Here is a 273,252-nt window from a genome sequence, read left to right on the forward strand (position 1 = left end):
AATATACCTAGTCCAATCCGTCCCGTGACAATTTTTACATCGAATACTGAAAACTGTATGTAATAACATAGATGACTTATGTATAGGATATGATATATTTTTATCAAGAATAAGTTTATTTATTTCTTTAAATTTTAATGCACACTAAAATTCTATATACATTTGGCGGACTTAACATCTGGTGGTATTCTCTACCAGTGAACCATAGGGCAAACCGAGAAATAAGTAGGCGGTGCATTATTGATTAGAAGAAAAATAAAGCAATAATTATTATTATATCGGCCGTGTGGTCCCAGCATAGAATGAGCCACCCCTTTTTCTGTGGGTGTCGTAAGTGGCGACTAAGGGAACTTAATGGACAAGGAATGGGCAACAGCGTCCCTCTTAAAACATCATCAAAGCTAATTGCGGTTGCCAACCTGCTTCCCAAACATGGCAACTATTGGTGATGGTGTTGCACCACCAACCCTTCAAACCGAAACACAGCCATGCAAACACAACTGCTTTACACGTTTACGGTTGAAACACGAATGGGACAGAGGTACCCAAGCAATCGACTTGTACAAAGTCTCCCTCTGGTATTACATTATTAAATTACACTTATGCCAAGATCTTATAGGTACGATTGTGAAATATTTGTTAACTTTGGTATAGAATGCAGCTAGTGTTCTTGTTTGGAGTCCAAAAGGTAATATACCTATGTTTTTCAAAAGTTAGTTTCTCTCTACATGGCAGTAGCCTCCTCTTTACATTTCCACACGTGGTGTTAAAAATAAAAAGACAATATTATTGAAAATTATTATTTATTCAGAGAAATAAAACTTTCCTTTGTTTTTTGTTCAATAATACAAACTAAAAAAAAAAAAATAATACATGGAGCTGAAGTTTAAGAAAAATACTGGAAAACAACAGACAATTGAATTACAAGCTTATTTCCGATTTAATAATAATTACATTTTATTACAATTTTAATGATAATTATCTTATTTTACGATACGATAACGAAGCTTATAAAATCGAAATGAACAACATTCCACTCGTATTGCACAGATAATGTAGCATAAATATTACCAATTAATTATTTGTATGTAATATCTAATCGTTTTAATATAAAAATTACAATTCGTTTATACAAAACAAAATAATAATATTGCATTTGGCTTCATATAAGATAAAATGAACATCCAATTGAGTATTTAAAATATTTTTAAATAAATTGTCATGTAACAAAATATAAAAGGAAATATTTGTAAATTTAAACGTAAACTTGTTTTACAAAATATAACAGTCTAAGTTAAATATCGGAGTATATGTTTTATATACATTTGTAAATTATGTAAGTCCGTAGTATTACTGGGATATTAATGTAGTATACAAATTATTTGTAATGGAATCTAAAATGTTTAAGGCATGAAGAATTCAGAATACCTATCCACAGCATATCTAATTGAAAAATTAAATTCACTTTGTATGATAAAACAATTAAATAAACCTAGAAATCTAGTAAATTGTATACTTATGTACAGTGAAATCTTATTTCCAATAATAAAATAATATACAATACTTACTAACTACAATTTACAGAAATACGGTTTATATCTATCACCTAAATACAGTCGTGGTACTATTTATGTTACAATAATTTACAAAAGCTTAATTTAAAGTGATATGCAATAAGCTATAAATAGCTCATGGGGTCACTCACAAATACTTCTTTTACTCAAAATAATTTACTTTGTCATATTTTAATAATATTATTCGCTAAATCATATTAACAATGTACCACTATTAATAAATTATAACTTTGCATTTGATCATAACAATTAAATAAGTAAAAATCCTACATAATAAGGATAGTCTTTCTTTATAAAGCAGGTTCCTTTTTTTTTTTCATTAATTCAGAATAATGATATCATAGAATTTGTCTCATTTAGACATGAATTCATACTCAGACAAACTATTTCACCTCAAAGACTCCCCACATTGAAAATTGAGCAATAAAATTGTAAACTTTTTTATACTTACTCTAGAATACTCTATTTTAAATATGACAATGTAAATTAAAATATTAGAACAATTGTTTTGGATATATAAATAAGGGATATATTTGTCTTTTATGACATATTAGAATCATATTTAAAATATGGAATGTTTGCGTGGTCGGTATTAAATTAAATAAAAATGCATTTGTCAGGGCCATAAGCACCGTTTTGGCACAATAATTGCTAATTCATAGAGTATATTCATTGGTTTCAAAAACATAAGCACATCAGATTCCTGAATGCCATGTTTATTAAAAGTTGAACCTCGTGAGTATTAAAGTGTTTAGTCTTTTTCTTCCGTATACACTTTGCTTTATTATCAAATAAGACAACCAATTTGAGAGCTTCCATTATAATTCTAAAATTTCTGATGAAGTTCATAAAAATGAACGTTACGTTAATTCAACTATAACAAAAATGCTAAACATAACAACAGTTTAAAAACCCAAATATAGAACAAATATTAGAAACAAACAATTGAACACATCCCACGTCAATGGTCTTCTCGATATCATTTAACTTCACAAATTTAATGTACATGGCTATGAGCTTGCTGAATACCAATTAGTATTAGGTGGTATAGATTTATCTACATTTTGGTGAGAATGTGTCGCATGCGCAGTGTGCGCTTGGGGATGATAAAGGTGGAATGAAGATGGCGGGTGGAAGAATTGGGACTGGTCTAGTGGAGATGCATAATCCAACGCGCCTGGGACAGCTGAATATGCTTGTGGTTTCAAAGGCAATGGCGCTTCTCCCAAATAGGAGTGTCTTAATGCCTCTGAATAAGCGCTGTTATCGTAAGACAATGCATATTGCTGTTTGTCCCTAGGCGAAACGGAACCTGGGGGAGTCATCGCTGAATGGTAATCAGCGTATCCTCCATACGCTAATGAACTTATATCTGTACCTTTATGCCCCAATTGTTCCCCATATCCTGAACCTTCGCTGCCAGGTGGCGTCGGTAATGGCCCAGTTTGACCATCTCCGGAATAATAGCCGCCGGTTCTACCGTCCCCCAAAAAGTTACTACGAATAACACTTTCCCTATTTGCATAAAGTTGTCTTAGTAAAGCTGACGCTGGCGTCGAAGTGTGATTACCAGGTAATTGTCTATTCAAGTGATTTAAATGGTGATTCTGCGTCCCTATCCATTGAATAGTTGATTTTTGTTGCTGCTGTTTCAGTAAGGCATCCGTTGAGAAGTCGGTTGGTCGATGCGATATTTCTTTACCATCTAAAGCAACCGATGGTAAGTGTTTGGACATTGCATTTTCTAAATCTCTAACTGAGGTTGCATCAGTTGTACCCTCTGGAATTGCTAAATTTGTTTTGGACATATCCCGCTCAGCAGGTGATATAGCTGCACCAGGATTGGAAGAAGATTTTCGTCTATCTTCGTCTCTTTCTTCGTCCTCCTCAGTTGTGTGTTTCCGTTTTTTCAGTCTTCTTGCTGGCATGGGTGATGTCCTTTCTGGGTTAGTGTGGAGAGGTAACGGTTGAGAATCGTTCAGTCTAGTTAAATGTGTGACATCAGATGTAGGGACTGGCGCTGTAGATGCTGAGTCAGTGTTTGTTGGTGGTTCAGTTCTCTCAGCAGGGTGCCGGGGTGGAGGGGGCGGTGCCCCAGAACTATCTGTATCAGGTGGACCGTTTTCGGGATCTCCGGTCGTTTCTTCTCGCTTCACACCTTGCACACTTTCTTCTAATTGACAACAATCCATTACTGTATTTGGATATTCACGACCACTGTAAATAAACATTAAATTATTAATGTTAACTTAATTTGCATTAGGTATTTCTAGGTATTTAGATATGGTTGATAGGCCCATATGTCTTATTCATTATGATCGTATTTATTTCATCAATTACCATACTAATAAAATGTCCACATAACCTTCATGTGAAGTCTTATTTATTAGACAATATAAAATTATATGATAATATAAATGCATTGCTACCTGATGACATAGTTGACGCAAATAATGTTCTGCTCTTCAGCATTCTTGGAGGAGCAGACGACGGTGGCACACGTTTGCATCCACGTGTAACCACCTAACTTGTTCATTATTCTGTAGTAGTGTGTTAATACTTGTCCTTTGTTCATTACTGAAACAAAAAGATTTTTCATAAGTACTATTATATCTATATAGAATTGTTATTATACCTAGAATGTGAAATTCAGAAATGTATTGGTAACTAAATATTATAATAAAAAAAATCCAATGGGACCCGGATTAGAGTGCACTACGCCTTACTACGTGAGTAGTACTTCGAAACTCCGAAATAACCCGATTGAGGCGCAGCTACATAAATTCAATACAAATTATTGATGTAAACATGAACGCAATTGTAACGTAAGTCTTTGTAATACCTACTCACAATAGGAACTCTGATTTGCGGATGCAGAGTTAAAACATTTTAATGTTATTAGAGATAAATGATTGTTCACTATATTTCTTATCTCCTATATAACGCACAGTCCGCAGCCCTGTCCTTCGCTATTCATTTGAATAATGTTAGACCATAACTGCCATATTTTTGCAACCGTGACCGGCCAAAAATTTGCATGGCTAGTTTTTCATGTTGATGTTATCATATACTAAAAAAGAGAACGTGCAAAGATGCATAAACCACACGGGCGTGGTCGAATGATTACGACTATCCTGATTATATTATTATAATAAATATTTAAAAGGTGCTGCGGTGACCTTGCGAGGGATACAAATAATACAATGGTTACTATGACATACGTACAAATACGATGGGCTGATGTATTTGTAATAAAACATCAGAGCCATCATTATATTCAATATATCGCATACACAAAAGACAAAGTGCTAACACGTGTATTGTGCTACGTGAATCATTAGGACGTACACGGTTTTTGGTTTTGTTTTCGCATTGTTTATTGTTGTCATTTATTAATAATTATAAATGCGTTTGGAATGATGCCAAAAAGTGAAACCGATTTATAAAACTATATACATTAACTATATAAATTAAATGTTTTGGTTTTTCAATATTTGAACTACAATAGACGCGGTCATATCTTTTATGTGATAGCTTTACATATAGGTAACATTACGAGTAAAACTGTAGGTCAGTGTTTTTAACCTTTTTCATGACTCTACAACCAAAGTATGAACAAATATTTCGCGGCCCCCGACCCTTTGTTTTTTTTCATGTATTTTACAATAAAAAAAAAAAGAAGCAAAATTATTTTCTTGGGTAAAGTAATTTTTTTTTATGTGTGCATGGACGAGGCATAGGTTTTTATTAATTTGTATGAGTGTTTTAATTATCATTATTCTTAATAAATCTATCACTATAACGTTGGTTTTTTTACTGAGGTTGTCTTCACAACCTTCTATAGAAGCTTCGGGATCACCGGGGGGGAGGTCGAAAAGCGATACGACATGCGATACAACTAAAACACTGCCTTAGGTAATAGACAAACATATTGATTTCTGCGATTTTAAGAATCATGTGATTTGAATAACTATTATAACTAATTCTAGTCTTTTCAGATAATTTTTACTTCTTTGGACATTCGGGACTTTATTATAGTAGAGGGTTATAGATTTACTATTAGGCATTTTTTAAATTGTCTATTTTATGAAATACATATATTTATCTGTAGGTTTATCACATTTGGTATATTTGAGTGTTCTCTACCTTATAAGCCCATTTCCACGCAATTTGATATACTTTTTAACCGACCTAAAAAAAGGCGGAGGTTTAATGTATTCTATACTGTATACTTTTATATGGAGATACTTGTTCTTGTTGCAATGAATAATTACGTTACAGATATTTGGTAAACGAAAGTACCTATTTGAATGCAGCTCGCAAAGTGTATATTACAATATATAACTTGAACAATTAATAATCAAAACCACGTGTCGGTCATATTTAAAACACTATTAAGTCGGAAGTCCTTATATTTATATAGTATTATAACAATAAACTGAAATGGCCCACGGTAAAAATGTCGTCTATAATTTAATCATGTACCCGGACCGCGTATCAGGCTGTAACCAAATTACCCGCTTTCTAACAAAACACCCGGACTTTTATGTTAATACAAACAATTGTTATTCCGCGTCCACAATGTCCATATTTGACCGGCATCTATATAGGCATTGAGCATTTTAAATGCAAACTAATGGTCTCGTAAAGCTATCAACCGGCGGATTGCTAGAGAAAAACCGTATGACGTTTAAATTAAATCGTGATTGGAATTTGTCAGCCATTTTGTTTTGTTATGTATGGCTCGGTTGGCCGGCAGTTACGTCATTTGTGGTATGAATGGAGGGATTTATAAATCCATAATAGGTAACAGGTATTGTAAATGCAAAAGTAATACTGTCGATGCACATTTGTGTAACATTTTCGCGCCTGATTATTCTTTTTTTATACAACTTAGAATGGCAAACAAACTGACGGCCCACCTGATGGAAAGTGGTAACCGTCGCCTATAGACACAAGCAGTACCATGGACATAACAGAGTATACTGTTTCGTCCATGATACCCCCCATGCGTTGCCATTCCTGAGGACTCAGATGTTATTCCTCTGTACCCAGTAAATTCACGCCATATCCTACCCTTCAAACCGAAATACAGCCATGCAAACACAACTGCTTCACGGTTGAAACACGAATGGGATAGAGGTACCCAAGCAATCGACTTTTGTACAAAGTCTCCCTCTGGTAAATTGACTGAATTGGAGGAATATTGGCAAGAGATGTTAGGTTAGGGTCCTATGGTTAAGTACTTAATGTTACTTTAAGCAGACGGCAGCTCTTTGCTTATACATATTATATTTATATTCAAAAAATTGCCTTCAACACACCTGTCTGTCCACTGCTGGACATAAATCTCTTGGATGAGACTATCTCGCACTAGATACGGCGTTTCAAAGGTCTACTCTATGATTCGAAATATAATGCAACTATAGTCTATGGAAAATTAATATATATGGGGGGTCCATATATATATATATATATATATATGGACCCCCCATGGGCGGGGCGAAACATTATACTCTGTTATGTCCATGGTACTGCTCATGTCTATAGGTGACGGTTACCACTTTCCATCAGGTGAGTCGTCAGCTTGTTTGAAAAAGAATTCTAGTTCTCTAGTTCAGGTTAGCTATATTAGGACATCATCTGACAATTCGAATGCTGGTCTGCATTGCTAGTTCCAATTCAAAGTCTGTAATGGAAGGTTCTTTAGCACTATTTATCATTGTCTGTATCCGATAGACAATATGTCTGGCTTATTCCCAATTACCAGTCTGCGCATCAGTTAGTTTATTTTGTGCATTGATATAGGTATTTATTTCGGATTTTTCCTTTAGAGAAACACTGAGCATAGGTTTTACGTCTATTATTATTATATTAGATTTGTGTAACATTTAAATATAGAATTGCGGTAAAGTTTTGCAAGTAGGTACGCATCTACATTATAATATTTATTGCTGTACAATACGGATCTGGTGTTCTTTAGCTATAAACAACGTAACGTACAATTATGTAAAAAAAAAAACTTTGTGATTGGGTACCACCTAAAACAAAAGGCGGATTTAATGCTGATTAGCATTCTCGCCTAGTCAACTTTAGAAAAAAAAAACCAGAAATTTTCGGAATACAGTTTCTAGACTGTTTTTGTTGTATTTGATGTGACTTACTGAACATTGACTACGAAACGGCGAATTTTTTTTAAACAATTAGAATTTGTATCGATTTTGGGGTCTCCAAATCATATTCAAACTTTTCATGGACAATTATCATTTTTGACTTATAAATACAACTTTTGTTTGAAAAAACCGATAGACTTCCTTGTCCTTTCTTCTTAACTGAAATTACATTCCGAAAAAGGCAGTAGATCCATAAAAAATACTTTCATTTAAAAAAGTTTGTGACTGAGAATACTTGAGAAAAAAATATTTATTTTATAATTATCACAATAGTTCAATTATTGTATACTATAATTATACCTTATTAATAACAAGAGCCATATACGTGGAAGAAATTGGGAAAAGCGAAAATGAACGAGAACTTAAATATGCAGATGTATTTTGTGAAATATGATTTAAGATATATATTTATTTATTATTATATTTACCAACTAAAGATTTGTTTGACATACTCGTATTATATGCCCTCTTACCTAAACGCAGTAAATTGTAGTGGTTTCCTTATGGAAACAACTTCGTAGAGCCGAAAAAAAACTGTTTTAGTAATTCCAATATTTCTGGCTATAAACGATCTTATCCTAACATTTTTTTCTCTAACCACATAAGTAATGATGAAAAAATTCTCAAACCAAATGTAATATGCTATCTCAAAGGGCATAAAGACACGACATTTCCCACGTCTAAGCGCAGAGAAAGGAAACCGAAATGATGGTATAAAAATTATTATTCAAATCACAACCCACTGGAGCCGCATGGCGTTAGCTCAGGATTGTATTTGACTGACGAATGCGTGGAAAAGTAATAATATCTTACGTATATGATGGTAAGATTACATTATTTGAATAGGGATTTTCCTCTCGATGTCTACGATGCCTAACCTGGTAGGTGCAACGTGACTGAGATGTTAATACCTCTGCCAATTTGGTGTCTAGGCTGAGGAAATAGTTATTGGGTTATATTACCAACTTTGTATGCCAATGTTACTTTGTTTGAATTACCATATACATAATATTCATTAATGATTTATAAAATAATATGAAGACTGTTGCAATGAGGCTTAAGTAGCAAAGCTATTCAACATCTTATTTATTTCAGGCAAACAATAGTCAATACATAATTAGGATAATAAAATAAATACTGAAGATAGCGTCAGATTTATACATTGTAATAAGTAAATATACAAAAGTATAGCTTTTTACCCGACTACGGCAAAGTAAAAAGGGAGTTATGATTTTAGCCAGTATGTATATATTTATTAACAAACTAATGACCAAAGAAAAGTGCCTACCTAAAATAAATATAGGATTGATACTGGGGATTAGGATCAAACTGAACTATCTTGAAGAGGGAATTCGTTTCAACTGGTTAGAGTGAAATAAAAGCTTCGATCTCTTTTTTACTATATATATATATAATGTTTTTATTGTGTTCATAAATGACGAATATCATAAATAAAAAAATCAGGATTTATATTCTCAAAGAGAAATATTTCGATAATCTAAGTGATTCTAATATGTACTTGCTCATTTTTCTTAAAATTTCTAGTAAAAGTATAATCGAACTAGCGTTGAATCAAACTAGTATCCGTCGTCATAGCCTTATAGATAATGCAAAATCACCAATGATTTAGCAAAAAAAATGTGAAAAACATTACCTATTTTACAGCAGGTGGTTAAAAACGAGCTTCAAACGAGAGCTTTCTGTCCGAGTACAGAATAAACAATCGTGGGCACCCACCATTGAATAAAACAAAGCATCTAAAGAAAATTACATCGGGACATTGCAAACGAAATTTCCCAGAAAACAAAACGCACTGGTCTCATAAATTTTCCTCGTAACGCCTTGAGCTGCCAGTCCTCTTGACATGGATTTCTAAAGGGTACAAATAGAATACAAATCGCTTGTTGCGACAACTCCGAAGGATTTCACCACATAATATTGGGTCATGGGTGGCCGTTACATCGGATCCTTTATAGATCGATTGTGCGTGCAAGGTTAATGATTCATTCACACATGATTATTTTGGTAAGTAGGCAACGTGCATAGTTATAGGTACTTATATATTTTTTAATGTTTAAGTGCATTCCGTAAGAAATTTTAAATTGTGTAACAATTTCTAAATATTAAATTTTAATTAGATACAAATAATTTTTAACAGAAGAGTTTAAATAAAAAAGGAATTACAGATATGGCTGTAGTTTTTTTATATCAATATTACATGATGAATAATTAAATAATGGCTGAGTCGCTGCAGGAATTATGGAAGTTTATGACTTGAATAAAATTTATTTTACGGTTTTGTATCTATCTAGGCATTTAGATACATTTTATAAAAAAGGCTAATGGCCAATTACTGACATATAATAATTATAAAACCTACCTTCTATGTTTAAATTATAGTGCTCCAGAGACAAAACGAATAAAACAAGAAGTACTTTCTAAATTGATATTAAAAAAAATGTCAACATATTCTTGTAATAGCGTAGAATGAAAACTATCTTAAATACATGTCCTGTTCGAGTCTATAGACGACGAATACCACTTTTCATTAGATGGGCTATCAGTTTGTCAGCCATTCTAAATTGCATAAATACAATTATGTGTAGTAATAATTTCAAAACTGCCAGTATTTTTTTTTCAAATCTTTCATAGTTTTTGATACTGAATAACTTAATAAATACACAATCGGGGCTTAACGCGATGTAAAAGCCTGAAGGACAGGACAGTCGTGTCGTGACGACGACGTGGTGCACGTCGAAACGTCGGCAATAAAGAGCCAGGTATGTAGGTACTATTTATAAATAAAGGCTTTTACATCACGTTAAGTTCCGATGGTGTATTTAAAATATGTGTAACGAACGCGAAAATTTAAAATTAATCTGATAAATATTTGTAGTACTAATAATTTAAACTACAGTAATTGAAATTGCACAGTTAACTTTAATACTCACAATCTACATGGCATTTCCTAAGTTTGTTGGCATCTTCCCCATGGCAGAGCGCGTAGAGATTCTTTCCCGTGAGCTCTTCCGCAGTATACCCGAGCAATTCTGATACCCTGCTGAGAGTAAATAATACGATGCATCAACTTATTTTATAACTAAGACTAATTCTAAACACTAAAGATAAATATCTTTAGTAACAGATAGAATATTTTTTAAGTAAGTTTGAAAACAGATTAGTTATTGATATTATGAAATTTTCATGTCACTTGATATTCGAATGCTCTCTTACAATAATATGAAATCAACACTGTAAATACAAATTATGGCTTCAGTCCCTTTTCTGATTTCAATATTCTGTTTTCATATCGTTGTTTTATGGGATATATTTTTACAGACTTAAAAAAAAGAGATAATTAGTAATTTATTTTTATTCAGTTTGATCTGACTAATAAATTAAATAACACTAGTGTTGTACGTAATATGTATTTACACAAATTTATAACTGTAAAACCTTTCGTTGAAAAAAGCAACAATTGAGTTTCTTGCCCATCCCATTCAAAAATGCTTGTATTTAGTTTACTTTGAAGGAAATTATTATTGTTCTTATTCATTATATTTAACTAATTATAATTTTATACGAAATTTATCCAATTCTGGTGCAGGCCTTATAGAGCTACTATAGCATTTATGAGTTTTCGAAGTCTGTTAATGTTCATCGTGTTTTGATGCTGACCATATATTATAAGTGAATTTAACCTGAAATGGCTGTGAAGAAATGCTGATATGAAATCCAAATACCTGGGTTCGCAGTGCGCTATTCGGAAATCGAAGTTGATCCTCGTGACGAACATGTCTGATTCCAGTCTTATTTCGTGAACTGATGGCGGTGGTAATGCTATCGCCAGAGCCACCATCCCCAGTAGTACTGTTGGTGACTTCCGACTATGGGAGAATGAGTATTGTGGTCGAAGTCTACACAGCATAAGCACCACCTGGAAAGAAGGAGATAGGCATTGAAGATTTTTTTACACTAATTTTTTTATATTTTTACAGAAGCGCACGAGGCTTCTCTGGTGATTCAAGCAACCATAAGCTACGATAACTCCATTCACCATCAGATGGATTGTATGATTGTTTACCACCAGTAGTTTAAAAAAGGAAGAGTTTATTAATGAAAATGGAACAGTTTGTTGGTATTGGTTTATTTGATACGCTGGTGGCGTACCAGGAAAATGGTAGGCGAGGATGAGGTTAGGTCACGTTGGTCCATCATGATAAATTCATGAGGAATTAACTAACAAGGCTTTCAAGAGAACATATACAAAGTATATATATATAAGAACTCAGTCTTGACGTGTATAGCACTGAAATTAATAGAACTTGAAATTTTACATAAATCTTTATTAATCTTCACAATAGTATTAAAAGACATAAAAAGAGTCGCCGAATTTTTTCCTTCTAACAAATATTATGTTTTTTATTTAATTACTGCGTAAGAAGGCATAACATTATTTATAGAAATGGCAAATCATGAGGGGTATCATAGTGTTACAATATATTCTATGGCGTCCATGTTTATAGGTGACAGAGACGTAGTCATAAAAAATATCAATATTTTACACCTACTTTCATATATTTTTTGTATTTGTTTAATTTAGAAACAAATTTTTATGTACAAACAGCAACACTCCTATATAATATACATATCATACAATCATAAACATAATAGAAAGAAAAAGACGTGATTTTACATATTATGTAGATGAGGATACGAGTAGAACTTAATAAATCTAATAAAAAAATACATAAACGTCGAACACTACGTTAAAAAGATACTAATAAAAAAATCTCGTTAAAACTTTTTAAATATGTTCTCTGAAAGAGCAAATACGAGACGTGTTTCATATAAAGCAAGATAAACTTTGAAAGCGCAAACTTTATTTGTTACTGACAAATTTCCAAAGGCACGTAGTGTACACAGGTAATCCGGTAAAGATCAGGTACAAGAGTGATGGTTTAATTTCAAATTTTGCCAATAAAACCATTGCCTTCGGCGTATTCACGGGTAGCACACCTAATAATGCGCGTACTAATTGCCACATCGAATCTCGTGCCATTTAGATGAGCCGTTAAGATGAAGATAATTCTAATTGTACATATAAATTTTCAAATTTATATAGAATACTAGCTTTTATCTGCGACTTCGTCCGCGTAACCGGGATACGTTTATTGATCGAAGTAAAAAGTAACCTATATCCTTGTTAATCTCATATAGTACGTGTGTACCGAATTTTAGTGATTGATTAAGCCGTTGAGGCGCTATAAGGTAACAAACAAACACTCACTTTATAACTAATAATTTCTCTTATTGGATGGAGATGTGAAGGTTGTATTATAGAGATGACTTTTAGCGATTAATTAAGCCGCCCATCGTGCTACTCATATATCATTTTTTTATAACACATAAGTAGATCAGAAATAAAATTATAGAGTTATTCAATAACTACTAAAAAGGTATTATAAAAAATTAAGTATTAAGTATTTACCAGAGGGAGACTTTGTACAAAAGTCGATTGCTTGGTACCTCTGTCCCATTCGTGTTTCTACCGTGAAGTAGTTGTGTTTGCATGTCTGTGTTTCGGTTTGAAGGGTGGGATATGGCGTGAATTTACAGGGTACAGAGGAATAACACCTGAGTCCTCAGGAATAACAACGCATGGGTGGTATCATGGGCGAAACAGTATACTCTGTTATGTCCATGGTACTGCGCATGTCTATAGGCGACGGTTACCACTTTCCATCAGGTTGCCATTCTAAGTTGTATATAAAAAAAAATATGCGGTTATCATTTTATTTTAGATGGCGTAAGTTTGTTTATTATTCCGAGCAATTTAATAAAAGATCCACGACAGAAAGTCGTTATTTCCATTGTGACAAAATTAACATGAAGCCTACATGCTTGCTTTCATATTAACCGCATTAATTATCTTTACTAATTTTATTTATTTATTAACCCTTTCGATTAAAAAAGGAAATTATTAAAATACGTTCATAATTGGTAAAGAGGTTGCGTAACATTACTCATAAAAAGCCTTCTACTAAATTTCCCCTTCTGAGGTCGCTCGCTAACGTTCATGGAATAAAAATAAAATTTACACCCCGCAAATAATCTATTACAACCAATTTTACGTAGCTAGTACCTACGTTATTCGTAAGTCGCTGAAGATATAATCATGTTTTATAGCCTAACGCCGAGTTAAGACAAAAATTATGGGCCCATAGCTTGCGCCTTGAGGCACCCCAAGCGATGTCATAATTCTAACCAATAATATTTTATGAGTACATAAACACTATATTTACTTATAGTTCTTACATTTTAATTGTCGAATAATATTTTTTTTACAACTTAGAATGGCAAACAAGCTGACGGCCCACCTGATGGAAAATGGTAATCGTCGCCTATAGACATGAGTAGTACCATGGACATAACAGAGTATACTATTTCGCCCATGATACCCCCCATGCGTTGCCATTCCTGAGGACTCAGGTGTTATTCCTCTGTACCCAGTAAATTCACGCCATATCCCACCCTTCAAACCGAAACACAGCCATGCAAACACAACTGCTTCACGGTTGAAACTCGAATGGGACAGAGGTACCCAAGCAATCGACTTTTGTACAGTCTCCCTCTGGTAATTAATAGTAATGAATTTTTCAATGGTTAATCTTCTCGTTTATACCTAAAATTATGGAATATCAACTTAAGTTATATGCTCTAAGTTTATAAGCGATATACTTAACAGCATTTTCTTAGATAAAAAAAATGACACCAACAATTAGTTCGTTACTCCGGTAGGTTGTCTTGAAAACATTTCTTTCAGCAATAAGACCGCCTTATTGTACTTATACAACTGTATCGTTGTGTTTGTTAATTGTTTTGCTTATTCCCTATAATGTATAATGCAAATAAAGTATACTCATTCATTCATATATCTGAAAATTAGTTTTTATACTTGCAACAATTATTAATTAATTTTAACATCCGGTCCGGTAAAAAAAATAGCACACAAAACTAACAAAAAATAAAAGCTTAAAAAAGGTATTAATAGAAAAGTATATTAATTGATAAGTATTTTATATTAATATATTTTTTTTATTTATATTTTGTATTCAAAAATTTGATAAAAATAATAAGACATGGCAAAAGTGTTTACTAAATATGCCAAATATAAAATATTACCTATATGTCAAAATATTCTTCACTATTAAACAAAAAATAGAGTATTTTCTACGCCACATATATAGTTGAGAAATATATGACATATGTTTTAAGCTACTTATTTGATATTAAAAGCTAATTATAAACTACGTTCAACATAGTTGTCGACTACGCGAGACCTAATGCCCCAATTTCGTCTCCCAAAGGGCCTGCAAGGCATTTAGCCCTAGAAACGTCGTAATACATAATTATCAACAATAAAACTTTGGCATCTTATTGATAACTTTGTTTCTCTTTATGATACCCACCCGCCAGTTACCACTCTCTTCGTATCTGGATGATTCACCCTCCTTGTTTCGTCCAACCTAGATTGAAAATGAAAATTCAGCGTCCATTTATTTCTTTCTCATTCTAAACGTAAAATAAGAAGTGAAATGTCCACAAATTTTCATAGTCACTACGTATGGAAGTGCCATATAGCTCTTACAAGTGAAACTCTTAACAAACCTACTTATTAATATCGTTTGGGATAAAATTGAAATTCAAGCGAATTGAATATTCAATAATGTTATAGAACCTGTAATATTAAAACTTGTTATACTGTATTATAATTTAGAAAATTCCCTATTAAAACTATACTAATTACATAACTATAGCACTATATTCTCTTCTGGTTTCCTTACCCTGTATCCTGAGGATTTGAAGTGGCAGCCACGTTTGGTGAGAGTACTTTTCATTCGCACGCAGAAAGCTCGGTCCATTCCTCGGTACAACTGTCCACTCGCTGCTAAACTCATTTGTGATGAGACTGTTGACAAATACATCAAATTAAAATAACCATAAAATTTGCAAGGATCCCTTTTCTGGAATAAAAAATTGTACCTTATTTTATTTCCAGCGATTTAAAAAAAGATGATTCGCTCAAAATGCTGTACCTAATACCCTTTATTTCCTTCATACGAAGTTTTGTTTGGCTTACGGCAATAGACTGATCGATCTGGTGATAGATAGGTAGCTAATTAAAAGATTTGATTTGCGTTCGGATCTTAACGCTTCGGGGGGAATCGAACGCTACCACGCTCTAATTGATTTTACCCAGATCGCTCCATGGTTTTGAAATATTTGATGGTGCTTCCAAAACTTTCATCGAAGTTTTGGAATTTTATAGAAACTAGCAGTTGAGCGATTAAGTCGAAAATTATTCATATTTATATAATTTTTGTTAGCTTTTCGTAAAATCGTATATCGCGAAAAATGCTCTCTATCAAAAAGAAGATCTCTATTTACGGTTCAAAACTATTCTTCAAAGTTGCAGAAAAACAAATAAATTATTGTTTGTTTGTTAATAAAATAGATAAAAAATGGTAAATTACCTATCTACGGTAATTTAAACGTATGATTTTTTTATATGTAGATGATTCGTATATCTATTACTTAGATTTAGTAAATAATTTTAGTATGTCTTTTTTGTAAAATAATGTGAATAAAACAAACAAATAGATAAAATAAAAAGGTTCTCGTTATCTGTTTTGCATACATATTAATTGTTTTATTTTAAAACGATGAAATTCGATAAAGTAAGTACATATTAAGATTGTTTACTCAATCTGCCAAGTAGGTATAATAAAAAACAAAGTATACATATACCAGAGCCATTTAAACGCCAAGACATTATTCTTCTAATTTTATATATTTTAGACAATGAATATGTCACTGCGTGTATAACTTTAAATGAAAATAATTCAACGATAACCGCACAATTACCATTTGCATGGACAATGTTCGTTTGCGTTGAATCACGCCTTTGTACTAAATATGTAACTGACTGACTAACAATATAGTTATTTGAAATATTTTAATACTAACAATTTTGATATCTATTTATAGTTACTCTGTATCCTACGATATACATCAAATAGTTAAATACTATCAAATAATCTATTTTATGCGCAATAAAGAAGAATTATGTTACTGCAAGAGATAGACATATGAGCAACAAAATAGTGACCTAATGATTCCGTTTTTACTTTTTAAAAACTCTAAAAACATATAGCATAGAGCTATAGACTTAATATACCGTACTACATACTACTAAATTTATGGTTCTATGCATTACTAAGATTAGAACTTTATGAAAAATATAATATTTATATGTATAAGCAGTATATTTTGCGTCTAGTCTTAGCGAAATAACGTTTAGAAAAAATACATCTTTTATTAAGATATATGGATTAAATGTTATAATAAGACACCGAATGATATTTTATAAATTTAAAAGTGTCATTAAAAAAGTACTTATTGAACAAAGTATATTACACGCTAAACGATTACTTGAATGAAAAATGTGCATGGTGTTGACACAATGGTGTACACAAATGACCATGTAATTTTAGACATAGTACATTTAAATAAATATATATCGTTAACAGAGATTTAAAAGAGTAACTGTTGAGTATCTTGCCGGTTCTTCTCATCAGATAACTTGCAGAACCTCGCAGTAAATTCATAAAAAATGACGATTTAAAAATGATCGTAAAGAAGTCTATTTGAATACAGACGATTAAAATTAAAAAAACCATTTTTTCTTTCGAAGTCTCTTATATATACAATTGTATATTAATTTTGCTTTGAATAATTTATTTACTTTAGAAGCCACTGCTATCTATCAATCGGATGATTTTTTCGGATTTCAGCCAGTCGTATGGCTATAAGGGGACAATGTGGACTTTTCTCCACGGCCCACTGTTCTGTGAGCTCGTTTCACCACGCCCGTCAGAGCACAATGGCTCACTGTCACACAGCCTCCATCCTGATTGATTTTTTTCCACTTAATAGTTTTTTAAGACACCTCTCGAGTAAATTAAAATTGATTCTAGCCCTTAAGTTATTCATGTTAGTAAATTGAAATCGGACTTATCCGTTAGTTTAGGAAAAAACTGGGTCAAATTTGCTTCTGTCACGGTTAGTGAATTGATTTTTTGTACAGTCATTTTAGGTTTAAATTAGCAGATTGACTTTGTCACGGTCAAATGAGATGTCTAAGAAATGTTGTGTTTAAATACGTGCTAGTGTAGTTACTATTAATAAAATATTGTTATATAATTATAGGTACTAGAGGGTCCCATTCGTGTTTCTACTGTGAAGCAGTTGTGTTTGCATGATTGTGTTTCGGTTTGAAGGGTGGGATATGGCAGTGAATTTACAGGGTACAGAAGTATAATAACTTACTCCTCCGGAATGGCAACATGGAGGGTATCGTGGACGAAATAGTATACTGTGTTATGTCCATGATACTGTTCATGTCTATAAGCGACGGTTACCGCTTTCCATCAGGTAAGCTTGTTCGCCATTATAAGTAGCATAAAAAAATATAGTTACTAAGTTGTAATAATATTCATAACATAATAATTTAGATAGTCTTAGGATCATATCACCGTCCACTGATGAACATAGGTCTCTCCCATAGATTGTCATAAGGAACGATCCCGAATCACTTACATTCACAGACTCCTCTAATGTAATAAGACCGTCACTCCATCTTGTGGAGGGGTTCGGCCTACACTGCATTTCCTTGTACTGGGTTGCCACTAAAGAACTTTTTTCCCCCATCGCTTATTGGTTCTTCGAGCTTTGTTGCCACTTCAGCTTGCTTATTCTTTGGACTATGCCGGTTCCTTTAGTTCTTCTGCATATATCGTCATGTTGGATTATATCACGCAAAGAAAGGGGAAAGTTGAAAGCTGATATATGGTAGTTAATTTTAATCGTCGGCAATAAAGAAGCAGGTATGTAGATACTATTTACCTGTAAAACCTTTTCCATCGCGTTAAGTTCCGATTGCGTATTTAAAATAAAGTAGTAAAAATACAGGACATGCAGGTGTAGTCCTCAGAAATAATAACACATAATAGTGTATTCTGCGATATCCATAGCTTTGTTCATGTCTATAGGCGTTTTGTTTGCCATTCGAAGTACCATAAAAAAATACCTGAGATATCCACATTACATTATTAGTCTCTATATAACTTACTTAATTTTTTCTAGAGTAGGTATTTACTTAATGAAGTACTAGTTTCGACATTTTGTCTACGTAACACTATACAAATAATATTATGCACACGTAAACTGTTGAAACAGCATGTGGTTTAATAGTTGTTTTGCTATGCAACTTATAAACCACAATAATAAAAACTTCGGGTGCACCGGAGCGATGAATAACTGCTATTTGACAGTAAAATTATATCGGAATAACTTTTTTGTCTGTCTGCCCATTTAATTGAAGCCAGCACCCGCAGTCTACGGAAGCAGTGGCCATCCGAAATGTTAATTTTCATTTTCCAAATCGAGATTAGGTGCGATGTGGCGCCCAGATATTCAATAAGATCCTAATAAGTTCCCGTACTGTTCGCGCCGTGAAATGAAATATTAATCAATGCTTATAAAGGTGGCCACCGACACCCCATTGACCGTTTCATAAGTTCCCAACGCGCCGTGAAGTCTCCATAATCAAATTTAAATTTGTACAACAACTTATTATTGGTGACATTAAGCGATTCGATATAGCTGTGAAATTTTGGGATCGGTATAGTCACCTATTGAAGGAGGTGCAACGGCCTAGAAAATAAGGAAACTTTAATTGAATTCTGAACTGGTTTTTTCTCTCGTCTTGATAAAAGAATATTGGGACAGTTGTCTTTTTCTAAGCGGAATGTTTTAAAAAATGTCGAATAATGAATAACGGAGCGTTAAGTAGAAAGGCCTCGTTTTTTACGAAGACTGTTTTAGTAAAGCAGTAAGTAGCGTATAGTTAGTATCGGTTTGACGATAACATGTTAATTAAGTGCCTAATTTGAAAAAAAATACAATTGTCATTTGATAAAAGGAGTACAATGTGTATTTTATGAAAACACTAACACCAACCTGTCGATATTTCAACAAAGGGTTGATAACCCTATATATATGCATTTGAGATAAATTTAAGTGTAATTGCCTATTATTATGAATTTTTTGTTTATATATCAGAAATAAGGAAATCAATAAAGCAGTGACTTCTAAATGGTGTATCAAGATAAAGCATATACCAAATTTTAATCTAGAACTTTAGGAATACAATTTTCAAAATTGTATCCGATTTGGTGTAGTAGTTATTGCGTGACGCTGAATTAAATATACGTACAGGCAAAATTTCTAAAAAAACTTGTTTTGTCTTTTACAAGAGTAAAAGAATAAAAAGAATTCAGGTCCCATATATTAAATATTCCCAAATTACTTCAATGTACAGACAACATCTAGTTACAATTTAATTATATTAGTAAGATTAAATAAACTTACCGTCAGGGTTATTAGTGCCATGTTGACTACCTTCTTCACTGCCTGACGCAGGACTATTTAGTCCAGCACCTCCTGATCTTCCAGCTAAAGAGAGCCCCAGTTGTTCAGCGATTTCCGCGTGATCAGCTTGGTGCACGTAATCGAATATACTACTACCCGTCATCTCCACCTGGCAAGCAGAATATATTTTGTGATCATCTAGAATTTTAAAGCATAGGTAAGCATCTGATGGGGCTTTAGGTACAGAAATGATATAAATATCATTAAAGTCACAAAAAAGTTCAGCTAACAGTAAGTAGGTATTCGGTGACGCATAATGACTCATATTTCTGGTACCCTGGTCCCTATAATACATATAAGAATAAACACTTTGTGTTGTTCTCGTATGTGTTATAAAAGAGTAGCAAAGAGTTTGTAGAAAGACTTCGACCAAATATAAATCTTTAATATAGGTTAAATTAATATAGGTAAACAAACTAACGGCATATTTATGAAAAGAATTAACCCTCACTTATAATCATGAAAAACATCATAGAATACATTGTGATTCTCATGCTACTACACTTCAAGGGTTACTATTCCTGAGATTAAGGTTATATGTCTTCTTACAGTTCTTGTTGCCTCCTTATTTCAATATTATATATATACTACACATGATTCATCAATACTAAGTACCAGGGGAACATGAAATGTAAAGTTTTCAAAGAATGATATATATTTTATGTATAGACGCAATATATGCTTGGATTGGATGAGGATTGCATCCTTACAAATTCGGAATGGACAACATCCAAAAGTGACGTAATTGAAAATCGAACTCAGAATCTTATTTATGTGAAGCAACGCGTCTTACCAAATCTATCTCTAATTGTAAACATGACTGATGTTAACATAAGATTCATAAACATCTTAAAGCGGACCTGCAACAAGATGTTGACTCCGTCCAGCCAACTCAGTGAGCTGTCACGTACACTGTCATCGTTATGAATGAACGGACGGTTATCAAGCATCGCATAGCAGGTGGCTCCATAGAGACACCTATAAACTTCGGACGTAACGAGTACGTGGCTTGTGGTGACAAAATTGAAGAATACACTATTAAAATAACACATAACGGTTAAGTTTTTAACGTCACAAATATTTTACTAGAATACATTGATAATATATATTGCAGAAATATCTTTAATAATAATAAATTTTCAAACGATTGAAAAAAAAACAGACTAATCAGAAAGAAAAGAAATCAAGAGAGCATTTTAAGTGTTGGTAAGTAAATAAATAATATTAGGTGACATTATATTAAAACATAATTTAATTGTACAAAAATAAAAAACAAATAATTATGCACAAGGTTTATTGAGACATTCTAACATTGTCAAAGTCCACCGCTTTCTAAGTGACCCTTTCACGGCTTATGCAAATGCATCTGTAAATAAATTTATCAAATATAATTGTGGGACCCTATTAGAGATTCAAGCGACGTGTATCCGCAGTCAACGACGGAATGTGAATACTATGAACAATGGTGTTGTTATGGTGGTCTCTTCCAAGAACCATCCAGGACATTTTATGGTATATACTGATTCGCTGATTGATGGCTGACAAATTCGAGGATGTCGACAGGTGACAAATATTTGCATAAGTGGTGACAGATAGTCATAAATAAAGGTAAGGCTTACACAAGAGTACAGAAAAGATTTAGGTGTGTTGAAAGTCATTAGAATTCGTAGTAAGTAATCAAGACAACATTGTTTTTTTACGCAACGTAGAATGGCAATAAGCTGATCGCCTATATGACGGAAAGTAGAATTGCCTGTCATTTATAGACAAGTACATGGTACCCATAGCACAAGACAATCATGGAAATTAAGGTGTTTTGACTCTGTAATTTTACTGCCATATACTGCATACCGAAACCCAGATCTCTTCAATGAAGACTTACATAAAAAATGGTCCGTTAATAATTTCTCTAAACGGAGCAATGCGTATTGTAACAAAAAATAAAGTATCCATTTTCTTTCGTTTATCTATAAAGGGAAAATATGATTTCCCATTGTCGGCGTTATCATCAGTCTTTACTGCGAACCCCGAAAAAATGCCCGCAACAGAATTTAATATAGCAGGAGCGTCTAACACAGGCCTTACTTATAAGAAAGTTGTATCTACGCTTATTTACCAGGAAGTTTATGTATTTTATATGTCTACACACACAGGCTTGCCGGCGAAGAAGACTTATGGGCCCGTGTGTGTCAGAAAGGTGTTTAGATGTTATTTGACGTTAGTTGTGTGCGTATTTTGGGGTGTGTGAGTGGTAAGGTTCGCAGCCGCATTAGGATGAAAAGCACGCGCGCGCCTCGCCCGGGACGTGACCGGCATATCGCATCGTCCCTTTCCCCCCATTTTCTGTCTCCGTCACACCACCCCCAAAGCCTGCAGCCATGTTGGAAATGAGAATTTCCCAGTTTTCGGATCTTTTCAAAGCGCCTTTTAATTTCGTAATGTTATTTAATTTAGTTTGGTTGAAAATATTTTTTGGAGGTTTCACTGTCAGCTTTTGAAGCGGATTTATTTTTCGGTGTATACGCTTTATAGTCTACAACATTATAATACAAGTCCAAAACTCGTGTTTGTATTTTTAATGAGATCTCATTTTGTAGTAGTAATGAAATTCCTACGTCCTGAAACATTTCTGCTCGTTAGCATTGTAATATCCTCATTAGTATTTCTTGAAGTTTCTTTACAACATTGTAAGACTGGAAGTGACAAACTATAAAGCTACGTTATATAAACATTTAAAATAAAGGGTTATAATATTCCCAAGAAATTGAGAAACCCTTTAAGATCAAGTTGAAGCAAAAAATAGATATGTTCATGTAAAACAACCCACGTAGGAGGCATAACGCGACACGTGTAAAAGGACTTATCTGTGATCTGCTGCAGTTATCACCGGATGTCTTTCTAGCGCCGCCGAAAATTTCAGATTAAATCGTCTGACTGTACAGTGTCGTGTGAATGTGTGCGCGTGCTTCATAAATGTGTGTTTGTACGATGCATATATCTACATATGTGTTGATATGGGAATAGTTTTGTGTAGGTGTTAAATTGTATTATGTCAGTTAATGTAAAACTTGTTTTGTATTAGGTCTGAACAATTAGTTTCAGTCTTTGTTATCATTGTCTCAAAAAGATTTAAGAAAGATTTTATTATATAACCTAGTCTCTTTTAAAGCTTTATACTTATAAAAAAAAAACTTCGAGATTGATGAAATTAACTTTCTAAGGGCAAATTCGTTACAAGGGAAAACAGATCGTTAAAGGAACTAAGCCTCATCTCAGATAACTTTAGACGCCTATATAATATACTATCAAGTAAGTCGTATCATTTGGCATATTTTAAGAAACGAAGTATAAACTGATTAGAAAAATTTACTTTAGTTCTTTCCAATATGGCTGAAAATGGCGAAGTAACATTGATAGATATCAACCCTTTTTATGTAGTTTGTACTTGATGATGTGGGTCATGTGTATGGAACATTAAATGAGGAATCGAATGGTTTTCACCAAATTGCTACGTAAAGACGTTTCAAGTTGTTTGAAGTATTTACGGTTAATCTTATCATTTGATTACAGTACTCGAAAAAGTTGTAAAAAAGCCCAATTGTTTTAACAGCTCTAGACCTCTAGTTTGATTTCAGGATTGAAATGTGATCTAAGGATGTATTTTTAAATATACTTTTTTATAAATGTCGATATTTATTATTCTTCAGAGAAACCAAATTTTATATCTATATAGATAATAAATAGTTATTGAAATAATGATAATAGCAGATTCAAAAATTTAAAAATTTTAGGTGACACATTTTTAAGAAACTTTAAGAAGGAAGTCCTTTCCGATTAGATCAATTAAAATTTTCTAATCAGGATTATTCGGTAGGATTTATGTTTATATATGCTTCAACACTTATTTCTTTAAATTGGTGAACATCTATTTGTACCTAAGAATAACATACTGAAGTGTTGAAGCTATATCTAGGCACTATAGTGAGATTACTCTTGCTATGATTTAAATCGTCGTAGTATAAAAGATAATACTGAATAGGTAGATATAAAATGTTTTATAACTTAAGCTCAAATTCAATACTTACTTGTGATAATCCTAAATATATAGATACAGTTTCAGATATGTACAGGAACCTCCCGTCGGCCGCCACTGACAACGCGAACCCGTCGAGAGACTGCAAACAAACAATTCAATATAAAAACCGGGCTTTTTTGCGCAATTTGAAATGGTAAACAAGCTAGCAAACTATCGTTTTTTATACATCTCGCAATGGCAAACAAGCTGACGTCACACCTCATGGAAAGTGGTAACTGTCGTCAATAGACATAAACAGCACTATTGACACTAACTCCCACGATACCCCTTAATTATACCATTATTGAGGACTTATATTTTTATATTTCTACGAGTATTTTACCAGAGGGAGACTTTGTACAAAAGTCGATTGCTTGGGTACCTCTGTCCCATTCGTGTTTCCACCGTGAAGCAGTTGTGTTTGCATGGCTGTATTTTGGTTTGAAGGGTAGGATATTGCGTGAATTTACAGGGTACAGAGGAATAACACCTGAGTCCTCAGGAATGGCAACGCATGGGGGGTATTATGAGCGAAAGAGTATACTCTGTTATGTCCATGGTACTGCTTATGTCTATAGGCGACGATTACCACTTTCCATCAGGTGAGTCGTCACCTTGTTTGCCATTCTGAGTTGTATAAAAAATCTTAGTTATTTTAATATACCTATATTGTAGGGGTCGGTAATATATTGCAATATATATATATATATATATATATATATATATATATATATATATATATATATATATATATATATATATTATTTACAATATCTATATATTGGTTTAGGAACTAATGTGTTAAAAGTTTGTTATCCAAATAATAAGATGCGGCAAGAGACTTTTAACATGATCTAAAATTATAAAAACTAAAACCTTTATCCCGCCATCAATGTCCAGAAGGACCGAATATATAGATATCAGATCGATATCCATATTCCTCATGAATACTACATTGGCATATACATATATTATTTTAATCTTTAATCAGAAACACAGCCATGCATACACAGCTAATCATGAATGGGACAAAGGTAACCGTGCAGTAGACTTTGAACCGAGCAAGTTCATTAAATAATCATAATTATCAAAGCATCAGCATTATTATGGGGAGTGCGCAAGCGCCGATGTCTTATATTGCCGTATGAGTCAGCAAGTAACGTTAGCAGTTGAACGGTGTCAAAATATTTATCATTGACAAATACGTATACTAGTATTTATTATATAAATTAAAATAATTTTCTTACTATAATAAATAATAATTATTTATATAGGCATAACAACTTTCTTTCTCTGGCGTTCTTCTCATACGAGTAATTTGTTTATATAGCTAATAAATTGTTATATAGTATAACTAAAAAGAAAATTAATGTGATAAAGATAGGATGATAATGGATTTTTAAATCCTAGTGATATTGGTATTTATATTTATTTATAATAATTTAAGATTTTTCACAATAAAAATAGGCACTCCAATCTGAAAAAATCTGAAATTAGTATAGGATAATACGGGCGTAGATCATTGACTTGCTTGCTTGCTATAAAAATAATTATCTATATTTGTATTGAATGGCGAAGATATAGCGTAATAAACAGAAATAAATTTTATATTTGAAGTTGCTTATGAAATAAAAAAAAAATATACAATATTTTGTACACCGTACGTTAAAGGTAAAACTAATAGTCTGAAATCTAACATCAATTCTGAACCTATTCAGTAAAAAAGCTAAACAAATAGAACGACGATGAAGAAAAAAACCACCACGAGCCAAAATGACTAAGTACGTTTATGATAAAGCAACTGGAAGAGACGCCGATATAATAAATAATCAATTAAAATTTACTTATTTACGTATACTTTTATACTAGTATATTGATCGTTTCCACGAAAATTAGCAACAGAGGCTTAAAAAATTAATAAATAAACATAAAATCAGTCAGTCATTTTTAAGACTAATATCTGTTTATCACACCTTAATTTTGCAAATAAATATAATAGATAATTGATTTAGACATATAATGCTCAGACATTTTAAATGAGAAGAAGAAATCGCGGTTGAGATTAAAATAATTTAATTTCATGTTAACATTTATAAAGTCACAATGCAAGATTCAATTACAAAGACGACAGAAAGTTGATGGAATAAATAAACATACATTTTCTTCACTCAAAAGTTAAACTCGAAACTCTGTAAAAGATTATCCTAATGATAAGGCTACTTTCGTAGGATGTTTCTTGTTTGTATGATCTTTTTAAGGTGAAAAATGTACGCATATAGGTACATATACAACAAATTATTAAAAAAATATATTATAATTTGAATTAAGTTAGAATAATAATACTTCCCATTTCAATTTATGTATATATTTACTTATCATTAATTTGTGAATCATTTAATGTCTTTAACCAGTAAATATCACCAATGAGCACTTTCGGAAATAGTGCATAGTCTTACACAGCCAAACATAGTTATAAAAAACAATAACATTAAAATATATTTAGAAGCTACTCGTACATGTAGCTTAGGGAGTAAACTATTTCATTGCACAATAGCACCCTAAATAAAGTCTTTAGAGGAACCAAAGAATTCGATATTATCTTCCAATGTCTCGATTTGATGGGATTCTAGTCCACATCTCTCTGCTGTCTAGACTTAGTTTGTTCTCAATTATACCGCGGAAGGAATATAATTAATCGGTAAATTTCAACCCTTTGATTCTTTAACGGTTCAAGCAATCGAGTTACTCGAATAAAGTCGCGGACATAACTAATAACTGTATAAATAAATAGAATATTCTAATAGGTAACCTATACCGCTTCTAGTAAAAATCTATGTCCAGATTGTATCTATCTTTCATTTTAATGAGATGCACGGTTGACAAAATACATCTCGAGAGATAATAAAGTTTTTTATATAAAATCTGCGTTTAAACGGTGGACGATGATAGTTGAAAATAAGAATAAAAACATAGATTATATCGGTAATGGACTGCGAATGATGAGATGGGATTTTTATGTTTTACTTATTTGAAAATCTAAGTGTACCTAGTTTTGTACTGTTTGAGGTTGACTTATTAGATGAACTTCGTCCATAAATACAACTATATTTGCGAAATTGTCATACTTAGATAATAAAATATTCTCGCTTTTTGTAAAGAATTACATTTTACATTTTAGAAATATAATATTGATATACCAATATCTACTAATGGTAGTAGATGTTTCAGAATGGTTATGAAATGAGTAATTTCTGATTATTGACAACGATTATAGAAGTTTATTGATTGACATCAAATATCAAAATATACAAAATAAAAGGTATTAAAGTCATTTATATTATACAAGTAATTACACAATTATTAATATTCAAAATTTTTTACAACTGGCCAATAAATTCAATAGCTATTTTATAAAATCACGAAAGGTAACCGTATATCGATTACAAAGGAATTATTAAAATTGGTTTGGATTTCAATCTTTTTAAAGTCGTTTAATTATTCAAATGCCTATATATATATTTGAATAAATGAACTTGCGTTCTTTCATGCACGTCCTTATTTTTTTCAAACAAAACGTACAACTTGTCCCGCAAAATCTTAAAAAAAACCGATCCAAGGAATCACGTACACAAGTATTTTCAGTGCGCAGAATAGAAAACCGCAGCACCCACAACATTATAATGACAGTGAATCGATTGCACAAAATGATAATTTACGTGATCGAATAGAATAATCGATTTTTTTCGTCAACCCTATCCGAGTGGCCCAGAAAGTGTGTGTATTCGATTAATTCTGTTATGAAATTTGAGTGAAATCGGTGAAATATCAAATTGGTGTTTCGCAAATTATATCTATTTGGTATGTAAGTAGTGTGTTGCAGTATTTCATTGTATGTAGGTATTGTATAGTGCCCGATAAAAAGCGTTAACTCGGCCAAATCATTGCGTAATACAAAGTCAAGTTCGAGTGTGTACCGTCGCTTTGTGTGCACTTTTTAGTTCGTTTTTGTTCGACCATGATTAAGAACAGACATATAGATTTTGTATATATAGTTATATTAGCAATGTAAAAAACAAAGAGGTTCTTTTGTAAAGTTTCTTTCAATTTATTACGCGATATCTTCAGAAGTTTTGATCCGTTTCTAATAATTGTTTTGGCAATCGATTGTATTTATTTCCGTGTTGGTCTCATATTAATTTTGATATGAATGTTTGGTCTATTACATTTCCATTATTAATTTTAAATTTTGAATAAGCTTGAGCTTTGGATAAGCTACTTGAGTCTTTTGTTATTTTACTGAACTAGGTACTATTTTGCATATCACTGGTTGTTCTACAACCTTCCATGTTAGCCATCAATCTCTTACTGATATTTTATTCACGTATGTTTTGTAAAACGAGCGTGGAAGTGGAAGGTTATAGAACTTTTAGTAATAACAGTGGTGGTCAATCTTCGAGTGTTGGCAGTCATACACAAACGTAGTGGAATTAAGCAAATATAATTTCTTTCATTATTTTTTTTTTTTGAATCATCATTAACAAATTATAATCCTACGTACTTGTATATATTTTAAATACAACTCTATTAATATTAAAAAAGTAAAAGTAAGTATGTTTATTTGTTTCTTAGCGATTTAATGGCTTAATTTACCATAAAATTTGGTATACATGTGAATGCTACAAGGAATGAAGAAGGACATAGACTACTTTTAATTCCGGTCAATAAACATATCTCATATTGTATATACCTATATTTGTCTAACGTTTTCATTAATAAAGAATAAATTTAATTGGATCTACAATAAAATAAATTTATCAACAGTCAGACACAGTCTATGCTTACTTATGAATAGCTCCTTAAAAAAACAAATACCTTACGGTAATGTTAACTGAGTCATTATTTTACGCTATTTTATAAACTAAGGTGTTAGCAGTTAAATGCCAATTACTCTGTTAATATTTCAAAGCTATTAACGCCAATTAACGGATGTCACGTGCGATAAGCGCGAGCGACTATTTATACTAAGGGTTCTGTACCAATGAATTACCGAAATATTACATGCTTTTTGAGAAGATTTTTATTTTGATATTTTATCATCCAATCTGCAAGTATGTAAATAGTCAATCTATCTCAAATCCCTCAAAAGAAATTTACCTAAAAAAGACTACGAAAGTTATTTGCATGGGTACCTCCATCTCATTCGTATTTTTACTGTAAAGCAGTTGTGTTTGCATGGCTGTGTCTGAAGGGTGGGATATGGCAGTGAATTCACAGAATACAGAAGAATAACACCTGAGTCCTCAGAAGCGTCCAGCTTTATCATAATCATATCAGCTTTTAATTATCAATTACTGATCATAGACCCCCCCCCCCCCGGAGTTTTGCCGGTTTGCAACTGTAGTAAGGCATTGTTGATGTTTTAAGAGAAATGCTGCTGTCCATCACTTTACCATTAAATTTTCTTAGTAATCTCTTACGAAACCCTCGGGAAAGGAAGGGGTACTACAATTAGGTATTTTACCAGGGAGACTTTGTACAAAAGTCGATTGCTTGGGTACCTCTGTCCCATTCGTATTTCAACCGTGAAGCAGTTGTGTTTGCATGACTGTGTTTCGGTTTGAAGGGTAGGATATGGCGTGAATTTACTGGGTACAGAGAAATAACACCTGAGTTCTCAGGAATGGCAACGCATGGGGGGTATCATGGGCGAAACAGTATACTCTGTTATGTCCATGGTACTTTTCATGTCTATAGGCGACGGTTACCACTTTCCATCAGGTGGGCCGTTAGCTTGTTTGCCATTCTAAGTTGTATAAAAAAAAGGTACTTTTTCGGAAAACTAACCTAAATGTAATTACTGTTGAACCACTTTACAGACAAGTTCTTTTAATAGTTAATTATAATTTCACTATTCCGACTATATTTTACCTGGAGAATATGTGTGCCCTGATGCTGCTCAAACAGTTCCATAGCGAGACCGATTGCCGTCCGTCTGCTTTGAGCACCTGCAACAAAATGATGATGATATATTATTATTTATTATGGTATACCTGATGGGGTCAGAGGAAATTCGGTTTTTCTATATTTTTTCTGGGGAGTAATAGAATCGTCTGCGCTATTAACAATCCTTTCTTTCACCGACCCTTTTTATTGTTGTGCATATAGTTAAAATTTATAGGTCGCTAAAGTATCTCAATATGGTACTATTCAAGGCAGAACGCGTATATAAGTAACCATCATCCCAAGGGTTCTACCGCCATAAAATAGGAACAATTTTCTATGGAATTGTCCAGAATCAAAATAATAATACTCCTTTAAAAGGACACTAATGATTTTGATTTCACTTTATACTGCTTTACAGATGTATAAATATATATAACTTATAAGGCACTGCTCAATGCTCTCAGTTACTAGTAAGTTTCTACCTAATCAGGATTATTTTTACTCACTACAAAAGAAGTGGAGAACAAAAGAAATGGGATGCGCATAGATCATATTATAAAAAAAGTATTTCTGTCACCCAATTCAACATTTAAGCAGAAAATCAAGTAAAACAAGCACATGGGCAGTCATAAAGTAGTCGGATGCGCGCGCGCAACCCGACACCAGACGATAAGATCGCACATGAAGGATCGAACATGGCCGACACGGTAGCAAAGGTTTATTGAGAAACATTGTGCAGTTAACGCGTTATACATTATGTAAAGGACTATTATAATATAATAAAATATACAAGGTCAGGAAATTCTTATAAACAGTATTTTTTTTATATAACAAATGTAGCTAACGATAGTATATCATCAGATGATATGGTTACCGTAGCCTAAATCTGAGTCCAAAAGCCTCAGATGTTTATTTTTTCTTGCAGTTAGTTAATGACCCACTTAATGAAAAGTGGTAATCCTGGCGTACAAACTTCAACAGTACTATTGGTATCACTGAATGCACAGTGAATTTCGTTTTAGCTCTCATACGTTATCATTCCTTGGAAATAACACTTTATGCCCTGTAATTTTATTGCCATGTCTCACAGGTGAAATCATAAATAGCTATGCAAGCATAATTGTTCAGCAGCAAAACAAGAGGGAAGCTGTGGTGCCAACTAATTAATTTTGATTATATTTAGATATTAATTAATCCTAATTTCTGTCCACGGTTAGAACAACAGATTAAAAATAGTTAATATTTTTATTATTATATCATATCAGTCGTTAACTGTCTACTGCTGAACATAGGCCTCCCCCATAAAGGGGGGTTTGACAGTAGTTGCCAAGTTTGATAGACGAGTTGGAAAGCAGTTAGGCTTTTGGTGATGTTTTAAATGGGAAAGCTGCTGCCCATCCTACGACCTTTAAGTTTTTTTAGTCGTCTTTTACGATACTCGCGGGAGAGGAAGGGGTGGCCCATTCTAAGCCGAGAGTACATGGTAAACAATCAATCTGTATCTTTTTTTTTTTATACAACTTAGAATGGCAAACAAGCTGACGGCCCACCTGATGGAAAGTGGTAACCGTCGCCTATAGACATGAGCAGTACCATGAACATAACAGAGTATACTGTTTCGATCATGATACCCCCCCCTGCGTTGCCATTCCTGAGGACTCAGATGTTATTCCTCTGTACCCTGTAAATTTACGCCATATCCCACCCTTCAAACCGAAACACAGCTATGCAAACACAACTGCTTCACGGTTGAAACACGAATGGGACAGAGGTACCCATGCAATCGACTTTTGTACAAAGTCTCCCTCTGGTATTTAGTAAGTATCTATGTTTAGTAAGTTCGGTACATAGAAATAGTTTTAATTATATTGAATTTTGTGTCGCCAGTTACACGGTGGAGCATCAATTAACTATAACGACTTGATAGTGTTTCAAAGTCATAACAATGAAAAAATTGCATTATGATTCTAAATTCAAAACACATTCGTGTTACGTCACAGTTTTCGTGAGAGATCGCCGACTTCCTTGCGAGTTATAAAATCGTAACTGGCTTGTCGTGCTTGTATGTTTGTATGTGGGTGCCGACGTCACGACCGGCCGTCACGACAAAACGACCAACCCGTGTCCTTGCCGAATTATGGAGTCACTTAATACACTTGATTCTATTCACTTTCGTTCGTTATTTATTGACATGTTAGCAATTATGAGAGCACGGGTGAGGTCATGAATTTGATTCTGATTCATACAAAATTTGCAAGTAAATTAAAATTCTTCTTAACAAGAAGATTTTGCTCCATAAAAAATGGCAACTGCAATTATGTTAAAATTAATAGTAGTAATCTCACTATCCTTATAAATATGAAAATGTGTTTGTTTGTTTGTTATCTCATAGAACCTTAACAGACTAACTAATTATTATAAAATTTGATATACACATACTATGTATATGAGACAAAGAAAGAAAGGTTACTTTTATACGGGGCTGAAGTCACGCATAAAATCTAGTTCTATATGTTTCTCACTACACTTTCTCACTATTTTATCACCATACTAGTCATCTCACTATTCTTAATTTAAATGAAGATAACGCATCGATAAACATTGAAACGTACATAGAATAGATTCATTAAATTTAAAATATTCGAATTTAGAATGAGAAATGGATTAGAAGATTTTGCTTCAAAACGAGAAGAATTTCGTACAAATATAGAACTGTCTGATTACTTTTTATCTCTGTTCATCTATTATATATACGAATAGATATCTTAGTTGCGCAAACAAAATCGCCGTTAAAGACTAGTTAGTGATTGAGATTTCTAGAATGTAATAACTGTTGCAGAATGCACAGAACCAATTCTACCGTTGAATTTGAAAGGATTTATTAAGGATCACTGAGCAGTACTAATGGTTATTAAGTTTCTCAGTAATTAGATGATAATTTTATTTGCGCCTATAAAATATAATGCCAATGTATTATTAGGAATTATATTGGTTTGAAATCTACTGGTACTTGAGAGTATTTAATTATTTATAACTAGCTTTTAGCTGCGACTTCGTCTGCAAGACTGACATATATTGTTTGACCGATAGAACAAGTAGCCTATAGATAAACTTCCCAATTTCAAACATTAAAATTTATTCATAAAAACTAAAACTTTCTATAAATTTATTTTAACATTTTTGTCACTTTCTTTCAATTAATTTCTTTGATATGTAGCGTAAAAGAAAGATATAAAACAGTTCAATAGCTAAAATAGGTTTATGAGAGGCCTGACGTTTTAATGAATTAGGGTGTAACTGTATACAAAGTTGTATCTATAACAATTTGTTGAGCTGTTAAGAAGCCAAAAGGTAACAAACATGTTTTATAACATTAGTAAACATTATTATTCCAGTTCATCTCTGTTCCAATACTTGCTACGGCTCTTTACCCCATTTACTAGACGACAAGCTTGTATTTTACGCAACTTTGTCTGTATGACCTGAATTATGTAGATTGCCCGAGATATAAAGTAGTCTATGTCTTTCTACACTGCAAATACAAGTCAAATTTTATGATGATTGGATGAGCCATTATAGCGCCAGGAACAAACACAAAATGGGAAAGTCTTAGTCACTCCAAGTGCATAATAGCATCAATGATGTGCAAAACATATACTGTTAAAGTGTTGTATAAACTTAATAAAATCAGAAAAATATTATATGCCATTTTGATTTTACCAATATAAATGTTGGTCTTATTCAATAGATATTAGCTGAATCTAAATTAGATTTTTTTTTCATCTCTGTAAATTATTGATGCCCCATTAATTTCTCTCTTTCCGTGAATGCGGAAAGTACATATAATTTTATTTGATAAATCAGTTCAAGGTACGATAATGCTGTTATACCTAAGGAAGGTCCTTAAGATTAAAAAAAAAAGAAACAAATTCATTTATATAATCATTAATAATCAATATATATATTTATATAATCATTAATAATCAATGAGCATTAATAATTTATAAAGATTTTAAAAAAATCTGATTTGGGTACAGCTATTGATATTGGTATATATATATTGATTAAGATCAATATTTATTTGTTGAGGTGAAAATGGCACATGAATTCTTCTCTTTCTATCGAGTTTATACGACACTCTAACAGTACACATATACATACAGTATAATATATAATATAAGTATGAATTTAATTGATAATTTCAGAGGGAGACTTTGTACAAAAGTCGATTGCTTGGGCACCTCTGTCCCATTCGTGTTTCAACCGTAAAGCAGTTGTGTTTGCATGGCTGTGTTTGGGTTTGAAGGGTGGGATATGGCGTGAATTTACTGGATACGGAGGAATAACACCTGAGTCCCCAGGAATGGCAACGCATGGAGGGTATCATGGGCGAAACAGTATACTCTGTTATGTCCATGGTATTGCTCATATGTATAGGCGACGATTACCACTTTCCATCAGGTGGGCCGTCAGCTTGTTTGCCATTCTAAGTTGTATAAAAAAAAAATTGTTATTTTAATAAGTATGTAAGGATTAGCAACCTATTATTGCCACTACTAGATACTATTACTAATAGTGTCTTAATTTTTATGCTCTTGTTTTGTATATTATGTTTGTTACCTTAGTTTTTTTTTTATGACATTCTGGGGACAAAAAATTGTGATGACACATTATGTTTATATATATAAATTCCGTGTCACGACGTTCGTTCAAGCGGGTTTCTGAAACAGCTTTACCGATTTTAATCAAAAATATTGTCAATTTGTTTTTTTTTTTGCCAAAAATAGAGAGATAAAGATAATTTTATATAAAAAATTGGCCCGATGAGAGTTGAACTCACACGTCAATGATTTCGTATATATATGGCATAAAATGACCTTTATTGAATTTTCCATACGAAGTAGTTATTATTATTGATACTTTTTTTTCATTTTGGGCCATAATTGTGGTTAAAATCTGAACTGCATAAATAAGTTTGTTTTTAGAGGTTTTTTTTGATAATTTCCCTAAATCGGTACTAGATACAAAAGTTGTTTTATTTTCTCTGTAATACTCACATATATAAATTCTAATTATTTCAAACTTTACTCTTTAGAAACTTCGTAGATAAGAGGAGTACTTAATATTTAAAATTTCTTATATTTTTTATCATTATTAAAAAATTATGCAGCATAAAACTAAATAAAAATCTATTTCAAAATGTACAAACGAAGCCTTTTCATAAGATATCCCACTTGGACTAATAGGCTAATTTTGAAATTGTTGAATTAATATCCAATTTGGACCCTCTAACAAAGAAAATAAAAATATTTTTTTAGTTATTTCCATTGCATATTGCCAGTACGGGCCAATGATATGTCAAACTATTTTAAATCGATAGCATTAGTAGTAGCTGCGATATAATGCTGTGACAGACGGACCGTTGGATGGACAAAGTCGCATCATAAAGGTTCCTTTGTAACTTTTTTAGTATTCTGTACATAAAAATGAACATGGTAATTGGTGGTAGAAGGCAAAATTATGTTACCATATGATCACAGTATACTCTGTTATGTCCATGGTACCATTAATGCTTATAGGCGATGGTTACCAGTTTCCATCAGGAGATCCGTCAGCTTGTTTGCTATTCTAAGTTGCATAAAAAATATATAATTAATAGTAGTGATGTATGCAAATCCCTGGTCTTACATGTGTCCATAATATGTTGCCATTACAGCAATCCCTTTTACTATGAGACTGGCCGTATGCTTGTTAGCTATCATAGTAGTATAAAAAAAAATTATAACAATTTATCCTATAATAGTAAAATTACTGTCTTTCGGATTATTTCGATGTGATAAAATCATTACTTTCCCTTCTGTAACAGTCGGGTAAAAACAATAATACACAAACACAAAGTTTCCATTAAATTGTCACAGGGTTCGGTAAACATAGCTAGCTGCTAGCACAGAATAATATCTTCGTCATATCATAACATCGTAAATTCGCTTTTCAAAACAGAGCAAAACGACAATTCTCTATGAGTACTGTACAGTAGGGTGTACTATAAATAGACATTGCAACGGACTGTCCCAGGTCACAGGTATTTAGGTATACAACAGAATACCACACCTGGAGCACGTATTTTAAAATCTTTCTAGAAAACTACTAAGATAGTTTCTAGAATGTATCGACAAATAAAATAAATTTTATGAAGATATTGTACTTACTAAAACAGTAGCTTATATTGGTACCTACAATAAATAATATTTTTAAGTTTTAACTAATATAAACTACAAATATAAACTACTAAAAATAAATTATACTAAAACCAGAGGGAGACTTTGTACAAAAGTCGATTGCTTGGGTACCTTTGTCCCATTCGTATTTCAACCGTGAATCAGTTGTGTTTGCATGGCTGTGTTTCGGTTTGAAGGGTGGATATGGCGTGAATTTACAGGGTATAAAGGAATAACATCTGAGTCCTCAGGAATGGCAACGCATGGGGGTATCATGGACGAAACAGTATACTCTGTTATGTCCATGGTACTGCTCATTTCTAGAGGAGACGGTTACCACTTTCCATTAGGTGGGCCGTCAGCTTGTTTGCCATTCTAAGTTGTATAAAAAAAATCGAATTGTCTATCTCTAGTATTTGTTTATTGTTCATAGTTTATTTTGTCCTCTTGTTGTTCTGTTATCATACGGATAACACACACAGGCAAATGTTAACACGCATTATTTATTGATAAATAAAGGTTACATTCATTTATATCCTACTAGTTTTTACCCGTGACTTTGTCCCTGTGTTTACTGACCAGGATAAAAAGTAGCCTATATCCTTGTTCATTCCATATAATACATGTATACCAAATTTGCTACTGATTGGTTAAGCTGTTAAGCCTCTATAAGGTAACAAACAAACAAACTTACATTTACATTTATAATAAGGATACGAATTTTGTGAAAAAGGAAATTTGTTTTTTCAGTTCGAATTATCCCAAGTTAATTCTGGCTACCCTACGCGCATGCAAGTCGGCATATCAAAGCTAAAATTCTCTCTGGTTGTTGAATTAAATCGTTATAAAGAACACGCTCGGAACTATCTCGACATCTCTCTGGTTAAATATGGTACGTAGCCTAAATCGCGACCTGCGACCATGTGAACGTATTTTTATCTGAATCTGCTGGACGAGACCAATGGTGTATTTATCTAGTTTAAAGTGATATTTTTCTTTCTTTTTTAAATTAATAAGTTTTCGTTCAGTTTTTTTATATATAAATGTTTTTTTTTTTTATTTTCGCAAATAAAGGTCTTGTACCTTAATAAAAACGTATGAGACTAATATGGAAATACCGGGGTAGAAAATATTAGTAACGAGTCTCTAAACCCCGTTATTAAAATTAAGGTAAAATATAATGAAGACTTATGTTTAACAGAGAACAAAGGAAAGGCTTATTGTAGCCATTTCTTTGTCCACTGCTAGTGATGATATTTTCATTACTTACTTATATAATCGAAATTTAATATATCTACTAATTTGTTAACTTATTTACATTTTATATAGAACCTATTTATAATAAAAAAAAATTGTCCACGATCTTAATAATATCGTTCGCTTCCATCTGTGTCGATCTTAAGCTAGGCACAATAAAACCATTTATTTTACTCCATCTGCCCCTGCGAACAAATTTTTATTAAGGCCGCTAAGACTCCGTATAATTTTCTCATTACGCGTCGCCGTAGTGCGGCATTACCCTTAAGTCAGATATTCTCATTATGAGTGTAATTTGTAGAGGCGTCACCAAAACTTAATAAAGCTAGGTATTTGCTGTCGACGTTTTTGTTAGCAGCTCTGACGGTCCAGACTTAAGTAATTGGTCTTAGCTCTATTTCTGTATTAGCTATCATTTTAAAGATGATGAATCTATAGGGTAAAATTGAGATAACTATTATCCTTTCAATAGAGTATTCTACTTGTGCAACTGAACATTTTTCCCAAATAATGATGGGTTGAAAGATAACTAAAAGCAGAATGTATTTTTTTTTATACAACTTAGAATGGCAAACAAGCTGACGGCTCACCTGATGGAAAGTAGTAACCGTCGCCTATAGACTATACTGTTTCGCCCATGATACCCCCCATGCGTTGCCATTCCTGAGGACTCGGGTGTTATTTCTCTGTACCCTGTAAATTCACGCTATATCCCACCCTTCAAACCGAAACACAGCCATGCAAACACAACTGCTTCACGGTTGAAACACGAATTTCTTTTGGATTCCTTTGGGTAAAGTAAACTTTTACTATTACAACACTGCCTTAAATGTTACAGATGATCATAATTTTTATTATTTTGTACTTTAAAATGAGTATATTAAGTCACTTTCTTTTGTCATTATTAAGTCTATCCACTAGGAAAGAAGGAAGAAAAGTCATATTTTTAGACTCTAAATCAATACAATAATCATAGTTTATTATTTATTGTATGTACTCCATGTACTCATTTAATGTATAATTTTGACTGGCATTAGTCAAATATTTTGTTAAATCAATAACATTCGGTTTAGTTTTTTTTTTATAGTTTTTTTTACCTTGTTACTATGCCAGTATATATAAGTAATTTTATACTAAAAACAGTTTTTAGCAAACAGACCGATAATACTTTAAAAAGTCACATAACAATTTTTCATGAAATAGTAACATTCAACTTCCAACGTATGTTTGAAAATTAAACGTACTATCATTACCCTCGCTTTGTAAAATCGCCAAATCCAACGTCCACTTGCGACCAAATTTAATAAGCCACCCCCAAGATTGTGAGCACTTAACGAACCTCGCTTAAATATCCGCACGATCGATTTGATATAAAGTAAATATCCTCAACTATTTAGAAATTATTTTATATATTTATACATATATCTATTTTTTATACCTATTTTTCTATTAAAGAAGAATATTTGTCTACCTGTATTTAACAATGGATAGTTGAAAATGATAGATTGCTGGCCATGAGACTTGGCGTAAGTTTTTGTTTAAAATTTTCCTAACTGACTCTTAAGACACGCAAGAGACAAAAAGCGTGATATAGGAAAAAATGCATAGGTATAAAAAACTCATGAGTTCCAGTCTAGCCTACATAGTCTTTGTTTCTAAATAGACCCGTATTTAAATTTTCCAACTAATTTGCCACTATTCACAAACCAAGTTAATTTGAAATAAGGCTAGGCATTTATGACTTGAATGACCCCATTCCTAGTAATATACTCTATCAGGTCGACCTCCATGCGATCCCTCCTGGAATCTATTCTACTTAATTCCCGATGAATTCGACGATAGACCAATTGGCCTGACTTCATCCACACCTATCACCATTTACTGGTACCTCGCCAATGTACCTATACCGCTAACGCAGGCGGAGTTTCCATTCCATCTTCACATATAAGTAACCCTCTTTACGTTGGATGAAACTATTTTAGTATATTTTAATTATCGTAGTCACAAACAATTGGCATCGCATATTTTTTTAATAAGCCGAAAAAAAATATATAATGTGAAAAAAAGATTTTATTTTGGCCCCTCCATCTATATTTAGAGACAGAAAAAACAAGAATTTGTCCATAAGCACATTTAATTTTTTTTAAGCTTGAAGTAATAATATAAAATAATAAAAAATATTTTGTATCTTCCATAGATATTTAGAGACAGAAAAAGCAATAATTTGCCCGTATTTGTCCATCTCGACAGACGTGTGGCTATGGGCAGTGCTAACATTTAGGGGTTGCTGTTTTCACAGGACGAAATTAAATAAAACTCACCGCTAATAATAGAGGGTCTTGAAGCCAGAAGGGAACATGTTTTATACAGTGTTGCTATTACAATCATTCACTAACGTCTAAAAATTGTTATAAAAAAAAAGTGTTTCATTGATTTTGATCATTCTTATTGTTCTCATAAGTATATTTTATATTTTGGCCTAACAGATGTCGTCGTTTTTGTCGAAAAAATACTTGTAATATACATAAATAAAAATTGTTTTTCATAAAAAAAATTACTTCAAAATTTGGACGAATCTATAATTATATTTACAGATAAAACAAGAATTTTTAAAATCGGTTTCCTACTGACGGAGTTATGAAGTGATAAACATAAAAAGATACAACCGAATTGAGAAACTCCTTCATTTTGGAATCGGTTGAAAATAATAATGAAGTAAATTATTAGGTTGCCTGGAAGAGATCGCTCTTAGCGATAAGGTCGCCCATTGTTTTCTCATTGTGATTATTTCTTGTAATTGTTTATATTGATAATAAGTTTACTATTGTAATCTTTTGGAGGAAACAATAAAGAGTATCTGTCTATCTATGAATATACTAATTTATTGAATAATGATACCCATTACTCACGATTTTGTTCATTTATATATTTTTATTTTTTTAATTAGTAACGATAATTTGTATTTAGTAATTTATATGTATACTTTTGGATTATATGATATTTCTAGCATCATCACAAATGCTGTTTAATAATTACGACTTAAAATAAAAATAAAAAAGTTCTTTTTTCAAATATCTATTCATACTGTTATCGGTAACTACCTATCTATATTGGGAAGAAATAGTGATAAAAGTAAACTTGTCTACGCCCGCTCACCCTCAAAAATAATACAAGTTGGTGGCGTTGATTACCAACCCCTCGGGGCGCCACTTGACCGGAACTCGGCATCTCTAATGAAGAATTACCGCCCTTTGTGGCTGACCTGTTCAGTTGAGAGCTATCGATTCATCGGCCTCTTTAGTGTACCTAACTCATTTTTTTTTTAAAGTACCAAGGAATACTTTTTGAAATGCTATTTTGTGGTATAATTAAATTCAAGTTTTTTTTTTAACATTTTTTGCATATTTGTTTTAATTTTTGAATATATGTTTTTTTTTTTATGAAATTTCATCTAATAAACTTTCTGAAAGTTTTAAAGGTATTAATTATTAAGGACTAAAGTGTAATAATTTTAGTACATTATAGGGTTGAGTACAATCTGTTCTGTTCTTTTTTACGAATATACTATCTATTCTCTGTTCAGTGACTAACAACCATCGAAAATCACAGTATTGAAACGGTAATGAATTGTAACTGGCCAATTACACGGGTGGACAACCCTTCAGCCGCCGCTGGGGTCAAACTGACCGGCCGTCCTTAACGATCGATACCAAATAAAAATAGCTACAAAATCCAGGAAAACGATCCCGCATTCAGAACACGTACTGTCAATATAGAACGGCGCAGGGCGATGATTGTGATGCACCGGCCTATAAGGGACGAGCAAAAATGGCATTTCGGCAACTATAGATTGAAAATAAATGCCATGATGCGAATACGTTCTACCATAATTCATATAAAACAGCCAGTCGTAACTGTTTTGGATGAAAATTATTGAGTATTATAAAATTTAAGTGCTTCTATGGTGCCTTATCATTATTAATTTATTGCCTTCTATAATAAATTATTAATACAAATATAATATAATAAAAAAGATTTGTGGAAGAATCCAGATGTATTATAATATAAATATATTCTATATTAAGAGAGATATAGAGAGATGTATTTTTTTTTTCAATATTGTGTACCTTCAAATTCATCAAGTCTTGTAAGTAAATTTGCCTTTAAGAAATTTTCCCATTGTATTATTAGCATACAATACCATGAATAACAATGTCTAAATTTGTAACCAAAAAGCACTTACTTGAAAATTAATTCGATGAGAACGACAAGTGTTCGCAATTGAATATTTTACTTTTTTGAATTTCATATGTATTTATGTACATAAATACAGATTTATTTCATACGTATATCGTATGCATAATTTTATTACAAGTAACAAAATTAAAGAGTTAAAAATATTTCTTCACTTTAAAAACCGATTAACAATTTACAAAGATATTGTACATAACATCAAAAAATAAACAATAAATTGAGAACTACCTCCTTGACTTGTTTACAAGGACTTTTAAATCGTCATTTCTTTACGAATGCAATGTTTGGAAAGTTGTTAGTTTTATCAAATTAAGCACTTTGAAATTGTTGTCTGTTGAGTAGAATCCATAAGAAACTCAACAGTTACTTTTTAAATTTCTTTTAACATTATCTGTATTTATTTACATGTAGAAACAAATAAAAAAAACAAACAAAGTATATTAAAAACTATAGAGGGTTGTCTAGCAAGCCAAATGTTAAAAATACACTATCTACGTCTTTAATAAAAAATAATGTACAATAAAAGCATTTAATAGGTCACGCTGCGAGTTCATTATACCCCGGATTAGCTGCGGAAGGGTTAAACTTATTGAGTCGAGGAAGGAATTCCGGGTTATTAAGGGACCCCAAGTTTTCTAAGGTAAAGAGTTTTGTGTGTATCTTCTGTATTGAATTGATGAACCGTAGATTAAGGATTGGGTGATATATTTATTATTCACTAACTGCAAACTGCGACTTTGTTCGCATGAATTAGGATAAAGATTCTGTTCGTTTGTTTTATATTATATGTGGGGTAGTTGAAGTAAAAACTAAGATTTTATAATGGTTTTTTTACGAGGTAGGCAGAGGGAGCTGTGTCCCAAATGTATATCTATATCCCTATATGGAGGTATCTTTTGCTTCATTCATTTTCGTATTTTATCTCATATATACATACTTATTTTAGAATTTGTTGATAAAAGTCGCTAAAAATCGAATAAAAATCAAATACTAAGTAGATTCATAAAGAAACTAGTGAAAAAAAATGTCACAATTAAATAATAATAGAATTTGTAATTTTAGGGATGACAAAATGCATTTATGAAATTGAAATCCTGATATAAATAAATTATTATATCAGGATCAATAATAATAATAATAAACCTTTATATTATTGACAAATACAAATCAATGAATGACATGTATTAGGATTATTAGATTATATACATAAATATATATCTTTTGATGATTATTTATTATTCTTGCAAATATCTTAAATTAATGAATAACTAATTAACGATACTGAGAGTTTGTGCCTCTTGACGGGACTAAGGGAATTTAAAAGTCGACGGATAGGTAGCAGCGTCCCTCTTAAATCATCACCAAAGCTTAATTTCAGTTGCCTATCCGTCTGCCTAGCGTGGCAACTACTAGCAAAATTTCCCGAGAGGAAATAGGAAAAAAGGAATAAAAATAAATATAAACGAATTTATATTTGTCGAAACACACAAACGAAGTTGCGGGCACTGCTAGTCTTTATAATTACAATTGTTTCAATGTTTTTATCAGCCAGAGATAAGGATAAACATGAAAACAAAGGACAACTAATAACATAGTGAGCCTAAAGGAAATTGATATAAAATAAGGAGCTAACACATTCTCTCCAATATATCGCACTAACCCGCGTCGCACCGTATTTCCCTTTATTTATTGTTATTTTTCTATTTCGTCGGCAGATGTGCCGAGCTATGATTTACGGTTGCCTTGTATTAAGGATTGTGAATTATAACACCAAGTTTCCACTGGTCAAAGCTTTTCTTTTGTTTACCATTTCCCACTTTCGATACTTTAAAAGTTTGTGACATTTGAAAGTAAGAAATATTTATTTAGTGCTTAATTTTTCACTTAATTACATAATTATTTAACAATAAACAAAAAGGAGCATGATGCTTATTTTCAGTAGTGGGTATACCTAACTTATTTCTTAAATTTCACTTTCATCATCATTTTCCTGACTAAGGTCAGGAAAGGTTTGGGGTAAGCCCCAATTATATAGAATCGACGTAATATAATTTTAAAAAGCTTGTTTAAAATACAGTAATGGAACATAATTAAGGTTATTATCATCTTATTTTTATTGAATGTATTTTTAAATAAGAAAAATTTTAATTTAATAATAATTAAATTAAATTATATCGATCTTAATATTAATACAATGCCAATGTACACTTATTCTTCTTTAATAAATGAATAGATATAATTTTTAAATTTGTGTACGTTCTCGTAGCATGTGATTTTTTTTATAAGTGAAGTTTAAATTAGGTTGTTTTGTGTAAAAATAATATCTATTTCATTTGTCATATAAGTTGTAATTAATGTAGAAAATAATGACATTTTACTGAGCAAGGTGTTATTTTGCGGAAGTCCATATCACTGGTTATTTGATTACATATTGAACGGTGTGGACTGCCGTTCGGTGAGCGTGGACTGTAGGGGCGTTGGTTCAGGCTGGAGTGAAACACAGGGATTACTATTCTGAAGCCTCCGGTACCGTCTGAAGAGAGTATTTTTTTTCTTCTTGTCCTATTTCTTCTCGAGTGTAGTGCGCCGCTGCCCGGAAGCGAATGCCGCTCGACGGGAGGCGGCCTATCTTTATACCCGCCCGCTCGCACGATAATGTTTCCAACTCGCGATAGCGATCTGTGCGAGCGGGACGGGGCGAAAATGAACGAGACGCGTGTCTCTTCAGATCGGTACTCTATAGCGTCTATTTATTTATTTTATTTCAATTTACAATTTCTTAATTCTATTTATTGTTACAATTTCTATTCGTAGGTAATAACGACAACACGCAAAGGAATACTTTATTTAACTTACACTATCTTAAATCTATGTAAATCTATATAAAATAACAGAATACAGAAACGATTAACTAGGGACTTAACAACTATAAATTACGATATATACAAATAATGTCGCGAACATAATCTCCCGCCGCAGCTCTCGTAGCTGGAGTTAACTCGTGTTCGCGTCGCTCGATGTCGATGTGGGCAGTATGATCAGCTTCTTAGTGGGTCGCCGTAGGATGCCCTTGTTCGTCCGCACGTCGACTGCTCGGATCTCGCCGTCTGGTCCAGGGTAGGTCGCCACCACCACGCCTCGCGGCCACGTGTTGCGAGGCAAGGTCCCATCAGCTATCAGGACCAGGTCGTCCATTTTGATGGCTCCGTGTGTAGCTCGGGGCTCCCGCCGGTGTTGCAACTCGGGTAGGTACTCCTTCACCCACCGGTTCCAGAAGCAGTCAGCTAGCCTCTGGCTGGCACGCCACTCCTTGTGTCCCGCCGCGTCGCTCTCTGTGAAGCTGCCTGGCAGTGGGACGCGCGATGGACCGCCCAATATGAAGTGATTGGGGGTTAGGGCGCTGTCGTCGTCTGCCGATGTTGACACGTGGGTTAGCGGTCGACTATTGAGGGTGTGCTCGACCTCGACCAGCAGAGTGTGGAGGACCTCTTCCTTGGGGGCCCGCTCGTTCAACGTGGCGGCTAGTGCGGTCTTCACGCTACGCACCAGCCGTTCCCACGCACCTCCCATGAAGGGTGCGCTCTGGGGAATGTAGAGCCACCGGATGAAATGGACTGATGACTCTTCTTGGATGGCTTCCTCGGCTGCTTTCTTCAACTCGACGTCAGCACCTTTGAGGTTGGTGCCTTGGTCGGACCATAACTCAGTGGGACACCCTCTGCGGCTTATGAAGCGCCGCAGGGCCATTATGGCGGAGTCCGTGCTGAGGCTGCCGGCGATTTCTAGGTGGACTGCGCGCGTCGTTAGGCAGGTGAAGAGCACTCCGTATCGTTTCTGGTGAGTGCGGCCCACTGTCACGGTCATAGGCCCGAAGTAGTCTAGGCCGGTGAACGTGAACGGTCGTTGATGATGCGCCAGCCTGCTATGTGGATGGTTGCCCGTTGATGGCTGCGCCGGTCTTGCTCTTCGTAGGCGGCACAGCTGACACCTCTTCAGTTCACTGCGGACGGCGTGTCGTAGGCGCAACACCCACAAGTGTTGTCGCACCTCGTTCGTGGTGATCTCGAAGCCGCCGTGGTGAAGTTTCCGATGCACCCATGCGATGTATAGGCGCACCCAGGCGTGGTTTCCGTCGACGATGGGGGCTCTCGTTGCTCGGCTGACAGATCGGCGGCGGCTGCTATTCTCGATCGAAGTCGCAGAATGTCGTCGTTGTCTATGACGACTGACAGCTGTATGAGTCGACTGGATGACGGCAGCTGTTTTCCATGTTTTAATGCTGCGATTTCGTCGCCGAACGCCTCTTGTTGCATCGCGCGAATCCATAGCCGTCGCGCGCGATCTAGGTAGTGTGTGTCTATGGGGATGAAACACACAGATGGACTATTGCTGTTCTTGATTTTCATCTTCGTCTTCTCTCTATCGACTTTCTTCGTGCGGGTCCAAGTGGGGTCGGCGCTCTCTTTCTTCTTGTTTCTTTTTCGGATGGCGGTACAGCGTTGACTGGTCGGTCGCAGGAGGTCGATGAACTGCAACACTCGTGCTGAACTGCGAACAAGTTTCAACCAATTAGAAAAACGTGACGGATCGGGTAATGCTATAGACAACTGCGTCGCGTTCTGTAGCTTGTGTACGCGTTCTTCTCCCGTTTCCGCTTGACTATCGTCGCTCGTACTATCTTCACGCGGCCACTGGTCTTCGGGAAGGTACAGGAAGTCCGGCCCACGGAACCATCTATGCTGCGAGCCGAAGTCCGTCGGTGGGTCGCGTGTGGCGTCGTCTGCTACGTTGTGCCGCGTCGATATCCATCTCCACTCGTTCGTCTTCGTTTCTTCGACGATCTCGGCGACTCTATGCGCGACGAACGGCTTGTATGCGCGAGGACCGGTGCGTAGCCATGCGAGCACGGTGCGTGAGTCCGACCAGTATACTCGGCGAGCGGGCTTCAGGTCGTGTTCTTCGACTGCCGTGCGCGATAGGCGACACCCGAGGACGGCCGCTTGCAGCTCCAGTCGCGGTATCGTGGTCACCTTGCTGAGTGGGGCCACTCGTCCCTTTGCCGCGATCAGCGACACGTGGACCTCGCCGGTCGCGCTTACGGCCCGCCAGTACACGGCACAGGCGTACGCGTCCGAGCTGGCGTCGACGAATGTATGCAGCTCCGCTGTATCGGCCGTGGCTACCTCCGGGTAGCACCGCGGCACCTCCAGCGCGGACAGCCGTCGCACGTGGTCCATCCAGCTCCGCCAGGCGTCCGCTTCCCGTGGTTGCAGCTCGGTGTCCCAGTCGATACCGGTACGCCACGTCTCCTGCAATATCTTCTTCGCCTGTATGGTGATGGGAGTGGCGAGGCCCAGTGGATCGAACAGCGACATAATCGCTCGTAGCGCTTCCCTCTTCGTCGGCGTCTGTTCCCCGCTGGCTATCTGTGGCGGAAGCTTGTGTCCGTTGAAGTTGAAGCCTAAGGTGTCTTCAGAAGGTCGCCATACCATCCCCAGTATCTTCTCCGCGTCGAGTTGTACCACGCTGTCCCCGCCGGTGTCGGAGAACGCGGCGCGCACTTGATGCGAGTTCGACGCCCACCGTTGGAGATAGTAGTTGGCTCGACCGTGGATCTGTGCGACCTGTCTTGAGACGCGTACGGCTTGCTCTTCCGTGTCGAAGCTGGCGAGGTAGTCGTCGACGTAGTGGTTCATGACCACCGCCGTTGCTGCCTCCGGGAACTCTTCCTTGTACTGTTCTGCGTTCTTGTTCTTGACGTAGATTGCTATACACGGTGACGATGTTGCGCCGAATATGACACTCTTCATCCTATATTCCACAGGTGGACCCTCTCGTCGATCTCCTCGCCACAGGAACCGTTGCATGTCCCTATCTTCTTCCCGTATGGTGACCCGCATGAACATGTCCTTTATGTCCGCCGTGACTGCCACCCGTCGTTGCCGGAACCGCATGAGGACCCCCGGTAGCGATTGAAGTAAGTCGGGGCCCGGCAGCAGCATGTCGTTCAAACTGATGCCCTTCGTCTTGGCTGCTGCGTCGTGCACGATCCGCAGTTTCCCCGGTTTCTGCGGGTTGATGACGGCGAAGTGTGGCAGGTACCACACCCGTTGGGAACTCCGTGGCGGGGCGACTTCAGCATACCCGTTCTTGAGTAGTGTGTCCATTTGCTGTTCATATCTCTTCTTGATTTCTTCATTCTTGTCGAGTTTCCTTTCGACCAGTTGGAGACGTCGCATTGCCGATTCGTAGTTGTCCGGCGGCACAGGGTCGTCCTTCTTCCATAATAACCCCGTCTCGTATCCTCCCGCCGGTAACGGACGAGTTTTCTCCTCTAAAATGCGTAGGGCGCGACGTTCCTCTTCATTGTAAGACCTCTTCGGTGCGATTCCCAGCGATTCGAGCGCGAAATGTTGCTTCATCATTTCTTCCATCGATTGTTCCTCTTCATGTGTCTTCACTATGTGGCTGATTCTGTGCACCTGCTGTCTTGTCCTGCCGCGACTCGTACCGTGCAGTACCCATCCCAGGTCGGTGAGTGATGCGACCGGCTGCGTGTCGGATCCTCTTCTGACTTCGTGGGCCAGCAGTAGGTGCCAGTTGTCTTGCCCCAGCAGTACCGTCGGTTTGCCCTCTTCGTAGACCAATTCCCTCTCTATGTCCCGCAGATGTGGACAGCCCTTGATGACGCTGCGTGGTACCGACTGCGGTGATAACTGCAGTCTGTCCATCGTCCGTGCCCCCACTGTGTATTCTTGTGAATTCCGCCCGCGGATCTTGAAGTGAACACGCGTCGATTGAGCTGCGTTGATCCGTGCCCCGGCCACACCTTCCATGTAGAATGGTGCGGGGGGACCCGTAGCACCGATTCGCTCCGCCACCGTCGTCTCGATGATGGTGCAAGTCGACCCGTCGTCCAGTAGCGCGTAGGTGTCGCACGTTCCCGTGGGACCGGTGACTCGTATCGGCAGGATCTTCAGGAACGCGATCTTGTCGTTTTCCCTTGCCGATGCGGTGACTGCGGCGGACTTGTCCTCGACGACGTGTGTCGTTACTTCATTCTCCGGCTGTTGTCGCGTGGTGTGCAGCAGAGGGTGATGAGTCTGCGTGCACTCATCTACTCCACATCTCTTGCTCTTGCAGGCGTGGCGAAATCTTCTTACTTTGAGGCAGCGGAAACACAGCCTATGAGTCTTCGCTAACTCCCATCTCGCCGATGTGTCTGCTTCCTTCATCGTCTTGCAGTCCGATGGAGCGTGTCCCTCTCGTCGACACATCGGGCACGGTGGTGTAGCGGGTTTCTCCTGCGTCGTGTATGTCTTCGCCGTCTTCCTAGAAGCGGACTCCCGCCGGTCTTCGGACGGTATCTCCTCGGCGGGGGCGAAGTTTCCACATCGTGCGGCGGTCCTTTGCAGGAACTGAGAGAGTGTTATGAGGTCCGGTTGTCTCTCCGGTTGGTCGTTGGCGAAATCGTAGTACTTGAAGCGTAGTACCGACGGCATCTTCTCTGTGACGTTTCTCACTATTTCTTCGTTGTATAGGTAGTGACTCTTGTTCAGCGCTCGTATCGTGGCGACGACGTTCTGCACCTTGCTTGCGAAGAGGCAGACGTCTCTTGCGTTGTCCGAGAGTCGTGGTAGCGCGCGGAGTTTGTTCAGTTCGGCTGTGACGAGTGCTCCAGGGCGGCCGAACCTCGCGGCTAACATCTTCATTACTTCTTCTGCGGTCGTAGACCCGACGAATAGGGAGCGTGCCGCGTCCTTTGCGGCCCCCTTCAAGCTTCTGCGCAGTCTTGCTAGGTTCTCTTGTTCTGTGAGTTGACTTGCGCTCTCTTCATAGGCCATCTTCCATGGTAACCACTCGCTCGACGATCCATTGAAGACTGGCAACTCGGTGACTCTTGACGCTGTGGAGGGCAGTATGTTGCGAGCGGCCATCTGCATGGCGATCGCAAACTCATTACAATCGATGCCCACCTTCAGCACCGGTTCTTCTTTCTTCATCGACTGCATCGCTGCTGCTATCGTAGGCATGGCGGCATGTGGGTCAACGTGGCGTGCGTGGTCCCGGTGAAGTGCGTCGCTGCTCGGCTGTGGCGGCGGCGCTCTCGAATCCTCTTCAACGGGTCTCGATGGGACGAACCCCTGACGCTTGCCGGTGACTTCTTCTATCTCTGGTACATGCGGCTCCATTGTGAGTGCCAGCGTGCTTCGACGAACCCAATCCGACGTTCGTTCTCTTCTGACGGTAGCGTCGTCGTCTTCTACTTCCTCGTCGTCCTCTGATTCGGCTTCCAGGGCGGCGACACGTGCGGCGGCCAATTCCACCTCCTTTCGAAGTAGCTCCTCCCGTGCCTTGGCCAGAGCCTTCTTCTTCTGCGAGGCCGTGGTGCGAACCGTGCGTGCCGTGCCGTGCTTCGGTTCCTTCTTCCTTGCTGTCTCCTCTGTCGTTCCTGTGGCTTCGGTAGTCTCCGTGGCTCCTGTGGTCGTCGTATCGCCGGACGTGTTCGTAGTCGATGTGGTGGCGGCGGTAGACGACGTGGCAGCGACAGAAGGCATTCTGACAGCCGCAGACGACGTGGTGGCAGCAACGGACGGCGTGGCAGCGACGGACAGCGTTCCGGCGGCCGTAGTCGACGTGGTGGCGGCGGACGTTGTGGCTTCGGTGACGGCGATTTTTTGTTGCGACGACTTCATGTTTCTCGTAGTCGGCATTTCAGCGATCCGGCTTCAGAATGGTCTTCCTCCAGCGATCCGGCTTCTCGATGTACCAACGGTGTTCCTCCAGCAATCCGGCTTCTCGAAGGACCACGATGAACGGTGTGGACTGCCGTTCGGTGAGCGTGGACTGTAGGGGCGTTGGTTCAGGCTGGAGTGAAACACAGGGATTACTATTCTGAAGCCTCCGGTACCGTCTGAAGAGAGTATTTTTTTTTTCTTCTTGTCCTATTTCTTCTCGAGTGTAGTGCGCCGCTGCCCGGAAGCGAATGCCGCTCGACGGGAGGCGGCCTATCTTTATACCCGCCCGCTCGCACGATAATGTTTCCAACTCGCGATAGCGATCTGTGCGAGCGGGACGGGGCGAAAATGAACGAGACGTGTGTCTCTTCAGATCGGTACTCTATAGCGTCTATTTATTTATTTTATTTCAATTTACAATTTCTTAATTCTATTTATTGTTACAATTTCTATTCGTAGGTAATAACGACAACACGCAAAGGAATACTTTATTTAACTTACACTATCTTAAATCTATGTAAATCTATATAAAATAACAGAATACAGAAACGATTAACTAGGGACTTAACAACTATAAATTACGATATATACAAATAATGTCGCGAACACATATACATATTTTGTTTAATTCCGTTAAATAAAATGGCAAGCGTAGATTGATAGCCATAGATATGAAAAGTTGTAGAACTGATAGTGGTGGTCAATCTTCGAGTGTTAGCAATCACACACATACTAATGGTAGCGGAATAAAGCACAAAAGATCCCGATGGGTCGACGTGCAACGTGCTAAGCTGACTCCATATGCGAAAATAAAATAAGATAAATGGTAGCGGAATTAAACAAAATAATTCTAATCAAATGACCAGTGAAAATTTTAATACTAATAGAATAATTTAACTAGATTTAATTATATCATGATCATAACACATGGTACAAGAGTATCAACTATGTAGTTAGTACTCTTGTACGTCAAGGAATAGTCCTAAATTACCAACATTCATTGACATCTAAGAATAAAAATCTCGTAAAAATAAATAGATAGCCACAATAAGTAGATTCCAATAGGGGATCTTTTATTTCACATTCGATTTACATTATTGTTCGAGATTGCAATTTGAAAGCCAAAATAGATCATAAAATATTAACATCGAATCTGGAAACTGGTTAAATCAGTACCGATCGTCGCGAGCTTCGCCGCCCCAATGTCCATAAATCAACGGTGGTGCCACCAAGCAGCAATATGGGGAACAAAACATGTGTTTACCCCGAAGTTAATTTGTCGAATTTATCTGCCTTGTCTTTGTTGTAGTATTGTGAAATATAGCGTTTACTATGTTATGTGCACCTCTAAGTTGTGATTTATATAAAAATGTTTTAAAAACCAAAAAGACTCTGATTTCGTTTATCTCACAATACAAATGAGATAAATCGAATCAGATAATCTTACCATTATAACAAAATTATAATTAGATAATATCTGTACATGAAAGACATTTCAGAAAATTTGATACCAAAAGTCCTTATAGCGGCAATAGAAATCAAATATTTTTTTGTCTATCTCTATGGCGTAAATACATACCTCTGTGCCTGATTAAAAACTGTTTTCAGTTGTTTTTTCTTGATACGCCATCTAGTGGTTGTCTCCTTGCAAAATTTACATGTATATAGTTACGAACAGAAGTTAGTTTACTATAAAATCGATATTTCTGTGCCTCTAGTGAGAAAGGGTATAACTCAAGTTATAGCCTTTTTCTTTTTTAGGCTACTTTAAATAAGCAAATTTTTCTCTTTCGAATGGTATAAGAATCGTAACGATATCTTTAAAAACAATAGAGATAGTAAACATGTAAAAGGCTACAATTAACAAAATATTTGTGGTAAAAAAGTCATAATTAGAAATTTACAATATTTTACAAAAATTATTTTTGTAAAATGAATCAGTTCGATTTGAACCCTTTTACACCATTTAATAGCGATTATTTTTTTATAGCGTAAAATACACATCATTGTTTTTCTTCAATACTTCAATAAAATAGTTTTAATTCAGCTTAAAACTATTTTCACATCATAATTTTAATATTTTTGTTAAGTGTGATTAGGTATAATAGAATTATTTTTAAAACTATAGGTTTTACACAAAAACCGACAATTTCATAAGAAAGAGGAGAAAAAATTACTATAAATGCAATCATTGACTTTTTCAATTAGCAAATAATAAAAGCAGCAGAATTTTTTTCTTTATTTAAAATAGTTTTTTGGCTCTCCTGAAAAGTGACCATTTTGAATTGAACCCTTTCTCACTAGAGGCACAGATTTATCGTATTCATTTCTTGATATATCGATTTTTTATAGATGCACTCGATATAATAATTTATCTAAATTACAGTAGCTACTATGAAGTTTTAATATATGTATATTCAACGTTATTCTTGTTTACAACAATTATGATTCATATTTCATACCTATTAGTCAGCTAGTCAATGGGTGTAATAATGATATTAACCTATAGCATTAATTTTATGTGCCTGGCAGAGTATTAAATAAAAAGTAACGTGTGTCTAATAAATTAAGATATAGTTACTATTGACTGCATATAAAATATATTTTTACCTATCACCTATTGTGGAAGAATCTACATATTTTGGAATAATATACCATCACGAAAAAAGTATTTAAGGTTTAAAATCCAGCCAATAAAATTCACTGACTGGTAAACTTTTCCAAGTAATTTGGATTGTTATATGAAAACAATTTATAATTTATTTTTATAACTATTAACAATTCATTGCTTTCAGACTATTACCCTCGTTCTATGTTATATTTAATTTAAATATTAGGAAACAAATGTTATAAACTCCTTTTAACAAGATAAAGTAAAGATATCTTTAATAGCGTAGCGTAGCTTTATAAGATCTACTATGAATTGGTCAATTAATTTTTTTTAAATCTCCTTGAAACTGCCAAATATTTAGGTATCAATCACGATGATAAACAAATATGTAGACATTACATATAGAAGAAACAGAATTAGCTTAACTTATAAATGGGATCTTGGACTAGCTTTTGGATCGGACATCATCTGTATTTCTAGAAAATAAACTTTATGTCTACAAAATAAAGTTGAAACCTGTGTGGACATATGGAATTGAACTATGTGGCTCTGCAAAGAACTCCCACGTGAAAATTCTCCAAAGATTTCAAAATAAAATCCTAAAAATGATGAATGAGTACAGAGCAAATACATACAAAGCGCATATAAATGCACACATTAACACTTTAAGCAACCTACAAAAAGTAAAAAGTGTTATCATCTTATTATATATCTTAGATTTCACTTGACTACGAAGTAATAAAAAAAAAGTAACGAGACGGTTTCTTCACTGGAAGGGCAAATCTCACCCGTTAACTTCTTATACAAATAATCTACTAGTCGTTTTATAACTAAATGTATAATTAAACAATGACAAAAATCTCTTCATCACATAAACAATGTCAGAAATGCTAATGTCTATGATTTTGCTTAAATTGAATCGTAACAACAACATCAACACTATTGATACTCGTACTATAATCAAAATCTACATCAAATCACAATTATGCGGTTTAAAAGGAAGCCAGGTGATTGATTGCAAATTTATAATTTTGATGCAATAATTCTAAATAAGTAATACCTCTATAATAACAAGTCTACGTAACTGGAACGAAATTAAAATACCATTCAAGAAACCGGCAAATTGATAAAGCTTGGTATTTACACCGTGGTAATTTTACAATCGCAAGATGCACAGTGGCAACACCAATTAATCGGCACAGACGAAATCGTCAAACGAACCCCGCCACAATTTGAATAACCAACCAAGTCACGTTCGCCAAATAAGCAGTGCTAACAAGCGGTATATCGCTTGCACTGATTGTTAATTGATTAGATTAAAAATTTTGGCCCAATTCGCGGCGTATTGTTACGCTGGGGGCCGGCCCTACGGATTAATTAGGTATTTTTAATAGCGACTGTATCTTTTACAATTTGCAAGCTGACAGGCTTTCTATGAAGCTTGAATAATCTTGTTTCTTTAGTAATTAAATTATTTTTAAACTTTTTTAAGGTAGTTTTAAAATGCTTGAAAAAAGTATGAAATATATTTCCAATAAGATATGTATGTAATATTTCTACACATACACCTTTAGTGAATCATTGGATTTGTTAAATCCAAACACATATCCACAATGTATCGGTGTATATTTTCTAAAATTCCCTTCTTAAATCTTTATTGCTTACGTGAGTATATTTGAAACTTCAGAATTTACCCCCCAAAACATGTTGTGAGACAATTTTGACGCCCCTAAATGCTCATGTTTTATAGTCTCGAATATTTTTATTTGAGCTAGGTAGGATGGCCCGTTTGAAAATTGAGTTAAAATGACAGTGGCATACGTAGTGATTCGCCCCGTGGTCGCATTAAGCGCATTAGGGGCCAAAATTGGATTTGTCGTGGGGTGTTTTATTGGTACACTTGTTACGAATTTACGAATGGCGTGTATGTTAAAAAAGCTCTTTGTCAAGGTTGCGCTGTATGTAAAGTGAGTTATGAGCTGATTAACTGAACAAATATTTTCTTTGTTTCCTTATTCGGTAGGTTTTTATACGGCACATGTATCAAAATGTGCTGTAATATAACATTATGTTTTATTTCAATTGAATTGATTTTTTTAACTCCCAAAAACTTATTGTGTAACTGTTTATAAAAAATAACAAAAGTAAAAATAATTTATTAAGAAAGTTTAAAAAAAAGAAATAATATATATATATAAGATATATAGGATATTTTTTTATGAGTACTAATTATATTAACTTTATATGAAGTGACAGAAAAAAACATAATGATCTTTCTAAATGTTTGTAAAGATTTTTCAACATAGAATAAGTAAATTTATTTTATCAATACCTATGAATAATATTACAACAGTAACCATTAATAACCTATACCCAGTATATTCAATACATTTTTTGCATAAATTTTCATTCATCAAATTATTTTTACCTTAAATGTAGACACATATGGCGTCTAACTCACTAAAACAATAGCTTTTTTTCTCAATACCGTATAGGTAATATTTGTTTGACATATTGCGGTGAATCAGAGTCCCCAAGGCGCATTTATTTGCGTGCACGCCTCGCTTGCCAATGTTTGTGATTTACCCCGTATTTTTTGTCTGTTGTTGTCACATTTTTTATCTACACAAAAATTTTTTGCAGCACTGTGCATCTCTCTTTAATGATGAAAATACAATTTTATGTTTCAATATATTTTATGCGAATCTCACAATATCGCACGTAGTGTACTTGTTATATCATATTAAGTGCCTAGTGTTGATAAATAATAATCACTAATTATAATTATATTATATATATTTAAAAGGAAATGCATACATTATATCTTTCGCAATTCATGTATTCTGTATTAGAAAAATAATATTATTATTTTATTTCATCATTATCATTTTAGCCGTTAACTGTCCACTGCTGAACATAAACCTTCCACGTAAGGATAGTTTTGCCAGTGGTTGCCATGGTTGGCGGGCGGGTTGGCAACCGCAGTGAGGCGTTTAGAGATGTTAAGAGAGACGCTGCTGACCATCCCTGTACCATTAAGTTTATTTAGTCGCCTCTTACGACCACACGGGACCACACGGTCGTTTTATTTACTTTTCAAGAAATGCATCAATTATATTTTTTTTAAAATTGCATAAAATATTTTTCTAATAAAAAATTTCTTATATTCAAACAATAGTAGTTAACAGATATTTTTTCAGGTTAAATAAATGATTTTTACAAGTAATTTTTTTAATTAATTTCAATAAATACTTAATTACTTATTCAGTTACCATTAAAGGTAACAAATATTTGTTAAAATTTTATAATTTGGTTAATTGTATACATCATATTAGTAATATATAACATTATTTGTTGTACTGTCTGTACGTAGATAGGGTGCAGTAACAGGGTTAGCACCGACAATGACTTGACGAAGGAAAATCAGATTTGTCGACCCTCCTCCGTTATTTTAAACCTACTCACTCATTTTGCATAACTATGATAGGGTGGGAAATATTAAATCTAGTGTTTTGGTTGGATTAGGCAGTAAAGTAGTCAATATAAACTAGGTTTTTTTCATTGTTAGGTAGGCTAATGAGTAGGTTATTCAGTTTAATTATTAATTCAGCCTGAATTTATAATTAATTAAAATGACTAAAAGAATGGGTTTTATATAAATGATTGTTGTATTTTTTAATGACATTAAAAATTCAAACTAAGCCTATTGGTTTACAATAGCAGGGCATTAGATCTTACTATGCTAATTTATCTCTCGATAATCGTTTAGGATAAAGTCAGGTGAATCCACCAGGAATTAACTACGATAGTTTTTTTTTTAATGGGTGATAATGGAATGACAACCCCACCCGTGCCATTAATATACACCGGCGAGGCTCCAATGAAGGATGACAGGTGAATATGAAGCCGGTCAGTTAGCCCATCGTGACGAATTCAACAAGAATTGTTCACGATAGTTTCCAGGAGGAACCACGTGGAGGTCGACCTAATAGGGCATATTGCTAGCAATGGGGTTGTCAAACTCCATTGTTAACAATCCCTTTCCGCCTAACTACGATAGTTGGGAAAGCCACGTGGAAATAATCCTTATAGAGTATATAGTGATTACGCGAATACCATTATAATTATGATTACGCGGGCACGAAGTAGGGGGAAAGGTGGAGGGATAACTAATTAAATAACTGAAGATCATAGTCCTCGGGAACGAAAAAAAAGTCAAAACCTTGGCTACTATGAATGAAAACATATTCACACAGATTTTAAATAATTATGATAAGGACAAAAAGGTGAAGATGATGAATCCTCGGCAAATACGATATATGAGAGGTCACGAGGACCACGAACATCGCAGTGTTTCTTGACGTGTCTATGAGGTTCTTTAGTTACCATTTTATCTCAGGAGTGAAGTCAGCTTGTTTGCTTTTCTATATTTTATAAAAAGAAAAAAAATGTCATAAATCAGAGGTGACAAACCTTTCAAGGCTTTACTGCTAGGTGGAGGGTCGCGGCTCCACGGCGGGTCCCCATGTCCGGAGAAGTCTCTTAATTTGAGGTAACTTATGGTCAGCCTTATGATAGACGCCTTGTCCAACTGGCTCGTGATAGCAGCAGGGAGCGGCAACATTTTCGCTAATTCGTAAAACTCATAGTTCTCCTTTCCCCGTCTTGAACGAGCTGCGTCCCGACTCTTCTCTTTTCGAAGCTCGAGGATACTGTAAAGAAAGATTAGAAGTTAGTTGTGAAGTACGCAATAACAAAGTTGAATTCGAAAGGCGCTTCATTTAGAATTGCATATAAAACCTAAAAAGTCTAAATACAATTTCTAAATACAGTACAACTTAAGATCTTATTATATAACATGCACTATTGTTTTTATTTGAGTAACATTTTGATTGGTTACATAAATTTAACTCTGCTCGTTATTATAGATTTTTATATTCAGTTATTTTCAAATAACTGACCTTTTATGTAACTTGGTACACGTTGCATAAACTTTTATTTCTTCGATTATCCGTGTAAATTAGGATAAATAGTTAGGATATTTTTTACTAATTCACACAAGCAAATTCGTGGGTTATAGCTAAACCGATATAATTTAAATTTCTTTTATAATGTCCTGATATTTATTCAGTTATGGCAATCAATACCTTAATATTGCTTTTATAGCAAAATTGGAATTGCACTAGGCATCGCACCAATTGTTAAGAAGATGCGAAAGTTTCTTAGTTTTTTTTTTTTATACAACTTAGAATGGCAAATAAGCTGACGGCCCACCTGTGATGTAAAGTGGTAACCGTCGCCTATAGACATGAGCAGTACCATGGACATAACAGAGTATACTGTTTCGCCCATGATACCCCCCATGCGTTGCCATTCCTGAGGACTCAGGTGTTATTCCTCTGTACCCAGTAAATTCACGCCATATCCCACCCTTCAAACCGAAACACAGATATGCAAACACAACTGCTTCACGGTAGAAACACGAATGGGACAGAGGTACCCAAGCAATCGAGTTTTGTAGAAAGTCTTCCTCTGATAAAAGATTAATTTTGGCCGCATTTGATAAAGAATCAATCGCTACTCAAAACAACAATTCCTATACTAACTTTTATAGAGCGACAGATACTCTTAATTGTTTCATCTAAAAGGTTATAGTAGTAAATTTATTGTTGATATATGGATGAAAAGTACAGTACATTCAAAATAGTTCCCCCGCCGTAAAAATATTATTTTGTTAGCTTGATACAGTCTACTATTTATGTTTTTGAGAGCCATAAATATATCACAGGTATATTCCCGCATCCTCTGAGTGGGAGTGATGCAAGGGCACGCCCCACCACGCCTTCAGGCGGAGCCGTTAATGACCCAGTGTTTCAGCGCGTCATTTACATTGCTAATACACTTAATTTACATTTGAGGTGAGATGAGAGATATTTGTGAGATGTTCTCTGGATTCATCAATTTTATAACCTTTTGTATGGTTGGTTATTTGTTTTTGTTGTTTTTGTTTAGTGAAGATCAAAGAAAAGATGGAGGGATTAGATGAAACGTTTGTTTATAGGAATAGTAACAGTAAGTACTAGAGAATCACAACTAGTCTTCAGGTTATTCTAACCTATAATAATAATCTTAATTTTTTACTCAGTGGTTTAAATAAGTAACTAATACTTGCTTTTAGCGATAAGGAGTTAAATTATAATTGTTTATATCTATAATAAGTTTACTGCTGTAATATTTTGGAAGAAATAAGACTATCTATCTATCAATAAGTATAAAATTTCTGTCTTCTAAGGTAGGTATGAAAAAACTGTTTCAGAAGTATCCTCTTCTATATGTTGGTATCTAAGATAAGCTATGATATATACCTAAAGTGTCCATGAATCGAAAATCTGGTTGTATAAAGTAGAATACACAGATCTGAGCCATTTCAGAAATATACCTACGTTTCCTAATTCGCACAAGTGAGAGTCGAACTCAGGTTCTAATTTACTAAGTGTTGATGGAATGAATCTGTAACTACTCTTTTTCAAACCCAGGATTTATTTATTTATATAACCCAGGACAGAGGTGCCCGAGCAAACGACTTTTGTAGAAAATTTCCCTCTAAAGATAATAAACAATGGATTAAACTTTGAACAATTATCTAGTGCGTAACTTATTATAAGCTGATAAACATTGTTTTGTAAACGTTATTATGTATTATATACAATGAATGACTTCATTTATGTAAATATGTATTAGATTTACATTGTAGATTAACATTATGTCATAACAAATAAATACCACTGGACATATTGTGGTGTGCAGCGTCATCTAGGTCCAAATTAAGCTAGAATTTGTACTGTGGAACTTGACAATCGATTGACCTTAACTTTTTTTAATAGCGAAAAAGTATTGTAATACCTTTTTTTTTCCATATTTGTGTACCAGTTGTTTACCAAATTTTCACCCGGAGCCTTGTGTGTACCTATAACGTTAACAAATCAGTCCGTGTACCAGTCAGAAGATTCTTTTTTTAAATTAAGATATAGATATCAAAAAATGATTGAACAATTATTGATTAAAAAGAACATTAGGTAAACAAGGAGAGACAATTAATTAATCTTATATGTATCTGGATACATATTTATAAAGTTAAATGACTTAAAAAAGATATCTTTAATGTAATTAGGTATTTCATAAATAATGTTTCGTATTCATAAAGTTATTAAACAATTACTGTAGTAATTATTACTTTTTTACGTTTGCTTTACTAATTATAATTGTCTATATTATTACAGCTGGTTTAAAGCCACGTAGATATGCTATCATATTCATAATAATTATTTTTATAGAATTGCAGAGACATAGAAAATCCCTCTTGAGTTCTCTCTCTCTCCAAAACCAAAGGAGTACTTCATTTATGCAAAAGATAAACGGTTAATTAACGAGCTACGAAGATTCTGATTAGTCTAACAGCAACTGTAAACTTAATAGATCCAGATTCAGTCGTAAACAAAGTCGAACATAGGTCTAGGGTAAGGGTACTGACTAATGAAACACGAAGCACATCGCCTTTACAGTCAGGGGTGCTAAACCTAGTAGAAGGTGCACTGTAAGCGATCCAATGATGGGTCTGGTTTACGATCGGGCGCGATTACAGTCGCCTTGCTCCCACGAGTCTGCGTTTATTGGCACCTGAGTAAGGCCATTCCGAAATGGACGTCTTCATTCTTCTGTTTATACGTGTTGACGGTTTTCTTGTTTTGATGGCACATTTTCTCAGTGTGATTTGTTTCGTCCTTTCGATTTATGGAGAGTGAATTAGCTGTATTCTTTTTTAAGTTTGTTCTCTGTTTTCTTTTAAGTAAAAAAGTAAAAAAAGTAATGTTCTCTATTTACAAAGCATTTAAAAAAATTGCGTATTAAGTATTATTAAATATATATTTACTAATACTTTTAATGATTTTGAATTACATGCCAGTAAAAATTTTGAAATTCAAATTTTTAAGAATCTGGACATTTTTTCCGAAGGCATATTACATCATAAGAATGAAGTTTAACAACTAGTGGCGGCCCTTTTGATGAAAAGTCGTACCCGTCGTCTATAGATACGAACGCACTACGAATACCATAGAATACTCTAGAATGTTCAATGTACTCTATACGTATAATATTATTGAGGACTATGTGATTAGGGACCTTATAATTCCTCTACTACTTCTCACTTTTAAATCAAAACACAGTCATATAAGTAGTTAGGTAAGTGCTTAATGGCAGAAACGAGAGTAATACAGAGCTACCATGCATATTATTATGCAGTTTTCCTTCGGTAAACATACAAACTTAACAATAATTTTTAATCTATTATACTAAATCATTGTTGTGATGGCGTATTAGACAATAAACTTTTAGAAATAAACATACATACTTGATTTGTAGTGCTAGTTTATTTTAAAGACAACTTCTGTGTTTCTTGTAATAGTTAAATCAATATAAATGAAAAAAAAAGTTGCCATTCTAAGTTACATTAAAAAATTAAAACAATGGTGAAATATATTAAAAAAATATTATTGATAGGTACAATAAAGGTAGATATAAAATTTATTGCATACTAGATTTAAATTACAGTTTATATCACCCGTAAAGTTTAGAAACGACTACAAAATCCTTATCACAACACAACTACTGCTCTGGGACTAATAACTCTTAAAAATAAAGAAAGCCTAAACAAACCCTTTCTAGATCAAATATCTCGATAAACTTTTGTACAGTAAGTATAAAACGAGCAAACCATTGTGCTTGATTTAACGTCGTAGGGTTTGGTCACTTTCGGTGAAGCAATCGGGGGCGGGCTATTAGATTGTTTAAAGTAAGTTTACAGTGACCGAGGGTTGACGACCCCTGGCTATTACGGGCCATTGTAATACTCATTGTTTTTATTAAGGGGTGTGTTATCGTAAGTATTATTTTGATAAATTTTATTAGAGAACCAATATAGATAAAGCTTTAGTTAGGTTTATGTACCACCGTCTTAGTTATATACGTGTTGTGTCGCATTTATTATTTCAGTGTGAAGATTAATTTTTTTAATGATGCCACAGTACCCGTTAAGCGTTGGTATTCTTGAAAACTAAGTAATGCCTCTATATCACATAATTTTCTTGTCTGTATCAGTCATATTTTTCAGCTCATAAAACTTATAATAAAAATTCTGTCCTGTACAAAATAGAATAAAATATTGGTAAATTACATACGTGTACGTTATCTTGACATCCGCAAAATTACGCAAAAGCTGTTTAGTATAGACAGACATTAATTTGACAGCGGCCCCTCCGAAATAACTTAATATACTCCGAGCGTACTAATATTCTATGTCAATTTGCCTTATGATATATGGTTACGCAGGATTAGGTACGATGTCAAGAAGTCATGGGTGATGTATTGTTGGCGGGAATAGCATTTTGCTGTAGATTACGTGTTTTTTTTTAGTACTAGCTTTTACTCGCGACCTCGTCCGCTTTTACTGATATATACGAGTACGAGTATGTACTGATCAAGATGAAAAGCCATATATATATATAGTACGTTTATACCAAATTTCATAGTGTTTGGTTAAGCCGTTAAGGCGCTATACGGTTACAGACAAATAAACACAATTTTGAATTTATAATAGATATTAATAAGGATTTAGTTTGTTTGTTTCTTATATCTTGGTGTTTTACTAATTCAATCAATTGACTTCAAATTTGGTATACTCTATGTATTCTGATATTTGACATAGAGAAGGGTATAGGCTACATTTTATCGTAGTTAATCAATATATTACAAATAAACAAAATAAATAATTATTTAATAACAATAATATTAAACTAAATTACCTATATTTGGTAAAACAAGTTTTATGAAAATATTAAATTCATACATTATCTTTAGAAATAAAAACCAAGTGCAAACACCAAAACTAATAAACTTTTGCTTTGAAAAAAAAAACATTGACTTCAATCTCAAAGAAATCAATATAGAACCAAATCAAAAGTAAACTTCATAATCACTTCAAAATTAATAGTGTAACATATATAACAAAAAAGATAGACAAATTAAGAATATCTTCCTTTTTAAATCGGTTAAATATTAAATTTAAACCAAGCAATCGGTATCAATTTACAGTTTAATTGGTCACGTAGTCTTTGTCAGGTGACTCGTGTCTAGACACAAACGTTTTTAAAGTTCTGCTCAAATAATACTTTTCACTCAAAATTCATTTTAAATTATTTCTACTTATTTTTATCTGAAGTAGTTCATACTGATCGATAACAGAAATTGCACTTTATTCTTTAAAAGATAAAATAAATTTAATTAGTGTTTTAAAAATAGAAATAAAAGACACGAATAGAGTATTTGTATTTTGTAATTTCATTCGATTCGCTGGAATATCTAAATAGTAGATTTCGATGTACAGACATTCTGTTTTCCACGGTTTCTCGACAGAATCCGATTCTAATGGCTTTTATGACGCATTCGGGACTTTTACACCTAAATAGATAAATAGCTTCTATTCTTAGAGTTGTCATTATTTTAGTTTTATTTTAATAAAAATTCATATTAAAAAAAAAGAGTTCTGATTACGGACTGAGAATAGTTTTTGCACGCAAATGTATTTAAAAATAATTATAATATAATACATTACGTTGTTTTTTTTCTTATATTATGATTTCATTTCTATGGAAATTCAATGGAATAATTATCGTTGTGTATTGATGATACTTTTAAAATAAAAATTATTAAAATATTAAAAAATATATTTTTTTTAGTTTACTAAAAAATCAATTGCTACGAATTTGTTTTCAGGACACCAATTTACAAACGATGCTTATTATTATTAAAGTTTAAATTTATTAAAATGTAATGCGAACTTCAGAAAAATTTTAGAGTAATTTTTTTATTATTAAAAATTAATACATGCCAATATTAATTCTTTATTATAAATTTTTTTTTATATCAACATTATCTTACAGTATCTTATTTTATTATTCATTAGGTCTCTATTTTGAAAATGATTTCGTATTGAGCAAAAACAAAAGCTATCTATTATTTTAGTACAATATCTGCTCCAGTGTTTTTTGTTCTGTCCAATTTTTATGACGGACCTCCCTTCATCTTAGAAGTGGCTGTCTTTAAGTGTACGCGTACGTGCCCCGACGCGCCGTACACCTGGGAATCGAACCCACAATACGCTACTAACGCCTTGACCCCCTATCTAACCCACCCCTACATACGTTCATTCAGTAATCAACCTCATCGCCCTATCTTTAAAGATCTGTTTGAAAAATACTGACAGTCTTGGACCGGTCAGTGATGATTGGTCAGCTGTGATAGCAAAAAGTCTTATCTCCTACATATTGCTATCAAAAATTTAGCCTTATTTCGTAGCATCAAGATTTAGAATACATTGAAAGTAAATACGAAAAAGAATTTTCTTGCAAATTGAAATAGGAGAGCAGTGGAAAAAAAGCCTAGAATCGAACCCTGGAATGGTCGTAAAAAGCTGGACGGCGACCGTGTCGCAGTAGTTACGGTTAATGTGTCCAGGGCAAATTGAGTTGTGCGAACTTGCGCCCCGGTTCGAAAATTAGCTTGCCCCTGGGAAAACTATAACTATTGTATAACAGAGGAGACAGAAATTTCATTACAGACGGATTAATTTTGAGAAAATCATAGAAATTACTCATTTAGGGCAAATATTTAATGAAATTTTTACATTTAAGTATAAAAATGTCTTTAAGAAATTTATATTTAATGAAATTAGAAAAATGCTAACTGTAATAATTGGTCAACGAAGGTAATACGATATCAAGTTAAACATAAAAACTCGTCCTGGGTATAATAATGTCAAGCAGAAATGATATACATGATTAGAAATTACCCTCCCAAGATAGTAGTATATACAATTTTATTATTATAAAACTAATAATGTTAATATTGTAATCATACAATTTTGTAGTAATGTTTGTAACTTAATTAAGCTTGACGGCTAAATTAATTTAAATTAATTAAGATACACATATGCACCATATTTTAAATAAACCACTAATAACTTATTATAACACATAACACCAAAAATAACTTATAGGATACTTTTAACCCTAATTCTTGCGTGCAAAACTGCGAGTTACAAGTAGTATGTAACTGTCGAATTAAGAACTTCAGCGACATACAAAACCGCATCTTAAAAATTCATGTGAAACTACGCCTTATTAATAATGAATCGATTTTATACCACAAAGGCATCTGTCATTCTATAATTGCACTTACATGTATTGTGAATGGATTATCTCAATAAATACAGGTAGCGGGAGATAAAACATGGTTAAACTGTCAACCGTCAGCACTGTCGGGTTATGCGTCGACACCTTTTGATTAACCCCTCAAATGCCCTATAACACGGGGGCCTATAATCTTCCTCACGGATCGTTTGTACCATGCATGGGAATTTTTGAGTATTTTCTGCTTCAATAGCGTTCTGTCTAAACATCTTTACAATGCGGTCTAAATGTAACGACAGTGTATAGTGAAAAAAGAAAAAAAAAATAGCGCGCATTTTATATCATTATTGATCGAAATGTTACAAATTAGGCGGTATTATTTAATTTTATATACCGTTTATTATAAGTAACTTCACTTGCAATAAAAATTTGTTAACATTGTATCATGATTTCAGTCATTAACTATTCAGTGCTGAACATAACTCTACCCTAGAGGAGTTTTGCCAGTGGTTGCCACGGTTGGCAGGCGGTTTGGCAACCTTAGTTAGGTTCTTAAGATGGTTTAAGAGAGATGCTGCTTATTTCTCGATCATTAAGTTCCTTTAGTTACTTCTTACGACACCCACAGAAAAGGAGTGGCCTGTGTCGGGACCTAACGGACATAGTATGGATTACTTAATAAAAATAGATCTGTTAATTTACAATGTCGATGGTTATTGTGCAACTAGGTACCATTTTACTTGCTTGAAGTTTACTCCTTTTCTTCCAAATCCATGTGATCCGATACGATATGTGGCTATTAAGCAAACAAAGCACAATAACTCGAAATCTCAAAATGAAATCATATATCAAACCATCTGGCCGGTACGGTATTAGTAAATTGAATCCATCTTTTATACAGAGACACATATGTCCAGTAGTGGGATGTTAGAGTTGTTTAGGAAGGAATGGCAGAGAAAGCAAATAATAACCTACAGCTTTTCGACTTTAAGGAGAGGGAGACTTTGTACAAAAGTCGATTGCTTGGGTACCTCTGTCCCATTCGTGTTTCAACCGTGAAGCAGTTGTGTTTGCATGGCTGTGTTTAGGTTTGAAGGGTGGAATATAGTGTTATTAATTTACTGGGTACAGAGGAATAACACCTGAGTCCTCAGGAATGGCAACGCATGGGGGGTATCATGGGCGAAACAGTATACTCTGTTGTGTCCGTGGTACTGCTCATATCTATAGGCGACGGTTACCACTTTCCATCAGGTGGGCCGTCAGCTTGTTTGCCATTCTAAGTTGTATAAAAAAAAATTAACTTCATTGACGATACTGGTTTAGTAATTTTCTTTTTTTACTTACGCGGATTCTATTATTATTATACATAATAAATATAATACAAGAATGTAATGAAAAAATTTCATTTCATAAAGTATAAGATATATAAGAATAAGAAAATTGAATTATACCAAAATTTACGACAAAAATAAACCACTTTTTACTACCCTAGATACAATAACAGCGCGGTCTACTGTGTGACAAATATGACGTGTTACATTGTCACTAAAGTGGTTCCGACGCCAAATGAGTACCACTTCAGTTGTATGGGGATATTTAATAGCGACAACAATATGCTTTTTGATCATTTTTGACGATTATTACACTTGAGGGGTTATAAGTAGGTATGTATTATACCGAAATATTCGTCAGTTGGAATAAGTTGCCAATAATAAAAAATGTCTTCGATACCGTCATAGGTTTAATATGAGCAAAGATTATATATGTGTACGAGAATAAATATAAAATGTTAGAAAAATTATCTAATCATGAATGAATATAAGGTATGATATATAAGATATGAATGAATGAATGAATTAGTATACTTTATTTGCATTATACAGTTTAGGACATAAGCAAGGTAATTAATAAATGTAACGATATATTTAGTTGTATAAATACAGTTCATCATTTCAGCCGTTAAATCTCTACTGCTAAACATAAGTCTTTCCCATAAGGGGAGTTTTGCAAGTAGTTGCTACGCTTGACAAGCATTGGTACTTATATATGTGTATACATAAGAATATATTATAATGATCATAGTAGTAGTCGTTCAAAGTACCATTGATTCTTGATGATTTTTCACTTCAATACAAATTGAACGAAATAAACCTGACATTTTTTTTTACTACTGTACTTATTTAGTCAAAGTAGAAGTATTGAAATTCGATATTTTTTAAATAATACGTAATATGATGATAGGAGAACTAAAAATAGTATATCTTGATGCTCCTACTAGAAGTAAACTTAACACAAGGTTACGAGAGTAATATTCTATTTCCATTAGAAGAAAATCTTTATAAAATATTAATAATATAATTGTGCAGCTATGTGTATTGTATTTCATTTGTAACAAAGAACTTTTAGAACTAGTTGTGACCTTGCATATCACTTATAGGATCAAACAAATTTGTAAATATCTTATGAAATTCTTATTTTGGGACAAACAATTGTCTCAGAATAGAAACTTAATGCGTAGAGATAAAAAATGTTGTAAAGAAAGTATTATTTGCAAATTTGAATGATCGTCAGGGTGGAAGGAAACCTAAAACGAACAAGATGCAATGTATGAAAGATGATATGATCAAAAAGGGAGTAAACACTGAGTTGACGGTAAATGGAGATGAATGAAAGAGAAAACATAATATTTTCTTACTTTTTACCCTTTATTCATATCTATTTATGATCTATATACTTAAAAAGGTATGGAAATGGAGCAAGAAAACGATAATGATGATATACCTTATGAGAAATTGAAAAATAGGAGATTAGAATGCAGGGTTGAATCACCAGTATCTTTTTAAATAAGGATTCTACCAGTGAAATGAAACATATTTCTCAAAGACACACAGGTTTAAAAACTACAAAAAATTTGCAGAAATCCTTACTAACTTAATAATTGGTCGCGCCATGTAGGTACTTAGTGTAGGAGGCTGAATATTTTTTAAATTTATAACTCTTTTATGAAACTCGTTCAATTTTACCGGTAGAACACTGCCATAAACTAATGTTTTAAATTTTACTTTAAACGTCTATTAACTTTATATCGATTAGTAAATAAAGCGTATTTCTCTTCTGAAAAGGCTGATGCATGACAATTCTTATCAGCAGGTTCACGGACGCCTTCACCGAATTGTAGGTATCAAGTCCATAAAACTTTTCAAAGAGAATTCACACCCTACGCTTAAGGGTCGGCTAGTTTTCTTTAAAAGTGCGGATATCTGAACCCTTGGAATTTAGTCAACCGTTCAGTCCCCTGAGCTTTAGAGGGCCCACGGTCACTTAGAAGGAAATTCAAATAAATTGACATATATATCTTGCATATTCGAATGTCTGAATTGTAATTTTACAGTTAATTTGATAGAAATTATTGATTGTTATCTATTTACTAATTTTTATTTTTGAAAAATTTTAGTTTTATTTATTTACTTTACTATTTAGTATAACGATATTTAACATGTCAAATGACACTTAAATCAGGCTCTATAACCATTTTCACTGTAATATTGTAATTAATAATCGCACTAATATTAAAAATGTGGAAGTTTGTAAACATATTTATATTTTGTTTTTCAATCATGAATTAGAAACAGCTTTGAATGAACATGACAGCCTGGTACATATGTCACTTTATGTTTATGCAAACAAAAGCACAGATTATATTATAGTTAGGAAATAATAATTGTAGGATTTTGCAAAATCCAATTGTTTAAATTTTGCTATTTTAATATGCATAATTAGAGAGCACACGAAGATAACAGAATTACCTGACAACAAATTCATGTCTAAATTTTAAACCTGTGAACACTTCGTTCATAAACCAAATAGTATAGTATCAACGAATAGTAATCTCGATCTATTAACTAAACGATCTAATGACGCGCCATCTTATTTATACGAAGGGCATTAAATAAATAAAAGCGAGGGGAGCGCCATATTTGACATAGGAAATGAAAATGTCATCAGCTTATTACGCCTTAGGATTATTGATATTACTTGTGATTATTTCCCGAGGTATTACAGTCGTAGATTACAATCAAACAGTGCATGATCGCCATTTTGTTCCTTATGAAATTATGCAAATACTTATTAACACTTTATTATTCCTGCAAAATTGAGACAAGGAACACCTGAAGTGAGAAGCAGGAACATAATGTACCTATATAATAATAAAACCTAAATAATAATAAAATAAATAAAAAAAAAATTAAAACGTTCATGCTCATTTTTTTACTTTATCCGAGCAGTAAGTACTTTATATTATTCTCAATTTCGTGTATAATATAGTATATGTTATATATGTGTAAGTATATTTGTTATTTATATATATTTATTCGTTTATATATGTAATTTTAATATGTATGTATATCAATAAATACTAGTACCGCATTCGAGTGTTCTGACACCTCTATGGTTGACTGGGAGAGAATGCTTTTAGCATTAAGTCTGCCATGTACACATACCTATATGTACTAATGAATAAATAAATAAAAATTAAAGTAAACCTTTCTCTCTAACTGCCCCTTACGAGCCTATATAAGTTTTATTCTCATTTAGTTGGCAGATAAGTTGAAACTTAAGCCATGGTTAAAGTAATGAAACTACTATTATACATTGGGGGGAAGGGATAGTTAGTAATGCGGACTACCAGTTCCATTGCTATCAGTATACCCTGTCAAGTCGACTTCTATGTAGTCCCCCCTTTGGAAACTATCGTGCTTAATTTCAGGTGTATTCATTACGAAGGGCTAATTGACCTGCCTTTTAATTCTCACCTATCATCCCTCACTGGTGCCCCACCAGCGTATATCGCTAGCGCAGACAGGGTTACCATTCCATTATAATCCATTATAAAACTATTATAAATTTGTAATACGAGTAAAAGGTTATGATATAATTGATCTACATATATGTACATTATAGGTACTAAGTAAGATAAAATAATGCTACAAAGGAAAATATCTGTAAGTTGATAGGAATAAAAATATGTAGTACTCACAAACACACTTCACAACCTTACTGTACGAATAACGATGATAATATAATATTATAAATATTTGAAATGAACACAATAGTAAATAACTAAATATACAAAAAGGCAAGTGACTAACATTTAAGAAGATATTCATTTCTATTAAATTTAAATTCACTTTACATTAGTACATCCTCTTTTATGCTATTTGTTATCAAAATAGTTATTTAGCTTATGCAATCGAATTTTGAACAGCGAATTCGTTCTGCTATATTTTTTCAATGTATGTAATTTGGAAATGTCAAAGGGTAACAAAAAATATATCTTATCATTGCTTTGAAAACGGTTGTGTGAAGAACGACCGTGTTAAAGTTGAGGTCACGAGCTGGTCACTTCTAATTTCAAATATAGAGGTTAGCTGAGATGCTAAGGAAATGGTGTGAAGGTAGTGTAGTTTGACTCCCATGATTTGATATTTGGAGTATTATGGTTTAAATAATTATTAATATCACCATACTTGAAAGAAATTTATAACAAACTGATTCATTATTTATATATTTTTATATCTCTTTCTTCTTTATACGTACAACCTACTGTCAAATTATTAATTATTAGCAAAATAAAAGTAATAATATATAAGAACAATTTTAGGAACTTTCGTAGTACCTTCTTTACTTATTTATGCAATTAACAAATTAATCCTTATTCCTTAAAGAATAAATTTAAAATATAGTAAATAAAGACGTCGCAGTATGTTTAAGATAAGTGGTAACCTTACTTCATTACATGGACCGTCAACTTTTTTTTTCATTCCAAGTTGCATAAAGAAACAATGTAAAAATAGATTTTCAAGTTCCATTTTCCAAGTATCAAGACCGTGCGTCCGTCGTAACCAGTTCGGAAATAATCAAAGGTCCGCGTCTCACGGGAGAGACATTTTACTAGCTCGCACCCCCAAGATGAAGCTAATATGACTCGGCGAATTTCCGAACGGGCTCGTGACGTCGTGGTGACGTGGGACGCTCGTAATCGTATACCTTAGTAATCTGCTGTTTAACTAGTTTAGGTTCCGTAACCTAAATATATTTTCTAAAAGGTATAGAGATCTATTATTATACTTAAATACATTTTACTATAGTGTTTATCTACAGTGATAATATACTTTTTACTACTGGGGTTTTCTTTTAATACCTTTTGGGGTTTTCTGTCATGGGTTAATTAAATAATTGCAAATTTTACAGAACACTACGCGTATTTAGAAATAATTCAAGTTATTCTTGTATCAATGTAAATTTGTGTCATTAATTGCTGTAGATAAAATAAGATTACGCGAATTCATTACTGCATGCTTCAATAAGGGATATTGTTACTTCCAACACTGAAAAATAACCAGACTTATTTTGTTTCACGTTGATTGACAGTTTTTTTTTTATTTAGACTTACTCTCTTGTTCATAAAAACGTCAAACCTCTCATAAATCTATTTTAGATAATGAAGTGTTTTGCCTCTTACTTTTGTGCTAAATTCGCAGTTTGGAAGAAAGTGAAGAAACACTGTAAAGGTTAAAATAGGTTTGTGGTTTTATTTTTTTACGAATAAAGGAGTTAAACTTTAACTTGTCTTTTTAAATATATGAACCTTCACTAATTTTAAAAATTTGGTAATTAGTAAAAGGTGAACAAAAACGAAAATAGAAAATGTTCAAAAATCTCTATTCTATTACAGAACCTACTTAATTCAGATTTTTTTCCCCAAATTTCAATGGATGATTCTACAAAAATTTTAACCTGGTATCACGTTAAGTGGTATTGCAGTTTAATATAACGTATCACGAGATGGATATTAAGTATAAAAATAAATAAATGCTAAATGTCCAGCCCCTGCCTTACATCCCGATGGGACGAACAATTTGCGAGCTGCCCAATTGCCGCTCTTTAGACATATCTACTATAATAACCGAGTCGAATACAATTTTCCTTTTAATAGGCACAATTGGGGACGATTGGGTATACTCGTATGTATTAAGAATCTACAATATACTGTACGTTTATAATTAATTACTAATTAGATAAATAAGAAATGTAATATATTTCAATTACAATTTCAGTAACCTGGTGACATCTATATGAGGAATGTGACTAGAGTCAACTTGTGGAGTTGCTTTACAACGAATGCGGGAACGTCATTAGGATCGGTCTGCTTCAGTAATGGAATAATGTCATGAAGACACTTCTTGCCTTTATAACTGATAAACTTGTACTTTACTATTAGAAATATCCTCTTCTTTAAAATCCAACTTACAAATCTGCAGGTTATTAACTTCATCCATCATATCGATGGCATGTTGGATAAATGCCAACAACTCCTTGAAACCCATAGCGAAAATTTTGTTTCATAACTTATGGCTGTGATTATATTATTATTTGATGTACTTGTTCCATTCTAAATCTTACTAATACTATTGAATCTAAAATAATCAGTTTATATACAAGGTGAAGTCAAAATAATATAAACATCCTTTAAAAGGAAAATATTCCAATGAAATTAATCAAAGGGGAAAAAATTATTGAAACTCCTTTAGAAATTGACGATGGTGGTATTAATGTCGCATAATTAGGAATGTTATTTTTATACGCGTATAACACAAAGATTTCTTTGTATTTCTATGTTATATTGCACCCCTAAAACTTCCCAAAGGGAAGCCATTCCACTTTTTACAAACAAAAAATGACCAATTTACTAGACGCGTCGATACGAGCATGAGTAATGGTGGTCCACCGCTTAGCAAATTGCTTGCCAAAATCGTTGCGAAACTGGAAAATTGTTTCGTTTATAAATGCAATAGTCCGGATTACTGAGGATAGCTTTCTGATGAATAAAACAGTGACGTGGGATTTTGCGGCCCCATGTGATAGCCGTTTGTAGAGGAGGATAAATGTTTTATATTAACATTATACAAAGGTACATGAATACAATTTTAGTAAATTTTTAAATAAAACCAAGAGAAGTTTACTATATTGAGACAATGAATTTAATAGTCTGAAGTTTAATTTTGATATTTCTTTATCAATATTGTAGATTAGAACTAAGAAAGAGAAACGAACCTTTTAGAACTAATCGCAGTTGCTATTCTTAATCTATGGTTAGAATCTATTTTAAAACGAGAAACGAACCCTTTCTTCACCGTGGGTTTTTTAAGAGGCGAAAAAGCGAACTTAATGATTGAAGAATGGGCAGCAATGTTCTTCTTAAAACCTCACCAAAGGCTAATTGCGGTTGGCAACCCGCCTGCCAAACGTGGCAACTACTGGCAAGATCAATTATGGGGAGGTGTATGTTTAGAAGTGAACAGTTGATATGATTAAAACGAAGCAAATAAATAACTATTGTTTATAAAACTGTTCTAGATAACATTAGTAAAATTATCACATTAAGTATGAATTAAGTCAGCAACGCGTGCGTAACATACCTGATGTTATAGGCGTCCATAGGCTACGGTAACCATCAGACGGGCCGTATGTTTGTTTGCCACCATAGTAGTATAAAAAATATGTTTTAATGAATATAACTTTTAATATCACGCGAACAAAGATATACATTTAAAAATTAAGTACAGGTGCATTATTTCCCTCCGTAAAAAAACACACTATTCTAGTAAACAATTAATATATCAAATGCTGTGAATTTCATATGAAAATAAGAAAAGTAAAACAAAGACTAAATATGTATTAATGACTATATAAGTAGATGTAAATAATGTTGTAAGGGATATTAAATATATGTCTAGGCAATGATAAAAATAATAAATAATATTTAAGTATGTATATATATCGTTTAGTTTCTAAGCAAATAAAACTAGTCCCGCCAAAATTAGCAATACAAAGAAACTTAGGGGCTGCATTCGTAGCCAATTGAAAGGAGAAGGAAATAATAGTTATTTGCAATAATCGGCTGAAGGGACGGCTGATTGCGCCCGGGGCGCGGGAGGGGAGTTTTTCCGCATTTTTGTCTATGGTGTGTTGCTGATTCACTATAATTCGTAGTCCTTTCATTAAAATGTAACATTTGATAAGGTTGCAATTTAGCGTCAAGCAGTACTTGCTTGTTTCTGTTTAAAGTATAATATGTAAAACAATTTAGTCATCAGGAATGACAATCCATCGACATCGCAGTATATTCATGGTGCTCTGTAGTTTTATTTTTTATACAACTTTGAATGGCAAACAAGCTGACGGCCCACCTGATGGAAAGTGGTAACCGTCGCCTATAGACATGAGCAGTACCATGGACATAACAGAGTATACTGTTTCGCGTTGCTACTCCTGAGGACTCAGGTGTTATTCCTCTGTACCCAGTAAATTCACGCCATATCCAACCCTTCAAACCGAAACACAGCCATGCAAACACAACTGCTTCACGGTTGAAACACGAATGGGACAGAGGTACCCAAGCAATCGACTTTTGTACAAAGTCTCCCTGTGGTAAAAGTAGTAGTAGTAGTCAATAGTCAGTTTCCATCAGGTGGATCTTGTTTGCCATTCAGCTTGATGGTCATTCCATATTAAATAAAAAAATTGTATAACTACTCCGGGCTTGTCATTTCCATAGTTAACAATAGGTGGTGTAAAATAGGTAATTTTGTTTTAAAACATATATTCACATAATAAAGAGTACTCATATAATGTAATAGAAAGAGACAGAGAATATTCACATCACATTCCAATACCAAAATACTGTTAAGATGCAGCCAACCCTTACACACCCCACATTACTGCAAATTCAACCGTAAAAGAAAGAATTAAAACAACTGGGGGTCAGTACAAAAGTCTATTGATGAGGTAAAGGGGAAATAATAGATCATTTTCGGGACACTTGTCCTCTAGTTAATACCGACTGGTCGGCTGTTGATCGATGCAGTCACCCTACATATGGACTAGTGGCATTTCCTATAGGAATGCCAATGGATATTTCGTATTAAATTGGGTTTCGATTCTAGCGAAGTATTTTGAATTTTCAAACCATTATTAGGATATAATAATACATAGATGATAATATATTATTTGTAACAATATATGTATGTCATTATATGATTAATATGAGTAAGTAATTCGAATGAATAGGATAAGCAAATTGAAGTGGCTGGTCACATAGCTCGAAGAACCGACAACCGATTGGGAAGAAAGGTGGCGTTGAGTGGCGACCGCGTACGGGTAAACGCAGTATAGGATGACCCCCCACTAGATGGAGTGACGACCTGAAATGCGTTGCAGGGAGTCAGTGGATGCAGATGGCTCAGGACCGTTCTTTATGGAAGTCTATGAGGCTTATGTCCAGTGTCCAGAGCAGTGGACGGATAATGGCTGAAATGATGATAATGATTTTCCTTGATTATTTCCATATAATAATAATAGAAGATAACTGGGCGAAATTGAATAAATTTTGATAAAATGATAGTCCACAATCTTGATAACTTGTTCGCCATTTTTCATTAATTAATTTAAAGTATTTATGGTTTTCAGTTATTATAGTCGAATAGTAATGGGTTATTAGTTATTAGTTGAAGTGTATTTTACAGATTTTGTATATATGATGCACGTATACGTAGTTATTATTTCATAATAAAAATATTACATTGATATTGTATTAATTAGCTACATTAACATTCAGCTAACATTATTTAGTGCAGTAGGTTATTCATAAAGTCCCTCAGTTGTACTGTTGTATCTGACTGTAAGTGGCTACACTGTATAATTAGATGATTAATGGATTACCTAACGGACTGTCATTGATTGATGATTCATATAATATAAATGTCTACCTGCAACCGATTGTACTGACTGCGTCTTTGGTCACAATTTGGTATTCCTCTATTTATATGGCATAGACAAAGCATGATATTATTATTACAAATAAGTAAATTTTATTGCGCAAAATACAGCGATTTACATCAAAATATACTGATCGGTTTGCCCAATGGTTGACTGGTACAGAACACCGTCCGGTGTTATTAAGTCCGCCAAATGTACATAGAGTTTTACTGTGCATTAAAGTTTAAATAAATAAATAAATAAAATAAGTATTCTCATATGTCGAGTACCGATTGTTAAACATAACATTAGTTTAAATAATTTGTATTTAAAACGTGAAGTTGTCTGGGTACAGGTAGATTATGTCTCGCAAAAAGCTATTTTTTAATTAATAAAGAAAAATAGAAGTTTTAATATTCACTAAATTGATAAGGGGCCAATACGGTAGTCAACTTAATAGATAGAGTTTTTTATAATACAGGGGGCAAACAAGCAAGTGGTTTATTTGATAGTAAGTGACTACTGCTGCCCATGAGCACCCGCAACCAGAGGTATTACAGGTGCGCTACCAGCCTTTTAAAGAGGAATATTCTTATTTCTTGAAGGTTATATATAATTACAAAAAAAAAATATTAAAATCATTTCATTAAATAGAACGTTTAAAGAATAAAATTCATACACAGTCTGTATTTTGTAATTAACTTTGTCTAAGAAACTAGAAATAAGTTTAAAAGTTAAGTTTATTCTTGCACTTTATATCTTATTATTGTTATCTGTGTATTATAACACTAATTGGTTGCATTTTATTTATGTAGTCCATGGAGATGGGACACTGGTGACTTGTAACACAGGTTCTTCTAAACCTACCGCAAGCACCAGTCTCTCACAAAATTGGTCCTCATATCAAATTGTACCTCAAGTTGTTACTTTATTCTACCTTTTGTGAAGATAAAATAAACTATACATTCATTCATTCTGAAGTGGTTGTGTAATTACGTAACCAAAAAAATTAGAAGAAACAAGAAAAATATATTGAAACAATGAGTAATGAAGTTAAAGAAATTTTGAGTACTATAAATTGTTGATATTACTTTATATTACAAAAACACCTGCAAGGAAAACTTCGATACTAACCGCAGACTTCGATTCGTCGTGTTTAAACGTCTCATTTTATTTTTTATTCCACTATAATGACAGGCAATGCTTTTGTAAATCGATATTACTGCTACTTTTTATGGGTAGACATTGTTTAGTTTTTTTTTGTTTAGTCATTTTCATGCATAAACTATATTTACAACAATGTAAGTATTTATAACCACTACGGAATGTGATCATGCCTGCCTAAAACCTGCTTATTAAAAAGATGTCTTATTACATTGATAATATGATATATTTTTAATAAGCAAGCACTACTGGTATTACAGTTGTGCATGTATTTATTTACAAATTCATTATAAATATTATAAAAAATATTGAAAATAATTAAGATTGTGTTCCAAAAAACACACAGATTTCAGTTGTAGCAAAACCACTTATTTCTATTTAAAAACTAAATTACTACAACGATTTTGATAAAATTTCTACGGGACTAATCTGTAAATATATCTTTTCAAATCAATAAATAATTTTTCGAATCGGTTTACAACTGACGAAGTTATGAGATAACAAACATAACAAAAGATACAACCGAATTGAAAAACTCCTCCTTTTTGAAGTCAGTTGTATATAAAAATAAAACACGTTCAAACAACTAGTGACATTTCGGTGAATCTATTTCCTTGTCCAATAATAAATTACTATTTTAGTAGTTTATTTAAAAAAGAAAATAATTTGGAAATTTAAATCTTGTTTATGTTGTTTATCAATGAATATCTTAAATTTTTTTTTGATAAGTATATAAAACGAGCTTACTGTCCTCTTGATAAAAAGTATTTAGTAAATTTTTATCTTGCTAAGTGGTCCCGCCATAGAATGGACCACCCCTTCCTTCCCGTGGGTGTTGTAATAGACTAAAGAAACTTAACGAAGGATGAGCAGCAGCGCCCCTCTTAAAACATCACCAAAGTCTACGGTTGCCAATCCACCTGCCAAGCGTGACAACTATTGGCAAAACTCCTTATGCGGGGGGGAGGCGGTTGTTAGTAATGTGAACTACAAGTCTCATTGTTAGCAATTTACCCTATCAGGTCAACCTCCACATGGTCCCCCCTGGAAACCATTATGTTGAATTCTAGGTGTATTCATCACTATGGGCTAACTGACCTGCCTTTTCATTCTCACTGCTACGTCTCCAGCGTATACCGCTGGCACAAGCGAGGTTACCATTCCATTATCATTCATTAAAAAAAAACTTTCTTTATGCGGAAGGCTTATGTTCAACAGTGGACAGTTATAATAAAAAAATGTCCTCTGTAATGTTCATAGTATTCCTCATTATCTTAGTATTATGACAAGGGAAACCAATGCTTAGTTAGGGAACATTAATGAGTTGTAATGAATCGACCTTGATATATTTTTTTATTATTTTTACGTTTGTCGTTGTAGTGGATATTAAATTTTTTAACTTGTGTTTAATTTTTTTATGTCAGCGCAAAGAGATTTAGCTTTCAATGTTTAACGTATAATATATATTTTACATTATGCCGAATCTATCTGTCTGTCCATTCCATGAGCGTAAAAACTCCAATGGGTAGAGGGCGCGACGAATTACAGTGACTCAGCAGTTGGAAGCTGAATGAGGTCGGCTGTTGTATACAGGCTGTGGTCAATAAGAAATAAATGCTCAGAAATATTTATTTGTTACACAATTTTGAATACATAATTGTTTAAAAAAGAATATTTTATATATATTTTCCACGTAGGTATATACGATATTATTTCAAGGCATATAGACTTGAGGACTTTCAATGTGTTTAGTTAATATTTCAGTGTAAGTAGTAAATACATAGTCAATAGAATTAATACTTAATTCTATGACAGATTACTTTACATATTAATAAAAAAATAACTATTAATATATATAAAATAAATAGAAAAGTATACAATAGGTATATGAAATAATATCAAGATATGTACGTGTTCAATATTTCTTTAAATTTAGGTTCATAGTACGCTCATAGATGTCTATTATCTCATATTATATTATATCGATTCATAAAATATAATTAAACAGAGCACCCTGTAAACCTATCGATAAAAAATAACAAGACAAATTGTAATAGATCCATATATTCAAAGAAGGGCCCGGCTATCATTTCTCAGCTTCCGATAGCTTTAATTTGCTGTCCGGCAAACGTTAAAAACCGTTATTGCAATCATTTAGAGTTTAGAATCATATAATACGCTTTTTTTAAATAGCAAATAAGCATATTTTTAAAACGGTCAATCCCAATCGGTCATTCCGTTGATATTTAGTTGTAATATAACCCGGATATTGATTGATATTGTGTTTTTTGCTAACGCTCACTTTATGTGCTGGTGTAACTAGGGCGGGATGAAGTGTAGTATTGTAACAGTTATTGCTTTTTATAAAAAGGCAATTCGAAGGTTGATGGCATTTCGTCAACAACTATTGAATGATTAATGATATTGGCAAATAAAATGAGTATTTTTAGACATAGGTAATCACATAGGTATCCAACATCGAGTGTTTGCGCGAATGATTTCATGAAACCAGTTCATAAATACATAAGTATTTTAAGTTACTGGAATATAAATTATATGCAGGGGAATAGAACGCAGAGAGAAAATATACTAATACTTTCTATTTTAATATAAAAAGGTATTACTTTGCAACTGGTGTAGTACATAATTCAAAAGGTACAGTAAAGCGGCCAGATACAATTAATTATATTCAATATTATAACCTATCATGAGAAATTAGTAATTTCGATGCAAAAAAAACAATAAAATATTAGTTTTAAGTATAGAGTAAATGTTTACAATTAAAAATAATCCTCAAAATCGGATCACAGTTGACGATGATATCTTGTAACATATACCCACCTAACTAAATACATAAAAACACAGTCGATTTGAGAACAACCTTTTTTTAACCGATTAAAAAACGACTCCAGATCATAGTGTAAAGTAGTGCTCTTCTTTTTAAAAGTTTTTTTTTTTTTTAATTGATAGATTTCTCACAAAATAAGATCATCTTACTAATCCTTTACGCGCACCGTTGGTTCTTAACTGCTCCTATTTGTATATGTCATACGATACTATATGTAGTAGGTACCTTCCCCCTATGTACGACATTTTTTTTATTTTGGATTAAACAAAATTTAAAAATGTAATATATATAAAAGATTGGCACTACTTTTTGTTTACTCCTTTCATAAAGGACGATTCAATAGACATTAAATATTTTAACAATTTTAATTTAAGCAATAAAATTCTATTCTATTCTAATAAGGATTGGTTTGATTTCGCTTTTTATATGATCTCTTCATTTTAAAAATTTTAGATGGGTATTTATATTAATTTGAAATAATAGCTCAACTGATTATCGTATTTGACATGCATGCACTATTTGCAATGGAGAATGACATGGAACAATTATTCCAGTCATGCGGACGTATTCGTAGATGCAATTTATTTTTATATAAATTAATATAACTAACGCAAAATTTATATGATAACTTATTAATTTCAAGTACCTACACTCTTACCTAACTTTCACATCACATTAACCACTCTAAGAATTAGCAATAAGTCAAAAACTTGTTATTGAATAACGTTAAAAAAATAACATGTTATTCCCATTACAGCTCTAATTGCGGTTGCATCTTACTAAAGTCGATGCCACAGTGGTGTTTTTTTCGAGACGACTGTGGTTAGGGAACCGTTTTTTGCTCGCTCAGGTGCAACGATTGAATTCTACTTTTATTCACGTAAATATCAGGGATTTTGTTACTGTTTAATGGTGTCGGTAGTTTTATTATTCGATTATCTTGTGGAGATATTTATCGTGGATTAGATTTTGTAAATTGTGGGCACTTAGTGACACTACTTAAAAATGCACGAACTTAAATCTAGGTACTCGTGTTATTAACACGAATATGGTCAATTATATTCACATATTTATTGTAGGAAAGGTTATATCTTAAATTGATGTAAATACTTAGAAAGAAAGAAAGAAAACATTTATTGCCAACAACAGAAAAAGTTACATAAATTATCAATAGGAAAAAAAAAACTTTACACTTGTTATTGTCGACGTGGCCATCACTCAGCATGTGCTATATATATATATATATATATATATATATATTGAGATAAGGAATTAATATGTTTGATAAGTATTTGATAATAGTAGTTCCATAGAATCATACCAATTGTCTAGCTCTCAGGATAGTTCTTCCAGCTATCCATAATAACAAATTTAGGAGATTCGTTTTCTAAAGTGTTTGTACGTAAATCAATGTGCTTGCTTGCCACTGTGATTAGTATCTTCAGTCCACTATTTAATTAGTACGCATAAAAGCCTATTTTTAAATATTCTATAGTATTGAATATTTATATATTTTTTTTTACTTTTGATTGAACCGTCATTTTCACACTTATGATATTTATAAGCAGGAATTCAAAATCAAGATTTTATTTATTTACAAATTATAGAAACTAATCCAAATGCTATCTAATCCAAATGTTTTTATACACCTGGTATACAAAGTTGGCTATTGTATAATATAATATCTGTTACGATCCAAAAATTAAACAATACAGAAATCCCTTGGACGGTATTGTAGAGATACTATACGTATTATGTTATTTAGTAACGCTCTTTATTTTTCGATCAAAATATTTTAGAACACGGATGTGGGCTTTTTTGTTTTGAATTTTCGATCGACTTTTTGGTCGCTTAGAAATTTTGATTAAGTGTGAAAGGATTCTTGTTTCTTGCGATTGAGTCAAGAGATTTTTTGTATCGAGCATGGCATAAGGAAAAGAAAATATTAACAGATGCAGCTACTTTAGTTAATGAACTAGGTAGAGCAACACAGGTTAATATAATATTTAAATAGGTAGGTATATAAATTTATTTATAATACTGAATAGTGAATACATATTTAATTTTCATAATAGCATTTTGTTGCATTAGCTCGTTATTTGGTATAAGGTTTTTGTTTTTTTATACCACTGAGGTGGCAAACAAGCATACGGCCCACCTGATAGTAAGCGGTTACCGTAGCCTATGAACGCCTGCAATACCAGAGGCATTAAGCGCGCGTTGCCGACCCTGAAGAAACCTCTTTACCCCCCTTTTGAAAAACTCCATGCTGTAGTCTCTCGGGAAAACCTATAGTCTAAAGACTAGAGGGTGACTAAAGTCGTACGCATGGGTACCTCTGTCCCAATTGTATTTCTGCCATGAAGTAGTTCTACTTGAATGTGTTACGGTTTTAATGGCAGTCGGTGGGATATGGTAGTGAAATTATAGTGTATGGAGGTATAAGAACAGTTCTCAGAAATGGCAACGTATGAAGGATACCATGGGTATAATATTATATTCTGTAATGTCCATGGTCCTGTTTATGTTTAGATATAAGCGACAGTTAGCGCTTTCCATCAGGCGGACCGTCAGTATGTTTGTCATTCTAAGTTCATAAAAAATACATATGTATGAACACAAATATTATAAGACAATAATCAAGTGTTTGTTTGTTTATTACCTTATAGAACCTTAACAGCTCAACCAATCACTATGAAATTCAATATACACGTACTATATGAGATGGAGAAAGATATAAGATCTTATCCTAATAATGCGGACGAAGTAGTAAGTAAAAGCTAGTAATATACAAAGTATTAATTATGGGAAAGTACCAAGACTAGGAGGTGGGAGTATAAAAGATCTCAATGCGTCGAAGTACGAAAGATTGTGATCTGACCCCACGCGAAATAATTAACAGGTAGGGGTATATATTTTTAGTCTATTTATTTCAAATCTAGATACCCAGATATATGTATACGATACACGGCTTAGTAATAGGGATTTTCAGCCCCAATGCTAGCAATATATCCCGTCAGGCCAGTCCTCTTAGAAACAATAACAAAAGTGAATTCGTCACAATTGGCAATCACGATAGGGTAATTGACCTTCCATCCTCACCTATCATCCCTCACTGGTGTTCCGCCAGTATATACCAATAACATAGGTGGTTAATACATCATTTTCACCACTTTGAAAAAAAAAACTATATAAAGACACCTTGCAAAATTGTTGAAATTTTCGTACATTACGAGTACAATCTCCATTCAAGGTTCACTAGTAATGCAGGCGATTCAAGTTTATGGTTACGGTGTAATATAACGCAACGCGGTATACACCAGTCAATGAAATAACCGGACTTTGATGTTACGCGGCCTGTGCCGTAGGTAGATGGGGCGCAATCAATTTTGATCTTTTATAACATACGCGTAAATATTGTAACAATTTTTTTAAAATATATTTCTCGTTTAAAATTCATAGAATAAATATTTATAAAATTACATATTATTTTGTATTCGAAACAATTTTGTACACTGCTGTATTCGAAACAATTTTTTGGTATCACTTTTGTAGTTGCTTCGTTTTAACCTATTAAATATTATATCTGTGTCTTTTATATTTTTATATCTATGAGTGTTATTTATATTTTTTTTAATGATTTATACTACACCAAGCCTTTGTTTTTCAAATATACTTAGTAATTCTTAATTACAGTTAGATGGCTATCCGCGTACATCTCCATTTTCAACTAAAGAATACACAAAATTGATTCAGTTAAAATCAACGTTACAAAAAATTGGTCTAGTTAGTCTAATGATATATTCACAATCCAATTAACTTTTGACATATACTTGATAACAAGTAGGTATTCTTGTTCGCATTTAACAGTACAATCCGTATATCTCATTACGACAATGCGACCGCTTCTGGGAAAACGACAAATTACGAAGGTGAACTTGATGTAATGATATCTCATACAGAAATATTGTCTTGTTTAAATTATAGAGTTGAGTCAGATTTAGATATGTTCTGAACATTTTTTGGATTTATGAGCTTTTAGTTAAGTAAATTAGTAACGTTCGTTAGGTAGCATTAAACTTTTTTTGTTGAAAGCTTTATAACTATTATTATATATTTAACCATAGTTCATTGCTTATTGTTAACTGTTTGAATAGATAGTTATAATAAATAAGATGTAGATAATTTTGAGGAATTAATTTAAGCTTATTGTAATATTTATCATGATTCTACCTATTGTTAACCGACTTTTGAAAGGAGGTGATTTGAAATATATTTTTAAAAGAACATTTTTAGCGATATCTTTACTTACTGTGTATTGATTTTTTTATCAAAAGTGTTTCAATAATTTTATTAAATTTGAAAACAGTTTCCTCTTTGGGGCTACAAAGTATTATTTTTATTTAATTATATATAACAACAGGTCTATGGTCGCATTTTAAAAATTCTATTTTTAATTGAAAATATTTTCAGAATAGTTTAGTAGAATTGGAGTAAGGCTTTTAAATAGTAAATATTTTGGATAAAATTCCATTAAATTAAATTAAAAGAGGGAAAATTAAATACAGAGTCACTTCTTTATATTCGTTGAACAAGAACGTAGTTGGGCGTAAAGCTAAACAGTCACGATGTGATATCATCTTAATATTCGTTTGTAACTTGTCTCGTCCACGCCTGTATTTTTTTTTATTTATGCCCACGTTTTTTTATTTAAGTATATTATGGATATATTGTTTTTTTTTTCAATTACATAATACTTAATTTATGTTATTTATTTTATTATGTTTGAGCTAAACTTAAATTTTTAAATGCCTTTTAAAGAAAAGATTTAACTTTTTTTTTAATATGCAATTTCTTTAATCTATAATATCAAAAATCTAATTGAATTAATAAATCCAGTTTATCCATAAAACAATTTGAGAGAGGAAATAAAATAACGAGATAGAGTTGTAAGTAAGATAAGTAGGTGCCTGTATCAAGTAAGTGGACGACCACATAGCTTATTAGGATTTCTTTGTAGAAATCATATTAAGAATAGAACATTATTACTTCCTGTACACCTTTTGTCAAATATATGACACAATTTATCTCAACATACTTATGCTAGAGTATAAAATATAATAACGCTAGGAACCAGTATAACAATGTCATTGAGATAAGAATCAGGAAATTCAGCGTTTTACAAACGTAAGTACATTCAAAACTTTATTATCTTGTTTTTATTTCATTAAAGATGGCTCGGGTATTAGTAAAAAATTTTACTTACTTATACTGGTCTTGTACGAAATATAAAATTGTAATAGGTACATAATAATCTTCAACAACAACATTTATTTGTAAGGTATTTTAAAATCTAATAAGCGATATTGAAAGAAGCACACAAACAATAAAAATGCAAAACAATAGAAAGCAATCAAAGTAAATAATTTATTAGCTTCTATCAACTTATTAACGAGTTATCAATAAATATTCAAACATAGAAGAAAATAATTATAATAAATTGAGTAGATAAATACTAGGAATAGAAGTTGTTAGAAGCTTTTGAAAAAAAATAATAACTAAAAATAAAAAATATAAAGAAAAATGAAACGTGCCCAGGTTCGAGATGCGATTGGTTGGATGCTTGTTGCTGCCGACAGATATCCGGGCTTGTCTGTACGAACCAGGAATGGGTGAAAGCCGGGTTTAGCCCTGGATTGAGGCCCGGCCCCGGCCCCGGCAGGCCCATCACTCCAGGTAGCCCGCCAGGCCGTTGGTGATGATGAAAACCAGCGGAAGCCACCGCGTAGTCCATAGCTACCGCTTGATACGGCAACATTGTCACTTAACCACTTTTACTTAATTTAGTCTAATGTGATAGTTTCACACAAAAGTTCCCGCGCTTTTGAACACGACATTTTGAATGTTATGAACGATCAAAACTGTTCGTTCCAGATTATTATTTATAGTCACAGTTCCATTTTCAAATTATGTTAGAAAATAAACACAATCACTATTTTATGTTTTTTTTTTTATAGTCAGCTGTTTATAATAAGTGTGATGCTTTTCACAGTTCTGGAAACTTACATCGAATATTTTTGTTTAGTCCGATTTGTCACTGAAACTTCGCACGTCACGACGCACCGGGCCGGGGCGCCGTTTCATGACATCGCCAACGTTTCCAGTCATCAAACAAACACCCGTTCTATTTTCGTGGTGATCATTTGCCAGGCTAGCTATTCACAGGGGAAAAGTCACGCACAGCCACCCACTTAATAAATATTCTGGGCATATATCCGTTTTTACGCGGACGTGACTGGCGGGATACTGTCCGCTTTTCACGTACGGAACGCGCGGCCGATTATCGAAAACAGTTGCACGCGTCCCCCTCCTATGGCCTCGAACGTGCAACTGAAACCAGGCACGCGCGCCAAACGCGACTCTATCACACTCAGCCTAGACACCCCGTACGGTCGCCACTCGGGAAATTAGAGTGGGACACAGCACTACACAGGAGTGGGACAAAAATCGATCGGACGTCATCGCAAGTTAAAAGCCTGCGTCGTTACACGGCCCGTAATAGGCGGTTACGTGATTGGGCGTGGCCTAGCCTATTAAGTTGAATTGTCGCGTTCTGATTGGTTGAAATTGGTAGTAGTCGTCTACGTGATATGTTCAGGAATACGTTTATAGCTTGCGTTCATAGAATATAATAAGTAAGCTGTAGGTTGGATGCGCGCCAGTTGAGAAGATGCGGCGTGTTGCGGTTTCATTCCTGATTCGCGTAATGGTTTTTAATTATTACTTCGGGGACCGTTAATAGGTTAACATTGCGTGTTTAGCCTGTTGCTGAATATTAAAACGGATGCGTTCATGAATGAACGTACGACCGATGGGCGGGGCCCGCACGCACCTTGAAAACAACGGGTTTTATTGATTGACAACTTGTCTGCTGTTGCACTGTCTTGTTTCATGTGAAATGAACCAAAAACGTAAATTTGAAACAAATTTAACAGTTGTTTCAACTGTTATCTTTGTCTTCCTTGTCTATCATTAGTAACTTAAACCGTAAATAGATACCTAACGTATTTAAACACTTATCTATTATAATAAGTACCTAAATTAAGTTACCCATCTATTAATCCATCTTTATCTTCCGTTAATTGTCCACATAAAAATATTAAATTTAAGGACCTAATCTACCTAATCAAGAATTATTTTATTATAAAATTCTATGGCATGTGGTCCCGGCATAGAATAGGCCACCCCTTCCTTTCCTGTGGGTGTCCATAAGAAGTGGCTAAGGATACTTAATCGTCGAGGAATGGACAGCAGCGTCCCTCTTAAAACATCAACATGAGCCAAAATGCAATTGCCAGTCCACCTGCTAAGCCCGGCAACTACTGGCAAAATCCCCCTAATTGCCATAAGGAAGCTCCCTTATGGCGGTTTATAGGGGAGTCCTATGGTCAGCAATGGACAAATAACAGCTGAAATGATGATCCCATAAAAAGTAAAATTAATAAATTTGATATAACAGTATTCATAACTAGAGGCATGACATGTGTTCTAATGTATAATGTGTCTATTTCTATATGTCATGTATCATAAGTTACATGTCATTTCAATATGACATGACATGACATGTAACTCAAGAAAACCGTAGGTCCCTACAAACAGATACACCTCTCTCTCTATCTAATTAAGGTTCAACCTAGGAGCCATTATGTCTGGTCTGATGTTTGTTAACTCTCTCGCTAATCCTTATAAATAGTTAATAGTAGATACCTAGTTGAGGCATTCATACCAATCTACTTGATTGCATATTAATGTAATTTAAATCTAGCGCTTTATCTTTTGTAGTTAGTTACCTGTCTGTAGTTAAAAATAAACTCATTATCTTTCTGCTAATACCTGTTTATTTACGTAGGTACTAAGTATTACTTAATTAATTTTAACATATTCGAAAGTAGATATCCGATCGATATGAGCGATATCAAAATGGGTGATAACCTTTTTTTCGCTATCAATGTCCAGAAAAACCCAATATATAGATATCAGATCGATATTCATATAACTCATGCCTATTGCCAACAATATCTACAACCTTATTTAATATGAAACTATCTCATATATAGGAAGCTGATTTAGTAAGAACTCTGAAGGGCCACACTTATAGAAATGATGCTGAGGGAGAAGACAAGAGCCTCTAGAACCCAAATATATCCATAAAACATGTTAAATTAGATGAAAAAAAAATCTATTTAAAGTCTTCTCTTCTTTCTAATCTGTCTGCTTGCTAAGGGAAGTTATCTAGATAAATAGAATTTGAGGAATTGGTAGACACTGAATAAACTTTAAGGATAGGTACACAAAAAAAACCATTGTCCATTGTTTTATTGCAGCTGCAGTATGATTACATCCATATTCAATCAATCATGATTATGCAATAAAGTTTTTATTATTATTTATTATTATATATTCAAATATTAAATTTACCTACTCTGGCGCCACAATATATTTTGTATTGTTGTGTTGTTTATATATACTTATACTTAAGCCACGATTGCAACTTTCAATACGATGGGGCATTAACTTGTTTGCTATTCTAAATTGTACAAAAAATTAAGCTAAACAAAAATAAAATCATATATTTCGAGAGAAGCTACCACAAATCTTCTGAAGGCGTAATTTTTAACATGACCTAAGTAGGTAAGTAATAAATATCTACCATGAGCTCCTTGTTAATCTTAATTTTACATTCATATAAATAACTTGAACATTGTGAACAATTAACTGTTTACTATTAACAGAGATTTAAAAGAATAACTGTTGAGTTTTTTTCTTCTCAACTGTTTCTGGACCCTGTAGTAGATTTTGAAAAAATTACAATTTGAAAGTGCTTGTAAAAAAATCTATTTAAATAAAGATGATTTGAATTTCAATTTAGGAAGGAACATATTAAGTATTGTAAATCCGTAATTGGCTATAAGTACTAAAAATAATGCTACCTACATATCATAGTTTTGAAGAGCCGTAGATTTTGTAACAAATAAATCTTTCCTTTCAATTAAGAATTTCCTCTTGTCGGTGAAACTAACTCATGCATTTTCTTCCAGCCAACTCTATCCCAAGCCATATCTTTGACCTCCCTATACGATATGACACCTAGTGTTTCCTTTATCTGTCCGATGTAGTTAACAAATAAATAAATAATAATAATAACAACATATATTTAAAAAAATATGTGTAAACAGAAATACAACATGTTCAAATGATACAGATCGTGTGAAGACGTACAGAGGTTGTGTGTGCAGAGGATCAATAGGGTTCAAGATCGGTCACGTGCATATGCGCCGTTAGTATGCCGACCCGCGTCTGCCGCCCGTAATGGCTGCCTCGAGCTGGCCGCAGCTGATTTTTGTTTGGCTTCTGTATGTCATAATATCGAAACTGGGAAAGAGAAGCAACAAACAAAAAAACTCGTATTTAGACACTAGCCGCCCATGTAATTTGTTTGCATTATATTTTTAGCTAATAAAAACGAATAATATCAATTAACTTATTGGAGTATTTTTTTTTCTTTTTTTTTATGTTGAACCTTTAGTTGTAGATCGAGATAGAGATAGAGAACATCGAGTCTCAAAAATGGGTGAGCAAATTTGACAATTAGCTGACTCGTTTTTTTGTCAGTGTTCTATATACTTACGCATATAATGTATCTTGACGTATCTAAATTTAATTATTTAATAAATAAAATGACTTTTTACGCATTCAAAAGACGCAAAAAATTATAAAACAAAATAAATATAGAAGTTATAAAGGAAACACTCATAAAAGGTAAAATTGTATGAAAAAGTTGACCTGTTTTTTTTCGAAGCATTTATATGGAGTTACTCTATCTATAGGTATAATCTACTAAGGTTGTAGCATATTTATTTGTTAATCATTATAATCTGTATCATTGTTTGAAGAAAACAATAAAGAGTTTTCATTCATTCATATTTATCTGAATAGACTGTGAAAATTCTTCTACTTCCACCACCATTTGTCGGCAATCATAACTAAATATTGTTAATATTGCATATTGCATTGTGGCAATATCATTTATCTAATTCAAAGGAAGGGTCGAGTTAGACGACCGCAGTCCGGAACTATTCTGTACTGTTGCGGCTTCCGTTGGCATTGTCCACGATTGTCCGTAATTTATGCTCACTGTCCACACTACGAGGACACATGTACCTACAGTAAACATAAATTGTAAAACGTATAAATATGTTGCATAATTTTAAAATTTTATAATTAAGAATTAAAACACATTTGGCTGTGTTATGTGAAATGAAAATCAATAAGTATCGATTAATCTAATTTATATACGAATGTTTTAAGAAGCACAGTACTTCTTACAATATTGTCTATTTTCTATCAAAACTAAATAATAGAAGTGAATATTTTACTGTTTTACGAACACCCGTGATAGTGGGACAATTTACAAATGTATGTAGGAAACTGTTAACATATATTAATATAGATATGTAATTAATGATTATTAATATATATTAATATAGGTATACTTATATTCTTTTTTGAGGAAAATATATATACTTCTACGGGCAAACGCAGTGTAGGATGACCACCCACTAGATGGAGTGACGACCTGAAATGCATTGCAGGGAGTCAATGGATGCAGGTGCGCTCAGGACCGTACTTTATGGCACTCTATGGGAGAGGCTTATGTCCAGCACTGGACGGATAATGGCAGAAATGATGATGATAATGTATAGATCTAACTTAATGATCGAACAATTGCCAACTCAATAACCACATTTTATACAAATTGAAATGACAAACAAGAACCTCACCATAGAAATTGGTAATTATCACTTATAGGCATAAATAGAACATTGCAGTACCCTTCATCCGTAGGAATTCTTAAGGATTATGGATTCCAAAATATTCTTTGCTATATCTACATCAGATATAGGTAGTATGTAATTTATATGTAACTATGTAGAATTGTAATGTTTTTATTTATATGTGTAATATTTTTTACGCGTAACATATTTCTATACAATAAAAATATTAAAGCCTAAAAGAATCTCCTTTTCTTTAAAATTATTATATTGCTGGGGTAAAAAATACGGAAGATGATCTTATCTAGTTTCACTCAAAGCATCAAAATAAAGAGTAATATTTAAACAAATTATTTAATAGGTATACCAGCAGCGTTTCTCTTAAAACATCAATAAAGCCCAACTTCGGTTGCCAACCCACCTACCAATCGTGGCAATTATTGGCAAAACCTTCCTTATGAGGGATGCCTACGTTCAGCAGTAGACGGTTAATGGCTGAAATAATAAAAAAAATGCATTTTATAATATTTAAGGAGAAACGGGTTTAAAATAATTTATATAAGTAGCAAATAAAAACCTGTCAACGTATACTTACTCATTTATAGAGATGTAATATTGTAGATAGTTAGAGATTAGTAAAAACAACGATAAGAAGGTAGTAATGCAGCTAAGAAGGTAAGTACCTCGTTAGAAGAATAGAAGTGAAAATATTCAGACCAAGGTTTTTCTCCTTCTTTTTAAAACCTTATTTTTTTATCAGATACCTATACAGTCCCTTCAGTTATTTTAAAACGATTATAGACTTTATGTTAGTGTCATTTAAACTGAAATTCGATGTCGATGTTTGCTTTGTTTTCAACTAGTATTACGGTAAAGAGCGTTCGGAATCTCTCTGGTTATAATCAATAAAGAGATCGTTGTAATGGACACGGTCACGTGGGGAACGTTCAAAAGCGCGGACGCGATGGTACGCGGGGTGACATCCCTGTGGCATAGGAGGTAGCGAGAGAGGATTCTTCGTACGATCTAGTCTTAAAATAAGTCAATTTTGGTCAGAACTATACAATTTGGAATATAATATATTGTTTAGCGTGATTTAGATAATAATATTAACGAAATTATGAAGTTACTTATTAAATTTTAAATAAATGTCAAGTAACATAGTATTTATTAAATTCTGTAAGCATGCAGTGTTAATTAAGAAATCCGCTGTCGCTCATAACTGTATACTATTACTGCTGTCGTCCAGAAAACTGCCTTCTTATTGGATAATTCGTGATTTCCATTTTTTCTCAGTGTACCGCGACAGGTGCTTGAACCTGTTGCCCACGATCTTGACATTGGTCTCTTAGATTTCCGAATGTACCAATAACACAGTAGGTTATTGAACTCCCTATATTGACAGGTACTGTTACGATTCTAATCAATTTCTGGAGCTACGGAACCTCGACAGCCTGTAAGCGAATCGAGATTTTTTTGAGGTTCACCGCCTTTTAATAAAAAATGCGGACTCCAATATACAAACTGCGAAGGATTTTTTACTATACAATGAATCTCTTTCAGGAGATAATAGAGTGATAAATGACAAGGTATCAGTGAAAAAGGCGAGGTAAAAAATCTATTAACTAGAACTTTTGTAAATAGTAAAAAGTTGCTTTTAGAACTTTCATGGCGAAAACTCTTTTTAAATATAAAACATATATATAATTAAAAAAAAGTATATAAAAAATGTTTCTGAAACAAACGTAACTATATTTTGCAACTTATGAAGGTTTGCCCACCTTCGTAATCCGTAATCCAGTGGTAATCCGTAATCCGTTGATACTTGGTCATCTTTGTATTCTTTATATGTTTATGAAGCAGCTTAAGGAGAACACATTGTGTAGCTGAATATTCATCATTCAATAATATTTGTTTATAACGGACAGAAAGATAAAGCATAAACTTTAAACTTGGTTGTCAATTTTCAGGTCGTAGACTTAGTGCTTCAATAGTTCTACGGTAGTATGGAGAAGGATTTTTATAATATAAGAGATTGATCGATTGGCTCTTACTTTGTAATAATAGTATCTCATCATACCAGCCGTTGACTTTCTACTGCTGAACGTATACCTTCTCCTATTGGGGAGTTTTATCAGTAGTCGCTACACTTGACAAACGAGTTAGCAACCATAGTTAGGCTTTCGTAATGTTTAAAAAGATAAAAAGAGTTTAAAAGTTATAAAATTTAGCATATACGCAGTATGAAGAACTTTTATTTTATGTATCTAAGTCTTTATGATACTGATCAGTTAGTTCCTACGTACAATCATGGTATCTACGTTACATTAATTAAAATGCGTTCTAATAATATAGCTGTAATTAATAAACCATGACCGATGTAAAAATAAAATAGATATAATAGATGTCAGAAATCGTCAACCTAATCTGAGAATGTCAGCCTACGCGTACCGCCTCCCTCGAGTGATTGCAACTACCCACATTACTTACCCGTTAATTCCTCCCCCGCACCACGATCACGTTCAATAGTGAATTTTAAGCAGGATCGATCGCATTTGCCCTACATTTTGCGAGGGACGCACGTACAATGACCTGGCCTTTATTTTATTGGTAGGGTGTGGGGGGTTGTAAATCTTCGGTCATATGGTCCAGCGAGGTCGAGTTCAATGATTTAACGCAAGACTTGGTAGTTTGAGAAAAAATTTTGTACCAAAAAATAAATTAGTTTTTAATCTAATTTTTACACACTGTAGTTATGGTTATGTCGTCTGTTCATTCGTATTGCTCGTAAATTATTAGTAGTACGTAGGTACATATTTTAACAAAATAGTTAACGATACATTCTAACACTTCTCTAAATTAAATGTTTGTTGGATTTTGAAATTATCTCTAGACATTTAAAAAAGATATATCATATTTGAGGTATTGGCGTCCAAAGAGTTTAGTACATTTATAATCTCAATTTTAGTTATATTGTCTTATTATCTACCTATAAAGGTTTATAATAATTATAATTGTAACCTTTTGCATATATAAAATAAATAAAATAAAAAAATATCCTAGAATAAAAAGTTACGGAATATTTCACGATGGAGATCAGCAATAAAAATATATATTGTTTATTTGAAACCTGCCTTTATTATCAACAATTATACAATAGATAAAAAATCACATTATCATAGGTACATGGTATAAAGATATGTAATTATACAGCAAGATAAAAGACAATAATACCATACAAAGAGCAACAACAACATAAATTAACAAACATAACATTCACTTAAGTACAAATAAACATGTCCAAGTTTAACACACGAGGTTTATCTCTACCCCAGAATTAGGGAACAGATACACACATTAAGATAGCAACCCAGATACTTCGATATGAATTAAGATATTCTAATTTTAATTGTACCCAAGCTAGATGGCTGTGTTGCCAGCGCAATTTCTTTGTTACAAGAATAATTTATTGCTTTTCTGAATGATCTTAACAAGGAAGATTAGCATTTGGACATATATACAAATATATATTTAATTACTTCTACCTAAGTTCTTAAAGAAATAAAAGTAATACAGATGATTGTTTGTAATTAATATTTATGAATAATAATATCTAATATATTAGTAGTTACTTACTAATTTATAAAAACAACAAAATTTGTAGCATTCTTATTATAACATGTCTCGTCTTCTCATTTAAAATTTTCCTCTTGTAAGGGCAACTAATTCATGCATTCTCTTCCAGCCAGCCCTATTTCGGACCATATCTTTGACCTTCCTATACAATTATACATCATTGATATTTTTAGTAGTAGCCTGTCAAAGATATTGGTAGCGGCTCACAAATATCTAGAGTCAGGTTATATTTAACCTTTTATTATAATTTTATATGTTAGCACACTAGGTTTATAATATTGATTTGGCTTTTGCTGTCATAATATTGTAATTATTTCAATGAATAAATAAATAATTAAACATAATAACGTAACTTTAAAAAAATAATTTCTGGCTATTGTTATAGTGGTGAATCATACTCACTATTCACTGTTTGTTTAAATGTAAATATAATAAATATCTAGTATTTGTTAAAATGTAAAAATACATTTTATGCAAACACAGACTAAAATCAACATTAAAAAATATTTAAAAAAATAGATATAACTTAGCCAAGTCCATTAATAATTTTTTTGAGTTATTTGGAAGAGTTTGTTTAATCACAAGTATATTTAACCAAGCATATTAAAATTCAATATAATAAAGGGCGAGTCTACATTCAAGATGGTACTTATAGTTTAAGAAGGTATAAGAATTATCCTACATATAAACTTACAGCCACTTCCATTATAGAGGTATCAAGAAAGTTTGAAACACAGATAAAATCAAAGCGAAACATTAAATTTCGCATATGGGGCCAATTATGGGGAAATTCGTATAATTTCGAGATACGCAAGTAAATAAATTAATAAAACAACCCTTCGGCAAAGGGTTAAGATTTAAACAACCCTGATATGATCACTTAACCCTTCGCTTTACAGTCGCATGAGGTAATTTATAGAGTCCCTTATAATTGTGCCTAAGCAATAGATTTGTGACATTATAAACACATGCAGTAACTAATTGATTGTATTACTAGTATTTTTTACATGCAAAATCAGTGCAATGAGCCACCACTAGATGGAGTGACGACCTCAAATATATTGTAGGAAGTCAATAGATGCAGGTGACTCGGGATCATCCTATATGGCAATCTATAGGAGAGGCCTATGTTCTGCAATGGATAGATAATGACTGATAGGATATAAGTATTTTTTAAATTTAATTTCGAAGAGGAATTAATGGCCCACCATACTGATGGAAAATACTACACTTTTTCATTCTCGTCTCTAAGTCACATTTAGTAGGAAATACAAAAACTGGAACAGGATTTCTTGAGGGGTGAGAAAAAACATAAAATTAATTGAATGAACTTTAGAACGGTCATTTAATTTTATGCAATTTTTAGAGTCAATAGAAAAATCCTGTTACATGGTTCGGATCGAAAAATGCTTATCAAGGGAATGCAGATATAAGTATTATATCAATTTTAAATCAAAAACAAATGTAAAATATATTTGCTTTTGTTTCAATTTGATATATTTTTAATTTAGTCATCCTTTGGAGATGAATCGTAATTTTAAATGCTTTTAGTTATCAAAAATGTGTTGCTGTATTTTGCTTATTTCAATTGAATAAACAATTAAATAAAGTTCACTATAGCATAGATTAATTATTATTTTCTCAGCCGTTAACTGTTCACTGTTGGAAATAAGCCTTCCCCATAAGGGGAGTTTTACTAGTAGTTGCCACGCTTGGCAGGCGAGTTGACAACCACAGTTAGGCTCTTAAAGTTGTTTTAAGAGAGACGCAGATGCCCATCCTTCGCCCTCCCTTAGTCGCCTCTTGCGACACCTTAAGGTGCTTTCATTAGATGTTTTCATATCTTTAACTATATACTGTCCTCTAAATATGATATGTATCCTACCTCCACTTTTATATCCAAATATTGAATATTTAAAGTCAATGGAAATTGCACTTTATAAACTATAACCTTCATGACTTTAGTGACAGAAACATAATAATAACGAATATTATTACTATAACCGTAGTTTACAAAATTCTTTCATTTTTCAACCCCTGTTTAATAAACATACAGGTTGTATTTTTACTATTCATTTGCTGATTCACAATTTTATATTTTTAACATCCAAGTCAATCAAGATTCCTTTTTTATGACACGTATTAAATTTTTAATACAATAAGAATATTAAACATGACTTCAAAGATTTATAGTACTTCTAAATATGTAGAAATGCGTCCAACCGGTATTGTTAAATGTAGATAGAACCTCTAAGCAGGATATGAGTTGAGAAGTTCATCAGTGATTCCGTACACGGTTTGTCGACCCCTGCTCGTTGCTAGTAAGTATAGGTAGGTTGGCTGCAACATTGCGATCTTGATGCTCACAACGCTATTATAGTTTACCCGATTCGAAATAAACATCGATTTTGTCACAATAGAACAATAAATAATAATATAAATTGAAATCAAAAAAATAATAATTATTAAAGTAATATAAACGTCATTGAAAACATAAAAAAAAGAAAGCAAGAAAGAAACAAAAAGAAAAAAAAAGCAAAATACCAATAATTAGTAATAATTTGTAATGTAAGAATTTGGCCACAAAAAAGCTCATCTTGTCTAAATTAGTCGATATACAGTTGTGATTATGTCAGTAAACCCATTCGATTATAAAAATGAACATCAAAATGACGTAAAAAAATTGAATTGGGAAACTACTCGTTTTTCTGAATAAATTCAAAATATATCAAATTACCTATTATAATAGCACTTATTTATTTATATTTCAAATCCACTTTCATTTTGAAGTTTAATTATGTATATATAATATATTTATCTAAAAAATATCTAGGTATATTACAATATATAACAAAGGGGTAAAATATTCCCCATATATTTTCATCAGCGCACGAAAAGAAATCGTCGACATTCAGCTAATTCGAACAAATTGCTACCTACACTTTTAAAGTACGATTACATTAGCACCTCCCCTAATTTGAGCACCGCTTAAGTACATTTTTCCCGCTTCGCCGACTCGCAGTGCATTTTTTTGTCCGTCTGCAGCCAATATAGTCGGAGTGAATTTTTACGAAACGCTCGAAAACCTAATAACGCGGGGTAATTTTTCAATTGGCCGTGTTAGCTGAGTTTTGGGACGTACACCTTGTCTTGGGATAGTTTCATGCAATACGTATTAATAAGTTAGTAAGACTAAATGCTTAAACTAAAAACTAATAAGTAAAATTGTATATTTCGTAATAAATAATCCACATAAAATATGTTGCACTATTTAGAACGATTTGAAGTAAATATATTGGTACATATAATACCTAGGGATTTGGGGATTTAGACTTTTAAATCGACCTATTCGTTTTTTAAATTTGTATATTTTTATATATTACATTTTTTATAGCATAGGGGTAAACGAAGCGCGCAGCTCACCTGATTATTAGTGACTACCGCCGCCCATGAGTCCGCAACATCGGAGAAATTGCAGGTGTATTGCCGGCCTTTTAAAAAGAAAATTGTTCTTTTTTTTAACGATTACTAAGACATATTGGTTCAGAAATACTGCTGCTGGAAGTTGATTCTTAATTTCCAAATTCACAAAAATCGTATCGGATTTGATTAATAAAAAATAGGACAAATATTAAAATAAACTGGCTCCAGGATATACATGTTGAAATTCGGGCTACAAATTTATAAATTGTTTTTTAGTTTCATTCGCATACAAAAATATGCTAAACCCAAATTATTATATATATATATATATATATATATATATATATATATATATATATATATATATATATATATATATATATATATATATATATATTATAATGAATATATAAATATTATGTCACTACTGGATATATTATGACAGTATCTATTGCGTAATGCATCCTAAGAAACGATTTGCATACATTATTTCTCCAGTGTAATATTGTTTTCTTTCAGCAACAAGCGCAGCATGTCAACTTTTAAAAATTATTTCACTTATTTATTTATTTATAACCCGAATTTATTTTTAACTTCTGTATATTGTAGGCTTCTTATTTTTAGATTTGATAACAAATGCCATGAGTGATGAAAAATATATCAATGAAAAATATATCAATGAACAACATAAAATAAATAAACTAAAAGGTAATAACGATTGTTAGAATCTTTTTATTTATTTATTTAGTAACGAATATATTTTAAACTAGCTATTTCCCGCGGCTCTGCTCGAGTAAAATATTTCACTTTTTCGTTAAATTTTTTCAAATACAAGTATTTTCTTTTATATAAACTTTGTTTTGCAAATTACAAACATAACGAATAAAGAATTTTTTCGAGTAAATGTTATGACATTTAAACCTATATATTCAATACCAAGATTTCGGATTTTAACATATAATCAACTAATTGAACGTCATCAAATAGATTTAACTTTATAATTTGCGTCTATTCAGTTTGACCGCAATTCACTTGCATTAAAAGATACCCCATCATATTTTTAGATATTAATTAATACGTATTTTTTTGGTATACATATAATCAGAGATGACAAAGAGCCATTTGTAAATTTATTAATTTTAAGTCACGATTTTTATTTTGTAATAGTATTACATGTCGATGGCATGTTGACAAGCGCAGGAAACACCCACAATTGTACACCCCGACGATTTACGATGTAGAGTTACGAATTGGACACAATGAAATTATTTTAATATAAGAATAATGTTGATGATAAATGAGAAAATGGTTATGCAGTAGATAAGTACAACTGCTTGTTACAAGATTACGATTTTATATTATGTAAATTTTTTTTTAATCCTAAAGTGTGAGAAATAAATACTTAAAAAAGTAATAAAAAAATTAATTAAGATTAAAAAGTTTTTTTAGACGTCTAATAATTTGATAATCTATATTACTATAATAATTATTCGAAATAGAGAATTCTCATTTTCTTCCTAAATAAAGAGAGAAAAATAGAGAATATATTAAGAATTAAAAGCACTATTAAACACAATAATCGATCGTAATTTAGTAAGACTACTAAATAACAACCAATTATTATATTTTAATATAGACTAAATTGCGATCGACTAAAAGACGAGCCGGGTCTTAAACTTTTAATAGTCTTTCACCCACCCCACAGCTAACAGTAACAAGGGCAATCTTGTGGGTGACGAGAAAATGAAATAAAAAAAACGGAGTTGAAAAAATGTACTCTTTTAAAAACATGACTTTTGCATTACGGTAGTCGACTCCAGTATTAAACGGGGCTATTGGATCGTAAAATCATATTAAAAATTATACAGTGGTTACATTCGATGATTTCAAATTGTTCCTTAATAAAATTGTATTTGTAAATTTTATAAAATAATACTAGATATTAGTCTTAAATTTATTTATTTATTCATTATTACACAATAAAACTTTGTACAAGTGGCGAACTTAATGTCATGTGGCATTCTCTACCAGCTAACCATTAGGTAAAAACAGAAAGCGTATGAAGGGCAGATATGGTAAAAATTTGTGACATAATTATAGTAACATACTGAAATAATTATAGATACATAAGAAATACACGTATAACACTATTTATAATATATATACATTTACCATACCTAACATTAATAATTCCTTAAAAATCAAGTCACAGTTAGGTACTAATACGATCTACCACAAATTCTTCGTAGATATTTGTATAACTGTTAATTCATCTCTATTGGTGCCCTCATTTTAACCGCATTATTTTATTCCTACTTTCATTACTACTCTAATATCTATATAGGATTAGTGACAGTGGAAATAAACCAAGTGGAACAAAACCCAGTGAAACACTGTTGAAATCTAAAAATCATTTTTGGATCTTTCATTCTAAATCAATAATAACAATAATGTAATAACACACTTTTTGTATGCTAAGTTTAAAATATATTTTTTGATATTTCTGTACTTGTTAAAGAAATTTATTTAGTTAGTGAATTAGGTATTTGAGTAATTTTAAAATTTTCCTTAATAAACAAAAATATGATATTTTGAGACCTAATTTCTTTGATATTTATTCAATTCCTAATTACCTACTACTGATAACAAATACATCATTAGAAGTTAAAATGAACTTGTATACGTGATATACTGCATGCAAATTAAAGATATATCATGTATTATGTGTACACATAACATTTTACCTAGCATTAAAACTCACTTATCACTGAATAATTTAGGTTAATTACCTAAATACGTGACTTATATTGGATTTTTTTTTTATTCTTTATATTCAATATACTTACTCCATATTCCACGGTTTATCTAAGAATGATTTATTAATTATCCTTGAATTAATTATTAAGTAATGATTATTTAGTTCTGATAGCCTGTAAAAAATCTAAGTATACTCTATAAAAAATAGGGTAGCTAGAGGCATTTGTCATTTGCTGCCTTGTGATGTATGTAGCACTCCGCATATTCACATTTGGTAACCGGTGTTTACCTACACACAAATATATACATTTCAATAGATATACATGTACACTAACTCTCTTATTCATAAAAACTAAAACCTACACACCTATTTTAACTATTACACAGTTTTGTCGCTTTCTTTCAAATTAGGAATTTAACACAAATAAAGGGACAAAACTCTTCGATAGCTAAATTAGGTTTATGTGAAGTTTGACGTTTTTATGAATAAGAGGGGCTAGTATACAAGTATATAGATTACAATACATCACATTTGTAAGTCTGGATCTTCGGTGCATAGTAAGTAGTTTGATGAATTTTTAAAACATGATTTACATTCTAAAAGTAGCTCCATGCATCGTGCATGAAACTAGTAACGCATCAAAGTTTTCGTAACATTACTTTCACGTCCTGTGTATATAATTAAATGGATGATGTTCTAGTTTTATTAAAAACCGCACCAAATAGGTTGTTTATACAATTTGAAACGAAGGGGTCATTAAATTTACTAAATAGGGTGTCATTAAATTTGTCCTATTTGTGGGAATATATACAACACTTAATACGTAGTTGGTGATATGATAGCCATAATTTGACAGTTTCCTAAAACATACTTTACTTACTAGTTTTCATAACTTAGCCTCGTTCTTTTGCTTCATTGTGCTATGTACTTAACCGAGGGCTCGATGAAATGATCTCTAGTCGTACATAAATAACACTTAGGATAGCTGGAAGTATTAATGCATTTCACTGCATTTATTACATTTCACTCTGCAAAATGGCCCTTGTGTAATCAGAAATATAATTTAAAATACAATAAAGAAAGATAATGAATATCAAAACAACAGTAATCGTAATAAAATTAATATAATAACAATTAATAGAAAATTAAATTAAATAAATAATAATTAATTAAATTATTAATATAATTAATTAGTAACACGGAAATGAATTATACAAATTACATTGAGAATTGACTATAAAATGTTGTTTATACTTTTTTCCATAGACACTTCATCTTCAGGTGTAAATACTTATCAAATCAAGTACAAGTATTTTGTATAATAATTATATAACTGATATAATAAAGTTTCATCAAGAAGTCACAACACAAACAATGAATTATACAATAAAAATTATCAAATACCGTTCTAATTAACTAAAAATGTCAAATAACAAAAAAAACTACAGACAAATTGAGAAACTCCTACTTTTTTAAGTTGCTTAAAGTATTAAGTCAAACTATGAAGCTTACACAGAAGCTAGATAGGTGTTTAATGACTAATTTTTTAAAAAACCGCAAAAAAATAACGACCAGAAGTAAAGGTTTCATCATCTCTGACAAAGCCGAATTGATTAAATGAATTAGTTAGGAATTAAAAAATATAGACAGATAACAAAGCTTATGCTATTAAACCATAACAATAGAATGAATGGAGAGCTCAGGAGCGGTAGCCGAGGCATGCGATCACTCCTAGACTCAACGCCTACTGTCGCCTACTTATCCAACACCACGGTCTGAATGTTTTGATAGTTGCTATTTTTTCAACCGACTGCAAAAAGAAGGAAGTTTTTATTTCTGATGTATTTTTTTATATTTGATATCTCATAACTCCGTCAGTTGTAAACCGATTTAGAAAATTCTTTTTTATTTGAAAGGGAGGACACCCTTGGTTATTATATTATTATTATTATTGGTTAGTTACAAATTGGTTCCATAGAACATGCCACAAGTGCAGAACAAGAAGCGTGAAGAAAAAAGTGTATGATTTTGTTAAAAAAAAAACTAAATTAATCCTTTTGGGTGGATAGTAACACGGAGCGTCATCTGACATGTCGAATTTTTGTAGTATAGATTAATAATAGTATCTGGAATCTTAATAGATAGATACGCAATGACAGTAATTTTGTATTTAAAACGAGATGGTATTGTAAGCAAGCATGGAAGTGTGTTACTTGAGAAATGTTAAGTTTTCTTGTAAAAAAGAAATGTAAACAATCACTCGTTTCATTAGATACTCACCTATGATCTGATGCTATCCTTGATGTTGACTTTTTATACAAAATATCAGAACTTAAACTCAATACAACACGCCTCTTAAACAACCCCTATTCTATCAATAGAGTAGCTCATATGAGAAAGAACAATACAACGCACGTTGCCATCTCATTCTATCTCATGGACTCGCTAGCGGTAACAATTCTACCAATAGACTCGTTTGTACTTTGTCTTGGGGAGCTGATAAAGATTCTAGGATAAAGATCAGAGTTTCAAGATAATAAAGTAGGAGAAAGTACAAATTATACTTAAAAATGAGTTGCCAAATTTATTTATAAAGTATCAAAATCAATTATTCGTAGTACGTCTCTATCTCGAAGACAGACTCAAAAGTCACGTATAGGCGCGGTCGACACTGCACGTACACCAATCATCTGAATTGCGCCCGTGACCATACAAGTGTCCCTTTCACACCACAATCAAATCTCTATCTTGTGTCTCTGTCTATAGCGACAAATCCGTCGGGAAATTTGAATAGTATGAAGCCATAGCTAGAATTAGGTGCTTTGACATTTCTTATAAGGCGTTGATGGATTTCGTTTGATATCCCCTTTGGTGTTTGCAAGCCCCTTTCGAGTGTAAGGAAGGAAGAGTTACTTAGTTTGCATATTCTTAACCCGAGTTTGTAACAGCATAATTTTATCTCTAGATAGTTGCCTACTGTTCAATGGTTATCGTCACTGATATTATAAATATATAAATGAGCTCGTTTTGTTTATTTATTGGCGCCTTAATGGCTCTAAGAACCGACATGAAATTAGATACGAGTATAGACTTTAACGTAAAAGAGAACTTTTGGCATGGGCATGCAAGGTCCCGCACAAATCTAGTATTGAATACTTATTTTTTTTTTTTTTATTTTAGAGACATTTTTGCCAGATATAATGGAATGATCTGTGCATTTGACAGCGCCTCAATCTGCCAGCCCTTGGATAACGTTTTCGACTCCGCGCAGCGTCTTACGCACGAGTGATCTATCCAATGTTCACTGTGACAAAATTCAAAGATACTGTATTTATATATATTTTCATTTAGAAAATATATATACAAGGTGATATCTAAAGCATTATCATCTTTTTAGGGCAGTATTCTACGAGTGCAACTGAATATAAATTCTCCCAAATAATATTAAAATCGACAGAAAAATTGAGCCATAATAGCTTTGTAGATGGACGCGTCATATTAATATTAGAGCCTTAAAATTTTTTGTCGCTTGGCAAGCAGATTATTTTGGAAAAATATTCAGTTTCTCTAGTGAAATATTTCTTTTTTTTTTTTTATTCCATTAATATTTACATTTAGATCTATATACAAGAAATTGTCAGTAGATTTTCCAAAACCCATACGCCATTCAAACTATTGAATTAAACAGTAGGTACTATTTTAGTAGGTAGTTGGATACATCACTGAGTTTGTGGAGTATGAGTTATTTTATTTTAGTATCTGTGCAAATAAATGTATACCTATGTACATGATGAGTAAGTTACCAATATCATACCAATTTACAAAAAAAAAGATGGCCGTCAATGGGCATAACCATTTTATGAAGACTAATCCTAACTTACTGTTCACAGGCTATCACTTCTTTATGACTTTTTTATCCACTAAGAAAGAATTTCCCGAAATTACCACAAAAACTAGAGATTGAGAAGTTAATGATAGTAGGTATGTTAATCAGATAGAAAATGTGGAAACAATAATACTTAAAAGTTCAAATGGATTAAGTAAATCTATAAAAAAAAAAAACAGATTTATTCAACTCGATATAAGTGAAAGAGGCCACGTTCACCGATTTTTCTGGTCAAATGCACTGCGAACGAAATGCGATGGCCTGCCATGGCCGGCCATCACCGATCTATCAACGCAGTTCGCGCGCGGAATTCCAAATTCGAAATCACCAATCATCAGTTCCCATTTCAAACAGACGTAACACGATACATTCGAATATCGAAATTCAAACGAATGTCTTATGTTTTAGGGATTTATTTTGAATAATCCTTTCTTCTATCGGTCCGAGCAGAGTTTATAGCAAATTGAACTCAATATTAGAGCTCACAGAGTACTCGTAACACTACATTCGCCGATCTAAAGACATCAACCGTTTATTGCAATTGTTTTAAGAATATAAACTATTTCCTGTTAAAATGTCTCTTTCGCCCATTGTCATTGGTTTCTCTTTGAAGAACTGGTGGTGATGTCATGTCGTTGAGCATTTAAAAGAATCGTAAATATATTTAATGTTTTGTATAAAATTTTACAATCATATGAGTCGCATACGAATGAGCATCGAATCATCACCACGGAAACCGGTAGTACTTATAAGCACTTTTTGTGGTTGTAATCATTAGGTTAATACCTAGTTTAAGTCATCGTTTGTAAAAAATAATTAAACGCCCTTGATTGAAATTCATTACAAATATTATAAATGTGAAAGTACGTTTGTTTCTTTGTTTACTTGTTACCTCTCGGCGCCTTTATGGTTTTTTTCCTAATTGGTTTGAAATTTGGAAAATGAAGAAGAACATAGGCTATTTTGTATCCCGATCAGTGTATATATTTCGGTCATACGGACGAAGTCGCGGGTCGTCACATCATCTACTTTTATAAACACAATACTGAGCATAGGCGGTTTTACCAGTAGTTGTTACGCTTGGCAGGTGGATTGGTAACCGCAATTAGTCTTTAGTGATCTTTTAATAGGGGCGCTGCTGCCCATCCCTCGACTATTAAGTTCCCTTAGTCGCGTCTTACAATACCAATGAGAAAGAAAACGATGAACTATTCTATGCCGGGACCACATGGCAAATATATTTATATACATATTTCTAAACCATGTTAGGTTTTGTCAGTAGTTGCCATGGTTGGCAGACGGATTGGTAACTACAGTAGGAAGTCGCAAGTAAAAACTTAAAGTTATGAAAATTACGACAAGAACAATCCAGAGGGCTGACAGTCGGATGTTAGTAACGACGAACGACGGTGTACTAGGCAGAAGAATTTCACGTAACAACTAGTAGGTCAATGTTACTAATCTACTACTATTATTCATGCTTTTTATATTTCATAAATAGCTTAAAAACCTCGATCACTTCAAGAAAGTATATTTTCTTATACTATAAGATAATATACTTTCTTGAAGTTGGGTGTGGGAGTCAGTTGTGAAATTTGTTTAAAGATAAGATTACAAAAAATAATTCAAAGGCATCCAATATTTTGAAGCAGTGCAAGCTATAAATCCAGCCAACAACCCTTCGCTGCAGGTGGATAAAATAATTTATTCAAATAAATCTCGCAAAATTTTCACTACAGCGGGAGAATATAGAAGGCCCCTGGGCGTCGTTTTTCGATTCTTATAAGTACTCTGTGGAGATTCTTTTTAGTCAATTCTAATGAAAATGTTAATAAAAAGGTGGGCGACGATGTCTCGAGAATGTTTTATGATTAACTTGTTTATTTCATGGGATCAAAGTTAAGGAACTTACAAAATGTACTTATTAATAATAAAGATTACGAGAAATATTCGTATTGGAACAAAAATGTACAATATAATACATATTTTGCGTAAAGAGAAGTACATCTATACTGTACAGTAAGTAAGTAACTTGATTCAGAACAACTAAATGATTACGACTTAATTTATGTATTTTAAAATATTTTTTTAAATATTGTAATACTTAGGTATTTGAAAATCTACTCCAATTTATAATTTAAATTAACTCAAAAACGTATTTGCTTTTAAGCATTGAGTCAATAATCATTATAATACACCGACTGCCGACATTTAAAAACCCTCTGTCATCAGTCATTTGATAAATAGAAAAATGTAGTCGGCAAACAGAATAGGAAATCTAAGATCTTTAAGGATGTCCGCTCCGCAGCCCTCGTAAATAAGTACAACGAGATAAAATTTAACATTATCGGACTTATTTTAATTTCGCTAAGCATTAATCATCGCGCGCGCCTTCAGTGTTGCGCGCCCATTTATAACGGGCGTGGGCATTTTTTAATTTGGCCCCGCATTATAAGGGTTGACTTTTGCTTAATGGTTTTGGATATTATCACAACAAATATTTTTATCAAACAATATTCTAAAATATGAGTCTTTTAAGTGAAATTTTTTATCTCTTTTATTGTTAACTAAAAGTGTCGTGTAAAAAAATAAAGTAAATCCATATTCATAAAAATAAAAACTCATTTTATTTAACTATTACACTCTTTAATCACTTTCTTTCAAATTAGAAATTTAGTACTAAAAAAAGAGAGGAAAATTTGTTTAAGAGTGGTTTAACGCTTTTATGAATAGTATGTGTGAACTTAAATTTAAAAAATCTAATATTACACGTGCAAAGATGTCGCCCTCTAGTTTAAAATATTTAAGTCGCCAATGTTTTATACGATTACCTCTGCATGACTTCTCGGACGGATGAAAGCCTTAGGTACCCTCCGGACCATTTAAAAATGATTGCGACTCGCTTTGTGCAAGTGATAATAATTATTAATCATCCAGACATGAATTTTTTGGTAAAAATTCAAAATCAGAAAAAATATCCTTCGTGTTAACCCTTCTTTCCCGTGGGTGCCATAAGAGGCGACTAAGGAAACTTAATGGTCGAGGGATGGGCAGCAGCGTCCCTCTTAAAACATCTGCAGTCTAACTGAGGTTACCAATACACTTGCCAAGCGTACCTACTACTGATAAAACCCCCTATATTTAGCAGTGGCCAGTTAACAGCTAATATAATAAATATAATATGTATAAATAATATAAATATAATAAAATTATAACTAGACGATATTTATAATCAAGAGATATATAATAAAAATTTATATATGAGGAGTTTTAATAAGAGTTGTAGAAGGCAAAAAGATATATTTTAATCTGTGTATTTGTTTCGTCATCGCGTAAAAAGTACTACACCAAATTGGATGCGGTTGTTACAGATATATTCCCGAATGTCAAACATAAAGTCTGGTGTATACGTTATTTTGATACGTTATTCAAACATGGTCTATTTCATTGTTTCAAAATTATATAAAGTTATGGGCAAATATGCTAGTAATTTATAAATTCCAAAAATACCTATCAAGGTCCATTATCGGGATGTAGCTACCGTTCTCATGGGATCAAGGCTATAAAACGTCAGAATTATGAGTGGATATCAATATGGAACTTTTTGTGCCTCTATGCTAGTAGACAAAGACAGGTCACTGCGGGTTGTGTCATAATAACTTGATGTTCTACTGCCAAATAGAGGATATAACTAATGTAGATGCGACTTGAATAATCTTATATCTTTTATTGTTAAAAATTTCACAAAATAATATTATTTAAATTACAATTTAAATATTAAGAACTAAATTTTATTTAATGTCATATTCTAAAATTGGGTTACGTGTATTTTTCTCTGATGTCAGATTTAATTATGTAAACTTTTGTACGTGTGTAGGTCATGTAAATCAATTCGATTATTTTTAAAATTAAAATATATTTTACTAAACTAGGTGTTATCTTGTGGAATTCCATATCATTGGTTATTTAAATAGAGTTAGTTTGTTAAATTTTGCTACCATTAGTATATGTGTGACTGCCAACATTCGAAGATTGACCACGACTATTACTACCAGAAGTTCCATAACCTTCCATATTAGCTATCAATCTTCAATTGCCATTTTATTTACGCACCTTTTACGACAAGTATTTCACGTCTAATCGACATATTTCAGGCTAATTATTAAATTGCTGCTCGGAGCCTAGTGTTAACCGTTAGGCACCCAAAATGTGAATGATTAATTTTAGACTGTGTAGCTATATTATTTAAATATATAATTATTTTATTTATTAAGATTTATTAAGATAATAAGAAGGTACTAATACGTAATAGTTTCTAAGGTTTTTAATTTATCAATATTAATGGTTCCTTTTATAATTAAGTACGTACTACTCTAATATTACTGATATTATTTGAATCAAAACTTATATCGAATTATAATATTCACAGAAAAATCCTAAAATTCCAAAATTATTGTTTAAAGACATATCTTATTTCATTGCAGTATTCTCTGATAAATAAAAAAGTATTTACTTGAATCTTTTAGTGTCTACAGATATTTAAATTCTGAGAAAGATTAAATTTGTGTAAAACTATATGTCGGAAAATTCTTTAATATTTATTATTTCTTATCTTCTTCTAATTGTACAAGTACTGGCTAGTATATGCGACTTTAGCCGTGTAACTATTGATTAGCCGGGATAAATTATACTAAATTTCATAAAAAATCGCTAAACCATTAAGGCGCTAAGAGGTAACAGTCACTCATTTTACCATAGCAATACAATACGATAAGGATAGTAAGGATTATCCATACTATGATAACTCGTCATCTTATATCTCGTTATGCTGCGCGTAGGCGCCCGTTTTGTCAACAGTCTATTGTGGTGCGCGGGCGCCGCGGTTTACGACGTCGTAAATCTGCGCGCGCGCATTATGATCGCTCGATAGTCAACTGTCAAAACTCTCAGGTGTACCTGTGAGCTTGGGGGTGACTTTTTCTAGTCATCGTCTATCTATAAATGTATTCGAAAATTTCTTTCAAGTACATTTTATTTATTAATTTACTGACTCAATTCCATGGATTTGTTAGCATGACGAAAGGTATTTTCTGCGTTAAGGATATGCCCAGCTGTGTATTAATTTTCAATTAATACTGTTCAGCCTTTTAAGCGTGATTAAATAATCCATATCAGCCATTACTGTCCACTGCTGAAGATAGGCCTCCTCAATAGGGGAGAGGGGGGTTTGCCAGTAGTGACCACGCTTGGCAGGCGGATTAGTATCGCAGTCAAGCTTTGGTAAAAACTTTTGTAAAACAACACCAAAAGCCTAACTGCAGCTGCCAACCCGCCTGCTAAGCGTGGTAAATGCTGTCAAAATCCTCTTAATAATAAATACCATATTTATACTAAATTAATGACCGAGTACCATACATCCAAAATATCATGTAACTAGGATAGGAATAATAAAATACATTTAAGTACGAGTATACTCGTATTTAGTGAAACTATTTTTTTAACAAAGGAATTCAGCATATATAATAATAAAATACTCGCAAATAGCCTGCCTACACTTCAAAACCAGATGTAATGAACACACCTACACCGTAATTTTTTTGATAAAAGATAGAATAAAGTGTACCAAATATGTTATCTCCTTTACATCTGAACATTAAAACCTACACATGTGACACAATACTGTATTTAGAGAAATCGTAGTAAAATATACAAAACAAATTAAATATATACTTTGTATGAAATTTGAGGTTCCTATTATAAAAATTGCATCATTTTTTATCAAAAATAATACCACCTGATACGATCTGTAATACTTTTTTTAAGTCTTCTACATTTTTTGGGACTGTTTTGAGTAAGTCATCATATGGCATTTTGCGCATACTTGTAACAAAAAAAAAAGAAACATGCACAAACTAGATTCAGTTGCGACATCTTTAAAAATCTACTTCAAACCGTGAGCGAGCCACTAGTTTAAAACACTTCCACAAAAATATTAATGGGCAATTTAACCACGTGCGCGCCAAGGGTTAATGTTTGTGTGCGAACGTCACACACTGATAGAAACTCACGCACACATGCATACAATTCGAGTAACCCTTCCAGTTCTTACTTGGAAATTAGGTAAGTAGATACTTTGTTTTAGATTGTCATCTTAGATTTTTCTTTGAAGTGCCAACGAAGTTTTGGGGTAAAAATTGAATATTAATAGCAAAATTATCCCCGCGGCCGTCCTACCCCAGGTTTTTATTACTTTATTAGTCTTCACTTCTTGTTAATGTGATATAAACAAATCGTTGGACGCGTTTATACGTTCCGGGAAAGGGGATGGTGTCAAAAAACAGTAGCATTTTTATAGCTTAATCGCGTGTGTTTATTTGATGTTATGTTTTTATATTAGCGTATTTGCTCTTGTTGACGTATACAGCTATCATAATAATGTAAAAATGATGAGATTTACATTTTGTAGATTATTATTACTTAATTAAAAAAAAAAAACTAAAATATTTAATTTTAAAACTCAAGCATTTAATTTCTTAAATGCATCACGATTTATCATTTTTGTCAAGAAACAGCAGTACGTCGTTGCCTAAAATTGTGTATTAAAGAAATTAATGCGATTCTCAAAAATTTGAAATGTTTGAAATTATATATATCACAAAAAATAATGATTGTCTATTGAGCTATATATTGCACATAATCTGTGAAAATTATAAATTTTCTATTAGATAAACTTCCATCATGCCTGCCATTGAAAATTATATAAAAAAATAATGTATTCACGCCAAGTGCCTTAGAGATTAACCGAAGCAGCCAAATGAATTGTATGAACTACTTTAAATATCAAGAAGTCTATTCCCGTTTAATAAATACGTTGATTTTAGATGAATTTAAAATTTGAAAACTTATAATAAAAGTAACTGTAACTGGATATGTATTATTTTTACAAACAAATTATTGTTCTGAAAGTTTCTAGAAGTATCTATGAGTATCATTTCAATGAGTTATTAAAAATATTAATGTATTTATTTAAAACTAAACCACATAACAAAATTAATCAAAAGATCCTATTACTTTGACAAATTTTGACAAAATATTGCCACATTCCAAAAAAAGAAATACAAAGAAATGGCTATGATTTACGAGAACACCATAATCAATGATGTACATTTTTTCAATGGCCATAAAATCTTTCTTGTCTATTCATCCCTCAGATTGTTCGGTTGAATTAAGTCATATATTACTGCAAATTGTTTTAGATACACGCGATAGTGTAGAATTACAAAATACTATCAAATTGTTAAGTCCTTAAAACATTTGTTTTTTTTTGTTACCCGAGCCGTCATTTTAATACAATTTATTTACGGTGAGATTTTTTTGTTTTCTTATAGAACCGTTATTTCGTATTCTTTTTTAATGCAACAAATATATTGTGTTTTATCTTTATTTTATGTGGTGTTTATTTTTATAATTTACTAATATCAGTACTATTTTAAAACTTTTAAGAATGTCTATATAATAGAATACCTACACTCTACAGTCTTTTTTCCATACTCCAAAATGACCTTTGAGATGTGTTTGCCCTCTTTAATGGCTACGGAACCCGTGTTTACCGAATAGTGTCGCATAAACACTGTCCATGGAGAAAACCATTTTTCACTCGCGAGACTTAATTTCTGGTGGGTCGTTTTTCATCTAACCCTAACTTTAAATGTCACGAAATAAAGTGACGTAAGTCAAATTCACCTATATTTATAGAAAATGTTTTTTTTTTATTACTGGTAATATTTTAGATAAGGTTAGATTTCACTGTTGTGTGTGTGAATCATTAATTTAATTTTTTAATGACATCAATGATTTTCATCTTAGGATGTTGAAACGACTTGAGGTACACAATACATTACGATTACAATAGTGGAAGATAGAAACTCGATATGAAATATTCTAATAAGTCAGCTTGATCACAGATAATATAATACTATCTTAGTAAAGCATTTTATAAATGCGCTGTTCCACCGTGTGCTAACGTTAGCAATGCACGATTTTACTAATACTACTAATTATTATTTAATTGAGTAATTGATTTGAATTATTCCTTCTGGACTTAGTAATTTTAGTTATGCGTTGATAATCAATAAGGACAAACGATTTTATAAACAAAGAAGTTAAATACAAAAAGAAACAAAAAATGATCCATTCATTGATCCATAATTTTAAATTCATTTTGAGACCTAAAAACAATTTAATATTTATCATATTATTTTAGTATCATATATGCTATACTTTATATACAAACCCTATAGATGCTTTCTTTCGGGTTCTCAAAGTTGACTGGAAGAAATCTCTTTAAGAAATATGTCCAATTGTCCAACAAAATTTTTATTATAACCTAATATCTATATTAAAAATGAATGTACAAAAGCATATAAATACATAAATAAAAAAAAGTAAATTAATCTCTAATAATTAAGTCATATGACTATTAGGAGATACATATTTTTATTTAAAAGATATAGAGAGAAATTATATAAATCCGGTGTTTTTTTTTTTTTTTATATAACTGTATAATTCAGAAGTTGTTTTACGATAAACGTTTATAAAAATTACGATTATTAAAAAAATTTTTTTCTGTCTTACACTCCTTTGTTACACGGTGTACAATGAAAGGCCCCGTCTTGTCCGTGCTCTGAATCTCACAACACACAATTTGTACAGCGACAATATCCCCTAAAAATGTAGGTACTGACCCTTGGCTTTCAAATTATAAGAACGTTTAGGAAAAATTTAAGTAAAACATTTATTTTCGTTCTATTAAAAAAAGTAGTTGTAATCTTAAACTCTCAATTTAATTAATTATTAGTGTATTATTTATAGTTTAGACGCATGGCACAAGTACTAAGTATATAAGAGAAATTTCGTTCTTGCCTAATGGAATCGCGTGTCACTGTGGGAATAATGAAAGTATGATACTGTTTAACTAGGGATTTGCCACGGTTTTATACGTAGAAAATCTAAAAAAAAAATTAATAAAATATATCATGGTATTCACAAATAATGGAATTATTTTTATAATCGGTATTTAATAACGTATTTTTGAGTTCACTCGAATTAAATATTATTTTAAAAGTTATATTGATTTATGAGGCCATTACGGCCGTTCAAAAATTGCCATAGCGGACGGTATTTCACTCCATCGTGGCGGGGTATTGGTTAAAGTTTTCAACTAGCAATAATCACATCTCGGATTAACCTCATTGATTATGATATTGCCACTGCGCAAAGCTAACCTGTGACTTGTAAGTAAAACAAGTTATCATTTTTACTACACTGAAACCATAGTGCGATGTAATACGACGGTAGCGCCATCTATCGAATATGTAGAGAAATATAAAAATTAAGTTCACCCAACACACTCCCCATCAACAATAGTTTATATATACGAAAGAAATTGCATCGAAAATACTTGAATTTAAATATTCGAAAAGAGAAACGATTTAAATATCGAACGTCGCAACATCATTGGCTGGGAACGTTGGCCGAATTTCTCCGAACTTCAAAATTCAAATTGTAACGCGATCACGCACACGCGAACCGTTACTGCACATTTCAAAAATAGAACACGCCGGCCATACTGAGCAGATGGACAGTGGCGATTCATGATTTGCTTATTAATAAGCCTATTTATTTTATTGCACACAATAAAATATTCAGGTGGCGCGGAATGAACGCACACATTCACCATGAAAATAGCTATAAAACTGTTTGTGATGTCTCTATGCAGAGTAAGTATCAGTTCAATTCCACGAAAAGAGGACACTAGAAACAATATTCTTTAAAAAGAAAACCCATTTTTGATAATGTACTTGAAACCACAATTTCATTATTCAAATAGGATATTTGAAAAAATCTTCAATATTTCCATTGAAAATTTTATTTTAAACTGCAAAAATATACGCTTATTATATGACAATAACAAAACTGTCACAAATTTATAGTTTTACCGTACAATATTAATATTAGATTACTAACTTTTACCTGCAACTTCGTCCGCATCACCAAAAAATGTTTACTGGCTGCGATAAATAATAGCTTATGAATCCTTCTCTATTCCATATGTGTATACCATATTATTTTTAATGAATAAATATTTTAAATAAAAAAAATATTTCATAGTGATTGATTCAAGTAAATTTTACCAAATTGGTTAAAGCAGGTACACCAAATTATAGTGATTGGTTAATTGGTTACCACTTTCCATTAGATGGGCCGTCAGTTTGTTTGCAATTTCAAATGTTATAAAAAATTAAATAATGAAAATACAGAAGTATTAATTTTTTATGATGTCAAAAGAATAATCTAATATAGATAGATGATAACCTAAGATAGAAATAAAATAGAAAAAAATGTGAAGGCTATTTAGTCTTCTGTTGTTTCTTGATACATTATATACTAATTCGCACGGGAAAAGTCGCGAAATATACTTAGCATGCGAATATTTTAAAATTTTATATGAGTAATATGATTTTTATAATTATATTTATAATAATAAAAAAAAAAGTTTATATTGTCGCGAGAGAAGCGGCGCGGGCGTTTATCAAAGTCCCCTGTAATAAGACGGATACAACATGTCTGATTTATCTTGAACCCTGTGACGAAGCTGTACCACCCATTTTAGTACATTTTTAAAGAACACAGGAAGAATGGAAGTCCACGATAAACTGGTCGTTGGATACAGCCATCATTTGTCATGTCAGATCTTGGTGATATGGCGTCACCCAGGGTGATGGACGGAGATTTGTGCAAATGGCAACTATGAATATTTTTTCTTACATCCTTAGCGATATGAATAGTGTGATTTCTTTACAAAACATTATATATTTAGGATGACGTTAGATTAAAAAAATCTTTAGGCATAACTTTTTTATACTACTGAAGTGGCAAACAAGCACACGGCCAGCCTGATGGTAATCGGTTACCACCACAGCCTATGAACGCCAGCAATACCTCACGTACTGAAAAAACCTCTTTTAACCCCTTTTTTGAAGAACCCAGGCAATAGACTATAACTTTTTTCGATACTGATAACCATTAGATGTCTACATTATATTCAAGATCCTTGATCTCGTAATCCTTGATATGGCAGTCAGAAAATTTCCCAAGAGACTGCAGCATGGGATTCTTCAAAAGAGGGGTAAAGAGGTTTCTTCAAAGTCGACAACGCGCGCGTAATACCCCTGGTATTGCAAGCGTTCATAGGCTACGGTAACCACTTACCATCAGGTGGGCCGTATGCTCGTGGCACCTGCCCACCTGATGGTAACCATGACCTGAACCAAAACTAATTTATATAGAAAAAGTAATTGTCCAAATAAAATGATTAAATTATTTATTTTGTTATATTACGAGTAGCTAACTTCGCTTGATAAATCTTTAATCTATATACCTAGTAAATTTTTTTCAATTTCTTTTTTTTTTCTTTTATGGCACGGCAAAATTAAAGTTTTGAAAAGTTTTATTTTATGTACACAGTAATAATAACCTATTTTTTTTTGATGGGTGAAAATGGTATGATAACCCCGCCTGCGCTAACGGGAAACGCTGGTGGAGCACCAGTGAAGGGTGATCGACGAAAAGGAAAACAGGCCAGTTAGCCCACAATGATGAATTCATCAGGAATTAACCATGATAGTTTCCTGGGAGAACCCCGAGGAGGTCGACCTGGTTGGGTATATTGCTAGCAATAGGATTCTCAGTCTCCATTACTAACAATCCCTTTCCCCCCGATAATAACCTATTAATCAATGCAATACAATTTCACATCAATAAATCCAAATATTTGTACTAACACACAGATTAAATATACACCCCGAGGGCGGGAAAACATTAATATTAACCCCTATCAGTACTGGCAGCCCCACTGTATAAATAAACATTAAAAAAAGAAACCACAAAGAAATGCTTGTAAAATATTCATTTCACTAGAGATTTTTAGTCACTTCGCACCTCCTCACTTAACAGCAAGATTCCATAGAGATTTTTGTATTTTTTTTTCGTCGTTCGAATAAAATTTACATATTTTTTCCGTTTTGGTTATATTTCGAAGATTACAAGTATGGAAATTAAGCAATATGCTTCCTTTGGGAGTCACAGCGAGGTTTATAAGTATTTATTTTGTTTTTTTATTTTTTTATTCTCTAATTAAAAGCAAAAGAATACAAAGATAATGCTTGGGTAATTAAAACTTATAATTAAATATATATAAAATGTACACAATATCATATTGACATCCCACTGCTGGGTACAGATCTACCAGATAGAGGCAGAATATTAGCTTAATATTACAAACACTGGCCACGCGGCTTGGCATAGAATTTAATTTCCAGTTTACCTTCTCTTTCACTCTATAATAGATATTAATTAAAGTTTAATATTAAATTAATAATTGTCTTAATTTACTTAAAGTGAATATAACTATGTACCATAAAATGTTTTATGCCCAATGAATTTCCAAGACTCCATCACTGGTATTGCCCAACCGTCGTACAGGCAGGAAGCGGTAGTTGGTTCGATTCCTGACCGGAATATTTTATTTGATTGATGTCATGGCTGTCGTCATAGATTACTACTCGGCAAGATCAATAGCATCTAGATAGAGTGTTTTCTTAGAAATGCTTAAACAAAAATAACCTCTTTTTTCCAATAGTACTAATCTTATTTGATGATAAAATTGTCAATTTATTTATTTACTAGCTGTGCTCACGTCTTCGTCAGCGTATCTGTACAACACTAACCTTTGATCACAATTTATTTTATACAAATTATTCAGTAAATTGTGGAATGATTTTTAAATTGCTATAACTTATATGCTGTAAAAATTTTATCTCAATTGCCCGAAGGTAATTTTTATGTGTATTTTATAACACACATAGTAAACAAACACTTTAAATAATCGTTTTTAATTCAATATCGCATATAATACATACACATAAACATATTTTTTTAAAATATTTAATATATAGTTTTGACTATGTTAAGATATTATTATATTACTATGTAAAAATATTTACTGCATTATCAATTTTATAATTTCAGACTGTTGTACACGTTAACAATATATTGAAAGAATTGAATGTATAAAAATCAACATATATACCAAAAATTTTGATAAACGTTTTTTAGAGCTTTTATTGACACTCGATGCCCTATCTAGATAGTCATAGTCTAGTCCTCAGTCTCTTAAAGAATAGTTTATGTTTATATGAATTTTACGCTATAATAAAATTATCATAGTTATTTCTAAAGTTTAAATATAAACCCAACATAAGTAGATACGTGTTACCATGTACGTTCCCATAAGATTCAAAATTAATTTAAAAAATTGAATAACAATCTGTTTAGGAAAAAATATATAAATTGGACAAAGGAAACCATGTTCAACCGACTTCAAAAGAAGGAAGTTTTCGATTCGGTTATATTTTTGTTATGTCTATTACCTCATAACTCCGTTAGTCGTAAACCGATTTGGAAAATCTTTTTTTGTCTGAAAGATTATATTGATACACAGATTGGTTTTATATAAATGTTTTCAAAATCGATTCAGTAGGTTAGTTTTTAAATTAAAATAACTGGTTTAGCCACAAATAAAGTCTTTTTTTGTCGATCACAATCTTAAATCATTGTGATATAAAATTTGTCCTTGGCAAAATATTTTTGACATAAAACAAAGAACTATGGAAAATTATTTTATGAAGTTAAAATATTTATATACTTTATTGCACTTTGTTTCTATTTGACGACCTTGGTGATGTAGCAGTTCACATACCGTCTTCTCTTTCTATAGTCGCGGGTTCAATTCTCGCACAATATTTGTATACATACAATATATAATAACATTTGTATTTGTGTGTATGTCTGTTTATATTAATCTGGGTGATTTCTATGTATGATATACATATATGTATTTACAAAAAAGTATTTAATAATGCCGTATGAAAAAACCTTCAAGGACGTCAGCGAGATATGCCCTCTGCATGCTGTGCTCGGAATTCCTTTGCGTGATAAAATTTAAAATGAGGATATCCGCAGAAGAACCAAAGTGACCGACACAGTCCAAAGGATAAACAAGCTGATTTGGCAATAGGCTGATCACATAGCTCGAAGAACTGACAATCGATGGGGAAGAAAAGTTCTTAAGTGGCGACCCCGTACAGGCTAACACAATGCAGGATAATCCCACTAGATAGAGCGACGACCTCAAATGCATTGCTAGGAATCAATGGCTGCAGGAAGCTCGGGACCGTTCTTTATGGCAGACTATGAAGGAGTCCTATTTTCAACAATGGACGTAAATGAGTGATTTAAATATTTATATAAGTTATCTAATACTTACCATATTTGAGATTAGATGAAAAAAAAATTAAAACTAAACTACAAAAAACAACAGACATAATAATGGTAAAAAAAATGTAAAAAGACAAGCTTAACTATATAAAAAATTTAGTGAGACAAATATATAAAATATCGTCGTTTGAAACTGACATATAACGGGCCACCACTTTCTTTGCGATGGGTATCGTAAAAGATACTTAAATGGACAAGGGATGGACAGCAGCGTCCCTCTTAAAACGTCACCACAGCCTGACTGCGGTTGCCAATCCGCCTGCCAAGTATGGCAACTTCTGGCAAAACCCTGCTATGTTCAATAGAGGACAGTTAACGGCTGATATGATGATGATATATCTAATATTTCTCAAAATACTATTTTATATTCAAATATAAAAAAAGGAGAATGATTATTATAACTATATAACAACATAACCAATAACATGAAAATCCTAACGTCCATAATAGTCAAAACAAAATTTACCTACAACCCCATCTTCAAACGAAAAGTTACAACACTTAAGGGGCCCCGGAGTTCACTTTAAAACGCCCCCACAGATAATAAAAACGCTTGTCTATGCCGTAGACAATAAGAGGCGACCATAAAGTATACCACCAATCAAGCATGACCTCCTCTGTTTTTTCGATGCTCTACATTGGTAGATGAAAAAGAGGACGACTAGAAGTCGTGTATGTGTCATTTTATACTGGTCTTTGGAAGACACAATACTGTACAAGGCAAATGGTGCGTATCGCGGAGTTTAAAGGGAGTTTTAAATTCTCATTACACGGTTGCAGCGTTTTTATATTTCGCGAGTACACGGGTGACGCAAGGTGCTTAGCTTAACATATTTCGGTATTTGGCTACGATGTACAGAGTGTTTCGCTTTTGACTTATTTAATATTTTCATATGAAATTATAGAAAATGTTTACATATATTTAATATTTATGAAGTACAATAAGTACTTAAAATGTAGAATAGAATAGAATAGAATAGAATAGAATTTTATTGCTAACTGTGTACATACATATAGCAGTAACCATTGCCTTGGATTTGACATCAGTATCGACAGTTATACCCTATCGGGCATGCAACAATTTAAGAACAGCAATTATAATAACATCGAAACATTCGAATACTATTACTTGATTACAAATAAATATGTAAATGTGTTAGTCCTTTAAAAATGTAAAACCGAAATTATCTAACAGAACTAACACAACATTCTGACTTTTTATATACTCGCAATTAATTATAAAATAAAAATTTACGAAGCCTCAGCCTCGTTCTTCTTTTTGAAATTTTCGATGGCTCTTATCTCGTGCAAATAAATGCAACTTAATTTTAAGAGACCTCTAGCATCTCTCATTTGGTACGTCCAATCTAGATTCTAAAGATTTTTATATTCCTTAATAGAGTTTACCATTCTACAAAGTTTTACAAAAGACGTCTTGTGTAAAAACAACAGAAGAGAGATACCTATATATCTATTTTGAAGAAGACATCTTTTATAAAACTTTGTAGACTCTGTAGTACTCTGTATTATCTGTACGTGATACTCTACAGTAATAATAAGGGTAAAAGGGATAGATAATAGTAGAAACAAATTAAAACGGTGTTTATAAAATTTAAACCACCTGTACATCCATTAACTGCAAGTGAAAAAGATTCACTATGCTAATAAAAATAATAAAACGAGCAATCCTTTTGTCGTAAGGGCGCGTACACACCGCTCCCCCGGGCGGCGCGGAGTCACCTGCACCGCGTTTATTTATTACAGTCGTTTGTACACGGCTCAATGGGCACAGATTGACAATTTAACAATTTTTCTTATTACACTTATTGGCAGATTTAAAATGCAACATTTGTTGTCTTTAAGCTTATGTTCCGCAAAAAAAAACAGTAGCTTTTATCGTGATCAATATAGTTAACTTGATCACGAATAAAAACAATAGAGGAGAAAAATTATTTATCAAAATCGGTTTTAAATTTGCGAAGTAATAGCATAAGACAAACACAAAAAAGGTTAAAAACTTGTTTAACCCCAACCCACAAATAAAAGAAGTCTTTGCCTGTCTCGCGCTTTGGTGTCAAGAGTTTCTAAGCTGCTTTTATTGTATATCAAGGCCCTCGACGTTGCTTTACGTGTTTTCCAAAGTACAAAGCAAGTGATAATAATTTTCAAATGAATATCAATTTAAAAAAGACTGAGTTTCGATCTTGAGATTATTAAACCACAGTAAGGCATCATCTAGTTCAAAGTTCTATGTTTCCATGTTCTTGTTAAACTGTCAACGTATTAAAATCCTTTCGTTCATTTCATTCTTTCAATCCTCATGCTAACTAGTTACGATGTTTATCTCTTTATTTCCGTTTAATAGACATTTAGCATTAAATCTCTCTAACCTGTCATTCTAAAATGATTATTAATGGTTCCACGGTTCCCCTTATAAAAATTCTGAATAAATAGGTGATAAAAATGGTACTTAATAAGTTGCGATTTGGTACGGTAAAGGGCCCAAATCCTTTTTATGTCCCTCCGGTAAGGACTTATAAAATTGAGTTTATGTACTAAGATATTCTTAGTTTTTATTGTACTGACTGAAATATACTGAATAAAATATAAACTATTTTATATAGTATACTAGGTAATTTATTATAAATTCTCATTGTGAGAAATGATTTCCCAAAATTCCTATTTTGGGAAATCATTTCTCACACACTATAGATATATCATCATCATCATCATTCCAGCCGTTAACTGTCCACTGTTGAACATAAACCTTCCCCATAAGAGGAGTTTTACCAGCAGTTGCCACGCTTTGCAGGCGAGTTGAAAACCGCAGTTAGGGTTTTAGAGATGTTTTAAGAGGGACACTGCTGTCTATCCCTCTACTATTATATTCTCTTAGTCGCCTCTTACGACACCCACGGGAAAGGAAGGGGTGGTCTATTCTATGCCGGAACCACACGGGAAACATATATATATCCATAGAATCTCTGAGAAACTGAGAAAATCTACTGGATGAAAAGTGGTAGACGTCGAATGCAGTTCGACAATTTCAGGATCTAATTCCTGTTTAAATCTTAGAGTTTATCTATATACTTTTTTATCTTTTTCTCTCAATGTCCTCTACTCAAAGATTGTCTGGAAGGATTTGTTTAGCGATAAATCTGCCTTTTGAATCACTTCATCTAAATAATTTATTTTATTGTTGTATTTGATGCAATTAAATGCTTTACTGTGTATGTCGCTTTACTATGCTACAGTATTAAAGTTGGCCAGTATAAGAGCAACATTATCCCGGAAATCTTGATACTAAGGAATACCTATCTGATTTTGAAGTAGGTAGTGTGTTAAAATTCACATCGCGACAACCCTCGCGAGCTTTGATGTTCTACCGCCGCGAAATAATCCGTCTACAGCGAGTGGCTTAGGGATGACGTCGCATCATGTAAGTTATAAATTATTATAAAATGCTAAGTTGTAGATCTATATTATACTAGGTATATCCTGCGGCTTTGTTTATAATCGTATAATGATGTTAAACAGTCTTCCTTTAGAAATAAACTATCAAATGATAAAAAAAAATCGAATCCAACTGGTAAGTAGTTCCAGAGATTAGTGCATTCAAACAAACAAACTCTTCCACTTTATTATATAATTATGGATATATAATAGATCAATAACAACTAAAACATATAGGTACTTTATATATTAGATAAATTGTAGTTTTAAAAAGCAATAAATAAATAAATAAAAATAAATATTCAGTTAAAATGATAACGAGGGACTCCCATGTTCATTAAATACGTAAGTTAAAAACTAACTAGTTGTTAGAAACTAACAGGTAAGGGTGCATAATACTTAGTAATATCTATATATTGTATATAGATATCGGTTTTCCGATATATAATATCGGAAAAAAGAACCCGCTCGTAATGAATATAGATATCTGACTGGTATTGGCGATATCGCAATGGATGGTCATCGATGTTCCGAAGAACACAATATATAGATATTGGATATTACTCATCTGTACTAACAAGTGTTATCAAAATCAAATTACAACCACTTTTTTTTTAATTACGTAAAACATTAGTACGCCGTATACTTATTTTCTTACTATAATACTTTTAAACATTATATTTACGAATATAATAGTTCTTACTGAATAATCTGATCCCTCCATTCGTCTGTCTGTCACGAACAATATTAACCTTGCCGATATCGCCATAACATTATTGCGTTGAATGCATTGGAATAACAAATTGACTCTGGGTTATATTTGGACTGCGAACTAATACGATAGTGTGTTCAAATCAAAGCTGTTTAATCGCAACACGTTATAATGTTAGGGGCAAAGGATAGTTAGTAATAAGGTCTAATTGACCCGTTGCTAGCAATACACCCTATCAGGTCGACCTCCCGCGGTTAACCCTGGCAACCGTCGTGGTTAATACTAGTGGAATTCATCACGATGAGCTAACTGACTTGCCTTTTCTTCCTCACCTATCATCCATCACTAGTGCCCCGCCAGTGTATCCCGATAGCTCAGGCGGCGTTACCATTTCATTATTACCCATTAAAAAAAACACATTATAATGCAATACAAGATGTGCCCGCGACTTCGTCCTTATGACCGAGAATTGATTGACTAGGATAGAAAGAAAGAAAGAAGTAATATACAACATTTTTAATAGTATTTTTTTATTATTCCACAATCCACTCAGAATGCCATTTCAGCTAAGAAAACGTAAGAAATTCATTTGTTGTTTTATTTAAAAATTTGAATGTTAATAAACTATGAATTTGAAATTAACAGCATCTATATTTCACCGTTATAAATCTAATTCAATGATAAGGTATTTAAGAATATAACATTTCACCAGTCTTCATTCCCATGAATATATTATTTTTATTTAATTATTATATTTATTGATTATACATATATTTGTATTTAATACAATCTAACCCGACACACGTCTATCAAATACGTAGACTTCAATATTTGATGTAAATGTTTGAATTGATAGGAACAGTTTATATAGGTAAAAGAAAAATAAGGTTTTATATTTTTTCAGGCAATATTTACGATATCGCTCTTCATAAAAACCTTCCTCTGACCAACGAATATTATAAGAAGAAAAAAATAGCAGAACTGGACCTGCTGTTCCCGAGTTTTCTACTTACCTTTATATTTAGTCAACTTTTTTACTATTTTTATACTTGTAAATATTCAAATTTTTGTACTTCTTCGCTAATCCTACTCATACGCTATTATAAGAAAGTTATTGTAAACTAAAAAAGAAACCAAAGCAATAGCTTATTATTTAAAAGTAATTTGAAACAACAGCAAAATTCGTCAACAATGAAAAACATTACACGGTCAATTTCTACTTGGTAGTAACATAAAATGTTTAACCCCCTAATACTTACGAATTACACTTTTAATTCCTTGAGAGCGACTCTCATTAGCAACGGAAGGGTTAACGTCAAACGGACCCTGAAATAAATTCTTTTGCCTTTTAAGACAATAAAAGAAATTAGATAAGGTAGGTAGCTACGTTTAAAGACGAAGCTCTGTAATAACTGTCATTGTTTAGGGTTGCAAAAATATAAAGGGGATCAGTTAACACTCTATTATCAAGTTTAGAATATTTTTTAATGATATTACCTAATTTTGGATACAAAATTATATTAATATTAGTTACCCGCTTCTTCATCGTCGTGAAAAAAATTCAACACGTTTCTAAAAACTCTCAGGCATGTCACATAGATATATAGAATAAAAAAATAAATAAAAAAAAATAATTTAAACGAAATTATAACAAAACTATTACATATTATCAAAATAAAATCTTATATTTAAAGTTATAAATCTATTAATAATAAATGTTACTTAACCAGTTCTCTTGTGCATAGTATCTGAAACAAGTTATTAACATAATTAATTAATTGTATTCTATCATGTATCTATTATAAATTAAAATATAAACTAAATTGCAAACAGCTCTAACCAGTAAAATTATATTTACGGCACCGTGAAGACGACGTCCTCTTAGTGCCATCTGTCTGTAGAGGGAGGAACTATATTAAAAGCAAGTTGTTTGGGTTTAACTCCTTGTCACTAGATGGCAGTAGTTAACGTGCGCAAAATAGTTTCAAGAGAAATTCTTGAATTTTTATACTATATTTATTCCATATCTAATTAGTAGTTATTAAATAAAAAAGTTATTGAACAAATCACCTATACCACAGATAATATAATATTAATCTGTGTATTTTTATAAGGAAACATTATTTTGAAGTGTATAGAATACTTATTAAATTATAATGATAATCATTTTCCATATAGATTAAGTTTAAATATTTTTGAATTATATATTTAAATTTTTAGTATATAGTTTATTATTTTAACGATCAAATACTAAGTAAGTAAGAATATTCTAAACTTATTTATATTTTATCTTCATTGCCATTCGACAAACCTCGTCTCTTCCGCCCAAACAATAAAATAGATAGATAAAATTTATTAAAACAGAAAATAAATCGTACAATATAGGTAAAATAAGACGTTACCGTGTCTTAATATCGGAATTCAGAATGCAATGAACAATGGACGCATTGCATTTCCAGGCTGATAAGTTAGTATAGAGCCCTTCTGCTAAGAGCATTGAGACCGTCGCCTATTATAATACACATTCTTTTTATAAGAATAATAATGATATTAAGAATAAAATTATTAAAATGAAATAAATTCATTAAATAAGAATAATAAGTATTTTAATAGGAAAATATATTTTAAATAATAAGATTTTTCTAATAGTAAATTTTGAATTCCTATTAACATGATACTTAGTTTATCATGATACATTATTATCATTACATTAATGGTATATATATATTTCTAGTGCAGATGGCTCTAATAAATATAATGATTATGATATTTTTTTTTAATTCTACCTATGATGTATATTATACATTAAATAACAATTTATTATTAAATATTACTGTATTACAACGCTTTATCCACGACTTCGTTTGTGTGATCGGGTTATAATGATTGACTGCGATAAAAAGTAACTTCGGTATACACAAAGTAAATTTTTTGTTTATTATATAGTAAGAATAAATATATATATATATATATATATATATATATATATATATATATATATATATATATATATATAAACAATAAAAAATACATTAAAAGCCACTTAAAAGCAACACCATCGGAATAGGTTCGCTAAGCTTTGATTTATATCCGACAATATTGCGACGCACTGACCCCTCTACTATTATTCATACACAACAACCCAATACATATTGAACGTATTTTCAACTTAAATGCACATGTAATTAAGTGTATTCTTAATTGAAATCGATTATTTATATACAAGTAACATAGCAATGACGTGAAATATGAACCTAATGACAATAGGAGGAAAGAATGTTTTGTAATGATTTTTGTGCACTGAGTGACTTTTTAACCTTCAGAAGAAGTCATCATCATCATCATACTACCCATTAACTGACCACTGCTGAACATAGGCCATACCATAAGAGAGGTTTTGCAAGTAGTTGTCACGATTGGCAGGCGGGTTAGCAACTGCACTTAGGATTCTGATGATGTTTTAAAAGGAACACCATGCTCATCCCTCGACCGTTAACTTCCTTTAGTCTCCTCTTTTGACACCAACAAGAAAAGAAAGGGCAGCTAATTCTATGCCGGAACTGCAAGATCATCATCGATGCAGTTTCATCAATAAAACTAAACGACTTTACCAAAAAAAACATGGGTCTTATCAATGTGGAACGCTGAAAATTGACAAAAATATTTCGGCGTCTCAAATTATCACGCCAGTTGTAGAGTTAGCATGGGAGATTCGAAATTAATACAGGGTGACATCGAAATCCCTAATATTCTGCGAAGGGCGCGTTTTTCCATCGAAACTGAACATTTTCACCAAATGTTTAGTTTTGACGGAGAAGCTGTACCATTGAAGGAATGTTTCGTCATGATTATTCGATTGATGAAACACTCCTTCAATGATTACTAACGATTTTGATTTCACTTGTATCAGATTCAAAAGTCAAGATCAAGTATCCTGTACTAATATTATAAGAATAAGGACTTTTTATTTATTATTACGGTAATACTTAAAGCCAAAGAATATAATAGTTTACTTGTATTTTGGTTAATACAGTTTACGTAGATATTTTGTGCAATCGACAATAGCATAACAACTTTGAAAATATTTATTATGCAGCAAATATGCGTTCTTCCCACGACCCCCTCGCAACTCACGACCTATGTTCGTGCTTATGGTCTCTGACCGTGCATATGCATAGACAATCGAACATCATTTCAATACAAGTTACATGTTACAAGTTATATGTTCATATTTATATATACATTCATAAAGTTTCAAAATCTCTGGTGAGTAAATACTAGAAATTTACCAGTTGTAGAGTCTTCTGAGTCTTGTGTCACCAGTTTCTGGATTACTAAGTATATTTCTATCAGCGATTATTATGCTACTTGAAAGGAATCGCAAGATGGTCGACCTGACAGGGTATATTGTTAGCAATGGGGCAGTTACACTCCGTTACTAACAATCCCTTTTCCCCCTGCATCCTGAGGTGGACACTAGACGATTTAGAAGAAGGCCCACCTGGCCTCCCTCTAAAAAAACCCAAAAATGATAACCCCTTACGTTACTTATACATTCATCTTCTCTTTCATTCATATCTTGTAGTGGAGTATTTCAACTTTTAAACCGATACACAACCATTTAAGAGTTGTTTGGCTATTGAAAAAGAAATGGGTCAAAGTCACCTATGCAGAGGACTTTTATGTATTAACCCATTCTTTTAATAAAAATAAAAATTATTACTACTATTGGTAAGTAACTAATATATCATTTAATAGAAATACCTACAATTAAAAATTAAAATGAATAATTTACATAATTTTTGGCTTTTAATATTGTTATGAACAATATTTTTAATAGAAATTGTATCTACTTCGTTTAGGAAGACTGCATACAATGTTTCATCTTTACGTAAGTACAATGCATACAAAAAAATTGTGTGTTTCTTTTCTATCACGCCAATTTCCGCTTAACAAAATCCTTAAACCTCACCCTCGTATCAAAGAAACATTAAGAAATAATAGCGACACCACACCTTAATCTTATTACGTACATTATAATAACTTGGAATAACTTTACAAATGTTTTCCCAATCAGATTTTCTCAAACGAAATCCCCAATTTTTCATCATCGCAAAATTACATTATCAAAAATTTGCATTGCCTACAGCGCCATCTATGAGCGAATAGAGTATTATGCGACACAAAAACAATACTTGTCACCGAAAATCAATATGTTTTACATGAAACGATCTTATTACGTTAAGCGTAAGGTAGAAAACAGAATAGCAATTGATTTCATTAAATGTGTGTATAATTTTGTAAATTGCATAGGTTGAGATTAGGGTTCGTTTCCGATCGCGCCCTCTGCTAAAACAGTATGAATAATAATGTGATTTGCATAATATCGAGAGTTCCGTCTAACAAGGATGTTTACTTTGATAAGAGGATTCTAAATAGTTAAATTATCTGAAGAATAAGTTGTCTTATTACATTTATTTCTATAAGGGTATAATAGGGTATGATATTATGGATATTTCCCTATAAGTAAGTAGTTTTTATTTATTATTATTATATTAGGCGTTAACTGTCCACTACTGTTAATAGGCCTTCCCCCTAAGATGAATTTTGCCAGTAGCTACAACGCCAGTTGCTTGGCAGGCGGGTTAGCAACTGCAGTTAGGCTTCACAGGTGTTTTAAGATGTATGTGTTAAAATTGGAAATAAATGAAATTTGGTCATGGGATCATTAAAATCTTTTCAAGCGTAGATAGATCATATTGTCGAGCAACATACTCTATATGTTATAGAGTACTTAACACTCGTTTACTAAACCATGCGGACAAAACCACGGAAATACAATTAGTTTCAATTTAGATTGCAAAGATTATAAAATTTTCAAAAATATAAATAATTACACCTTAAAGAAAGTCTGGCATGATTCACCTCAAACAATCCACATACGAATTGTTTCATACCTGTTACGTCAAAAACTCTTATGCTTACCAATCCTTATATCCGTTATAGATGGGACGGTCTTAATAAAATTTTCATCCGCTACTGCTGAACCCACAATAACGTACATTACCATACAAATATGTCCGATACGGAAGCGGTCAGTGTAAATAAATAATTGTAATTCTTAATAAAACTACCCTCAATGTGGCGGGATGCACTAACTCGCACGTGCCACCAACTACACTAGTTCTGTAATACGACGATTACAATTTGATACTTTTGTTCATGCAACGTCAAATGATAAACAAGCTGACGGCTAAATTGTAACCGTCATATAAAGACAAGAGCGGCACCATGGACATCGTAGGATATACGAGTACTATGCCCATGACACTCCTCATATGTTGCCATTCGTGAGGGCCAAAATTTTATGCCTCCGAAGTATGTAATATTCCAGTCTTCAAACAGAAACAGAGCACAGCAGGACTAAGGTACCTTAACACGACTTCTGTATAAGGCCACAGATTTATTTATTTACATATATTCTTCTGTACATTTACTTTCAATATAAATATCAGGCTGTTACGAAAATGTACGCACTGATATTGTGTTAACCGAAAAAAATGTACTTACATATTTTTCGAGTGACACAAAACCTTTATAAAAATACATTCTTGTACTCTTTTTGTTAACTTATATCCTACAATTTACTCGACCTATTCTAAAATGAGTGATTTGGGATTTACTGCTTATTTTTAGCATTCTAGACAATTCTTACGAAAAAAATGAGAATTCGATGATTATAGTGCAGATATTCTCTGTATACTTGAAGATAAATAAATAAAGAAAAAGTATCAAAACCTCTCAGCTTTGCTGCTGTCCGAAGATAGAGCCGTCAGTATACCGCCGTAATGACCAGACACTTTACATAATTCGGCTATCGGTTGACCCCACACCGTATGTTTATGTCAAATGTTTGCCCAACCAACTTGGTGCAGTCAGATCACATATTATGGTCAACATCAATTCGGAAAATATTACTGTGTGGAAAAAGACTGTATAATTTAATATTAATATTCAAGATTTATCTTCTCTTTATTTCTGCTGTGCGGTCCGAGCATAGAATGGGCCATCCCTTCCTTTCCCGTGGGTGTCGTAAGAGGCGACTAAGAGAACTTAATGGTTTAAATAAGCTGTGAACATAGGTTTTGCCTGGAGTTGCCACGCTCGGAAAATGTGTTGGCAACCGCAGTTAAGCTTTGGTGATGTTTTAAGGGGAATGCTACTACCCATCTCTCGAAGTGATTATCCCTAGACTGACTATCTACTTCCAAAATCCACATGAAGTTGCAAGCTAGTTTAAATGAATTTACTGAATTTGAATTTACAGGGTACAGAGGAATAACACCTGAGTCCTCAGGAATGGCAACGCATGGGGGGGTATCATGGGCGAAACAGTATACTCTGTTATGTCCATGGTACTGCTCATGTCTATAGGCGACGGTTACCACTTTCCATCAGGTGTGCCGTCAGCTTGTTTGCCATTCTTAGTTGTATAAAAAAAATGTAGTACGAGTACCTACATTGTTTTTTAATTGAAGCTAATTATTAAAAAAATGCATCATCTTATGAACTGTGGTTATTCTCTACATATAGATCCAATTTTCTATGAAAACCATCAATTGCCCTCCCCATTGGCAATAACTAAAATCCTAATAGTGGCACAATCGGAAAACCGTTTTTATTCGAGTGAAATTCCATGGAATGGAATTCCGCATCGCGTCCAAGAACACTTATCGGGGCGACCTTAGAACTGTTTATGAGACATAACCGCTTGTAGCTATCTGATGCATTTTTAGAGGATCGCTTTTGGGTTAAGACAATGGTTTTGGAGGTTGGGTCAAGTGAAATAAGAGAGCGGAAAGAAAGATCGAAATTAAAATGTGATGAATATTTTTATACATACAAACATATCTGACACGTCCGTCTCCCATAAGGGTAGGCAAAAACAAAGGAACGTCAAATACTTCACTATTGCTGCTGCTATTTTTATACTGTTGAGATATTTTAAATATCGTTTTAATACACAAATGGTAAATATATTAGCACAAATTTTGTTCATTTTCAAAATTAGAAGCTGTAAGATGCAATCATATTTAGAATGTAAATTTCGAGAAGTGACGTAACTCAACACACACATATAACCAAAGAACATATATTGGACACAATTTGTGCATAAAAATGCTGTAACGAATCTATTATAGAAACTATTTTTACAGACAACAATTTTTCATAACAATATCTTTATAAAATATATACGTATGAACATCTTTTAAGCTAATTATTATTATTATAAATAAATTGTGTTCCACAAAAAAAATCATTTGTGGCGAAAATTTATTGTGATTTAAAACTAAACTACTAAATCAATTTCGATAAAACTTCTATAGGACCAATCTGTATGTATATCTTTTCAGAAAAAAAAATCCAAATTGATTTACAATTGACGGAGTTTTGAGGTAACAAACACAAAAAATGCAACCGAATTGAGAATCTCATTCTTTTTTTGAAGTCGGTTGATAGACGATTAAAAAAAATTCAATATATCTCTTCATAGTATATCTCAACAAACAGCTAAAATTATCCACAAAGTGTCAATTAATGCGTATCCGTTAATCGCTTATCCCTCGAGCCAAGTTAAAAAGCAATTGACTTGAACTCACTGTTTTAAGGATTAGGATGAATGGTACTTTGGGTTCCATCGGGTCATCGCAGGTTACTTGGGGTTGTTTTCAATTGTTTATTGACATATAAAAACTTACAGTGATAGAAGATAAGACGGCTTCTTAGGAAATTACTATTTTAAGAAAGTTACCTCCAGTTGTTAGAAAAATATGTATTTTTAATAAAAAAAGATAATGAGTAATATGTGTTTTAGTAAAAATAAAAAATATGTTTATTCTATCAATATTATATTAAATATGAAAGTTTGGAGGTTTGTTATTGAATTATCAACGAAGTTGAAAAACCTTAATAGATACACTGATAGACTTATGTAATAACTAAGTAGGGTTTCCATATACATATATAAACTTGCAAATTTATTTACCTAAGTTTAAAATGAATGAACACATGGTAGTTTATTACAAACAAAATTAATGGCCTAATTTTAATTTTTAACATTAACATTAGCACAGAAAATATCTTAATTACAATACGATACTCTATTAGGTGTATATTTTATAGATTTACGTAAATGAAAAATTTTAACTATACTAGATCTCACTTGATTGCAATTAATAATAAGGTGGACAATAGAACTTGTCTAGTTGTAGAGTCTATCACAATTTGCTATGGTTTAGCATGTCTAGATGTCTACTAGCATATCTATAACACATACAAAATAAACATAACCTGTTGTGAATTCAAGACGGTCTATAAATCGAGAGGCGCTACACGAGTATTCCCCGCTCGTAAAACCGACCCATATGCCATTCCAAGGGTCAGACGAGCGCACTAAAGGATATTCTTTCAATAATTTATACAATTGATAAATAATAAATAGGGAATGACCGACGCCAGCTGGACGATCTTATTTTTATATCTCCTGTCTAGAATGCTGCATCCCCTTTGAGTTATTTCGATTCTATATTTTATTATCTAGTTCAAGTATATTTTTTGAGTGTAATCTAATTTTACGGCTGTAAAATGATGTTGGTTATATTAGTCTAACTTTTGATGAATGTGTCTAGCCATTTATATTGCAAAAAAAGTGTGTTAACTTTTCCTTTTCGAATTTCGAATTCAAATGAAACTAAAGAAGACCGTTATTTAAAAAGGTTTAATACAAATGATTCTCCATATTCACAACAAATATACACTACTATATTACATTTAATGAATAAGAGAGTTAATTTCTTTTACAGGCTACTTACTGATCGAGAAACGATGAATTAAATCACAGTAATTGTTATTTAAAAACGTTATTTCAGTTAACGAGTATTAACTCGCCATTCACCGATTATCATCAGTATCTCATCAATTTGATAAAAACATATCGAATACATATCGATCAATTACTTCTCCGGCGTTCTTCGAAACATAAACGAGCACCTAACGCCTTCGGATCCGAATTTTTTCGCACGAAATCTCGCGAACAATCGCCCCCCGTATAATAATATCGGATAATACGCCTTTTTGCCGGATCCGTTTTCTGTATGATTGCACATTTTACTAAACAACGCGACGCCGAAAAATTCCGATTTCGTAAAGAGAATTCGACAATCGACTCTGACTCGATTAGAACAAAATCAAATTTCGCGCGAGCATTAAACAGGATACAAGAGTAGGGTTGTAACGTGGTGTGATAAGGTTGATTATCGAGTGTCGATATCCGACTGGGTATTGTAGATAGGTTGTAAGGTCACAAAATGAGATGCTCAAAAAAAGACGTCTGTCTCATATAAGGTGGAATCAGTCCTCATAATGGTTCGCTGCCATTGTCATGCGCGCTTTGTATTCTGTTATCTGGAAATACCTTTTCGGAAAAAGCCGGTATTATTTTCTATTGCATCATAAGGGCGTGTGACTATTGTCGCACGTCATTGTGCCTTATTATTACTGCTACGAATGTTGCATGGATGTTATTTTCATGGAACGTACAAGTCGATCATTTCATTAAAGTTAAGACTCACTGTCGCTGCATAAGAGTCTTTGAAATAACGATATCAGCAAGAGAATAAAGTAATCAAGGAGGAGTTTTTAAACTCGAACCCACAATAGTAATTAACTAATCAAATAAGTAAATCATAAATAAAAAATATTTATGCAATGATAGACTTGTGCAGAATAAAACAGTTTAAGTAATTACTCAAAAATATTCTCACGTATAAAGAAGAATCCCAAACTTACAAAGTCCGAACAATTTCCATCATCAACATGAAATAATAACAAAGTGCTAATTTAACAAGTTAAACAATAAATTACCTGCACACCGCAAGACGTTAAAAGTAAAGTCGAAAGTACTCAGAAACTGATCCTTCCTTACAAAAGGTACTGAGACGGAATCATATGAAAAATCCCCAGCGGATCCCTCACGCGCGTTTACGGCTTTCTTAATGACAGTCCACTGTTTTAATGACAGTAAATGACACTAAACGAGTCCCGGCGCTTGACTTAACAACTTTCCACTTTCATCTTCAAGTTGGGGTCTGTTGTGTAAGAAATACAGGTCTATAACACCAGCTTTACAGTTTGAAATGTTCATTTACATTCGCGGAACAACGCTGATGATACAGTTCGTTTAATTTTATTTATATAATAATTTAACAAGTAAATCTTAATCTGTGAACACTGATCTGTAAAGTTCGTCTGAATTGAAATAAAGACACCTAATTAAGGATTTACCAGCAAACTGTACAGGCTGGAAACTAGACGACAGATTTTAGAGATGGCAAGTATGGGATCAAAATATTTTGTGTACTCAATCATTGATTGACGAAAATTGTAACTTACTGACAGAAAAAATATAAATACGTCACAAAATAATAATAATTAGATGGAAAACAATAATTGTAATTGTAATTGTAAAAATCTTTATTGTACATAACTCAGATTAATCAGATAATCTTACTAGGTAGTTACTATTTTCCATTTTTTTTCGAAAATTTATCACAGAATATACTAAATCTACCTGTGGGTGCTATGCGGCACTATAATACATCACTACCATTATATTTTTATAGATGACTAATTTAAAGAACTACAAATATTGCGATCGAGATTTCCATACAAACTTATAGTATAGTATAGAGTAAACGTGAAAACGAAAGTAACATAAATATTTATACAAATCACACTGGCCACTTACTTTGAAATTCGAATTAAAGGATTATAGGATTAAATACGATATTTTATTTTTAATTTTTTCTATTTTTAAATATGCGTCAATGTATCTATACGGGTATTCTTGTGCATTTTGACTATTAACACGAATAAAGATCAGCGTGCATTAGGTGTCTTGGGTAAGGGACAGTCATAAAGGCAAATTGGATTTTTTCCGAGCCCTCCCCACTGGGCGGATTTAATTATTGTTTTATTGCCTGTCGGAGTGCCAGTCGATTTGTTTAATGCTGACGCGGACTGACGTAATACATTCCTTTATAATTTTCTTATAATCTTATCTTTTCTATTTCGCATTAAAAATAGGTAAAAAAAAAGTTATTAATTGGCCGTAGTTAAAAGTAATAATGTTCCAGTTCCAATAATGAAGATCCCCGGTTCGATTCTCATTGAGGTCAATTCTAGAAACAAACTTTTTACTTAACTTGTTTATTGTTATTATTTATTTATTTATATGCTTTGTACATTCACTTTTAATATAGATTCTATTTATATCTCATTTTATCCCGTGTGGTCCCGGAAAAGAATAGGCCATCCCTTCCTTTCCCGTGGGTGTCGTAAGAGACAACTAAGGGAATTTAATAGTCGAGGGATAGGCAGGAGTGTCACTCTTAAATCATCTCTAAGGCTTAACTGTGATTGTCAACCCATCTGCCAAGAGTAACAACTACTGGCAAAATTCCCCTAATGGGTGGAGGGCTATGTTCAACAGTGGGCAATAAACGGCTAATAATGAATGATGATGATGATGATGATGACTAATGATGATGAAAAATGTACACAGGCGGACTCATCCCCCAAAGGGATTTCTTCCAATCAACCGTACTATATACACATACAATTAACCTAGTATACCTATTATTAGGATAATTTTTACTATAGTTAGTAGAAGCAATATGAACATAAAGTACATCGTTAAACTGACTATAAATGTATTTGATATAAATCAATGGAAGGTTTCTCGTTTTCATATAGATAATAATAGCATAATAGTACAGTTTACACAAAAAAATACCTAAATTAATTTATTAATACTTATTTTTATACATTTGTATAGTAAATAAACACAGTATATATACGTAGATGATAAAAATATATTACGTATATGCGTGTTAGGTTAAAACTACAGTATATAAAATGTGTATATGATAGATACAAAATAATAACAATAATTAAATTACAAACTTAAACCCAAAAAAAATATTGAGTATTTTACAGTCAGTTAATTTTATAGAAGACTTTCATATTATAAAACTCTTCCTTGTTTAATTATTCATATATATTTTTCAATAATTTTATGTTTTATGTTTTATATTTTTAGCTTTATAATCTATCTAACCAGAAATTTATTATCCTTTTCTACTTGTATGGAAGATACTTAAACCCATAACATGATAATCACGCATATTGTATTTGAACCATAACTCTCAGAGACAGAACCTTAATTAATATATTCAATTGAATTAAAATATATTTAAAATTAATTTTTACCAATTTTTACGCACCCTAAACTGAGTAAATATCATTTAGTTATTATTTAGGAAAACATTTCGGCAACCCACTTTCGAAATATATAAAGTAAAAAAAAAAATATTTGTTTCTTTTGACATTAGCAATCGCTTATGTAATTAAAGTTTGGACAAACAGAAAACATCTTTTAAAAAAAGGGATTCGAAAGAGAAAGCAATTATTTCAACGAACGTAGGCAATAAATGTTGAGGAAATAAAAACTGACTATCAAGAGAGAAACAAATATAATGTATTATTTCTAAAACAAATAATATTCTAAATCTAATAATAACAGATAATTGTACAATTTATGCAGTCGACTGTACCAAACACCTGTCCAATAGCGCCATACGCAATGAACTCTGACCCAAATAGTACCTCGCAGAAACACAACATGCACATTGACCTTCCGACATGTTAAGGGTTAGCCCTCATGTGGCCCTCATTATTAATTAATAAATATGTTAATTAAAATTTTCCGATCCGCTATATGCTTTTAAAAGTACTAACTGATATATTGTAAAATGGGCAGGTGTAAATTAAAATTTATGATCGGACAAATTTTAATTTTTATGTAAAAGTTATGGGTACAACTAGTAAATTATCATTGACTAGTCATGCCCATGTCTTAATGCACACAATATGGACATGTTTATTTTTATTTTATTATTATTATGTCAGCTATTTTTTTTTATAGGTGATAATGGAATAGTAACCCCACCCGCGCTATCGGTATTAACCGACGGGGCACCAGTGCAGGATGATAGGTGAGCATGAAGCAAGTCAGTTAGCCCATCGTGACGAATTCAACGAGAATTGTTTACCATGGTTTCCAGGGGAACCACGTGGAGGTTGATCTGATAGGGTATATTGCTAGCAATGGGGCTGTCAAACTCTATTGCTAACAATCCCTTCCAACCTATATCAGCTATTAACTATTCACTGCTGAACATAGGCCTCCCCCATAAGAAAGGTGTTGCTAAACTTGGCACGCTGGTTGGCAGGTCAGGTAGGCTTTGGTGATGTTTTAAGAGGGACGCTGCTGCCCATCCCTCGACTATTAAGATCCTAATATTTTTTTTTAATGCAAGTACTGTTAAAACATCAATAATGTTAATAGAACATGTAAACATGTTAGAATTAATTAGAAATAGGCATATGTACATACTTAATGTTGGATAGTAAAATTGAATATAATGAAATTACTAGTTTATGGCCTACTAGACTGTAAAATTATTATATTGCTGCAAAATATTAAGTAGCATGACGCCATAAAACTCGGGTCACAACAATTTTATTATGTATGCACCGACAAGTCTATGCACAAACCAATGAAAGTAGTTGAACACAATTATTTAATTTTGAATCTTAATGCACGATTAATACAGTTTATTATTATACGATTACTTTTTATTTTATTATTTATATTTGGCAAAATGCGTATTTTTGTAATAAGAAAATTATTAACAGTTTAATATCCTCGGGAATGGCAACGCATGGGGAGTATCATGGTCGAAACAGTATACTCTGTTATGTCCATAGTACTGCTCATGTCTATAAGCGACGGTTACCATTTTCCACTAGGTGAACCGTCAGCTTGTTTGCCATCCTAAGTTGTATAAAAAAAATATTCGTCTAGCATGAATAGAATAAACTTGTTTTAGCGGTTAGATCTTTTTTTATATCTATCTTCATATGTAATGTATATTTAATCATGTAATTATTCATCATATCAATCTTTAACTGTCCACTGCTGAACAAAAGCCTCTCCCTTAGGGGGTTTTGCCAGTAAAACCCCAATGTTGTTGCCAATCCGCCTGCCAAGCGTGACAGGCTTTAGAGGTGATTTTAGAAGGACGCTGCTGCCCATTCTTGGTCCTTTCTTAGTCGACTCTTATGATCCCCAAGGGAAAGTAAGGGGTGGCCTTTTCTATGCTGGGACCATACGGCCAATTATATATTACTTTTCATAATTATTGTCGTTAGAATAGTTTAGAATAGTATTCGAATATTTTCGAATATTTAGAAATAATTATATATTCGAATATAACTTTTAAAGAATAGACTAAATGACTAGAAGTGTTATAGCCCCTTAAAGGCAGCACACACAAATCAAACTATTGGATCCTATGGTTCGTAGCAATTAATGTTCAATACAACGTTAGGATGTAGTTAAAATTAACTTAACCTACCCATGTATATCATATTTTACTAGTAATGTACCTAAAATATATTTAGTAATAATTTAAAGGAAATACATTAATATAATTCTTACAATATCTCTAATATAAACCATGTAGGTAAATAGGCTATTATATATTTATATACGCAGTATAAATTACAAAGGAAATAAGTACCTAGATATTGTTATACTGTCCGGTGTTAAGTACGTCAAAATACGGTTATTCACATTATGCTTTATTAAATAAATAAATAAATATTGTAATCTGTAAAAAAAAAAAATGTTTCGGTTTTGTTTGCTCTTTCTTTCTCTACCCAATACTTACTACTTTGAAAAAAATATTTACTTTGTGTTTTTGGGGGAAAAACTCAATTTTTCATTTACCAATACCACATTTACATACCAATTTTAATTTTTTTCCTGCTAAATAACTCTTTTTGCATAATTGACTCTTTTTCCAAATTCTTACGTTTATCTTCTTTTAACTGAACGGTCAGGTTCAGTAAGCAGTTTCAGTCATGAAGAACTAGCAAGCAAATCGTCTATTTCTCTTTTCCCGTCTATTAACCAAATATTACATAGTAGCAATCCATCTTGGCTTTGCATAGTGTGATAGTTAAAAATGTAAATTAGTATTTTGTATTAGCTATAATAGACAAATTAATACTTTCGGTTTCATTACTATAATTTTTGTAGGAATCTCTATTTTTTTTAATAATACATATAAGCCTTGTTCTTGAGGAGGCCTATGCCAGGAAGTACACCGAATTGAGAAATATATAATAATAAATAGAAAGGGAAAATATGTCTTACTAGGGTTATAGTGAATTCGGAGTAAAAGGGCTTATATATATATATATATATATATATATATATATATATATATATATATATATATATATATATATATATATATATATATATATATATATATATATAAGCCTTAATCGCTAATAATGTATAGGTGAAAAAATTTGAAATATCAGTTGAATATTTTTTTTTAACTATTTCAAACAAATAAACGTACAAACAAATTTTCTTTATATTAATATTTTTTAGAATGGCAAACAAGCTGACGGCCCACCTGATGGAAAGTGGTAACCGTCGCCTATAGACATTAGTACCATGTACATAACTAAGTATACTGTTTCGCCCATGATACCCCCCATGCGTTGCCATTCCTAAGGATTCAGATGTTATTCCTCTGTACCCTGTAAATTCATGCCATATCCCACCATTTAAACCGAAACACAGCCTTGCAAAAACATAACTAATAATATAATGGATAATAATATTTGAAACGTTATCCATATATTTCTTATTCCAATAAAAGCAAGCATGTACAAATTAGATGTGCCTACCTACGGAATTTTACAAAATAAAAAAAAAGGAACTTAACTTCAACAGCCCGACTATCATAACTTAGAGGAACTTAATGTTTCGGAATGAATCCTCCATATGCAAATATAGCAGTTAGCTGGTACTATACTCCCTGATTAAAACTGCAGATCATAACTGAAATGGCCCGAGAGTGTATGCTCCGTTGAACTTCAGTTAACTTTAGAGTTATGAAGGTGATTACCAGTAATGGGATGGCATATGTCTTAAAATTGTCCTATTTTATTAACTAGTAGTAGATACAAAAAAAAAATGTGCAAATCGCGTGTTGATATTTTAACCGATTTCAAGAAAATGGAGATTGTTAATTCAACAATAGTGTTTGTCATATTACGCAATATCTTGTGAACTGATATTGATGAATATTTTAAACGAAATATTTAAACTCATGTTGATACACAAATTTTATCAATTTGTGTCCATCTGTTGTAAAATGGTAACCATCACCTATGGGCAGCACCGCAAATATTAACGTGCATTTTGCCTATGGTATATTTAGTAATAAAACTAAATAATCATCATCATATCAGTTGTTAACTCCTCCCCTCCTCCCTGCTATGGGGGGTTTTGCCAGTAGTTGTCACGCTTGGTTGGCGAGTTGGCAACCATAGTTACGTTTTAACTTAAAAGTCATACTGGTCGAGGGATGGGCCCCTCGACCATTTTATACCTTTAGTCGCCTCTTACGACACCCAGGAGAAAGAAAGCGGTGGACCATACTATGGCGGGACCACACGGCTGAATAATAAATATATATAATCTGAATCAGTTCTTGTAGAAAGTATAGGACACAAAAACTACTCTGTTGTTTATGTAGGGAACAGTAAAGCTTATTTGCATGAAGGAAATAACAGGGAACTTAAGAAAATGTCTAACGAGATTAATAGTCTCAAATGACTAAAAATCTAGAATCTAAACTTTTAAGTTCGTTAAGCATATATATATATATATATATATATATATATATATATATATATATATATATATATATATATATATATATATATATATATATATATATATATATATATATTATAGTCATATATCCGACTAGGTAAGTTTAACTTCAATCGAGAGGTCTAGCGACGAATCCAATTTGGTTAGGTAGCGTTCGAGAAGCTACGCCACATCTTCTTATCCACAATATCTCAGTTTTTGAGTGGCGACCCCGTACGGGCAAACGCAATGTAGGACGACCCTCCACCAGATGGAGTGACGACCGCAGATGCATTACAGGGAGTCAATTAATGCGAATGGCTCAGGATCGTTCTTTATGGCAGTCAGTATGGAGGTCTATGTTCAACAGTGAACGGATAATGGCTAAGATGATGATGATAAATGTAATTATACTACCTACTAATGATTTATTCAATAATCTTTTAAACGACATACTTCTTAATAACCTAAGAAGAAAATATCCATAATGCATACATAGTTAGCAATAGAAAGAAAAGATCCAATATTCAGTGTTAGTTTGTGACTCAAAAACTTGGAAACACAATTGTAAAAATATGTTTTATACAAGCCATGTGGTCACCTATGTCATGAATTTAATATAAAAGATTTAATAATTGATTTTATGCTTCAACTATACGACTTTAATATTGACTCTGTTAATTAGAATTATTGCAACAAAACATTGATAGATGTACTTGTGTTTCAACATTCGTGTTTCAACCGTGAAGCAGCTGTGTTTGCATGGCTGTGTTTCGGTTTGAAGGGTGGAATATGGCGTGAATTTACTGGGTACAGAGGAATAACATCTGAGTCCTCAGGAATGGCAACGCATGGGGGGTATCATGGGCAAAACAGTACACTCTGTTATGTCCATGGTACTGCTCATGTCTATAGGCGACGGTTACCACTTTCCATAAGGTGGGCCGTCAGCTTGTTTGACATTCTAAGTTGTATAAAAAAAAAAGAATATACTTACAAAAACTGTAGAAGTCTATGTCAAATCCGTTTTGTTTGTATTCAATATAATAAATATGAACACAAGCTGAATTTCTCATTGGTCCGTCAATTTAAATTTATTGCTCTGTACCAAGAGAAAAAAGTCGTAATGGCGGGAAAAACGTAGGAAAATGTTCTTGACAAATAAGTCCAATAAAACAACAGAGTATTGGCTTACGAAAGTCACTTTATCAGTCTCCGGGCACACAAAACATATTGCTGGCAGGGATCAGGGATAGAGCGCAGAAACTGAATTTTCTTAACTTTATTCTGTTTTTGGATGATTATGTACTTTATTGTACATTGATTAAATTATAAATGATAATTAGGAGAATAAAATACTTATTTGCAAAAATTAAAAATTATCTAGATATATTAAAAAAAAAATAAGAATTGTAATTCATAAAAAACATATTCATAAACAAATAATACTTTCTTAATACTAATTCTTATAAATGTATCGTATTAGTACCTATATAGTTACTTATTTTATTATTGAAATAAATATTAAATTGAGTAAATTAAATTGATTTATTACTAGACAAAGTTGATAAAAAAAATTAGGGTAGGAAAACTCCTGAAAAAAAAAAGAGATTTAGAGACCCAAGCAGTTTTTTTAAATTGTTCAATTACAACAAGAAAACATCATAATTCAATAATTTGTTAAAAGACAGAACGATATGCAGAAATAATAACTGTAACTTTATATCGAGTGAAAAAATGTATATATATACCTATATACATACATATATTCCCATAGTGTTAAAATAAAATATTAACTAATAAATAACCAGTTTTATTAAGAACTTAGTATTTAGATTACTTTTTAAATTTATTCTTAGCCTATTTTTCCTTCATGTCTGCCAAGATAAGGTTTACCCCTCGATAAATAATTTGGCAACATATTAGCATACGTCGATTTATCTCGCGATGCTGGCTCGGAATTATTATTTATAGCTCAGCCACCCCAGCCCTAGAGTACATATGTTAACTAAATCCGTCGATGTATAAAGATTTCCTTAGATTAAACAATAAATTCCGCAGAGACGCCTCTGATGTGTTTTATAAAAAGTAGTATACCAACAGTAAAATTCAGTCATTTATTTTTTACTATACTTAAAAATGTCTTAAAAATATTTTCTTGTACAATAATAATTATTATAAAATCAAAATAAAAAATACATGATTACAAATACATATCTCCCTATTCGGAACAATTTTTTATGGACATAGTGAAACAATCACTCTAACTCGTATTATAGATACAACGACTTTATATTTTTCAACACAAAGAAGTAGATAGAGAAGTAGTAGGTAGAGAGAGAACTTTTATATAATTTTATTAAGTGACTTGACAGATGTTTATTTGCCTCCAACTGAGTCCATTTTTTTATCAGGATAAAAACAAAAAATGGAAATCAGTCATCAAAAAATACTGATTTCAGCGACCTGAAGGTAGTCGCTCTCGTGATAAAATTGGGGCAAAAAGTATACCTCGAGGTCTCTATCTGAGTCCTCCTTGGGGACTAAGAAGACCTATGCGATTGTAGCACAAAAATTATCATATTGGAGCAAACAATAGATACACATTTGCAAAATTTCATTAAAATCTATTGAGCGGTTCTGCAAATTAACATGAACGAACATCGTAACACGCAGTTTTTATATACATATATTATGATTGTGTAAATAAAAATATATATTCCTACATAAAATTTAAAATACCATATTATCGGTTATTATCTAACACAGTTTTATGTATATATATTATACTAATAGGTAATCAAAGGAAACATTATCAAATGACTTGTCTTTCAAATATTAATCTGTGTACTAGTCTGTATAAAGATTACCTCCGACACCTTCGCGGTGAATACTATTGGGGGTTGCCTTTGATTATCGAAGTTTGATGTCTTAACTTCAATCCGTAGTTCAGATTAGCATTATCCAATTTACTTATTTGAATAACGTATGCACATATTTATGAAAATATTTCTTTCAAAGAATTTTTGTTACGATTTGAGTCTTCACAAATTTTCCGGAAGAAGACGGTTCTCAGTTAGCTTGACTTTTTTGTGGTTATGTTATGCGATTACAACGACAATCATTCTGAATCGATTATTACAGTTTATTTTTGCAAACGATAGAATTTATACTTGTGTTGGTTCTATATTATATTTTTTTTTTTAGCAATTTAATTTTAAATGATTGAAATTTTATAAGATCCAAAGCAAAATCTTCTTGATCTGTATTTACATAGCACTTATATTTCTTAAATATAATCGCTTTAATTTCCTTAAAAAATCCATGAAATGACAAGAGACTAGGTATTTATATAATTTTTAATATTAATAACCTATAAAGTGAATCATGAACATGAATTGTAAATTACATATCAAACACATTTCAAAAGACTTCTACAAAAATTAAAATGTATGTGTAAAAAATTTCGTAAAGATTTATAAAATATTTACTTTAATTTTGACATGTTTAAATTTAATGTATTACCCCAGCTCCTGATCTAATCAATTAAAGCCCCTACACACCTAAGACAAAGTGACAGCGATTAGCCATGACGCGCGACACGGCACTCGACAAGTGGGTTATTATTAATAACATCTACCAGAGTCGCGATGAAGTTAATTAAAATCAAACATTTTGAATATTGCACCCTTCGAGTATTACGGACGGGCTATGATCACATTTTTGTTGATGAATGCAATTTATATTTAACGATTTGGGCTGATTGGGTTATTTAAATGAACATTTCTAACTAAATAAGTTTTTCGAATTATATAATCAGTGTTGTAATGGTAAATTAAAACATTTATACTCTTTCCTATACTGCACATTCCTTTTAGTCGGCAATAATTCATCCATGAGTTTAGGTGTTAACTCAATAAAAGTAAACTGTTAAAAAAATAGCAAAAATTAATAATAAAATGTCCGTCCGTGTTATTAGAACCACTATATTCACACTGTGAGAATAATGGTATAGTATGATGTGTACTTGTACCTCTTTATAGAAAATTAATCTAAAGTAAATTTCAGTATAAAAGAAAGCCACAAGATAAAAGATAAAAAAACAGAGGAAGATAAAAGTTGAATAGATAAAATAATCGAGATAAATAACTAGGCCTTTTAACATATAACTTTCTAGTATTAGAAATATTTCATTAATGTAATCTTGTAACATGTTATCAAACATAAATCTTATCTTCTACAACCTATAAATTGAGCGTAATAACGTATAAAAAAAATTAACATTCCTACTTATATAACAATTCAATAAAACACATGAACAAGACGATTAATCCGTAAAATGACACATCACAGTAGCATCACTCAGCGTTTTATTACAATAGGTGACAGCAGACAAAAAAACTTGTCAAAAGACACCGACCGAACAATCGTTCGACCTCCATTAATCAGAAGCTAGACTGAGGGTTGGTACTTAATCAAAGTATTACAATACACGGGCTATAATAGAAGCATGAATATTTATAAGAGAATTAGCCGCGGCGCGAGGCGGAGAAGACGCGCCGCGGTGCGATGACAAGACGCTTGATTTGAGACGGTGTGGCTGTACCTTAATTGTTAACAGGAGCTTAGTGTTGTTATTCTTTTTGTTTGTTTGCCCATTTTATTTTATTGTTCACTCTTTACTAACTATTCTTTCATGATAAAAAAAAACTATATTTATAAATAACTTATTTTTAAAATAAGTATAACATTTATGACAAAAATATAATAATAATATATTAAAATAAACCTTCGATTAATTATGGTGATAAAATTCGAATTTCGAATTCAACATGAAGGAGCGTTCTTTTTTTAACCAACTTAAAAAACTTAGTTATCAGACTATATTTTTGAAAACTCGATTCGCGACAATTTTGCGAACCCGCCTGTCAAGCGTGGCAACTGGCAAAACTTCCTTTTATGGTGAAGGCTGTGTCCATTGCTGTTCAGCAATGTTCAGTTAATGGCTTATATGATGATAAATCCTTTATTCGTCCCATATTGTTTTTTTTTTTTTTTTACAAGTAAAATCTATATTCTTTTTTCGCAGAACAATATTACAATATTAATCAACTTCAAAAATTAGAAGATTCTCAATCCGTCAATATCTGCGCCAATTCTGAGCCGATTTCGTTAATTCTTTTTGTGATCAACATTTACTGCCGTTTTGGTTGCATGTTATTTACTATTCTAATTCGAAATTGCCATTCTGTTTTCACAGAGCAAAATCTTTAAGTTACGTATAATTTATAATACATTATTTTGTACTGTGGTCAAACCTAAGTCCGCAGTACAAACAAACAATAGAAATACGAATTAGTGTAACAAGTGACTAAATCCCGGTTTTATAATATGACGTTGGTCATCCGATCCCGGGATCAATTTACTAATCCGTGGACTAATAGCCTGGAGGGACACCACACTATTTAAATTTGCTTAGTCTTTATGTTTAGAAGGATAGAGTTTAATATTGTTTGAAGCATTTGTTGGTTTTGGATATCATTTTTAGGGGTGACAGAAATTCACGTTGAAATGTGAAAGCATTTCTGTGTAAGATTATGATATTATAGAATGTATTGCTGTAAGTCGCCGTTACGACTCTCGTACACATTACATTTTATTGTTTGAGATTTATGAAAAATGCATTCGTCTAAATAGTTTAAGATTTTATCCACTTATCTACAAAAAAAATTAATTCAAAACCAATAATTTTAATTTTAAAACTAAACTGCTAAATCGATTTTGATAAAATTTCTATAGGATTAATTTAAAAGTATGTCATGTTAAATAAAATAAGATTTTTTTTAAATAACAGAGTTATGAGGTAACAACATAAAAAATAATTATATATATATAAGTATATCCGAAATGAAAACCCTTTTCCTATTTTGAAGTCGGTTTATTAAGTAGTTTAATTTCTATCTATATATAAAATTGTAACTAAACAATGTCTGTATATAGGAGTTATTTAAGAAAAAATATGTAAGGAGTCTTAATAAGACTAATTAAAATGAAAACAATATTTTTTAGAATGTTTGTTAATCTACCTGTATGTTTGTTTCGGTAACACGCAAAAACTACTGCACCAAATTGGATGCGGTTTTTAATATTGTATTTCTGAATGTCGAACTTAACATATACAGAGACTACCGACTAAACCGTCTTTCAATAAAAACGTTCACGCTCACTTTTTTACTTTATCCGAACAGTAAGTGCTTTATATTATTCTCAATTTTGTGTATAATATAGTATATATCATATATGTGTAAGTATATTTGTTATTCATATATATTTATTCGTTTATATATGTAATTTTGTATGTATGTATATCAATAATTACTAGTACCGCATTCGAGTATTCTGACACTTCCCTATGGTTGACTGGGAGAGAATGCTTTTAAGATTAAGTCCGCCATGTACACATATATGTAGTAATGAATAAATAAATAAAAAATACGCCATCAGTGATATATATCATTTATACAAAATCCAAGTATAGGAAATCGTGGGCATAACTGATAAACGGTGAATAAAGTCCTTACATAATAAGTCTTCGAAAACTAAAAAAAAAAACACGCACGCAGTAAAATGCTTTCTTTTTTTTTTATTTTAAGTTTTTATAAAGAAACGTTCAACTTGCAAATATCTTTCCGAATTATTCAAGGGTCTTTGAAATTTCTTATTAGGAGCAAATAAATTATCGCCGCCCCCTAATTGGAGCTTTCTGTTTTTTTGCGAGTAAAACAATGGCATTTATGCAAAACACTCGACGCGGACAAATTAAAAGTGTGAAAGAAAAAAAAAAGCATAAATTAATGCACCCAATACGCAACTGTTTTAATTATGTTCAAGATGAAATAGCTATGGAAGTAGTATGGATAAGACTTAAACATTTGGAACATTTAAACTGTATTCACAATGAGCAATGCGAAACTATTTGTGGTAGATATTTATGAAATACTATCTATTACCCGCGACTTCGTTTGCGTGACTAGAGTAAAAAGTAGTCTATATCCTTTTCCAACACGTATAGTACATGTATATCAAATTTAATAGTGACTAGTCAAGTCGTTGAGACGATAAGAGATAACAAACAAACTCTCATATTTATAATATTAGTACGGGTAAGTCTCAGAAAGTACTAAAAATTATAGTTGGGTTTTATGTATAATTTGACAAAATTTCGATAAATTATAATATCCAGTGTGATCTTGACTAGCATGATATATGTTTCCGTATTTCTTTAAATGGAGGAAATTCATTTATCAGACTACCTATACAAATTGTAATGTATTTTTGGTATCAAAGTTACGTAATATTTTCGTGAATCGTGAAATTTTATTATCTGATTTAGTCGAAATGTTTTACTATAATACAGATCCTTTTCATAATATTTTATTTAATAGATAAAATTAGTAGGGTATGTCCATTATATTCTTTCATAGAGTAAATCTTTAGAGGTACCTTGAATTAAAGCTGCAGTGGCAGGGGTCAAACGGCGTTATAATCGAGGCGATAAATCTAACTCAACACTAATTATTACGGAACACAGCCTTTTATATACTGAAATATACTTTCAGATCAAACAAGGCAAATTCAGGTTATCTGATAAAGCTTGTGTTTATTCATTTATTAACATTATTATGTATTACTAAATTATAAATTTCATTCGTAAGGATTATTATTTATGAATCGGTACCAACTTTACATGACGAAACCGGAAAATGAATCTATGCAATTAACTTAGTAATATTAGCACAATAAGTGTACAGGTATTTCATTCATAGTGTTGTACAATTATTTCTAATAATTATATCTCTGTCCAAAATGATGATAGGCAGCATCACAAAAGTTTGAATTTGGAATTGTTATACAAACGTTTTTTGTTCGAAGTGATGCTGGCCTGCTATACGAGTAAACCGTTTTAATTTTTAAATTTAAAATTCCAATTTTGAAATTAGTAAACAAATATATCGCTGCCGTACTCAGAGTTCGAGATTTGAAATATCGTGGCGGCACCACAAAAACAAAGTGTCACCAATCGGTCACGGCTTGCACCGACCATCAAATATTTTAGCCTTTTGTGCCTCAAGAAATGAAAGTGAAAAGCATATTGTTGTCCACAATAAGTCTTTCGTATGCTAATGCGCCTAAAATAGGGGACCGTGGCATTTTTCAAACTTCTCTCTAGTATTTTGATTTTGAAAGCGGTTCGAAGGGGCCAACCTGTGACATGACAAGTATATACAGAAATATTCCAGGCATTTAATCGTGTGCATTTTGGTGCATAATTTATAATTTGATGAAGTTACACACACCAAATAAATTTGTTCTATGAATTTTAATTTAAAAAGTAATGAATGTTACATGTATCATATTTACCAGAGGGAGACTTTGTACAAAAGTCGATTGCTTGGGTACCTCTGAGGAATAACACCTAAATCCTCAGGAATGGCAACGTATGGGGGGGTATCATGGGCGAAACAGTATACTCTGATATATCCATGGTACTGCTCATGTCTATAGGCGACGGTTACTACTTTCCATCAGGTGGGCCGTCAGCTTGTTTGCCATTCTAAGTTGTATAAAAAAAAATTACCTACCCATACAAGCAAATAATCAAATCTTTCCACTTTATAATATTATTTTAAAAGGCATATTCTCTCCTATCGATTAATATGAAAGATATTCTTAAAATAACTACACCGAGTTATTCATCTCCGTCCAAAAATATTGCCTATCCATCACTTCCTCTATCCCTTTCACGCTAGTGAAATTCAGAGCAGTTTTATCACACGTCTCTCTCGCACTCGAGGGCGCGTGACTAGGATACTAGTTGCACGAAGTTTTCCTTGCTTTATGGTAGTTTTCCGTGAAAAATTACCTTGCTAGATGCCGCTGTTCAACCAAATGAGTTTTCAGATAGACTCGGTTATTTGATACTTATCGTAGTAATGTAATGGGTTCGTGCTAATAAATGTTATATAATTATTCAATGTATGTGCATTTTTTATGTCATTTAATATCTACAATAAATCTTATGATACGAGCAGACTTTTTGCCTGTAGAAAAAAAGTAAATAAAATTAAAGTAAATAAATATAATAAATTTACTTAAAAGTAAATAATACAAATGTAAGTTTACATATCTTTTGCTTTTTTTTTTTTTTTAAGTATTAAAAGTGTCTGCGTATATTAAATAATTAAATGCCTAAAATTTTTTTAAGATATAAAATTTTCAGTAATTTTTAAATTTAAATTAAATTAAAGAAACCAATTTAATATGAATAAATAAAAAATACACTTTGGATATTTGTTGCTCGATAACGCATTGACACCTGAATGTGTCATGGAATACTGAGAGATCCTTGAAAATAAAAATAAAAACTTAATTGAATTTAGTGTAATAAGTACCCATTAGTGTATATAATATAATAAGTGCCTATCTAAACTTATTTAATTAAAAAATAATCATTAAAATTCGGTTTACAATTAACGAAGATGAACTAACCGTTCACATACGTTAAAAAACCTCCTTCTTTTTCAAATAAGTTTTAATGACTGCATAAGTTAATTTTTTTTATTGGCCATTACACCACAGAAGTTGTTAAAAGAATAAATTATCTTACCACAACGTGAACAATCATTTATACAATATTTGAAAAGCGAGACCATATTTCTTCAAAGCCCCGAGTTACATATTCTATCTACTCATAATAACCGTATGCAAATACATTTGATTAAAACAATAAACCAGTAGCATCGAATAAGGCATCGAATTGAAATCGAATTGATGCCATCTCGATTATTGTCCCTTACGAGGCAACTCGTAATTAGTCGATACTATTGTATTATGCGATTTATCTGCAGTATTACAGATAGATTCACTAAAAGTTCACATAAACTATGCCTTTTGAATTTACGATGAACAAAAATAATCAGCCCGTATACGGCTAGCTGATTTTATCTCGTTGTTTATTAAATAAACTCTTGTATTGTGTATTTAAGTTTTATATGTAGAGGGACGAATTCCTCTTAATCTTAAGAAGAATATTTACAAATGCACGACTCGTAGGTTGATTGCCAATAAGTTAGCAATTAACAGACACCGCGTGATCGCTTCGTGATAAATTGCTAATTGTTATTAATAACAGTGTTAAGTAGTACGATTTGATTTTTTGGCTTTATAGATTAAATCAACTAACAATAGATAAAACTAATTAAAGCGTAAATTTATTTCGGAATTGCTATCTAGAGAGAACACCAACGTTTATTGTTTTATGCGCCTTAATCACTTTTATGTAATACAAAACATGTCAAAAATAAAAACAGAAATTTTTAGTTATCGCCTGTTTAGAGGTATGAAATCAAAGGACCGGCCAACTATCCTGAATGGAACTGAAGATTGGCCAGGAAAGGTGATGAAGGAAAGAATACAACCTTTCGGATGAGGGTAACCCTCTGATATCAAGGATTTTCAGGCCGCCTTCGTTATATACGAAGTCCTTTGTTGGGACTTATCGGATGATATTTTTAAGTAGCATGAAGCAATTGACAATTATTTTTAAATTATCCAAACATTAAATAAAAATAACGACTATTACTATTGTAAGCTTTCGCAGTAATGTTAAAACATATAAAAGAGATATGTAATATGTATTTAATTATGTACTTTTTTCAATATATTTTACCAGTAGAAGATTTTTTGCAAAAGCTGTGTGCATGATTACTATCCTACCCGTATCTTCGCCGTGAAGCAGTTGTGCTTGCATAACTGTTTAAAGTGATATGGCAGTAAAACTCTAGGATATAGAGGTATAATATCATAGGAATCATAGTGTGTATGGTGCTATTTATTCAAAGGTTGCCTGGAAGAGATCACTTTTAGCGATAAGGTCGCCCATTGTTTTCTTGCAGTGATCATTTCTTGTAATTGTTTGTATCTACAATAAGTTTACTATTGTAATCTTTTCGATGTAACAATAAAGAGTATCTATTAATCTATCTATTTATATCTGCAGGAAATGGTTACCATTTTCTGTCAGGTAAGACGTTAGCTTATTTAGCAAATAAGCCAAAAATATTATAAATCAGTATTTTAATTAATATAAGCCAAAAAAATCTAAAAATTATAAAAAATATATCTTATCTGTTTCACTATTTTAAATATATCGTAACTAATATTATCATAAAAAGAAAAGACTTGTTTTAAGTTTGTTTGTTTATCTACAATAGATAAACTCAAAAACTACTTAACCAATATTAAATTCTTTTTCTTACAGAAAGCTACATAGTAAGCGAGATAAATTAGCTGTATTTAGTACAAAAAAAATGGTGCAAAATCGGAGCAGCTCGAGTTTGGAGTATTTGTCATAATATTATGTTCGGCCTTATTATTGATTATATAAACAAAGAGTTCAACGTCACGACGTCAAAATGGCCACACAGCGAGTGGATGGATCTAATTTGTCCAGGCTTAGTACGGAGTGACGCTTTTTCATTATTTTCATCGAGTATCTCAAGCCGTGGCTTAGTGGATGCGACCGGCATACTAAGCACTTGTTACTTTGACGGCTTGTTTTTCTTTCTCATTCGTTATTAAGTACTCGCTTAATTTATATTACTATGTCGCAGAACAAACAAAATTTGAGTCGTGATATATTTTAAATAATTCAAATATGAAGGATAACTGTATGGCATTGTTCCTTTGCCGGTTATGATTTTTATATATATTCTTTATTGAACTAAAACATACAGTGACAACAATAAATTAATAACAATGTTAGCAAAGGCGAACTTATCTCTAAAAGAGATTTCTCCCAGTCAACCTAACACAATGGCATAGGAAGTAGTAAGTGGGCAGTAGTAGTGCAAAACAGAAATTAAAATAAATATTTACATAAATTATAAATCAATATATTAAAATATTCTCGGTGACAATTTTTTATGGAAAAGTGCCAGATTAAAGTTTCTTACTCTTGAATCTATTAGTATCTAATTTTAATATAATGCCTAAAGATAGCATAATGATACTTTATACATATTTATGTATTAAAAGCAACATTCTTGTTAGAAAATTTGTCAAGATCGAAATAATTTTTCATTTCTAGTATTAACATTTTCTCTCTGTTGCGTCTAAAATGGTCAATAAACAGTGTTGCTATTGGTACGTGCGGACTGGTCCCGTGAGGGCGCTACTATCTGTGCAAATGACTTTTATTTTCTTTTACTTTTAAAGTTTCTTTGCTGACACTAACCATAATATTTATTTTTTAAATCTTTTATTTACAAATTCACAATCGAGGTCCTTAAAAAATAATCTATAGAAAGACCTCTGTCTGTGGTTAAAATAATTGCAGTGATTATCAAAAGATTTTAATTGGTAAAGGGTTAAACTTTTTTTTTAATTTTAATTATAATAGAAAAGAAAGCTCAGCACTTAGATCAATTTCCAATACATCGTAATATATTATTGTTCATTTGTTTCGAATGACCGCGGTCAAATTACAGCCCGCAACGTAATTGTGATTGGATATTGTCTCTTTTTCCCTTTTCAATATTTAGCTGCTTTTTTCACTGACCCTTTGTTTGGTTCGTGAGAACAGCGGTCGGAAATTACCATTTTTAGAGATTGGATTATGTTTGATACCTGGGATTTTGAGGTTATTTAAAAAATCGACTCGTGAAATCGACTGGGTCTCGAATGTTGTTCAAATTAGAACAACACGCTTTGGGCGGTGTCAAGCAGTTTTTGTTATTTTATTTTCAACATTTTTTTTTTAATAATTTTTTTAAAAATAAAGATGCACTCACCGACTGTTGACAGACGCCGCGTTCCCTACACCATCGACCGATGGTTTTCTGTAACAATGAAATACATTTTATTTTATTAATTTGGAAATTATTCCAAAGCATAAACTTTCCTTCCTTTTTGCCGGCATTGAATGGGTCATCCCTTCCATTCGCGTGGGTGTAGTAAAAGGCGACTAAAGAATCTTAATCATCGAGGAATGGGCAACAGCGTCCTTCTTAAAACATCACTAAAAATCTAACTAAGGTTGCTTACTCGCCTAGCAAGCGTAGCCAATACTGTCTAAACCCCTCTTATGGGGGAAGCCTCTGGCATTGGTCAGTTAACGGACGATAAGATGACAATGAAGAATTTCATTACCTTTTTTAACTTCAATATTATAATAAATAAAAATACACTCTTTCGTAAAAAATACACTTGACATTAATACGACCAATAAACTTATCTTACTAGGTAAGTATGAAATGCTCCGAGATATAGCTGTAGTTAAATACGATATATATATATATATACTTAAATTACGCTTAAAATTAGTATGTGTAGAAATACTTACATCCAATAAGGATCTGCTAACGTTGCTGACGTGTGAGGTCCATAAGTCGGCCCCAAGTGGTACGGGCTGCAGTAATTCATCATTGGAACTGCATACATTTCGGTTTAGTCTTTTTAGTTCGTGTCTACTTTAATAAAGTCATATTGGTTGAAGTCTACAAAAGCATTCTTAAGTAAAAGTAGAATTCTTACTTTTATGTATTATTAGATGCACCTGTTAAGTAATTTAATAATATTCACCTAAAAATTGTCAATTATGACGAACTTAAAATGGATCTTAAAAGGTTATATCAAAATATTCTGTTAAAAACATAAATATCAATATTGGTTTTACAATTGAAGAAGATATAGACACTAAAAAAAAGTTGAATAAAATATTTCCTCCTTTAGCCATGATCACGATTTCATGTTCAAATTAAAGAACCAGAGAATTCTATCAAAAAAGTTACCACTAACAAAAAATTTAGTGACAAAACTATCAGTTTCTAAAACTGTTGTAAAAGAAAAAAGAATAAGTAGTATTTGCATCTTGTCATATCATTGCCACCACTGGAATTATACATACAATAATCATCGTCACCAAAGATGGCGTTCCAAATTTAAAAGCGATGCCGATACATTGATAGCTTAATTTTTCTTTTTTTTTTTTTTTTTTTTATTGTTGTATAACAATAAGTAATATTTGTAACTAAACTCGTTATCATAATACTGTGACCATTGGAATTATACAATGATCACCGCCACAGAACACGGCATTCCAAATTTAAAAACGATGTTACCGTCACTAAATACAAGCTAGTTGTCTGAAAAGACGACGACTCGATTTTGGCCGAATCGAATCACACAAAAGTTCCACTTAGGGTCCCACAGATGTCGTTAGCGCCCGCTGCGCTTGCGCACCGCGACATGCAGAGATACGAAATTAGTACATTCAAGAATTTCATTCTCGTAAGTATCTAACCGTTACACGTTCATTCAGTTTTTATTAAAGTTTTTAGCGAATTAATATACTTAATAAGTTTTTCTTTAACTAATATACACAAGTTAAAAAAAAGTTAACAGAAGAAGGAGGCTAAAGTACATATAATATAAATCTCCAATCAATAGAAGCAAAAACTTCATTAAAATACAATTGCAATACAATTTTCCAAATAATTTTCGCAAAAGTTATAGGTTATATTAATTAGTTAGTCATATTAATGAAGAAAACCCCTTGGTAATATTGTTTTGGATTTTACTACACAAACGAAACCATAGTCTTACTCAACTAGTAAATTATAAGAAACCGTAAAATAAAAAAATGGTTTTATTTTGATTTTACAATTAACCAAAAAAAATTTAATTTCATAATTAAGTTGAAAAAATAAACACTTTTCAAGCTTTTGAATAAATATATAATATACTAAGTTAGTAGAGGAGATATAAACGGGTCGTATGCATATAAAATAACTTAAGCTAATTATCACAGAATGCAATAATAGAAGTATCTCAGCAAATCGGTTGAGTCGATCAAAAAACGAATTTCGATCAACAAAAGTCTCTAATTGCTTTGAGGAAACGACTGAGGAGCCGTTCTCCTTTTTTTAACTATTTAACTTGATTATTCACGCTTTGTAGCATGTTTGGTGTCATAGATATCTATCTACTAAAAAACAATATCAAAGAATTTGATACTTTTAGCTTTTAAATCAGCTATGTATCGCATAATTAGTTTACCAATTGATTTTTTTTTATTACTGCGATATAAATAGCGAAAACATATTTTTGGTATTTTATTTTATCTTTTGTGTTTTAATTTTTAAATATGTGACTGATTTATTTAGGTATAAGAATTATGTTACTTTTATTACAAATTTACCTATGTTATATGATAATTCAAATTATATATTTATCAATGACTTTACTATTGATTTCAAGGTAAATTTATATTTAATTTTAATATAATTTAAGTAAATACTCAAGTACTTGGATATTTTCATACTAATATTGACATAATTGACATAATTTTTAAACTTTATAAATATTTATTTCACAAGTATGCCTATACAAAATAAATATATAATATAGTAAATCCAAACCAGTGTAAACCACAGATTACTATTATCACAGATAACTATTAACTACAAAAAAGATTATCAAATTCAAGACAGAATTAGCGAAGATACGTAAAATAAAGGCGATTAGAAAATTATATTTTTAAAATGCTTTAAAACATAAACTCAATAGGTAACTTATACTCAAATTATAGCTGTTATCCTTTAGTAGCGTACCAATGATCAAAACTGTATAATCCTATTACACCTCACCAATCACACAGCGATCACAAATCGATCTATCCGTCGGCAATCATACCGATTTACTATTCGAATGATTCGATTCCGATTTATTCCGACTGCGGTTTCCGAACAGCAGCGGCAAGATCAAACGCACCCGCAGTGACATTCGTCATGGAAAATGCTACCGTGGCTTAAACTTTTTGTGCACCCTATTTAAAATACCTTCCTATTAATAAGATCTAGCTCGTAATCTAATGTAATTTACATTATATTGTATTATTTACTTAATTTTTTTTTAATTTTATTGTACCAGTTACAGAAATAATAAATACAAAAAATTGTTAATGCATAGATGTGCACTAAAGAAGATATATAAGCTAATGAGTCTCTGCCAGACAGCCGTTCAGTAAAAGACATTGAGAAAAACACAAAAGGCAATGCACTATTATACTCATATATATATAAACATATACATACAAAAATAAACAAATGTATATATAAAATTTGTACAAATAACCTTTACGACCTTAATATATATACGTATTGCATTCCCTATTAGTTGATCATTAGAAAAAAATGGAAAGTGTTTGACTTATTTCCTTTATCTAAGCAGAATACAATGTAGGAGTTTCATAATTCAACAATTTAATTACAATACGAATGTCTTCATTAAATGTCCGGATTGTGGAGTAAAAAGTAAGAACACCCACATTGCAAATTCGGGGAAAACAAGCTATATGTTCAAATTCCACTATTTATATGGACTGAACAAATGTATCGATTCAATAACGAGCCCAATTCACTTAAAATTTTAAATAAGAAAATTCCTCGTGAAAATGTTTGAGATACCACAAGTGCACGCATAAGAAACTGACTAATAAATAAAAAGACATCGTCTGAAACATTGTTTTATAAGTCTAGGTTTAATATATTTTAAGTGTCTAAATAAAAACAAAACTAACGAATAAAGTATATCTTTGATTCGCGTAGATAAAGAACAGGATAGTAAAGATTCTCTTCGAATCTATAAATTACTCTTTTTTTTATTTAGTACTGAATGCTATCGTTAGTTATTTAAAATTACTTTTTATCTCTTTAAAAACATTGTTTTATAGGTTTACGTTTTAAGTACCTAAACTAAAAAAAGTTTTTGATTAGCATAGACAGAGAATGGAATTAGATAAAGTTCTTTAAAACCACAGATCACTTTTTTATTATTTTACTCAGTTTTATTTTCGTTAGTTTCTTTATTTTTTCAATTACTTCTTTTTTTAAGTTGCCAGCGACTCGCAGTTCGCAAACTAAATTCAAACTTTCGAATATGGAACGCTAGGCCTGCGCTCCTCGCGACGCGCCACGTGATAGTGCGGTGACATTGCACGCCCTCCGGAAAATTCGCAACTTCCCCTTGCATCATTGCGCTTACGTAACACATACATATACATACATGTGCGAGGACAATCCCTAATCGAATAACAATTTGTAATCAAGGGTTGCGTAATGATTCATTAATTCCTTCAGGACAAGTTAGTTTTGACTTTTGATCTATGTATGATTTCAAAGTGAGAATAGTTTCACTTTCTGGTAAGAATACAAGAATATTTACCACCAGACAGAGAAATAAAAATAAGTACTTTTAAAAGAATACTTAAGAAGTAAGAATACAACGTAACATTAATCCTTCTCAGGATGTCAACAAAAGTTAGACATACAAGGGAAACAAAAATCTAAATACATTCATCAAGTCAATGTGGAAGTAATATACTGGTACTACAATCTCTTTTGGTAGCAGCGTCACTTAAAATATCACCAAAGCTTGTGGTTGCCAACCCGCCTGCCAAACATGGCAAATACTGGCAATCCCTTCTCCCGCGTGTTTTAGCGTTTGTATTATGCAAGATTCAAACTTGCAACTACCTGAAGATAAACCAGTGTGTCAAGCCACTAGACCATCGTATACATATATCATCAATTTGTGATAAGAATCACGTTCCACTTTTTGTTTCATAACATCTCTACTCGTATTATTCTTTGTTAACTTTCAGATATATTTAGGTAGTTATTGATGCCAGAAATATTCTACCACTAACATCCTTAAACAAACAAAAGATCTAAAACACATTCCCCTCACAAACAGCGAATATTTTCCCAATACAGGGGTAATATGACAGAACACTGGCAACATTGCGTGAATAATAAATAAAATGTCCCCGGGACGCGCGCCTCGCGTATTGTCAATTATTTATAAGGAAATTATTGTAACTTAGGTACCAGTATCAACCTATATTTTTGTATAGAGAAAGTGTTGGAAATAATTCAATAATTTCTCGAAAATATAACTAGAATTCCAAGGATATACACTACACAATGTACATATAGGAAACTCAGAACAGAACGTTTTCGTATGGTATAAACAGTAGTGCCATGTGGTCTAGGCATAGATTAAGTAAGGTGACCAACAATTTTTTGTTCAAAAAGAGTACACTTTGCAAGTATTTCATAGGTGAAAAAAAAAGAAGAAAAAACGATAAAAACTTTATTTCCTTCTAAAAAGATATTTTTCTTCGGAATGGATTTTTTTGCTAAATGAGGATGTTCGTCTAATAATGTAGCCACATCCGAACAACTTTCATTTTACATATTAAATTTGACTGTTAAAACGGCAGATAATGTTTTTACAGAAAGTTGCGACTTCTCACTGCTTCAATAATCATTCCCTAGTGAAAATACCCTTTCAACAGCAGCATTAGTGCCTAGTGGACAACATAAGAAAATTTCTATTAAAACTTTTAAATTTTCATGTGGGATATGTTCTAATTAAATTCAAATCACTGTCAAAATAATTTTAAATATTTAATTAATAAAATTGTAATAAAATAATCTAAAAAAAATGTTTTAGAAACACAAATGAGTATTAAATTATACAAATGAGTATTTCAGAGTACATAATTTGTAAAGAGTACGGTTTGCGAAAAAAGAGTACAAAACTCAGTAAATGAGTATAGTTGGTCACCTTCGATTAAGCCATGCCTTCCCTTCCCGTGGGTGTCATAAGAGGTGACTAAAAGAGCTTAATGTTCGAGGGATGGGCAGCAGTGTCCCTCTTAAAACATCACCAAAGTTTGACTGCGCTTGTTAATCTACCTGCCAAGAGTGGCAACTACTGGCAAAACCCTCCTTTTGGTAAAGACCTATGTTTAGTGGACAGTTAACGGCTGGTATGATGTTGATGACACCTACAATGTACACACAGTAAAGAAACTATTTAATCATATCAAATCAAACAAATTAACTATAAAATAGAGATAAACAGTATAAAATATCAATAAAATAAAACTGAACAAAACTTACATGATATTTGTTAACACTTTTTATAAAAATGAATCGTCGAAATCTGTTCACAATTAACTGAAATGTACAAAAAATATCTCAGATTTTTGAGTCTAAACAGAATAAAAAAAAATATAGAAATAAAAAAATAAAACATTTAGATAATCAAACCAATCCTAACCAAAGCAACTCTAATAAATATATCAAATATCCTTATTAAAAATATACTAATAAATATAACAATACTAAAATTTACAGCTTTATTAAATAAAAAAATTACAGCTCAACCAATCATCGTGAAGTTTGGCATTCACTAATATAATATTTAGGATAGATAAGAACGTATCTAATGAATATATTCCAGTCACGTGAACAAAGTCACGGAAAAACACTAGTAGCCTTATTAATATTAAAGTTTAAGTAAATGTGTTTGATGTCCTCAAACAGATGTATGGATTCGTAATGACAGACATATCGCGTCCTAGATGAGCAGAACCATGGTACACGATTAGTTTTATTATATACTAGCGGCTCGTACCGGCGTCGCACGGGTGGACATTTGTACATTTTATAAAGTGGCCGTTAAGGCTGCACACGCGACGGAAGCTTAAAAATGGAGTAACTTCTCCCGTTTTCCCAACATTTCCCTTCACTGCTCTGCTCCTATTGATCGTAGCGTGATGAAAAATATACTATAACCTGCCCGTGATGAAAAATATACTATTAATCCGTCGAGTAGTTTTTGTTTCTATAACGAACATACAAACAGACAAACAATAATTTTTCTGATTGCATTTTTGGCATCAGTATCGATCACTAATCACCCTCTGATAGTTATTTTGGAAATATATTTCATGTACAGAATTGACCTCTTTTAATTGAATCTACAGATTTATTATAAGTATAGAATAGATTAAAACATATATATTATGAATTATTAAATAAAAAAATTTATATACCTAGTCAAACTTATAAGTGTATCGCTAATCAGCTACTTATCCGGTTAGTATGCAAATTGATATCGACGCGGACGCTTGCGCAGGCGCAGAGGGGCAAGAAATTACGATTTTTTACTAAGTAATACATTATCCGAACAAATATCTACTGCGCCGACGGGCGCCGACTGATTACTATCGAGATTGCAAATGACAGTGGAGATTGTATAGAGTTATTTTATGACAACGGGCCGATTTTGAAGACCATTCTCTAAACGTGTCCCTAAAATTAGAATTCTAATTTGATTATTACGTTTCCGGCCTTATAGAACTAAATTTAACGTAATTTTATCTTAAATCTTATCTTAATAAAATACAAACTAAACGATATCTGTACATAGAAGACATTTAAAAAAAACTGACATAAAGGGTCTTATTTAGAGCAATGGAAACCAAAACAATATTTTTTTAGTATTTTTGTCTATCTGTCTGTGTGTATGTATATTCCGACATCATGCAAAAACCACATGACCAAACTGAATGCGGTTTTTATAGTTATGTTCCTGAAGAACTAAATTCATCATCATATCATCTCAGCCGTCCACTATCCACTGCTGAACATAGGTTTTCTCCAAAAGACGGGTTTATCCAGTAGTTGCCATAATTGGCAAGCAGATTGGCAACCGCAGTTAGGCTTTGGTGATGTTTTAAGAGAGACGCACCTGAAGATTTATTACCTAACTTAAAATCTGATATTTTGTCTTCATACAGTGTTTAAAACTGAATACATACTTCTAATATCCACGTGTACGAAGTTATGGACAAAAGCTAGTCTATTATAAATTTAGCTCATAGTGATTATTATAACTAAGATTACTACCATATCATCACTGTATGGTAACTTAAATTACAATTTTAGAGACAGAGAAATAGCGCTTCAGAATTGGACCCATTATATAAATAATGTTCATAAATTCTTTTTTTTTTCTTTTTTAAAAGTTATATATTAAAATTAGTTAACTAATTAATATTAATATTTAATTTAAATACGTTTTTAATATATGCATTATTTTTTTCTATTGAACTGCAATTAAATAGTAATTAGAAATAAAACTCTAAATGTGTATGCGCAATTTTATAAAAAACAAAATTAAAAATTACTTACGTTACTTACCAAAAATATTAAATATTTTTCTTTATATTTTTGTTTCTGTGCATTTGTGTGTTTCTGTTGTATACGATGGTTTTTCCTGCATTAATTAATACATAATGTGCCCTATGTGTTGATCTAGGATATGGCCTATCTGTGTATTTCAATGCTTTAAAATCCATCAAAGAATAATTTAGTAAATAAAATGTTATTTTTAATTATGTGTGTATATACTTTTAATTATGTGTGTATTGTGTACTCAATTGTAATGTGTTAAAGTGTCTTCATATAATAAACAAATCTTTCATTTAATAATAAAATATTTTGCAGCACACATAGACTACATATCTATTATTTTTCGCACCTATCATACTACATACAATCTTGCAACCACTTAAGTCTCAATAAATTTGCAATTAAAGCCCATTTAGTTTTTTTCCTACATGAAAATACTTGCCGGTCCCCTTATTCAGTATTTCAACTCTTTGGCACTTTGTAATGGCTTGGCTTGATGTTAGATAGCTTCGGAAGCCTTCATCACTGGAAATGCACGAGATTTTTCAATATACCGGTATCCAGGCAACATTTTACGAGTAGTTATTTTATTTGTAAAAAAAAAACTCGTGTTTTTATAATGTCCAACGGTTATCGTTCTTTTGGCTCGTCATATTTTGTACACGCGATCTATACATCTCTTTAAATAGTTTTTTTACTGACTTAATAAATGAGACTATCAATTTTTTTTTCTGATAAAACTCTTTATTCTATAAAGTAACACATTTATTTATTTATTTATTTATATACACTTTATTGCAACTTTATTACCAAGTAAAAAGAGAAATAACAAATACAGTAAATATTAATGAGAAGTGATACAAAAGGCGGCCTTATCGCTAAGCAATCTCTTCCAGACATTATTTTTTTTTATTTATATAAAAGTAGTTATACGACCTCTATTTATCTATCTATCTGCAGGACTGACGACTCTTATATACTTATATCGATATAGGTGTACAAAACTTTAATTAATATTTAACAAAATATAACTGACATCAATTTTATTAAATTACTTTATAACTAATAGACTTACTATACTTACTATAAGATCATCTTATACATAATTTTTAAATTAAACAGAAGAATTATTGCGCAGTATATGTTCGAAAAAATGTAGGCAGCAGAATTCTTAAATGCTCCAACTGCCCTTTAACAACAAATTTTCCTGGACCTTATGATTAATATGAATGAAATAAACAAAGGCATTGTAATTTAAATATAAGTAGGTACTAGTATAACCTTCAGTTCATTATGTTTGAAATTATTCATAATTGCTGTCATAAAATAAACAAAATTGTCAAAATATTTGTCTTGATATTTAAATGATATACTAAAAGTAAAGTTACTCACGTCACTATCTAAGTACGCACAATGTTTTATAATTATTGTTTAATACGTTTCTTAGACTGTTTCTTCTTGTCATTCTCAGATATCTATATTTTTTATCTATATTTTTTAAACTATTAAATAATTATCAATATTTTCGAATAATTACTTAGGAAATAATAATATCAATTTTCATATTTTATATTCAGGGTTATTGAAAATTGTTTATTTGCCGAAATAGTTAATAGTTCGAAATATTCGAAATTTAACCAAAACCCCAAATGGCGTTGACCTCGGAAAAATAAAAGGTGCGCGAGGCATCCTTCAATCACTTACGTTCAGAACAAAAGTCAGGGGCGCGCAACATTGCCGAGTCTCTTTACAGCCGCGCTGGGATCTCGCTCATAAACCTAGGGAGGCGTTCTAATGAGGATTTATGCGGATGCCGAGACGTATGCACCAGGGCAGCGGAACACTGCACGTGACTACACTTATATTTTAACTTTTCTATTAAAATATAGAGTATTATTATTTCCAGTAAATAAAAATAACTTCTACTACTAGCGATATGATGTATCAAGTGTATCGTAACATTAACATCAATTATAATTAAAGATATGTTAGATGTACTTTTCTGTTATAGTTCTGCCTTCACTAAGCTGTGTCGTAATTTTACTTACTTAAGTAAGTCCGTGAAACAGTAATTAATGCGTTGTAGTATTAGAAAAAAAATAGAACAAATAAATCCGTGTGTTATTTATATTGAAGTAAATACACGCTAATACATAAATAATACAAATAAATCTAAACCACCTTCTATCTACTATAAGTTTCCATCATCTGTTAGTTTACCTCATTCAACCACGTGGCCCGACTAGAGTAAAAAATGTGAAAAATTGAGAAGAGAATGAACAAATAAAAAATCAATCACCAACAGGATTTTTTTTTTATACAACTTAGAATGGCAAGCAAGCTGACGGCCCTACCTGCTGGAAATTGGTAACCGTCACCTATAGACATGAGTAATATCATGGACATAACTTAGTATACTGTTTCGCCCATGATACCCCCCATGCGTTGCCATTCCTGAGGACTCAGGTGTTATTCCTCTGTACCCAGTAAATTCACGCTATATCCCACCCTTCAAACCGAAACACAGCCATATCAAAATTGCCAGATAAATAAAATTAACAGACAATGTCACGAAATTAAAATTTCGCCAGAATTCCACGTCAAATAAAGCATGGAAGCCTAGAGAGTTACGTTAGTAACCATTTTCAACTTTGAGAAATCTACTGATAAAATAAATAAATAACTAAATATATGACGATATAGGAGTAATATAATACTAAAAAACTATTGTAATTAGAGCTATATTTTGCAATATAAAATGTAAAAACTGCCAATAGTTAACAACCCCTGGCATCTCAGTACTCACTAAGTACAATTCAGTTTCTGATGATGCCGTGACACTCGACCCTAACTTGTTTTATTTTTTACCTTCACGCTTTATTGTTTGGGGTACGGATGTTTTGTCTTTGCGGTGAACAATGATAAGGAAATTACAATGTTATGTCGCCATTAAAATAAAAATGTTAACTGCCAGTCACTTCACATATTATAATTTTAATGTACTAATGTTTCATACATGTGTGCTTTTTTGGTAATAAAAAATAAATGAAATAGATTACTTCTAAATGACATAAATCAAAATTTGCTAAAAAAATGCTAAAGTTTCAGAAATAAAATTGTGAAAACCGTATCCAATTTGGTGCAGTAATGTTTGCACGATATCGGAACAGACAAACGGGCAGACAGACAAATATTTTAGAAATTATCACTGGTATCTGTTGTGCTTATTAAGACGTCACATATCAACTTTTATTTCATATCTATATGTAAAAAGATCATTTAATTAGAATTTTATTTACCTATTATCCTACTAATTATAATTATTTTATTTTAATTATAGTAGATGTTGTCCCCTGGCTTCACTCAAATAAATTAGTACATAAAGTATTTGTCCATGCATCCATCCGTCATTACAAACTTTTGCATTTATTATATTAGTAGGATGTGAGAGTTTGTAAAGGTGTTTGAATGTTTGTATGTACTCAATCATGCTTAAACACCCGAATGGATTTGAATAAAATTTTATACACGTGTAGGTTATATCCTATTTTGACACATAGTTCACACACTCGAGCAAAACGGAAAACTCTACTTACTTTAGGATTAATAGATTTCGCTGTGTTTCAATCAACGACATTTACTTTTATTTAATAACTAGCGACTTGCTCCAGCTTCTCATGAATTAGATAGATAGAAATTATCTTTCTATTAGTATTTTATATAAATTTTAAAAGGCAATTTTTTTTATAAGTTGGGTCACATTATTTTAATTTTCATACTCCCTGATAATATAGCTTTTAATCGGTGAAAGAATTTCTAAAATCATTTGATTAGATTTCAAGTTTATCCATTCATCATCATCATATCAATTGTTAATTGTTCACTTAAAGACCAGTTTTGCCAGTAGTTATCATTCTTGGCAAGCGGATTGGCAACCGTAAGAAGCTTTTGATGATTTTTTAAGAGGGATGCTGCTGCCCATCCCTCAACCATTAAGGTCTCTTACTTGCCTCTTATGGCACCCACGGGAAAAGAAGGGGGGACCAATTCTATTCCGGGATTACACGGATACATAATTTTATACATTACAAACAAACAAACAAAATCAAATCTTTTCTCTTTATAATAGTTTAGATATAGATTCATTGCCGACGAAATAAGGTCTACTTTTCATGAAGCAAAAAGCAACATAATAAAACTTTACAGAACAAACGCAAGCTGTTTCGCGGTTTCATTCCCCACTAAAAGTAATTTTAAAGCGACCATTTAGACGGATCTACATGTAATGACCTCTTGTCTTAATACTTAAAGATTTAAGGGCACATTTTGGGGTTTATGTGGTAGAATTTTTGATGTAATGTAATGTTTTACAGAGATTTGCAGCGATGGCAGTGCAATATATAGGCACGCGGTATGTATCTATAGTTTATTCCAATAGATGTTAATAATAAGATAGCCAAGTTTTAAAGGAATTATCACAAAAACGCACTAAACGAAATTAACAAGAAATTGAAACATTCAGTCAATTAATTATTTTTTTATAACACAAGGGGCAAATAAGCATGCGGTTCAACAAATGGTAAGTGACTACCGCCACCCATAAGCACCCGCAACACCAGAGGAATTACAGATGTATTGTCGACCTTTTAAAAAAGAATGCGCTCTTGTGGTTGTTGGTCGTGTGGTCCCACCATAGAATAAACCACCCCTTCTTTTCCCGTGGGTGTCGTAAAAGACGACTAAGAGATGGATAAATACATTTACATTTTAATTAAGTTTAATTAAAACAGATTATAATTGGAAATAGTTTATTTTACCCACAGATGGAAAGGAACAAGCCCACCTGAGAGATTAAACAACTCATGTCATGATTTTAGTAATATTATGAGCATTACACCCTGTTACATTGACCTAAATGGACATCATCATGGTTATTTTTGGGGAATTTATCACGATGGGATAAATTACCTAACTTCAATCTCACCTGTCGGAGGAAGTAGTGATTGTTAATTACAAAGACTATTGGCTCCATTGCTAGCAATATAACCTGTCAGGTCGACTTCCATGCGGTTCTTCCTGAAAACTATCGCGATACATTTTTATCAATCCAACACGATTGATCAACTGGCCGGCTTTATTTTCACCTATCATTCCCCACTAGTGCCCCGGTAGTGTACGAGTATATCGATAGCAGGCGAAGTTACTATTCCATTATCATCCATTAAAAAAACCTCAACTACCATAGTGTTATCCCTCCAACCTAAAACAATAGCGAAGATGAAGTTATTATTTCAGTTTTGTCCATTAAAAAATCAAACACCAAAATACATCAACGTTGTATAAAAAAAACATCCAATCAATTAAAACAATTCATATTGTTTATTACAACATCAATATTATTTCTGACAATATTTCTATTTTTGTTTTCATTCTAACCAACTTGTTACACGAGATTATATGAAACAAGACCTAGTCTATAACAGGATACTATACCTTAGACATTATTTACTACAAAATATCACTAAGGGCCACGGTAGTACAAAGTGAAGGCTTTATTTATTCGGGCCCCTTAACCTAGCCATATATTCAAGCCTGTCCTAACGGGGTATATCAGTCACAATTTAAACAAAAATGCGCTTCAAGACGATTTGATTTCGACTCGCACTCGCTTCGTTACCTTTTATGTACAGTCAGCAGAAAGGACTATAATTTATTTAATTTAGTTCAGAATCAAAATCGAAAACAAAAATATTACATCATATTTCATAAGATAATAAATCTAATATTATCAATTATTTAAATATCACATACCGTTATATGTTTCGGTACACTAAACTATCGACGTTTATTACATGATTTATTAAAATTTAATGCCGTCCGACGAGAGTGAGCGTCCGCAAGCCAATGCGAGTCACCCCCATGAACGTGGTAATGAACTCAGATGACTGCGAGGAGATGGAATCTGTGGTAATGTCCTCGCTTAATACCAGCTGGAAGTAGTTATCTACACTCAGCCAAGATGTGAAATTTTTGAGGCGCAAGCCGGAAATTTTACCCTTTTATAGTATCATGGTTATTTTTTATACTTTTACTTTAGATTATTTTACTTACTAAAATACAAAAAAAAATGTTACCGTCAAATTTTAGTCAAACTTGAATGTTGAATAAATGATGAAACTAGTTTATAGTTTAAAATGAAAGGGATTAGATAAACCAGATGATATGTGTAAGGTAAATCAAAAGTCACATGTTACTCGAAATAATTTATGGAATTGTTAGTAGTCAGAAACTTGTGCTAAAACAAAGGCCTTTGTTACTCGATTCTTTCTACCTATCCAATAAGAAATCTAGTATTAATATAGTTATAATTTGATAAATAAATAACTTTTTTGCAATTTTTTTTTTTGCAATTTTTTTGGCAACCGTACCACCTAGAAAGTAATAAGTCGGTAAAAATGTGCATACAATGCCGTACATTTGAAATGCAAAGCGCACGCATTCAGAGGTCGAAGCGGGCCGTCACTCAGCCACGGATCATTATATATCGGCTCGATGTACTCGCAATACTTTATATTATAATATATTGCCACTTTATTACAATATATATATATACACCCAGTGGAGCTGTCAAACTCGTTTGCATGGACTAGAAATAGTAATTAAAAATTTTAACACTTAATTGGCATCCCTTTTATTAAAATATGTCAAGCCTTTTAAGCTTTACAAAGTACAGTTCGTTTTAATAAAACAATGAAAATGTAAGCTTGTTTTCGTGAAATTATCACAGAAACACTCAAAATCTAAATCTAAACGGATTCAGTGATAAATCGAAACATTCATTCAAATAATTGAAATTTGATGTACTATTATTGGACTACATAGAATGGACCACCCTTTTCTTTCCAGTGGGCGTCGTAAGAGGCGATTAAGGGAAGTAAACGGTCGAGGAATGGGTAGCAGCGTCCCTCTTAAGACATCACCAAAGCCTAACTCCGATTGCCGACCTACCTGCCAAGCATGGCGACTACTGGCAAAACACTTATTAATGGGAGAGGCCTATTTACCAGTGGACAGTTAACAGCTGATATGATTACTATTGAACAGTAAGATCAGACTGTGTGGTCGTGTCAAATTAATTGTTTGTTTACATTTTCATTAACTTCTATTGAAACAAACTGCAGATACAAATATTTGCATAGATACATACACGGAACTATAGTAACAAGAAGAACCATTCTTACTTCGGTAATTGTAGTTCGCGTAACCGGAATGTATTTACCGACTGAAATATAAAGTTGCCTATAGCCTTCTCCATCTCATAAACTACGTATATATACCAAATCTCATAATATTTGGTTAAGCCGCTGAGGCGCTGTAACAAACAAACAAACTTACTTTCACATTTATAATATTAGTAAAGATATAATATATATCTACCTATGAGTGAGGGACTCATAAAAACTAAAACCTTATATAACCCCATTTTAAGTACAGTGAACGCTCTATATAAGCAATTCATTTAAACAAATTTCAATAAAAAAAAAATCTCTCTGGGAAAACTTACTAATAGGAAAAAAAATAGTATAAAAATACTTACAGTCTGGAAAATATTATTATTTATTTTTTTTACTAATTAAGCTGAGTAGAATAAATAAAATATAAAGAATGTTTCTTATAGAGAGAATGCTTATATAGAGCGTTCACTGTATTAGTATGTTTTGTCTTTCAAATTAGGAATTTAGCACAAGAGAAAGCGACAAACAGTGCAATAACTAAACTAATTATTATATATAATATGTCATTTCATTATATATGATATATAATGAAATGATAATACAATAGATTTGACTTTTTTATGAATAATGTAATTTATTAGTATCTATAAAAAAAGTTTGACATACCCATAGCTATTTAATTCCATGATAAAAATAATCCTTTTACGATCTAGAGTTCTAGAGTAAAATTACGGGGCGATAATCGAGGGAGCAATTAGTATAATAATAAATTACATTAATAACTCTAATTGCTTTTATCAGTCAACTTCAGCAGATGTTTAAAACAGGCTTCATACATGTAACATGTCAAAATTACTCAAGACTTGTGGCCGGCCAAAGCACAAATTAACAACAATGTAACATGAAAAATATAAATTGTAACTCATCATCAATAATCAGTCATCGTAATTTAATTATAACCTTAGAGCAGTGAAATGTATTTGCTCTATATTTATACATAAATTGTGTATGTATGTATTTTATTTACTAAATATTGATAATTGCCAGCAACAAATATTAATTACAATTATTCAGCAATATTTACGCAATGTAAGATAATTCCCCAATAGATGGAATGACGACCTCAAATGCATTGCAGGGAGTCAGTGGATGCAGATGGCTCAGGACCCTTCTTTATGGTAGTCTATGGAGGCCTATGTTCAGCAGTGGACAGATAATGGCTGAAATGATGACGATAATGATTTACTATTACATACATATGTATGTAATGTATGTAAACGTTATTTTTGCAAACACATCTATTTTTCTAATAAGCAGTAGCACATTAAAAGATTCAAAAGTTTAAAAGTAAAAAAGTTATTATGGGCGAACCAGTATACTCTGTTATGTACATGGTACTGCTCATGTCTATAGGCGACGGTTACCACTTTCTATCAGATGGGCCGTCAGCTTGTTTGCTATTCTAAGTTGCATAAAAAAAATTAAGCAGTCATAATATTAAGAAATGACATAACTTTTTTATTAGATACAAAAGATAGCTTTACAACATTTAACAGCATCAATTCAGACCGTATGTATTATGCCAAGTTGCAAGGCCAGATATAAGTGCATACAGTCCTGAGTCCTCAGGAATGGCAACGCAAGGGGCCTCACGCCCAAGATACCCCATCTTGGGCGAAACAGTATACTCTGTTATGTCTATGATGTTGCTCATGTTTATAGGCAACGGTTACCACTTTCCATCAGGTGGACCGTCAGCTTGTTTGACATTTTAAGTTGTATAAAAAAAAATGCAGCATGATAAGCACCATTCATTTTTTTTTTGTAATGTGGTCAATAAAGTATAAATAAATAAATAAATAAATTCATAAAATTGATTGCGTTAAATTAAAATTATTAATAATTAAATTTAAGTCATAATTAATTTTAATAATATCGACTTCGAAGACGTAGACATCTTAAATTACAATAAAGAAATCTTTTACAAAATAAAAACAATTATTAATATATAGTAAAAAAGATTTTCTTTCTTCTTTAATACCTTTTAATCGTAATAAATTATAATGATACAATGAAGTTTTTTTTTTAAATGAAAATATGCTGTCTCATAAGTATTATACAATTTAACAATTAAATTATCAAATGAAATTTATATTGTTAAATTCAAATGTATTTTGTATTATTCATATAATTTTATTTCGTTTATTTTAAAGGTCACTAGTGTTCTAGGTATACTTTTTTTTTATTTGATTACGTAAAACTTTACTTTTAGTGTAATATATATATTAGACACCTATCTATGACATATCTACATATTTTTATATATATATTTTTTTTATAAAATTAGTAGTTTTATATAAATTATTGATGACATATACACAGTACATATACAAAACATTAATAAGATCCCTCTCACTGGCACATGAAAGATAATGTTTAACATTAATAACCCTTTGAAAGCTGTCATATTGTTACATGGACACTTGGAAAGTGTCAATCGGCGGCCTAACGTGCCCAATCTGCATGTAAAGTGTGGGACATAAAGGAAATTTACATTTGTACAAAAACGCTTTTGTCCTTCGCAACTGACTCATATGGGGACACAGTGGAAACGTCGCGGCATCGGTCGACGGCCTAAACAAAGTGTAGGTGTGCGCGTTACTGTTTTCGTATTTGATACTAATCTGTTTATCCTCTTGGCAATATCACGGCTCAAACAATTCTTCACGAATTTTGAGAAACATATACCTGTTTAATGTACTGTTGAGGGTGAAGGAGGACATAGACTATTTTTTATCCCGTCAATCACGAAAAGTTATAGAAAATTATATAATGAAAATATGACGATAATACTCAACATATATTTCTAACTACTCCATTAGAAATTACAGATATAATAAAAATCTATCAATATGTTATGTCCACATTTTAACGTTAGAAAATAAAAAGAATTCGACCCTAAGAAAGTCATCAAAATCACAAATATACAACTAAAACTCAAATTAGTAAAATTGATTTACTTTTAAAAAAACATTTTCAAAATACAATTAATTACTTAAATAAGTATAATAAAATATTAATAATATTATTTTGTGTAATATTAGTATTTTCATTGCAGTTAATCTTCAATTTAAAACAACTAACTAATAACAACAAAGAACGACTCACAAAAACAACAAAACAAGGCATTTATCAAAAAGTAAAATGTATAATAAATTACCCAAAACAATAACACAATTGCCAAGAAATAAATTTAAAAATAAAATATTTTTTTTAACAACCTTCTTACAACATGATCAAATACATAATTATCAATGTTAAATTTTGACATATTATTTTTTTTATTGTAAGAAGTCTGACAATTCCAATTTTAAAACTTGTAATCATCATTGTTGACATGTACTGTAATTAATTTATAATGTTATTTTTATTTTATATTTCAAAATTTCTTATGTATTATCTTATTATTCTTGTTATTATTATATCTAGTGAATATTGACTTGCATGACATTGTGTGACAAAAACTGTTACTTTAACCTAAACAAATAAAACAAAAAAAAAATAACAAAAATAAAAGTGGGTCATTTGTGTAGTGTATGAAGTAAAACAAAGACGACTGCGTAGTGAATTGTTTATTACATGCTTCCACCGTATTGTGGAAGATCATGGTGGCAGCAATATAGTATTTACAAGCTGCTGTCATTATAAATACATAACGATTTTGTTTTTTTTTTTTCTTTTTATAAAAAGAAAAAGGGGAAAACGGAATAAATAAATGGCGTCATTAAAAAAAAAATATTATTTTTAAGTATTCCGTCAACTGTCATAATAGTCGATATTTTTTTCAACATTGCCACTAATTACTGTTTTGTTTATTCTTATGACAGAACAAAAGAAGAAAAAAATTCAACAATTTAAATAATAGAGTCGAAAGCGGCAACATGAACCGGTGTCGCAAGTGTGGCGCGGAACTAAAACATTTCTTTCACTCGTCTTGTTGTCCAGTTAATGACAGACAGACACCGGTTACAACACATAACGACAAATATTGCGAGACTGTTTGACTTACGTTCGTAAAAGAGTTTTCTTAGAATTTCACACGATATCGCCGGCTGATGTGATGTGAACGTTGGCTTGTAAAATATTGATATATAATGATCGGTTGCCAAATATAAATTACCTGCTTATTATTATATTAGATTAAAGATTCTTTTTTTTTTCTTTCAAATTATTGTAAGGCAAAGACTACTCGCTTAAGAATTGCTATAATACGGTTACAATTATGTACAAAATAGAGAGGAAGAGATTATTTGTAACGGGGATCATTAACCTCATTATTATATTGGTTAGAACTTCCACGTGGTCTCTCTGGAAAGAACTATGACTAAATTCTGGTGAATTCGTTACTATGGACTAAATATGCTGACTTCATCCTCACCTATCATCTCTTACTGACACCGCACCCTCTCAGAGTGTTCTGATAGCGATTGCTATTCCATTTTTATGTATTAAAAAGAATTGAAGTAAACAATACAAAAAAATCATCCGCTGATCTATATAGAGACATCGCCTATGTTATAGGCAGGATTAAAAAAAACTAAGCTATTATAATAAATTATATCCAGCCGAGATTTACTCTTCATTTTTATGATGAAATATCTGTAGTTTTTATGACAAAAACTACTTAAGAAAGAAATATCCAATAAACTTACATTAATTAAATAATTTATTAAATTATCATAACATTTAAGGTATTTAAAATCTTCATTTATCAAAATAAAAACTGTAGACAAATTAAAATACATATTATTTCCCGCTCTAATTTTTATTTATTTATTGGCTAAAAATCTTAATTTAACTATATAATAGTTAACTATATAACATTAGAAAAAATATCAAAGTCAGCATTCTAAAGAATTTATTTTCAAACAGGTTTGGATTTATTTTTTTTTCTTATTGTTATTTAAATGTTTTACACTTATAAAATTTCTGTTTCTGTTGTAAACTGTATTTAGGGGTTTTACGAACTCAGTATGAGTCCACCTGTTTCACTGGTCAATCCCAGTGGGCTTGATGCAAATGCACCCACCATTGTTATTGCCCTAACGACTGTCCATACAGGTCATTACTTGTGGTTTGTAAACGAGCTCTCGTTTTCCTATCAGAAAATATAAACATAGTCATTGTATTAAAATTTAAAAATGGAATGAAAATTTTGATTACAAAATTTATTAATTTATGTTGCAACAATTTGATTGTTATTTTCTTATGATGCAATACCTTTTTTTATACTGCTTTAGTAGCAAACAAGCATACCTTCTTGTTATAATAGATTGTGGTCCGAATAGAATTGAGTTTGTCACTTTTTTTCATGAGTCAAAACCTTCTTAGTAGTTTAATAGTTTCTATACTAGGTTGTTTCATAATTTCGTCATAAGCGTAGAATACTGACGAATCTTTATATGTAATATTTGTCAGATCCGTCAGTATTCTACGACTATGACGATTTGTTGTACGACATACGTAGTGATTAACATTACATGAAGATAATTTTCATATACACAGAAAACACTTTGTCGTTTCAAGTATATAGCAATTTATAAAATGTTTTAAATTATCTAATTATTTAATGTGTCTTTCCAATACTTTTTTTTATATTATAGTATGGAAAATATTCAATAAAATATAAACTTGATAAAATCTTTGTTTTTAATGCACGAGACGCCTTCACTGAATATTATTAATCACTGACAATCATTCTTTGTTCTGTAAACATAATTAATTAAAATTATAAGAACTAAACATGAAAAGTAACAAGAAGCGCATACGACATTATGGTGCCCTGTTATGTTCGAGTTACGATAAGAAATTCCATATGGAACGTGATCATTAACAGTAAGTGACAAAAATATCGCATTTCAGATACGACCGTAGTGCGCATGCGCCGCCCGCCGGTGACACAAACAGTTTTTTTTTTTATTATTTATATGGAATTTGGTTCCAATAGGTACAATACATAGTACAGTTCAATAAATTTATTTTTGAAGTAGCTAAATTAGGACACACGGCGACCTATATGTTAACTGAAATATGGTAATTAAATTGAAAGTATCTAATTATTAATTTAATTAAAATAATTTTTTTTTAATGTTGATTAATTTCAACAATACTACTTAATAAAAAAAACATTGTAGATATAATATGCCATATTTTTGGTTCAATATTATTCATTATATTTGATAATTTTAATTTAAATTAATAAATAAAATTTATATTGTTGTATTTATTTCAAACACTACCATCTCATATAGAATGCACGGCATTTTTAACATAATTTTTTTTGCCAATAATTAAAAAATAATTATTTTACTATACAAATATACAACAACTGTAATCTTTATCGATCGCATATAAATTAAACAAAATACATTAACAAAAAAAAAAGCTAAATAAGAACCTCTGTCTTTTTAAAATCAGAGAAAAATGACAACCTACACTACATTAGCACCCCCTTCAATTCACGGATAAGTTGGTCGCACTATACTACAGGAGGGCCTTAGAAGTTGCTACAATATTCAGAACGCAACCAGTCCGCAAACAAAAAGCTTCACAGTAATGCCGTCGACGCACAGAGGGCAACAATTGATTGATAGATTGATTTCAGTCATTCAATATATTATATTATATTGATTATGAAGTATTGTTTGTCTAGAACACAGCCTATCCTAGCCCTGTACTACGTGCACTTATGACAAATTTCGTAATGATCTTGAAAGCGTCAAAAAGTACTAAGTGAACTTATTTTTAAAATTTTATGAACTTATTTTTAAAATATATATATATATATATATATATATATATATATATATATATATATATATATATATATATATATATATATATATATATATATATATATATATATATATATATATATATATATATATAAATCTTGAGTTTTAGGTTTTTTATGTATATTTGATAGATATTAGATTAATATATTTCTACTAGATGATTAGGGCGTCCCTATCTCTAATTTATATGTCAGTTGCAAACTTTTGCTGGGTCAGATAGTGTACGATAAATAAAAAAGTGAATGAGTATAATTTATTTGCATTATACAATATAGCGAATGAGCAAGACAATTAATAAATGTAACCATACAGTATAATATAAATTTGTAATACTAATAAGTGGAGTTTTTCAACTGCAAGCATAATATTTTAATAAGTTTACTTAACCTATAAATATATTATCAATCAACCGATGATTTATTTGGACTCATTAATTTTGCGATTGATTAATTTCAATACTTCTTATATTTCTTTATTTCTAATGCTTTTCTCATCCCTATTTATTTTATCAGTAGCTTTATAAGTGCTTTAATTAGATTTTTTTTACATAATATGTCTCTCATATATATATATATATACATACAATATACAGTTCAATAGATATTACCTTTATTTATATCTATATTTACAACCACTTTAATATGATAGAAAGGGAGAAACAAGTACAACGCATCTGACCTTATATACCTACCATACTTCAAATAATTTATTAATTAATTAAATATTTATCCGTTGGTAAATCAAACTCTGCCATTGTACTGAACCAAAAACAAATTTCGGATCGACGTGCGCCCGCAGCATAACAAAGCTGGCTCGCAACGCAGCGATGCTGGGAATCTGACGGCACCCAAAAACAGGGAATGCAACAATGGACGGATAGTATCGATTCATTTCGTTATTCGTACTGCTCGACGATGGATTTCTGGACTCTTCAAGTGTTAAACTGCCATGTTTAATTAGTGACTTTCTTAGACATGATCTTTTGAAAGTAAAATAGGGAAAGCGAATGGTCATTTTTCAATTATCATTAACAAGGTTTTACCTGCAACTTCGTACACGTGACCGCGATAAATAGCAGCCTATTTCTATCCTTATTTCAAATATATACGTGTATATAAAATTTCATGACGGTTTGTTGAGCTGTTAAAGCGTCAAGAGGTTACAAATAAACAATAAAACAAACTTACATTTATGATGCCTATGTAAACTATTTAATACTTATTATTTCTATTTAATACCTATTTAAACTAGTCGCAATTACTAGTAATATACTCTGTCAAATAGATGGTTTCCCTGGAAACCATGGTTAGTTTGTGGTGAAAATAACAATAAACCTACTAACCTGCATATTAGTTCTCACTGGTACCCCACTTAAACTAATAACACAAGCAAATATAACATTCCATTCTCATTTAATTTAGCTGATGTTTACAGTTAAACATGTTTTATTTAAAAAAAAAGTTATGTAAATATCTATGCGATTGTTCTAATTTTTACAAAAAAAGACGCAAACGAGTATTCCTAGACCCTTAGACTAGTTAGTAGGTACACATATGTGTGTATGTATGTCCAATTTAAATGTCCAAATTAAATTTTCTCAATACATTTAGAACAAAGAGAATTTCTTCTACTTCTTTTCTTTGTTTTTTTTATACAACTTAGAATGGCAAACAAGCTGACGGCCCACCTGATGGAAAGTGGTAACCGTCGCCTATAGACATGAGCTGTACCATGGACATAACAGAGTATACTGTTTCGCCCATAATACCCCCCATGCGTTGCCATTCCTGAGGACTCAGATGTTATTCCTCTGTACCCAGTAAATCCACTGCCATATCCCACCCTTCAAACCGAAACATAGCCATGCAAACACAACTGTTTCACGGTTGAAACTCGGTTAAAATAGATAGATCGCAAAACTTGGTATTTACAATGAAAAATAAACGTGACACCAAAACAGAACAAATTCAATTTATATAAAGAAATTCTAAATAAATATTCACAAAACTTTAAAGGAATTTATACCATTCACATCTATCAAGTAACTCAAATAAAACCATTGATATTTATTTTTGTACTCGTCTCACTCCACGAAATAAAACAGCACATATCAAAGTGTAATTACGAAAAAAACGATACGTGGAAACCAATCTATTCTACAGAGACATCAAAATAAGACCATTGTACTTTTTCTCTCAATAAAAAAAAACAATAATCACCTTTAGTCCTTAAGATATAATAATAAGGTTGCTATTCTTATAACTAAGTTGTATAAGAACTATAAAAGAAGCTAAAGCATCTTATACGGCGATTATGTAGCGATAATAAATTCACAGTGACAATTTCTTCAATTGTCTCTCTGTAAGACTATGTAATGTAGAGTTATTTTATTGCTTTAACAGATGTTTGCAAAAAAAATAAAATAAAATAAAAGTTTGAATCAACAAAGTTACCAATTTTAAATTCAGTTATTATTTAGTTTTTCTGTTTATATCTACTTTTTTTTAAGAGATTTCTTCAGGGTTGGCAATGCGCGCGTAATGCCCCTGGTATTGCAGGCGTTCATAGGCTACGGTAACCACTTACTATCATGTGGGCCGTAGGCTTATTTGCCACCTTAGTAGTTTAAAAAAGCAACTTTAAATATTATTATTATTTCAGTCATTAACTGTCCCCTGCTGAACATAAGCCTTTTTTTATACAACTTAGAATGGCAAACAAGCTGACGGTCCACCTGATGGAAAGTGGTAACCGTCGTCTATAGACATGAGCAGTATCATGGACATAACAGAGTATACTGTTTCACCCATGATACCCCCCCCCCCATGCGTTGCCATTCCTGAGGACTCAGGTGTTATTCCTCTGTACCCTGTAAATTCACACCATATCTCACCCTTCAAACCGCAACACAGCTATGCAAACACATCTGCTTCACGGTAGAAACACGAATGGGACAGAGGTATCCAAGCAATCGACTTTTGTACAAAGTCTCCCTCTGGCCTTCCCCATAAGGGAAGTTTAAATATATATTATGTATATTCTCATATCTGCATTTTATTAAATCACATAATACGTACTCTGTGTATGTGTACTTAATGGTGTACATTAAGTTATTTTAGAAAAAGTCTGTAGAATATCATGCGCATTATACCAATATCTCATCTACTAGTTCAGCTACACATACTACAAGCGCTACGTGTGTAAAGTGCTTTCGAAATCCATTACCAAAATTATTAAAAAAAACTTTTCTTATTTTCATCTATTGCAAACAAAATAAAAAAGATTCAAGAACGTTTTTCAACTAATTTGTTTACAAATAAAGTCGAGTAGTTAAATAAAAAAAATATTTGAAATTAGTATAATATTTATTTAAATGTCAACAGGATTCAAGAATTTATAAATATCTAAATTACAAATTACTTTTATCTGACATAATAAAATAATCATTTCTGTCAAATACTTATATTTAAATGTAAATTTTGCCGGGACCGGCACTACTACTCGGACTACTCCCTTCTTTCCCATAGATGCCATAAGAGGCGACTAAAACAACTTAATGGTCGAGGAATGTACAACAGCGTCCCTCTAAACGTATTACTATTACCCAACTGCGGTGGGGGGAAAGGGATTGTTAGTAATGGAGACTGAGAATCCCATTGTTAGCAATATACCCAACCAGGTCGTCCTCCTCGCGGTTCCCCCTGGAAACTATCATGGTTAATTCCTGATGAATTCATCGTGATGGGCTAACTGGCCTGTTTTCATTCTCATCTATCACCCTTTACTGGTGCTCCGCCAGCGTATCCCGTTAGCGCAGGCGGGGTTACCATACCATTTTCACCCATAAAAAAAACCTAACTGCGGTTACCTACTCGCCTGCCAAGCGTGGCAACTACAGGCAAAACTCTCCTTCTGAAGAAGGCCTATATTCAGCAATGGATAGTTAACGGATGATATAATGATCTACTCTTTTTGTTCCTTTGGTTAAAAAAAAAACTAGAAAACTGAAAATAAAAAATGTGTATCAACTCAAAATCGGTTCTGGGTAATGTAAATACCCCTTAATAGAATTAAGAAGCTACAAACTAGTCTTCAGGAATGACAACGTAGTTGTAGTAACATAGGCGTCACAGTGTATTTTGTTTATACTTTAATACTACTTATATCTAATGACGACCGTTCTATTTTCCATCAATTTGGCAGTTAGCTTGTTAGCTTTTCCAAACTGAATAAAAAAATATGTTTATATTTAATTTATAAATTGATTTTTTAATTCAATAATGTAAAGATTTTAACAAATTTTAGCAGTCCCAATATAGATCCTATCGAATTAACGAACATGTACAGTTAACAAAAAAATCCAAACGAATGTATCTCATATACAATCAACTCATAATAAGCATATCGTGAGAAATTAATATAATTATTGCCCCTTATGGCTCGAGAGACTACATATCGGGGAAGATCGATGGATATGTACGAAAGAGAGGGAACATTATTCGCGAATATCTAAATGAGATAGTGCTATAGACGTGTTATTACGGTCAGCAAATTGGTGCATTTATGTAAAATTCGATGCGCTACGCATCTGCTAACTTTATTTTCGAAATAACTTCTTGAAGTTATTATCTACCAACCATGTCGTAAAAGTAGGCTTTCGTCAAGATTAACTTGATCAGTACGAGTAACTATTGTAGTGTGCCTTTTCGCTGTGCAAAAACATATTACTTGCCTATTTTATAGTAGCAATTTTAAAAAAGACCAAGACCTTATCCTTAAAAGACTTTTCTATGTATATGTTACACGATGGTCTTATCAATTGTCTAAACCGATTTTAATAAACTTTTTGCAATAGAAATATTATTTTTATAATTCTGTTACAATGTATATACATTTTTTTTCGAACTAGTTAAATTTATTAACTTTCATGTTACATAATAGGTATATTATTTTAAATTTCTTGCCAATTATTTTAATTTATAATATGTATATATTTAATCACAGAAATGTTGTTATAATTTCGATCAATTTTGATATTTTAAATATGGAACAAACTTAAATCAATCGATTATTGAATTGTTTAAAGTTATTCGTTTTTAATTAATACGCTGTTGCATTTAGTTTATTTATATAGGTATAAGAATTTTGTAAATCCTGTCTCATATTTAGGTTAGTTTGATACAGAAATGTTAGTTTGATGTCTTAGTCTAAAGTCTGATCAGTAATTGTACTAACCATTCTATATACCTATAACCTATAAATATATTTCAATCGATAAAATCGATTACAGCGCCTGCACCGTTAAACCTTTTATATACCTCAAGAAGATAGATGGCGTCACATGTACGATCGATGCAATAAATCAAAATGGCGAGTGCTCTGTCCTTTACTGTCATTTTGCACCCGCATAAATTTGCCTCTTTCTCTTTTGATTATACTGGCGTCGGAAGAAGCACAGATTATGACTGCTACCCGCATTAATGTATTTTGATTTATGTTACAGTCGGAGGAACATGATAATTTTGTTGAGAAATTTTTGCAATACATAATGCTAGAGCTTCCTCCTAGTTTCTTGTGCTATTAGGCATCTATTTATAACTCTACTACTTTGTCGTTTGCTGTCATCACGATTTTCGTCTATGATACTGGTAGACGAGTTATTTCATCGTATCAGCCTTTAGCTGTCTACTGCTCAACATAGGCTTCCCTCTGTTAGGGAGATTTCCCAGTAGTTCCCATACTTGGCAGGGGAGTTGGCAACCAGTTAGGCTTTGATAATATTTTAAGATGGACTCTGTTGCCCGTCCCTCGACCATTAAATTTCCTTAATTCTCTTACGAAACCCACGGGAAAGGAAGAAGCCCATTCTATACCGAGATCATGCGATACGACAGATTTTTTATTTTTATATTATTTTCATTATATTCATTATCCATTACTTTCATAGGATTTTTGTCTGAAAATTTTCAAGCTAACATGACTTTATCAGAAATTTTGTTTACCGCACGAACAAGATCTTTATGTTAACATTATAAAAAAATAATGATTGCCACTTCATGGCTATCATTTTAGTGTAAACGTATTTCATCGTACGCAAAAATTTTGGTTCGAAGTTTCATAAACATTTTATGGTAAACCTCCAGGTCGAAACCCGGTCTATTCTTAAAATTACTATAAAAACTTTTTTGTAAAGGGAATAAAAGATATTCAGTTTACTCTTGTCCCGATAGATATGTAAAAAATAAAATTTTATGAACGTAAGAAAATCGATGTAGGTAGCTTAGAGTATTCGATTATTATGGTACTTTTTTTATTAAGCTACTCTTAAAAGAAGGAGATTCCTAATTCGCCTCTGTATTTATATGCGAGTAATGTTACCAGTTTTCAGACACTTTTATATTTTATTTTTACAATCTCCAGACTTTACTCTCTCATCGGTCCAGTACCTATTATGTGACGATATTTCTTTACGAACAAAAAATCTGATTTTACAAAATTTACTTATAGACATAGTTTACACATTCTGAATTCAAATATTTCCAACTTAATGTGTCTATGAAATATCTTGTTAACGATTGAAATCGCCGTTTTTTTTTTTTTAATGCAGAAAAATGTGCTTATATTGTAAATGATATATAACCCTTATATTTGTGTGATAATTAATGAATATATTTCTGTATATATAAACCAAGTTTGACACAAAACATCAAATGCGGTGGTACTATAAATGGTAGCCGGCTGTAATGGCCGTTCGCCGGTTAATTTCTTGCCATCTGATAACGTCCGAGGTCCACGCGTAATAAGAACATGGCAGTGAGTTTAGAATGCATAGAAGTGACAATATAACTACATTTTGTAACCATTAAAAATACTGGCTTCAATAGTAACATATTAATTTAAAAATATTTGAATATAGAACGTAGAATTAGAATGCTTTGAAACATCAAATCACTACTTCAAATAGGATGCTATGAGTCAATCATTATCATCATATGAGCCGTTAACTATCCACTTCTGAACATAGACCTCCTCCATATGAGGGTTTTGCCAATAATTGCTACACGTAACAGGCGGATTGACCATCACAATTAGGCTTTGGTGATGTTTTAAAAGGAACGCTACTGCCCTTCCCTTGACCATTAAGGACTTAGTCGCCTCTTACGATACCCACGGGAAAGGAAAGCGTAACCTATTCTATACTAGGGCCACATGGTAATATGAGTGAATGCAGTAAATAAAAATAATAATTTACATTTACACGACTTTGCAACTCCTTATTTGTCTTTTTTTATTTTGTTTATGTACTCGATAATAATATTGCGGATTTTAATAAAACCTGCTCATTTATATGCGTCCAAAACGGTTAATTTTCTATTGGATATTATTACAAGTAATTAAGTATTGATAACATTCGTATTTTATATATCTACTAACTTTGCGAAATAAATGAGACATCTTAAAGGGTCCATCAGTCAACAAAGAAAATGTCAGCACTAATAGAATATTAACACTGCGCATACGCACCGAGCGCATAATGAAAAAATAATTTAACATGATTTATAGCTTACTCAGGCCCTCGCAAATTGCCGACAGTTTGGGACGTTTAACTTAAGTATTGGCTGCGTAAGCGCACTTGGACGATGATTTAAAAAAAGACGAAAAAAAAAATTAAAAATTCGGAATTCGAATAATTTAGTTTACGGGTATTTGGACTGATCACAATAAATATAGGTTGATACGCAAATAAGGTATGGGTAACGATGTAACATTAACTGACATTTAATTGGTACCCACTCGATACTCGATACCCAGTATCATGAGTATGGTATCACATTATTACTGCGCTACAGTTTATAATGTTTAACTTGATGAAAATAAACATGATCGCTTTATTATACTACGTTCGTATATGTATTCAAGCATTTTGATATTGGACAAAATAAAAGAATTACTATAGTCCTTATTTTAACCTATTATTACAAGAATAAAAAGCAGTAAGGATATGATTGGGTAAAAAAATATGTATTTAGGATTAAATAAAGTTTGTAACATTTAAAGTTAGTACTGGCTGCAAATCTGGATGATGATTTAAAAAATTACAAAATTAATTATTCTAAATTCATATAATTCTAAGTAATAAACTAATGATGATGTATTTTTACTCAATTCTATAAATAGTGGCTGATACACAAATTAGGTATTTGAAGTTTCTAATTTAATTTGTATTCGAAACCCGATACCAGAGTATGGTATTACATTATTACTCTACTAGAGTATATGATATTTGCCTTGATGTAAATAATTATGGTCGCTTTTAAGTTGGACGAAATACCGAAATTAGTTTAATTAATACTAGTTTTATTCAAATTTTAATAATTAGGAGAATAAAAAAATAGTAAGTAAAAGCAAACTATATATAAATACTCCTTGATGTATAAAATTCTTTTAAAAATAATGTGCTTGAAAATAATGTAATGTAATAATATTTTTAATTATTCGCATTATATAAATTACTGACAACTCTTTTAAGCAACTTAACTCAGTTATTTGATTAGGAATGTTCCAAATTTAAATGTTTCAGTTACAGTTATAATTGTACAATTTGTACCTTAAATGATCAAATTGCACATCTGTAAGCGCAAACAGTTAATATCAATTAATTTTAGAAGAAAATTGTGTAACAAGAATGTTTCATAATTTAGCCGCTGGCTGCAAACGCCAAATATGAATATCAAATAATAACTAAATAAGATCGAAACTAGACTTATTTATATAAAACGAGGTACAATATCATTCTTGTAAAATTATATTATTACAAATTATTATCATCACTGTTCTAATTTACAATTTATTAATTATACAAACAAATAAAAACTGCAAACACATCGCCGTCCCACTGTCCCAAGAACAAGATATCCAACTGTCTTAAATACACTTGACAACTTGAGATTCTTAAAAAGAAAAAATTGCCTTCGTACTAAAATATACTATAAGCCGTCGTAATAAGAAATAAATTGATTCAACGAGTATATAGAAACCTGTCCCTTAATAAATTTCTTGGTGAGATTTGTTATTCCCACGCGATCGCTAGTAATGCAAATAATAAAGCATTAGTCAATCAATTATTAGGTTTCCTTTATTTGATATAGAGATATCAAAGGTTGGATTTGGAAATTGAATTTTATTGTTTGTTTTGGTCACTATCTGTATATTAAGCGGAATCTGTCAAAACATTTCTAGTATACATAGTATAGTAGATATTTTTTACATATTTACAAACTACGCCCGCGATTTCATCCTTTTAACTAGGTCATATTGTTGACTAGGAGAAAAAAAATATGTTTTCTTATACTAGGTTTAAATATTATCTTTGATAATTTATTTTTATAATACAAAAAAAAAACAGTACTAATGAAATCTGTTCAGAAACGTCGACGTAAGTGCCAAACAAAGCACAAAGAAACAGACAAATTCACAGCCTGCTTTTAGATCTCTCTTAAAGAACTTAAACCTCCTATTACTAACTACTAATTAAATACCAATTCCACAGAACAACAATAACAACAACACGTGTAACAGTTATAAAGCCATAAAAACAATTAAACAAGAATCAAACACGCCTGCGGCCAGGACAGAAACGGGGAATGTTTTGTCCCACGTCCCAAACGGAGTCGTTCCGAAGCTAGAGTAATTGCTCGCTGACCGCGCGGTACCCGGTCATAACTCGCGGTGTCGATACTAACCCTTATTTAGCGGTCGATTTGACCGCCACGCTACTTAATGTAGGGTTGAAGAAAAATTTTAATAGACATATGTATGTATTAAAATAGAAATTCTTTGTAACGCACAAAACTTTTTTTTTTTTTAATTTATAATTCTTATTAATCATATTGTAAATAAGAAAGTGAGTTTGTTTATTTATTTCTTACCTCTTATCACCTTAACGGTTTAATAGGATATTGAGTATATATGTACTATATGGGATGGTGAAGGATATAGTTTACTTTTTATCCCGGTCAATAAACATATCCCGGTCAAGAGGACAAAGTCGCAAGTAAAAGCTACGAGTAGTAAAAATAACAAGTTTTTGACAAATATTCTTTGATCTTTTTGACTGTGTTTTTTTTTTTTTTATTTTAACCTTTTTAATTATTAGTGGTTTGATGAAATATACGATAGTTGAAAGCTCCTGGATTTATTCGCATAAATTAGTATAAAATTATTTCTTGAGCCACGACTATTATAGATTATCTGTATATCATATATTTCATTTAAATTCGTTAAGCCATTTCAGCGTTATTGAGTAAAAAATATGCAAACATGTAAATTAGTAGATCCTGTCAAATAAATATTGTCATCTCGTATAATATATTATAATTAAAATTTACAATTAACTTGTACAACCCTAGAATGACTTCCTATTGTTATCTAAGCCACAAGATAAGTGGCTATTCCATCCCCTGACCATCGTGTAAATTAGGGACGTCCCAAACACAAACACAAACCCAACTTGGAAATTTATTTAACACTGAATTTTATAAACTTAGTATCGGTAAATTAAATAACATTTATGCCTGATTTTTAAGTACATATGAGTACAACTACATATATATTTTTCTTCTGCTTTCTACCTGCTTTTTCCGATCCCATGGAAATTTTAGGAAATTTTAGTGTAGGAACACTAAAATTAAATTAAGAAGCATACACTACTAAGAAGTAGTGTATGCTTCTTAATCATAAGCCTAAGTTAAGGAATTCTACTATTTTATCTTAATTACTAATTAAATAAATTTTATTTAAAATAAATATAAAGCTTTAATTAAAATTTGTTATTAGTTTAATTTCTCAATTTATATAGTTTTATACTACTTTGTAGGTTTATATACTTTTTTATATTCATACAAAATTATAAACTTATATAATTATACTCTAAAGGGCAATAGTCAAATTACTTGCCTATTCCACTCAACTAGTTTCCGTATTCAATAGAACCATAGTAAAATGATACAATAGAAACCATTAATAAATGCTTAAAATTTATATTTATTTATTTTTGAAATAATAAATATAAAGTATAAATTAGTATAAATAAACACTTATTTGAATAAAAAATATTTCTGTTTTATGCAATAAACCCAATACTGACCCAGAACAATGTAATTGCCTTGGTCAGATCAATTCTGACCCCTCACAAATATTTGCATTGCGATTTATTTACAGTGGTCAGCACGAGCCGGGTATAATCCGGGTACAGTTTACATCCGGATATATTATATATATTAGTAAATTTACATAAAATGTTGTTATTTCGCTATCGACTTTATTAGAAAAAGAAATTAAATATAGTTTAAATTAGTTTTTCATTTAAAATTTATCCATTTCTCATATATATATATATACACGTGATATATATATATATATATATATATATATATATATATATATATATATATATATATATATATATATATTGTATCACGTGTTGTTATACTCTCAGAAAATTACTTAAAGTCACGGGTAAAAGCTAGTATTTTCGAAATGAAATTGATTTTACCTGTCAGACCAGCAAAGCGCCTCGTCACGATATCTGAAATAAAAATAAAAATATTTAGATCAAAGTGTTATTACAAAAACCTTTCAGGTTGCTCTAAAGTCTTCTAAGACAATTAAATAAAAAAAAAGTCGTCGGACGCCATGTTGAAGTTGTTATCTTCAGAAACTTATAAACATTATTTTTGGTTTGTTACTATACTTTTTAGTAAGTATTTTTATTAACTTATATGTTAATACAGTAATAAAATTTTCATTTACTTGAAAAAGATTTATTGTCTGCCATTAAATTATTGTCTCTAAAAAATGTCTATGGCCGTCTGTTACTACTTTCTACCAGGGGCGAGAAGGGATTATTAGTAATGGAAATTAGTAACCCTATTGCTAGCAATAAACCCAATCAGGTCGACCTCCTTACGGTTCCCCTGGAAACCATCGTGATTAATTTATTGTTGATTTTATCATGATAAACTAACTGATTTGCTTTATCCTCATCTATCATCCCTCACTGGTGCTCCGCCAGCATATGCTGTTAGTGCAGGCGGAGTTACCATTCCATTATCATTCATTAAAAAAAGGGTCAATTCCACTCAGAACACTGTTGAATGAAAAGATAGATTCCCATATTGTGACTGTTACAATGAACAACAAAACAACGTGCTAAACTTTGGTTCATTAAAACAAATAAAAGCACGTCATTGAATCTATCCGCAACTTGAACCATTTTCTGAGTCTACGACCTCCCAGGCATTGGATGAATTATTCACAAGTACTAAGTACTGGATCAGTGGTTCTCAAACAATATTCAACAAACTTAAATTGATATTATAGACAAAATAATATAATATAATAATAATATAGACAAAAAAAATAGACAAAAACACGTATTTAAAATTTTATTCCTCAAATAGACAAAAAAGTCATACTATTTACAATGTAAATTTTCGATGATATGTAATATTATATTATTATATTTGTTACGATACAAGTTATAATTTGGATTATACAGTTATTTGTCACTAACTATATCACACATAAAATCTACTCTGTACTAAATTAGGATATAACCAACCCATGTATCAAATTTCATTCAAACCCAATCAGAAGTTTTTGCATAAAAGAACAACAAATATCCATCCATCGTCTAAATTTCACATTTTTCTATATTAGTAAGATTATGATGTCTCCTAACTACTTAAGGAGTAAATTCCAGTCTTTTTGAAACTCACGAACGTAACCTTCGTTCCAATAATACTCTCCAATTATCTTTCCGCTCTCACCGTACTGGTTACGCTTCAAACTCTTTTCTCCTACATTCTTCACGACTCTGGAACACGCTTCCTGATGCCATTAAGAGACTACCGACTAAACCGTCTTCCAAAAAAAGCGTTGACGCTCACTTTTTATATTAATCCGAGCAGTAAGTGCTTTATATTATTCTCAATTTCGTGTATAATATAGTATATATCATATATGTGTAAGTATATTTGTTATTCATATATATTTATTCGTTTATATATTTAGTTTTAGTATGTATGTGTATCAATAATTAGTAGTACCGCATTCGAGTATTCTGACACTTCCCTATGGTTGACTGGGAGAGAATGCTTTTAGCATTATGTCCGCCATGTACACATATTTGTACTAAAGAATAAATAAATAAATAAAAATGATGATTTTTACGATAAAAAATTATCCTTAACACTTGAATGTGGTACATCTGCATGATATATAAAGTACTAAATATCTTATATACCTTATATATGTTTTATTTTATGTATATAAATAAAAATTTATTGCCATACATTCAATATTTATTTTTTTTGCTTCAGTTCAAAACGGCTGCATCTATTTGGCTTTTTTTATACCACTGAGGTGGAAAACAAGCATACGGCCCACCTGATGGTAAGTGGTTACCGTAGCCTATGAACACCTGCAATACCAGTATTACACGTGCGTTGCCGACCCTTCTTGCCGAAACTTCTTTAACCCCCTTTTGAAGAACCCCATGCTGTAGGCTCTTGGAAAAACCTCGGCAGGGAGCTCATTCCACAACCTGAGTGTTCGTGGGAGGAAACATCTCTGAAACTGCGCAGTACGCGATCATTGAGGCTGTAGGACATGAGGATGAACTCCCTGTAGATGGCGAGCCGTACGATGGTAGAAAGTGGCTGTGGGCATCATACTTAACAATTCCACTGAGCACAATCCGTTGTATAAGCGGTAGAACAATGGCTAATTATTATTTATAGTATTTGTAATTGTCAGGACAGAGTTTGTATGAAAGAAAATTTTTATAAAATCATATGGAAAAGTGAAAAATGTAGGTTAAAAAATCTTCATATAAAAAAGTAAATTAATGACTAGGAAAGAAGATATTAGCTATAAAGGAAATACTTGGTCTCATTTTCTTCATTAACACATCTGTGCGAAGCCGGAGCGAACAGCTAGTGTTTCATAAATTGTCTCGTGAAACACTCTAAAATATTTAAAAATAAGAGTGCCTATTGTATACAAAATTTTATTAATAGACTTTTATTTACTATTAGATGCTTAATTTTAATAATCTGTACTTCGAGAAGCACTGGTCTAGTAAGTTATTAATAAATTACTGTTGTCACTCTTGGATTTTCAACTTTATCATATAGTCTATTAAGAAGATTTTTCGAGAAAATTGTTACCGTATGTTTCGATAGGTTGTTTCATGGCATGTGTATGAAAAAACTTGATAATGATTGATTAACTGATCATAAAATCTAGACAGTAAGAGAGAACTCATAAAACCATAAACAATAACATCATGCCTTAACAGGAAAATCATATAAGCGCAAATGCAATGGAATTATATTTTTTCCCGCCATTTCTTATACTATAAAAAATATTTTACAACCATGTTCACGAGTTGCTGGACATTACAGTTAAATATATCTACGGGTAGCAGATCTAAATGATCTTCTACAAAAATACTAATCCTACCATAAAAGGAAGGAGATCTGCACTCTTATCACACATATATGGACACAAACGAGTAGAAATTGAATGGCATATAATTCTACATTAGATCTATTTAAAAAAAATCTAATTCAGTTTAGAACTGGCAAAAGCAAAGATATCGTATAACACATAAGAAAATGGGCATGGCTCTCAATACCTTTAAAGGTCTAAATAAATTATAGAAAGATGGGTACCTCGGTTAAAATTATTACTAAATCTATTGATTAATTAGAAAATAATAATTCCCAAAACAACTGAGACACTGGCATGCAGAATGTCAGCAAGATTCCTGTGTCAAAATTCAAATTTTGAAATAAGAATAGCGAGTACCGACGGCGGGCGCGGGTGTCGGCCCACTTCGACAAATTGCGCTGTAATACCACATCTGTATGCGAGACGCGGCCGTCTCCCGATATTAGAACGGAACTCGGCTCTTGTACGCCGCCGCGCGCCGCCGCTGCTTCGTTTGCTTTTTCTTGCACTTCGAACTCGAGCCCGGAAACTGACTACGATAAGTTTGTATATAAGATGACTAACTACTAATTAATTCTCATATTTTATAGCACTTTTTTAAAGAATTGAAATGAAAAAAAAAAATTGGCAAAAGGAGCATGTTAAGAGATTATAAGAGTTTTCTAACAATAATCTAATATTATGTGAAAATTTCTTCAATGTTTGTGTGTTTATTATCCACTCAATCATGTTTAAACAGCTGAATCGATTTGAATGAAACTAGATAAACAGATAGATTATAACCTAACTTGATACATAAGATATTTTATACATTGATGCACGCGAACAAAGCGGCGGGAAATAGCTAATTTTCTTGTAAAATACAAAGTTGTAAACGATAAATTAAGACTATATTCCCTTAATACAGTTTCTCATATGTTACCAAGACGACGTCGATATTACGGGCGCAGTTTACACCCCGTGGAATTTTTTAATAAAAACACCTCCAATAGCAGGGGCGTTCGTAAATTTTGAAATGAAATATGTCGTTTATCAATGCTGATGATCGCTGATGTGCCAATCATAAACTCAAAAGTGTTTCTTATTACATGCCAGAAACTGCTCGTTCTTTGATGTTTATTCAAATAAATGGTTTAAAAAAATAAAGAAAAAAAACGTTATTAGAAATTTCAAATTCAGAATTCTCTGACAACCAAATGTAGGTTTTGAACACAAATCAGTTATAATTATATGCATATATATTTGATTTTAAGAGATGTGTAATTTAAAAAATTGTAGAAGTTATTTTTAGAACTACAAAGTTCAAGTTTAATTAATAAATTAGATAATTGTTAAACACGCAAATAAATAAATATAAAGCAATCTTAGATTATATTGATAGAGTAACGAGTCTTGAAAACAATGACGAATAAGATCAATTAAATATCATTTAAATAATTTTGGTTTAAACTTTACCAAGATTTATCACTAGAAAGAAGACATGTATGTGTAAGGTAAAAATACAGAACTCCAGAAATAACTTAAGGGAGTACCTATTACAAATAATTAACTACACGTGCCTATAAAAACTTCCAACCATTAAGGAGTTGTGCCTTCCATCATCAGCTTAGCAACGTGGGGTAATGACTACCTAATTCAAATATCTGAATAAGCATTAAAAAATGTGAAACGCCATATATGTGCCTATAACATTTGAGGATTACCCTCAAATTTCCATAGGATCCCATCATCACATCCTGACTTGTCAATGGGATCACTTCAGGACTCTTTCTAATATAAAAATATTTCTTTTTAAATCTGTCCATAATTGCCGGAAAAGTCGACGAACATACATAAAAAATATATAGGTATACAGTGGAACATAGAATCTCCTCTATTTTTGAAGTGAGTCAAAAATACATTCATTCACTAGACACAATACCGTATGAGTATAAGCGAATGAATAAATCTGCAAATTGAATTTAGAACAGTTTTAGAGTGGTGTTACACGCGCTTAAACTTATAAAATGCAATTCAAGAGCGTTCCAAACTTGAATGTTCGAGCGCCATAAAGCGTAATCGAATTCAGTTTAAGAAAGGAACAGGCAAGGCGAGTGCGTTCAGCGTTGCAATTGTCAACAGCCGCGACTTCTCGCTTTGCATTTTACAGCGATCACGGCGCGCTGCTGAACGTGCCGTTGACACGATAATGTGCCGATCAATTTTTAGGGAGTTTGTTATGGCTCCCTTAAACGCTCATTTTTAACTGATCAGCTGTAGAGTTCTCGGTAGTAATTTTCTGGACTCAGTTTAGTCAAATTGGAAATATTTTAGAGATACGAATTACTTGGGATGCTGAAAAAACTAAAAATATAGTTATAAGAGCTTGTAGTCGTGTAAATATAACGCAATCTATGTTTTTACCTACATGAACGTACTTAGCACTTAATGCCTAGTGTTCTATTTAATCAATAGAAGTTTCTGATGTGCTTCTAAAAAAGTGTTTCTGTGTTACAAAACTATTCTTAATCCAAAAACGTATAACGTAATTTTTATTGTCATTCCTTTATAATAAAAAAATACAGTACCTAAAGTTTTTAAAACGCTAAATAAGGTCTGAGTCATAAAGACAATATAGGTAGTTGTTACATGTTTAATAAAACATAGTGAAAAATTAACAAAGTTTTTCTTAATTTATCACAGAAATATTATCTACATGAAACTAGTGACAAATCAAAAATTTCAATCAATTAAATAATTGTCTAATTGTAGTACTATTGGACATCAACAGACTGTCGTTTGATCTGTTTTTTTTTTTATTATTTTTAATTAAATTTTATTGTTAATTACGAGTTAATAATTGTTATAATTACGAGCACTTATAGTCCCTATTGTACAATATTAATTGTATTTTTTTTAATTATACTATATAAATTATAGTACAGGAGATGGCACCTAAATAAACGTAACAATGTTTGAAAATACATACATGCAACCAAGTCGTAAACAAACACCCGTATCGGCTAATTACTCTTAACCCTTGAACTGCCGTACTTGTCCAAAACTGGAAGCCGTTGTGTGCACGTGACGGCGCGCCGCGACGTGGCTGTTACACTTGTTTGATGGCCTTATGAAATGTTTATTGTTTATTCTATCTATACCAAATATTTGTTTATACAAAGTGCCACAAATATACTAGGTAGTTTAAAGGACAAAAATGTTAGGTACATTTTTATAATACATGTTGTAAATTAAAAAGATTAATGTTAACTTTTTAAATTGTACGTTACATGATATTTTCGATAATTGGAAATAGACTCTAATTTCTAGTACTTATTATATTCTGGATAAACATGTGTCAATTGAAAAAATGTCGATAGTTTTTACTACATTGACCTAAATGTGGCAATTACTGGCAAAACCCTCTTATGGAGAAGGTCTATGTTCAGCAGTGGACAGTTGATGGCTGATATGATGATGATGATGAGAAGACACTAATTCACCATAAATATTCAAATAAGAAAGATACATTTCTATGGTTATATAACCATATATATTATATAATATTATGGTACATATAATCTAAAATAATAATAATTATAAATGGTCCAGACAATTACAGACACGATTATTGAATAACAATTAACATAAAACACACGAATAACAATTGTTATTTGAAAAAAAAAACATATACCCAGCCATAATTTCCAATTGGAAACAAACCTGCTTATACATATCACACATTTGTAGGTATTTGATTTTACAATACAAAATTTGTAATAGTGTTTTGAATTAAATTTTCAAATTCGGAACACGTTTCGAACGTTGACAGCACTCGTGCATATTAGAGGTTCTATTATTGCATAAAATAACAATAACACACATCCTCACCTACAGAGGGCGACACTTGGCGATTGCGTTATTGAATTACTTATTCGGATGTACGGAACATATCGTTAGTAACCTAAGTATCGCGTTTCAAATAAATTAAAGAGCTATAAATTGTTATGAATTTATAAAATGTGCTACCTATATATAAACACAGAAGATCTTCTGTACGAGTATGATCAAAAACATCTTGTGAAAATTGGCACATACAAGTAATTCAAAGCCTTGCTGTTGTCTTTTTAAATATTATCAATTCTATATTTCCTTATATGTTTAGGTACTTAATTAAAAAATTCAACCGAAACAGAACTTATTGAAATTGCATCTTATTATTATTATTTAAAAAAAATTTAAATATTATTTTATCAAACAAATTTTACCGACTTCAAAAAAGACAAAGTGCTCAATCAATTCAACAGTATTTTTGTAGTTGTATGTTACGCAAATTTCACAATGTATTCACTAATTGTAAGCCAACTTGATTACTCTTTTTTATCTAATGGATTTTGGGATAGTCATTCACAAATTTATTTTTTATAAAAAGAAGGAATTATGAAAATTTATTGAATTTAATAAACAATTTATTTTATTATAACATACCAAGTACTTATTTATATACATAAATATCTTATTATTGTACTTATTTTCTAGCAATTTAAGCTATAGTCATTTTATCCATATGAGAAGATGGAACCTTTAAAGTATAATTCAAGCTTTAACTGCAATAACTAGAAATCAATTAGGCGTAACCAGAGTTAATCACTTATAAATCATTTAACAAACGAACAAACAAATATATATTCATTAACGAGTAAGTAACACTTGAAGGGAGGTCGAGTGTGTTACAGGGAAAAGCAATTAGTCGCCAATTGTACAATCTCAACTCGGCGGCGAATAAGATAATGGTAAACATTCTAGAAGATAACCCGACACCTTGGTACGCTAACCGTCTCGCTATTTATTACTAACTATTATTTGTAACTTAGTAAAAATGGAATGGAAAGGATAAGCTGAACAGAATCGGTAACAAACGAGGTAATCTTGAAAAGGATGACGATGAAATAATATTTATTTGCGATGAATATGGTATGTATAATGGAATGGTATAAATAAAAATAAGTAGGTTGCACATTCAACCAGTTTAGCATGCAACATTTTTATAAGAAAATTTCAAAAGAAAGAAAGAGATTAATAAAAACAGTAGACATTATAAAATACAAATGCTGGGCCACTTTCTACGACATGACGATTTTTTTAATAGCATAGTAAAAGTATCACACTGTTACACTAGACACATTTCATTGTAGCAGGTGATCACAGAGAGCGTGCTATAAGACCAAACCATAAATTATAAAGTTGCTAAAAATACATAGAACAATAAAATCATAAGTGCTACCATTACCGCCACCTGTCAATATGTAACGGATTGGCAACATTGTGTTTATATTTGCGTCGAATATCGATTCCATTGGATTTTTTTAAATATACGTTTTACGGCTCTGGATACAAATTTTAAGTATCTTTTTTAAAGTTCAAAATGTTGAATCTTGACACTGAGGTGACACCAGCTTGCCATTATCTCAATCGGATCTGAGACCTAGGACGCTGAAATTTTTTATCAACATCATACGTCACATATACAAAATGGCGGCATAGCTTTTAAAAACTAACTAGTCTATGTTAATATGTTTGTTTCGAACATTGGCTGGGATATATTGATTGACTGTTTAATTGGAAGTGAGAAATTATTGACAAAATGGTCACTATTGACTTGTGTACATATAGTAGAGTTTGTGTATACATATGCACGAAAAGAAAAAAAAAATTATATATTTTGGTTTTTTACTCTTATTTCTTGCATATGTCTGTCTATGACAGTTGTTATTTGTATGCTTTAATATAACTATCTAGTAAGCTTTGCCCGTGCGTTAAGTATATACAAATAAGTTAAAATATACCCATTACATATAGGTACCAAATTAAATTCAAATGCGTTCAGTAGTTATTGCGTGAAAGAGTAATGAAATCTATTCATACACACATCCCCACAATCTTTCACATTGACAACAGCAGTAATATACAAAACAGCAAGTTCAATGAACAAATATACTCACGTGCATTCGTTTTTTGAATTATAAAGATTTGTATTATGCGGGAATCAAACTGCGACCTTCGAAAGGTCAGACAGTGTTAAAGCCGTCAAAAAGCACAATATCTATAACAGTCTGTTTTTCGATTCGAAGCAATAAAAACATAACTACATCTGTAGCGGGTGGCTTCGGTAACTAAGATTTCCATACAAAATCAATGTGAACATTAACGCAGTTGTAATGTATGTGCCTAATTCCTACTATATTATAAGTATTATAAACTTAAACATTTACCGTGTGGTGGTGATAGCATAAAATGGGCCACCCCCTCATTTTCCATTAGTGTTAATAGTCAAGGTTTTTTTTAATGAACTATAATAGTATCGTAACCCCGCCTGCGCTAACGGTATACGCTGGCGAGACACCAGTGTGGCATGATAGGTGAGAATGAAAAGAGGCTAGTTATGATATCCTGACGAATTTAACAATACATTATTCACGATGTATTCCGGGGGGACCCGCGTGGAGGTCGTTCTGATAGGGTGTATTGATAGCAATTGGGACTAACCTCCCCATTACTAACAATCCTTCTCCCCAATAGTCAAGGGTTGGCCAGCAGCGTCCCTCTTGAAACATTAACAAAGCCTAACTGCGGTTATCAGGGGGAAAGGGATTGTTAGCAATGGAGTTTGACAGCCCCATTGCTAGTAATATGCCCTATTAGGTCGACATCCACGTGATTCCCCCTGGAAACCATCGTGAACAATTCTTATTGAATTTGTTACGATGGGCTAACTGACTTGCTTCATCCTCACCTATCATTCTTCACTGGTGCCCCACCGGTGTATACCAATAGCGCGGGTAGGGTTACCATTCCATTATCACCCATTAAAAAAAAACTGCGGTCACCAAGCCGCCTGCAGAGCATAGCAACTACAGACAAAACTCCCAATGCCAAATACTAAGAAGAAATACACCCCAGTCCTTTGAGTCGGGACTATTCCGTATAGCAATCTATGGGGAGGCTTATATTCTGTAATGTACAGATCGGCTGAAATGATGATGATAATATATTATAAACGCGAAACTTTTTTTTACAACACAGGGGGCAAACGAGAATGTGGCTCACCTGATGGTAAGTGACTACCGCCGCCCATGGTCACCCACAACACCTACGGCATTGCGGGTGTGCTGCCGGCCTTTTAAAAAGGAATATGCTCTTTTCTTGAAGGTTATGTTGTCGTATCGATTCGGAAATACTGCTGCTGGAAGTTGACTCCAAAGAGTGGTTGTGCGTGGGAGAAAGTGCCTTGAAAAACGCACGGTGGAGGACCGCCACTCGTCCAGATGGTTGAGATGAAATTTTAGTTTATGGCGGGTTGTACAATGGTGAAATTCAGTAGCAGGTATCATTCTGAACAATTCTTCAGAGCACTCCCCATGATAAATTCAGTAGAAGATGCATAGAGATGCAAGATATACAGATAGGTTATATCCTAGTTTAACATATAGGATAGGATGCTTTATATACAAATACACGCGGGGGAAACCGCAGGATACAGCTAATCTTCATATCAGCTGTTCCACGTGGTACACAAAGTATAATCGTATACCTACATGGTATAATATACATATTATAAGTATATATTACTTCAAAGAGCGTAAAGCCGGCATTATCGCCGCATACAAGACTCGATCAACAGCCTTCGCCGGTGCAATCAATAATTTTCTATCAATGACCCGCAACACCAACCGCTTATTAGCATCGGAAAAAACAATAACTATGGCCGGATTACGTTTATTTGTAGCTAGATTTGTGTGGATGCGACGATGTATTAATCCTTGTTATTATCAATTAAAATATACAAAATAATAAATTCGTCGTGTAGTCCCGGCATAGAATGACCCACCTCTTGCTTTCCTGTGGATGTCGTAAGATGCGACCAAGGGAATTTATTGGTCAAAGCATGAACAGCAGCGTCCTTTTAAAACATCTCCAAAACCTGAGTGCAGTTACTAATCCACCTGCCAAGCGTGACAACTACTGATAAAACCCCCCAAAGGGGAAGCTTATGTTCAGCAGCTGACATTTACCGGCTAATCAGCTAACATTTAATCGAAATGTTCCCCAGGGGAAACCGCTGACAGAGTATATTGCTAGCAATGTGGCCGCCAAACCCCACCGCTAACTATCCCTCTCCCCCCTCGATCGATAGTTTGATAAGAAATTAAATTAAATATTTATTTAATTTATATAAATCAAACCAATCTGTTTAAACTATAATGCATGCAAATTTAATGTATTAGTTAAACAAGGATACGAGACTAATGTCGGTGATTATTAAGATTAATGAAAAAATAAATTTAAATCAAACCAATAAAATTACATTCTATATGTCAGTGATTTAAATAATATTCATAGGGGGGAAAGGGATTGTTAGTAATGGAGACTGATAATCCCATTGATGACTGATGTACCCAACCAGGTCGACCTCGCGGCTCTCCCTGGAAAATATCATGGTTAATTCCTGATGAATTCATCATGATGGGCTAACTGGCCTGTTTTCATTCTCATTTATCACCCTTCACTGGTACTCCGCCAGCGTATCCCGTTAGCGCTGGCGGGGTTACCATAACATTTTCACCCATAAAAAAAAAATCATATAATTAATTATTAACCTAAATATACTTTTAATACTATTTCATTCCATAATAGGTAGTCAACAATTTATCTACATAAACCCATTTCGATATAAAAAATGTAAGGCCATAATAACAGTAAATAATATTTAAAATACAGAATAAGGACATTCCTACGAGACAGAACAAGCGTAAATTATAGACATAATAAAATAAAATTACAATGACGCAATAAGTAAATCCACACAATTCTCAGCCTTTATTTCGTAGTATAAAATCACAGAGTACGATATAATTCTCATAATCCGAGTGAGCGCGCGCATTCAACATAACCTTTCACACCTAGCCGCAATCGAACCAGCCATGCGCCCGCGCACGCTACAGAATACACGAATATAAGTAGATATTACTGAATTCTTCTCACCTATTCAATGAAAATACCACACACTTTGTATAAAACATACCTATTCTAATAAGGTTATTTTAGCGTGGCGATTTTACCTGATATTGTTAAAAAAAAAGTGATCTTAAAAAAAACCACTGTGATAATACTTCATTCTCGTAATATTTTCTTTACAATTTATAAATTTATTCGGCACAAAACCACAGAACAGATATTTATCTATAATACTGGACAACTATTGAAACAGCGCGACATAACAAAGTATTTTATACCTGATAAACTAAATATTTTCCCCAAATAAGAACTTATGGCTTAATTCTTAAATTAGTTACATATTTATTTGAGAAAAAAAATATTAAATTCACCCTGAAAAGCCTACGTATATGTTTTTGTTATTTTCCAACTCATGTTTTTTATTGAAAAGAATATTCAATACCACTGTTAGATAACGCTCTCTCTCTCTGGAAACGGCCCAAATGAGAGGCTAAGCGCGGAAAAGAGAGTCCAATTTACATTACATTACGTTGCATTAACTCTCTGGAAAAAATATTTTTCGATGTCATGTGTACAACGCGTTTATCTAATTAGTAGTATACTTTTTTTTACAACTTTCTGAAAAGTACTGTAATTTTTAGGCATATACGAACATGAGTTTATATCTCTACAATGTTTTAACATTTAACAGTATTAACATATAGGTGAAATCTAAATCTTTTTAAAGAATTTCCTGAATGTGAACATTAATAGAACATTAAAAACAAACACGACGAAATACAATAAAAGAATTACAGTCTTTCAAACTTTACCGTTATTTTTTTTTGCATGTTTCTTTCAGAAAATTTATAAGTTTCATGGATAGAATACTTCTTTAAATCTTTAAAGGAAGTAAAGATAAGAATTTCGATTTCGAGTAGTAAGTAGATCAACTAACATGGTCGGGGGGATCAACTACAATGGTCAGCGTCCAACGAAGGCTTAACTGCGTGTTGTTAGCACGTAATCAAACAAGACCCGCAGGCGTAAATAATCTCTATGATATTGCCCATATAGTAATTTGCTACCGTTCCTATCTTAGACATGGTGTCTTTAATTCCATATATTTAATAGGTACATATAATAAAATAACTAGACGATATCTATACATAGGAGGTATTTAAGAAAATTGATATGATGAGTAGGTATTGAAATGAACAAGAAAGATTAGATTTTTTGTTTGCAATGAATAATTTATAAAACATTTAAATGATTTTAAAAACATTTTCATTCATCTACGAGTATATAAAACTACATTTTAATAAATGGGTTGGTTTTTATTTTCAGAAAATATGCAAGGATTTTCCACCTGTTTACTCGGGCGAATCACTAGTTTTATATACTATATTTTATACTATTTTCCTAAGTTACGTTAATGGCTGTATTTTTTTATGTAATATATGTTCGCCACCAATGCCCAATGTTTTTATCTAATAGGTAGCTGGTAGAAAATGCCTAATACCAAAATTTACACAAATGTAAATTTTTTATTATGCAATAAATAAATAATGAATTAAGAGAAATTAAGAATAAATAAATAAAAACTGCTATTACATATTCAATAAAAGTACGGTTTTTTTTTAATAAATTTCAACAACGCTCGAGCCCTTAACGCATTAAAGTGCGGATATTGAAAATGAGCTGATAAATTCCGTTGTCTAATCAACAATCAGTGTAACACGAGTTCTCGCTATAATTGCACCGTAATGACACGTACAGACAAAATGACTGGTATTACCCCCACCGGTCACGACTGAATCACCTCGTACTAACGGTAATAGGTATTTTCACACGCGAATACACGGCGACACTTCGCCGTTTTGGATTTATTGTCCAAATGAGTACTGTTAGACGCGTTAGATTTTTTGGTTATTGCCACTGTCGATTCAGTGTCAGTTATGTGTTGGAACGCGACAAAATACTTGAAATTTACATGTGAATTTCAATACTCCTTATTTAGCGCATTCATGTAGATAAAAAGTGGCATAAAGACTTTACTCGTAAAGAAGGGTCGTTCAAAAGGTGTGATGTGGCAATGAAGTTAAAGGACACAGAGGCATAACACTTTTGTTCTTATGAATGACATCATGGTCTAGAAACGTATCATGGGCCACACAGTATACTTTGTTATGCCCATGGTACTGTTCATGTCTATAGGCATCGGTTAGCACTTTCCATTAGTTGGGCCGTCAGATTGTTTGCTATTCTAAGTTGCATAATGAAAATATAAAACTTGAATCTAATGAAAATAAAACAATAAGCATTTTGTTTTAAAGCAGGATAAAATCGAAATTGGAATACTCTTTTGAAGGCTAATTTCTATCAGTAAAAATAAACAATTTCACTAACGAAACATAGGTCGAAATACAACAAAAAGTTAAGCCTCCTTTCCCTTCGTAGACAGGCAATCACAAATAGGCTTTTAGTTTTAGTGCTACTACACACATACTACATACATACACTAGCTTCTAGTTAGTGTGATGTTTCAAGAGGGCGTTCCTCCTACCTATCTTTGGATCATTAAGTTGCCTTGTTCGCCTCTTACAACACCTGAGGAATTGTTCGGATTGATACCTGCTGCTGATTTTCACCACCATACAACCCACCACAAACTAGTTTCATCCCAATCATCTGGACGAGTGGCGATCTTCCACCGTGCGTTTTTCAAGGCACTTTCTTCCATGCACAACTATTCTTTGAAATCAACTTCCAACAGCAGTATTTCCGAACCGATACAATAACATAACCTTCAATAAAAGAGTATATTCCTTTTTAAAAGGCCGGCAGCACATCTGCAATGCTGTTGGTGTTGTGGGTGATCATGGGCGGCGGTAGTCACTTACCATCAGGTGAGCCGTATGCTCGTTTGCCCCCTGTGTTGTAAAAAAAACCTACAGGAAAAGAATGAGTAGCCCATTCTATGCTGGAACCACACAGTAATTGAAATAGTATGCCACAATTTGTTATTGTTTAGTATTTTTTTTTTATTTTTGATTCACAAAATATCTGTCCTAGTATACTCTATAGCATCAGTAAATTCCAGTAGCTTTACCTATTTGTCACAAGTAGGCTATTTAAATTTTGCTGTCTTTACTCGCTTTTAAAATTGGGTACCCTGGTTCGCAATCATATTAATTACAATTTTTTTTTTTGTCAATGAAACTAAATTTTGGACTCAATTTTGCTGCTCTTGAAATCTGCCGCCATAGAACCTAACTACGCGGCCTGCTGGTAAATCTACCACTGGTATTAATATTACATACCACTTAAGTTTTAAATTGCACCCATATTCATTTTAAGATATACATTCTTAATAAGCTTATTAAAAGTTGGATGTTCAATTCAGCAAAATGCACCTAAGAGGGTGCTAAATAGCTAATGACGGAATTTATTCTATATATACCATTCCTTCTTAATTCAATGCTTTTATTCGCCTTTCGAATCATTCATATCAATAAAAATATTATTGTCATCGATACAATACGTGAGCCTAATTGACCATCAATACTGGCAGGTCGAACACCATTGCAGGTGCTTTCAAGAAACATTTAAAATGTACTACCTAACCATTTAGAATAGTCACCTGTTTCTATAGCTTACATATTAATAAATAGATCTTTTTATTGTATTTGTCTTCTATTGTTTCTGCTTACTCCAATGGTAGATAGGCGCGACAGATATCGTACGCAGTGCGTAAGATCTTTTTAATGTATTGTAACTACTCTGCAAGGTGGCGTTACAACACCCGAATTCCTACTCATACAGCGCGGCTTTGAAAACGTTATAAAGCCACAAATTCTGAAAAGATTTTTACAGACTTCAAAAAGAAGATTTAATTCGGTTGTACTTTTTTTTGTTTTTTATCTCATAACTCCATCAGTTATAACCGATTTGGATTTTTTTTTCTAAAGGCATATATTTACAGTTTAATCCCATTGAAGTTTTATCAAAATCAGTTTGGTACTTTAGTTTTTAAACCAAAACAACAGATTTTGTCACAATTGTTTTTTTTTTTTGTGCAACACTTTGCACAAGTGTTACACAATCTAAATTATTTTTCTATCAGTACGGTTTACTCCTGCATTGGTAGTATATTAATTTTGTATTTAAAGCTACCATTTTTCTTTACGGAAAGAAAAACTGTATGTTGAAATGTAATGAAACAAAATTTTCTAATGGACGAGTATTCCGCGTTCTAAATTCAAATATTTTCAATCTAGAAACATCGCATCATTCACTGACAGTTTGACACGATATAACAATTTCTGTTGGATAAAAAGAAGGCTAAAGAACAAACCTGGTTCACGTAGTCCCCGCGTGTAGATCTTTTGTACGTGTTCTCGTTCTCTCTTCAAATTACCCAATTTCAAAATTACTTTTGTTGATTTGCATACGGTGTCACTGTATGTTGCGCGGAGATCGCGGCTGATTGAAATATTTCGCAACCGGCGGAGATTTATTCGTGATCATAGCGGAACTTGACCAGCTCGACGCGCAGTTGGATTATAGATTGATTTTGTCCATCTACCCCCAATGTGATCCCAGATTTGATAGGGAATATGGATAGGTAAGGAGGGTAGAAAGATATTGCGTTCGGAAATGTTTAATGCATATACAAATGATGAGATTATATTTACCAATTTCTTTGGAGAGGAAAATCATAAATTATTTTTACATACCTACCTAGATACTAAATAAATATCTGCATATGTATGTATGTATATATAGATAGCGATATCTTTCTCAATTCTAAACCGATCTTTATGTTTCTTCTTTTTCTAATCCTTAGTTATTACTTAGTTTATCAGAAACTAATTCAGTTAAGATTAAAGCCAGTTTTCTTTTGCAAAAGAAATTTTTTGATTATACCTAATTGATAATGTATTTTTCTGTCCTATGATTACTATGAACAAAGAAGACTATTGAATTTATTTGCTTTTTATATTGATTAGAAAGAAAGAAACAAATAAAGAAAACATTTATTGCCAACAACAAAAAAGTTACATAAATTATCAATAGAAAAAAAAAACTTTACATTTGTTATTGCCAACGTGGCTATTACTTAGCATGTGCTGCAGCAATTTAATTGCTGATTAATCTATACTAATATTACAAGAATAAAAGGTTTGATTGTTTTTAATGGATAAACTCAAAAACTGTTTGACCGATTTTAAAAGATCTTTCATTTATAAAAAGCTACATTATCAGACTGAAATATAAACTATATGTATATTCAAAAATTCTATCTACCCATGCGAAGCCTGGCCGGATCGCTAGTATCATAAAATGTTATAATACAGTCCCCTGCGTGAGTTTAATATATCGAAGGATGTTGTCGATTAACATTTTATCATTCGGGACGTAAATTCCATCTGGCAATTATAATTACAAGTGTAAAAGACGAGGTGACGTGAATGTTAATGTTTACTGAACATAACTTGTATGGCGGACATCAAAATGATACCACCATATAACCATATAACTATTTTTAAAAAAATATCTCATCATCATCAAGAATGGTATACAAGCTGATGAACCATCTAACTGAAAGTAACCATTACCTGAATATGACTAGCACTATAGATATCACAGTATATTATGCTGTCACGCTCATAACCTTCGCCGTGTGGTCTCAGCATAGAATAAGCCACCCCTTCCTTTCCTGTAGACGTCGTAAGAGTCGACTAAAGGAGGGTAAGGGATGGGTAGCAGCGTCCCTCTTAAAACATCTCTAAAAGCCTAACTACGGTTGTCAACTCGCCTGCCAAGCATGGCAACTACTGGCAAAACTCCCCTTATGGGGAAGGCTTATGTTCAGCAGTGGACAATTAACGTCTGAAATAATATAATATATAATAATAAACGCTCAGAACTATTTTCATGTGTTTGAACAAGTATAGGCTATTGACAGACCTTAGTTTTTATCCCGACCACTCGAACGAAGTCATCAATGAAGCTAATAATAATATCGTTGTACATATCGTATCAGCTATTAACTGTCCACTGTTGGACATAGGCCTCTTCCATAAGGGGATAATAATATTATGTATATTACGATAATTTTATAATATACTGTACCCACTACTCAGAGGGGGGAAAGGGATTGTTAGTAATGAGGTCAAATAGCCCCATTGTTAGCAATATACCCTCTCAGGTCGTCCTCTGCGCGATTCCCCTGGAAACCATCATGGTTAATTCTTTTCGAATTCATCGTGGTGGGCTAACTGACCTGCATTCATTCTCACCTATCATCTTCCACTGATGCCTCGTCGGTGTATACTGATAGAGCGGATGGAGTTACCATTCCATTTTCATCTATTAAACACCCACTACCTACTCAGCAAGATGTAGATAAAGCATCGAGCAAAGGTACCGAGGGAGACCTAGACTAACCTATTATGATCAGATAGACCGTTTTTTTTTAGAAGGTAGAGTCAATAGTCTCCGGAACTTTCGTACGTGATGAACTATGAAAGTACAAGAAACTAGAGTACATCTCTTGTTTCTTGTAAATATAGAGGTCTTAAACACTCGGTTCTGTCTGCCTACTCCGCAAGGGACGTAGCATGAAGATAGTTAAGCAATAATTTTATAATGTAGCTAGCTATATCCCACAGCTTTCCCGTGATATAGTAACAAACATAAATATCCAAAAATTACATAATATATAGATATCGGATCGATAACCATATTATCCGCGCCTAGCTATTCATAACTACAGGCGACGGTTGTCACTTTCTACCAGGTAAGCCATAAGCTTATTTGACATTCCAAGTATCATAGAAACACAACATTATCTACATAAATAAACACCAGAGGGAGACTTTGTACAAAAGTTGATTGCTTGGGTACCACTGTCCCATTCGTGTTTCAACCGTGAAGCAGTTGTGTTTGCATGGCTGTGTTTTGGTTTGAATGGTGGGATAAGGCGTGAATTTACTGGGTACCGAGGAATAAACCCTGAGTGCTCAGGAATGGCAACGCATGGGGAGTATCATGGGCGAAATAGTATACTCTGTTATATCCATGGTACTGCTCATGTCTATAGGCGACGGTTACCACTTTCCATCAGGTGTGCCGTCAGCTTGTTTGCCATTCTAAGTTGTATAAACAAATATATATTTTAGAAAAATGCCTGAAAGTATCATATAAACTTCTCACTAATGGAGATGTGGTAATTTATTTTCGCCCTAAAGTCTTTGGCATTTTGTATCTAAGTCCTAACAAAATTACATCATACTATTACCGCCTCTAGATCTCCGCATCGGAACATAACGTTTATAAAGGTGCTTACACACGGCCGGTATTTTTAGACGCGTTCAAAACGTCCATAATGCGCGCACCGGGGCCATAGCCATAAAATAATATTCCTTAATACATTATAATAGTCGCCATCCCCGGGTAATGTTCGTAAGTATTGGAATTACAGGGCGGCGCGTTCGGCGTCTTATACTGAGTAGTGTGTGCCTTAATTCAAAAGCGAATTGCTGATATTTCTGATAGATAGCTTCTTCTAATATATGTAGATCAAAGTAGACATGAATGAAATAAGTCACTATAATACTATAGAATACCCAAAAGGTAGTCTAGGCACCGTTAATGGGAATGATAGTTCAATTACTTTATTTACTAATATTATAAATGTGAAAGCTAGTTTCTACGTCTTGGCACGTTAACGGCTTAACCAATCACTATGAAATTTGATATACAGGTACTATATAGGATGAAGAAACGATTCCCCCCCCCCCCCCACCCCCTCACGAGGCCGAAGACGCAGGTGTAAGTTAGTGTTTAATAATAACAAAATTTTCAATCGTAATAAAATATACTATAGAACTGTCTATTACAAAAGTAATCAAATAGCAATTGCAAAAGGACATTACACATATGCATATAAACTTACCGGCAATACGAGAATATCTCCTTTTGTATTCACATAAAAATAATTACATTTCGAACAAATCTAAAAGTTCATTTTGTTTAATTCAATTACTCTTATACGAATATAATTGTCTTTAAATTAATAAAGATTTAATACCAATTAATTTATTATATTTTATTATTAGTAAAAATTATATTCAAATAATAATTAACGATATTTAGTATAATCTAATAATTAAGTCATGTGCTTATAACAAAAATACAGTAGTTTCGTTAATGCAACGTCATGTAGCAGATCGGGTCCCTGTAACATACCCAGCTCTCCTCATATGACTTGTACCACGTTCTCATATCGAATCTCATCGCAGCTTTTGATTGGTTGCGGGTGGCAAAATTGTTCCACGATGATGATTCGATTCATTTCGATGACAGATTATTTTTGAATTTAGAACTGAAAATACTTTTTTACACTCCTAACTTAATATACCAGTTACTGTAATAACAAGCTAATATTCTTTAAATTGCTGCAATGTGAAAATAAATTTAATATACGATTTTAATAGGGTTTGATACATTACTCGTGCACTTCACTAAACATAGATAATTCTATGATTTCCTGTTATTGAAAAAAGAAACTTTGTACTTTATACTTATAATAAATCTGTAGAGAGGTCAATCCTGTACATGAAATATAATCACCCCCTAATAGTTATTTTGGAAATATATTTCCAAAATAACTATTAGGGGGTGATTAGTGATCGATACTGATGCCAAAATGCAAGCAGTAAAATTTTTGTCCGTCTGTCTGTATGTTCGTTATAGAAACAAAAACTACTCGACGGATTTTAACGAAATACTTATTTTACAAAAAAACAATGAAAACGAGGACGAAGTCTCAGGCAACAACTAGTTATAAATAAAATTATTCGTAATGTATAATAAAATTGCACATAAATCCAACATATTACAGGCATAACAGAGACATTATCGAAAAAAATAATAATTTCTCAATCAACCTAATTTATAAAACATCTATTTTATTTAAAAAAAGACCATTCTGTATCCATTAGAATGAGCAAGCACTTCAAATTAAAATAAAACCAATCTCCCCATTTAACTACTCAAATATTACTTAAAAGAGCTTTCAACATCAACATAAAAGCATTACGCACCAATAAAATGCACATAAACAGAAACGGTCACACCACTAAATGGACGTTCGAATTATAAATATTGAATTTATATCTAATCTGTAACAAATCGAAGAAAACGCCACTTAACCGTGCGCCGGCGCATAGCGGGCGGGACGAAAAAGCCCTGATTACCATAACAATCTCGGGGCATAAACTTGAGATCGGACTAATTAAGTATATTGTACGGGTTGTTAGTTTATCCAAGCCGATAGCAAACACGATATAAATAAGGCGAAATCTGATACATACTTAATTTGTACTTTTAAATTGAGTTTCGTGTGAATACACAATGGTTCTATCTCGATGTCTAATGGAACATTGTCGTATTTTAACTTGTGCCTTTATTCTCGGATTACTCTTATTTTAATTTACGAAAAACATTATGCACGTTTCAATGTGGTTTTAAAGTTTTTTTTTAACGCGCGTATGACAGTCTTCTAGTTAGCTAAAAGAGATTTATATTTCCGATATTATAAATTACAAATAAGAATATTTATAAAGATATTTGTATATTCATTATTTAATAGTAGTTAAACAATTAAATAGATTTGAATGAAAGATACACAGATAAACCATAGCCTTGCTAAATTAACGCGTGGGATAAAACTATTTTAATTCGTGCAGGCGAATCTGCGAGATACTACTAGTAAGTCGTATAGGAGTTCTATTTTCCAAAGGTTTCATGCAAATACTTACATTATATTTTTTTCTACATACAATAAAGACGTCCTAAAAATGCTTAACACAAGAGGGCACTACTTCCAAGCACTTTTTTTTTTGCTTTAAAGTACTTAATTAATAAATATCAACATTAGAGGAATAGAGGAATAACATCTGAGTCCTCAGGAAAGGCGTATGGGGAGTATCATGAGCGAAACAGTATACTCTGTTATGTCCATGGCACTGCTCATGTCTATAGGCGACGGTTACCACTTTCCATCATGTGGGCCGTCAGCTCGTTTGCCATTTTAAGTTGCATAAAAAAATCATTATCATCATTATTACGACCTTTAAACGACCCATTACTGAGCATGACTGTATCTTCATAAGAGCATGATAAACCAATGTTATCACGCTAACCTGTATACGGAATCCGATTCTACTATTTCCCTACGGATCCCTTTGACGGAACCCTAATAAATACCTACTACGAATACAAGAAACTTAATTTTAATGGACACGACATTTTATCATACAGAAGAAACAAATAGTAGTCCTTCGAATACAACTAAGAAAGATGTCAGAACTATTAATAAAAAATACACTAAAACTCTTTATAACTTACAAGGAACAAATAAACCACACTCCGCGACATCGCAGCGTGAATCCGAACGTAACATATTACCCGCCATTTCTACCGGCCTGTAAGGGCTCCCTTGTTTTTTTTTTTTTAATGCTAACCATCATTATTTAGGCCACAGACAAATATTCCATCAAAATTAATAAAGTTAGGTGTTACAAAAAGTACAATACAGATAGTGAAAACATATACAAGTCAAATATCATATAAAAAAGGCTCATTGGAATCGTCTAGTAATGCATTGTTTCAGGCTCTAATAGTGAACTAAAACGTAACGTTAATCATAGAATATATAACATTAATTTTCTTGAAACTTCAGATACTTTAGCTATAGAGAAGGCTATAGTTGGAGTTCCTTTACGTGACAGAATCCGAAATGAGGATATCCGCAGAAAAATCAAAGTGACCAACATAGCCTGAAGGATAAACAAGCTGAAGTAGCAATGAGCTAGTCACATAGCTCGAAGAATCGTCAACCGAAGGGGAAGAAATGTTTTTGAGTGGCGACCCCGTACAAGCAAACGCAGTATAGGACGACCCCATACTACATGGAATAACGGCCTCAAATGCTCGGGACCGTTCCTTATAACAATCTATGGGGGAGACTTATGTTCACCAATGGACAGTTAACGGTTGATATGATGGTGATGATGATGATAATGATGAAACTTTAGCATAAAAAATTGTAATTATTAATTTTATTCTTCCCGAACTTTTTACAATCTAAATAAAAAAATCAGTGATAGTTTTATCAATAAAGTTTAAAAAAAAATAAAAGATTATATATATTCTCTATTAACATTTTGGTTCAGTATTATAGTATTTTTCAAATAAAATCATTGCGAAATATTGAAAATTGACGTATAATTTAGAGTTCCGCATTAATGTTGTCAAAAACAAATACTAATTATTTTGTCATTATTTAAAATTAATCTTTTGATAGCTACCACTAACATTGCTAACAGTAGGACTACCAGTTCTATTGTTAGCAATATACGCTATCAGGTCGACCTCCACATGGTTTCCCCTGGAGACCATCGTGCTCAATTCCAAGTGTATTCATCACGATAGGCTAACTGACCTGCCTTTTCATTCTCACCTATCATCCCTCACTGGTGCCTGCTAGCGTATATAACGTTGTAGTATTAAAAAAATATATTACTAAGTATATTAAACATACTATGACAAGAATTTGACTTGACATGTTTGTTTTGGAGAAGTTCAATTCTTAACAAGAGCAGCCTCTAGTGGACGAATCGTCAAACGTATCCGCCTAAGATGAGTGCTATTTCTATTGTAAGCGAATGAACGTTTACCATTACAGATTTAGTACTTTATTGGCATGCCTTTTGTGGCGTAACAGACAGGTGGTCTCTGCGTGTACCTATTGTAAAGCCCAATGTAAAGAGTTGTTTTATTATTGTTTAGAGTGAGAATTTTGTTTAGATAATATATATACATATATATACCATCGTACTAGCTATTATCCGCGGTTTTGCTCGCTTGATTGAGATATATTCTTCTCCATCCCATATAATACGTGTATATCAAAATTCATAATTATTGATTAAACAGTTTAAACGCTAGGAGGTAATAAACAAATTCTATTTTAAATATATATCAAACTAGCTTTTACCCGCGACTTCGTTTATGTGACACCGATGTTTTCACTAACCGAAGTAAAACGTAGCCTGATTTATAAATGGATAGATATATGTCCTTCTTCGTCCCATATTATACCTGTATACCAAGTTTCATTGGAATTGGTTAAGCCATTAAGGTGTTAAGATGTATCAAACAGACTCACTTTCACATTTATAATGTTAATAATGATATAGAATTAGTATTTCAAATATTATTAATTTTATATTCATCCGTAGTTTCCATTTTTCTATTATTTGTTTGTTTTGCTAACAATCTTTTACATAATTTTCATTTAAAAAGTGCTCTTATAGCGAACCAAAAGCGTATTCATAGTTCAAGTTCCATATCTAAGTATATAAAAAAAATCTTAAAACTACTTTGTATTTAACTTTATATGTTTCCAACTATAAAATGGCTGATTTACAATACAAATTTATGCATAACAAATTAGCGTCATCATGCGATTGGCGCCGATTAATCATCCTACAGTTTTTTTTTTTTTTTTTTTGTATAATTCCAAATAATTTGTGAATGGGGTAGCCTTTATCTCTTGATACTTGACACTTTGTATAATTTATGGAAGTGGATTATTGATTTAATTAAGTAACTTATTGTTTTATTCTTGTCTACAATTCGATTCGGTTGCATTTCAAATAAAGTATACCCACTGATATTACTAAGTGGCGTCGTTAGAGTGCTTTATGTGGTTTTAATGGTAATTTAATTGGTAGAATTGGTATCTTTATCATAGGATATTGGGGGAATGTTTAAAAAAAAGATTACTTTTTCTAGAAGCTTCATAACTGGTAATACTGGAGAGCGCTATTCATTTTATTCGTTGAGCATTCATACAGTTTTTTTTTTCTGCCGATACCTGGCAACACTGTGAATTTATTTTATCTGTGGAATGTTATGTTCGCGGCAATTGTAACATTTTATATCATAGCGGTAGAGTGTGAATTTAATGAGGTTTATGTACTTGAATGACGCACATGTTATAGTTATTTATAGAAGTATGACAACAAATAGACAAAAGTACAAAAACATTTAATAGTTTTACATATAAACATGGGTAATAGAATGTGACATAAAATTATCATATCAGCCGTTAACTGTGGTGGCTAATTCTATGCTGGGAGCACACGGTTAGAAAATACATTCAACATAATATGAAATTGTTTATTGTACATTAAAAATGTTAGTTTAAATAAAAATGCTTGACCCATCAAGCTATCTTCTAGGGTTCCTGGTAACTAACACATAAACTCATTTACTAATTAATGGCAATTTTTTAGCTTAGTTTATTAATAATTCTTTACACTGTGTTATTAATAAGGAAGCAATGACTAGTATACAGATTGCAAACACATATTTCATTTCCTACTAGTATATTTAATTATAAAACAAAATTAGATACGTTACGTTTCACGTCTATTTGTCTCAGCAATAACATAATTTGAAACAAATCAGAAAAATAATGTCAGGCAAAGCAGTGTTGTAATAGCTAGTGTTGGGCTAAATTAGAAATGCTTTGTTATCGATATCGAAATGTGTAATTTAATTGAAGTTAAGTACAAATTCATGGTAAACCATTAATAGATACATTTGTAATAAAAATTATATTCCGTAGATTTGTGAGTTTCTCATGAACAAAAAATAACAAATTCCAACTTACTGCTCTACGGAACCCCTACAGTTAACCGATTTGTTGGTAGTACACAAAAACTAAATCATAAGTTATACCGCCAGCTAATAAAATTATTTATTCAATAAAACAAATAGGCTTTAATAAAGTGTGACTTTTGTCACCGTCACCTTGTACTTGGTAATGGCACACATAAATAAACCGTGAATATTCCTTACAGTTTAATCTGCCGACTTAAAATTTAATGGTACACACGAATTTCGATCTTAACGCTTCAATTTTAAATACCGTTATTGTTTATGTTATAGTTGTAATAAATATTACGTTAAATATTTTTTATATACAAACATATCTAGATAATAATAATTCGCCTTAGTCATAAACATCTATTTGCGTCATAATGTTGTACAAGTAGTTTTTTATTTAATTGTTGGACAAATAATGCAAGAAAAAAGTGTTAACAAGATTTATAAGTGCATTTTATATACAAATCTCAATATATATGAACCGACTAGCTTTTACCCCTCGACTTTGTCTGCGTAACCAGGATTGTATAAAAAGTAGCCTATATCCTTCTCCATTTATATCACTTGTATATCAAATTTCATAGTGATTAGTTAAGTAACGTCTTAGTAAGTCGATACCAAGAAGTAACAAATAAACTTACTTTCTCATTTATAGATTAGTAAATTATTATTTATGAATTATTTTATTTATTAATTATCTATGTATTATTAAAATTTAATAAACAACGGTTATATGATAGTCGCATGAAGAAGGTCCAGCCCTTAGTTAATCTATAGGCAGAGATATGCTCTAAATTTCACTGACAAAAAAAAACAAAATCGAATACGTCATTATACCAGCGTAGAATAAAAGTAGATCTGTTTATATGTAGCGTTATCTATCTGTGTACAAAATTTCATCAGAATATTTTCACCGTTTAAGCGTAATTCAGTAAAAAATATCCAAACATCTAATCATTATCATCATATCATCTTGGGAGGTTTTGCTAGTAGTTGCCACTCTTGGCATACGAATTGACAATCGCAGTTAGACTTTAGAGATGTTTTAAGAGGGAGAACGCTCCTGTCCATCCCTCGCCCTCCCTTCATCTTTACGACACCCACGAAAAAGGAATAGGTAGCCTATTCTATGCCCGAACCACACAGCCTTCTGGCCATAAACTTTCATTTATATTAATCAAAATCTCCAATTTTTCTTATTAAATGCAACACATTACACCACAGTTACCCGATCTTCAAAGTAAGGTATGCTGTCTTATAAAGAACTAAGCAACAAATATCTTAGAGGTGCAACCCAGAACTGTCAACGCTGTGTAAGTTCAAAAAAGTTAATTTCGTAAATTGCCCTAGCCGAGAATCGAACCCGGGACCTCATTTACACAAAACAATTGAAAAATAAGTTAGTGTACAATTTGAAATAAATTTTCCCTATTTCGCACGGAGCGGAGCGCTATAATATAATGAATACGACAAGCTAATAAAGGAGTCGACAGACTGGCTCGGCCGTTAGTTGCGCGAAGAGCCGAGGTGCTGAGCGCCTTTTAATTCTTACACCCCATTTGTTGAGGGCCGTTGCAGTCTCTGCAATTGTGAACTGGGCTTACAGTGGAGAGTACTTTACTGTATTTTATGCTTAAAAAGATTTATACTGTATGAATAGCAAACATCTGTATTACCTATCACAATTCAAACTATTAAATTAAAATAATTTATTTATAACGTATAATTAAATTATACACAAAAAATAAATTGTAATAAAAATTATATTTAAAAAAATCTGACGCCATTTTTATCAACAGCTTAAAATAATGTCTACTTTAGTAATTTATTAATGTTATTACAGTAATTTATTTATTAAATGGTATTTAACAAGTTATAACTAATAAAACATAACAGGTTATAATTAAGTACCTTATAAAAGCTATTACAACGTGGTTATTACCATATTTACACAGACTTAATCCTAATATTTAAAACGTAGTACCTAATCCTCTTAGTATACTTATTTATTATTGTGAATATTCATACCCAAAACTATATCTTGTATATAACAAATAGGGTATTTTTTTATACAACTTAGAATGGAAAACAAGCTGACGGTCCACCTGATGGAAAGTGGTAACCGTCGCCTATAGACATGAGCAGTACCATAGACATAACAGAGTATACTGTTTCACCCTTCCTGTGGACTCAGGTGTTATTCCTCTGTACCCTGTAAATTCATGCCATATCCCACCCTTTAAACTGAAACACAGCCATGCAAACACAACTGCTTCACGGTAGAAACACGAATGGGTATTATTAGATGCCGCCCTAGATTGACGTATGTGTATCGTCCAAATAGGCGACGTGCTGAAGAAGGACCAAATTTTTGGGAATAAAATGTCTACTAGGCTAATCTGTAAGTATATCTTTACAGATAAAAAAAGAATATTCCAAATCGGTTTGCAAATGTCGGAATTATAAGGTAACAAACATAAAAAGAAAAACTAATTGAAAAACTCTTTCTTATTGAAGTCGGTTGAATAGAACTTGTAACCGGTGAGTGTGTATGATTAGATTGATTACTCTGGAGAGAGTAACAGGGGACTGTTTCAATCGGAACATTTGTCATTTCATTCGTTTCTAATGTTTCTTTTGTCGTTTCTGCTTACCCTCATGGGAGAGATGCGTGACGAATATGTATATGAGTGTGGTATATTTTATTCAAATTCAAAAATATAGTAAATATTGCCAAAAAAATAATAGAAGTTAGACTACTCCACAGTATTTTTTATTCCAAATGTTTTCCTAATTCCGTCTTCAGTCCGGCGCCCTTTCATTTGTGCTCAATTGCCCTGCATCCCTTTGGCGCATTTCTTTTATTTCCAGTTTTTATTCGCCCTTTCAAGAAATGTCGCTACGTCGATTACCTTTAGCAATTATTAGTCTAAAGTTTATTTCAGTGTTCTGTATATCGGACAGTAAATAAAAGCGAGTCCTTTTAAAAAAAGTACAATTCCCTTAACTATTTAACCGTCAAGATTATTTTTCAGTTTGTTAAGAAATTTAAATCATGGTATTCATAAAAAAGTTTTTTGACATGTGGACTTAGATTTCTTTGCTCGATTTTTTTATCTGTTCATTTATATACTCGTAAATAATAAAGTTAACACAAGTAATTGCTTAATTACAGAATAAAACAATTACAACTAGAGAAAATAAACCAAACACAAGCGATTTCAGATATTTAAATGTAGAATAGTGTCGATTTCTACTACATGTATTTTGCTTTAAAAGTAAAATTAATCATCATAACATTAAAGTGATTTTATTTTTAAAACTTAAGTTCATTAATAATTGTCGGTAACGTCAAAATACAGTATATTCATTAATTTGCCGTTACATATGTAGGTATATAAACATTAAAGTGACTTGCATTAATAATTACCAAAATCGATTCATGGCGATCGATAATCGATTACGTAATCGCATCGCAATCGCAAAAAATTAAAAACGAAATTTCAATATATAAGGTTCAGGATGCCACCGTATACGCACTTATCCAACAACTATCTACATTGAATCGATAGCTTTATACGTTTGCGGCTGAATCGTTATTATTGTTTTTATCGATTGCAAACAGCAATTATCCGATAGATCGAATCACTTAAAATTCACCGCCGCAAGTTGTCGGCTTTCATAAACAAACAGAAACAATTTGTCAACTTCCATTAAAGTGTCCGCAGTATTACAGATAATAATCAACAAACAATACTAATTCGACTAATTGGACACTAAATGTAGGTATATTTGTAGTAAGCACTCAGTATTAATTCTACTAATTGGACAGTGTATTATTATAGAGTATTATTTTTTGTTCTGAATACAAATTATTGTATTTATTAGAGTTCTTTCCGGAGCAGCAGTCGAATGTCTCCGGTACTGGCGTGCGTGCATAGAACAAATTATTAAAATGCAATAAACAAGAGATGCACATAAGATATAGATTCTTACCTGCTTCGCTAAGGACTTCGCGTAAAGATAAATAAATAGATACTAGACTTTATACTATATATTTATCGTTTTACTAATTAGGACATTATTTGTCATTAAAATCAGAATATTTTCAATCACGGTCTCAACATGTTCACGTTGATCTTGCATTTTTTTCTGGCTATATTATAAATTACTTATATTGAGTAGTTACATTTTATATTACACATGTAAACGATCTTATAAATGTGATGGTATAACAATTCCCTAATGGGCTTCCCAAGAGATGGCTAAGGGAGCTTAATGATAGAAGGATAGGCAGCAGTGTCCCTCTTAAACATTTCTAAAAGCTTGACTGCGGTTGCCAATATGCCCGCTAAGTGTGGCAACTACTAGCAAAACTCCCCTTATGGGAAAGGCTTATGTTCAACAGCGGACAATTAAAAGCTGATATGATGATGTATAATAATACAAAACGGATACCTTTAGGGTAGGTATTTAGAGAATAAAAAAAACATCTTGCTTGCCTACATCTGCAAATTCATTATCAATTAAAGCAATTTTCTAACATCAGCAATATTACAGCAATTTAATGCTTTTCTTAATTTACCTTTCTCATAAAGCTAATCACAGTCGACTAGGAAATGGGTGGGCTCACGAGGCTAGAAAACCGCAATGTCAACACACCCCCGTCTACTCGCAGAACTATGTGCGACCGCATAATCACCATTTTTGCGGTTCATTACGTAACGTTCCTAGGTTTAATGGTTTATTTTGCCTGTCTAAGCCCCTGGTAGAATTGGAAATATGTTGTTCTAAGTCTGGTGATAAATAATCATGTGGCAAACGTGCATAATTTATTATTAAGTATATTAATATATGCACAAACGCATAGTTGATTCTGAATAAAAGTTCAAAATAATGAAATCACTAATTATGCCATCATTATCAGCTTTAGATAATTATATATAAATATGTTGTCACTTAATCTAGACAAAAATAAAAATATTTATTAGGGAACCTTAATTTACAGTTTTCCTTTTAGGACCGATAATAACTACATTAGCCTCAAAGAGACTATGTTGGAACTATTAACGTCCGTTTCATAACATGTAAATAACATAACAGAAAATAAATATAATTAAATTAATCATATAATTAATCACAAATTATGCCATCATTATCAGCTTTGGATTATTATTTTAGTAAATTTATGAGCTGTTACTTGACTTGGATAAAAAATAATACCTCATGTTATTCTTCATGCCAAATATTATATGCATCCCAAATTTCATGACAATTCTTGAGTTTTTAAGGCAAAAGTATTACCTTTTGCCTTAAAAAGCAAACGTAGTTTTCGCATTTATAATATTACTAGCTTTTACCCGTGACTTCGTGCACGTGACCAGAATATTATGTTCATTGAGAAGGAAGTACCAGATATCACGGAGTAACGAAAACCCCTCCCCGTTCTATATAATACGTGTATACAAAAATTTTTAATATCTCATTAAGCTATCAAGGTGCTAAGAGGTAACAAACAAATAAACAAACACACTTTAAAAATATACCATAAGATCAATTATCATCCCACTGCTGGATAAGGGTTCCTCCCCTAATATTATCTCACTGACTAGAAGATATACCGTTTTTGCGTGTATATAGATATACCTAATATCCATTTTAAATGACAAAAAAATATAACATAAGGGGCAACCCCTTATGGCGGAGGCTTATATTCAGCAGTGGACAGGTAACGACTAATATGATGATGGTGATATAAATGCTATATCATCACACCAATAGCCTGATTCTTAAGCTAGGATAATCCTCTCTTATGAGGCACCAGGCCACGACTATATGAAAGTACAACCCAAAACTCAGACTCGAGCTAGTATAAATACAGAAAAGATCGTTTCCTAAATTGACCCAACCGGGCATCAAACCCGAGACCTCATTTAAGCAAAGCAACTTGCCCACCATTGGTCTACGTTATTCAAGGATATAAATACACCCACTACCAAATTAACGGAACTATAAAGATTTCCGATTGAACACAATTTGAATGGCAAATTATCTCTATCTTTAACAGTTCCCACAATTCAGTGGCAATCCGTAGGTAAGACAAGATGGCGATTAGTGTAGTGCATAAAATTAATTTCTATAGGGCAATTATAGTGCGCACATGAATACACCCACATAGAACGACTGTTTCTTGGATAGTATCCACCTATATTTAGAATGATAAGAGCTCTTTATATTAGAAGCTATATGTGGGTTAGAAATTTCTATTGAACTAGCTATTATGTCAAGATCCAGAATGACGAATTCGACAAAAAATAACAACGATGTTTTCCAGGGAGGACCATAGGGAAGGTCGACCTGATAGGATATATTGCTAGCAATGAAGCTACTTATCCCTTATACTAACAATCCCTTCTCCCCAAGAACATGCTTCATCTGTGTATCAAACACAGGCGTGACTTGTTAACTGCAACAAAGTCACAAATTGCTCTGTTCGTAAACAGATATAAACAAGATCTGAAGGCTCAGTAAATAACAGTTAACAATAGTGCTGTAAGTCCATCAGTTGAATTCTCAGTTCGAACTGGTTTCTACAAATTATGATGCGACATTATTGAAAATAAAACCTATGAAATTCATATTCAATTTTGTTTCAGTTTAAAGAGTGGGATATGGGAATTTACGGGATAATTACGAGGACGATAACCGGAGGACTCAAAAAAAACTAAATTTTGTTAAAACTAATAAAACTTAAAGTTCGAAGTGTGAACCAGGAGTGCAATTCCTACATCTAACTATAACTAAAACGACTACCCGGTTCGAAGTATGGTGTACAAAGGAATAACACCCAAGTCCTCAGGAATGGCAACGCATGGGGGGTATCATGTGCGAAACGATATACTCTGCTATGCCCGTGGTACTGCTCATGTCTATAGGCGACTGTTATCACTTTCCATCAGGTGGCTTGTTTGCCATTTTAAGTAATGTATAAAAAAAGAAAATTCAGTTTTTCTAAACTTCTATAACAACAAATGTTCCTAACAATCATCATCTTCCTACCCTTATACCAATTTTTATTTGGGGTCGGCGTAATATGTTTTTCTCTTCCATTCTTCTCTATACGCGGTCATTTCCTCATTCATTCCCATTCTGGCCTTATCGTCTTCCACACAGTTCATTCATGTCTTTTTAGACCTTCCTCTGTCCTTATAGCTATCCACATTCATTCTTAATACCTACAAATATTCGAAACAATAATAAAGCAATATATTTAATAATAATACAATTCTATTTCTCCTGCGTTAACATGCATCTCAAAAGAAAATAAGGCATAGATAAAATGTGATATTTGATCCAAAAAAAAAAAAATATTACCCCTACAAAATTAACATTAAATGTGATATATAATATATATTTTAACAAGTTTATATATATATATATATATATATATATATATATATATATATATATATATATATATATATATATATATATATATATATATATATATATATATATATATATATATATTTATATATATATATATATATATATATATATATATATATATATATATATATATATATATACATACATAATAGATAGATAGATAGATAGATAGATAGACAATTTATTTGCATTACTTACAGCAAAAATTACAATAAAAAAAAAAAAAAAACATACACGTAATACACAGCAAAAGAGACAAAAGAATAAAAATAAAAAAAGCACAAATAAAAAAACAAAAATACAAAAACAAAATACATAATCTAACAATCTCCTTTGTTAACATTCCTTCATGCGTGTGCCATAGTAACACAAAATGGTCACAGCTCAGTTTATTGCTTTGCCCTTAAAAGAGCAAAACACTGATATTCTGCTGTGGCCAAGAGTCACGAAACTTTTCATTAAAAATTTACAACATACACATATACACACACATACAATACACACACATATATTTATATATATATATACACATACATACATATACACACACACATACACATACATACATACACATACATATATATACACACACACACACATACACATATAAATAAATAAAATGTGTCCATTATATTTGACATTATATTCTACATAAATAAATAAATAACAGATACCATTAGATGAAAAGATCACTTTCTGTCACATTCAGATATTCAGGCAATAAATAACGTACCTATTGGGTATTCCAATTTTTTGTTTATTAATTAAAAAGATTTTAAGTTTTTTTTTAAAAATGTGTTTACTATTAGACAATCTTATTGGGGGTGGTATATTATTCCAGCATTTCGTAGCTTGGTAGCGGAAACTTCCCTCAAACGCCACAGTTTTATGAGGACGCCCTGTTAATAGATAAACTAATAGATAACTTACTAGTAAATTCACTAATAAATTCTTTAACAAGTCCTGTAATATTGGTGCAATAAAGTATTAAATAAATAAATAACTTTGAATTAAATATCGATACTTATTTTGATTCCTAAGTAAATGTAATGTTTGTCTTGCGCTTTGTCACTCTACATTTAAAACATATAATTTAATTTTATATGAATAGATGTTATGATTAGTATATAATTCTCAAAAAAAATTATTGCTTTTTTCTTCGTATCATGTAGATAAAATATAAAACAATCCTTTATCTTGACCAATTATGTTTTATACCGACGACTTCGAGTTAAATGCCTTTAAAAAGGTAAAATCGGCATCCACTCATATACAAACCCTCATTTGGAAAGAAAATCGTCTCATATCTTAGAGTTGAGAGCTTTTTTCTATAAATAAAGTCCGACTTTGCCTGACTAATTGTGAAGTATTTACGATGAGTACACTGCAAGAGGAATTAAGAGGCAATTCAGAATAGTAAGCTTTTTTGATTGCCCCTTCGATTTATGATGCCTGTAACTCCTTGAAGCCCTTTTAAGGTTTGTGTTCATCGGTTAAACGTTTCAATACGATGGATATTATTGTATATATGAGAACAGGAAACAAATTAATGGCCCATGGTTTATTGTACGGGCTCTTTGTTACATATTTGTATTTAACAATCTTTACTTGATAACGATATTTTAAAGAATAAAAAAGCAGTCAAGTAACCAAAAAATGAATAAAAATGTAGCCAATTTAATTTATGGATGTACTATACTAGGATTGTAGGTTTATTATTATTTATTTATGTATTAATGTTATTTTATTATTTATAAAGGTATTAGGTGGATACAGTTATTCTTTATTATATTATAAATATGTTCAATTTTTACTACATATTATTTAGTTTATCTTTAGCTGTACGGTTTTTACCCTTGTACATTCTATAGTTTTCTTACAGCTTCTCAAAGGTTGACTGTAAAAGATCCCTTTATGGGATAAGTCCGCCATTGTATAATAAATCCTTTAATGTGTCCAATATACATTATGTACAATACAATACTATACAATACTACTAATATACCTAGATTTTTCTGCCTCACGATAAACAACATATTGCCAGACTATGTACAAAAGTTGTTCACATACCGGTACCTCTGTTTTGTGTTTCTAACACCAAGCTGCACATGACAGTCTTTATAAACTTTAGAAGCATAACAACTTTACATTTGTATTTCAAATTTACATAATTCAGCTTTTTTGAAAAAAAAACAGCTGTGTTTCTTATCCGTTCTTCTTAGGTAAAATTTCATTCCGAGTGGGTATTCAAAAATGATAAACATAAGTTTCATCATCGTCATCATTATAACAGCCGTTAACTGTCCACTACTGGACATAGATCTCCCTATTAGGGGGTTTTGCTATTAATATTAGTTATTGCATGGCTGTGTTTCGGTTTGAAGGGTAGGATATGGCGTGAATTTACAGGGTACAGAGGAATAATACCTGAGTCCTCAGGAATGGCAACGCATGGGGGGTTTCATAGGCGAAACAGTATACTCTGTTCTGCCCATAGTACTGCTCATGTCTATAGGCGACGGTTACCACTTTCCATCAGATGGGCCGTCAGCTTGTTTGCTATTCTAAGTTGTATAAAAAAAATAGTCGGCACGCGTTACAGGCGGATTGGCAAGTGCAGACTTTGGTGATATTTTAAGGGTGGCACTGCTGCCCATTCGTCTACCATTAAGTTCTCTTAATCGCCTTTTACAACACCCACGAAAAAAAAGAGTAGCTCATTTCATTCTGGGACCACGCAGCTGACAACCACGGGAAAGGAAGGGCAAACTTAAGTTTACTTCAACCGTCAGAAATAGCATCACGTGACCATGAATATCGTGAATGCCATGGATAATAGATGCAATGTATTTTTACTATGAAATCAATCGTGTGACACATTTCCACTATACGTTCCTTAACAGGGGTTAAGATGGCTACCTTGAGGGCTAGTTGCACATATTTGTTTTATAACACATATATAATAGAGAAAATATTATTTTTCATACAACATGGAATAGCAATATTCATAATAGCATCATATCTGACCCTTCAACCCGAACACAACTGATTAACAATAAAATTGGATACACCGTACCTCTATTCTAATTTTGTTACAAATAAAAATGCAGAAATGTTTAGTACAAAATCTCTTGCTGGTATTATTTCAGAAAAGTGAACAAACTAGTAATAAATTCAAATATATGCCAAACTGGAGCATTAAAAAAAGAGGTGAAACATAATGAGGTGACCAAACAAGCTCGATCGATTTGTTTTTCTGATAACTGACGAAATTTATTCCCGTTGGATTCTGGCGAGAGGACTATGCCGCGAGTCGCGAGTGTATTACATTAATTATTGATGACAAACAGGAAATTTGGACACGAAATAGTTTTTAGACATGTTGCAATCGACACCAGAAGATAATGATGCCCCAAAATCGACAATCCAAATTCAGCCGTCATTTAAAACGAGATCGGTTTTTGTTGGTGGCACTTAGCGTACCTTCGAGCATTGCTCCCATAGCGGAGAGCTTGTTATACTCTTTTAATTAATTTTATTAGCATATTACTTTAAATATATTTATATATATTATCATTTAACTATACTATATTATATATAAAGTTTAGATACATTCTCTGATCTATTTCTTATTCCCTAAAATCTTATATATGACAAATAACAACTATAGTTTGCTTTGGTCCTTGTAGGGATATTTTTAACAGAGAGACATACGAATTCAATTCAATACATTTATTTAAAATACGCAGGACTCTATTTCCTACATTTATTTACTGCATGAATCACTCTTACATAGACACTTTATAGAAGATAATAAATATCTCTTAGATGGGTCATAAATCTACGAATTGATCCGAACGCCTCAGCATCTCCATGTAATTACACATCTCAATGCCATAATCGTAATTATGTACAGATTCATCGATTTAAGGTCGAACAGGACGAAGGAAATCGATACTAAATCGGAAACCACATTAATATCATAAGTATGTAATTAGGGTTCCTCCGAATGATCGGTGACCATCTGAGTATTCGAAATGACATGGTTGCCGCCATTTCGCATTATAATTTTGGACTGCGTATGCGCACAGATTATAGTGTAAGAGGACATTAGCGGCGGCCGGCAATGGCGACATACAATGACAGTGATCTGTCCACAATGTCGATTCAATATCGATGATTGAATCGATTTCTTTTGCGGCGAATTTATCTTGTGTGTAATATTACATTTCGGTGAATTGTTCAATTTCACTTTCACAATCTGATCGGTGTCCACTTTATTCAATCCAATTTTAAAATTTTAAATCCAGAGTTTTCTCTGTTGAGGGAATGTACAATATTAAATCCGGATGATTAATACACAAACTTCTTATCAGTTTCAAGTTTATAAGATTTATAGGTTGTAAGATTGAGATTTTTTTTTTTTGCTTTCATGCAAAACAAATATAAATAACAAATACATTGGACAAAGATCCTTATCTATTTATAATACTACATATATATTAAGTAATCGATTATAATTACCTATTATTCATTAATTCCCATTCCCTCCTAAACAATTATCATGTATCTTTATTAATACTTACTTTATTAATACTTACTTTGTTAATGCCTCGTCATTGTTATAACGTATTACTTATAAGTTATAACAATGACGAGGCATTAACATAAAAAAATAACTATAACGATTGTAAGGATTTTTATTTGCTAATATTTAATATTCTTAACTATAAAGATATTATATACAAGCTGTTCCCCGCGACTTCGTCCGCGTTTCCGTAGTTTTTCGTAAAATAAGTAGCCTATGTCCTTCCTCACCATTCAGTGGTTTTGATGGAATAGACACATTCCCCTTCACTGCTCTGCTCCTATTGATCGTAGCGTGATGAAAAGTATATTATAACCTGCCCAGAAGTATGAAGAATAATTGTACCAAGTTTCGTTAAAATCCGTCGAATAGTTTTTGTTTCTATAACGAACATACAGACAGACAGACAGACAAAAATTTTACTGATTGCTTTTTTGACATCAGTATCGATCACTAATCACCCCCTGATAGTTATTTTGGAAATATATTTCATGTACAGAATTGACCTCTCTACAGATTTATTATAAGTATATATGGTATTATAAGCCATAGGAGGGAACTGCGATCGTTGGAAGTCAAATATTTATTAGAATCTCCTAGTGCAAGAATCAGCAATAAGTGTAATTTCTTTTCCTATAAAAGTCATCCACCAAATCAATACAGTGAACAGTGGATGTAGCAGTGATTCCTCGCGCGTCACAACCGTGGACTATGCGCCCCGACTTTTGCCTTACGCGGTCACAAAAAGCTGCGCCCGCGCCGCCGGCATCCAGCACTAATAACTAACCATATCGGTCGTATCCACTTTTTAGTGTTACAATATTAAGTGGAAAACCAGACTTATTTTACAGTATGCTCGGTCAACAGTGACTATTATGACGCGTAATTAGTTTAATTAATATCCCGTATATGCAATATGCTATGAAAGAAGGAATTATTTCCAGTTCTACCTATTTACCTTTATCTACAATTGTAATTAATATTTCTTTAATATTATTCAGAATATAGCATATTTTATGAAGAAGAATTTAATTAAGAATTAAAAATAATCATTTCTTATAAATCAATCAATTAAACTCATTATTTTATATCCATCCATCTAGTTTTAGCAATCTTTACACTCCCTAATAAGATAGATGAGCCTTGTTCTATGTTGTTGTGTTAAAAAAATAAATTTAGTCTTAATGTGTTTTTTTATATCCACTTTATTCCAGTAACATATTATAATATTAAATAATCTTAATTAAATTAAACGAGTACAGTATTTAGCTTTTAATTCATTGTCAATGACATTCAGTGTAAATTAATATATTAAGAAAAACTTTGCTATTATTATAAAAAGAATCCACATTTAAATAATAAAGTCCAAAATTACTTACCGGTAGTAAGGAAATGGTTGAGGAACATGCAGGTCCATCGGCATCGACGCATGCGCATGCGCATGACTGTAGTCGTGCTGCATCATACCATGCATGCCGTGTCCCAGCATTGCCGCCCAATGGGACGACGCGAATCCACCGGGATGTTCCATTTTTGAACTGTGTTCACTCAACACTCACTGTCCCATTTTCAAATTTCACTTATTGTTCAATATTTACTTTTAGTTCTAATTAAATTATTTTCCTTTAATTGTACACATTTCTATTTTACACTATTTTCAATTCATAAATGTGAGAATTAATTTTTCAGTAACAAAAAAATCAGGCACTCTTGTAATATTTGACATAATTATGATCTAATTTTTGAATCGATGTTTCAGAAGAAGGTTCTCAATTCGCTTGTATTTTTTTTTTGTATGTTTATTTCCTCATAACTCCGTCAGTTTTAAAGCGATTTGGAAAATTATTTTTTTATGTAAAAGTACATACTTACACAATAATCGTACAGAAATTTTATCAAAATTGGTTAAATAGTTTAGTTTTTAAATCAAAATAGTTATTTTGTCACAATTGATGACGATTTTTTAGTGAGACAAAATCTTTAATTATAATTGGAAGATACAGTGTATGCTGGTGATATATTGTTCAGACGAGAGCTATATATCACCAGCTACTTTGTATCAAATGGACCGTCACTTTGCTTGCCCTATCAAGTTGCATAAAAAACTTTAGCTATTTGACATCAAATCAAACACCAATAATCTTTAGATATTTACTTTTCATTTAATCTTTAGATATTGTTATATCTTTTTTTTACAAACGATATTTTATCACTTTTGTTGTGTTAAAAAATGATATTTTTAAACGTATTTTTTTGCCCTTGGACTTAATTAGGATTAAAGGTAATGAAAAACTGATTAGTTCGCGGGAAAGGGAGTCAGAGTCGAAAATGATAGGTTCTTATTTGTGCTACTTGCGTCAAGTCTTTAACAATGCCTTTGAGGAGTATGCGAAAATAGAATAGCAAAAGGAACGGAGAGAATTGCAAGGTCTAAAGAATTCTAAAAAGTTTTTAAATAATAAAGCAGAATGAGATAAACTTTTCTACAGTGGAGCCAGACAACAGACAAGACTTATAATGGGTGCTTTAGATACATGTTGATAAGTAGGCATATACTGTATAAGATGGGTCTATCTTCGGACACGCTGTATAGATTGTGCAGTAAGGAAACGAAATCTGTGAAACACCATTAGGTGCATATTAATGCAACTGTGATTCGTTGGCAAGTATGCGTAAGTATATTGGGAACAGTATATCCGGATAAGCTGTTCCAAGTAGACTCTTACATATAATCTACTGGTTTTGAAACCAGGAGACAATAGATATCTTAAAATATGGGTAATCGTAAAAGTCATGAATAGGACCTATAAAATGCTAGTATAAAACATAAAGATCCCAAGTTTATATATATATATATATAAATATATATATATATATATATATATATATATATATATATATATATATATATATATATATATATATATATATATAACAAAAAACAAAATATATATACTAACAATTTCCTTTCTTTCCCTTCCTTCATGCGTGTGCCATAGTAACACAAAATGGTCACAACTCAGTTTATTGCTTTGCCCTTAAAAGAGCAAAACGCTGATATTCTGTTATGGCCAAGAGTCAGTCGCGAAATTCATTACATTTACCTCCATTCGATATTATTAAAAATAATAATAAAAAAGAAACTCAGTGCAATAAATAAAATGTCGATGATGCTTGCGTGTCCTTAAGTCTTAGGAGAGATTTTGCCTCACTCTGCGTGTTCTACCGCCTCAACGGATTGTGATCGATATTATATTTTAAATAAATAAGTAAATGGTCGCGTAACAGATGCTTTCTCTCACGAACACTCAGGTTATGGAATGAGCTCCCTGCCGAGGTTTTCCCAAGAGACTACAGCATGGGGTTCTTCAAAAGGGGGGGTAAAGAGGTTTCTTCAGGGTCGACAACGCGCGCATTCACCTCTGGTATTGCAGGCGTTCAATAACCGCTTACCATTTATTTATTTATGGTAGTCAGAGATCACTTTCTGTCACATTAGATATTCAAAATTTATTTTATTTATCTATGATATACCACAGATAAACAAAATACCTTCTTCATTTTTATAGCTTTATAGATATACATATATGACGTACCAGTCTATCTACACCTCAATTATGGTGTGATTACCTAGCACTTTATACACCTAATACCTATCTAGAGTTGTTTGTCTGAACGTATTATTATAGCCTTGAATTACCTATAGCAAAAGCCAATAGAAATCTATGGGTAAACCAACAATATTGGTGTTCGCTAATTACTGGTAGTTTTAATAACGGGCTCCTATTGACTTACGGTTGGAATCACAGCTTCATTTAGTTGGTCAGTATGGCACATGTACATTTTATTTGGTTATGTGTGTAATTATAGGTTTTTTTTTTTTATGCTACTGAGAATGGTAAACAAGCTGACGACCCACATGTTAGTTGGAAGTGATTACCGCGGAACGTCATATCTTAATAATATAATAAAATTATAACTAGACTATGTCTGTACATAAAAGGTATTAAAGAAAATTTTAAATGAAAAATTTAAAGGAGGGTTTTGTTAAAAACAGTAGATGCGAATTGAATATTTTTTTTTTTAGAATTTTTATCTGTCTGTTAATATGTTTATTCTAGCTTCATGCAAAAACGATATCACCAAATTGAACGTTATATTTCAGAAGAACCAACATAAAATTTGATATCTATTTTTATTTTGATACGCCATCTAGAAAAGATTATTTTACTTTCAAAATCTGCATACGAAGTTGCAGGTAAATATTAGTTGTAAATAAGTCTCTCGACCTTCTTCTCCTAATTCCTAGCTAAATAATTTGTATAATTTAGAAAATACTGAATTCAAGTATATATTTACGCGTCCACGAGTATGACGGCATCGCTTCATATCATACAACGACTGTTATTGCCACCGACTGTATTATAATGTAGCAGGGTCCCTCTTAATACATCAACAATAGTTTAATTGCAGTTCAACCCGCCTGTCAAGCGTGGCAGCTATTGACAAAACCCCCCTTATGGGAGAGCCTTATGTACAGCAGTGGACAGTTAACGCTTGATGTGAACAAAAAAAAATTGCACAGCAGGTTGACTTGATGTAGTTGTGGTTGCTTTAAAAACCAAATATAATAGGTTCACGTTATTGTGTTAGCTGTAATATAGTTTAGTGCGGTAATAGCTGCATAATCCGTCATACTCAAGATCGAGTGAAGCTGAATTTGATTGTATTATTTAAAAAAAAAGTATTTTTACACCACTTATTAATATATATTTATTATTTTATAGAACATAGAACAACACTTTTTTTAGAGACTGGATTGTTGGAATCATGATCTACTACTGATTTTATTGTATATTTATATTAAATTTTATACAATCTATGCTAGATATATAGCTAGTCATATTATATATTGTATAACCTAAAAAAATATATAACTTAAAAAATTTATATTATTTAACTTATGTTGAAAAAAAAAACATAAAAAAATAGCACCCTTAACTATAAATGAAAACAAAATTAAACTGAAATAAGGTTAAGTAAACTTTATAGAATTCTCAAAATTTGTTTAGAATTAACGGAAATATCGCGTTACATACAAAAAAATACAGGCGAATTGAGAACTGTTTCAAATTACTTAAAAATTTTATAAAATCTTATAAAGCCAGTGTAATCTCTGAAACAGAAGATAAAGAACCTTGGCTAAAATGTACGAAATATGATAAGAGTAGCACAGTATATTCTGTGATGGATGTTCATTTCCATCGTATAGGGATACCCATGGTATTTTATTTCTAAAAAGATAAACCATCAGTTTTGTTCTACACATACCGATTAGTGGAAAAAATTATAAACATATTAAAATCTTAAACTCTCTCTCTCTCTCTCTCTCTCTCTCTCTCTCTCTCTTTAGTCGTACAGTCAGTACAAATAGAGTGGTCGTAGTTTTCATGATTATAATGGATTGTCAATGAGACTCTTCTTCGCAATTGAAAATTTTAAACTATGTCCCTATAAAATAAAAACTAAAACGTCTTATAAACCTACATTAACTATTAGAGTGTTTGGTCACTGTCTTCCAAATTAAGGAATTTGTTGGAGTTTATATGAATAAGGGGGTATAGATATATTTATTTATTTATTTAACACTTTATTGCACCAACATAACAGGATTTGTTGAACAATTTTCAATACGTATAGTGTAATAACTAGATATACTAATAATTTTTTTTAGTGGATGATAATGGAATGTTAACCCCGCCTGCACTAACGGCATACACATGCAGGGCACCAGTGAGGGATGATATATGAAAATGAAAAGGCAGGTCAGTTAGTCCATCGTGATGAACACACCTGGAATTCTGTACGATGGTTTCCAGAGGGCCACAAGGAGACCGACCTGGTGGTATATTGCTAGCAATGGGACTAGTAGTCTGCATTACGAATAATCCCTTCCCCCCAGGTATACTAACTGATTCAGCAAAGATATTTGGCCCCCTGCTCCCTACCATTTTTTTCTTATCGGAATACAACCCACCTTATCTCTCAAGTTGGAACAAACAATATTCGTTTACACAATCTACTAATCAGAAGATTATCTTAAATAAATATGTGTAACGATATAGGACATTTATTTTATTAGAACAGAAAAGAGATCCAGAGATTTAATATAAACACTGCCTAAAAGAACCTATTTTTTTATACTTGTCTTTATTACACATTTATTTTCTATTCGTAAGTAGGTATAAATATAATATTGTAAAGAAAAAGATCTAACAGAATTTTAATCTTCATAAAATAACTGAAATTACTGTTAAATAACGCTTATTACATCTAATTCTACTCTACAGGTAGGTTTTTTTTTATATACAATTTAGAATGGCAAACAAGCTGACGGCCCACCTGATGAAAAGTGGTAACCGTCGCCTATAGACATGAGCAGTACCATGGGCATACATAGAGTATACTGTTTCGCCCATGATACCCCCCATGCGTTGCCTTTCCTGAGGACTCAGGTGTTATTCCTCTGTACCCTGTAAATTCACGCCATATCCCAACCTTCAAACCGAAACACAACCATGCAAACACAACTGCTTCACGGTTGAAACACGAATGGGACAGAGGTACCCAAGCAATCGACTTTTGTACAAAGTCTCCCTCTGGTAAAATGGTTACTATGAAATTGAATTTGTAGGACAATCTTGAATACAACTTTATCTTACTTTAACAAAATAGTTTACCTACTTATTTCTTTTAACATTTATTTATATATAAATAATAAAATATTATAATATACATGCTTATATATTATAGTTATTGAAAAATCTAATAAAGTTTTAACAGTGTATATATACTTTTGAGAAAATTGTTCAATTAATGCAAGAGTTAAAGTAGGACGCCATAATAACTTTATATACCTAAATAATGAATAAGTGAGCGAGTAAAAGTAATTAGTAATGTAGTAAGAATATAATGTATCAAGAAGATACTTGGGAAACAAAAAAAAAATAAAAAAGCATAATAATTTTTAATTGACTTCAAAAAGAAAGTGGTTGTCAGTTCGGTTGAATTTTTTTATGTTTGTTACCTCCTAATATAAATACTACCTAATATAATAATGATAAATTCGTCAATTGTAAACCGATTTGGATTTTTTTATCTAAAAGATATACTTACAGATTGATTCAATAGAAATTTTAACAAAATCGGTTCAATAGTTTAGTTTTTAAATCCAAATAACTAGTTTTGTCACAATTGATAAATGATATGTAACACTAAGCAGCCTCGTATTGTGGTATTACCTGGTATCCTCTTTTGAGAAGAGATCTGTGCCCGGTATCGGGATTTTAGTAAATTGGTAAGATGCTAATAAACAACTTTATAAATAGCCTCAAATCTTAACAACACGAATATGATAAGTATACACACAAAATGTGTTGTGTGCTATACCTACATACCATAGGCTTGACTATTCTATATATTTACACGGCAAGTTTACGCAAGCGATTGTTTTCTGACAAATCGGCGTCTATTAGTAAAGTCGATATGTTATTTGCTTTCGGCTAAAGTATTTATTGCGTTAGTGTTTTGTTAACCTCAAGGAACTACAGGTTTTTTGTGTTTGATCAGTAATAACATATGTTTGTGTTTGCCGCGTGCGCAAGGCCCTGTAGCCGGTTGATGTCTAGTGGTCCTGGGCTCCAGTGATGAACAATTGTAAAATAAACAAGCCTACGAAATACTTAACGCCATGACAAAATTAAGTGAAAAGCTAATAAACAGATTTCCTAAAACGCCGTAATGTCAAGTGCCTATTCAGAAACTTGTAGTTTCAATGATTTTATTTGTACTTATGTTGTTCGGTGTTACTTACTTATTCAAGTCAATATCATATGAATTTTAATTTATTAACACCCTATCTAAAAGTGTGTGCCTATTGTAAGCGAACTGTACCTAAACGAACCCAAAGTGCGAGAGTGCCTTATTTTTTTATAACTGTGATAATCAGCGAACATTTGTGTCACTATATACACTTCAAGTGCACTAATTAAGAACAAACACTCATATCCACAATGTCACGGAACGACACTTTCCGTTTCAGTCCGTACACAGTTGTCAATCAATCACTTTAGATCCGCCGCAGTCACTGGCAACCTCGAAAAAAAACAAAATCGAACGCGCGAATAACAACTGTCAAAGTTTTCCCGCGCGCGCATCGACACGGTCCGCGGCACGCGCGTGTGCATACGTCATTATTAGTATGCATTTTGGTAAAAGTCGTGCGGTGGTGAAAACACGTGTGCCGAGTCTGTCGGTCCAGCGGTCATTGAGAGGATCTGCTATCAAAACTATACGTCGGCGTGCGGCGGCAGTGGATGTGTGCGCCGAACCGGCCCAGCAGCGTACGCCAGGCATACGAAACAAGCTCGCTATAGGGGCACGGGGCTCGCCGCTCGCCAGGGCGCGCTGTCGAGTGCCTGAACATCACGTCGCGTGTAATTGGGTTACGTTTACGTGACGCGCCCGCCGTCACGTCTTGCCTAACTTGTGTTATGGGGGTGTGACCTAATTACTTTCGCTAAAATCTTCTTTTTGCTGCCAACAAAAAAACTCTAGACGTTTTTATTCGCTTTCGCTACACGATTGCTGGGCTGTGACGAATTTGAAAATTAGTTTTGTCGATGCCGTATTTAAAATGATCATTTAAAAACGAAAATTATTAATAAACTTGTTATTACTGTATTATTTAAATTATAATAGTATGCAGCTACTTGAAGAAGAAAATTATATTACAATTTAAGTATGTATATTAAAATCATGCTAATTATGTGGTACTAATATGATAATGGACATGTTTATCTCTTTTGTTGGTTTATCAAGCCTCTTCATGTAGTTTAATATGCAAATCACTCATCATTTATTTATATATTGACACCTACTTGAGTTTTTATCACATAAAGTATACCTACTTGAGGTTTAACTGATAAAAAAACTGTTAAAAAGTAAACATAATTAAAGTAGAGAAAACCAATGAATGATATCATACTAACAAGCTTAATGTATACTAAGGACGCGGTCTCGTGAAGGAAGAAGAGAAGGATCGCTCTATATTGAACTATCTCTCCCCCCTCCACGGGGTGAAGTAAATTAGGACCATAATTTATCCATAGGTCGCTGGTTCATATCCGGCTCGAAGGACCACTAATTATGTTTATAAATTATGCTGGTTCTTGTATATATATATTATTTATTAATTATACTATATTAATTGTAAATAAAATAGCCGTCTGTTGACTTGATGTATTTTTTGTTTTCATTTCAATTGTTTATCAATTTTCTTTTTTATAAAAAACTACAATTGTCAAAGTATATAAAAAGGTTAATTTTGAACACCGACCATAGATAGATTGAAGTAATAATGAGGTAGATCATAGGATAACTTTACGATCAAACTAACTGAAAGTGTCAGTAGGGGGGGGGGGGGGATTGTCACTAATACGAACTACTAATCTCATTGCTAGCAATATAGGGTATATGATGAATTCCAAGTACATCAGCATAAGCTAATTCTCCTGTCTTTTAATTCTCACTTACTTATTATACTTTTATATAATGCAATCACAACTACTTGGTGACAAAAACACGAACGGAACAGAGATATCCATCCTGACAAGGTTTGTCAAGATTTACGCTCTAGTAAAGCTAAAGTAGGGCATGAAACCACCATACAATCATATTAGTCCCGTCATATTCCCTTGACGAAAAAAATGCCAATAATTTTATTGGCCAAATGCCACTACCTAATATTATTTTCCAGAAACCCCATTACTATATGATTTTTCCCACGCGTTACCTTTGCTCTTACCTCTAACGACAATTTTGACGTTTATAACTGTCTTAGTAATATTAAACTGCGTCATTGAACGGCCAGTGTAGTTTGACCTTTACCTCCTCGCTTCGTTTATACTAATACAGACGTAACGGGGTAAATGTGATCACTCTTAGAGATCTTATAAAATTGGATGTTATTTTCGTAATTGCTGCGACTTATGACACAGGTGTGAATAACGCCTAACGGTTCTTCGACACTTATTGAAGGCTGCTTTAGTATTAAACTATGTTATTCGCATAGCTCGCAATTTCGCTCGCGTGGTAGTCCATAAAAACATAATTTTAGTATATACATATATATATATTATAGCTAAACAATATCTGTACATGGAAGATATTTATTAAAAACTCATATTAGAAGTCTTAGTAACCAATAGATGACAAACCAGTCAATATTAGAAATTTGTCGACTTGTATGTTTGTTCCGGCATCACGCAAAAACTACTGCACCAAATAGGATGCTGTTTTTACAGTTATGTTCCTAAAGTGTTCCTAAAGGTCTAACTAGATGGTATAAGGTAGGGGGAAGCACAAAAGATCCGTATGGGTCGACGTGCAACGCCTTAGCTGATCCCATATGCGAAAATAAAATAAAGTTCTAACTTAAAATCTAGTGTATGTTTTATCTTGATACCCCATCAAGAAGGAAGTGGTCGTATTTATTAACTATACTACCACTGAAATCCAAGCGTACGAAGTAGTGAGCCAACAACTAGCTTGATTATAAAGCTTTTTATATTATCACTGTTGTCTTTACACTTAATACCTATACGTAATTAACAGGTTCTTATCATTATTAAGCCATGATGATGATGATAAAGCTATTAACAGTCCACTGCTGTACATAGGCGTCCCCCTTAGGGGCTTATTAGGCCATAATACGCCGATAATTTGATTCGTCGATTCTATTACAATGTAAAAGTAGATACATATTTTACGTAAACATGATTGAAAAACAGTCGGTCGTAAAACCAAAAGCCAAAACTTTGTGTAATAAGTATAAATAAAATCATATTACGCCGACCCCAAATAATTGAAATAAGGGCAGAGAGACGATGATGAACATATTAAATCTCTAAAATAATTAAAAAAAAAACACACATGTTCCTGTAGATATATTTTATTTAATTAATAGGACGCAACAAATTTAAATGCTTACGAGCTTAAAACAAATTGAAAGAATTATCTACCATTAAATATAGGCCTTCTTCAATGCCTTCTCGATTTTAATTCTCTGTTTTTCGCATCCTTTCATTTTACTCATATAGGTACGTATTTCGAAAACAAAAAATAATAGTATTGAATATATCTACAATTTCGATCGTAAATCGTAAGATTATACGATCTTATAAATACAAGATAGATACAAATTACCTGTGAACACACAATTTTTATAAACTTATTCCTTTATTGATTAAAGGAGATAAGATATAATTTACAAAATGGAATAGCAAGTCATAAAACAGTTCGTAATACAAGCCCACATTAAGTTTTTGCGGCAATTTCATTAATAGCCAACATTACCCTGAAAATGTCGTTTCTGATGTTAATTTTCGTTATCAAGATCGCTTGGCAGCAGGTGCATCTAGATGTTATGAATATCAACATAATACGATTAACATGTACATATATATGTATATATAAAAATAGACATGGCACATACAAAAAAGTCAGTTGTTAGGTTCTAAATTCAACCAGAGGGAGACTTTGTACAAAAGTCGATTGCTTGGATACCTATGTCCCATTCGTGTTTCAACCGTGAAGCAGTTGTGTTTGCATGGCTGTGTTTCAGTTTGAAGGGTGGGATATGGCGTGAATGTATTGGATACAAAGGAATAACACCTGAGTCCTCACGAATGGCAACGCATGGGGGGTATCATGGGCGAAACAGTATACTCTGTTATGTCCATGGTACTGCTCATGTCTATAGGCGACGGTCACCACTTTTCATCAGGTGGACCGTTAGCTTGTTTGCCATTCTAAATTATATAAAAAAAAAAATTTAAAAAAACACTTTTTTGTATGTTTTGACAAATTGTGGACATTGATTTTATATCTGTACACATATATACCTACCAACTTAGACAATATAAATAAATATTTAAATGTTATTTTGCTCTCTGGTTTCCAATTGTCTCAATTATTTTTTTATTTCTCATTAATTGTATTTAAATTACCCCAAACGCCGTTAGTAAAATATGATAATTTTTTTTTTAATTTGTAGGTTTTACTTAGAAAATAATATATTCAACTAGTAAGTAGAATGTTAATATTATTTCATAACTAAGTATTTGTTACTTTTATAATGTTATTTGTTTTAAGCATTCTAAGTTAGGGATTCCCAATTACCCCACTTCCTCTAATTGTATTTTTCAATGGATGAAAATGTATGGTAACCTCGCCTGTGCTATCAGTATACGCTGGCACAGCGCTAGTGAGGCATAATAAACAAGGATGTAAGCAGTTCAGTTAGCCCATCGTGACGAATTCCACAAGAATTAGCCATGATGATTTCTCGGGAAAACCAAGTGGAAATCGTCCTAAAAAGGTATATTGCTAGGAATGGGGATGTTAAACCCAATTACTAACAATTCCTTTCCCTCCTATGTTCAATATAGGCAACAAAATAGAAGCTTAATAAACATATGCGCTAGATAGGTGAAAAATATGATGGTCATGGTGTTTTCACGTTTAATGGATATTTTTAAGCGGTATGTGACCTATTTAAAAAAAAACACATATATATGATCAGTTTCAATAGAATTTAATGAAAATGTAAACAAATGAATAATTAATCCGCTGTCTGCCGATGTCCAATTTTTTTTTTGGTGGATGAAAATAGAATGGCAACCCCGCCTGCGCTAACGGGATACACTGGCGGAGCACCAGTGAAGGGTGATCGATGAGAATGAAAACCAGGCTAGTTAGCTCATCATGATGAATTCATCAGGAATTAACCATGATAGTTTTCAGGGGGAACCACGAAGAGGTCGACCTGGTTGGGTATTTTGCTAGCAATGGGATTTTTAGTCTCCATTACTAACAATCCCTTTCCCCCCACCGATGTCCAATATTAGTACAAATAAAATTTTAAACAATATATTAAATGTTTCGATTTGTTGCTAGAGATAAACTATCTATGACTTAATGAACTTGCTCTATAAAATGTCTACAATACATTTTCCACCTATCTGCAGCCAATGGGAGAAACACATTAATTTGCCTTAACACCCTTTATTCATGCCCACGCATGCATTCAACCACTTTAGTTTTTTTTTTACATTTTTTTTCTAAAAAACATGTTATGCGTAGTGCAGGGGTTATACACCAGCTTAAGAAGACCCGTATAGATTGTATTGTTCAACAATTTGTTTGATATCGGTAGGTCATTTCATTCTGGTCGGATTATAAAGATGGTACTGCCATAAAAGGATGTAAATGTATGATTTACTACTTTAATACTGTCACACCCCCTGTATAAAATTTTCATAACATAACTACATGTCTGCTTCTTCTTTAACAGACGTTAGTCCGTTACTTCGTACATGTGAATCTCAGAAGTAGGAAAATCAATGATCAATGAAAATAAATGATGATGACAAAATATACCTACACCGTATTTTAAATTCGACCTTCAATAACACAATTATGAAAACATATAGACAGACAAACAAACAGATAGACAGACAGTCAAAATTAAAAAAAAAAATATTTTGACACTACTGATTTTATTAAGATCCCTCATATTAATTTTTATCAAATATCCCCCATGTACAGACATCGTCTAGTTATTATTTTATTATATTAGTAAAAAAATCTTTTACCAAATAACGTACTACCTATATAAAAAAAATACATATAAATTTCTTTGCTTTCCAAATATAATTAAAAACAAATTTCTGTTTGAAAAAAGAAATAGCCCATCTCTCCTCTATTCGTAAGTGGGAGCGGAACAGATATACATCAGCTGTGGCGTTTAAATTTCGAACAGCGCGCGTCGATTGGCCGCCAGGCACGTTCGGAAGGCGGTGGGCGCGACGAGTCGACCGTTAGGCGTGGTCACGTGATAACGTGTCAATTCACAACTGATAGGATAATATAAATTAGTTTAGGTGCTTTCAGAATATCAGTTTACCGCGCTCGTAGCAATCTCGCTACGACGTAGCAGAATCAGTTCACTTCGGTTCATTGTCGTAGCTATTATTATACGTACAATTTTCATGATTCATATTATTATGTTTTATTATATCACAATTTAATTATTTATTATAAGTAAGTACTTATAGACTCCTTTATCATATTCCTATTTACATTTGAATTTGTGAATAGTATTTTTTACCGCCTATTCCGAATGCAATTTCAGCTGAAAAGAACAGGCAAGAAACTCAGCTGTTGCTTTTTTCAAAAAGTTTAATTAAATAAATAATTAGTTACCTCATAACTCTGTCAATTAAAAAAATAATTTTCCAAATCGACTTGTATCTGAAAGATATACATACATACTTTCAGATTAGTCCCATAGAAACTTTATTAAAATCGGTTCAGGAGTTCAGTTTTATAATTTTATATCAAAGTGACTAGTTTTTTAATTCAAAATAACAGATTTTTCCATAATTGAATTTAGGCTTTTTTGTGGAACACAATCTTAAGTTATATTTATATATCTACATAAATATAATAAACAATGACATCCTCCGTGGCGTAGTGGTAGAAACAATGTTCTGTGTAATAAGTTACTGGGTTTGATTCTCGGTTGGGTCAATTTAGGAAAAAACCCTTTTTAAATTGGCTCAAATCTGGGTGTTACAGATATTCGTTATGAGGAACCAGTTCCTCATTACACACAGAGTTCTAGCTTGAGGAACAGGTATTTGGTGTGATTATGTGATAAAATAGACATCATCATTATCGTAACAGCCGTTAACTGTTCACTGCTGAACATAGGTTTCCCACTATTGGGAACATATTAAATTACTATTGTCGTTAATTTTATATATATACGTTACTCACTATCAAAACGGATGGTATGCAAAAACTACAAAATTTCACACTTGATTCACCTTAATATGGATCCTAAATAGAAGATCACAAAAACCAATACAAAGTCCTTGACCGACCTACACCTCAATCTGAACAAATTTATCATATACATCTATGCAAACAAAAATCATCACTATTGGCTTGAAAATAAAGTTCCTCTTAAAAGAGCAGTAAAATCAGCCACAGTATTAAGTATGCGGAGTGCGTAAGTGGACCAATCGATGAAACAAGGAAATGGAAACTAAGATGGAGTCTACTTCGAGATATTAAGATGGAACAAACTGTATATGATAAAGCTACTAATAATCCTATTTGAATAAAATAGGTAGGTAGAGAAGTCTTACAAGAGTACATATCAATGGTAATTTGATTTGGTAATTTGAAGTTCTTGTAACTTCTGGTAGTAATAGTGGTAGTCAACCTTCACGTGTTGGCAGTCACACATAACAGAGGGAGACTTTGTACAAAAGTCGATTGCTTGGATACCTCTGTCCCATTCGTGTTTCAACCGTGAAGCAGTTGTGTTTGCATGGCTGTGTTTCGATTTGAAGGGTGAGATATGGCGTGAATTTACAGGGTACAGAGGAATAACATCTGAGTCCTCAGGAATGGCAACGCAGGGGGGGTATCATGGGCGAAACATTATACTCTGTTCTGTCCATGGTACTGCTCATGTCTATAGGCGACGGTTACCACTTTCCATCAGGTGGGCCGTCAGCTTGTTTACCATTATAAGTTGTACAAAAACAAATAGGTACTAATGGTAGCGAAATAAACAATATAATTCTAATCAAATAACCAGTGATAACTCTTCATCATCATACCAGCCTTTAACTGTTCGCTGCTGAACACAAGCCTCCCCCTTGGAGAGTTTTGTCAGTAGTTGCCACGTTTGGCAGGCGGATTGGTAACCGCAGTCAGGCTTTAGAGATGTTTTAAGAGAGACGCTGCTGCCCATCCCTCGCCCTTCCTAAGTCGGCTTTTACGACACCCACGGAAAATAAAGAGGTGACTTATTCTATGCCGGGACCACACGGCATTATCTTACTAATAATATAAATGTGCAAATAAATTTGTATATTTCTATCGGTGACAACTTATCACCATCTCCATCAACATTAGGTATCACACGTTATTACGCTGGTCATCATTGTCATCATAATTATAATTATCATATATATCCAATTAAAACAATTGCTTTAAATTTATTTATTTATTATTACTATGTAAACATCATTACAATGACCACCTGTATCATTATAATTGTCGAACCTAAACTTAACTTCGTCTGTAAAAAATACCTACCTGTTAAAAACTTTTTGTACATTTCAAATACTAACCACATTACTTATTAATGAATATGAAAAATATTTACGATAATAATTTAACGACATTTTGCTTGGACAACTTTTTTCGATCAATATTATACAAAGATTCGTTTTTATTTATTTGCATTCCTTAAAAAATCCCGTTCACCAAACTTCTTTCACAAAAAAAATACCAAATAAATTCAACCATACTCATATAACCGCAAAAATCAAAAGAGATAAAGTCAAAATTAACATTTGTAATTTAATATATAATATAATTCTGAAAATTATCATGGACAATACAGTATACTCTAGGGGGAAAGGGATTGTTAGTATTGGAGACTGAGAATCCTATTGCTAGCAATATACCCAACCAGGTCGACCTCCTCGCGGTTCTCCCTGGAAGCTATCATGGTTGATTCCTGATGAATTCATCATGATGGGCTAACTGACCTGTTTTCATTCTCATCTATCACCCTTCACTGGTGCTCCGCCAGCGTATCCCATTAGCGCAGGCGGGGTTACCATTCCATTTTCACCCATCAAAAAAAAATACAGTATACTCGTACCTACTTCGTCATGCTCACGGTACTGTTCATGTAAATTGTTTGCCATTCTAAGTTGGAAAGATTACACAAAAAAAGCAAATTTTATCTTTCTTTTTACATCTAATCTTAATATTAAGAAGTTGGGTATTAGATACTAATGATATCTAGTTAGAGCATAAAGATACAGGAGTTAGACTTGAGAACTAATTAATGTTTTCTTCGTGTTCAAAACTCGAAGTACCGAGCTGAATACGAAATAAAGATATTAGTATTTCGCAGCTAAGTTGTATTAAGCACAGAGATAACATAAATTTATATTATCTTTATACGAAACGATGTCTTATACCTACGTATGAATATTACGAAATAAACATAAATAATAAAGTTATTAGAATAGAATAGATTTAGCGATCAAGCTGACGGCCCACCTGATGCAGAATGGCAAACGTCGCCTATAGACATGAGCAGTACCATGGACATAATAGAGTATAGTGTTTCTTGTTTTTATTCTAGTCCTTAAGTAATTAAAAAATATATTCCGCTAACATCTAAATCACATTTACTATGCCATAGCTTAGCTTGTAGATGCTGGGGATCGAACCCAGTATCTTTCACATGCAAAGCGAACACTACCACTGAGCTACATCCCCGTAATAACTTAACATATAATATACTCGTACATATTTCTGAATGCGTTCTATGTCAAATAATAAAATTATATGACTTCTGACATAAAATATAAATCAATTAACTGACTCTTTGGAGATGCTGGAGATCGAACCCAGGGCCTTTCATATGCAAAGCGAACGCTCTACCACTGAGCTACATCCCCGTAATAACTTAACATATAATATACTCATCTCTGAATCCATTCTATGTCAAGTAATAAAGTTATATTACTACCAGCATAAAATATAAATCACTTATATGACATTTTGGAGATGCTGGGGATCGAACCCAGGGCCTTTCACATGCAAAGCGAACGCTCTACCACTGAGCTACATCCCCCACATATGTCTTGATATAAAAGTATATTTTATACCTACATACAAAAAATAGACCAATATACAAATATTAATTCCATTTAAATAAACACTAGTCGAACATTTGAATAAACAAAATTTATAGTACCTATGTAAATCTTATGTAAACACCTTGTGGTGTAACATGGTATCCAAGAGCGTTAAAAAAAAAAGAAATTAAAAATATAATTATATACACACTACTTAGTGTACACTTGGTTAAAGAGAGTAAAAATAGAAATGTCTTAAAATTTATGTTCTTTTTATTGTTTCTATAAATGTTTTGATTATGTCTTAAAATAATTAAAACATTTATAGTAACACGATGACTGGAGCTGTACTTCTTCTTTCTAAATAATAGCAAAATAAATATTTTTAGAGCAGAACTTAGCGACTTCTAAAGTACAGTCGATCTTCCTTCGTAATTGATCTTAATGGATTTAGAAAAATAAGCACAAAGCACATGAGAGAAGAAGGCTATAGTTCCTACCGGTGTTCCATAATTGCAAGCGTGTTTGGAAGAAATACACCTTGGTAAACCAAGGTATACATGCTGTAATAATGTATATCAACTTCTGTTGTACGAATATATCTCATTCGTTATTCACTACAGTTTAAATCATTTATGAACTTGCTAAGTGAAAACGAAAATCACAAGTTCATTCATAGTGACAAAAATAATATGTAAACAAAAATTCAGAATTAACACTTAACTAGACCTAGCTGTAGGTATATTTAACTTTTCTAATCCTACTTTTATCTTATCTTTACTTACAGCAATATTTTTTTTAATGGGTAATAATGATATAGTAACCCTGCTTGCGCTATTGGTATACACCGGCGGGGCACCAGTGAAAGATGATAGGTGAGGATCAAGTAGGTCAGTTAGCCCATCGTGATGAATTCAACAATAATTGTTCACGATGATTTCCAGGGGGAACCAGATGGAGGTCGACCTAATAGGGTAGCTAATAATAGTAATAGTGCTAGCAATGGGGCTGTCAAACTCCATTGCTAACAATCCCTTTCCCTCCCTTACAGCAATATTGAACTTAACTAGACCTTCAGCTACTTTTATCTTATCTATACTTACAGCAATATTGAACTTAACTAGACCTATACCTATAACTAATCAAATTAATTAATTTAAAGGAGAAACTGGCTAGTAGTCCATTTGATGGGATATGGCTACCGTCACCCATGGCAACATTAAAAAATGGCAACACAAGAAAGATTGCCAGTGCCTTACCGGCCTTTTAGATGTGTAGTTACGAGTACCTCTTTCGAAGAGTCCATCCATATGTTTTTGAAGACGCTTAAAAATAAATTGAAAAATCTAGTGTAAGATTTGCTTGTACCTCTTAGAAAAAGAGTAAAACTTATCACTAGACGAAGATAGTACACTTAAATAGCTTTAAAGTATTTGCAGAGTGTTTGTATAAGACGGTTTAGAGTCGGAGGCTGGCTGCCGGGCGGTAGCGGCGAGGCAAGTGGGATCGATACTGCGACGTGACCCGGGTACAAACAGCTTCTGAGCTTGCTCTTGCGGAAATTACATCAAAAGTGCCTTATATTATAATACCTTCATGCTAAAAACTCGACAACACTGAACGCTTCGATTTTTCATCCATAACTGTAATTACGAGTAAGTGAAAGCTCTCTTCGTGTGTATAGGTACATAAAATATAAAAAAAATACAATTCCATATTATGGTATTATTTTCTCGATACGTGCAATTTTGTTTTATATATAACTTAGAATGGCAAACAAGCTGATGGCCCACCTGATGGAAAATGGTAACTATCGCCTATAAACATGAGCAGTACCATAGACATAACAGAGTATACTGTTTCCCCCATGATACCCTCCATGCGTTGCAATTCCTGAGGATTCAGGTGTTATTACTCTGTACCCTGTAAATTCATACCATATTCCATCCTTCAAACCGAAACACAGCCATGCAAACACAACAGCTTCAAGGTTGAAACACGAATGGGACAGAAGTACCCAATCAAACGACTTTTGTAGAAAGTCTTCCATTGGCACATTATAAGATACATTATACATTGAAAATTTTATAGATAACTAAGTATTATATACATAGTAATAATAAAAAAATATTTAAATATGTTGCTTAGTGCAAAACGAGAATGTATGGGTGAATTTTTTTTATATACACCCGGGCAATTTTTTTTCAAATTTAACTAAAATTAATCACGATGGGTTTCAGAGGGAACCGCGTGAGAGTTGACCAGATAGGGTATATTGCTAGCAATGGGCCTTTTAGACCCCACAAGTAATCCCTTCCCCATACAAGGACGAAGTCACGAACATGGCTAGTACAGTAATAAGTAAAATAAACAAAATATATGTGTGTTAATTTAGTTTACGCATTGGAGATGCGGGGGATTGAACCCCGGGCTTTTCGCATGCAAAGCGAGCACTCTACCACTGAGTTACCACCCCATATCGATTCTTTTTAAGAAATACAAGTGTCGTAATTTTGTATTTTTTTAATATACGTTAAATAGTTACCCACTCTTAAAAAATATAAACAACTGTTAATTGGGTTTTATTTGACAATTTGGAGATGCTGGGGATCGAACCCAGGGCCTTTCACATGCAAAGCGAACGCTCTACCACTGAGCTACATCCCCGTAATAACTTAACATATAATATACTCGTACATATTTCTGAATGCGTTCTATGTCAAGTAATAAAATTATATGACTTCTGGCATAAAATATAACCCAATTAACTGACTCTTTGGAGATGCTGGGGATCGAACCCAGGGCCTTTCACATGCAAAGCGAACGCTCTACCACTGAGCTACATCCCCGTAATAACTTAACATATAATATACTCGTACATATTTCTGAATGCGTTCTATGTCAAGTAATAAGATTATATGACTTCTGGCATAAAATATAAATCAATTAACTGACTCTTTGGAGATGCTGGGGATCGAACCCAGGGCCTTTCACATGCAAAGCGAACGCTCTACCACTGAGCTACATCCCCGTAATAACTTAACATATAATATACTCGTACATATTTCTGAATGCGTTCTATGTCAAGTAATAAAATTATATGACTTCTGACATAAAATATAAATCAATTAACTGACTCTTTGGAGATGCTGGGGATCGAACCCAGGGCCTTTCACATGCAAAGCGAACGCTCTACCACTGAGCTACATCCCCGTCAATAATTTTAATCATAAAATAATTACATGTGTATATCTGTAAATATTTTTTTTTACCATATAACAAAATTATACTTGTCTACAGACAAAAATATGTAGTTAACATCAAGTGTATTTATTGAAATTGATATAAGCACTAAATGTAGAACAATGTTTGTCTATAGAAGTAACGGCAGTATACAATAATTTGTATGGGGACCATAATACGTTGAAAACAAACCTTTTACCAGACGAAGACTTTGTATAAAAGTAATAAATAAATAAATAAAACGATAGCATGAATGCTTCGGTTCCAATCGTATATCTGTTACCAAGTAGTGCTTGCGCGGCCCTGTTTCGCTTTGGAGAGTAGAATATGGGAGTGCAAATGCAGGCTACAGAGGCATTATGTCTTAATTCTTAAAAATAATAACGCACGAAGAGTGTCACAGTATTGTGTTCATGATGCTGTTCATATCTAGCGAACTAGTAATTCAAGTTACATAAATTTCAATGCTTAGCCCAACTTTGACAGTGACAGTTTAATATATCGCGTCCTCGATAGTTAACATACTTGTTTGTTCCCTAATTTGTTCCCCGCACAATATAATAAAATGGGGGAAAAGGATTGTTAGCAATGAAGTTTGACAGCCCCATTGTTAGCAATATGCCCTATTAGCAACCTAATAGGGCATATTGCTAACGACCTCCACGCGGTTCCCCCTGGAAACCATCGTGGTTAATTCTTGTTGACTTGTCACGATGGGCTAACTGACCTGCTTCATCCTCACCTATCATCCTTCACTGGTACCCCGCCGGTGTATACCGATAGCGCGGGTGGGGTTACCATTCCATTATCACCCATAAAAAAAAAATATAATAATATTTATTACGAACGAGTCTGTTTGTTTGTATTAAGTTGATATATAGTACTAAGAGTTAATATCTTTTATTATATTTTAACGACTCATTATAAATATGTTTAATTGATTTCAAAATTATTTCGTAACTTTTTCCTTCGCATTTGTACGCTTGAATCAGTTGGTATGTGAACTACCAACTGATTCAAGCTTGAATCAGTTGGTATGTGAACTCTACGACGTACTACGTCCGTTAAATTTATGATTGAGTAACAAATATACGAACGAACTTTCACATTTATAAATATTTTAAGTAGGTTGTTTCAACATTTAAATTAGTATTTTACTAGGGGATAGGTGGGGGTAGGATATATATCAATATCTTTTTTAGTTACAATATCTATATACTGGCTCTATAACGAATATAAATATCTATTTATCCAAATATTAAATGTCGAAATGAAGAAACACAGGTCGAAATTAATTTACTAGATAGGTATCTGACCGATAAGGGCAATAGGTATTACCTTTTCTCCGCTATTAATATCCAGACGAATCTAATATATATTTGGAGGATATACTTAGAACAATATCAACATTACCCATTGCTTATATTTTAGTATGACATTAAAGTAACGAATATTGTTGAAGAGGCTAATTAAAATTGTTTTCAAACAATAAATAAATACAACTTTGGAGATGCTGGGGATCGAACCCAGGGCCTTTCACATGCAAAGCGAACGCTCTACCACTGAGCTACATCCCCCGCCGAAAATTCTACAGAAATAGCAAATCATTTGAAGATGCTACATACTCAATTCTATAGGTTATGTAATTAATGTATAATAGATATTTGTAATTTTAGTTGGAGACAATGGGGTTCATTAATACACATGTAAGTAAACATAATACATACATACAACCTCATAGCAAACAACTAACATCTGTTAAATTATTGTTTGTCTTAAATAAATATGTATGTTTAATATTATTTTCATCAAGACCATTGAGAATAGATTATTTTAAACGAAAACTAAATATTTCTATTACAATGGAAAATTAAATCATTAAATCTTTACTAACATTTACTAATTTTAAATAACAGAATACTGACAAAATGGATCTCGTTATTTGATATTAAATAAAATTTAATTTAAATTATCATAATTAATTAACATATCATAAAAGTTATGACACCACGCTCAAAGTCGTCGACGAGTATTTATAGCTGGAACAACTATCCAACTTGGCAAGTCCAACTTCGACCGAGAGGTTACCCGACGAATCCAAGTCGGCTGCATGAACAGCGTTCGGAAAACATCTTTTCATCCAAAATCTCTCACAATTTGAAGACAAAGTTCTTTAATCAGTGCGAGTTGCCAGTGATAACTTGTGGAATCAAAATATAGTCCTACACTGTTACTTGTATGCAAAAGCTTCAAATTACTCTACGAGCTATGGAAAGGGTTATGCTCGCAGTTTCTTTGCGTGATAGCCCAAAGAATAAGCAAGCTGAAGTGGCAATGGACTGGACTCGAAAAACCGGCAAGCAATGGGAATGAAAGTTTCTTGAGTGGCGACCCTGTACGGGCAAAAGCAGTATTCCTATACTCCTCCTATATTATTATATACTGTATATACTCCTATATATATTGTATTCCTCCCTTCCCCGTCACTAGATGGAGCGACGACCTCAAATGCATTACAGGAGGTCAATGAATGCAGGTGGCCCAGGACCGTTCCTTATGGCAGTCTGTAAGGGAGGCCTATGTTCAGCAATGGACAGATAGTGTATGTGATGATAATAAATTATGATCCATAGTGTAAAACTTTATCTAATTTTGTGTGACGTAGATTAATTTTAGGTTTTTTCAGATTCATGTGCTGAATTTCAAAACATGTAAGTAACCGCTCACTATTAGGCGAACCGAATGCTTGTATATAGCTTTCAGTGTTACCGATAGTGGTATGAGAAAATTATTAATTAACTAACTAGTAAAAATAATGCAACTAAAATTTATATTCCTAACAACATCACATAAATATATAACATAGCTATAACTAAATGATATCTGTACATACAGGACTTCTAAAAAAAATTGCTCGGCGATATATGATTTTTTTTTTATACAACTTAGAATGGCAAACAAGCTGACAGCCCACCTGATGAAAAGTGGCCAAAGAAAGAGCAGTACCATGGATATAACATAGTATACTGTTTTGCCCATAAAACCCCCCATGCGTTGCCATTCCTGAGGACTAAGTTGTTATTCCTCTGTGCCCTGTAAATTCACGCCATATCCCACCCTTCAAACCGAAACACAGCCATGCATACACAACTGCTTCACGGAGACGCTAGAAACACGAATGGGACAGAGGTACCCAAGCTATCGACTTTTGTACAAAGTCTCCCTCTGGTGTAAAATAATATGAACATATTGTGTTATGTTCAACATAACTGACTACTTCGTTAGGTAATATAGTCATGAGTTTTTTAATTATACATTTTTAACACTAAATTCCATTAGAGTTGAACTTTATACAGTAGACAGTTCAGTTTATTAGCTTAATGTACGAATATTGTTTTATAAAGCTGTGTGTATAATAAATACATTCTTAAAATTTTATTATCTTCTCAAATTACCAGCGAAGAAAGCCTTATCGACCAATAAATCTAATACCGAGTGTAAAATCAAAAATCACAAATATAAATAAATAAAAAAAAACTCAGAATACATCAAGCAGTTAGGAGCCGACCGAACAGACGGACGGACACAAGAAATCATTATTGCGACGGAATCCATACAAATAATTGGCCCGTAAACATGTCAGGGCGGCGTCTCTACCATGTATATTACAGTAGGGTTGCCCCCGCAATGCTTTTATTTACAACTAAGCAGACTCCAGAATACATACGTGTTTTGAGATTACAGTCACTATTGTGACTAGATAATATAGAAAAATGAGACGTAAAATGTATACAAAATGACCTATATTGATCTAATAAAATAAATATGGCAGCAAATAATGCAGAGCAAAATATGAAAATATTTATTAAAAATTTACCACTGTAATATTAAAGCAAAAGACGAAAAAACCTCGTTTGAAAAAACTTGTAACACTTATTTTGAAGTTAGTAGTGCAAATTCAATATAATCTACCAGTGTACTGAATTTAGTCAAATTCATTTAGTAGTTTTTGCTTGAAAGAGTGGAAAACATCCATTCTACCGTCCTTACAAACTTTCACTTTTTCTGTAATATTATTAGGATTTCATCCAAGGCATATTTCATTTTATGATTTCATTTTAATATGATTAATATTTGTAATATTTTTGTAATATTTTTTGTCATCTAACATACTAGAAGAAGACGCCTTTAAATAAGAACTTAAAAGCATAACAATGATAAGCTTTTGCATTTTATATACCATATTTACGAGTATATACTATTATTATATAAATGATATTAATTAACCAAATTAAAAATAAATCTCGTAGAGCTTGGTTGTTTTACTATTCGATTCTAACTGTGCGGCGCCGAGACTGTGATTGTCTCAAATAGTCGACACTAGACTCTGAACAGCGACAACTTTATTTACCGATGATGCTCCGTTTAGATGTAACACGTGTAACGTGCATAGACTAAGTAACGGTTAAAATTGGTGTCTAATGGAGATAGAGCCAATAATAATCAATTATCAAATGTCGGTAGTTGTACACATACTAATGGTAGTCGAATTAAATAAAATATTTTTAATCAAATAACCAGTATTACCAATTGGACAGCCCTGCCGCCGATTATCCGAATCCGTCAATGTCGTATCAATAGAGCGAGTGAGGCGATTTTTTCGTCGCGCGACTCATGATCGACGTGCCGCGAGATGGCGTTGTCCGCAGGATGCGCGTGCGCACACAACCAATATACCTACTCGATATATTTAACTCGTTGATGAATGAACCCTAATTCAGTAAGTACGTTGGAGACGCATAAATATTTGGTAAAATATTGGTAGAAATAACGAACATTGTTTTGCTTGGCCAAACTATATCATAATATTTATTTATATATTTATATTTATTTATTTATACTTTTTCACACATTAAAATAGGTCTACAAGCCGATATGTCATTTATATGCACTTATGCCAACTACTGAAACTGTAGATTCGCTTCTAAACATCGCCATTACATTTGAGTACAAATTAAATGTGTTATATTTCTCCTATGATAGTAAACACCAGTAACCAAACATAGTTATTAGTAAGCCTATCCCTAACGATTACAAATAAACTCAGCAGAATACATTTAAAAGAAACTCAACAATTTACACAGACAACAAATATATTTCACTCCTCAAAAAAAATCAACTCAATTGTGGAAAAGTCATTTCTTTTGATTTAAAACTTAACTATTGAAAATATTTTGATTTACTATCTATGGGACCAATCTGAAACCCTTTCAGAATTTTTTTTATCCAAATCGATTTAATAATAACAGAGTTCTGAGGTAACAATCAAGAACAAAAACATAACCAAATTTAAAACCTCCTCCTATTTTGAAATCGGTTGAAAATTAATTCCAATGAAAAACAAATTAAAATTTTTATAAAAGCGCTATTTTTCTCTTGCACTGTTGTAATGTGCTTTATCCTCCTATTCGCCTCTCAAGGCGTTCCTCTCAAGGATAAAGTGTCATAAGTGACATCCTGAAGATGAAAAGAAGGAAAACAACGAACCTCTAAGTTAATCTTAAAAGAAATAGACTACCCTCTTGTTCGTAAAAACGTCAAACTTCTTATAAACTTTTTATAGCTATTGAAGTGTGTTGTCTTTTTCTTTTTCTCTAATTTCTTGATTTAAAAGACAGTGACAAACCACTAATAGTTAAAACAGGTTTGTAGGATGTTGAAGTTTTTATAAATAAGGAGGTAAACTTATCATGCATTTTTATTTTTTTTTTATACCACAAATAAAATGAAGAAAATATTGACCCAACTAGACTAATTACAGGACGCGATTATTCCAGTCTCAACAGTTTGTATCCTTCTATTTTCTATATACACTAATACATACAAACACGACATAATGCTGATCGTCAGCGCACTTCGATTACCTGTATCGATCGATACGATCGATCGTTAGTTCGGCATGCCGCCGACAGGTGGCGTCATTGTCCACCGTAATTATAATGTAATTAATGTAAGGTCTAATTAAACCCATCAGATAAGTCGCCGTAGCTTATTGATGCACCAATTATTGTAATTAAAAGCATCGATTCCACATTTACCAACGATAAAGTGCATACAATGCAATATCTGTGCGCAAGTTACCGATTTAGTTTGTAGTATAAAAATATTTCAATTTAGCAATGACGTGATTAAGTATCTTAAGTAAATCATGCTCGCTAAACATTTTGTTCATAAATGTGACGGCGTGGTGGGCCAGATTGCTGAGTTCCTCAAAATATGATTGAGCGCAATGATGGCTGACTCATGCATCATACTAGTGAACTACTACATACAATCAAATTCATAATTCATAAATTCATAATTTATAAAATTCAAATAAAAAAAAAAAGCAATCGCTGAATTTTTTGTCTATCTTGTCTTCTTAGCTGATATTATATAGATACAATCATAAAAAATACCCATACAAATCTGCTGAAATTTAAGTTTACTTGAATAAAATATAATACTTTCTTTCTTAAAAAGTTACAATAGAAAAAAAATATATCTACTCTTTATGCTAAACTGACGCGAAAGTAAATTCTCTCATCTGAACTAATTTTAATGGTATTCGATAAATTTGAATCATACATCATCTTTTTCTGTCTGTGAATATAAATTTAACTCAACTCCTTTTATAACTTAACAAAATGAACGTAACAGAAATTTTTAAATTTAATTATGTTCTGAAAAAATTCACAACAATCACAATGTTTTCAGAATTCATTCTGTAATCAATAGGGTTTACTCCCATGGTTGTTTTATACTAATTTTGTTACGCTAAAGCTGTCAGTTTTCTTTACGGGACCATTTTTTTGTTTATTACGTTTATTCCGACATGTGACCACGCCAGCCTGAGCATTTATACTATTATATTATCTGTGGCAATATGGTCCTTAAATGCGATCAACCGAAAAGAGAATTTTTTACTCTGAACGGTTGGCCGGCCCATTGAGTGCTTTTTCACGCTATGTTTGAAGGATCCGAGGTTATAGGACGAAGGATACACATCACGGGAAAGGCCATTCCATACTGTTACGATATGGTTCACGCAAGAGTTTGCAAACTTATTTAAATAATAACTTACAAATAAATAATAATTACTTTTTAATAAGTAAGATATAGTAATGTAAGTAATGATATAGTAATAAGATATCTATAAAACAAAACTTGTCGTTAATCGCTTTTTAAATGTGCTTGTCAGTATAATTTACAATATAATATGTACAATATATCTAAATATAGATTACCCAGAAAAGAATATAATAAATTGTTATATTTATAGAGAACGTTGTACCACATAAGTACTAAGTAATGGGATATAAATATTCTACAAACGCAGAGTCAGCGTCGAACATCTTGCATTTTCAAACCATAAAAGTGTTTTATAGTTTATATCTACGTCTAATAGACTTGTAACTTTATGAAGTTAATAAGTACTGTACAATGATAATATAAGACGTACACTACCTGGTAGATAATTAAAATTATAACTTAAGATTGTGTTTCACAAAAAAGCCAATTTCAATTGCCATCCTGTCGCCATCTCTCGGAAAAATTATATTTATTACCGACATTTACCACTATAAAATATCGAAATCTAAATTGTAGTACGTACTAAAAAACATTCATGTGAAATTCCGAACAAAGGGAAATAATAAAAATACATTGCCACCACATTTATATCTCACGCAGTAACGTGCGCCGGCGCAGTTTATCGCGAATCTCAGCTATCAAAGGTGTAGTGAATCAAACGTCGGGACTTTTTCAAACACTATTTGTATTCATTAAAACTTTAAATAAAGTTGAAAAAGTTCGCGCGAGCGGGGGGCTGACATAAACCGTCCCGTGACAAAAACTGGAATACTTGACTTAACATAAGCTCGGTAAAAAGTGAATTGTGCTTGCTATTGCCAATAGGTTTTACTATTCTTCGACAGTTCAGTCTTAAGTGTGCTTTACTAGAGGACTCGTCAACATTTGTAGATAACACACGATGATGAAAAAATAAATAAAATTGATAGAAGGGAAGCTATAATCCTATTAATATTATAAATGCGAAAGTTTGTAACGATGGATGGGTGGATAGATGGATATTTGTTAGTCTTTCACGCAAAAATTACCGAACGGATCTAAATGAAATTTAGTACCCCTGCACTAAATTTCAATTAAATAAGTTCAGATTTTATTCTAACTTAGCAAATAGGATACTTTATGTACTGATTCACAGACAGACAGACACGGTCAGGTCGCGGGATAAAGCAAGCATTACTTACGAGACATATTCTACAACGTTATCTAGTCCCAAACCAAGCAGAGCTTGTACTATAGAGATTTTTCTAAATACCCACTCTATTTTATAAAAGCATATCAACTCTTTGATTTTAGATGTGTTATGGGAGTATTAAAACCACAACTATTGAAAATGAAGCAACATGTTACATCTGTTACTAACATGTATCTTGTACTTATATATAAGGAGCATAATAATTCTTAGAAATAGTAACGCTTGATGCAACCATACTCAGTAATAAGACGTTATTGGATTAGTTATGATAACAGTCGACAATGCAATTTATTACCCTACTTGGATGTATAGTCGTGAGCATACCTAATACTACATTTAAATATCGTCAAATAAGTTGCAAATAATTTTCAGTATCAGAATTAAATTTAAAAGTTCGAAATTTTGTTTTAAGCTGTCACAACGTGCTAATTTTTTTCTCCTTTCGCCGCTTTGTCACAGCATTAATTACCCGTAATAAACATAGCCGATCAGTGACGGCCATGTGACATTTAGACACAAATACATACACAACAACAAAATCGATAACAATCGAGAACGGCTTTCGTCAAAGCGAGTCAGTCGGGTAAGTGCAAAAAATACCATAATTATTTCACTCAAACAGTAATTTGGTGTCATTGTTCTTGAGAAATACCAATTATATACAATTACTTGTATATGACATTGTCGAGTTTCATTCCGTCGAATCGATACTGAATCGATGTGATGGATCATTCGAATAACTAGCGTGCCGTCCCTTCGGTGCCTTTGTCCCGAGAAAAAGTAGAACAATACACAGATATGTCGGCTAAATATGCAGGCATTTCGACGCTTATGACGCTCAGGTGTGAATGATGCAGTGGGATAAAACTTCGTTTGTCTATTAATAGAATGGACTTTATTATAATTTACATGATCAGAATACCTAATCTTGATACTGCTAGCAATGGGACTAGCCTACCCATTATCAACAGCAAACAGTATCAGGTAAAATTTCAGAATATAGGACAATATATATACTAATTAACGAAGGCGAAGTGACGAGATACAGCTTCGAACTGTGTACATTGCAGGGAGTCAGTGAATGCAGGTGGACTGTTTTTTTTTATAGCAGTCAATGGGGGAAATCTATGTTCAGCTGTGGCCGGATAATAGCTGAGATGATACGAACTGTCATATGGTCCTAGCACAGAATGGGCCACCCCTTTCTTTCGCGTGAATTTAATGGTCGAGGGATAAGCAACAACATCCCTCTTTAAACATTACCAAAACCTAATAGCGGTTGCCAATCCATTTGTCAAACATGGCAAATAATGGTGAACTGATGAGATACAGCTATTAAAATTTAAATGTCTATACCTCCATAATATGATAAATATTGGTACGAATACGAATTAAAGAGAAAGTTACGTCATTACATCCATACTTTATTGTTAATCGCTTGATAAGACTGATACAATAAGCTGAATCTTAATGTTCATAAAATTAAGACAGCATTTAAAACGATTATGTCCTATTAACCCGGGAAAGTTAAGAGAAGACCACTCAGCTTTCGCGAATCAAAATACATCATCCCATATATGTTCCTAGTGGCTTTTGTAAACGGCCGAATGAAAAACGGCGATTCGAATTAATCTTGAGATTTATATCGATTACAGTACAAAATTGGTATACTTAACTTCGTCATATATTCGGAAATGATAATTAACTGATCGTTATAATAAAATGACCTCATTGTAAATTTTATGTACACCAATTGACTACGATTTTGCTGTATTTTTACTGTGTTCTTTTACTTCTCATAATATAGTTTTATATATTACATATCTGGTTTTTTTTTTGGTCACGTGAATTAGATAAAAATTGTTTATCTATGTACAAATTTTCCTTTAAATTGCAAACATTCTTATAAAAAAAGACATTCTTATTAAAAATGTTGTCATAGCATTTTTTTTAACTGCAGATTAATGAAACTATATTATTTTTATATTTAAATGGAAATTAGACTTTTTTTAATGTCTTTTCGTCTTGAACATATTATAGATCTATAAACTATTATAAAGTCGTGTAGGCCATAGCATAGAATATGCCACCCCTTCCTTTCCCGTGAGTGTCATAAGAGGCGACTAGAGAGCTTATAGTAGAATGAGCAGCCGCGCCCCTCTTAAAACATCACCAAAAGTCAAAATGCGGTTGCCAACCCGCCTGCCAAGCGTGGCAACTACTAGCAAAACTCCCCTTATGGGGGAGGCTATGTTCAGCAGTGGACAGCTAACGGCTGATACAACAAACTATTATTGAACGGTGTGGACTGCCGTTCGGTGAGCGTGGACTGTAGGGGCGTTGGTTCAGGCTGGAGTGAAACACGGCGATTACTATTCTGAAGCCTCCGGTACCGTCTGAAGAGAGTATTTTTCTTCTTGTCCTATTTCTTCTCGAGTGTAGTGCGCCGCTGCCCGGAAGCGAATGCCGCTCGACGGGAGGCGGCCTATCTTTATACCCGCCCGCTCGCACGATAACGTTTCCAACTCGCGATAGCGATCTGTGCGAGCGGGACGGGGCGAAAATGAACGAGACGCGTGTCTCTTCAGATCGGTACTCTATAGCGTCTATTTATTTATTTTATTTCAATTTACAATTTCTTAATTCTATTTATTGTTACAATTTCTATTCGTAGGTAATAACGACAACACGCAAAGGAATACTTTATTTAACTTACACTATCTTAAATCTATGTAAATCTATATAAAATAACAGAATACAAAAAACGATTAAACTAGAAACTTAACAACTAACTATAAACATTGCTATAAATATCGCTATAATTACACATATACAAATAATGTCGCGAACATAATCTCCCGCCGCAGCTCTCGTAGCTGGAGTTAACTCGTGTTCGCGTCGCTCGATGTCGATGTGGGCAGTATGATCAGCTTCTTAGTGGGTCGCCGTAGGATGCCCTTGTTCGTCCGCACGTCGACCGCTCGAACCTCGCCGTCTGGTCCAGGGTAGGTCGCCACCACCACGCCTCGCGGCCACGTGTTGCGAGGCAAGGTCCCATCAGCTATTAGGACCAGGTCGTCCATTTTGATGGCTCCGTGTGTAGCTCGGGGCTCCCGCCGGTGTTGCAACTCGGGTAGGTACTCCTTCACCCATCGGTTCCAGAAGCAGTCAGCTAGCCTCTGGCTGGCACGCCACTCCTTGTGTCCCGCCGCGTCGCTCTCGGTGAAGCTGCCTGGCAGTGGGACGCGCGATGGACCGCCCAATATGAAGTGATTGGGGGTTAGGGCGCTGTCGTCGTCTGCCGATGTCGACACGTGGGTTAGCGGTCGGCTGTTGAGGGTGTGCTCGACTTCGACCAGTAGAGTGTGGAGGACCTCTTCCTTGGGCGCCCGTTCGTTCAACGTGGCGGCTAGTGCGGTCTTCACGCTACGCACCAACCGTTCCCACGCACCTCCCATGAAGGGTGCGCTCGGGGGAACGTAGCGCCACCGGATGAAATGGACTGATGACTCTTCTTGGATGGCTTCCTCGGCTGCCTTCTTCAACTCTACGTCAGCACCTTTGAGGTTGGTGCCTTGGTCGGACCATAATTCCGTGGGACACCCTCTGCGGCTTATGAAGCGCCGCAGGGCCATTATGGCGGAGTCCGTGCTGAGGCTGCCGGCGATTTCCAGGTGGACTGCGCGCGTCGTTAAGCAGGTGAAGAGCACTCCGTACCGCTTCTGGTGAGTGCGGCCCACTGTCACGGTCATAGGCCCGAAGTAGTCTAGGCCGGTGAACGTGAACGGTCGTTGATGATGCGCCAGCCTGCTCTGTGGATGGTTGCCCGTTGACGGCTGCGCCGGTCTTGCTCTTCGTAGGCGGCACAGCTGACACCTCTTCAGTTCACTGCGGACGGCGTGTCGTAGGCGCAACACCCACAAGTGTTGTCGCACCTCGTTCGTGGTGATCTCGAAGCCGCCGTGGTGAAGTTTCCGATGCACCCATGCGATGTATAGGCGCACCCAGGCGTGGTTTCCGTCGACGATGGGGGTTCTCGTTGCTCGGCTGACAGATCGGCGGCGGCTGCTATTCTCGATCGAAGTCGCAGAATGTCGTCGTTGTCTATGACGACTGACAGCTGTATGAGTCGACTGGATGACGGCAGCTGTTTCCCTTGTTTCAATACTGCGATTTCGTCGCCGAACGCCTCTTGTTGTATCGCGCGAATCCATAGCCGTCGCGCGCGATCTAGGTGGTGTGTGTCTATGGGGATGAAACACACAGATGGACTATTGCTGTTCTTGATTTTCATCTTCGTCTTCTCTCTATCGACTTTCTTCGTGCGGGTCCAAGTGGGGTCGGCGCTCTCTTTCTTCTTGTTTCTCTTTCGGATGGCGGTGCAGCGTTGACTGGTCGGTCGCAGGAGGTCGATGAACTGCAACACTCGTGCTGAACTGCGAACAAGTTTCAACCAATTAGAAAAACGTGACGGATCGGGTAATGCTATGGACAACTGCGTCGCGTTCTGTAGCTTGTGTACGCGTTCTTCTCCCGTTTCCACTTGACTATCGTCGCTCGTACTATCTTCACGCGGCCACTGCTCTTCATTTTTGTCGAAATTCCTTTCGACCGGTCGGAGACGTCGCATCGTCGAGTCGTAGTTGTCCGGCGGCACAGGGTCGTCCTTCTTCCATAATAACCCCGTCTCGTATCCTCCCGCCGGTAACGGACGAGTTTTTTCTTCTAAAATGCGTAGGGCGCGACGTTCCTCTTCATTGTAAGACCTCTTTGGTGCGATCCCCAGCGATTCGAGCGCGAAATGTTGCTTCATCATTTCTTCCATCGATTGTTCCTCTTCATGTGTCGTCACTATGTGGCTGATTCTGTGCACCTGCTGTCTTGTCCTGCCGCGACTCGTACCGTGCAGTACCCATCCCAGGTCGGTGAGTGATGCGACCGGCTGCGTGTCGGATCCTCTTCTAACTTCGTGGGCCAGCAGTAGGTGCCAGTTGTCTTGCCCCAACAGTACCGTCGGTTTGCCCTCTTCATAGACCAACTCCCTCTCTATGTCTCGTAGATGTGGACAGCCCTTGATGACGCTGCGTGGTACCGACTGCGGTGATAACTGCAGTCTGTCCATCGTCCGTGCCCCCACTGTGTATTCTTGTGAATTCCGCCCGCGGATCTTGAAGTGAACACGCGTCGATTGAGCTGCGTTGATCCGTGCCCCGGCCACACCTTCCATGTAGAATGGTGCGGGGGGACCCGTAGCACCGATTCGCTCCGCCACTGTCGTCTCGATGATGGTGCAAGTCGACCCGTCGTCCAGTAGCGCGTAGGTGTCGCACGTTCCCGTGGGACCGGTGACTCGTATCGGCAGGATCTTCAGGAACGCGATCTTGTCGTTTTCCCTTGCCGATGCGGTGACTGCGGCGGACTTGTCCTCGACGACGTGTGTTGTTACTTCATTCTCCGGCTGTTGTCGCGTGGTGTGCAGCAGAGGGTGATGAGTCTGCGTGCACTCATCCACTCCACATCTCTTGCTCTTGCAGGCGTGGCGAAATCTTCTTACTTTGAGGCAGCGGAAACACAGCCTATGAGTCTTCGCTAACTCCCATCTCGCCGATGTGTCTGCTTCCTTCATCGTCTTGCAGTCCGATGGAGCGTGTCCCTCTCGTCGACACATCGGGCACGGTGGTGTAGCGGGTTTCTCCTGCGTCGTGTATGTCTTCGCCGTCTTCCTAGGAGCGGACTCCCGCCGGTCTTCGGACGGTATCTCCTCGGCGGGGGCGAAGTTTCCACATCGTGCGGCGGTCCTTTGCAGGAACTGAGAGAGTGTTATGAGGTCCGGTTGTCCCTCCGGTTGGTCGTTGGCGAAATCGTAGTACTTGAAGCGTAGTACCGACGGCATCTTCTCTGTGACGTTTCTCACTATTTCTTCGTTGTATAGGTAGTGACTCTTGTTCAGCGCTCGTATCGTGGCGACGACGTTCTGCACCTTGCTTGCGAAGAGGCAGACGTCTCTTGCGTTGTCCGAGAGTCGTGGTAGCGCGCGGAGTTTGTTCAGTTCGGCTGTGACGAGTGCTCCAGGGCGGCCGAACCTCGCGGCTAACATCTTCATTACTTCTTCTGCGGTCGTAGACCCGACGAATAGGGAGCGTGCCGCGTCCTTTGCGGCCCCCTTCAAGCTTCTGCGCAGTCTTGCTAGGTTCTCTTGTTCTGTGAGTTGACTTGCGCTCTCTTCATAGGCCATCTTCCATGGTAACCACTCGCTCGACGATCCATTGAAGACTGGCAACTCGGTGACTCTTGACGCTGTGGAGGGCAGTATGTTGCGAGCGGCCATCTGCATGGCGATCGCAAACTCATTACAATCGATGCCCACTTTCAGCACCGGTTCTTCCTTCTTCATCGACTGCATCGCTGCTGCTATCGTAGGCATGGCGGCATGTGGGTCAACGTGGCGTGCGTGGTCCCGGTGAAGTGCGTCGCTGCTCGGCTGTGGCGGCGGCGCTCTCGAATCCTCTTCAACGGGTCTCGATGGGACGAACCCCTGACGCTTGCCGGTGACTTCTTCTATCTCTGGTACATGCGGCTCCATCGTGAGTGCTAGCGTGCTTCGATGAACCCAATCCGACGTTCGTTCTCTTCTGACGGTAGCGTCGTCGTCTTCTATTTCCTCGTCGTCCTCTGATTCGGCTTCCAGGGCGGCGACACGTGCGGCGGCCAATTCCACCTCCTTTCGAAGTAGCTCCTCCCGTGCCTTGGCCAGAGCCTTCTTCTTCTGCGAGGCCGTGGTGCGAACCGTGCGTGCCGTGCCGTGCTTCGGTTCCTTCTTCCTTGCTGTCTCCTCTGTCGTTCCTGTGGCTTCGGTAGTCTCCGTGGCTCCTGTGGTCGTCGTATCGCCGGACGTATTCGTAGTCGATGTGGTGGCGGCGGTAGACGACGTAGCAGCGACAGAAGGCATTCTGACAGCCGCAGACGACGTGGTGGCAGCAACGGACGGCGTGGCAGCGACGGACAGCGTTCCGGCGGCCGTAGTCGACGTGGTGGCGGCGGACGTTGTGGCTTCGGTGACGGCGATTTTTTGTTGCGACGACTTCATGTTTCTCGTAGTCGGCATTTCAGCGATCCGGCTTCAGAATGGTCTTCCTCCAGCGATCCGGCTTCTCGATGTACCAACGGTGTTCCTCCAGCAATCCGGCTTCTCGAAGGACCACGGTGTTCCTCCAGCAATCCGGCTTCTCGAAGGACCACGATGAACGGTGTGGACTGCCGTTCGGTGAGCGTGGACTGTAGGGGCGTTGGTTCAGGCTGGAGTGAAACACGGCGATTACTATTCTGAAGCCTCCGGTACCGTCTGAAGAGAGTATTTTTCTTCTTGTCCTATTTCTTCTCGAGTGTAGTGCGCCGCTGCCCGGAAGCGAATGCCGCTCGACGGGAGGCGGCCTATCTTTATACCCGCCCGCTCGCACGATAACGTTTCCAACTCGCGATAGCGATCTGTGCGAGCGGGACGGGGCGAAAATGAACGAGACGCGTGTCTCTTCAGATCGGTACTCTATAGCGTCTATTTATTTATTTTATTTCAATTTACAATTTCTTAATTCTATTTATTGTTACAATTTCTATTCGTAGGTAATAACGACAACACGCAAAGGAATACTTTATTTAACTTACACTATCTTAAATCTATGTAAATCTATATAAAATAACAGAATACAAAAAACGATTAAACTAGAAACTTAACAACTAACTATAAACATTGCTATAAATATCGCTATAATTACACATATACAAATAATGTCGCGAACAATTATAGTTTTGAAAAACTTAACAAATGTATTTAAAAAGAAAATTGAGTAAAATACATATTACATTATTTTATGTGATTATCTACTTAATTATAGAAAGAGGCTTCTTTTGAAAATCTTTGAAATACCTTATAATGATTTTTATTTATTCTCATAAATATAATGACTCGACAAAAGGCTTAGTGTCTAATTATTAAATAGATATAGGTATAAAAGTTTTAATTGGGACACATTTCTTGACCCACCAAATACCCAGTTTAGTGTACTCACGCCCTTGATCGTCTACCGCTTGACTTCATAAATCGAAGTCGATTAATGACCATAATGACCATAAAAACGCTCACAGCAATCATAGCTCAGTATAGCACGACTGAGCTATATAGCTTTTTTTCATGATGGTAACCTATAGAAAATATTTTGAAGCAAAAGCAAGCACTCCGATAGAGTCCGATCATTCCTTTCACTCGCCGATTGTTTTTATAATTGTAGGTAATACCAATGACTGGCAGTCACATTTTCTGCGAAACCTTGTGCTTATCCACATAAGGTTATATACATTGAAAATGTACAAAAAGTGTTGAGTTCAATTAAAATATTTATCATTTTCTCACTTACGCTACTTTACGTTGGCGGTGGACGCGTGAGTTATTTACGGGTGACCGGTGAAGCCTATTGACACCTTTTGGCCGTTTTAATAAAAAAAAATCCGTTTCCTTAATACTAATACATATTGAACATATTTTACATACATTAATGAATAAATATTTCAATTTTTAAAGTTATTTTCATAAAATTACTACTTCTTATATTAATTAAAAAAAAAGTAATAAAGTATAGTATCTAGTGTCAAATGTCAAAGAACTTATGTTATCATACTACAAATTGTAGAACTAAGTGAACTAAAAAATCAATTTTGTTCTACTGCCTGTCGTGTAATAGAACTAAATCGTAGAACTAAACGGATATAATCTGTTTTGAAAGATGTTAAACTGGGAATTGACCAACAAACGATCCTTGGGCCGTATTCAAATTTTCTACCGAATTAACTGACTACTCTTAATTTAAAATTTGAATCCTTCTTTAATATTTATTTATTTATTTAAGGCAAACAGACAGCTAGAATAATACATAATTACACACTTAAATAGTAATTTGACAGCCACTAAAGTTTGCACAAATGCAATACAAATGAAAGAAACACAAAATTAAACAATACTAAATTAAACAAATTAAACAATACTATCGAAAACTACAGGAACATTGTCAATAAAAATGCTCAGATATTAACAAAGCCATCAATTTTTTCAGAACAACACATTATTTGAGAATAATAATTGTGCAACTATTAAAAAAAAAGTAAAATTTGAAAATAAAAAAAAATTAAATATCTTATAAAAATCTTATGTCCTATTTACAAAACCGATACAAAATAATTGTCATTGTAAATAGTATATTTATTTGTCATTCTAAGTTGCATAAAAAAACAGTTAATTTGAAACTTTCGCATTGTTTACACATATTTAAATTCACAACAATATTTAAATCGATGTCAGAAGGCCCCTTTCACTTCAGTCCTGCCGTAACCACGACCAACATCTATTCATCTTTTTTTTTTAATAGATGAAAATGGAATGGTAACCCCGCCCGCGCTATCGGTATACACCGACGGTATACACCAGTGACAGATGATAGGTGAGAATGAATGCAGGTCAGTTGGCCCACCATGATGAATTCGACAAGAATTAAACATGATGGTTTCCAGGGGGAACCGCGTGGAGGTTGACCTGAGAGGGTCAATTGCTAGCAACGGGGCTATTAGACCTCATTACTAACAATCCATTTCCCCGACATCTATCCTTCTATCCATCGTAACAAACCTTCGTGTTTATTATACTCATAGAATTTGCTATTTATAAATAAAATGTTTTACTATGTTTTATAAGTATACATGTACTAGAAAAGCTTTGCTTTTTTTTAGAATACTAAAAAAAAACAATCTGAAAAATGAATCGTTAATTTGATAGATTTCATATGGATAAATTCTTATATAAAAATAAAGGTGCACCTATTGAGAATAGTCAATTTCTTAGAGTCACTTTGTATACTTTTATTAACTCTATTTATTACCATTGTAGACGTTTTCATTAAAATTAAATTCATCATCATCATCATCATCATTTCAACCATTATCCGTCCACTGCTAGACATAAGCCTTCCCCATAGACTATCATAAAGAACGGTCCTGAACCACCTGCATCCACTGACTCCTCTAAATGCGTTTCAGGTGGAATTAAATTGCCAAAACAAAAATATAATAAAGAGAATTAAGTATTATATTAATTTTAAAATCTATTTCGGAGAAATATTAAATATATATTTTATATGTAACATATTATTTCCCAAAAATTTATTTTCCCAAAAAATTATTTTTCCCAAAAATTAATTTATAACTTACGTTTATTGAAATTAATTAAAAGGCTTTTGTTAAATAAAATAACAACGTTAAAAATTATAAATGTTGAAAAATAAATAAATTTAATAGATTTATTAGTTATTATTAACTTGACACTTGATGCACTGCTAATAAATATTAGCAATTCATTAAATGTCAAGTTGTATAAAGAATAGATTAAGTATTATGAACAAGTTTAGTCGTACGTTTGTAGATACTCAAGGATGACACCTCCACACCCATATATAGACATTATAAATATTTTCATAGTATATTTAAAGACATACTATGAAAATTATTATAATGCCTTTTAACTATAAAATTATACAATACATATCTTATTAATTGTTATAAACAATTATATCTATTTATAACTACTCAAATTCAAATTAAAAATTCAAGTTTTTATACACTGTCAGTGAATTTAATACTCAGTGTATGTATTGCGGAGACTGTTGACTGAACTAGGGAAACCTCTGCGACAGCTACTAGGCCAACCACCCCAGACAATTTGTGAAAATTTAAGTAAATAACATTCAAAAAAATATACTATCCAAAGTTATAGTGTACATAATTAAACAAGTTGGTAGTGTTTTAGAAATAATAATGTTAGTGTTGCATTCATATAGAATAGGTTTGTGTCATTTTATTAAGCAAGGCGTTTTGGGCAAAACCGTGTGTAACAGATAGTATAAAAGTAATATTATACATGTATATATACCGTAGATATACGTATAATATTTTTTTCTCTATCTGTACCTTGTTTCTTGGTTAATTCTTTATTTATATAATCGTTAAATTAGAAATTACGTCTGTGATGTACAGTAATCCTTACTAATATTATATCAAAATATGTTTGTTTGTTTGTTTGTTACTTTATAACGCCTTAACGATTTAACTAATTGCTATGAAATTGAGTATACATGTACTATATGATGTGGGGAAAGATATAGGCTACTCTTTATATCAATCAGTAGATATAATCCGGTCACCCGAACGAAGTCACGGGTACAAGCTAATACATACATATAAGTTTACTATTTTCGTTTCCTACAATTGGAAACAAATATAATTTTTCATTCATTCAAAAATTTAACACTATTTATATTATTTACACCGCAGCCCTGTGACATAACGTGCGTTTTTACATCGAACCGCGAATTCATCGCATACATTGTCTTAGTATGGACAAAATAAGTGAGTCGGAATCATACGTAAGAAGCTGTTCCTCCACTCGTCTCCTGATCCTTTGATGTGTACCATACACAAACGAATATAGACCTTACATTAAAGCTATTGAGTATAGAATCGTGTAATTTCATACCACGTATTCAATAATTTTGTGGCTATTACGAGTTAAGTTCTAACGGAAAGTGATAAGATATATTTTTAAATGTTAAACTATTGGTATCAAATCGACAAAATTCAACACGTGGAAAACAAAAAGCCCGTGATGATGGAGAAGTAAGCAGAAACTTATTAAGCGACTTTGACGAAGATGCCAATTGTCGATCGCTCTCTTATTGTTTTCATTTTATATAAATTATTTTTGTCTGGCCCGAGGATTTTCGAGTTTAGAGAATATTTAAACGGGCGCGGCGGATTTTTATGAATGAATAAGGGTATATTGATATATCTGACGTCCATATTTTTTATGGCGTTAGTGTATTCATTTCTTATAATCTGTTTTTCTATATTCAACGCAATTAGTTAACAATATTATCAATTTGTTATCGAAATTTTTTTTTATACAACTTAGAATGGAAAAAAAGCTGACGGCTCACCTGATGAAAAGTGGTAACCGTCGCCTATAGATATGAGCAGTACCATGGATATAACAGAGTATACTGTTTCGCCCATGATACCCCCCATGCGTTGCCATTCCTGAGGACTCAGGTGTTATTCCTCTGTACCCAGTAAATTTACGATTTAATTTTAAAAACAATAATTTCCCGCAAGAATCAAATTAAAATTAAGAGATATGTTAGCTAGATAAAGAGATATGTTTCGAGAAACAGCGCCTCAGAATCAGAGCTATTGTATAAACTGTTTTTTTTTTTTTAATCTAGTAATAGTGCAGCATTCCTACGTGCTTGATACCACAAATAAAATCAACTATACGGTAAAATATACCTAAGTATAAATTTTCACTATACATAGAACTAATAACGCCAGTGTGCAATATTGAAGTATTCAGCGAGGGCGGGCGCGGATTAGTTTTGATTTACGACTTGCACTGTCTCGATGGAATGGCGGAGGAAATGTCCTTTTGCCATTACCTCCCTACTCTGTAACTTGCCATTACTCGGGGCCAGAGAGTCGGCGATTATAATTTTAATGGACAATTCCAATGACATGTTCTCTTAACAATAGAGTTCTGTGACGGTTTCTTACTATTACATTTAATATAAAAAAATAAATAAATATGATCACACTAATGCACATTTGAATACATAATGGCAGGTGACAATACTCTGCTGTCTCTCGGATTCATCTAACTTGTAAATTAGAGTTGGTAGAAAATTTTATGAAATACACGAAGTTTTTGGTGCAGGTCAAATTCGAATGTACTACTTTTGGAATCTGTTAATCGGGATAGTACAAATACTATTAAGCAATAATCTCCCTTAATATGAGAACTCTATTATTATTCAATATGTGGAGTTGCGATCTAGTTCAGACTCCAAATTCTCACAAGAATTAATGTTTTAAAATATAAATCTAAGTAGTTATATATAGGTCTAAATATCACTAACAAGGAATACATTACTACTGTAATGTATTCCTTGTTAGTGATAAATAAAGTTGTATTACCTACAATCTAAATGGGATGTCAAAATCCAGAATTTCTGAATCCAACCGTTGTAAATAATGAAACAGGTTAAAAGTTTTTTTTTTTTATTTTTTTATAATAAACTATTCATGGCTTTAGAAGTCTGATTTAATATAAAAAGTATGTTATATATTAATCCAAGACAATATGATTCATCATAAGTATGCCAAATTTAACTCCAATTCGTTCTACATTTCACTGACTGAGTAAGAAATGCCTAAAAATCTTTGCACACGTTCATATCTACTATATTAGCCAGTACATTTTTTAAATATTCCTTATCCTTTTTTCATCTAATAATTTCTTCAATCACTTAACAATTAATGTTATATGATTTTCATATTTTAATAATACTTCTATTTTAATATTCCTTTCTCGCCTATTTCGTAGCCCCACCCGCTGTCCGTCTCCGTCCACGTGACACTCCTGTGCAATCGTAAACTACTTACACTGTCGTTTTTTTAATATGTCCACATAAGAACTGGCCACTGTCCCCGCATCCACAAAAACAATTTATTGAACGTACTTAGTAACGCTGATATTTTTTATCCTGCGCGTATTGTTTGGAGATGCAACACGATGCGCGGAAGATTGATGGAGAAATTCCGTAAATAATATTTATTTTTTTGCTTTGCACTCGTCTCAAAATTACTAATGTGAGATAATGAATTAAGTACAGGATAATAACGTGTTATATGTGTTTTAAGCTGCATTTACAAATCGTTGGTATTAATTGACTGATTTCTTATTTTTTTCAAGTAATTATACAATATCTTAATGTATGTCAGGAAATTATTTATATTCATTATTCCACTAAATATCTTGCAGAGCGCCATCTAGTCACAATCTAAACAAAGCTCGTACTGTGGGTACTAGACAACTAATAGAAATATTCGTTAATTTCCCCTTTTATATCTATGTAAATATAGATTAATAATTATTTAATATTTTTTACTACCTAACCCACCTCACCAGAGGGAGACGGCACAAAAGTAGTTTGCTTGGGCACCTCTGTCTCATTCGTATTTTGACCGTGAAGCAGTTGTGTTTGCACGGCTGTGTTTTGGTTTAAAGGGTGGGATATGGCGTGAATTTACTGGGTACAGAGGAATAACACCTGAGTCCTCAGGAATGGCAACGCATGGGAGATATCATGGGCGAAACAGTATACACTGTTATGTTCATGGTACTACTCATGTCTATAGGCGACGGTTACCACTTTCCACCAGGTGGACCGCACGTTTGCCATTCTAAGTTGCTTAAAAAAATTTATTTAAAATGTGTTTCTATGATAATTGCAACAAAACTTGGTTACCATTACATTAAGCCCTATAACTGTAAGATACTCTAATCTGATTATAATCTAGACATTTCAGGTGAGTACATCCCTTACTCACGTTAGTATGCGACCCGCGACCACGTGTAGGGAGCCTATTTTTTATTTCATTACCACCCCGGCACACCCTTAAGTAGGTGATAGTACCCCTAATGCAAATTCCACGAATAGGGTAAATTTCTGTATATATAAGTACTAGTGATCTACCCCGGCTTCACACAGGTATATACATACATAAAAATTTATATTAGATTAAATAGTTTAATGCACGGTACAGATGAAATAAAACAAAATAAATAAATAAAATAAAAATAATTTTTATTTAAGTAAACTTTTAACTGTACAACAATATATATATATATATATATATATATATATATATATATATATATATATATATATATATATATATATATAGATAGATAGATAGATAGACTGGATAAAATGACTATCACAATCTTCATATGTTCTATGTAAATATGTACATAAAAGAAAAGTAAAAAGCTACAACGCTACAAGCAAACATATACCCACTTATTTTCTTTTTTTTTTTTTGTAATATAATGATGTTTACCAATATCTATTACGTGGACCGTCAGCTTATTTGTCATTCCAAGTGGTACATTAAAAAATAAAAAAATTATAAAATAAAATTGTGTAAAGTGTATTACTTTATCATTTACTTACTATATTATATATATTATCTCCGTGTAGGTCCCGGCATAGAATTGTCTTCCCCTTCCTTTCCCGTGGGCAACAGCGTCCCTCTTAAAATATCTGTAAAAACCTTACTGCGGTTGCTAGCCCGCCTGTCAAGCGTGACAACTACTGGCAAAGCTGAGGAAGGCTTATGTTCAGCAGTGGACAGTTAACGGGTAAAAATATTAAGTCCTATGGTTGTTATTTTAAAATATTTTTGTTTACTCTATGATGTACACGAATTTATTTACTGACAAACAATATTCATTGTCAACTCTGTTAACAAACAGAAACATGGAAAATTAATTCCATTAATTTCTTTGGAATCAACTTCCAGCAGCAGTATTTCCGAACCGATACGAGAACATAACCTTCAAGACAAGAGCGTATTCATTTTTAAAAGGCCGGCAGCATACCTGCAATGCCGTTGGTGTTGTGGGTGACCATGGGCAGCGGTAGTCACTTACCATCAGGTGAGCCGCATGCTCATTTGCTCCCTGTGTTGTAAAAAAAAATACCTTCAACGGTAAATATTTGACAATGTCTATTAAGTGGCTCGTTCCCCTACATATATTTTAAACTTTGAGATCCCACTACCTCTTCAATAACAGCAGAACATTTCAATACCTGAGCAGCGATGGTTAGACGCGGTCACGTCGGACCCCGAGACTGGACCGGATCGATCGCCGCACGTGTCCCAACTCGGCCCATCTCGCCGCTGTTTATGGCCTTTTAAATACCGTATAAACTCTACGAACTCTTGTGTTCCTAGTACACAAATGTTTTACGACTTCCTTAAGTATACTAATCGACAACTTTTAATATAAAGAACATGCTATGTTGTATCAAGTCATAATAATGATTATATCGTTAGGGTTATATTAAGTATTTACGTGTTTGATTTTAATTAAAAAACTCTTCTTTGATATGCACTCTGATATCCTTTGCCAAATCATTTAAATTGTCTCAAATTTAGAAAACTTTTTTTTTATACCACTAAAGTAGCAAACAAGCATACGGCCCACCTGATGGTAAGCGGTGTACATCCGCGTGTCGAAAAGATATTAATTGAGCGAAAAAAATAGCCTATGTTCCTAGACTGTTCGAAATAACATGATTATGCCAAATTTTACAACCATTTGTTAAACGATTGAAGCGCCAAGAAATAACAAACAAACCTTCAGTTTTATAATGAAAATATAATAATTTTATTTAATTAAATTGAAAAGGTTTGTTAGAAGAAATCTCTTATATAATATAAGCTTATCTTATACAATATAAGATAAGCTCGCCTTTGTATATTCAATTTAAAATTAATTGTTAAATGATAACATTATGTTTGTGTACAATAAAGAATAATTCTGTACATCAAAATCCATTCAAGCATTCAGAAATAAATAAACTCAGATACGATGTATAACCCTGAAAAAATTACACTTCTTTTCAACCGACTTCAAAAAAAGGAGGTTCTCAATTCGGTTATATTTTTGTTATTTGTTACCTCATAACTCCGTCAGTTTTGAACCAATATGGAAAATTCTTTTTTTATCTGTAAGGATATATTTATGGATTAATCTTATAGAAATTTTATCAAAATCGGTTCATTACTTTAGTTTCTAGATTACAATAACTAGTTTTGTCAGAATGGAAATAGGTTTTTTTGTGAGACACAATCATAAACTAATGTAAAGTTATGCAAATAAGGATTAGTATGTAACTTTATGATTACAATTTAGAATACACGAAGTACATTACTGTAACAACGATATCACCTCCTGAAAAGTTTTTCATCACTAATCACCCTCGTTCGACGGCGGCGTAACACGGGCGGGCGGGCGGCATTCCTGTCACGTACTAGAGACGTGGGCGCGCGACGAATTACTTCTACGTACGTAGTACTGTATATACGAATAGCGGAGAAATCTTCAAAAAGGTGTTCCGTTACTTTAATTTGAATATATATCGCAAAAGTGTACAACCTACTTTTCAACCAACTTCAAAAAAAATTTGTATTTTAAAAAAAGTAAAAATTGTATTTTTTTATGTTTGTTACCTCATAACTAATGTCAGTTGTAAACCGATTTGGAAAATTCAAATTTTACCAGAGGGAGACTTTGTACAAAAGTCGTTTGCTTGGGTACCTCTGTCTCCTTTGTGTTTCTACCGTGAAGCAGTTGTGTTTACATGGCTGTGTTTCGGTTTGAAGGATGGATTATGACAGTGAATTTACAAAGTACAGAGGAATAACACCTGAGTCCTCAGGAATGGCAACGCATGGGAGTATCATGGACGAAACAGTATATTCTATTATGTTCATGGTACTATTCATGTCTATAGATGACGGTTACCACTTTCCATCAGGTGGGTCGTCAACTTGTTTGCCATTCTAAATTGCATAAAAAAATCCTTTTTTTATCTGAAAGGATATACTTACAGATTGGTCCCATAAAAATTTTTATCAAAATCGGTAGGGTACTTTAATTTTTAGATTAAAATAACTGGTTTTATCACAGTTTAAATAAGTTTTTTTTTTTTTTATAGGACACTGTCTTTAATTATTGTGACGTGTATTCATCGGTTTCAGGTCAATAGCAACAATAGAATGTACAAAACCAAAGTAGCGATATAAGCTTGGTAATTATTATAAAGATTATGGTTACTTCTTGATTTGCATTTGATATTGCAAATGATATATAAAATTATATGTATATTAAATTTTTTTTTAATAAGAATTAACTAATCAGTACTCAATATTAGTTCTCATTATTAAATAATATTATCTCATATGATTATTGTACGAAAATTAATTTCCAATTCCATGAAAGTTTCTCCGAAATATTTAAAATATTATCTAGAGTACA

The 273,252-nt window shown here is 32.8% G+C and overlaps 1 protein-coding gene and 8 non-coding genes across 11 annotated transcripts; all 9 read right to left on the reverse strand.

Moving 5' to 3' along the window:
- Positions 1-778: 778 nt before the first annotated feature.
- On the reverse strand, positions 779-227,554 carry LOC113520294 (protein trachealess). 3 transcript variants are annotated; one of them, XM_052898025.1, is made up of 13 exons: positions 227,288-227,554; positions 188,187-188,219; positions 154,288-154,335; positions 125,301-125,321; positions 57,872-58,110; positions 30,306-30,382; positions 24,388-24,477; positions 20,243-20,411; positions 15,595-15,719; positions 11,491-11,684; positions 10,699-10,805; positions 4,004-4,151; positions 779-3,791 (listed from the first exon to the last, which is right to left on the reverse strand). In XM_052898025.1, the coding sequence occupies exons 1-13, from the start codon at positions 227,437-227,439 to the stop codon at positions 2,585-2,587; spliced, it is 2,610 nt and encodes an 869-aa protein (XP_052753985.1). In that variant the 5' UTR covers positions 227,440-227,554; the 3' UTR covers positions 779-2,584. The 3 variants fall into 3 exon arrangements, with proteins under 3 accessions (XP_052753985.1, XP_052753984.1, XP_026761385.1); XM_052898024.1 differs by having other exon boundaries at positions 780-3,791; positions 10,699-10,808; positions 227,288-227,553; XM_026905584.3 differs by lacking the exons at positions 125,301-125,321; positions 154,288-154,335; positions 188,187-188,219; positions 227,288-227,554 and adding an exon at positions 86,071-86,879 and having other exon boundaries at positions 782-3,791; positions 10,699-10,808.
- LOC113510291 (U4 spliceosomal RNA) lies at positions 114,153-114,292 on the reverse strand. The gene has a single exon (XR_003402088.2). It is a non-coding gene; the product is annotated as a U4 spliceosomal RNA (small nuclear RNA).
- Positions 227,555-243,457: 15,903 nt separating the features above from the next.
- On the reverse strand, positions 243,458-243,529 carry Trnaa-ugc (transfer RNA alanine (anticodon UGC)). Its single transcript has one exon. It is a non-coding gene; the product is annotated as a tRNA-Ala (tRNA).
- Positions 243,530-243,633: 104 nt separating this feature from the next.
- On the reverse strand, positions 243,634-243,705 carry Trnaa-ugc (transfer RNA alanine (anticodon UGC)). Its single transcript has one exon. It is a non-coding gene; the product is annotated as a tRNA-Ala (tRNA).
- Positions 243,706-246,304: 2,599 nt separating this feature from the next.
- Trnaa-ugc (transfer RNA alanine (anticodon UGC)) lies at positions 246,305-246,376 on the reverse strand. Its single transcript has one exon. It is a non-coding gene; the product is annotated as a tRNA-Ala (tRNA).
- Positions 246,377-246,486: 110 nt separating this feature from the next.
- Positions 246,487-246,558, reverse strand: Trnaa-ugc (transfer RNA alanine (anticodon UGC)). The gene has a single exon. It is a non-coding gene; the product is annotated as a tRNA-Ala (tRNA).
- A 110-nt stretch (positions 246,559-246,668) lies between these two features.
- Positions 246,669-246,740, reverse strand: Trnaa-ugc (transfer RNA alanine (anticodon UGC)). Its single transcript has one exon. It is a non-coding gene; the product is annotated as a tRNA-Ala (tRNA).
- A 110-nt stretch (positions 246,741-246,850) lies between these two features.
- Positions 246,851-246,922, reverse strand: Trnaa-ugc (transfer RNA alanine (anticodon UGC)). The gene has a single exon. It is a non-coding gene; the product is annotated as a tRNA-Ala (tRNA).
- Positions 246,923-248,457: 1,535 nt separating this feature from the next.
- On the reverse strand, positions 248,458-248,529 carry Trnaa-ugc (transfer RNA alanine (anticodon UGC)). Its single transcript has one exon. It is a non-coding gene; the product is annotated as a tRNA-Ala (tRNA).
- Between the last annotated feature and the right edge of the window lie 24,723 nt (positions 248,530-273,252).

The sequence above is a fragment of the Galleria mellonella genome, unplaced genomic scaffold (assembly GCF_026898425.1).
Source record: "Galleria mellonella isolate WM207_F2 unplaced genomic scaffold, CSIRO_AGI_GalMel_v1 utg40, whole genome shotgun sequence".
Taxonomy (NCBI): Eukaryota; Metazoa; Arthropoda; class Insecta; order Lepidoptera; family Pyralidae; genus Galleria; species Galleria mellonella.

Excerpts from the sequence above, each read along its gene's own strand:
- LOC113520294 (XM_052898024.1), bottom strand. The coding sequence starts at position 227,439 with ATGGAACATCCCGGTGGATTCGCGTCGTCCCATTGGGCGGCAATGCTG. Across the intron at positions 58,111-125,300 it reads TACTATGCACAAGAGAACTG|TATCCTCGAGCTTCGAAAAG; the intron begins GTTAAGTAACAT and ends CTTTCTTTACAG. Across the intron at positions 10,809-11,490 it reads ATAGCGCACTGCGAACCCAG|CAGGGTATCAGAATTGCTCG; the intron begins GTATTTGGATTT and ends ATTTACTCTCAG.